Below are 235,997 nucleotides of genomic sequence, written 5' to 3' on the forward strand. Positions count from 1 at the left end.
TATTTCTCTTCTCTCGTCAAGACCATGTGTTGGTTGTTTTGATCCCCATAAGAAAGAAATTATATGAGACAAAACTTGTCAAAAGATTTTAGTCTCTATTTCTCATCAAATGTGGAGCCTTGTAGTACTGCCTGCACAATTCCTACACGCTGCCTGGAGGTGAGATTCCACAACCAGGTAGGCATTTCTGGGTTTGAGAGATGGTAAAATACCCTTGGCAATGAGTCTCTTGGATGATTTTCCTTGAGCTTGACAGTGAAGCTTCCACTGATGTGTCTACAGTCTTTTCAAGGCAGGGCAGAGGATGGAGAGAGAAGTAAGAAGAGGATCATGTTCCCATCGTTTCACTTCAGCAAGAAGTTACAATTTCAACTGCATATCTAGTTATAATTTCCCTTTACCTTACGTGGGCTACTGAAAGAAACACTTGAAGGCAAACAACCATGATTGCTAACTAAAAAGGTTTTTAGCAGATGAGTAGCCCTTCCATGTTTTCTTGTGATGATCACATAGCCCACCTCTGGGAAGGGCACAAAAGCGAGGGTCATCTCACTTACACACAGCAGGTTATGGTCACACTCTATAGTCTCCCATCTGCTTCCCATGAGAAGGAAAAATTATTTCACAGTCATTAGGTCTCATGGAGGAAAGGTTCTGATGTTCTTCCAATCCATATAAAATCACTTTGTCTCTGCTCCTTCGGCTCTTAACTGTTGGATTCAGCTTCACTTCCATGGCAGTAAACTTATATATGACTGATAATGACAACTGATATGTTACACTTCAATGAACTCAGTTCTGAAACTACAGAATCCTTTTCCATGATAGGCAGCCCTGTTAATCTGGACGACTCCAGCACGTAGGAGGTCCAAATAGCAGGTGAAAAAGCTGGCAAAGAGGGCAGTGAAGGGGACAGTTTGAGAGGAAAAGGTTGCTACACAGAGCCAGGCTGGAATAGCCACACTGGAAAGGGCACAGGCCTAAAGGGGCTGACATTTCAGGGACATGGAAGATGCCAGGGCTTGGAGGCACAGTGAGATTAACTAGTCATCACAGGTTACTGCGCTGGGACAGAATTGCTTATTGTGTGTTGCCTTTGTTAACTGCAGTGCAGGCAGAAATCTCTACTGTACAGAGGACTGATCTGATCTGTGCTCTGAATTGAACATCGGTTTAAAAAAAAAAGAAAAAACTTTTATGCTTTAGCAAATTATAGCTGCTAGTGGACTGAGTTCCCAAGTGAGAGTGAGGCCCATATCACAAGGGAAGTGACCAGCATTCTGATGACCTTTTAAGGAAGCAGAGTAAGGGACATCAAGGCGATGCTCTGTCCTCACCCACAAACTCACAGGACTCCCGTTCTACTTTCATCTTTACACAATTTTTCAATCACTTTGCTTCTATTCTATATGCTATCTGGTGATTATAAACTGTAAGCCCAGGAGGCCAAGGACAGTGTCTGTCTTTTTCCACACTATCTCCCCAGCACAGTTCCTGATAGGTAGGTATACAATAAATATTTGAGCTAGTAAATGAATTACATTGTTGACCCAAGGGCCAAACACTCTATCTCCCACTTTTTCAAGATGTACCAAAAAACTCAAGAGAAAATGTCTAAAATATTCTCACGTCACTTTTTTAGGCCCTTTTTCTCGGGTATGAGCAAAAGTATTAGTTTACAGGTTAAGGACTTAAAGCAAACTTAAAGCAAACAATAGAAATTGCACATAGGATGCTAAGAATATTATAAAAATGAAGTATATCAACACATGATGCCTTCTAGGTTTCACTGCTTTGGGGACAAGCTCCATATATTCATTTCATCCCTACAGACACTTTGCCTCTGCCAGGTGAATGCATGCTCTACTCTGTTTAGACGGGGCGGTGGTGGGCACATGACTACCAGATAGCAGCATTTGTGTAATTTTACACAGAAATGTCTTGACATGTATAGAAGAGAGTTTTCTAAAATATCGAGTTCCACAGATATTTCAGCAATCAACTGTGGAACACTGAAAAAAAAAAAATGACATGAAAAACCTGAATGATAACATAAGAAATACAGTAAAATCCTAAAGTATATTTTGCATAGTAACAATCCTTACCAATATACGTCTTTTAGCAAATATTTGTGAATACTTAAAGAAACAGGGTACAGATTTGTAGCCCTTAAATATTTCAGAAAATAATTGCTTCTAAGTGCAAAACAAATTGACTAATACTCTCTTTGTAAGTTTTTTTTTTTTACTTTAGCAACTTTAAATCATTCATAAACTATACATTTACAATTGGGCTACTATTATAGGACATCTTGTGGAGTTATTCAAATCATTAAGTTTCTTCAGTTATTAAATCTAACTTAAAAAGGATTTTCCCCTTGAAGAAGGTAAGGTAAGAAGGTAAGGTACAGTCCTCTTCCCATCCTTAACTCTTTCAGTCTTTCTACTCCACTAAAATGGATTTTTCTCAGCAAAACCATGAAGATTATGGCAATATTATATCTTCTTTAAAATTTCTGCAGCTCTGAATCCTCTGCTAATCCCCTGCTTCTGGAAAACTTTCTCTCTTCCATTTGGGGAGAACAGAGAACCGGGTGTGAGACCTAACTCCGCCTGCAGGTAGGACTTAACCTCTCTGGGATGCATAAATAAAAGAGGAATACAAGAATATCCTACAGGGTTGTTGTGAGGAAAAATAAGACCCTGTATGTAGCAGCCCTTTGTAAACTGTAAAGTTTTAGAGACACAGTAGTGTATTGTGTTTGGCATGTAAAATTTCAGCTCACCCTGTCCAAGCTCTCTCCCCGCTCTATTCACCTTCAACACAAGTATCTCCAATCCAACATTCAACATACACTTATTGAGTTCCTACCATGCAATAAAGCACTATGCTAAGAGCTAAAGATCAAAAGAAGGAATAGTCAAGAGGAAGGAGGAAACCGTACAGGCTCAGCTGTCCCATTGTATTTGATAGAATAGAACAACCTTGAGACATATCATGTACAGAATAATCAAAAAGCTTGACATTTTTTTCAACCAAAGCTTTTTTTCTCATTTTCCTTTCTTTCTGCTTTTTCACTTGCTAACTTTTAAGAATGTCAAGAAAGGAAACATACATTTTATCTAATTAAAAACTTTCAGAGCTGAATATGCTTTACAACAATGTGCCCTTGGAGACAATGAACCATCTTTTCCATCAGTACATTTAACATCAAAATGTGATGTAATAACAAAAATATTATATTTCTTAGTCTTCACCAGTGGAAAGGCTGACAGAAGCTCTTGAGTCCTTGATTCCTCCATTTACTGCCTAACCTCAGCAGAGATCCACAAGAGCATGTTCCTGGTCCTAAGCCTGAGAACTCTCCTACCCAGGGGAGCTTGGACGGACCATGAGTAATGCAAAGCCCCTTCCAAGGCTATAATCGTACCCTCCCCTCATCCTCTGTACTCCACCCTAGTCCTTCTAGGCTTTCCAAGGGCGAGAGTGAAAGTGTAGTGGCCCTGGGCCACACTGGAGAGAGGGGCAGTGAAAGGGAAGGAAAAGGGAGAAGAGATCCAAACTAGATGCTTGCTCCCCAACAAATCTTGCAGAAAAAGCACTTTTAACCTCTTTATACTTCCCTCTGAAACTTCCCTCTTTATGTCAAGTTCTATCCCACAGTCTAGTTGTATGTGCCTGAGGACTTCTTTAAACATCTAAATTACTTTTCCCTGGAAGGGAGGGACAAGCAAGCATGGTTCCATGAACCCACAGAGAGTAAAGAGTAAGCCTCTACATTATCAATTTAACCAGTTTGATCATGTTTTCTTTTATGAAGCTCAGTACTGAATTTGTCAAAATGATAAAAAACCATTCACAAAGGAGGAAACATAAGTGGCTATTTTTTTTAAATTTATCTGTGGGTGTGTATGTGTGTGTGTGCTCAGTCGCTCAGTCCTGTCTCTTTTGCCACCCCATGGACTGTAACTGTCCTGGCTCCTCTGTCCATGGGATTTCCCAGGCAAGAATACTGGAGCAGGTTGCCATTTCCTACTCCAGGGGATCTTCCTGATCCAGGGATTAAACCCACTTCTCTAGTGTCTCCTGCATGGACAGGCAGATTCTTTACCACTGCGCCTCCTGGGAACACAAGATTTATTTGGATCTGCCCATATCTGCTATGTCTATTAAGCTTTTGGTTTTAGTTTCAATCTTGGTGAGCTAAGAGAACACAAATCTCTCCCTGTCAAATGGCCTGAGTACCTCTGAAACTCAACTTTAATTAGTTGAATTAGGTCAAAATACACGTAAAGATTAGTATTTAGAGAACAATTGCTACCAAGATGAAATCAATAGGAAGGAAACTTTACAATTGAAAAGAAGTAGATACAAGAAAATCTGTGTCCTCTCTCAATCTGCCTAAAAACAGGGTCCCTTCTCTTTATCTGGAAGGACAAAGGTTAGTCCTCAGAGACAACCTTAGACCCTATCAGCCTGGAGAAGAACACCAGAGGAATCTACATAACAAACTTTACCAACTAGCCTTTTATCTCCACCCCTGGAAGCCTGAAACTGCTTTTCTTTGTCCTGCTATTTCTCCACAAATGTATTATTGTTTGTTGAAGATGCTATATAAGCTGGAATTCTAAACCACCTAGAGGAGTTACTCTTTTCCCTCTGGGCATCTCATGTGTAAATTATATATACATATGTGTGTATATATATATATATTCATCATTCTATTGTTAAAAAAAAAATTTGTGGATTTGGGTCTTGTCTGATGGGAGTGAATGGGAATTTCAAACAAGATCCACTGGTTCTTGAGAATTTTACATCGGCAGACACAATACTAACATGGACTGAACAGGAGAGAGTATAAAATGAAAAAAGAAAAGGCTATCAAATCACCCAAATTCTACGGACAGGAAGCAGGCCAATAAAATAATTCAACTGTAAATACATGCTACCTTTCATACAAAAGGAGAACTCAAACTATTAGGTATAAAATAAGCTACAAGGATCTATTATACAACATGGGGGATATAGCCAATATTTTGTAATAACTATAAACATGACATGTGCATGCGAAGTTGCTTTGGTCATGTCCAGCTCTTTGCGACACTATGGACCGTAGCCCACCAGGCTTGTGTTAGGGTTAGGGATTCTCCAGGCAAGAATATTGGAGTGGCATTATCAGAGAAAAGCAAATCAAAACCACAGTGAGGTACCATCTCACGCCAGTCAGAATGGCTGCTATCAAAAAGTCTACAAACAATGCTGGAGAGGATGCGGAGAAAAGGGAACCCTCTTACACTGTTGGTGGGAATGCAAACTAGTACAGCCACTATGGAGAACAGTGTGGAGATTCCTTTAAAAACTAGAAATAGAACTGCCATATGACCCAGTAATCCCACTGCTGGGCATACACACCGAGGAAACCAGAATTGAAAGAGACACGTGTACCCCAATGTTCATCGCAGCACTGTTTACAATAGCCAGGACATGGAAGCAACCTAGATGTCCATCAGCAGATGAATGGATAAAGAAAGCTGTGGTACATATACACAATGGAATATTACCCAGCTATTAAAAAGAATGCATTTGAATCAGTTCTAATGAGATGGATGAAACTGGAGCTTATTATACACAGTGAAATAAGTCAGAAGGGGTTCCCTGGTGGCTCAGAGGTTAAAGTATCTGCCCTCAATGCAGGAGACCCAGGTTCGATCCCTGGGTTGGGAAGATCCCCTGGAGAAGGAAATGGCAACCCACTCCAGTACTCTTTCCTGGAGAATCCCATAGAGGGAAGAGCCTGGTAGGCTACAGTCCACGGGGTCGCAAAGAGTCGGACACAACTGAGCTACTTCACTTCACTTAAGTCAGAAAGAAAAACACCAATACAGTATATTAACGCATATATATGGAATTTAGAAAGATGGTAACGATGACTCTATATGCGAGACAGCAAAAGAGACACAGATGTAAAGAACAGACTTTTGGACTCTGTGGGAGAAGGCGAGGGTGGGATGATTTGAGAGAATAGCATTGAAACATGTATATTATATGTGAAACAGATCACCAGTCCAGTTTCGATGCATGAGACAGGGTGCTCAGGGCTGGTGCACTGGAATAACCCTGAGGGATGGGATAGGGAGGGAGCTGGGAGGGGGGTTCAGGATGGGGAACACATGTATACCCATGGCTGATTCATATCAATGTATGACAAAAATCACTACAATATTGTAATTAGCCTCCAATCAAATTAATTAATTAAAAAAAAAATACTGGAGTGGGTTGCCAAGCCCTCCTCCAGGGGATCTTCCCCACCCAGGGATTGAACCTACATCTCTTACATCTCTCTTACATCTCCTGTATTGGCAGGAGGGTTCTTTATTAGCGCCACCTGGGAAGCCCATAAATGTGGTATAGCATTTTATAAACTGTGAATCACCATGTTGTACACCAGTAAATTACTGTAGATCAACTATACTTCAATGTTTCAAAAAAAATAATGACTCAAAGATGGAAACAAAAGCAGAGAGCAGAATCAGAGCTCAGAGGATGGGGCCAAGAACCCAAAATGCAGAGCTGAAAACCACACATTACTGCCTGGCCTTGAAGCTCTAATCAAGGAAGTCTGCCTGGAGTTTACCTGGCTGGACTTTTAAACTGCTTTGGATAAGGAGACAAGTAAAAATGCTATTTGCTCCCCATTCTCCCCTATTTTTTAACTGGAAAAGCTGTAACTCTTATGCCAAGCCCATTCAACCACTATGGAAGTGTTGGAGGCAGGTCACATTTTCTTTAGTTCCACAGATCCACAGATGGAGAACTTTGCCCAGGAGCTGTACTTAATGGATTAGATGATGAGATATGGGACTTTTAAGCTGGTAGAATTTATGAGAGACTCTGGACTTGAACTGATGCTGTAATGGAATGATTCCATTTTGAACCTGAGGACAGGGTAAATGTATTTCACTTGTGGGACAGACATGGATTGTTGGGGGTCAGGGGTTGGGTTGTTAGGCAGAATCTTAAGAATGAACTCCCAGTGACCTTCTTGCTTGTATAACCCTCTCCCCTTTGAGTTTGGTGGGGACCTGTGACATGATGAATTATCACTCCCATGACTATGTTTCATTGTATGAAAAAAGGGAGATTAACTAGGTGGGTCAATCTAATCACAAAAGCACTTTAAAAACAGAATTTTCTCTAGGTGGCAACACAAGGCAAAGTCAGAGAATCAAAGGGTAAGAAGCACTCAATGCGCTACTGTGACCTTGAAGATGGAGGGAGTCATGTGCAAGGATCAGAGGACAGCCTCTAGAAGTTGAGTTGACTCCTAGCCAATGGCCCCCAAGGAAACAACTGAATTTTGCTATCAATCTGAATGAACTTGAAAATGGATTCTTCCAGGGAGTTCCCAGGTGGTCTAGTGGTTAGGACTTGCTTTCACAGCTGTGGCCTGGCCTCAAGGCTACAAATGACCACTCATTCACCTTAGCTGTTATCCAAAGCTACCTCATTGCTGTGTCACAGTTATCTGATGACCAGGCCAAAAATTAATCCGCAAAAGTGGTTGAAAGTTTTCCTCATGCTCTCCACTCCTAGAGATCAATTCATTTTTATACAGCCCCAAGTATTTGCACTGATACTGAAAAAGTCCAATAATTTTCACTCAAGTTCACAAGAAGCCTTAGAAAATCTAGGTTAACTCCTCGGAATATTTAGAAGAAATATTCCATAAAATTATCATGGTATTCTGGTATTCTGACTTGCTTTCAAGCTGGAGCAGATTGATCAATAGAGTCATGAATTTAAGATTCTCTATGGAGTTTGGGGTTGGTCTACACAATTGAACACTGAAGGCAGATAACCAAGGTGCATCAAATTATTTGCACCTGTACTTCTGTCCAGTCCAAGTACCTCTTGCAGAAGGGCTTCCTTAAAAATGTGAATTAAAAAATGGCTATTCTGACTGAGGAAATACAATTGCATGGTAAATGTGCTAACAGCCCATGTTAAAGGGTTTAGCAGCCCAGCTGACTCTTGAGTAGCACACAGGCTGTCAGTCCAGCTAATGTCACTAAAATCCCTAACAAAAAAATACTGTGTTCAAAATCCAAGACTGACTGGCATCATATATTGAAAAAGTTATTTTGGATGACTACCTATGAACCATTCTAAATTTGCTTCAGGCCACATGGTGGATCCTGATTAGTAGCTGATAATGCTTACTATTAAGACCTCAAGTTCATTAGCAAACATGGTACAACATGCAGTGTCCCAACTGAGGAAACAGAATAGAATTCACGTCTTGGTTATCACTTATTAACCATGTCAGCTCACCTCTATGAACCTGTTCCCTCATTAGAACTTCAACTTCATAAGACTGCTTTGAGGATAAAGTGACATAACTGAAGTAAAAGAACTCTGATAACCAGAAAACTATGCCAATAGTGTTGTGGTGCTTCCCAGCATGTGGGAACCCAATGGGACATGATATGAGTCAAATGAGGTGAATTAAGCAGCATCTTCTGGAGAAGGAAATGGCAACCCACTCCAGTGTTCTTGCCTGGAGAATCCCATGGACGGAGAAGCCTGGTAGGCTGCAGTCCATGGGGTCGCACAGAGTCGGACACGACTGAAGCGACTTGGCAGCAGCAGCAAGCAGCATCTTCAATGAAGGGAAAGCCCTTTAAGGTGATTATAATCCTCCTCTGAATCACAGTCAGTAAAAAATCCATTGTCTCTCTGAAGCCAAATACATAAAAATTGCTGAAGATAGGTCTCTAGAGTTCCAAGCCTGAAAAGGTAAGATTTGGGGGTCTAGGGTTTTCTGGTGAGAGTGAGTTTGAGTCCAGAATCTTAACTAGAACAAGACAAGGCAGATAGAATCTACAAGGTCAGAACAAAGGCAGCAACTAAAGTAAGGCTCAAAGTTAAGACTCTGAAACTCACATACTCAAAGAATGAACAAACTTCAAAAACAGCATTTTTATTTGGCAAAATCAGCAAACAAATTGGCAATCCTGACAGTCAGTCAGTCATTTCAATCTAACATTTTACTTAGTAGATAAACATTTATAGAAAATCTGTAAATAGTATAAACACTTTTCTCAAAATGCTAAAAGGCCAAACACAATAGATTACATAGTCTATGTTTTCATCTGTATGAAATTCTAAAAAATGCAAAACTAATGATACAAAACAAATCATTATTTGCCAATGGCAAAGGTGGGAGGATATGACTGACCGCAAATGGACACATGAATTTCAGGGGATGAAGGAAATGTTCTATATAATGTTTATGGTTGTAGACAGACATCTATATATACATCTTCAAAACTCACTGAATTCTACACTGAAAACTGGAGAATGTTACTCTGTGAAAAAATATACATCAAAAAAAATTGTAAAGGTTACACATAAGTCAGCATGCTTTTCAAAGAATCATTCCAGTAAAAATATTTTACTTGTAAAAAAATATTTGTAGAAAATCTGGAAATAAGATATAAAATTTTTTCACAATCATAAGCAGCGGTTACTTTGTTTTTTTACTTTTAATTTTCTAATTTAAATTTTATATTGGGGTATAGTTGATTTACAATGTTGTTAGTTTCAGGGGTACAGCAGTGATTCAGTTATACACATATACACATCCATTCTTTTTCAGATTCCCTTCCCATATAGGTTGTTTTAGAACACTGAATATAGTTCCCTGTACTATACAGTAGGTCCTTGTTGATTATTTTGTGTATCTGTTAATCCCAAACTCCTAATTTATTCCCCCCCCCCAGCCTTTCTCCTTTGCTAACCATATATTTGTTTTCAAAGACTATAAGTCTGTTTCTGTTTTGTAAATAAATGCATTTGTATCAACTTTTTAGACTTCATATAAGTGGTATTGTATGTAATTTGTCTTTCTCTGACTTATTTCACTTAGTAAAATAATCTCTAGGTCCATCCACATTGCCCCAGATGGTATTTTCTTTTTTATGGCTAACAGTCTACTGTACGTATATCACATCTTCTTTATCCATTCCTCTGTCGATGGACATTTAGGCTGCTTCCATGTTTAGACTGCTGTGAATAATGCCACAGTGAACACAGGGATGCACGTATCTTTTTGAACTATGGTTTTCTCTGGATATGAGCCCAGGAATGGGATTGCTGGATCACATGGTAGATTTTGGTTTTTAAGCAATGTCCATACTATTCTCCATAGTGGTTGTATCAATTTACATTCCCAACACTGCAAGAGGGTTCCCTTTTCTCTACACCCTCTTCTATTGTTTGTAGACTTTTGATGATGGTCATTCTGACCAGTGTGAGGTGATACCTCACTTCTTTAAAAATTAGCAATGCCGAGCATCTTTACATGTGTTTTTTGGCCATCTGTATGTATTTTTTGGAGAAATGCCTATTTACATCTGCCCTTTTTTTTTTTTGACTGGGTTATTTTTGGGTTTTTGATATTGAGCTGCAAGAGCTATTTGTATTATTTTGGAGATTAATCTTTGTTGGTCACTTCATTTACAAATATTAAAATATTCTTCCATTCTGTGAGTTGTCTTTTCACTTTGCTTATGGTTGCCTTTACTGTGCAAAAGCTTTTAAGCTTAATTGGGTCCCATTTCTGTATTTTTTATTTTATTTTCATTGTCTATGAGGTAGATCCAAAAAAATATTGCTGCAATTTATGTCAAAGACTATTATGCCTATGTTTTCCTATAAGAGTTTATAGTATCTGGTCTTACATTTAGGCCTTTAATCCATTTTGAGTTTACTTTTGTGTACAGTGTTAGAGAATATTCTAACTTCCTTCTTTAATATATAGCTGTGTTCCCAGTGTCACTTACTGAAGAGACTGTCTTTTCTCCATTGTATATTCTTGCCTCCTTTATTGTAGATTAACTAACCATAGGTGCATGGGTTTATATCTAGGCATTCCATCTTGTTCCATTGATCTATATTTCTGTTTCTGTTCCAGTACAATACTGCTTTGATTACTGTAGCTTTGTAGTATAGTTTAAAGTCAGGGAGCCTGATTTCTCCAACTCCATTTTTCTTTGTCAGAATTGCTTTGGATATCCTGAGTTTTTCACGTTTCCATACAAATTTTAAAATTTTTGTTCCAGCTCTGTGAAAAATTCTATTGATAATCTGTTAGGGATTGCACTGAATCTGTACATTGCCTTGGGTAGTATAGTAATTTTGACAATATTGAGTCTTCCAATCCAAGAAGTATGTCTTTCCATCTGTTTGTGTCATATTCCATCTCTTTCATCAGCATGTCACAGTTTTTGGAGTTTTTCCTAGCTTTTTCCTGTAGTTGATTTCTAATCTCATAGTATTGTGGTTGGAAAATATGTTTGATGTGATTTCAACTTTTTAAAATTTACTGAGGTTTGTTTTGAGATCCAGCATGTGATCCATCCATAGAGTGTTCCAAGTGCACTAGAGAAGAATGTGTATTCTGCTGCTTTCAGATGGAATAGTCTATAAATATCAATTAAGTTCAAGCAATGTTTACTTTATAACATTATAAGAATTTTTTTTTTCCTTCTAGAGGAACAAGCAAAAGTAAAAAGTACTTGAAAAGTGACCGTGAATGCAATTTAAAACCCTTCAAAAAAAGTCTCATGAACTCAGTACAATGATGTGGTACTTGACAGGTCTTTGAATGTTTTCCAGAATGTAACACTAAACAAGAAGTTCTAAATTCAGGTTGTACAGGAGTCAAGTAGAACATATAACTGATTGGCATGGGGCAAGGTTACTGAAGTAAGCTGGAGAGTACATGGCCCTTCCCAAATGAGTTGGCATCACTGGGTCCCACAGACTGTGTCAGGAAAAAGTACAGACTATTGTATAGCCAGAGTTGCTGATAATTAAAGACTTAGTATGTGAAATTTCCTGATTTCTTAATTCTCTGATGGTTCAAAATTTTTTTTACACCACCATGTGGGCTAAACAAAACGCATCCATATGCAGAATTATGACTTCAGGTCCATAACGCATGCTTTCTGAACTTTTTCAATAACAAAGTCTTACCTTCTTTCAAACGGCTTACTTCTTTCATTTGTAGAGAGTCCAGAATAATGTGGAATACTAGTGCACCTGAAGTAAAATTCATCTTGAAATTATATGATGGTCAGTCACTTCTAGTCACTTTGCTGAAAAGCAAAGTTCTGTTTACATCTCTAAGCATACTGGTTGGTAAAAAAAGGAAAATATAAATCAGAATGAAAGGAGAAGGAGTGAGGAAAAACTGAAGAAAAACACAATTTTAGGAGCCTAGTCAGCTTTTAGACTTCAGAGCAACAAAATAATCCATGTGTTGAAATTTGAGAACTTCATTGCCCCAACTAGTCCAACCCGGCTGTAAATTTCGAGCAAACAATTCCAAACATTCTCCCTCTGGCTTGATATAGTCTTTTAGAACCTCTGTCCAAAAACGAGAAAAGAAAAAAAAAAACACAAAAATTATTATTAAGGAAGGAATCAAAGTCCTTTAGTAGTTAAGAGGAGAAAAGCAGAGATGTTTCCTTAAAAAAGAAAAACAGCAAGTTAACTTCAAGGATTTCATCATAGACTTCACTATTTGTAGTTAGAAAGTCATTTGAAATAAACACCCCTGAGATCAAGAACAATACCATCAGAACTTTCAATAGTCCTAATTTATCACTTTTCATTTTTAGAGGAGAAAGGAAGATTTTAACACCCACACCGGTGACTTTTCAGTTTTCCAATAATGCTGACATAGCTCCCGAGTACTAACTTAATTTATTTTTTAATAAATGTAATCCATGCATGGACAAAAGTACATACGAATAATACAAAGACAATTCACTTTACAAACTAAGATAAATATCATTGTAAGTCTCCACAAAAACATACTTAAGTGTTAAGAGTTGGAAACACAGATAAATATTCAGAACATATACCTAACAAATAACTCTTACCTCCTCAGCTATAATTTGGCAGTACTGAGAACACTCCTTCACTTCCAAATTACAGATACTTCTTTACCTAAAATTTCACTGTATTATTTCTACAGTTAAATATTCCTTGTTCAATATATTCATAACTACTGAACATTGTATTTGTTGGGAAAACGGCATCTCATCTATACATTGGCTAAATAGCTATAATCTACACTAACAGAAGCTTTTTTTTAAGCACATGTTCATTTGAATGACAAATATTTAAATCAGTTTAACCTTGATCATGTTGCTGGTTAGCTTATTCTTCAACAGGAACTTAGTATGAAAATAACAATTCAAGTATGAAAAGTCATTAGAACAGGCAAAATATAGTTCCTAATGGCTTTACAGGATTGAGCTTTAAAGAAATCCATCAAATTCTCTTTAGGAATGATAAGGGTTTCTTAGAAATACTTCATAGAGGTTAGATTTAAAAGCTAATATATGAAAAATTTTATATTTCATAATGTTCTTTAGTTGCTCTCACAACAAAGTAATTGTTTGTCTGAAAGCACTGATCCTGTCTATCAAAAATCAAAGAATCAAAAGTATTCATTGCCTACAACTCAAACAAACTCAAGTCTGGACTTTGATAGCTTCTAGGAGATGCTGACATGACACTTCTAGTCCTTTCGTAACTATGTAACTAAATGCTACTAAACTTGAGTGAGAAACATTTCCCCAGAGTCTTGAAGGACAATAAACTTTTATATCACATTTCCATGTTTTGCCCCATGAATTCAATGCCTCACCAGGCTCAACTCACTTTTAAAGTGGTCTAACATTATACTGAAGCAAGGTTTTGTTTTCTTATTTCTGCTTGTTTGTTCAGTTCTTCAGTACAAAGATGTTAATGACTCTACTTTGGCATTTTAAACTGGAATCCAAACTGGAATCAGCCAATCAAAAATGTTTACTATTTCTGAGCACCCATTATAAGTGCTACAGGACTTAAAAGAAACAGATATCCATGTTTTCTAAGACTTCACAAACTAACAGAAAAAGATGGTCAGGTATTTGAAGTGAAAAAAATACATAAAACCTAAACCCATTTATCATCTCCCACTTTATCAATGGAACACATTTTGGCATCACTTTTTTCCTTTTTAGTTGCAAAACACAGAAAATCAAGGAGTGAAGTTTTTACAGTGCTAACTACATATGTTTAATTTCAAAACAAAGCAAAAGAAACAGAAGAAAATTAATGGAAATGTTTTATTCTTACTAATTTTAAATATCAATTTAAATGAAAATGCAAGATCTTAAAAGTTCTCATCACAGGAAAAAACATTGTAATTATGTGTAGACTTATTGTGATCAGTGAAAATGTACATATACCTTGAATCATTATATTACACACCTGAAACTAATATGGTGTTCTATGGCATTTATATCTCAATTTTTAAAAGTAAATTCACATGTATAAATTTAAATATGACATATATATAAATAATTACATAACATCTGGCATTAGTAAAACATACTTCTAACCAATGGAGAGGAAATAATTTATATATAGCTAGTTCATTCCCCTTCTGCTTGGGAGCAAGAGGCGGCTGGGGGGAAAGTACTCATATGTCAGTGCATAGAATCTCATACAAACTGTTAGTGAGTAAAGCAGTGAAAAGCAGCAGAAATTTCTTTAAGGAGCAATATAAAAAACAAAATTTTGATTCAAATACTTTTATTTCATTATATTCCTACCTTAAATCTTTAAACTTAAAAGATTATAAATTTACATTAGGCTGGAAAGCCATAGCTATTGTTGGCTTATGTTTCAATCTACAGGAAGAAATTTCAAAACTTAAAAAGAGTAAATGCATCATTTTGATATGGAATATGCTGCCAATTTGGTGTTTTTTTATATTTTGCAGTAGAAAAAACAAACTAAAACTTGTTTGAAAAAAAAAAAAAACACCTTGGTGCTTTTAGAAGCTAAGGAGAGAGGAGATCATTTCATTCTGTGAATTTGCAAAAAGCACTTTAAGAATATTTACATGTAAAAGTTCTAAGCATTACATAGACAGCATGTATTATACCAAATCCTAGGGTTATAATTTCAGAGTAAAATATAGGCAGAAATCTGAAAGTTGCTTTCTGATGGCTTCATGTAGGTCTACATCCAAAACACAGACACTTGCTATACAGAAACATGAACTCAAAAATAAAGGATTATAAATACTGCTTGTCTACCAGTACTTCACCAAAACATAAGGATTACATATATTGAATCATGCAAAAAATTTCTCCCCAAAATCTAACTTTTCTTTTTAAATAGTCTCAATCCTAAAAATGTGTTTGTGCTGCTCTCTACTGGGAATACAGAAGAACTGCACTTCATAAATAGAAGCTATAAAATATAGGGCTAATTTTTATTAATAGTAATAAAACACTAATTTTAATCACTATTTTATAAAACCTTGTATCTTAAGACTCATCTTTAAACATAATCTGTGTAAAATGAATTGAGAAATAGTTTAACCATCATTTGGGAATGAAAGGTTTTTTGGGTCTGGCTTTTGGATTTTTTTTTTTTTTTTTTTTTGGATTTTTAAAAGTAAAAAAAATAAGCTCTAAAGACAAACCCTTTATTAAACTTTGATACTCACCAAATGATAAAGAAAATTCCAATGAGAAGAATACAACTTAGATTTCCTCCACTGAGTATAACTGGTAGCAAACATAATTTTTTTCTCAAAGAACAGTACAGATTTTCCATTTAAGTCAAATGTTTACTTGCATTAAAGACTCTATCATAGTCCAAAGTTTAAAGGCAATTATTCACTGAGAATGCCTCTAGGTCAAAAAATGGATCAACAGGTAGACATCTGAATATTTCTCAAATGAATTAACACTAAAGACTCTTCTGCATAGGAAATCTAAGATATAAGAAATCTGGAGTGTTACCAATAAACATCCTTTTGGGAATGTGAATTCACCTTCCTATGTATCCTAGCTCATGAACTTTGAATGTCAAATTTAGTATTTCTCAGGGACTTATATTCCTTCCTATTTTTTTATTCTTTCAGTTGAAAAACTTAGCATTTACTGATCTTCTACTATGTGTGACAGACTCTCAAATGCAACCAATCCTCACAGCTCTGAAAGACTAAATATCATTATTCGCTCTTCAAACGACGACTCTGAGGTGGAAAATTATGAGTACCTCGCTCAAGTAGCAGAGCCTGGATTCAAGGTCTTTTAGGTCAATCTGAAAAGCCAAAACTTTCCACTATTCCTTGCTGTTTAGTTTCATTAAATGATGAACATCATACTAAAGCATTAAGACTAGTAAGAACTGCAGGATACTACTACCTTTCCAACGGTTCAGAAAAGCAACACTACTCAACATAAAACTGAGACTGTCTACCATATATCAAGGGAATTGTAAGCATCTCTCTGACTGCTTTCTAAGCTCTAGGCTTTAGAACAAGCAAGGGGTGGAGCCCTGACAATACAATAAAGACCCCAGAACTACAGTCCTCAGAAGTACCACCAGTCTTTACTCAGTTGTGCCAGTGATGGGATAAGAGCCCCATTAGTCAGGGGACCCTAAAACACAGTGGGAGAAGAAAGACTGAGGTAAGGTAAGACGAGTCTACACAGTCACCTGGGTGTTCACACGGCTCCATTTCCGCTTCAACGGAGTTTGGACCTAACAGACCCTTTTTCCAGCCACCCTCTAGACTTCCTTCAGGTCACAACCTCCAAGACCATTCAGCACCATTTTTGCGGTGAGCCCCTTACTGCCAACCACAATGATGCGCTCCAAGACCCATAAGAATCATTCCACCCAGTGGAGGAGGTGGTCAGCCACTGCTGGGTGGGTCTCCAACACCCACCTCTCTGTGGGCTTTGATTCGAGGCCACGATGTGCCCCTGGAGGGCTCCCGACCCCGCTCCTCCCATGTGCTGGCCCAGCAGCCTCTGAAGATGCAGAGCCAGCGCAGTGGCAGCGGCAGCGTCCTCCTCTTCCCTGACACGCCTGAGCCGCCCCCAGACAAGTGGGACAAAGCACTGGATGCCGCCACAGGCCTGGAGAAGGCCGCTCTGGATCTGCATGCCCTGGGTTCTGCCCACATAGATCCCCCATCTCTCTGCCTTCCTGAAGCGCCACCTCCTGGATGTGGTGACCACCTGACCAACCTCTGCAGGCCAGCCAGGTTGGTACTTCCTGGAAAGGCTGACACTCCCACAGCACAAGAGGCCAGCAAGCCCAGCTCCGCTCGAAGGCCAGGCTCCCCCACCTGATGTCAGGGCCTCTGGCTGAGCCCCTCCCTGGTTAACCACCTGGAGCCCTCTCCCCAAAGCCAGGGACCAAATGCAAACAATAAAAGGTTTCTGGAGCAAAAAAAGAAAAAAAAAAAAAAAAACAACAACAATCAATTCTCTATCTCACCAATTCTTCTATATGATTTTAGAATATTAATTAAAATAACACATATCGTATTGAATTTCCAAATCTCTAGACCATTCAAATGTAACATTCAATCCTTTTGTCAATTTCATAAAAGTCATAACAATTCTATTTTATAGAAACATACCAGCAAGAGGTGGCTTATGTGAATGGAGCGTACAGGGCACACTGACAATTAACTTGTGGTCTGGAATGGGCAGCTCTTTTACATCTGCATTCCTACTGAAACAGAACAACAACGTAATTGTATTTTAAAGGACAATTTATTACATTTAAGCCACAGTTGTCTTTGATTTCTTTTCACCTTTCAAATAGCACCTCCATTTATAATAATTTAAGAAGAGAAATAATAATGGAAATCAACAATTTAAGTATTAAGAAATTTCAGATAGTTTTCTCTTCTACAATAATAACTATTGCACATTAGATAAAGCAAATGATAATATACAATTTCATGTGCCATTAGCATTCACACTTTTCTTGTTTGGGCCATTTCCAGATTTTCAAAAATGTAAAAATTAAGGAAAACCAATGATTACTGTGTTAAGTTTTGAAAGCCTGAAAATTAATACATTTATACAATTTTGAAAAATCACCCTTCCTACCTTAACAGTAAAGCAGCTTTTTCTCGAACTCTTCCCAATATAAGACCTTCATAAGGCTTTTTGTGTGGAGAATCTAATGGGAACACAAACTCTCCTGAACTGGTGATCTGACAAAAAGGAGACAGAAACAAAAACAACCCATACACCTGTAAATCCCATATACCAGGAAAGGATTGTTTTTTTTTCCTTCCAGTATACAGTTTCTACCAAAGAAAAAGAATTATTAAACCTCAAGGCTACTGCTATCCAATAAAAATATAATGTGGGCCACAGATGGAAGCCCATGTAATTTAAAATTTCTAGTACCAACATTTAAAAAAAGCAAGAAGAATGAGGCAAAATTCATTTTAACTATATTTTAATTTTAAATTATTTTTAATTTAATGTAACATATCTAAAATATTATCATTTTAGTATGTAGCCAATTCAAAAAATTACTGAGGTATGTTACAGTCTTTCATATTAAGTATTTTAAATCCAAAATGTGACATTTATTAGCTCATCTCAACGTGGACCAGTCACCTTTCAAGTGCTGAAGAGCTACACATAGCTAGTGACACACCACACCATACCATACCATAGTGGGCAGGGCAGCTTTACACGACTAAAAAATTATTTTAAATTCCTATCATCTTGCACATAAAACTCTTGGTTTTTCATTAAAATATGTTACTAGAAACCATGCCATCATTTATTCATTTGTTCATTCAAATAACATTTACCTGTATTACTAGCAATGTGACTAAGTACATGACAATAAAGTATTTTCCTTTATTTATAGGAAACAGTGTCATTAAATACTGTCAAGAGCTAAAATTAATAATGAAAGTAGCTTGGGAACTGATGAGACAGACAATGCAAGTTCTAACCTCTTGGCATTAAAAATCCAGAAATTCAATCTCATCATTTCATCCTGGAGTGATTGATCAGATTCCCAGAGACTCACTCCAACTAATCAAACTCAAAACACAATTTAAAATAATATTCAATTAGTTAATTAAGCATGGAGGCAGATATTTTCACTATCATAATACTCATATCTATCCTCTATGGAATCCTTTAGCGTATATCAAGGTACTAAAAACCAAACCAGTAAAGTCCTTTTATCTCCTCTAGGGCCTACAAATAGCAACAGCTATTCCACACAGTGCTGTATAAACACTGGCAAATTCTGATGCTTTGGATGTCCTTTATACTCAATGCAGACTACTCCATCTGATGTAACAATATGTGCAAACACCTAACAAGTATTTCATATTTTTACATATTTTACATATTTCATAAATAAGTAAAACATATTTTTGTTTTAAACTATCATACCACCTCTTAGAACTGATTCCTACCAGAAATGAACAGTCTTAGTTTTCATGTATTAACATTTTACTGGTTTTAATTTCAGAAGGTAACCTTTTCCTGACTTTGGTCCCAGTTTCTGACTATGAAAGGAAAGGACTGTCGTAACAGAGTAGAATGGAGTTTTATATGCCCGTAACGATCCTATTGCAAATCAACCAGAGCTAAGCCCAAAGTACAACTGTAAAAGCAAACAATTATCAGCACTTGTTTGCCAAGTGCCATAAAATAGGTGCAAATAAACAATGTACACAGCTTTCAGAAGATACCCCAGTTACTACAAAGCACACAAAGCACATTAAACATAGACCTCTCCTCTGTCTAAAATGAATAGACCAGTAATATAAATGTTAAACATTCAGTCCCTAAAACCTGGTTTGTTTTTTTTAAAGTTTAGGAGGCTTTTGCGGAATTCATTTAAGTAGACAGTGTATCTTTAAAAGGATAGCCAATGAACTTTGAACAACACACCACTTTTCTATATTTTTGGTATTCTTGAAACCAAGCAAAGATTAATATTAAAGACCTTTCAACTCATTAAGAAGTTAGAATCATTTCTTTCAAAAACAAGCACTGAGGAACACAGTTAAGATTCACAGTATAAAAGGCCTTGCTTCCAGCATTTTCCCACTCTTCCACACTAGGTTTCTTTGCTATTTTCCTTTCCATCCCCAGCAACATAAGGGGGAAAAAATGACAAAGAAAAGAAAAAAGAAAAAGTCACAAAGGGCAGCTGAAGTTTTGGATGAGTAAAGAGGAAGAAGATCAACAGTAAGACAATTTCTATGTTTAGTGATGGACAAATCCCCCAAGGTTTTTGCTTATTGTCTGTTAAACTACAGACCATCAGAGCTCTTTAAAATGTCATCCTGATATCTACCTGAGTGATTTCCTAAGACCAGGAGTTTGGGGTTCTACTCCAAAAAGATACAGAACAAACAGGTAAAAAGCCTTGAGAATAAGAAGACAAAGGTATTTAGCAGCAAAGTAAATGTTTTAATTAGACCATGCTGAAGAAGTAGAGTGATGCCATGTTAAACATTAAAAAGTAGGAGCTATCTTTATGTGACTTGTACATTGCACCTTATGAACAAATAAAGTTAACGGATACGTTAACTTTGGAACTTACTTTTACCCAGTGCCATTCAGCAACTACCTCCACAGACCAAGACGGGTAAAGCTCTTCCTTGACAAAACGCAGGTGCTTCTGTCTATTTGTCACCCACGTAACAACAAGACAGCTTGGAGCAGCCAGCTTAGGGACAGGGATCTGCTTTATCTGCAGTGGTGATAAATAACTATATCTAAAAATAAACAGAAAAAAATATTAGCAAAATCGAGGCCAAAGAGAAAAATAAGCAGGGAGAGGACCTGTATAACACTGATTCCACAAACACAAAGCTCCTACAATTCTTTATTTGTGTAACTAAATACAAAGCCACAGTGACACCCAGTGGACATGCTGTTTCACAGATAAGTTGGAAATACCACTTTTCATTTTTACTAACTCAAAATGATCAGGCCATATTTTTTTATCACTTCTGAATGTATTACATTTCAGTAATTTTACTAATATTTTCTATATGTTTTTATACCATTTAAAATTAAGCAAATATCATCTTGTGATGATCTGTACACTACACATGTGCTTGTGAATTCGCTAAGTTGTGTCCAAATCTTTTGGGACCCCATGGACTGTAGCCCACCAGGCTCCCCCGTCCATGGGATTCTCCAGGCAAGAATACTGGAGTGGGTTGCCATGCCCGCCTCCAGGGGATCTTCCCAACCCAACTCAGGGATTGAACCCGTGTCTCTTACATCTCCTGCATTGGCAGGGAGGTTCTTTACCACTAGCGCAATCTGGGAAGCCCAGAGACTCCATTAACACTCTGGAAACTGTCTCAATATCCCACCACATTTCCAACACTCAATCTATCATCCTGTTTCTTTCATCCTTCAGTCAATTCTACTGAGCTCTCTGAAACACTCATGCTTTCATTACAAAAAAATTCTACAGCCCTGAACCTCCTGGCCATCAGTAGTACAATGTCTAGTTTCTCTTGTTAGAACTCTACTTGTTCCATAACACCCCATCAAACCAGTGTGGTCATTTGTCCAATCCCAACATACACAGTCATGAGAGGAGAGGCCGGTATTCTGGCTCCCCTCCAGTTTCAGGCTGTCAGTCATTTACCGTTGTGTGAAACCTCCTTCTCTTTGAGAATTATGCTATCTAGCCTCCAGCCTTCTTATGGAACCCATTACATCCTCACTCTCCATACTCAATAAAAACTTAAGTTCTAAGATCTTTATGGCTAGCCAACATAAATCTTGCAAGTATCCTGGGTGATGTCAAAGGACAATCTAAATAATGTGCATGCTCAACTATTCTTCCCCTAATAAATACAATTATATGCACTAACTATGATCACCAGCCCCTTACTCCTTAACTCTACAACTCCTGCAAACCTCCAATCTTAAATTCAATTCAATACAATTCTATTCAACTTCATACAGAAAAAAATCAGATGGAGAAAAATGCTAAACTGAAAATTGGCAATCCATTCTCAGGCTCTCAAAACTACTCATCAATTATTTTACTTACCCTTGGTCAACTACTACAAACTCTCATCTCTTCTTAAGTCCTTTGCCCAAACACACTCTTGGCAGATGAAATATGCCAAATATCAGTCAAAATAAAGGTCTTTAGACTCTTTCAACCACCTAACCCTCTGCCAGGTGTATGATGAGGGTGTATAATAACCCTCATTGTACACCTTCACTTACCTATTTCTCTTATTTTTCTCTTAAAGGAAACAGCATGGTTTCATGTGTTTAAAGTATATCCCTCCAGCTGTGTTTATTCCCATCTTCTAGTCTATCAGTAATGCTAAGTACTCTCCTCCTTCTGTATTTTCAACCTCTCTAGTAGTTTCTTACTATCAGCCTATAAATATGCTTATACTATACACTTTTATTTTTTATTCACTTTTTTGTTGTTGTTTTTCTATATACTATACACTTTTAAAGGAAGAAAGAAGAGAAAAGACTGGGGGGAGGATGGGTGGAGAAGAAGGAAAAAGAAAAGAGGAGAAGAGAAAAATAACAGAAAAGAAAAAAGAAATTCCCTCAGTTAGGTCTCCTATCTACAAATATGCTAGTTTACTTCAGTCACTCAATCGTGTCTGACCCTTTGTGACCCCATGCACTGCAACATGCCAGGCCTCCCTGTCCATCCCCAACTCCTGGAGTTTACTCAAACTCATGTCCATTCAGTCGGTGATGCCATCCAACCATCTCATCCTCTGTCGTCCCCTTCTCCTTCTGCCTTCAATCTTTCCCAGCATCAGGGGCTTTTCAAATGAGTCAGCTCTTTGCATCAGGTGGCCAAAGTATTGGAGTTTCAGCTTCAGCATCAGTCCTTCCAATGAATATTCAGGACTGATTTCCTTTAGGATGGACTGGTTGGATCTCCGTGCAGTCCAAGGGATTCTCAAGAGTCTTCTCCAACAACACAGTTCAAAAGCGCCAATTCTTCGGTGCTCAGCTTTCTTTACAGTCCAACTCTCACATCCATACATGACTGCTGGAAAAATCATAGCCTTGACTAGACGGACTTTTGTTGGCAAAGTAATGTCTCTGCTTTTTAATATGCTGTCTAGATTGGTCATAACTTTCCTTCCAAGGAGTAAGCATCCTTTAATTTCATGGCTGCAGTCACCATCTGCAGTGATTTTGGAGCCCCCCAAAAATAAAGTCAGTCATTGTGTCCACTGTTTCCCCATCTATTTCCCCTGAAGTGATGGGACCAGATGCCATGATCTTAGTTTTCTGAATGTTGAGCTTTAAGCCAACTTTCTCACTCTCCTCTCTCACTTTCATCAAGAGGCTCTTTAGTTCTTCACTTTCTGCCATAAGGGTGGTGTCATCTCCATATCTGAGGTTATTGATATTTCTCCCAGCAATCTTGATTCCAGCCTGTGCTTCCTCCAGCCCAGTGTTTCTCATGATGTATTCTGCATATAAGTTAAATAAGCAGGGTAACAATATACAGCCTTGACGTACTCCTTTCTCTATTTGGAACCAGTCTGTTGTTTCATGTCCATCTCTAACTGTTGCTTCCTGACCGGCATACACGTTTCTCAAGAAGCAGGTCAGGTGGTCTGGTATGCCCATCTCTTTCAGAATTTTCCACAGTTTATTGTGATCCACACAAAGGCTTTGGCATAGTCAATAACCAGCAACAGATGTTTTTCTAGAACTCTCTTGCTTTTTCGATGATCCAGCAGATGTTGGCAATTTGATCTCTGGTTCCTCTGCCTTTTCTAAAACCAGCTTGAACATGTGGAATTTCATAGCTCATGTATTGCTGAAGCCTGGCTTGGAGAATTTTGAGCATTACTTTACTAGCGTGTGAGATGAGTGCAATTGTGCAGTAGTTTGAGCATTCTTTGGCATTGCCTTTCTTTGGGATTGGAATGAAAACTGACCTTTTCCAGTCCTGTGGCCACTGCTGAGTTTTCCAAATATGCTGGCATATTGAGTGTAGCACTTTCATCTTTTAGGATTTAAAATAGTTCAACTGGAATTCCATCACCTCCACTAGCTTTGTTCATAGTGATGCTTCCTAAGGCCCACTTGACTTCACATTCCAGGATGGCTGGCTCTAGGTGAGTGATCACACCATCGTGATTATCTGCATCATGAAGATCTTTTCTGTACAGTTCTTCTGTGTATTCTTGCCACCTCTTCTTAATATCTTCTGCTTCTGTTAGGTCCATACCATTTCTGTCCTTTATTGAGCCCGCCTTTGTATGAAGTGTTCCCTTGGTATCTCTAATTTTCTTGACAAGATCTCTAGTCTTTCCCATTCTATTATTTTCCTCTATTTCTTTGCACTGATCACTGAGAAGGCTTTCTTATCTCTCCTTGCTATTCTTTGGAACTCTGCATTTAAATGGGTATATCTTTTCTTTTCTCCTTTGCTTTTCACGTCTCTTCTTTTCACAGCTACTTGTAAGGCCTCCTCAGACAGCCATTTTGCTTTGTTGCATTTCTTTTTCTTGGGGATGGTCTTGATCCCTTTCTCCTGTACAATGTCATGAACCTCCATCCATATTTCATCAGGCACTCTATCTATCAGATCTAGTCCCTTAAATCTATTTCTCACTTCCACTGTATAATCATAAGGGATTTGATTTAGGTCATACCTGAATGCGCGGCGCTGGAGTGGCAAGCCGCTGAGAGGAGATATCCCTGCTATTTACCTGGGGCCAAACTATGGTGGAGGTAATAAAGATAACGATGACCTCCTTCAAAAGATCCCATGCATGTACTACACTCAGTGCCCCCAACCCTGCAGCAGGCCACCACCGACCCACGCCTCCGCCAGAGACTCCTGGACATTCACGGGCAAGTCTGGGTCAGTCTCTTGTGGGGTCACTCCTTTCTCCTGGGTCCTGGTGCACAGGTTCTGTTGCGCCCTCAAGAGTCTATTTCCCAGTCCTGTGTAAGTTCTGGCGGCTCTGTGGTGGGGATAATGGCGACCTCCTCCAAGAGGGCTTATGCCATATCCAGGTCTGCTGCACCCAGAGCCCCCGTCCCTGTGGCAGTCCACTGCTGACCCATGCCTCCACAGGAGATGCTCAAACACAGTTCTGTCTCAGTCTCTGTGGGGTCCCTGGGTCCTGGTGCACACAAGGTTTGTTTATGCCCTCTGAGCGTCTCTGGTGAGAATGGGGTTTGATTCTAAACACAAATTCACCCCTCCTACTGTCTTGCTGGGACTTCTCCTTTGCCCTTGGACGTGGGGTATCTCCTCACACCATTCCAGCACCTACCATCTTACTGGGGTTTCTCTGACCCTGGACATGGGATATCTCTTCATGGCCAGTCCAGCAAAGCACAGCCGCAGCTCATGACCTTGGACGTAGGGGAGCTCCTCATGGCCGCTATCTATGATATGCTATGGACTGGCCTATCTATGTAATGCATAGTAATCTCTTTTCCTTGGCAGCTTTAATTCCATTTGGAATTTTAATTTCTCTTTACCATGTATCCTAACATACTCATAAATTCCAGGGATTAAGATAAAGACATGGAAGGGAGTGTGGAACAGGGGTAGGGGGTGGGGATGGAAAGAAACTATTTTGTCTATCACAGATGGTAAAACTGGGAACAATGCATCAACAATTACAGTATCTCCCTGTGTGATTCTTATTAATAAAAGAAACTATAAAATTGAAAAGGAAAATTAATTACCTATTTTGATTACTGTACTACGATTATATAAGAAAATATCTTTGTTTTCAAGAAATGCAGAATAAATATTTCAGAGTAACTTACTCTTTCTCCTAAATAACTTATTCTCAAACTGTTCAGAAAAAAATTATATATATATATATACAGATATCTACACACACACACACACACACAAATACACACATATAGAGAATAGATAGATGAATTCTTTGTATGATCCTTGCAACTTTTAAGAGGAAAAAATCCAATTATTGGTACAGTTCATAAACAAAAAACATAAGGAAACTGAAGATAACTGTGGAGAAGAAGAAATTTCATATGAAGTTTAAGTCAAGGTAACAGAAATTGTTCAGTCTAGAAGACTGAAAAGTGAGACGAAATATAACCGAAGATATTCACCGGAACTAGAGGGGAAATTTTAGTTTTTTGAAAAGCTATTTAACTTCATCTTATTTACTAACTGAACTTATCATTCTAAAAGGTTACATAAACTGAACAGTGGCATAAATTAAAACAAATTCAGAATGAATTAGACAACTTCATTCATAGCATATTACTAATACTATATTTTGGCACATAGTTCAAAACTTTAGAATTTGATATCAAAGAAGGCAAAATGAAAGGTGGAGTTGCGCAGTCATGCAACTGACTCTTTGCAACCCCATGGACTGTAGCCTACCAGGCTCCTGTCCATGGAATTTTCCAGGCAAGAGTACTGGAGTGGGTTGCCACTTCCTTCTCCAGGGGATCTTCCCGACCTAGGGATTGAATCCGTTTCCCACATTGCAGGCAGAGGCTTTACCATATGAGCCACCAGGGAAGCCCCAAAGAAAGCAAAAATGTTGTCTTTTGGTGTTATAGAAACATTTCTGAACTAATTCAGTCAGCAACCTTCATCTTTAATATATTATTTTTAACATTCTTATACCTATATATAGTTCTAGTTTAAGAGACTTACCTACTTAACCTACCCACTTAATGGAATTAAACTTTTAAAACTAAAGTGTTTTAGTTTTTCAGACACTTTGTACCATAAAGTAACACTTTCAGTTTATGTAACTATAATGCACAAACAACAATAGCTTTCAGAAAGCATATGTAACAGATACACTTACCTGTTACTTCTTTTAACCGATTTGTTCTGCCATGGTGGATCTATCACAATCACATCATATGTTTTCTTACCTGAAAACAAAGAAAGGATGTCAGAAAATACCTTCTACTTGTATCACTTTAAAAACTAAACATGTTCTTCAACAATGAAGTGCATTCACTCTGGACATAAATATGCTGGCAAATATATTTAAATATGCTGGTAAAAAAAGGATTTGTGGCATTTATTCAAATAGAATAGTTCATCCAAAAAAATTGAGATTCCCCTTATAATTTAGTACCTCTGGGATTTTAATGTAATTGCACCTGTTGCACCCTTCCTAAAAATAACTACAGCTCCCTTAGCTAGACATTGCGCTGTCACTTCGGTAATGTCTGATTCTATGACCTTATGGACTGTAGTCTGCCAGGCTCCTCTGTCCATAGGATTCTCCAGGCAAGAATATTGAAATGGGCTGCCATGCCCTCCTCCAGGGGATCTTCCCAACCCAGGGATCGAACCCGCATCTCTCTGTCTCTTGCATTTGCAGGTGGGTTCTTTACCACTAGTGCCCCCTGGGAAGCCCCTAGCTAGACATCGATGATTTGTAAATGCCCTATGTAAGTCTTGGCAGCTATATTAAAATGGTCCTTTCAAACACAGGATGGATGTGGGGTTTTTTGCTTTTTTTTTTTTTCTTCACTTTTTACATGAAATAAAACTTCAATTTCTTAACTGACATACTGACCTTAATATTGATAAAATGTCCCCAGCTGTCTATTAGTATCCTTTTCCCTGGTCCAGGATCCCCAGCAAAATCACATTTAATCGCTATGTCTCATAAATTTCTTCCAATGTGGAAAAGTTCCTCAGTTTTTATCTTTTTTGACCTTGATACTTGAAGACTACTACTGGCTGGTCATCAGCAGGAAGCACAGGGTGTCAGAATGTCTCATGATTAGTGATACCACCTTGAGTCATTTGTTTGGTTAAAGTGCTGTCAGCCAGGTTTCTCCACTTCTACCTCAGTAATTATTAACTATCTGGTAGGGACATACTTTAGGAGAAGGCAATGGCACCCCACTCCAGTACTCTTGCCTGGAAAATCCCATGGACGGAGGAGCCTGGTGGGCTGCAGTCCATGGGGTTGCTAAGAGTCGAATGCAACTGAGCGACTTCACTTTCACTTTTCACTTTCATGCATTGGAGAAGGAAATGGCAACCCACTCCTAAAGAATCCCATGGACAGAGGAGCCTGGTAGGCTGCCGTCTATGGGGTCGCACAAAGTCAGACACAACGGAAGCAACTTAGCAGCAGCAGCCGCAGCAGGGACATACTTGAAGACTCTGCAAATATCCTGCATCTCATCTTTTCACCCACTATTTTGACACCCAAGTACTATGCTACGTGTCAAACGGGAATTTCCTAGTTACATCATTCCACCTACATTTATTAATTGGGATTTTACTATAAGGAAAAACTGTCCCTTTCCCTTTTATACACAAAGGTATCTTTTTGTAAATGGAGAATCTCATAAGTAAGCAAAAGAATGCAAATTAAAATAAGGATGTAATGGCTGTTAAACAATTAGAGTAACAAAGATGAAAAAGACTGGGGGGGGGGAAATGTTCAAATATTGCATGATTTTCTCATTATTTTGTCATCTTGTCATTTACCGTGAAGAATTTATGACACTGTGACATGAATAACCACTCATGTTTAAAATGACTCGAAAGTAATTAAAAGAAGCTTTTCATTAATAAGCTATGTTACTTTAATAACTTAAAATTTTGCTCCAAAATGTACAAGTAACAGTATATAGCAGATTAAATTCAATTTAATCAATATGCCTCTTATCTCATCCCTTAGAATATTATGATAGTTATAATTTATTGGAAACATATCATTGAGCTAAGCTTGTGATGCAAATTATCTCAACTAATCCTCAAAATTACCCTCAGAAGTAGGTATCATCATATCCATTTTACAGATTAGGAAACAGCTCAGTTTTGTGAGGTGTCTAAAGACTCAAGTCTCATAGTTTCAAGCTTAAGACTCATAGTTAAGCTTCAGAAATCTAAATTCAAATTTATATGTAGATAACTCTGAACATCAATATCTAAATTTTCAACTTTATACACGAAAATACTTTTGAGAAACTTTAGATAATAAACTTGAAAATAGCTTAAAGGCTAAGAATAGTTTGGGAATTAACATTCATATCTGAAGCATTTCTACTTTGCTATGAATAAAAGTTAAAATTACTTGGTCAAACACAATTATACCCTGAATTCCTAAGTATAGAGCAGTAACTATATTTATCCTCTTGGGGACTAGTTAAGTTTTTGATACTTTGTTTATAATAAGATTTATTTTTTTAATTTTTAAAGCATAAGTCAGCACTTTAAAACTGAATTTAAAGTTTTAAATTAAAAAAGAAAATACAGAGAAAATTATTTACCCTATTCACAAAATGCTGATGCTCATTCAACATTCAGACTTGCTCTTGACTTTTGAGGCCACAGAAAAATTATCTAACAATAAACATAATAACTACTTACAGTTCAGAAGTGGGTGCATACAAGAAATGTCAGACAAAAGAAAACTGCTTTTTGGTGGCAGCAGGTATTTCTGTCCCATTAAAGTAATAATTTTTGTAAAGCTAGAGGTATTCTCAACTATCCGTGAAAATAAATCCTGCTCTGTAACAGAGGTATCATCTTCCATCAACTGTAACGTCTGAAGTTCCATCTCATTCAGAAAAGGCAAATGCTTTGCCATTTCACATAATTCTGACAAATTACAGGTATCAAGCGGTAAAGTAATGGGCTCACTGCACTTGTTCAGTTTTTCAGAACATGAATGAAGAAAGCCACTTGTGAGACCTTCTTGGATTAACTGTGAAGATCCATCCAAAATCAGCCCCCTGATCTGTAAGAGAATTTTTTAAGTATATTATTAAAACATCACTGACATTAAAACAATTTTCTAAATAATAAAGTTTCCTACTACGCTTTGAATATTTCAACTTATGGATTAAAACCAACATTCTTAATGCTTACAATAAAATAATTTTATACTACAAGAAAAAGAAAGTGTGACTATACCTTTGAATGGCTATTTCCTAACTGTGGAATAATACAAATCTCGTAAACTCACTAGAAACTAAATAACCAAGCAATATATATCTTTAAAAATCCTTAAAAATTTATAAGATGAATTTGATAATGCTTCTAGAAGTGAAAATTCAAATCTATAAAAAGACTTAAGTTTTAATCACATTTAATCTTAATTTTTCTAGTAATTTAATTTTAAAATAAACATATCTTTGATTTCATAAAAATATAGCTTGAACTGTTAAAGAAGAAAAAGGCAACTCTATAAAATGAATATATTAAATAAGTTTTGCAATAACAGAACCAAAATAATTATAAAAGTAAAAGCCAGTACTGCTTCTGGATAAGATGGAGTACTTTTCATCTGAAATTACTTTTAAAAAATTATTTTCAGAAAAAAGGCTTTCAGACCTTGGGTGGATGTCAAGCACTGCAGAGTATTATTATTAATACAATTACACATGTACTCAGTCATGTCCAACTCTTTGCGGCCCTATGGACTGTAGTCCACCAGGCTCCTCCTCTCCCCATGGGATTCTCCAGGCAAAAATTCTCCATGGCTGACATTCTCCCACCATGTCCTCCTCCAGGGGATCTTCCCAACCCAGGGACTGAACCTGCATCTTTTGCATCTCCTGCATTGGCAGGCGGATTCTTTACCATTGCGCCACCTGGGAAGCCCCAGAATTGTACTCCCTAAATAAAAATAGAATCCAATTGCTCCAGCTTACTGCCTTGAGAAAGTTTTCATGTAGCAGGACAGGAAGGAGACCCGTTCAGAGACCAGCAGTCTCTCGGAGCCAAGGAACCAGAGCTGGGAGTCTGGAAAGGCCAAGGCGGCAAGAGTTTGCAGGGAGAACACCAGAGCAGAGAGCTGCACAGACAGAGAGCTCTTAAGAGTTGCAGAAGGTCAAGTTTCCAGCTGAGCAGTGATCAGTACATACATGTGACTTCTTAATTTAATAAACTCATTACTTTAATACTTTGACCTAAATCTGTTTTAATAAAATCTTAGACCTAAACTTGCTAACTTGTTAGCTTCCAAATAAAGTAAAATCTCAGACAGTTCATCATTGTTCTTGACAGGGGTATTGGGTGCATAACAGATTTTGTGTCAGTAAAAGGAAATAATCATCAGCCTTAGACTAAAATCCTCATTCTAAACTCACCCAAGCAAAATCTACCCAACAAGTGATAGACCAATAAACCAAAAGTCTCTAAAGACAGAAGTTCTGAACAACACTATCAATCCACTTAACCTAACTGACATTCATAGATCACTGTATCCAACAACTAAAGAATACATATTCAAAAATACATAAAAAATAGCACACAATACAGTCACAAAGATAATTCACATGCTGGACTATAAAATAAAACTCAATAAATTTAAAAGCACTGACATCAGAGTATATTCTTATACTCCAATGGATTTAAGCTAGAAATCAATAACAAAAAGATATTAAGATAAACATCAAATATCTGAAAATGAAATTGCAGACTTCTAAATAATTCATATAGGTCAAAGATCAAATCACAAGGGAAATTAGAAAATATTTTGAAGTGAATGAAAGTGAAAATACAACATATCCAAATACATGGAATGCAACTAAAGCAGCAATTCAAGGGAAACTTACAGCTTTACATGCTTATATTAGAAAAGAAAAATGATCTAAACTCACTGACAAAAGGCTCTACTTTAAGAAGTTATTAACAGAAAAAAAGCAAAGTAAGCCAAAAGGAAGAAAATAATAGAGGACAAATATCAGCAGAATAGAAAACAGACAATAAGGAAAATTAACTCAGTTAAAAGCTGGTTCTTTGAATATACTTGACATCACTTTATGTGTCTGATAAAGGATTAATATTTGGAATATAAAAGAACTCCAAAAACAACAACAAAAACCCAATTTAAAAATGAGCAAAGGACATAAACAGACATTTCTCCAAAGAAGACAAACGGCCAACAGCACTTACAAATATGTTCAACATCAAAGATCACCAGAAAAATGTAAATCAAAACCACAATGAGACACAACTCTTACCCATTAGGATGGCAACCGAAAAAAATAAAAACAAAAATAAGTGCTGACATGGATATGGAGAAACTGGAAATGCTTATGCACTGCTGGTGGGAAGGCAGAATGGTACCACCACTGCGGAACACACTAAGGCAGTTCCTCAAAAAATTAGAAACAGAATTATCATATGATCCAGTAAGGCCACTTCTGGGTATATTCCAAAAAAACCCTGAAAGTAGAGACACTCATGTTTCTGTGTGAGTGCATAAACATGTATGTGTTTACACATGTTTATATATACATGTTTTATGTGCACACTCATGTCTATAGTAGCATTATTCACTACAGCCAAAAGGTAGAAACATCCCAAATGTGGATGAACAGAACAGATAAATAAAATGTGGCACATAGCGGGAAGAGGAAATGAGGAGTTACTGTTTAATGGGTAGAATTTCAGTTGGGATGGCAAAATCATCCTGGATATAAATAATGGTGATGATTAGACAATGTGAATGTACTCAGTGCCACTAACTTGTATACCTAAAAACGGTTAAAGTGGTAAATTTCATGTTATATATATGTATAGCCACAAAAAAGAAAAAAAACTACCAAAAAAATTTTTTTAAAGACTGGTTCTTTGAAAAATACAACCATAAAACAAGCCCCAAGCTAGAAAAGAAAGAATACAAATCACCAACATAGCAATGAAAAGGGTGATCACTTATCATCACAAATCCTATAAACATTAAAAGCATGGAAAAAGAATACTATGAACAACGTCATGCCAATAAATTTGACAACTTGGATGAAATGGACAAGTTTCTTGGAAAATACAACTTGCCAAAACTGTCATAAGCAAATCAGAAAATCTGAAAATCCCTGTGCTCTATTAAAGAACCTGATATTGTTACTAAAAAACCTTCCCCAAAAGGAAACTCCAGGCCTAGATAATCTCACTGGTCAATTACATCAAATATTCAAGGATGAATCAACATTAATCCTAAACAACTTTAACAAAGAATGTAGGAGGTACAGCAATGAAAAGACTCAACATTATTAGTCACTAGGGAAATGCAAGCTAAAAACCTCAATAAGATATCACCACACTTATACAGCATAAGTTTATTTATGTGAAATATATGCTTAAGCAATGTAGCATAAGTTTATCCCATCTTTTACCTACTGACAGTAGACTTTTATAACTTAAAAAATTTCTAGACTTTACCAATATAGCATATGTTTATTTATGTTAAATGTATGTTAAGTACATGGAGTTCTAATAAAAATAGATTTAAATTGTTAATTATTATAGAAGTAACAATAAACCACTCCACTGTTAAATTCTAACCTTGATCAAAATGATTGCCTGATTTTTAAGACCACTCTATTCACATTGTCCATTTACTTATACTAGTTCACATTAACCTTCCAATGTCATCAATGAACATTTTACACCATACCTTTCTGTGGTATTCCATAGCATCCAGTTCACCTTGATTGAAAGCAACACATCTCTTACGCTTCTAAAGAGTAAATTACAGGGAAAAAATTTTGTGGCCATCCATCACAATATTCATACTTTGAAATACATTAATATTTCTTTTTTATTTACCACATTTTCCATATTGTCTATCTCATTCTATAAGAGGTAATAATTAACTGCTGCTGCTGCTGCTGCTGCTGCTAAGTCACTTCAGGCATGTCCAACTCTGTGCGACCCAATAGACGGCAGCCCACCAGGCTCCCCTGTCCCTGGGATTCTCCAGGCAAGAACACTGGAGTGGGCTGCCATTTCCTTCTCCAATGCATGAAAGTGAAAAGTGAAAGGAAAGTCTCTCAGTCATGTCCGACCCTCAGCGACCCCATGGACTCCAGCCTTCTCGGCTCCTCCATCCATGGGATTTTCCAGGCAAGAGTACTGGAGTGGGGTGCCATTGCCTTCTCCAAATAATTAACTACTGCGGTTGAAATAAGTGCAAAGAGTATGGACTAGGGAGGTAAGCTTTCTCAAATAATAATAATTATTATTACTATTACTACAAACTTAATGGGTGATAAAAGGCCACCTAGCTATTAGAAAGAACTAAAACGATATAATATAAAATATAGCACTGACATCCATGGACACAAGGAAACTAATACTGTAGTAAAGAGTCAACAGTGAAATCTATCAGTTGCTATGTGGGGTAATTATTCTGAACTTTCTTAATTTCTACACCAAAAAAAAATCTGCAATGTACTTTTAATAGATCTTTACACATAATCTGAAGATTGAGTACAGATAAGATATATCTGTTCTACATGTAACAACTCCAAAGAACATGTGAGTACAATACACAGCAAGGACTTTCTACTTGTTGTTGCTGAAATCTCAGTGCCTACATGGTTGCAAACTCCTAGCAGGCTAACAAAAGTTTTTTGGCTGAATGAATAAATGGAATCTCTATTACTTTCCTTATTATACATCTCAACATGCTTTCTTATATTGGTATCTTTCTTCCTCACCCAACTATAAGGTCCAAAAAGCAGATTATATTTATCTTGTTTCCTCACTCTGTTTGCAACAGCACATAGAAACATTTATTGGTTGAATAATGAATGTAACTCCTATCTCTAACAACAACAACAAAAAAGTTAATATAATCTATCTGAAATGGACTTGGTATAATCATCTCTGAATTCTTCAAGTACATAAAAAGTATTTAAAGCATAATTAATTTGACCCTAATGGCATTCTCAAAACTTCTGATAACACCAATATGTATACAAATATATATACTTTCAGAATATATACATTTCCCATAGTAACTTTCTAGTTTTATTACTAGAAATCTTTCAAAAACATTACCCTTCTTCCAAACATTTATTATACAAGTTTATCCCCAAAGGAAAAATCTCTAAAATTCCCCCCAAATCTATATACTGCTTTAGAATTTTATAGAGAACAAAACATGTTTTTAAGCAAAAATATTTGTAAAAAACATGCAATTCATACAGAAACCTAAGCAGACAGGGTTTTTTTATTGTGTAGCTTTGTTTGTTAATTTACAGAGCATTCACTTTTGAATCAACTTTGCTTACTTTTGAGATACGCAAATTTGGTTTTCTAAAAATGGTAGAATGTTAGCAAAAAATTAAAATTACTCTGGATATGCTAAAGTATCACTATGATTTATTGACTATTCTTTAGAATTAGTAAATCACAAGATATTTAAGACATTGGAATGATACATTTGTGTTCTGTATAGAAAAATAAAAATTTCTTAAGAGTTATTACCTTGCCATTAATAGAAATGAAGATTTCTTTCTTAACATCATTTACTAGATCTTCCTTTTCTTTACTTTCTTGGCACTCTTTGTGATTAGCGGAAGTTATATAAGGTTTGCTGATATCAAACAGTTCAGATCGAAATACATATTTCTGTATGAACATTTCACAATTTCCTCTATCATCATTCTCTGGCTTACTGGTAGAAGGAACAAATGTAGCAGAGGCTCCAAAAGAGGACACAGAATCCATGTGAAGAGAATCAAGGTGAACAGAAGAAGTAGGCCGGCTTTTACTACAACAAGGCTCATGATGCTGGTGAAGTTCATAGCTTATCTTGTTAATGAAAGCGAGGTGATCCAGCAGCCATCCTGGTGATAGCTCATGCACCACAGACATTCTCTTCCTTTAAAACATACAAACACCTCTTGGAATTAGAGACTAGAAGTAAAACCCTAGTTTGACTAGAAGTAAAACTTCCCTGAGAAATTCTTAAATGTCCTGTTTTTCAATAAAAATATACTTCATACACATGTAGATTTTATGTGCAAGTATATAAACTTGAATGTACACAGAAGCGAATTTAAAATTTTTAAGTTGTTAATATGTATAGTAGGACTAAGAAAAACTAAAATAAAACATTGCAATGAAACATTAAAATGGTATAAACTTTTTTAATATTGATTTTTTAATTGAAGGATAATTAGTTTACAGAATTTTGCTGTTTTCTGTCAAACCTCAACATGAATCAGCCATAGATATACATATATCCCCTCCTTTTTGAACGTCACTCCCAATTCCCTCCCCATCCCACCCGTCTAGGTTGATACAGAGCCCTTGTTGGAGTTTCCTGAGACATACAGCAAATTACCATTGGTTATCTATTTTACATATGGTAATCTAAGTTTGCATGTTACTCTCTCCAGACATCTCACCCTCTCCTCCCTGCTCCCCATGTCCATAAGTCTATTCTCTATATCTAAAACAATGTAAACTTTTAATTTCAGGGTTGATAATTCAAAAATTTCATCCAACTTGACCAAAGAGGGTGAAAACCTGACCTTTTTTCTGGAATCCCAAAGAGATCCTCCTGTTTCTCGAGCCTCCATACAACCTCCCGCTTGGCACTTGGCTCTAGCCAGTAGGTCTACAGCCTACAAGTCACGAAGACACTGAATCCTAAAATGGTGAGTGTCCTGTCAAATCAAAGAATATTGCATTACCTATAATTCAGCCTTTTAAATGACATAAGCCTAGAGAAGGCCACAGAATTTCCATAGGAGCTGTTAGGGTGTCAGCTCATTTTTAAACCACACTTACTACAGTAAGCCCCTCCAGCACAACTGCTTTACTAATCACTGCTACCAACGGAGTGCAGAAAGAGTCAAAACAGCAAAATGCAATTGTAACAGGATATCAGAAGCACTAACCCCTAGCAAAACTGCAAGGTAAAGAGTCCAGATCTGCGAATGGTTCTGAGCAGTCCTCTTCTGGCAACTAGGTTTTTTCAGAACTTATCTTTTCCTGAAAGACAGTTTTTAGGGAATTCCTTGGTACGCCAGTGATTAGGACTCTGGGCTTTCACAGAGTCTGGATTCCAGGTTCTTGGTTCCAGTGCCAGTCAGGGAACTAAGATCCCATAGGCCGAATGGCACAGCCAAAAAAAAAAAAAAAGACCAAAAAAGGCATTCAGTTCTGGATTTTGCTTACTAAAAGTTGTGTAGTGGAGAACTTAAAAGGTGATATAGAATAAGAAATAAAATAAGAAATACATTAAGCAGTTAATAGCACAGTTAATAACAGTAGCAATGTATATAGATTCAAATTTCTAACATCATTTGCATTAGCATTATGACCATGGACCAGTTATTTGATTTCACTGAGCTTCGATTTAATCATTTTAGGACATCTTAGGGGGCAATTCAGAGAATTAAATAAGGTAACTAACTTTTAAGTGTTGTGCTCGTGTTTCACACAAAGCAATCAAATAAACGCTGCTGGTGACAGTAATTCTGTTACTGGTCCTCCCTTCAGAATCAGCAAGACTTCCCAGGTGGCTCAGTGGTAAAGAATCCGTCTGCCAAAGGAGACACGGGAGACGGGGATTTCATCCCTGGATCAGAAAGATCCCCTGGAGGAAGAAATGGCAACTCACTCCAGTATTCTTGCCTGGAAAATCCCATGAGCAGTGGAGCCTGGCGGGCTACAGCCCACGGGTTATCAAGAGTCATCACTTGTGGCGAAGTGGTCCTAAAACGGAGAGTGCAAGCTAGAAGTGTAGATGGGAAGGCTGAAACTCACACAGGAAAGGTGACTTGCCCTAAAGTATGTGTAGGTGATCCCAGGACGAAAGAGCAGATAAAACCAAGGAGGGTCTTGGAATGCAAGAATAGAAAAACCAGACCCTTATGGTCCTTCCCTCCCCATACTGTAACTATTAATTGAACAGTATAACCTGTCTCCCCTCCTACTCCTTAGAGAGAAGGTATTTGCCCTACTCTTCCCCCACCCAGGATACACGCCTCATCCAATCTGCAAATGACCCGCAAGACCCCTATTCCACTCCTTGTACCCTAGGTATAAAAGTGGACTAAGGACCCCTGTTCAACGTCGGTTTTCCTTAGAGTTGGCCCGCTGTTCTAACAGCGTCTCCCATTCTAATAAACTTTATTTCCCTCTCATTCTGTCTCATGTCTGGAAATCCTTTTCCAACCCGCACCCGGACCACGACAGTATGTACAACTCGTTGATGGCACAACTGCTACAAGATCCAGGTATCCAGTCCTGGAGCTCTGAGCTCCCCTGTCACCCCCATCACTTTCCAGGTTTGGGGCTGTGTTTGACTCTGAGTTCAAACTCAGGAGAGCGGGTGATGTCCTGTTTTACCAAAGTAGCTTACTGGGCTTCCCTGCTAGCTCAGTCCGTAAAGAACCCGCCTGCATCAGCAGCGCGACCCTGAGGCCGACTGCGGCCACATTTCGCTGTCACTAACGCCTACCTCGCCGGCTTCCCAGTACTTCCAGTACTTCCCAGACTTGCTTCATGAAACAGCACGCGTCTAACCCAGAGATCCTGAAAAACACGCCTTTCAGGACAAAGCGGGGGGGGCGGGGGGGGTAAAAAAAATTCTCCTTTTCTAAGAGTCGACGGGAGCGACCATGTTGCTGTACGGAAAAAAAACGCGTTTCCAGGCCTGGAGCGCTCTGCTCGCTACTCAGTGACGTACAGCGCTCCGGCATTCACCGCTAAATTCAAACGTCGGACCTGACTTTGCAGAGGACGCTTACAGTGGCCAGGAAAAACCAGTGCAGCCAGTGAGGTGGCGGCGCGCCAGCAACACGCAAAACGTCCGGCGACGAAGAGCGGCGCGCGACAGTTGCGTACGAGAGTTGCGCAAGAAAATTGCGCACGTGCGCGCACGTCCTGCGCGATGACGTACACGCCGGCGGAGATTTTAAAATTCGAAAGGCGGCGGCGGGTGGAAGGAGTTTGTGTTTTGGCGGCTGCTATCCTGTCCAGCGGGCAGTTGCAGGGTTTACAGCAATTCGGTCTTTGGATCGTCTCGGGAAGCTGGAAGAAAGGTAACTAATGATTTTTGGTTAATTTTGCTCCGGGCAGCTGGAGGGAGAACGCCAGGTCGCCAGGTTAGATTCACAAGCCCTAGGAGGCGACGTTTTGGTGTTTGTTGTTGTAACCGACCTCTCGAGTCAGTCAGTACGAGGCGCTAGTTTCCCGCAGTCCAGTACATTTCTTATGGCAGTGATTTTCCGAGGGAGAAGGGGTGGGCCAAGCGGACACTGATGGGAAGAAGAGGGCCTGGAGAGAGGAAAAAGGGAAAATTTGATGAGAGCACATAGAGGAAGACAAGATGAGGAACTGTTTGTTGTTTTTGCGTTTGAGCTATTAGTGTAACATCCCGATGCCGTGTACGGAGTACATGCAGAAGTATTAATCTCAGATTCTGAGAGTACATTTTAAGTGGAGATTGGGAGGAAACATATAGGTGAGAGTGGAAAAGTTTAATAGATACAGAAGTGTATACTGAAGAAGAAATGGGTGTGCACACAAAGAAGGAAAGAGTATATCAGTTTCAAAGACAAAGGAGAGCTTAGAGAAAAGGATAACCACAGATGTCCATTGTCCTGGAAACCAGGGCAGGACCTGGAAAGGTGAGGAGTACAGTGTCTAATGCCTCGAAGACAAGATCCTGTTGCAGAAAAAAGCCAATTTTGACTCTAGTTAGAACTGTTTCTTTGACTTGTTTTCTGTTGCTTTTGTTATTATAATCATATATAATGGCCAACCTCAGAGAATCCTGCCCCTCTGCCTGTTAAAGTGCCTTTGTTCAGAACCCTGTCCACCTGTAGATAACAGGAAGGAAGAAATTAACACATCCCCTGCCTAAGACTTGCCATTCTAAGAGATATTTTCAAGATTAATGGCCATTTTACTTTATTTCCTCACCTCCCTGGCATCTCAGATTAATTGGCCTGTCCTGCAGCGATCAGAGTGAGGTTGGACTAAGCAACAACAGAATCCGAAGATTTGTCAGTGAAAGATACCCCAGGAGGTGGGAAGGGCGTGAGATGTGAATGTAGTCTGAGGAACTGGACACGGCCTGTAGACCAGATAATTTATCCTTGATAAAAGGGAGGTTGAAGCAAGAGGGCCAGTAATTGAAGACTATAAATGAGAAAGAGAAGGTGAAGGACAGAGCTAAAGAGGATGGCCATTAGGAAAAGAAAACAGGATGGTTTCCTTTGAGACCAAAGGAAACATCAGAGGTAGTTGTTGTCAGGTGGCCTCTGACTTCCCATCAAAATAGGCACAGCCAACAGTAGTAATGTGATCAGAGTTAGGATTCAGGGTTTTAACTACCATAAATTCCCTTGTGAAGAGGAATCATACCTTATTTACCTTTCTATTGTTTGTACTGCTTTGCACACTCCCTTGTACATGGTAGGCAGTTAGTAAGTATTTTCACTTGTTGAAAATTTTTAAAGGAAATCAAATAGATAAATATTCCCTGTAAATGAGGACTTAAGCTTACATGACAAGATAACCCAGGAAAGAACGATGAAACTTGTCTGCCTTTCTGTTTGAGGATGAAGATAATAGTTGAGGTTTAATGTACCATCTACATCTGGAAAGACTTGTTTAATACCAAATTTATGAATGCAGGTCATAAGCATGAAACGCAGTTCAGTTTCCACTGGTGGTGCTGGCCGCCTGTCTATGCAGGAATTAAGATCCCAGGACTTAAATAAACCAGGTCTCCATACCCCTCAAACGTGAGTACCTCATGCCTTATTGTCTTTGGCCGAGAAATCTGTAAACGTAGTTAATGCAAATATGTAGTGTGAGTAATATTGTGATGAATCTTGTCTGTTGTCAGCGGTACCTGATTTGGAGTCAGTGAAGGCTAGAGTGGGCCGTTACTCCACGTTGTGTCTTATCTCATTTGATAGTTAAATCTCAAAAGCCACAAACTTTGTAAGGCAATCCCTACTGCTACTGCTAAGTCACTTCAGTCGTGTCCGACTCTGTGCGACCCCATAGACGGCAGCCACCAGGCTCCCCCACCCCTGGGATTCTCCAGGCAAGAACACTGGAATGGGTTGCCATTTCCTTCTCTAATGCATAAAAGTGAAAAGTGAAAGTGAAGTCGCTCAGTCGTGTCCGACTCTCAGTGACCCCATGGACTGCAGCCTACCAGGCTCCTCCATCCATGGAATTTTCCAGGCAAGAGTACTGGAGTGGGGTGCCATCACCTTCTCCGAAGGCAATCCCTAAGGGACTGCTAATTCCCCTTCAGTGCTCTTTTCATTCTTATTTTCCTGCTTTCCTCAGAGCTGCTTGTTTGAGCAGGTTCTGTGCTATAATTTTCAGTTTACTGCAGTTTAGTCAACTAGCACAGTTCTCAATCAAAACCATTACTTGCTCTGACAGTTAACTGCAGTTTAGGAGCCACCTATAGAACACTGCTTCTCTAAACTGTTTCCTGGAGATTCATTGGTGTCCAAGAAAGGTGTCCAGAAGAACTTGCTATTATTGTATTCAATATCCTGTAATAATGTATAATAGTTGTAATGGGAAAAAATTTGAAAAAGTATATGTGTGTGTGTATATATATGTATATACATGCCAGCTATTACAGGAATCCCAACGAACTTTTTGGCCAACCTGTATAATAAACACTTAGTTTGGTGTATACCTGTAACATCATAAATCAACTATACTTCAATCTTTTTTTTTAGGTTTTCAATAAAAAATCAACTGGGGGTGGGGAGAACTTTCAATCATAAACTAATTTTTCCCTGTGAATGATTTTCTTAAAATTAAGAGAAGGCTATTTGTAATCTATATGAGTTGTATCAATCCTGTATTACCAAGGTACAAGTTACTTGCTAACTGCTCTTAAATTACTTAGGTTTACATTGTATGAGTCTCTGCTACTTTTAGAAATTTGAAATACTTATACGTTTTTTTCTTCTGAAATCAGAGAAATTTTTTGTACTTTTGCATGTTACTACTGCAAAAGATTTGTGCCTTAAATTGTCAGAAGCTAAAAGACTGCGTTTGTCAATATTTTTGGTCAGTAATTGACATAATGTATGTTCTTAAGTATAGCCACATTCTAATAAAGAGTAAGCCTCAAAGGAACAAAATTTGAGTGTGACTATCAGTCTATGATTGAAAATACCTATTTTTAAATTATTCATTTTCCTTTGAAATTGTTATCCATAAGTGTACATATTTTAAGATAATTAAAATAACAATGTAGATATGTTTTTTTTCCTACTTTCTTCTTAACACTTTAGTTAAGCAAATGTATATTATATTATAAGCCTATCCCATTTATAACAACTGTAATTGCTGCTGAAAATTTTCATGCTTTTGAATTATTTTTGTTGGGAATGGGTAACAAATTTCCAAAAGTCTCTTGAACTAATATTTTTCCATTCATTTGAAGAGTTTGTTTTTCTCCTTTTCTTAAAGCAAAGAGAAATCAACCTTTGGAAAATTGAACATAAACAGACCCACATCTGAAAGAAAAACCTCTGTATTTGGTAAAAGGTAATGATATTTTTTATTAATTCTAATGGAAAAGATTCTTTTAGCCATACATTTAGTTAAATATTCAAAGTACAAAAAATTAGATATCATGGTCCCTTTCTACAGAAAGTTATAATCTTGTTTTCCTCTGTTTTAAATGGTTAAATTGATTATATTTGCCTTAGATGATGCTGAAAGATACATCAAAACATTCAGACCACTGTTTCATTGTTACAAGTGAATTCTTGATGGAAAATTCACATAGACACTCTGGAATCAGCATTTTAACGTTAGGAATCATCATCTAGTCCAACATTTTAGTCACAGACTTTTTAATACTCTTAAATATTATCAAACCAGTCAATCCTAAAGGAAATCAATGCTGAATATTCATTGGAAGGACTGCTGCTGAAGCTCCAATACTTTGGCCACTTGATGCAAAGAGCTGACTCATCGGGAAAGACCCTGATGCTGGGAAAGATTGAGATCAGAAAGAGAAGGGGACGACAGAGGATGGTTGGAAGCCATCTCCGACTCAATGGACACGAATTTGAACATACTCTGAAAGGACGAGGAATCCTGGCGTGCTACAGTCCATGGGGTCACAAAGAGCCAGATGTGACTTAGCGACTGCACAACAACAAAAACAAATATTATGGACTCTTATGGGCTGTATCTGTAGATATTAACTATATTAGAAATTGAAACTGAGGGGGAAATTTTTAATATTTATTCAAGTTAAAATAACAATAACCTATTACATGTTAACATAAATAACATGCTTTATTTTTAAAAACAAAAGTATTTCACTAAGAATGGTGACATTGTTTTACGTTTTTGCAGTCTCTTAATGTCTGGCTTCATAAAAGGTAGCTAGATTCTCATCTGTTTCTGAATTCAGTCTGCTGCAGTATCTGGCATCATGTAGCCAGCCTTTGGAAAACTCCACTGTACACTCAGGAGAGAGAGAATGAGGATGAAACGGGTGAAAAAGAACCTTAATTTTATTGTGAAAAGAGTTTTGACTTCTCAGATCCCCTAGATCACACTTTGAGAACCGCTGTCTAGAGTAGATCAGAGGTTGTCTGGAGTGAAGTAAGGATTGACTGTTTAGAGGGATGAGACTTTGGGATGATGGAAACGTTTGATCTTGATCATGGTAGAGCTTTCACAGGTGTGGACCTTGTCAAACCTCATCAAACTGTGCTTTAAGCAGGTGCATTTTACTCTAAGCAAATTATATCTCAATAAAGTTAATTTTTTTAAAGAAATTCCCAACTCCAAAACAAACTTTTTTTTTTAATCTCACCAAAACTTAAAATGTAACTTCAAGACAGGTGTTTATTTAACTACTTTGAAAATATTTAGAGATGACATATTTGTTACCTTATGAAAAATCTTTGTCATAAACCCAGGTTAAACTGTCTCTGGTGTTCATTCTAGCTGAAAAATCCTAAGGAATTTTTATAATGTAACTTTGATCTCAGAGCTAAACTTCAGAGATAATGGGGATAATGATGATAAAATCTAATGTTTGCTGAGCATTTTTGCAAGCCAGAAAAGTGCTATTTTATGTCTCTTCTACTCAATCCTCAGAACTCTCTATGTGTAGATAGTTATTGTCTTCATTTTATCAATAAGGAAATTGAAGCACTGAGACGTTAAGTAAGTTACCCAAAGTCATACAACTGGTAACAGAGATAGCATTTTTAACCACAGACTCTGGTTCTAGACCCTACACTCTTAAACTGTAAGTTGAATATTACAGTATTTTGATTGGTTAGGAAATACTTTAATAATTTCAAAAGCTATTAGTACTTTTGAAAAGTTATTAGCATTTTGTGTAAAATAAGAGCTGAGTCTATACATGTATTCCTTGGTGAAAAAATATATGTACATATTAAAGAGTAACTACTAGCAGTAGGTAGGAGAGTGGTTCTCAAGTTAGCAAATCCTCAGGGGGGAAATTAGCTAATTAGTCAGAGCAGCAGTGAAAGAGGGCCCAAGTTACAGAACTTTGAGAGCCTGGGCAGAAGAGAATTTGAAAGCGGCAAGCAAACTTGCAGGGAGAAACTCCGTTTTGATGAACAGAGTTGAGATATTAGAGCAATGTTTGCTGTAACTCAGCTTTGTGGAGTCTGTCCAATAAAGAAAAATACTGTTCCAAGTATAATAAACTACAATAGTTAGGTAAGTTGGGCCACAAAGATTAGCAAAAGGAATTATTATAAAGGTTTAAACAAATGAAGTTTTGTTTGGGGGGATGGCGCTTAGAATGGGGCATATATGCTATAGGTATTAATGACTAAAAAGTAGTAACATATATTTATGGTAAATCACAGTCAGATACATAATATCACATGACAATAACATTCATGAAAAAAGCACACACAATCTATTTCAACATCTCAAAGGTAATTTTCTCACAATAAATAATGGCAAATAAAGAGATTGGAAGTAAGGGAGCCGTCATGAAGGGGTGAGTAGGGTGTTGAAAGGATCTGTGTTGTTGAAGAGACCTGGAAGACTATTGGTGCAGAGAACCTGCTGGACTCAGAACACATATTTTTAGAGGATAACGTGTATGTTAGTGATGCAGAGTTAGAGAGTATTTTTTCCCGCCTCATTTTATACTTTAATCTTCATTATGTGCTCTTTTTTTCTCTGCTTTGAATAAGAGAAATCTGTTTAAATAAAAACTGAAGAATTTTAATCTTTGATGCTGATGTTAAAATATAAAATCATGGGACTTCCCTGGTGATCCAGGGACTAAGACTTCAATGCAGGTGGCCCAATGCAGGTTCCATCCCTGATCAGGGAATTAGATCCTACGTGCCGCGACTAAGACCCAGCACGGCCAAATGAATAAATACGTACGATCGCCTTGAAATAATTCAGGCTTCACCACAGAAGGAAATAATTTTGACTGGTTTTGTTTGCAGAACTAGTGGACCTGGATCCCGGAATAGTCAGTTTGGTATATTTTCCACTTCTGAAAAAATCAAGGACCCAAGACCACTTAATGACAAAGCATTTATTCAGCAATGTATTCGACAGCTCTGTGAGGTATTTTATATTCTTTAATATTGTAAACTGTGAGTGTTCTCTTTAAGTACTTTTCCATAATTTTCCTATTGTGAAACATTTGACATTTCTTAAAAATTATTGTAGTTTCTTTCAGAAAACGGTTATGCATATAGTGTATCCATGAAATCTCTACAAGCTCCTTCTGTTAAAGACTTCCTGAAGATCTTCACTTTTCTTTATGGCTTCCTCTGCCCTTCGTATGAACTTCCTGACACAAAGTTTGAAGAAGAGGTTCCAAGAATCTTTAGAGATCTTGGGTTTGTATGTTATATTTCTCTTTAGCCTAGAGAGATTATTGGAACACAGAGGAGAATGAAACTCAATAAGTGTGTAAAGATTTTGAGAAGTAGTATATTTTAAGATGGACCCTGTGGGTCACATATGCAAGGTCAATTGAAAAGACAAAAAACAACTATTTGGGAATTATTACTGAAGTACAGATGATAGATCATAAAACCCTCAACGACTCATGTGACAAGGAATAGATAGGATGGACTAGATACTGCAGATTTTATAGATCAGAAAAGACAGGTGTCAAAGCCTGGTGAGAATGGAGTGAGATAAGAGTCCAGAAAAGCCTGCGTAGGATAAACACAGGGAGAGATAGACTTGAGGAGAAGTACATACATGTGTTTTATTTAGGATACGTTGCATTTGAGGGAACAAATAATCTTTCAGAAGAGAAGTCCTGCCTATTTGATTGTAAGTCAAGTTTTGCAATTTAGGGGATACATGTACAAAGTAATTGTCAAAAAAATACACAAAATCATTTGTGAGTAAGATGACAAAGAGAATCTCAACAAGTATTTTACTTCTAAACAAGTCAAGACTGTTGGTATATACTTGGAATTTTTTAAATGTAACTTCTTGCTTAATTTAGCCATTATTTTTATAAAAATTAACATGCTAGCTTATTTTTTCTAATTTTTCATAGGTATCCTTTTGCATTATCGAAAAGCTCCATGTATACAGTGGGGGCCCCTCATACGTGGCCTCACATTGTGGCAGCCTTGGTTTGGCTAATAGACTGCATCAAGGTATTTGATTTCTCATTTTAAATATATACATAGGAAAGATTTTTTTCCCCTCCTCCTCAGAATATTTTTCTCTCCCAATATTGCTTTTACCAATTAGCTCCAAGTCTGAGTCAGTTTTCAGAGCACGTTTGGTTTTATGTTCTTCAAAATGTTACTACATGAGTCCACAGGAGAGGAAGGGAAATATCCCAAAGGCAAGGAGATCGTTTGTTTTCATGAGGTTTTACAGCTAGAAACAAACAAAACCCCCAAAAATTCAAACAACAACAACAAAAAAAAAACACAGCAAAATAATGTCAGTAGGAACTTCCCCCGAACATTTATCTCAGATTCCTCTGAGTCCTTTTCTCCTCTCATATTTTATAATATTGAGGAGTGGTGGTTTGTTAGTAAATGTAAGGGAAGTTTACTCAAGTCCATATTTCTAGTTTATATGATTTCAGATTAAAATTTTTTCAACCAAATCTTCTCAGTTCAGAATTTTCAGTTCTTGTAGTAAGGTCTTTTCTCCAGTTCTGGGGATCTGTTTGTGCCTCCATAAGGCTCACCTTGAACTTTGCAGAGTAGCAAGAGTTCTCACAAGGACCTTTGACACGGCAACAGAAACTGTCTTTATCTACCCTGATGACAGGTAGGAGATTCTGCTTTTCATCTTGGGCTATGCCCTGCATGTCTTTCAGTCTTAATTAAAGCTGATTGTCACATGAGGCCTTGTCAAGTGAAGAAGAGGTAAAGGATGAGTCGACGGAGCTTGCCTGCATCCACTCTAGATACACAAAAGGGATTATGAGTGCCTTTGGAACAGGAAAGGAGCGGATAGGACAAGCAACTCTTGACTCAGGACAGTATCCCCACTCAGCAATCCTGTAAATGAGTGCTAGGCTAAGAAAATTTATTGTTCTTTTATACACCTAATGCATAGTCCACTTTTTTTTTTTTTTTTTTTAGCTCAGTGTTGATTATACTAGATATACATTGTATCTTTAGGTTTTATAGCAAATTCTTTTTAATTTTATTTTTAAAACAAGTTATAAAACAGATGTTCTGAAGTGGAATTTCTGTGCCTTAAAAACATTTAGGCATTTTCCTTCTGGCTTGTTAATTACAAACATCTGAATGTTTTGCTATAATTTATTATTTGCTATCACTTTCAGCTTAAATATTTGTTTAAATGAAGTCTTTATATTGTCTTCAATATAAAATTCAACCTGAAGTACATTCTTAAACATTTTGAAGGAGTCAGTGTATAACATTTGAGCACCAAAATTAAGTTCATTTAAGAGAAATAATTATTACTGGCTTAGCTTTTTTGGCAGTTCTGTTTTCAATTCTCAGAATTATGTTAAAATGTGTAGCAATACATATGTTCTCAATGGGCTACTAACAGTGTAAAAGAGCAGCATATTTTTCTCTATTATTGTTTAGTCAGTTGTATCCAACTCTTTTGCGACCCCGTGGACTCCTCTTTTCATGGGATTTCCCGGGTAAGAATAGTAGAGTAGATTGCCATTCCATCCTCCAGGAAATCTTCCCGACCCAGGGATTGCACCTAGGTCTCCTGCATTGGCAGCCAGGTTCTTTACAACTGAACCACCAGGAAAGCATATTTTTCTGTGTAGAATAGAACTAAATATGGATCCCATCCTTTTTTAATCCTAAGGGACTTAGTTATTAAACTGTCAAAAGGATTATATTGTAAGGTTTAAAAGAATAACCTCTCAAGAGACTTTGTCATGCAATAATGTAAATGCTTCTAAAAATGACACTGAAAACAAGTTTGGCAAAACTTGAAAAATGTGTTTTTCCTCATAAAGTTAATCAGTTTAATATGTTTGTATACTGACCAGTTACATAATGCCATGAAAGAAAGCTCACCTTTATTTGATGATGGACAGCCTTGGGGAGAAGAAACTGAAGATGGAATTATGCATAATAAGGTACCTTACTTTACCATAAACATCAGTCATCTGATATTATTTACTAAGTGTGTCATTATTGAAATTAACATAGTCTTTTGTAGAACTTGTCTCTTTTGCTTCCTGAAAATCTAAAATTTATTTTTGGAAATACTAGTCAATGGATTTACTCTTGGATTCACACTATAGTTTCCTAAAAATAAATAAGCATAGAAATTTGGAAATGTTAAGTAAAAAAGACAAGGCAATTAGAATTAAAACATAACATGTTATTGTTTATGTGTAGATATAATATTTCTTTTTCTCCCCTGTCTTTTAGAATGAAGATAATCAGTACTGGCATCATTATTCTAATATATTTTGTCGACACAAAGCATAAAAGACTGGGTCTTAAAATAGATGGCATATGGGGTTTTTGTTTGTTTTGTTTTGACCATTTTAGCTAGGGTAGTTGCCACTTCTAAAAGTGACTGAGATAAAATAGTCTAAATTGGTTCCCAGACCGTCCTTTAATGGAGCCTAAACTGTAACTAACTCCACCCTATTTCCTGAAACACACAAATTTATGTCTCCAAATGGAGCAAACACCCACCCCAAGGAATAAATTTATAGTATTGAGATTGAACATCAGTTTCCCCTAGCTTATATAAAAGACCCAATCACTATGCGGTTCCCTAAGATGAAAAATAAACATCCTGTGTTCTAATTGTGTTCCTCACTTTCTGGAACATTTGTCATAAAAAGAAAGTAGAAATAGCCTCAACCTCATCTTTTATTACTACCTAGGCAATGGTTCAAATTCAAAGGTAAATGTACTGACTGCCATGGTGTTGCCTAATTGTTTGTTTGTTTGTTTTAGACTTAATACTTCATTGGTGATCCCTGCTAGAAAAGCAGCTAGAAAGCCTCTGATCCTCTTGAGAGAATTCTCCTCCCATGTTGCAATATGTGTGCTAGACTAAATTTATTATACCTCAGTTTTTACCCAAATAAAATTATAACACCTACTAAATTAATTAAATACTAATTTCTTGATAGTCATCCTAAAGGTTAAACCAGTCAAAGTTATTCCTGCTATCTTAGCTGTTATTTCAGATGACAATATATATAAAGAAGCTCTTTGGAAATTATAAAGTACTATTTTTAAGTTATTTTAATTTTAAATTAAAAATTAATTTTTAATTTAATTTTAAAGAATTACCAAGATACCAAACTTCACCAGGTTCTGAGTCTCTGCTTTGTGGATATAGAGACTCAGTTGTTTTTTTTTAACCTTCAAAATCAAAATCAACCAAACTTAAGAAAACTGATTCACTCTTAGCAAATTCACATCCAAAGAGAAATGAAAATCTATTTATTTCCCCCCAGTGATCCGTCTTTCCAGTTACAGGAATACTCATGCCACCTATTCAGGTTACCCCTTCCGTATCAACCAAGTAATGAGAAGGTTGCTTAGTAAGCAGAGCATCAGGGCAGAGGGAATTGGTTTGTCTTAAGGGATACTGACTTCATCTAACTGTGGAAAATTCTTATCAGCTCTCCTTGCCTCCTAACAAAGGATACATCCTCAGTGACCAGAACACCTCAGAACTGCAAAATGGAGTGTTACTTTCCCTTGGCTAAATATTGAGTGCTAATATTCTACTGTTCAGATCTCCACTAACCATGCCATTTTTTTAACCTGAAGTTACAGTGTAAATTATAGCCTTTATTAATTATGTTCTGGCTTTCATAACCAAATCTTGTCAGATTAATTGGATTTAAATGATTAGCAGTTCATTTAAATTTTTCATAGGTTAGATTATCCCCAAAGATGCTTACGTTTGCATTAATAAGCATCATCTCACCTTCTCAAAACCCTTCTCTGAAGATATGGGCTTTTCTGGGTTTTTTGTTTTTTTTTTTACCATTTACTAAATAACACCTTTATTCAAATTTAAGTGTTCTTTTAATCCTCATTATTCACTTTAGAAGTAGCAGACTGAATAAATCTGTGCAGCATAATTAATGATATTCCCTAGGTTTGTGTCTCATTTACAGGAGTTCATGTAACCACTTGGTATTCCTGACTTTCATTATTTTCATTCATATTTAAATTTTCACTTAGAAAAGTGAAACAAACTAAATAGAGATTCACAACTGAGTTTTTAAATCTGCTTCACCCAATCAGCTGTTTTTGGACTACACCATAAAATGCTATGAAAGTTTCATGACTGGTGCCGACAGCTTTGACGAGATGAATGCAGAGCTGCAGTCCAAGCTGAGTAAGTGCTTTTGCTCCTAGTGTGCTGGTGTGTAGCTTATCTTATTATGCCGAATGTTTATATGAGCTCCTCACTTGAATGTATTTAGATACCTCCTTATTTTTATTATAACTGCTTCTTAGGTGGAGAGAAATAAAGGATGTCCTTGCTTTATTATTTTAATAAGTAAAGTACCAGTTAGTGAAAAGATCTATGGTCTCCCATAATTCATGTCAGAAAGTTAAGGGGCCATTGTATTTCCAAAGAAAGAAATTATTTTTCCACTCAGCTATGATCTAGTGACATTCAGAACTTACTGGCTAACTTTTAAAAAATTTTCCATAGGTATTTTACATCATTTTCCTTTTTTTATAATAGTCATATATAAAATGCCAGAGTGGTAGGTAAAATAGATAAGTTTAAGATGTATAAAGCTATCCTCTAAAGACTATAGAATCATTCAGAATAGGAGGATACCTGCCACTCTCAACCCAAAAAATGAAAGCATTCTCTTGTGTGTCCGTGGGATAGACCTTCCTGAAGAATAGTGAGGACAGTTTCAGTGTGTCCACGTGAGAAAGGGAGCAAGCAGAGTATATGATGTTGGGTTTCTTTTTAAAGAGGAAAATTCATAGTGATCTGAAACCATAAGCACTAGTGACTTCTTTGCTATTTTGGTTATAATTAAGCATATAAATTATATTCATGTATTCAAACTATTATATACACACTGTGTGCCGCCCACGGTGTCGGCACCAGGGATACAATAATGAGTGAGAGAAATCTCTGCCCTCATGCGCTTGCATTCTATTAGAGACAATAATCAAATGAACAGTAAGTCAGATGGTGGTAAGTGCTAAGAGGAAAATGAAGCAGGGCTGGGAGGCAGAGAGTGCAGTGGACCACGGGAGGGATTGCGGTTTTACAGATGGTAGGAGGTCCCTCACTGAGAGGGTTTCAAGTAGAGACTAGAGGAAGTGAGGGAGAGAGCAATGGTAAAAACGTGGGGAAGAATTTTCTAGGCAGATAAGACCTTATGAAATTTTGGGTTTTTTTTCTCCAGGGGATTTATTTAACGTAGATGCTTCCAAGCTGGAATCATTAGCAGCAAAAAACAGAGCATTGAATGAACAAATTGCAAGATTGGAGCAAGAAAGAGAAAAAGAACCGGTTAGTAAACATGGTTATCTTCAATAGGCTTACACATTTACTGACATTCTTGTATCTCCATGGAGAAAACTAGCTATTTCTTTATATATAGAGAAAAAAAAAATTTTTAATGCATTAGCAAAATGCATTAAAATGCATAAATTTGCATTAGGAAATGCATTAGCAAAATAAGCTTCTTAAAAGTTAGGTTTTTTTTATATAGGCCACAACTCCTAATGAAAACATGTTTGGTCTCCCTAGAGCTTTGTTTTCCCTTATGATCTATCTGTCTTGGACTAACGGTGTTCAGAATATGATGAAAGAATCTTATCTACTTACATCAGACCAAAAGGATCTTTAGAACAAGGTCCCCATGTTACATACCTCATGGGAGCACCAACAAGAGGCCCTGAGCTTTGTAATCAGTGGAAAGAGAATGATAATCAACGAGTTTGTATAATATATTGTATCCTGAGGGCTTTCTAAAAGCTAAATGATGATGTCCAGATATCTAATGTTATTTTGTGTATTATGATACTGAAATGTTCTATAAAATAACAGATTTTTAAATGTTTGTGCTTTTTCAACCTGGCCGTTGACTTTATCTATCCCAAATTGGCTTCTGAAAAGTACTCCTCTCGACTGGGTAATAACAGTAAACTCCCCTTCTAGTTCTTTTTGACTCCCTCTAAAACTGAAAAGAAAACTCTAATTTATTTACCTTTCTTTAAGATGAATTTGAATATTGCTTTACTTTCAAGTAAAGTATGGAATTATTGACAAGAATAACTAACTTCATATTCTTTTTCTTTTAAAGAATCGTCTAGAGTCATTGAGAAAATTGAAAACTTCTTTACAAGCAGATGTTCAGAAGTATCAGGCATACATGAGCAATTTGGAGTCTCATTCAGCCATTCTTGACCAGAAATTGAATGGTCTCGATGAAGAAATTTCTAGAGTAGGTAAGCACAACTAGTGCTGAAAGTTCATTTCGGATGGGGCGGGAGCATACACGGGGCTCAGCACATACGGAGCAACCTTGTCATTGATATCTTTCTGCCTCTTAATGGTAAATGTTGGTAGCAGGCCGCCAAGTTTTTAGTGACTTCTATATCCGTTTCCTGAGGTTGCTATAACAAATTACCACAAACTTGGTGACTTAAAACAGTGGAAATTTATCCACTCACAAAAGGCTAGAGGCTGGAAATTGGCAGGGCCACACCTTCTCTGAAGACCCTGTGGGAGAACCCATTCCTTGCCTCTTCCAGCTTCTGGAGTCCGATGGCATTCCTGAGACTGTGGCCACGCCACTCCAGTCTCTGCCTCCATCCACACACTGCCTTCTCTGTGTGCATGTCTCTCTTCTGTCTGTGTTAATTTCTCTCTGTCTTTTCAGAATATTTATGACCTTTAGGGCCCACTTCAATAATCCAGGATAGTCTCCTTACTGCAAAATACTTAATCACATCTATGAAGACTCCTTGTCCAAATAAAGTATTGTTAACAAATTCCAGGGTCTGGCACTTCACATCTTTGGGTGACCATGATTCAACCTACTATACCTTCTAACATGTTTTCAGATACCTGGCTTTTTGAAGCCAAGACCTAACCTAAGAACATATGCTGTCTGAACATAAACATATCTTCAATTCCACCTTGTAATTAATAAGCCAGGTTTTTAAATCTTTGCTAGCCTCAGTCTGCTGTATTTGCCTTATCCTCTATCGCTATCACTACCGCCTAGGCTACTCCACAGCTTAACCTGATTGAAAATAACATGAAAAGGTGCTATAAAAGCCCAACTAAAGTTTGTTTATATCTTGTGTGTTCCTAACCTTCGTTTCATAAACACATATGGATCTTAATCATAAAACTGAAAATACTGTGGCCCATGAATTGCTTCTGTGGGATGCTTCTGTGGTGCCAAAGGTAGCACAAAGAAAGATATCTACACATCACAGAGCCATTGGCTGGCAGTTTACAAAATAAATAGCTATGTGGACCTACTATACTATTTTCCCAGGTCTCTGCCTAGTTTGATTTTACTCTTTTAAGGGTTTTACGCCTGAGCCTGTCTCATGTAGGAATTACATAGATACTCCTTAGGATATTTGATTTAACTCTTATTCTTTGGAATATTGATCATCTGTCATATCAAGGACAGTAATTATCTGGAGTATTTGCTAAATTGATTTATTTTTTTCCAAGTAAGTCTGATTATATGTTAGCTTTGCTCTACATCAACTCTTTAAATAGTTCACACTTGGCCACTAATATTTGTTCTCCATAATGACAAGGAAATTTAGACATCTTAATCAACTAGAATTGAAGGAACTTAATTTATTTCTTTTGCAATGCAGAACTAGAATGTGAAACAATGAAACAGGAGAATTCTCGACTACAGAATATTGTTGACAACCAGAAGTACTCGGTTGCAGACGTTGAGAGAATAAATCATGAAAGAAATGAATTGCAGCAGACCATTAATAAATTAACCAAGGACCTAGAGGCTGAACAGCAGCAGTTGTGGAATGAGGAGCTGAAATATGCCCGAGGCAAAGAGGCGGTATGTCTTACCATTCCCAGAGCAGCACCTCATCAGAACTTACCTTTGTAAAGGTCCATCCCAATTTAGAAGAACTGAGTGGGTAGAATAAATTGGCTAAAGAGGTAAAATTTTTCAGCATTGACATTTTACTAAAAACAGACTCATCCCTTCATGTCAATTCAGTAATAGCCCAATTTCTCGGTCATACTTAAGATAGCCTGTATTTTCCAATAGTGAACCAAGAAATGAAGGAAAAACGTCTCTAAAGCCGTGGAAATAGTTTTCATAAGTCCCAGGCCTTTTATTCTAGAAGTGGACATGAGTCACTTCTTCATTTACGTCCTCACTGCTCAGACGTGTTTAACATCTGCTGTGTACCGCTCACCATGTCGGGTGCAAAGGGAGGATAAAAAGACATGGGAACGTAAGAAACTGCCGTTCTAGATGACGTTTCTCTTCCATGAGGTCAGACCTCCACCACATACTGAGGAAGCCTGTAGTACACATGAGCAGGATTTTGGTGTGCGTAGTGTAGGGTGATGGATGGCGGTGGTTTTCAGAAGGCTTCCTTGCAGATGTAAGACCTGAGCTGAATTGGGAATGTGAGGAGGGAGGATTAGCCTGGCCAGGCTGGGGAGCCAGCAAGTGACGTGTGTGGGGAAGTTAGGGAGGAAGCAGCACCAGGCACTCTACTGTCCTGAGCTTTCCATGTGGCTAGAGCCTAACAGCAAGGGATGTGGCATGTGCAGAAGATGAGACTCAAGGATAAGAAAGACCAGGTGGTGAACATCCTTGTCACGTTTAGAAGCTCAGACTTTATCCTGAAAGCTCCAGGAAGCAGACCATTAATACGTTAAACACATAAGATCACATTTCAGAAAGATCTCATTTTTGATAATGTGATAAAATGGATAGAAGGAAGCAAAGCAGTCAGATAAGGATCTGTGGGAAGTAATTGGTAGAAATTACAGACTGAAGTTTAGATAAAGCTAGTGGAGATTCAAAGAAATGGGTGGATTCTGTCTGCTTAGGAGGTAGAATGAATAAGGAGATGAAAAAAAGGGGGCCGACACCAGGGTCTGGTTTGAGTGATGGGGCAGGTAATGAGTAGTATCATCCACTTAGGAACAGAAGAGATGGAGAAGCTGGCAGTCAGGAGAGGAGATGGTAGGCTAGACCTGTTGTGCCCATGCAGCATTTAAATGAAAATATCTTACAGACTATTTTACATGGGCCTGTACTGCAGCATTAAATACCTGGGTTTGCAGTATAGATTTGGTAAAAATCTGTATATATTGTCATTGGAGCCACAGGGTAGACGAATTCACCAAGGAACAATACAGAGGAGGAAGATAGAACTCTGGAAATATCAGCATCTTGGAAGTGGACAAAGGCCCCTTAAGAAAGGCCTGAAAGGAAGTAGGTTCTCGATTCCCCTACCAGGGATCAAATCTGCATCCCCTATATTGGAAGGGCAGGGCCACCAGGGAAGTCCCAGAAGGCATGTCTTTTTAAAAAGGCTCCTTTAAGCATCTACGTTTGCCTATGGGGGCAGTTCGGGTTTTTCACCCTGATCATATTGTGAAGTTCATTATAAGCATAATGAAACAGTTTCTTGGTCAGGTTTTAACTGTTTTACATTATTAAAAATCTGTATTTTACACAGCTGCGTATGTAATTCTTAATATGGAATGCACAATTCAGCCTGAGCAATAAGCACTGCCTCATTTTTTGAGCCATTTCAGCAGATTTTTGCTTTGCCTTAATTATCTGTGCTCCCTCGTACTCCTGACCTGCTCATCTCTGTACCTGTGTATAAAAGAGAAAAATACGTATTTCTAGCCAGTGATGGTGATCGCAAAGGTCTTTGAACCTAGAATTTGGTAAACCTTTGTGGTAGCCCTGGGTTTGCCAGCACGTTTATGTGACCTCAGCACAGCATCTAACTTCTCAGAGCCTCAGTTCCTTTCTTTACAAACTGAAGTGTGATTAGACCAGGTCGGTGAACCTGAAATGTCACTTCAACAGTTATTAGCACATTTTGTCTCTCAAGCACTGTGTGGGAGAGGGGAAGTCATGAATCTCTAGACTAGGTGAACTCTGTTTACTAGCTCAAACTAGCTGTATGAGTGCTGTTTTTGGTTTGGAGGATCAGGCTGAAAGAAGAAAATTACCCAGGAAGTGGGTAAGCAGTGGCCTAATGAGGGGCCAGTTGGGCCATAGTCAGTGGGAAGAAAACCTTAGGGTACTGAGTAGGAGAGATTAAAGAATGGAGGCAAAATACTAAAGTCCAGCATAAAGAGTCCACCCCTTAGTTTTCTTTCCAGACTGATTTTTATCCCACCCACCACCTCTGACTGGGAGTCTGCTTCTAGAGCTCTTTGCTGAGATGGGCATTGAGGCTACCTCCAGACTCTTCAGGAGGAATGTGGTGCATGTTCTCTGTCTGAACTGGCTGGGGGAAGGAGAAATGTATCTCCTTCTGCTGTCCCCACAATCTGGCAGGATGGAGCACATGGCCTTGTGAAAACTGCTTTATTACACCAACAAAATCCTAGTGAAAAACAACAATTTCTAGGATTATTTAGTATAACGCCAGAGAGAACTCCATACCTTAGTCATCCCTGGAGAGCTACTATATTACAAATTATAGTAATTGAAATGATTTCCTGATTTATTAATGTGAAATCTTAAATTTTGCATATAAGTGTTGCTTTTAAGTTTTTAGAAATTGAAGATTATTTAAGCAGGTTCTGATAGGTACTTTTGCCCTTGCCTTCTTTCAAAGTATTCATTTTATAGATGGTAACTATATGAAAACAAATTGCCTAGACTCTGCAGGTTTGTTTATTTCATCAGATACTGAGTACTCTATGCCAAGTACTGTTCTAGTTGCAAGGGATGCAGCTGCTCTCGTGGAGCGTGCTTTCAGGTGATGGCGATGAACACATGAGTAATCTCTCTCAGGTGGTTACAAGTGCTCTGAAGGGTAAAGTAAGAGAGTAGAGAAATTGGGGGTGTTATGTTAGAGGGAAAGACTTCTGATGATGTAACTTGAACAGAACCCTGAACGGAGGGAAGAAGACCAGGAAATGTGGAATATGTTAGTAAAATATTTTTATCAAAACAGTTGAAATAACATTCAGAGACTTGAGTGACTACAGTTCACTCGTTTTAAATAAATGAAATGTTTTATTTTGTACATTGACAAAGCTAAGGTTTGTTTCTGTTTGATAATTTCTCTGTCTGGTACTTTAAAAAGTGAATTTTAGTTAATACCTCAACATGGACTTTTATTCCAAACTCGTTGTCAGATAAATGGAAGAACAATACTATTTTGTTGTTGTTATTCAGTCACTAAGTCATGTCCGACTCTTTGTGACCCCATGGGCTGCAGCACGCCAGGCTTCCTTGTCATTCACTATCTCCCAGAGTTTGCTCAAACTCATGTCCATTGAGTTAGTGATGCTGTCTAACCATATTGCTTACTAATTAATTATGGTGTTAAAACTATCTTAAAATTTAGTGTGAATAAAATCTTTCATTCTTTATATTTTAAAACTGCTACTGTTACTACTAAAAATGCCAACTTTAAAACTAATGAAAAACACATAATCTTTGAGTAAAGCTGCAAAAAAAAAATGCCAATTGAAAACCATATGGAATAGAATTGTTTGTTTTAGTTCAGTGTTTCTTTTTGTGTTCTCTTCTTACAGATTGAAACACAATTAACAGAGTATCATAAATTGGCTAGAAAATTAAAACTTATCCCTAAGGGTGCTGAAAATTCCAAAGGTTATGACTTTGAAATTAAGTTTAATCCTGACGCTGGTGCCAACTGCCTTGTCAAATACAGAGCTCAAGTTTATGTACGTAATCGTGAGTACTTCGAAGGTTTTTAAGTGATATGGTTGATGTCTGCTCATAATATTTATAACTAACAGTTTAAACTTCAGCAGGTCCATAACTCAGGACTAAATGTAGAAATACAACACTGAAACTTGCCTTCTTTCTTCCTGGTAGTAGACCCCTGCTCTCTGTTGTACCGTACTCTTCGAATTATAAAGCCTCATCTTCCCTCTCTTCCTCTAAAAGATTTTATTATATATAAAATAGATGCAAAGATTAAGACAAAAATGAGACCTGATGCTTGCTCTCAAGTTGCTACTACTCATCTCAAGGGAGAAAGACAAAATAAATACTTTATACATGCTTTATTAGAAGTCTTTACACGATATACTAACAAGATCAGTTCTTCTCAACTGAGAGAAGTCTCTACAGCAAAGGTGAACCTGGAATGAAATCTTCAAAGATGAGATATTTATGGGGTGATCTGTGGAAAGGTTTTCAGGCACAAGGACACACAGGAAGGCATGAAGTATAACAGAGCATTAAGTACCACCAGCGGCCAATAATGAGAGTACTGTACATAATTTTCAGATATGGCCAAGGATGTAATTTGAGGAAGAAAAATTTTAAGTGCCCCCCAAAAAATGTTAATTTTCAAAATAGTTTTTAATATAAGAATGTCAATTAAAGTCTAAAACCATGTGTTTTTTTCTCTTAAGAATCATTCATTCGTTCCGTGAATTATTTATTGAGTATCAACTACATTCCATACCAGCTAGATGCTGAGATAAAATACCCAGAAAGAGGAATTCCCTGGTGGTCCAGTGGTTAGGATTCAGCCAGGTCCAGGTTAAATCTCAGGTTGGGGAACTAAAATCTCTCGAGCTGCACAGCACACCAAAAAAAAAAAAAAAAACACACACACACACATGTAAAGATACAGTCCCTACGTTCCATGTTGCAGTTTATTGGCAGACAGATTTTGATTAAATCTAAGCTTATTTTCAATAGAAAAAAAATGCATCCAATAAACAGTTAATCTTTTACTCTTGTTTCTCAAGCAGCTGCTTGGTAGGTAGGCAGATAGAGTTTACTCATCTGTGTTTTGAGTAGTTTGATGTATCAGTGCAAGAAAACAATTTCTGGATCAAATTACTGTAGAAAAGATTACCCAATGCAAAAAGAATGCATATTCTCAGAAAAGAAGAATCTTTTCTTTGCCCCCTGGAAATAGTTTTACATAATAATAGGACAATAAAAATAGCATCAAGAAGATGCAGCCCCCACTGTCTACCAATAAGTAGTATTTGGAGAAAGGTTCTTAAAGAGATTAAAGAGGCAACTGCATCCTTCAAAAAAGAACTGCCAAAATTTAAAACTCAGCAAAGATTTCAGAAGACCTACTGAAAACATAGTAGGGTTTTGAAAACATGTAGAGTTTTCTTTTGGAGCGATGAAATTGTTACAGAATGAGAATACCTTGTGAATGTACTAAATGCCATGGAGTTGTATACTTTTTTTAAAAGAGTTGTGGGTGAGAGAACACCTCCCTCCTGCCTCCCAGTTTTGGCAAGCCAACTTGAGCAATCACCAGCTGGAAAACCGTGGCCACTGAGAAGTCCTGGGACATCTGACAAAGGCAGGCATAAGCTAAGCTTTCTTACCTTGTCAGCCTCCTAGACCTCAGACTGAAAAAGCTGGTGGAAGGGGAAGTGGTGAGAGCCCCTTTTCTCTCGCTCTTATGTTAAGTCCTGCCACAGGAACTCAGGAAAAGTAGAGGGGGAAATTGCCCTCTCCCTGACAGGGTCCAGATCTTCCTTGTTCCTTCTGCAGCCTCAGTCCTACTTTGCGCGGCTTCTACATCCCAGTCCTTGTTGGATAGACAATCGTCATGTTTCAAGTCTTCTGCTATTAACAACAGAGTTAGAATGAGGAGCAAAAAAAATGAAAAGGACATATAAGGCTAAAGAATTGGAAAGGATTAAGGGGAAAACGATGCATGGAGAGAACAGAGCATAAAAATAAAACCTACATATAATTTGTTTTCAAGAAAGATAACATTAAATTACATGTACTTAAAGAATGTTTAAGTAATAGCAGTGAATTTCCAGAATAGAGAAGCCAGTCTAGAATTTTGCAAGTATTCAAAACCAAAAGCAAGTTACATTCTATAGTTATGGAAATTCCAGTAAAATTAGTTTTATTTTCTTATTGATGGTGTATTAACTTAGATTTAAAACACCGTGGCTTCACTTTTCTCCAAAAGATTCCTCATGAGAGAACTTGTGGAATTATATCATATGTAACTGACATTCCTATGTGTTTTATAGGCACCACTCAAGGAACTGTTGAACCAAACTGAAGAAGAAATTAATAAAGCTCTAAATAAAAAGATGGGTTTAGAGGATACTTTAGAACAAGTAAGTAATGAAACAGTTGTTATACATATAATGTTTTGTGGTTTCCAATTGCTAAGGAATGGATTTTTAATAAAATACGAAAAATGAGTTATACCCTTGACCTAGAAACACTTGAAGTAACTTTTTAAGTAACTTAAACATTCTAAGCTTCACATATCATTAATGATGAAGTGATATGAAACTGAGTAAATCTCCCTTTTTTTCTAATGGCAAATCACCTCTTATAACTTGAGGTGATTTAGTAATATTCGTTTTTTTAGTAAAAGGAAATTGAAATAACTACCTTAGAAGTGAGTATATATCATTTGCAGTTAGAAGCTAACTAGCTATGATTGATAAGAGACTTCCGTTTCCCAGATTCTTCATTCAGGACCATGGAATTCAGGGAGATTCAATTTTAAATGCCTATAAAATTCTTTTTCTGAAAGTAGGTTCAGAAAATTCCTGCTTCTGAGATACTTGAAACATACAATCACCAATATAGCTGAGAAAGAAGACTATTGTATTCGATAACCTTTAGGGTAGGGTAATCATTGTTATAATTGATTAAGAAAAGTTAAAAACTCCTCAAATACAAACAAAAGGTATTATTTACATGGCGTGGACTGTAGCCCACCAGGCTTCTCTGCCCAAGGGGATTCTCCAGGCAAAAATACTAGAGTGAGTTGCCATGCCCTCCAGCAGGGGATCTTCCCAACCCAGGGATCTAATCTAGGTCTCCCACACTTGCAGGCGGATTCTTTACCATCTGAGTCACCAGGGAAGCCTATTTGTTTATTTAACACCAAACAAAGCAACCGCCTAGCTAATTCAACTCTTTGAAAACTATGTTCTGGCTAACAGATTTTAAGATAGAAATCCTATCTTTTTTGAGAATAGAAGCTTGTTAACTTTTCCTCATCTGAAAATAAAATCTATGCATTTCACAAATAACTTTAAAAGTAACGCACACTTTTTTTATATTAACAAATTTTCATCAATACTTACTTTGTATTAGAATTTTTCACACCTCCCACACATAGAAAAAGTTGTTAGATAAGTGAAGAGTTTCATGATACTATTGTTATTGTAATTTAGGGCTTCTACAAATGTGTGGGTTTTGTGACTATCATGGGGAAAAGATAAGAATTAGGACTGCTTTAACGGGTGTGCCCCAGTGGTGATGGTTATTTGAGGTGAAGTGTTTAGCCCACTTCAGTACAGTTTCTCTCTGGTTGGAGTGGGCAGTAAGCCTGAAGGCTCAAAAAAGTATGAATTTCAAGCAGTAGGAGCCTCTTGACTGAAATCTGTTTCAGACTACTTGAAACTTTTTAAAGGCTATAGGCAGGAAAAATTGGGCAGGGTAGGGACGCAATTATGAAATGCCTACTATAGTTTAGGCACCATGTTAATGTCCCAAAGATCAATATAACCAAAGCTTATATGAAATACAAAGTCCCATTCAGAGAAGACTAACATATGCTATTATGCTAATCAGATTTGCTTTTTGTTTTTGTTTTTTTCTGCAAGACTCCTTTGGTCATAGAATAAAGTGACTGAGAGGGAAGGCAACTGAAATTAAGAGGTTAAGCTGTAGTACTCAAGTAGGAAATTATGGACATAAAGGGAGGAAACGAAGAAAGGGGACAGGTTGAAGAAATGTTGAGGCAGGACCCAAGCATTTTGTGGCTGAATGAATGCTAGGAGAGAAAGGAGGAGCAACAGTGACTTCTGTTTTTCTAGGGTGGGCAGCGTAAATTAGGAAGAAAACGAGGCTGGGAGTGGCCAGGGCAGTGCAGGAGATGTTGAGCTCGCTTTCCATGAGAGACAACGAAAAGGAAGCTGAAGCAATAGATTGAAAATATAAAAAGGATACTGGGTCTGAAGCCAGGGATGTGGGTGACATTTCTTAGAATGTGTAGAAGAAAGTGGCAAAAGATTGGCAAAGGAAGGAAGTAGACGGAATAGTTGGAGAATAATCAGAAGGAGGAGGATACACTGTAGAAGTCAAGTAAAGAAGAAAGAGTGACCCTAACTAAACTCACTGTGGTAAAGAATTCACAGCGTATAGAAGGAAGTGAGAAGGGGCTTCCGTGGTGGCTCAGACAGCAAAGAATCTGCCTGCAATGCAGAAGACCCAGGTTCAAGCCCTGGGTCAGGAAGATCCCCTGGAGAAGGGAACCCACTCCAGTATCCTTGCCTGGAGAATTCCATGGACCAAAGAGTTCACAATATATACATAATCATCTTGCTGTACATCTTAAACCCATGCAATGTTTTTTTTTTTAATTGAAGGATAATTCCTTTATAGTATTGCCTTGGTTTCTACCAAACATTAACGTGAAACAGCCATAGGTCTACCCATGTAAACCCATGCAACATTATAGGTCAATTATATCTCGATAAAACTAGAAAAAAAGGGAGTGATCAGTGATGTCGTATGCTTGAGAGACTAAAACCTGAAACTGTTTTTAACTTTTATAGCCGATTAACAATGCGATAGTTTCAGGTGAACAGCAAAAGGACTGAGCCATACATAAACATGTATCCATTCTTCCCCCAAAACTCCCCTCCCATCCAGTCTGCCACATAACATTGAGCAGAGTTTCCTGTGCTGTACAGTAGGTCCTTGTCGGTTTCTATTTTAAGTATAACAGTGTGTACATGCCCATCCCAAACTCCCTAACTATCCCTTCCCTCCATCAACCTTAAGGTTCCCTCAGCAACCTTAAGTTCATTTCTAAGTTTGTGAGTCTGTTTCTATTTTGTAAGTTCATTTGTATCATTTCTTTTCAGATTCCACATTTAAGAGATGTCGTACAATATTTCTCCTCCTGTCTGACTTCGCTCAGTATGACAGTCTCTAGGTCCATCCTTACTGCTGCAGATGGCATTATTTCATTTTCTTTAATGGCTGAGTGATATCCATGGTGTGTGTGTGTGTGTAGATATACATATGTATATCTTAATGTACATTTTCTTAATCTATTCCTGTGTCTATGGACATTTAGTTTGCTTCCACGTCTTGGCTATTGTAAATAGTGCTGCAATGAACATTAGGGTGCTAAAACTATTTTTTGATTTGACAAGTAGTTTAACCAAGTTAAGATGGCCTAAGATAAAATAGCAGTTTGAAATAGTAAAGGTTAAACAGTAGCAAAACTAATCAATCTGATAAGTACTTTAAAATAATCCCCAAAACCGTTCAAGAAAAAATGAGAAATGGATAAACTATAAATATGTAGGGAATTTACTTAATTTATGAAGTAATACAAAAATCTATCTTTAAGAAATTTTGCTTATAAGACTAGTTTAACCCTCATACCACAAAGATACCACAAAAGAAGAAAAACCAATCACACTTATGGGTATAAGTATAAAGTTTAAATAATAGCAATTAAAATTTGTTTAGCAAGTATTTTTCTTAAGAGTCTGCTATATATACCTGTACTATAATCAGTGTTGGTGATATAATATCTTTCTTTGTGAATTCTTATTTGTTTGGAAAGGTGAGTGTGAAAACAATTATAACAAATTCATAAGATTTTTGGAGTATAAATACAGCATGTTGTGGATTCTCCATACACCTACCTAAGATAAGCATAGGTTCTTTCTGAAGGAGGTGGTAGATGAGCTGAGTTGTGAATAGCAAGTAGGAGTTGGCCAGTGGATACACAAAAGGATACAAACACAGACACACATGCCTGCCTCTGAAGGCCCGGACACCAAAGACCATGATGTATTAAAGAATTACCTTGAGTCTAAGTAGGATAGGGAAGAAGCCTGGGAAAACAAAAACCTAATTCTGAAGAGACTTACTTGTTCTTACTTACTGGTAGAATTTTTATTCTGTAGGCAGCAGGTACCACTGAAGGTTTTTTAAGTAAGGGAATAAAACCTGTGTATCTTAGTAAGCTTACAGTGTTGACATTCTGAAGAATACTTTAGGAGGTACGTGTGACTGGAGACATACAATTAAGAGACCTAACAGTATCCTGAGCTGTAAATGGTAAGGAGGCAAACCAACGCTATTGCAGTGAGGATGGAGAACAGAGATTTAAAGGTTAAAACAGGGAATTCCCTGGTGATCCAGTGGTTAGGACTCTAAGCTGTCACTGCTGAGGGCCCAGGTTCGATCTCTGGTCGGGAAGCTAAAAATCCTGCAAGCTATGCAGCACTGCCAAAAAAAAAAAAGATTCGAGCAACATTAGTCATCCACTTAGAAGTGAAGGTTAAGGAAGAGAGTGAGATTAAGAATGTCCAGGAGTCCAGCTTTGGTATACAATATTAAAGAAAAGTTACTTAGGACACTTGTTAGCAGTGGTAAGTTAGACTCTGTTCAAGAGGGGCTATTACAGTGGAGTTTGGTAGTAGGTGAGAGAGATGGGGCTTATCCCAAAGGCAACAAAGAAAAGTGGGAATTTATAGCTAAGGAGCAGGGTGGGGATCAGCAGCTGGAAATATCAGAGTTGGGGTATTCTGTCTAAGCACCATCCTAATCGGTTTCTTTCTGAAGGCCGGCCAAGGTGAAAAGTCATCACCTGGAGTGTGGCACAGGATGAGGAACCTGATCAGATATTCAGGATGGGAGATTCTGGTTTAAGTGACTTGGCAGGATTCTTGCTTAAAATTGGATAACACAGAGACAAACATGAAAGCCCAAGTCAATCTAATTGAGAAGAGTTCAGAAGATCCTAAGTAGTTTGGTCAAAAAGAGATTCTTTGTCAGTGACAATGTTCTATAACCTTGATGAAAAATACAAAGAAGGTTGTAGAACAGAATTTCAGCCTGGGATATGCCGTTGCAGGTCTCTGGGACATCAAAGTAGAGAATGTCCAGTAGGCAGTTGAAGTTTGGAAATAATAAAGATACAGGTAGGTATTTTTAGCTTGCATGTAATTAACAGCCAGGAGATCCCCCAGGTATGAGAATGAGCGAGAGCTCTCCCAAGTGAGCAAATGAGAATACAGCCAGAGAGATTACTAGGAGAACGTCCAAAGTACAAGCAGAGAAAGAGAAATCTATTGAATTAGAAGGACCCCCACCCCCACCCCCAAGACTTAAAGAGGAAACAAGGAGTTTCCACGATCTTAGAGACCAAGGAAGAAAGTTTCAATAAGGAGTGGTCAGTAACCACAGGTCTTACTCAGATTAAGTCTGAAAAGCGCACATTGGCTTTAATCATAAAGATGTTCCTCCTGACATTTGCAAAAGCAACATGAACCAGAGGAGCCAGAAAGCATGTTTCTGTGGAGTGTAAATGGTGAAAAGGAAGATACTATAATCCAAATAGGTTATTCTTCATGGGCTGCTACAAATCTATTGCAGATGTTTGAATCCACGGAAAGGTGGTGAAACTGTGGCTGAAAAGTGGTGTGTGGGAAAGATTTTTGGTTTGGTGTGTGGTTTTCTTGTTTTTATAGGAGAGGGTTGTTTGGTTTTGAAGATGAGGGGGAGTTCAACAGGAAAAGGGTGAAGTTTAAAAAAGCAGGAACAAAAGACCTTGATGGATTTGAATGTGGTCCATGAAGAAATACAAAGGCATGAGATCCAGAAAAGAGCTGAAGAGGTTATTTCTCTTCATGAAGAAAATGTGTGCCCTGCATCCTTAAACTAACTGGAAGGAAGAAGGAAAGGTCTCATGTTGGTTGGTTGGTTGGTTGGTTAGAGGCAAGAAGTGATGGAATTCCAGTCTGGTGGCTTCTATCAATTATAGAAGGAAAATATTATCTGATTAATTGATGATTTCTTTGTGACTTGAGAGCTAAGAAAGAAGGGAGGGAGGAAGGAAGTCAAATATTAATAGTTAGGAGTTGCTTTGGCGACTTATTTTTAATTCCTCTCCTGTTTATTGCAATGGAATGTGTACTCATAATCAAGAGGAGGGAGAGGAAATGTCTAATTAATTGGTAAAACTGACATGGCAAGAAGCGCTGCTCAGTTAAAAGTAAACACATTTGACCAACCATGAGGGCCTAGTAGAAGTTCTGGTTATTGGAGTGTCGATTTTGGCCTTATTGCAAGTGAATTTAATGAAACAGTTTGTTTGCTTCAGAAGTAGCATCTTTAGATTGGAAGCAAAGTTTATAGCTTCAGTAACTGGTCTTTAAAATGTGAAAGGCGAGTGATGTAGAAAAAGTCCTTGGAGTTCATTTTGAGTTCTGGGCATATGCTAGTTGAATGATCCTGAGTAAACTGCATTCTTTCCAGCCCACTTTTCTCTCTCTTGAATAGGAAAGGAATGTCCCTTTCAAGATCTTTGGATGACTGAATGACAAGTACTGTGTGCAAGGAAAAAAAAAAAGACAGTATCATACTGCAAGTTTCTTAAATAAGTTTAGTCATTTTACCATCCTACCTTTCACCAAATAACAATAGCTTCACTAAATTTTTCCCAAATCGTATGTTTTGTTTTAAATTTATGTATGTGTAGAATAATCCTTTTAAAGAAAGACATCAACTACTTTGTTTCCTGTTGCAAATACTATCCTCTTGATCTAGCTGAAAAACATTCTGTATTAATTACCAATATCAACTGGTATCAGCACTTGTCAACAGGAAATGAAAGAAACACTTTTTTTTTTAAGGAACACTTTTTTTCTTCCCCATTTTGGTTTCAGCAGATCTTAAAGCTCAAACTTGAACAAGATTAAACGTTAACTTGATTACTCTTTGGAAGAATGCATTGACTGTAACCAATTAGCAAATATTATCAAATAAAATCAGTTTGAGTAGTTCTCTTTAACATCCCAGAAAGTGAACACAAATGAAAGCCACATAACTAAAGTAGATAAAAATCTAAAGTTAAGACTTGAAAACGGCAGGGGAAGGAGTGGGTGGGACGAATTTAAGAGTATCATTGACATAAATACACTACCATGTGTAAAATAGATAGTAGGAAGCGGCTGTAGGGAACTCAGCTCGGGGCTCTGTGATGACCTAGAGGGGTGGGATGGCGCGGGAGGGAAGTGATGTATGTATATGTACAGCTGATTCATGGTGTAGAGCAGACACTAACAACATTGTAAAGCAAATGATGTTCCAATTTTAAAAATAAATAAAACCTATCCATTAAATGGAAGAGAAAAAAAAACCTAGAGAGCAAAACAATTTATATTTAAGGACTCTCACAGCTACAGAAAAATAGAAAAACAGATATTGGTATCTCTATTTTACTGAGAATTAAGCCAAATTTTTTTATTCCTAACTAATGCCCTACTATACCATTCTACATTTAAATATTATATATTTTTTAAAAATGCCACCTTGAAATTAACTTTTCTTGGAAAAAAATTAAATTTGTATGACATGAAAGGTAAAAGTCCACAAGAACTAGAAGAAACAAAATGGTTCAGTTAGTTGGTTGATAATACAAAAGTTTTATAACTTATGAAAAATTTTTTGGTGTATAGTTATGATTTCTCAACCAAAGTTTTATTCCTCAAGTTAAGTACAATGATCACAGAAAGCAGGAGAAGTGTACGAACTCTGAAAGAAGAAGTTCAAAAGCTGGATGATCTTTACCAACAGAAAGTGAAGGTGAGAGTTTTGCCCATTTGTTTAGGTTCTCCAAAGCCATGTTGATGGACTAGGCACCTGTTCCGACATCAAGCTTAAATCTTTGAGCTATATCCTATATCTTGTCTACAGTAATCTTCTTGTCCAAAGTTTATTGTAAGGAGTTATTTCTTTTCTAAAGAACTTTTTTCTGGAATTGCGCTATTTTACCATAGACCATGTTTAATACTCCACTACTACTTTATATTTACATTTGTGATTCAGTATATTTCCTATATACAGGCTTGAAGTCACTGCTAAATGAATGCAGTATAGGCCTGTTCGAAAGGTCACATTTACGTTTATAGTATAAAATTTCCAAAAGACCATTTAAAGTCTTACCACGTGTAAAGCAGTAAACAGTCCTGTGAATACAAATGATGATGCAACCTGATTTTTTTGAATGCTTGACATAAATGGTTTTTTTTCATCCCCTTGGAGTATATAGAATGTGAATATTGAAAAAACATAACTGTGACTTTATCCTGATAGGAAGCTGAGGAAGAGGACAAAAAATGTGCCGATGAGCTGGAGTCCTTGGAGAAACACAAGCACCTGCTGGAGAGCGCAGTTAACGAGGGCCTCAGTGAGGCTGTGAATGAGTTAGACGCTATTCAGCGGGAGTAAGTTCATCTCGCCAAGATCTGTGATGTGTATTTTCTGTTTAATTATTTAACGTTTTTATAAAACTAGACCTGGTTTATTCGCTTGGCTTTACATTATAGAGCTGGCCTGGGGAGGAGGAGGGTGAGTAGAACTGAATGAAGTAGAGCAGCCTAAGATACTTCCCCTGGATGGTACATTCTTCTCCCATGACAGCTGTTGTCCCGTTACCTTTCCAGTCAGAAGAGAACTGAATAGTTATAATCCATAGGCTCTATGTTAATTTATATTCAAATACACTCAAAAAACTTAAAAAAAAACTTTCAGTCTGGCATTATAATCCTTAAAATCACATCTTTCTTGTTTCCTTACTTGTAGCCTAGGGATAGGAAAGTCAGGTGAAGGTGTTTGGGGCATATAGTTTTTGTTTATAATCTGAATCCAAATGCCTAAAAGTAGGACTCCCAATTCCTTCCTTCATCTGTATTTAGTGTCTTGTCCCTGAAAGCATTTACATTTATAATCCTTTTGGAGACTCAGGTAAACAGTATGCTCCCAAGTTTTATCTGTTAAAGCATGAAGGTTTGGTGCTGTTCGGTGCTGTTATTTGCATGGGATCTTTGGAAATGTTTTTATTTCTGTTTGATTGCAAACTGGACCTCTGTGAATTAGACACAGAGTAAGCAGAACATAGACAACCACACCCTGGTTTCATTGAAATACGAAAAGAAGTGAGCTAGCAAAAGCTGACATATTAGGTTTTCTCCTAGACAGTTCAAACAAGAGTCTCTGTCCTACAGATACCAACTAGTCGTGCAGACCACAACTGAAGAGAGACGGAAAGTGGGAAATAACTTGCAGCGTCTTTTAGAGATGGTTGCTATACATGTCGGGTCTGTGGAGGTAAGTGTGTGAAGTCTTTCCTACAATCTAAGAAAGCTTTTTCAAACTCTGATTTATTTCTGTTTTGCTTCTATAGAAATTAAATGATCATTTTTATTTCTCTGGAGAATATGATCTAGTAAAAATTTATCAGAAGAGTCTTACATAGCGGTGTGTGTCTTGTAGTCATCTGTTTTACATAGATTTTTAACTAATGAATAATATACCCATATACTGGTATACGATTCATCGATAAAAGAAGCACTGATGCATGCTACAACGTGAATGAATGTCAAAAACATAATACTCAGTGAAAGATGCAAAAGTGCGCATATTTATGACTCACTAATATAAAATGTCCAGAAAAGGCCAATCCGCAGAGGCCGAAAGTAGATTTATGTTGCCAGGGGCTAGGGTGGGAATAAGGGCAGATGGGCACAAAGATTGTGGTGAAGGTTGTGCAACTTTGTCACTTGATTAAGTTATTCTTCTTCTTCCTTAAGGCATGTTTGTTTTCATTGAGTTATAATATAAATACAAAAAATAGCATAGCCCTTAATAAATAAGTAATCTGTCTTATTTGCATAAGCAATATACAATGATATTTTATTACATCCAACAGTGTATAATGATGTGGCAGGCCATATTCTACACACCAAAAACATTAGTACATACAAGATGTAATAAAGATGAAAGAGCATGTTTTAATGACAAATATTTTTCCTGTTACAAAGCAAGAGTCAACTGAGTCAATCTGAAAATCAAATTGGCTTTATTCAGTGATTCGTGTTTTGGGCAGCATCCCATGTGGCAGATAAAAAGGAGCTCCAGAAAAGACAAGGTTTAAAAAGTCAGAGGGTGTGGGACAGAGAAGTCATAAATTTAAACAGGATAATTCAGGCAAAGTGGCAAGGTCACCTTCCTTTGTGGGACAGAAGTTCTATTTGGCAGATGACCTCACTGGTGCCAACCAGGAAATTCCAGAAGGACCAGTTATGATGACATTGCTGGGGAAGGTTGAAACTGCAGTTAGATTGAGCATTAAGTCCCACCTTAGTGATGTAGGCTTAGCTAAAGTGATTCCATTTTGAGCCTGATGTTTCTTTTTAACATTCCTTCCTGTTAATTTCATGTGTATAAACACAGAATAAAGTATTTTGGAAACATGAAATTTACCTTATCTCCACCTTTCAAGTAGCTTGAAGGTTTAACAATAAAACTATCCCTGCAACCTGCTGAGCAGAGCCTACAAACTAAAATTGCTAAATCTAAAGGTCCTTAGAAATTCACTAGGAGATAAATTTAGGGGGGAGCTCATAATATCACATTAAAAGGTTTTCATTTGTTAGACAACAGAGCATGTGATCTTCTCTCCCCTCTTCTCTTCTGAGTGACATTGAACTTCCGCTCACTTGCTGGCCAGTGCTCTTCTCTGCTTAGTGGTAAAAGCTAAGAAAAGCACCCTGCGATACTGCGTCAGAAAACCTGGGTTCTACCCACGTCTTCCTAGTTCCACCACTCAGTGTCTCCGTAACCTTTCGTGGCTCCTTGTTCAAGAGTTATTGTTCATCTGGACCACAGACCAGAAAATGATTTGAGTGGTTACATTTCTGGAGGTCAGAAATCTAAAATGATCCCTTGGGGCTGCACTCCTTCTAGAAATCACAAGTAGTCCTTGGGTTGTGGTCTCTTCCTCCATCTTCAAAGCCAGTAACCCAGTATCATCTGTCCTCTCTAACCTCTCTTTGTCCTTATGCCTTCCTTCTCTGACTCCCACACAGCTGATTCCTTCTCACAAAGACCCTTCAAATTACGCTGCCCCACCAGGATCGTGCAGAATAATCTTTTCTCAAAATTCTTAACTTGTTCACATCTTCAAAGTTCCTTTGACCGTGTTACATAGCATTCATAGGTTCTGGTGATCTATGGACAGCTTTTAGGAGTCACTTCAGCCTACTACACCTGGGAACAAACAAAAATTCATTAACAGTAAAATGGAAAAGTAAATGTTGGTACATTCATTCAATAGAATGTTATATAGAAGTACATGAATAAGCTATAGCTATACAAAAGGAACACAGGAGGGACTGACCAGGTAGATGTAAGAGTATTCAGTTTATTCTTATTCTTACAAACGTTGCAGTCTTATTTATAGACTTCACAATTAAATGCTTTAAAAGAAATCGATGTTTTTACATTAACAATTGCTAAATTTTTCCATTAGAAACACCTTGAGGAGCAGATTGCTAAAAACGATAGAGAGTGTAAAGAATACGCATCTGAAGATCTCTTGGAAAACATCAGAGAGATTGGAGACAAGTACAAGAAGAAAGCTGCTCTAATTCAGGCTCTTGATGAATGAAGATAAAGTATTGATTAAGCAAGAACTTTATTAGCAGTGTAAATTTTGAAACGTCCTTTGTAGGTCTGAAAAATCTTTAGCATATCCTATATCCCTCCTTACAATGAAGTCTCATGACCACATCCTCCCAAGCCCGTGAAGTATTTTTATAGCTTTTCTAAATCTAGTTCATTAACTTAAGATATGTAGAACCTGAAATTATGGTAACTTGTTGGATTGTTATATTTAGATATGAAAGACCAGTTATATTATGTACCTGGAGTTAATAAATTGCCTCAGTGCAGTGTGTTTTTTCCCCTGATTTCTCTGCCTAACTTGACATGGTTAGAAAAATAAGTATTTCGAGTATAAGAATTTTAAAGTATAATTAAACAGGAATCAGCAAACTACTTAGGCCAAATCTAATCACACCCATTCATTGATGAGTCATCTGTGACTGCTTTCCCCCTACGAAAGTTTAGGGATTCTCCTGGTAGTCCAGTAGTTGGGACTCTGTGCTTCCAATGCAGGGGGCACAGGTTCAATCCCTGGTTGGGGAACTAGGCTCCTATATGCCACACAGTGTAGCCAAAAAGAAAAAAGAGCAGAATTTATTGTGTGTGACAGATCAGATGGCCTGAAAAGCCAAAAATGTGTACTATCCACCCCTTTACAGAAAGTTTGCCAGCCCCTGGGGTAAACTACACATGTTGACTCTGACTGACTGACTGAAAACCTTTCCTAATCATTCTGGACACATGGTCAGACCCACTCTTTATCCAGAGCTGAGAAACTAAATTTCTGGATCCATGCTGTCTTTACTCTGAATTTTTCAAAGCCAAAGGATGTGGAATGTGAGAATCAGAAGAAACAATCTCGTTTTTTAGAGATGAAAATTTATTCCTAGAGAAGTTCTGACTTACCTCAGGCCATGCCTCTTATTGGCAGAAGCCCCCCTCAACTGGAACCTGTGCTCAATCCTGACCACAGAAGCCCTGAAACATGAATGTTCTGGATGGGGAGGGAGTCACGTTGGAAAGTGAGGTTTTAGGGACTTCCCTAATGGTCCAGTGGTTAAGAATCCGATTTACAGTGCAGGGCATGTGGGTTCGATCCCTGGTTGGGAATCTAAGGTGCCACATACTGTGGGGCAACTAACCCAGTGGCACAACTACTGAAGCCCAAGAGCTCTGGAGCCCGTGCTCCACAAGAGAAGACTCCACACCGCATCTAGAGAAAGCACTCACACTACAACTAAGAACCCACCCACTGCAGTGAAGTGAAGACCCAGAATAATTTTTTTAAGAAGAAGCTTCTTCGACAGGTCTAAATTGTTGGGAATCTCCTTGAAGTGGCATCCACCTCCAGTTGAACTTCCTATTCTTTGTATTCCAACTCTAATGCAAATCAGAGTGAAAACCATGATAAAATGAAGCATAAGCAGTATACAGAATGAGGCTCAGCAGGTAAAGAATCCGCCTGCAACGCAGGAGACACAAGTTCAATTCCGGGTCAGGAAGATCCCCCAGAGGAGGAAATGGCAACCCACTCCAGTATCATTGCCTGGGAAATCCCATGGACAGAGGGAGCCTGGTGCGCCATAGTCCATGGGGTTGTAAAGAGTTGAACACCATTTAGCAATTAAACACACACATGTACAGAATGGAATGTCTTTTAGGAGGGGCAGGGAGGGGGCATTCAGCCTGGAGTGTCCATTCAAAGACAAGTCATCACTGGGAGATAATTAATAGGTATGGCAAGATTAATGGTTACCAATGTATTCAAGAATCTTGACTCTGACATCTAATAGAACCTTATTCAAAGGTGGAAATGTTCTGTCTACACTAACCAGTGTGGTACCAGCCATATGAATCTACTGTGTACTCGGATGATATCTATATATATGACAAAATGCATACTCAGGGCTGTGCCACTCAGAACATAGTATGGAAACAGCATCAGCATCACTGGGGAGCTCATTAAAAATGCAGACTGTTGGCCCCACCCCAAACCTACTAAATCAGAATCTGCACTTTTTGCTGTGTATTGACACAGACTTAAACTTTTCTTAAGTTCTGGCATATATATATGTATATGTATCCTTCCATAAAGTCATCCTCACAAGCTAATGAATATATCCATCACTGCTTAAGTTCCCTTGTGGCCCTTTGCAGTCCTTCGTCTTGCCCCTGCCTGACACCCCTCCCCAGGCAAACACTGATCTGCTTTCTGTTACTTTAGTTTGCATTTTCTATAAACAATCATTTTTGTTTCATAAAGCTGTGAGGTCCATGTTGCAATAGTTCATACCTTTTCATTGATGAGTAGTGTTCCATTGTATTTATTGAGTTTGTTTATTCATTTACCTGTTGATGGACATTTGGATTGTTTATAGTTTGGGCTATTTTATAAATAAAGTCATTATGAGCTTTCATGTACAGATGTTTATGTGCATATCCTTTCATTTCGCTTGGGTAAACACATAAGAGTAGAATGGCTAGTTCATATGTGGCAGAAAATGTTTCCTAACGTGGTTCCTACCTGCAGTGTATGAGCTGCTTACGTCCTTACTCACAGTTGTATGGTTTTAATTCAGCCATCCTAAGGGTATGTGGTTCTATCTACTATGATATTAATTTGCAGTTTCCTAATGAGCAAAGGTGTTAAATATCTTTTCATATGTGTTTTTTATCAACCATATATGTTATGTATATGTATTCTCCCAGCCTGTGATTTGCCTTCTCATTTTCTTAATGTGCTTAGTCACTCAGTTGTGTCCATCTCTTTTCGACCCCGTTTGTAGTATGCCAGGCTCCTCTGTCCATGGGTATTCTCCGGGCAAGATTACTGCCCTCCTTCAGGGGATCTTCCCAACCCAGGGATTGAACCCAGGTTTCCCCACATTGCAGGCGGATTCTTTACTATCTGAGTCACCAGGGAAGCCCTATTTTCTTAATGTGCCTTTTTTTTAAGTTCCCAATCTAGTCTCATATTTATACTTTTGGGGGGGAGCTATGCTTCATTGCTCAATGGCAACCCACTCCAGTACTCTTGCTTGGAAAATCCCATGGGCGGAGGTTGCAGTCCATGGGATCGCTAACAGTCGGACACGACTGAGTGACTTCACTTTCACTTTCACTTCACTTTCACTCCCATACATTGGAGAAGGAAATGGCAACCCACTCCAGTGTTCTTGCCTGGAGAATCCCAGGGATGGGGGAGCCTGGTGGGCTGCCGTCTCAGGTCGCACAGAGTTGGACACGACTGAATCGACTTAGCAGCAGCAGCAGCAGCATGCTTCATTGCTGCTTGGGCTTTTCTCTACTTACGGCAAATGGGGTCTAGTTTCTAGTTGCAGCTGTGGTAGGCTTCTCATTACGGTGGCTTCTCTTGTTGCAAACCCGGGTTCTGGGGCAGACAGACTTCAGTAGTTGCTGTGTAGGGCTCAGTAGTTGTGGCTCCCAGGTTCTAGAGCACAGGCTCAATAGCTGTGGCACACAGGCTTAGTTGCTCTGCAGTATGTGGGATATTCCCAGACCAGAAATTGAACCCGTGTCTCCTACATTGGCAGGCAGATTCTTCACTACTGAGCCACCAGGGAAACCCTTACTAGTGTCTTTTGAAGAATAAAAGTTTTAAATTTTGATGAGGTCAAATTTATTGCTTTATATAAACTACTTTCTGCATATCATGTAGTAAGATTTAACGAATCTTTGCCAAGCCCAAGAAATCTTTGCCAATACCACTGTGATTTACACCTACGTTTTTTCTAGAAGTTTTATACTTTTGACTACTAAGCCAAAATCTGAATTCAAGTGCATTTTTAAAAGGCCACTAAGTTGTTCATATGTACATTAAAATTTTAGGAGCACTGCTTTTTTTAAAAGAGAAACTCACCACTAGTTAAATATTATCCATAATGTCATACTATTTAATAGCAACTCTAGGAATGACAATTAAGTTGCACTAAGTATAATCAAAATGATAACCTCAGCACAACTTGGAACATGCTCAGGAGGCAGAAATGATCCCTGTACTTTCAGTTTACACACTTTTACCTCACTCTACACACTTTCTTCTGAATTCCTAAGGACACACTTATCTCCAGAACTAACATCATTACAGTAAAACAGATATTGTTCCAGTTACAAGTTCCAAGAATCCTGGAGTCAGAAAAGGCTTTAGATATGCAGTTCAACCTTCCAGTCAGTGAGGAACACCCCCATAGCATTTCTGTAGATGGTTACCTGGCCATCGTCTGATTAGTGTGGTGATAGGACTGCTTCCAAGTGGTTCACTCCTTTGAAGCATTTAATGACAGCATCACTGCTTGTCATAACGTTCTATCTCATATTGGGCTGAAATCTGCCTTTGTGTAACTTCCTCCAGTTTCGACTTTTTGTCACAGAACAGTTGGGTGGTCATAGTTTCCAGTTCCACTCAGTGACATTGGTTGGTTATTTATTATTATATATCTTATATTTGATCTTGTGTTTGATAAAGTCAGTCTTTCCCCATTGTTTTGATCTTTGTAATTTTACCTTGCTTTTGATGTTACTATCTTTAAGCCTTTCCTCTATAGGAGTATTTTTTCTTTTCTTTCTTCTTTTTTTTTTTTGGACAGGAAACTGGGATTTATTGGTGGGCTTGAGGAAGGCGGGGACAGCACCGAGGGTCTCATGAGTGCAGGCCCGCCATTTGTCCAGGGGCCACGATTAGTGATTATTTGACCCCACAGCCATCCAGGATGAGCCGCTTTTCTGACATATTTTCAAATTCATCCACATGAACCTTAGTAAATCCCCACTTCTTGGAGATGTGGATCTTCTGGTGGCCAGGGAACTGGACCTTGGCCCTGCGGAGGGCCTCAGTCACATGCTCCTTGTTCTGCAGGCTGGTGTGGATGGACATTATGACTTGGCTGGTGTGGACCCTAGCCACTTCACCCTGGGTCTTTCCAAAGGCAGCACACATACCTGTCTAGAGCCTAGACTGGGACCAGCATGCCAGTTGTGACTGTCCACTGGAAAGGACTGTCCACTGGAAAGGGCTGTCCCCAAGTTCCCTGTACAGATAACAGGTGGCATACACTACCGGGAAGGCTGCTCTCTGCAGCCATTGCACATCAGCCCCCCATGGGGAACAGAACACAGTCAGTTTAATTGGCAGAAAATTATTTTCTTTTTAATTTTGAAATAATTTGACTTTTTAAAAGCTGTAAGATGAATACATACAAATAATCCCATTCACATAAATACCATAGCTAATATTTTACTACATTTATTTATCATTCTCTCCCCCTGCCCTCCCTATTTACTTATTTATTTAGCTAGCTGTCTATCTTGACTCTCTTAGAAGCTGCAGACATGATACTCCTTTACCTCTAATACTTCAGTGCATATTTCCTAAAACCAAGGACAAGCTCTTATATAACCACAAGGCAATTTCAAAATCAGGGAAATTAATATTGATATTACCTGATCTATAGAACTTACTCAAATTTTGCCAGTTGTCCCAATAATGTCCTTTATTTAGGACTTTTTTCTCCTGGTCTAAAATGCAATTCAGAATCATATATTTCATTTATTAATAGTTGCCCAATATATTTAATCTCTTCTATACTGAAAGAGGAGATTAAATATATCGGGCAACTATTGGAGAAGACTCTTGAGAGTCCCTTGGACTGCAAGAAGATCTAACCAGTCCATTCTGAAGGAGATCAGCCCTGGGATTTCTTTGGAAGGAATGATGCTAAAGCTGAAACTCCAGTACTTTGGCCACCTCATGTGAAGAGTTGACTCATTGGAAAAGACTCTGATGCTGGGAGGGATTGGGGGCAGGAGAAGAAGGGAATGACAGAGGATGAGATGGCTGGATGGCATCACTGACTCGATGGACGTGAGTCTCAGTGAACTCCGGGAGTTGGTGTTGGACAGGGAGGCCTGGTGTGCTGCGATTCATGGGGTCGCAAAGAGTCGGACACGACTGAGCGACTGATCTGATCTGATACTGAAAGAGTTCCTCATTCTGTCTTTGACTTTCATGACCTTGACATTTTTGAAGACTCCAGTAATTAGACTGTTGTTCAATTTTTTCTTAAGATGTTCCTGTGATTATATAGGGTATATGACCTTGAAGGATATGACAGAACTGATGTCACATTCTTCTCAATACACTGCTTCAAAAGGTACATGATGTTTATGGTTCCATTAGTGTTAACTGATTAATGCCTGATGAACTATGGACAAAGGTTCATGACATTGTACAGGAGGCAGTGATCAAGACCATCCCCAAGAAAAGGAAATGCAAAAAGGCAAAAGGTTGTCTGAGGAGGCCTTACAAATAGCTGAAGAAAGAAGAGAAGCAAAAGGCAATGGAGAAAAGGAAAGATATACCCATTTGAATGCAGAGTTCCAAAGAATAACAAGGAGAGATAAGGAAGCCTTCAGTGATCAATGCAAAGAAATAGAGGAAACCAATAGAATGAGAAAGACTAGAAATCTCTTCAAGAAAATTCAAGATACCAAGGGATTCATGCAAAGATGGGCTCGATAAAGCAAAGAAATTGCAATGGCAACCCACTCCAGTACTCTTGCCTGGAAAATCCCATGGACGGAGGAGCCTGCTAGGCTGAAGTCCATGGGGTTGTTGAGAGTCGGACACGACTGAGCGGCTTCACTTTCACTTTCTACTTTCATGCATTAGAGAAGGAAATGGCAACCCACTCCAGTATTCTTACCTGGAGAATCCCAGGGATGGGGGAGCCTGGTGGGCTGCCATCTATGGGGTCACACAGGGTCGGACATGACTGAAGCGATGCAGCAGCAGCAACAGAAGCAGAGGAGAAGGCAATGGCAACCCACTCCAGTACTCTTGCCTGGAAAATCCCATGGACGGAGGAGCCTGGTAGGCTGCAGTCCATGGGGTCACTAAGAGTCAGGCACAACTGAGCAACTTCACTTTCACTTTTCACTTTCATGCATTGGAGAAGGAAATGGCAACCCACTCCAGTATTCTTGCCTGGAGAATCCCAGGGACAGAGGAGCCTAGTGGGCTGCCGTCTATGGGGTCACACAGAGTTGGACACGACTGAAGCAACTTAGCAGCAGCAGCAGCAGGAGGAGGTGTTAAGAAGAGGTGGCAAGAATACACAGATGAACTATCCAAAAAGATCTTCATGACCCAGATAACCATAGATGTGTGATCACTCACCTAGAGCCAGACATCCTGGAATGTGAAGTCAAGTGGGCCTTAGGAAGCATCACTATGAACAAAGCTAGTGGAGGTGACGGAATTCCAGTTGAGCCATTTCAAATCCTAAAAGATGATGCTGTGAAAGTGCTGCACTCAATATGCCAGCACATTTGGAAAACTCAGCAGTGGCCACAGGACTGGAAAAGGTCAGTTTTCACTCCAATCCCAAAGAAGGGCAATGGCAAAGGATGTTCAGACTACTGCACAATTGCACTCATCTCACACACTAGCAAAGTAATGCTCAAAATTCTCCAAGCCAGACTTCAACAGTACGTGAACTGTGAACTCCCAGATGGTCAAGCTGGGTTTAGAAAAGGCAGAGGAACCAGAGATCAGATTGCCAACATGCATTGGGTCATCAAAAAAGCAAGAGAATTCCAGAAAAACATCTACTTCTGTTTTATTGATTATGCAAAATCCTTTGACTGTGTAGATCACAACAAATTGTGGACAATTCTTCAAGAGATGGGAATACTAGACCACTTGACCTGCCTCTTGAGAAATCTGTATGCAGGTCAAGAAACAACAGTTAGAACTGGACATGGAACAACAGACTGGTTCCAAATAGGAAAAGGAGTTCATCAAGGCTGTATATTGTCACCCTATTTATTTAACTTATATGCAGAGTATATCATCTGAAATGTCGGGCTGGATGAAGCAGAAGCTGGAATCAAGATAGCCAGGAAAAATATCAGTAACCTCAGATATGCAGATGACACTACCCTTATGGCAGAAAGTGAAGAGAAACTGAAGAACCTCTTGATGAAAGTGAAAGAGGAGAGTGAAGAAGTTGGCTTAAAACTCAACATTCAGAAAATGAAGATCATGGCATCTGGTCCCATCACTTCATGGCAAATAGATGGGGAAACAGTGGAAACAGTGGCTGACTTTATTTTTGGAGGCTCCAAAAATCACTGCAGATGGTGACTGCAGCCATAAAATTAAAAGATGCTTGCTCCTTTGAAGAAAAGCTATGACCAACATAGACAGCATATTAAAAAGCAGAGACATCACTTTGCCAACAAAGGTCCGTCTAGTCAAAGCTATGATTTTTCCAGTAGTCACATATGGATGTGAAAGCTGGACCATTAAGAAAGCTGAATGCCGAAAAATTGATGCTTTTGAACTGTAGTGTTGGAGAAAACTCTTGAGAGTCCCTTGAACTGCAGGGAGATCCAACCAATCCATCCTAAAGGAAGTCAGTCCTGAATATTCATTGGAAGGACTGATGCTGAAGCTGAAACTCCAATACTTTGGCCACCTGATTCGAAGAACTGACTCATTGAAAAAGACCCTGATGCTGGGAAAGATTGAAGGCAGGAGGAGAAAGGGATGACAGAGGATGAGATGGCCTGAGTTGGATGACATCACCAACTTGATAGACGTGAGTTTGAGCAAGTTCTGGGAGTTGGTGATAGACAGGGGAGCCTGGCATGGAGTCACAGAGTCGGACACGACTGAGCAACTGAACTGAATGTTAACTTTAATCACTTGGTTTAGATGGTATCTGCAAGATTACTCTTTCCTTGTAATTAAGAACTGGGGAGGAGGAACTTCCCTGGTAGTCTAGTTGTTAAGACTCAGCACTTTGAATGCAAGGGATGTTAGTTCAATCCCTAGTCTGGAAACTGAGATCCCACATGCTGTGTAGTGCAGCAAAAAGACAAAAAGAGGGGAAGGGTACTTTTTGTTGTCGTTCAGTCATGTCCGACTCTTCACAACCCCATGGACTGCAGCACACCAGACTTCCCTGTCCTTCACTATCTCCTGAAATTGATATAATGTTTGTCATCAAGCTTTCACTTACTAGTTTCAACATCAGTATGTCCTGAATGAATGAATCATTACTGTGTTGCCAAAGATTGATTTTAATTGAGATATAGTTGGCACATAGTTTAAAGTGTGCAACATAATGATTTGACATTTGTATGTATTGCAGAATGACCATCACAATGAGTTTAGTTAACATCTTTCACCACAAGTAGTTACAATTTTTTGTGTGTGATGAGAACTTTTAATACCTACTCTTTTAGAAGCTTTTAAATGTACGATATAGTTTTATAAACTATAGATACCCTGTTCTAATGAAGCAATTTTAAAAATTTCTAGTTCTAGAAATTTAAAAATGCCAAAAAGTAATGTTTAAATTTCTAATTCTATTGCTTACTTGTACGTTAATTAGTTGACATCCTACTGTAAGAAAGAACTTTCTCTTCTCTATTTATTCATTTATATCAGTATGAACCCATGGATTCTTATTTTAATCAGTGAGTTGTAATCTGTAACTATCATCATTTATTTTGATGTTTAAAATAAACAAGATGGACATTCAGAGGGAGCGGTAGCCAGATCATTCTTGGTAGGTGGGAGTCTTTGCTTCTGGGTCTACACAGAACTCTCAGATTTGACCAGTGGGAGCCCCTGCAGGCTGGCTCCTTGTCTTTTTTGAAATTTCTCCAACACACTTTGAGCATTTCCTTGCTTTCTGGCACAAGAAAATGTTCCAGGTCCGTTCTATACTTTCCTGTCTACCCTGCAATCAGCCATTCTCTGAGGATGCCAAGTGTGTTTTAGTGGACAATAATATTTGGAAACCAAAACTAACACTGTGTGTGTTGATTGTACCTAAGGTGCCAATACATCTGGGTCATCTCCAAGTACAGAAATAGAAAATGTAAGTATTTATATACATAAAGACGTCTATATTTATATTTATATCTGTATCAATATATTAAAAACCATGAGTTCACACCGATAGCTCCAGTTCCAATCCAACACCACACACGTGCTTGATTATGGGAGCCAGAACATAGGCCAGATATTCAAGAATTCATTGGCCTAAGGCCACTTTTTAAGAATGTGGGATTTAACCCCCTGGAAAGGACCCCAGGGGGTGGAATGAACTCACCACTCTTAGGAGGCTGGATAAGATGATGGCTTTTTCTCAGCGAAGTGGGAGTGCCTAGGTTGCTCTGACAGAGAGTACAGGAAGAAATAGAAAAGTCTTCCCTTGTGTCCCAGTGGTGAAGAACCAACCTGCCAATGCAGGAGACATGGATTCAATCCCTGGATTGGGAAGATCCCCTGGAGAAGAAAATGTGACCCACTCCAGTATTTTTGCCTGGAGAATTCCACAGACAGAGGATCCTGGCATGCTGCAGTCCATGAGGTCATAAAGAGCCAGACATGACTGACCAACTGAACAACAACAGAAAAGTCGAAGAAAGTGAGCTCACTGGAATACATAATTTGAAGCCAGATGGGCCCCCAGTGTTCCACAGGAGGACCCCAAGGACACCCCATCCATGGAGTCCATAGGGACCACCCTGGTGACAGGGGTAGCTGCACCACTGGGGAGTTCAGTGCTGGCTCCTCTGCAGGCCGGCATGACAGTGAGAAGGGTAGACAATGAGCTAATGAACATCCATGGGGATAATGGAGCGCCACAGTAACAAAGGCAGGAGGCTGCCCTCAGTGCAGAGAAAGTCAGAAAAGCAGTTCAGGGGGCTTAATTTGAACATGCCATGGAGCTGGTTAATAGCGATGGTGATCCTGGGGCAAAAGAGAAGGGCAGAAGTTCCATATAGGTCCAGAAGCAAAGATTCCCACTTACCAAGACTAATCTGGCTACCGCTCCTGAATGTCCATCTTGTCAGCCACAGAGACCAACACTGTGCCCCTGGTACAGCAAGCACTATACGCTTGCTGTTCAGTCGCTCAGTCACGTCCGACTCCTCGTGACCCCATGGACTGTAGCTCACTAGGTCTTTTCTAGCACTATCGCTAGAGGAGAACAGCTGGCCACTAGGTGGCAAATTGACCACACGAGGCCCTGTCTGTCCTGGAAGGGCAGCAATTCATCTTGGCCAGAATGGAAACCTATTCTGAGGGACAGTTTGCCTTTCCTGCCCACATAGCCTCAACTGGCAGCCCTGTCTGGGGCTTTGGGAATGCTTGACTCACCCGTGTGGAGTTCCACACACATAACATCTGATCAATGAAAGAAATAGAGGATTGAGCTCGTGACCACAGAATATACTGGTCTATTTTGGATTATCCAGGGGACTATTCTTTTTCTTTCTTTCTTTCTTTTTTGGCTGCACAGGCCTTCAGTTGCAGCATGTGAACTCTTTACTTGTGACACGTGGGACCTAGTTCCCTGACCAGGGATCAAACCTGGGCCCCCTGCATTGGGAGTAGGGGAGTCTTAGCCAGTGGACCACGAGGGAAGTCCCTCCAAGGGACTATTCTTCTAAACATGCAACTGAAATGCCAGCTTAGAGGAAGCAGTCTGAAGGGATAAGTCCCCAACCTTTAAAATACCACATATTTATGGGAATTCTCCAGCGGTCTAATGGTTAGGACTCTGAGATTTCACGGTAGTGACTGGGATTTGATCCCTAATTGGGGAACTAAGATCCTGCAGGCCATTTGACCTGGCCAAAAAAAAAGAAAAGATGCAACATGTTTATTAAGTCAGAGAGTTCTGTGTGGAGCCAGTAGGAAGGCTTCACAGCAGTGGGAATCAAGGGGTAGAAGCCAGTGTTTCTCCAGCTACCGTCCCTCTCAGTTACCAACTGGGGACTGTGCTCATCTCAAGCCCTGAACTGCAAGGCTTAAGCTCCCATTTCTAAGGGACACATTCTCCTTGTAGGAGGTATGGTAGTACCAGATCTTCCCCACGTCATCAGGGTGGGTGATGATGCCCTGCTCCATGGGGTACTCTGGGGTCTGGACACTGAGCCTTCCTTGGATCTTGCCCCCCATGTAGCTGTCCTTCTGCCCCACACCCACCATGCAGTCTTGGTGTTGGGGCACCAGACGATGGGTGGGAACACAGCTAAGGGTATTATCTTCAGTAAAGCCAGTTTTGCATGTGTCAAAGCCACAGTCGACAACAAGCACATCCATGTCTCCCTGCCTGTGACCCTTGGAGGCTGAGTGCAGGAGCCCACAAGCCGGGATGGCTGCAGCAAGCCCTCCCCAGGTTCTCATGATGCTGTGTTTTCATCATCTACAGTTTCAGTTGGTGGTTTCTCTTTGTTCAAAGAATTGTTTAACATAGTTTGACATTTCCACATAAAAGGAGTTTTGTCCCCCTCATTTTTTTAATTTCTAGTTATTTTGCACCGTAAGCAGAGAATACTATCTCTACTATTCAGTGTTTGCACTTTACTGAGGTTTTTCTTTCTGGCCTTGTGGTTTTTGTGAATGTTCACAAGCAATTGAAAGGAAAGTGCATTTTCTTTTTTAGGATGTACTATGTGCTATTAATATATCATCAATCAGATCTACCTTATCAATTATGTTATATATAATTCTATATTATACAATTGACAATTGTATTACTAAGGTTTCCATAATTTACTCATCTTTTATGTACTTGATCTCTCACAGACTGAGAAAAAGGAAAGTGAAGTGATTTTGCCAAGTTCTCAATAGTTAATGGTAAAATTCATCAGTAAACGGTGAAAGAGAATTGAGGCAGTTTGATTGCCGAACCTCAGCTCTGAACTATTATACCACCTGCCTTCCATGGATATTCATTAGATCTGTCTCTGTGTGGTGTCACTTGGGGTTTAAACCATTTAGTAGGAGACAGAGAAGTGTCCCGAGGGAACAATATGAAAGCAATAGAAAGGGCACAGGAGTTTGTGAAGCAATTTAGTATAGCAGTCGGGAAGTCAGTTTATTCTCTGAGAAGCTGAATGATTGTACGAAATGTAACAAGACTCTCAAAAAAGGAACTGAAACTTAAGGGGATTATATAGGCCAGTGAAATTGCCAAGGGCATGTGTACTTAGCAAGGGTGCGGTGTGGCGGGGCAGGGTGCATGTGGTCAAGTTGGGAATGGTAAGTGGCTAATGTCAAGCAACTGAACAAGTGGGAGACACTCTCCCCCAATCATCTGCAAGAGGGTGATCATAGCCCTGGAGGTCCAGTGGCTAAGACTCCTCACTTCCAATGCAGGGGGCCCAGGTTCGATTCCTAGTCAAGGAACTAGATCCCACATGCCTCAGCTTAGAGTTCTCATGCTGCAATTAACACCTGGCACAACCAAAATAAATAAGTAAAAAAATATATTTTTTAAAAAAGAATTCCACATTTTTTTAAAAAGTAGGTGATAATAGAGGGTTATTTTATCCCTTGCAGACCTTCCAACCTCCAACTGGGAGGACCATTATCAGCTCTGAAGAGATCCCACCCACCAGACAAGTGTGGGTTGAGATACAAAGAGGGAAGGTCCCCAGTGGTTTGCCCACAAAAGGGAGGTGACGGTGCCACTGTTGTGGAGGGTGGGGTGATGAACTGCTCTCCGCTGGCAGGCTTTTCAACTGCTAAGAAAGGAGAAAGATATGTGTGCTCAAGAAGCTAGTCTTCTGCTGGCAGAAATGGGTCTGTCTTAGGAAAGTCTTTCAGTATTAGGTCTACAAGAAGACAGAGCAATGTCATTAGAGGGAAGAATTACTCCCTGCTTATCTTTCAATATCAGAAAGAGCATCAGTTCTTTACAAATCAGAGAATAAGGTAGCTATCCAGGCTCTTAAGGGAAGGTCCTTTGCTCATCAGAGTAGAGAAGGCAAAACTCCACCAGCATGAAGGGAGAGAATGGATGTAAAACTCTCAGTGTGTAGGGGGGAACTTCCCTGATGGTCTAGTGACTAAGACTCCACACTCCCAGTGCAGGGAACCCGGGTTCGATCCCCAGGTATGAAACAATTTTGGAGTAGGGAAGATGAGGTTAGGTCTCTTTGAGAGAACTGATTTTCCAGGCACCTTGGGGGAGGCAGAGTCAATGTTCAAGTTATTTGGATCCTGAAAGGGAATTCCAGATGAGCTGATCTACCTACACCTTCACGACTCACTTCTTGAAAGAGTGATTTGGAAAGGTGAAATAGCTCATCGTTTGAAACTATCCATTCTGAGACGAGCAAGGAAAGCTTTGGAATTGAATCAGGCCAGAAATGAAGCTGGCCGTGGAGAAAGGAATGAGGCTGAAGTGGCTTTAACACATCGAGCAGGAAACCTCAGATGGAAGGTAGTGAGCAAGGAGCAAATATTGAAGGCAGCAAACCCCAAATCCCGCTTTGTGGATGCTCTCAATCTGTAGGGGAGGAACTTCCCTGGTGGTCCAGTGGCTAAGACTCAGCACTCCCAATGCAGGAGGCCTGGGTTCAATCCCTGGTCAGGAAACTAGATTCCACATGCTGCAACTAAAGATCTTTAGTGCAGAGAAAGGGAACTTGAGAAGTTCCATCAAGTGAATGGGTTTCCCAGGTGGCATTAGTGGTAAAGAACCTGTCTGCTAATACAGGAGACATAAGAGACAAGGGTTCGATCCCTGGGTTGGGAAGATACCCTGTAGGAAATGGCAACCCACTCCAGTATTCTTGCCTGGAGAAACCCATGGACAGAGGAGCCTAGTGGGCTAGAGTTCATAGGGTCTGAAAGAGTCAGACATGACTGAGAAATTTAGCAAGCACATGTATTGAGTGAATAGGAAAATGTGGCTTCTAGGAGGAGAGAGTCAGGTGACCCCAGTTCTATGGTACGGCACTCAGTTGAAAAAGTCACTTGCTGCTGCTGCCGCTAAGTCGCTTCAGTCGTGTCCAATTCTGTGCGACCCCATAGATGGCAGCCCACCAGGCTCCCCCATCCCTGGGATTCTCCAGGCAAGAACACTGGAGTGGGTTGCCATTTCCTCCTCCAATACATGAAAGTGAAAAGTGAAAATGAAGTCGCTCAGTCGTGTCCGACTTGTAGCGACCCCACAGACAGCAGCCTACCAGGCTCCTCTGTCCATGGGATTTTCCAGGCAAGAGTACTGGAGTGGGGTGCCATTGCCTTCTCCGAAGAAGTCACCAGAGCCAGCCAAAGCCAGGTAAAGCCCACCAACCAAAGAAAAGATCAACAAGCCACACCTATAGGAAAAGGTTGACTTTATTGAACTTGCTGGTGTGCGGAAGAACTACTCATGGGATGTCTCAGTAAGACAGAGCGGGGTGCACGCTTGTGCCAGTCGATTCTGAGAAAGGATGGCTTGTTTGTCATTTTTCCAACCGCAGTATAGCCTTAAGTGTATTTGGTCAGAGACACTGTCAAACAATGTCAGCAAGACATTGTCATGTTTGCTTGACTGTGTCCTGTTCAAAACATTGTCTAACACAGTCTGACTAATAGCAGAGTGGCTTTGCACTTTCTCAAGTCCTAAGTGGGTTAGAGGTCGAAGATTGGGGAAGGTAATTTGGCCAACTGGAAGACCATGGAAAGGCCTCAGCAGGGTTGTGGTTCCAGAAGAGCATTTGAGGAAAAATTCAATTGAGCAGAGAAAAGGGGGGAATTTAGCTTACGTGAAGGAAGGAGGCCACTCAGCAGTTATTGGAATACCTGAGATGAACCTTACGTAGAACACCCAGAAGCTCTTTCCTACACCTCCATGGGGACCCTACTCCGTGAGAAGACAGGCTCACAGGGCAAGAACAGCATTATTATGATAAGCATGTACTGTATTTCCCCCTTCCTGTTGTAGTTGGCTTTGTGCTAGAATACCTTGAGGAATTTGGCTTTTAGTTGCGAATAGTTTCTCTCTAAGGCTAGCAAAGTGGAAGACAATACATTATTAGGTTTAAACTTCCCTTTGTTCTGCAAAGGCAACAGGGGTTGGAAAGGCTTAGCTTTGAAATGAATGGTAAACACATTCTGGAAAATGGAAAGGGTTGAGAGGCTATGAATCTGAAAGTCATAAACGTTCAGGGGACTCTGTGTGTATGTGTGCATGTGAATGTGCGTGCATGCACACATGTGTGTGTACACTTGTGATTCTGCTCGACTTCTTTCTTCTTTTTTGAGAAGCCTTTTTTTTTTAAGCTTTAGAACACAGGAACAGGAGGGACACACCCAACAGCGGAGGAAGCAGGAAACATCTACTCTAAAACTGAAGAACAGAAACATGAAAACTGAGAGAATCTTTTGTATATTTTTGTGTAGTTTGTTCCCACTAAACTTTCCTGAAAACATTCACACTTTGTCTGTGTGTGATTGGGAATGGAGGTGCTTGGATCTCTTTGTGCAATGAATCCAGTGTGATTTAAGCAGTTTCATTGCTGCAAACTTACTGATTGCTTTGGAGAATATTTCTTCTCTGGATCACATTTCAGAAGCATTAGGAGCTGAGTCCCACGGGGCAGCAGTGGGTCAGTTACAGGAGTAATGAAACCTCAAGCTGGAGGAAGGTCTGTAAAGAAAGAACAACTGGCTGGGCTGGACAAAGGTCAATTTGAATTAAGCTATCAATGATAGTGTTTACAACTTAAAAAAAAAAAAGTAGACTTGAGGCATGTGAAAAGTACAAGCCGTCCTTGTTTTTCATAATTTATATGGTTCAGTTCAGTTGTCACTCAGTCATGTCCGACTATTTGCGACCCCATGAACCACAGCACGCCAGGCCTCCCTGTCCATCACCAACTCCCGGAGTCCACCCAAACCCATGTCCATTGAGTCAGTGATGCCATCCAACCATCTCATCCTCTGTCATCCCCTTCTCCTCCTGCCTTCAATCTTTCCCAGCATCAGGGTCTTTTCCAATGAGTCAGCTCTTCACATCAGGTGGCCAAAGTAATGGAGTTTGAACTTCAACATCAGTCCTTCCAATGAACACCCAGGACTGATCTCCTTTAGGATGGACTGATTGATCTCCTTGCAGTCCAAGGGACTCTCAAAAGTCTTCTCTAACACTACAGTTCAAAAGCATCAATTCTCTGGTGGTCAGCTTTCTTTATAGTCCAACTCTCACATCCATACATGACTACTGGAAAAACCATAGCCTTGACTAGACAGACCTTTGACAAAGTAATATCTCTGCTTTTTAATATGCTGTCTAGGTTGTTCATAACTTTCCTTCCAAGGAGTAAGTGTCTTTTAATTTCATGGCTGCAATCACTATCTGCAGTGATTTTGGAGCCCAGAAAAATAAAGTCAGCCACTGTGTCCACTGTTTCCCCATCTATTTGCCATGAAGTGATGGGACTGGATATATTATGAGATGGCTGGATGGCATTACCTACTCGATGGACATGACTTTGAGTGAACTCCGGGAGTTGGTGATGGACAGGGAGGCCTGGCGTGCTGTGATTCATGGGATCGGACACGACTGAGCAACTGAACTGAACTGAAAAGTAAATGAGCTACTTGCTATAATATTTACGTATCTCTAGTGGGGATGTGCATGCATGCTAAGTCACTTCAGTTGTATCCACTCTTTGCAACTCCATGGACTATATAGCCCATCAGGCTCCTCTGTCCACAGGATTCTCTAGGCAAGAATACTGGAGTGGGTTGCCATGCCCTCCTTCAGGGGATCTTCCCAACCTGCAGATCAAACCTGCATCTGTCTGTGTCTCCTGCATTGCAGGCGGGTTACCTGGGAAGCCCCTAGTGGGAATGCTATGTTCTAACTCTCTAACAAGCCAAGTGCTCTGCGGTAGGGAGGGTGAGTAGCATTCAGCTTTCAGGAAAAAGCTTAGATCTCTTTCAGGAAAGTGAAACCTAGATAGAAAATAGAAACTGTCCATGGGGAAACTTGTGTTTTTCTCCCTGGGCTTTGTTTGGGGAATACATTCAAAATAATGCAGATGTGTTCAGGGAACTACTCATTGTTAGGGAAAGATTTTTCTGCCCATTTTGGGTTCTTTTCTCAGAAAATCGTTGAGCCCTGTGACTGTGTTTGCAAACACTGATATGTACTCGGACACATCCAATTTAATGATAAATTGCATTAGACTTTCCAAGATTTAGAATATCTGGAAGAGCAGATTAATTACATCTAGTTTTCCTCATTTTATTGCTTTATGGTATATGTATTTTTATCCACAGAGCAGGAAACAACCATATTTTCAGAGCTTGAAGTGTCTAAAGATCATTTGGATCTAGGAGGTGTAGGGGAGAGAGCTACAGCACCCCCAACCCCAGGCCAGAAAGTCTTACTTGGGAGGTAAGATGTAAACTGAGTCCACTGAGTTAAACTAAGGATGTGGAGGGTGGTTGGTAGTGAAAGAAAGAGCTGGGAAGGACCATGGAAGTCTACTGAAGGGAGGAATGCAATGTCAGTGTCCTTCGCCACGAGGGCACTTATTTCCTGGGCCACTGACTCCTTGGGAGGATGGAGATGGGGACGGTCAGGGGGTGCTTTTTTTCATTCATTTTTGAAGCCCCAGTACCTGACACACAATAAGTATGTGATGGGCAACAAATGCTGCATGGATTAGTGAATAAATGAATGATCACTTCTAATAAGGCATCATGGTTATCTGTGTTTATGTGTCTGTTTTACTCATCTGTCTCAATAATTCTGTGCTGAGTATTGGTGGAATCATCTTGAGTTACATAGCTTAGCAAGGAGGTAGGTTGGGCACTTAAGAGCCAGTGTTCTCACTCCTAGCTCAGTTTTCACATCCCTAACAACACATTGCTTCTTTAATGCTACCCCATTAAAACAAAATGCTCATAATAACTTGCTCCTCCTCTGAGTGCTTCTCAGAAGCTCACAAACCATGTTTTTTTTCTGACAATCCAGTTTCATTTCTTTTTAGTCATTCCTTTTATTAGTAAGCAACATTTTTTTTTTAAGCAGTGAGTTTCAATATTCAAAACTACCACCTTGTATTTTAGGTAACTATGCATTAAAATAGCACCAAAAAAAGTGGGTCCTTTTGAATTTGTCTTCATTCTTAATGTCGAACCTGTTACTATAATGTCTCAGTGATAGTAGGTGCCGTCTGAAGAAGAGTTCAGGGTACTTACCAGTATATAACTTTACCTCTAGATTCTTAATGATCAAAGCACAATGTATTAAAATTAAAACTTTCAGAAAAATTTGCCCAGAATTCAAACAAAACTAACAAGCATTAGTATCTATTTTGAATTAGATTTATGGTTTTGGGCAGACTATAATAAGTTTTCAAAAGAATGACACATTTTACTATTTCAGCACTATGTTCTATAGTTTTAGATGATTTCAAGGAAATTTAATACTTGCGAATATGCATAGAGGTTATACAGAGAACTCAACTAATGGAAAAATGATAGTTTACAATATTACATGAGCCCCAAATGAACTTATCTGTAATGTATAAGAGTTCAAACTTGGGAGACAGATAAATTTGACTTTTAGTCCTCACTGTGTGAATTCCTAGCCATATGATCCTCGGCAAGTGGTTTATCCTTTATGTTTTTGTTTCTGCAATTCTAACATAGGAGTATTCCTGGTTGCTCAAATGGTAAAGAGTCTACCTACAATGCAGGAGACCCGGGTCCAACCCTTGTGTCGGGAAGATCTCCTGGAGAAGAAAATGGCAAGCTACTCCGGTGTTCTTGACTGGAGAATTCCGTGGACAAAGGAACCTGGCGGGCTACAGTCCGTGGAGTCACAAAGAGTCTTATCTAGCAGAATTAATGAACATAACTTCCTCAATCACTCAATGAATGGCAGCTATTAATATAACATTCATAGTAAGAATATCAATCCCTAATGTATCAGTCGAGGTTTCTTAAAATATATATATTATTTATTTAAAATTCTGACCACACCATGGGACATGCAGAATCTTAGTTTCCCACCCAGGGATTGAACCCAGGTCCCCTGCATTGGGAGTGTAGAGTCTTAACCATTGGACCACCAGGAAAAGTCTCCCAACTGAGGTTTTTATTTACAAGGAAAAGAAACTATTTCTGGCTATTTTAAAATTAGAAACAAAAAATGAAATAAAATTAGAAACAGGCCAGTGGTTAAAACTCTGTGCTTCCAATACAGGGGGTGCAAGTTCAATTTCTGGTGGGGAAATTAAGACACCACATGCTGCCCAGTGTGGCTGAAAAATAAAAACATAGAATAAATAAAAGCAGAAACAGTATTTTTGACTAGGAAGCTGAATTTGCTGTGGGGCTGGCAAACCTTACTTGAAAACTACTTGGTCAGAACACAATTAAAGCCATGAATTGGTTTTATGAGAAAAGCACAGCCCTTGCACGGTGCACACCACTCCACACTGTGGCTGCCGCATGCTGTTCAGTTCAGTTCAGTCGCTCAGTCGTGTCCGACTCTTTGCGACCCCATGAATCGCAGCACGCCAGGCCTCTCTGTCCATCACCAGCTCCCGGAGTTCACTCAAACTCACGTCCATCGAATCAGTGATGCCACCCAGCCATCTCATCCTCTGTCATCCCCTTCTCCTCCTGCCCCCAATCCCTCCCATCAGCAGAGTCTTTTCCAATGAGTCAACTCTTCACATGAGGTGGCCAAAGTACTGGAGTTCCAGCTTTAGCGTCATTCCTTCCAAAGAAATCCCAGGGCTGATCTCCTTCAGAATGGACTGGTTGGATCTCCTTGCAGTCCAAGGGACTCTCAAGAGTCTTCTCCAACACCACAGTTCAAAAGCATCAATTCTTCGGCACTCAGCCTTCTTCACAGTCCAACTCTCACATCCATACATGACCACTGGAAAAATCATAGCCTTGACTAGACGGACCTTTGTTGGCAAAGTAATGTCTCTGTTTTTAAATATGCTATCTAGGTTGGTCATAACTTTCCTTCCAAGGAGTAAGCGTCTTTTAATTTCATGGCTGCAGTCACCATCTGCAGTGATTTTGGAGCCCCCCAAAATAAAGTCTGACACTGTTTTCACTGTTTCCCCATCTATTTCCCCTGAAGTGATGGGACCAGATGCCATGATCTTCGTTTTCTGAATGTTGAGCTTTAAGCCAACTTTTTCACTTTCCACTTTCACTTTCATCAAGAGGCTTTTGAGTTCCTCTTCACTTTCTGCCATAAGGGTGGTGTCATCTGCATATCTGAGGTTATTGTTATTTCTCCCGACAATCTTGATTCTAGCTTGTGTTTCTTCCAGTCCAGCGTTTCTCATGATGTACTCTGCATAGAAGTTAATTAAGCAGGGTGACAATATACAGCCTTGACGTACTCCTTTTCCTGTTTGGAACAGTCTGTTGTTCCATGTCCAGTTCTAACTGTTGCTTCCTGACCTGCATACAGATTTCTCAAGAGGCAGGTCAAGAGGTCTGGTATTCCCATCTCTTTCAGAATTTTCCACAGTTTATTGTGACCCACACAGTCAAAGGCTTTGGCATAGTCAAACCAGCAGAAATAGATGTTTTTCTGGAACTCTTTTGCTTTTTCCATGATCCAGCGGATATTGGCAATTTGATCTCTGGTTCCTCTGCCTTTTCTACAACCAGCTTGAACATCTGGAAGTTCACAGTTCATGTATTGCTGAAGCCTGGCTTGGAGAATTTTGAGCATTACTTTACTAGCATGTGAGATGAGTGCAATTGTGCGGTAGTTTGAGCATTCTTTGGCATTGCCTTTCTTTGGGATTGGAATGAAAACTGACCTTTTCCAGTCCTGTGGCCACTGCTGAGTTTTCCAAATTTGCTGGCATATAGAGTGCAGCACTTTCACAGCATCGTATTTCAGGATTTGAAATAGCTCAACTGGAATTCCATCACCTCCACTAGCTTTGTTTATAGTGATGCTTTCTAGGGCCCACTTGACTTCACATTCTAGGATGTCTGGCTCTTGGGGAGTGATCACACCATCGTGATTATCTGGGTCATGAAGATCTTTTTTGTACAGTTCTTCTGTGTATTCTTGCCACCTCTTCTTAATATCTTCTGCTTCTGTTAGGTCCATACCATTTCTGTCCTTTATCGAGCCCATCTTTGCATGAAATGTTCCCTTGGTATCTCTAATTTTCTTGAAGAGATCTCTAGTCTTTCCCATTCTGTTGTTTTCCTCTATTTCTTTGCACTGATCACTGAAGAAGGCCTTCTTATCTCTTCTTGCTATTCTTTGGAACTCTACATTCAGATGCTTATATCTTTCCTTTTCTCCTTTGCTTTTCGTTTCTCTTCTTTTCACAGCTATTTGTAAGGCCTCCCCAGATAGCCATTTTGCTTTTTGCATTTCTTTTCCATGGAGATGGTCTTGATTCCTTCCCCCTGTACAATGTCACAAACCTCAGTCCATAGTTCATCAGGCACTCTATCAGATCTAGGCCCTTAAATCTATTTCTCACTTCCACTGTATAATCATAAGGGATTTGATTTAGGTCAGACCTGAATGGTCTAGTGGTTTTCCCTACTTTCTTCAATTTAATGACTGACTGGTCACATGGGTGCCTCTCAGGGGCCTAGGAGACTGGAACAAGTTGTTTGCCACTGGCAGTCACACCTTCCATTGGAGATGTGCTGTCTGTCACTTAGGTTTATATGATGGGAAATTCTCCAAACATAGGAAGGGAGAGAGAGGGTGGATGGCCAAAAATATGCAAGTACATCTCGCACATCCCGGGAAGCAACACGTTTGGGAAACCAGTTTGACACTTCTCTTTTTCACGTGCCACATGCCCAAATCATTAGCAAATCTTTCAGCCTCATCTTCAGAATCTATGTAAAATCTGACCACCCCTCTTCAGCTCCACCATTACCAGCATAGATCAAGCCCTTATCTCCTGCCTGGATTACTGATTCAGCCTCCTGGCTGGTCTGTTGGTTTCTACATTTGGCCCCTTACAGTTTATTTCCAACCTAGAAGTCAAAGAAGTTCTCTTTAAAAATATTGTTGTTTAATCGGTAAGTCGTGTCCAACTCTTTTGCAACCCCCGGACTGTGGCCCACCAGGCTCCTCTCTCCGTGGGATTTCCCAGGGAAGAATACTGGAGTGGGTTGCCATTTTCTTCTCTAGAGGATCTTCCTGACCCAGCGATTGAAACCAAGTCTCCTGAATGGGAAAGCGGATTCTTTACCGCTGAGTCACCATGATCAGACCTCAAATCCTGTTTGAGTCCACTTATCCGAGGTACCTAGAATAGTCAAATTTATACAGGTAGATGCCAGCGGCTGGAGGTGAGGTGTGAGGAGGGGGAAGGGTGACTTGGGGTTTGATGGGGACACACTTTCAGTTTAGGAAAGTGAACGATTCAGATGGATGATGGTGAGAGGTGCCCAACAATGTGAATGTACTTGGTGCCTCGGAACTATACAGTGAAATATGGTTGAAATAGTATGCTTTGTATTGTGTGACTTTTACCACAATAAAAAGCATTAAAAATATGTCAGACAGCCCCATCCAAATAAATAAAAATACATCAGACCTTATCACCCCTGTGCTCAAAGTCCTCCGATATGTCTTACTACCTTCAGTGCAAAAGCCAGAGTTATGACAGTGACCTACGATACCCTTTACAGTATTCCTTCTCTCCCCTGTTTGTGTCTGTTCACATCCTCAGTTACTGTCACAATGCCATCCATGCTTAGAACTCAGGATCTTTGTCCTTATTTTTCCCCCTGCCAGGATCATTTGTCTCACAGATCATTACAACTTGCTCCTTCACTTCCTTCAGTTTTCTGCTCAAATATCACCTTATCAGAAAATGTCCTCTGACCACTCTATAAAATTATGGCCCTCTAGCCCCTGGGACTCCACATTCTTTGAAACTCTTCTCCATAGCACATTTATCTCCAACCAGACATTCTGTATGCATGTTAGTCGCTCAGTCGCGTCTGGTTCTTTGCAGCCCATGGATCGTAACCTGCCAGCCTCCTTTGTCCATGGAATTCTCCAGCCAAGAATGGAGTGGGGTGCCATTTCCGATCCAGGGGATCTTCCCAACCCAGGAACTGAACCCGTGTCCCCTTCATCTCCTTCATTAGAGGTGGATTCTTTACCTATGAGTCACCTGGAAAGTCCCATTCATGTTTATATACGAGCAAAATCAGCAGAATCCTGTTTTCCCATTTTGTTCAGTTGAGTGAAAATCATGAAAACCCAGGAAGGAGAAGTTTTTATCTAAGCAGTCAGTGATTAGAAAATTTGATCCTTCTGTGCTGTTCAGGAACCTGGTATTTGTGCTGTAATTGAATCAGAATGCACAGGGTAATTAAGAACAAAATGAAAAAGGGTTTGTGCTATTTCACAATGAGCTTGATGTGGAGGCAAACAGCAACATTCCAAGCACAACTAAGTGCTTAGTATAAGCAATACCAGTCCATTTAAAAATCCTGTAATATACTCAGTTCTTTATTGAGTCATGGGCTTTGTTACCATGGAAATGCAGTTGACCACAACCTGAAGTATCTCTTAAGTGAGAAAACACTGAGCAGGAAGAGGAGGAAATTATCATTCTTGTGGTGACACTTAAGAACCAACTACATGACACTCCTGAAAAAGAATAAAGTGAGGTGGTTTGCTCAACAGGATCTCAAAACATACTAGGACTAGAAAATGAAGACAGTACAATAATAGCAGGGGTGGGGGCAGAAATTAACCAACAGAACAGACTAGAAAATCCAAGAACAGGAAATTCTGTGGTGGTGCAGAGGTTAGGACTCTGCACTTTCAATGCAGAGGGCCGGGGTTCAATCCTTGGTCAGCGAACTAAGATCCTGCGTGCTGTGTGGTGCGGAAAACAGGGCAAAAGAAAATCCAAGAATAGAAGCATGCATTTACAGAAATTTGATATGTGATAAAAGTTACACAGTTATAGCATGGAAAAGCTGGACTACTGTTCAATAAATGATGCTCAGATACTTAATTATTCATTAAAAAAATTGGATCCCTTTTCAGTATCATGGGTAGAAATCAACTCCACACAAATTAAAGACTCAAATTTTTTAATGGAAAAATTTTAAACTTGAAGAATAAAATTTGAGGAAACTTTGGTAGTAGAGAAAGTCTTCTTTCTTTTTTCCTATTTGGCATGTAGGATCTTAGTTACCCAACCAGGGGAATAGAAGAACCTGTCCCCTGCAGTGAAAGCACAGACTCCTAACCACTGGACAGCTAGTGAATTCCCAGAAATTTTTAAGAGACAACTGTAATGGAGATGATTAACAAATTTAATCACATTAAGATCAAGTACTACTGTTCATTAAAAGATCACAGAAAGAGTAAATATAAACCATGAACTAAGGAAAGATATTATAACACATATAACCAACCAAAAGTTAATAGCCATGATATAAAGAACTTCTAAGAATCAATAGGATAAAAATAAATAAAATAAACCTATAGAAAAGGAAGCCCCAAGCATGAACAGGCATTTCACAGAAGAGGAAACACAGTTAGTAAGTAAACATATGGAAAGATGCTCAATATCACTTATAAGGAGGCAATTGCAAATTATAACCACAGTGAAACACTATTTCACATCCACCAGAATGACAATTTTTTTAAAGTAAAAAACACTCCTAAGTGTTGATAAAGAAGTAGAACAATAATAAGTCTTCTACCTGCTAGGAAACAATCTGGTGTCATTAGGTAAATTTGTAAACATACACACTCTCTTTGACACTTGACATGTATCCTGTGCAGTATATCCATTGCATAAGAACATCAGAATACACACACAAATGTTTACAGAAGCCTGATTCTACGAAGGCAAAAACCGAAAATAAATAAATAAAAAGACAAAAACAGCAAACAAGAAACCCAAATCCTGGAAATAATTAAAATGTCCATGGATAGGAGAATGGAAAAATTGTTGTGTATTCATTTCAAGAAATGCTATATAGCAGTTAAAAAAACAAATGAAATACAGCTATATGCATTAACATTATTGAATCTCATAAATATGTTGAGCCAAAAAAAGTTGCAGAAGAATGTATAAATGTATATGCAATTTGTGATTTTTCCCAGTATCAAAGGCCTTGATGCTGGGAAAGATTGAAGGCAGGAGAAGAAGTGGATGACAGAGGATGAGATGGTTAGATTGCATCACCAACTCAATGGACATGAGTTTGAGCGAACTCGGGGAGATGGTGAAGGACAGGTAAGAGAAGCCTGGAGTGCTACAGTCCATGGGGTTGCAAAGAGTCAGACATGACTGAGCGACTGAACAAAATTTATGTTTAATCTTTGTCTACTGTTCCTGGCACATAGTCCCCCAAACCCTGGAATTTCTTAAGTGATAAGAATAATAAAGGTGTTTTTGGTTATTTATAATTAGCCTCTTTCAACTACAAGTGTGTTTATGTTAACGAGGGGATTTTTGGAAAGCCTCTAAGGATGGGGCTGGTTGACAACGAAACCAACCTGGATTAGAGAGTTGGAACTTTCAGTCTTCCACTGTACCTCCCAAGATGGCAGAGGAGTTGAAAGCTGACCAGTCACCAATGGCCAAAGATTTATTTAATCAATCTTGCCTACATATGAAACCTCCATAAAAATGCAAAAGTCTTGGAGAGCTTCTGTGTTGATGAACACAGAAGAGTTTCGAGAGAGCAGAAGCCCAAAGAGCAGAGTAGCTCTGTGCTCTTTCCCCACACCTCATACTTTGCGTCTCTTCATCTAATTCTACCTGATTTGTAACTTTATTTAATTCTTTCAAAAAACATTTATTCATTTATTTGACTATGCTGAGTCTTAGCTGCCCCACATGGGATCTAGTTCCCTGTTGTTTTTCAGTCACTCAATCACTTCTGACTCTTTGTAACCCCGTGGACTGCAGCACGTTAGGCTTCCCTATCCTTCACCATCTCCCGGAGCTTGCTCAAACTCATGTCCTTTGAGTCGGTGATGCCCTAGTTCCCTGACCAGGGGTCAAACCCGGATCCCCGGAATTGGGAGCGCAGAGTCTTAGCCACTGGACCACCAGGGAAGACCCTATTTAATTCCTTTTTAAAAGAAAGAATCTTTATTTACTTATTTACTTATTTATTTATTTTTGGCTGTGTTGGGTCTTAGCTACAGCATGCAGGCTGAGTATCTGCATCATTCAGGATCTCAGTTCCTTGACCAGAGAAGGCATTGGTGTCCCTTGCATTGGAAGGCAGATTACTAACCGCTGGACCACCAGGGACATTCCCTGATTTGTACCTTTTATAATAAAGGTGTAAAGTAGTCAGTAAACTGTGTTCCTGAGTTCTCTGAGCTGCTCTAACAGATTAACTGAAACTGCAGTGGGGGTCACAGGACCCTCAGATTTAGAGCCCTTGGGTTAGAAGCACAGATAACAACCTACACCTCTGATTGGGCATCTGAAGTCAGGAAGGGGGACAGTCTCATAGGACCGAACCCTTAACCTGTGGTATCTGACATTTTCTCTAGGCAGATAGTGTCAGAATTGAACTAAACTGTAGGATGCCCACAAGGTGTCACAGATTGTTTCATGCATGCAAAACCTATATATCTGGTGTCACAAGTGAAGTAGAGTTGTGGTAGACTATTGAGAGCAGAGGACACGCACAGCAGGAGTGTATGGTTTTTCTTTTACGGTAAATAAATTCAAAACAGAAAACCTAAGGGATTTCCCTTGTGGCTCAGTGGTTAAGACTACATTGCTTCCAATGCAGGGGCTGTGAGTTTAATCCCTGCCTGCGAAACTAGCTGTGTGGTACGGCCAAAAAAAATTTTTTTTAATTTAAAAGCCAAATAACCTATTATAAACAGAAAGAAAAAGTACACATTTCAGATCAGAGAGATTACCTCATAGTAGTCAGTCAGTTCAGTCACTCAGTCGTGTCTGACTCTTTGCGACCCCATGCACTGCAGCACGCCAGGTTTCCCATCACCAACTCCCCGAGCTTGCTCAAACTCATGTCCATAGAGTTGGTAATGCCATCCAATCATCTCATCCTCATAGTAGAGAGATGACATTTTGGGAGGGCTACACCAGGCCTCCAGAAGGTCAGGAAAGCACTTTTTCTTAAGTTGGGTGGTGGCTACACATGCTGTTTGTCTTTTAACAGACAATTAGATTATACATACTCTTTTGAATGTATGAAATAAATATAAAGATGTAAGAACAGATTGAACAAGAAAATGTAAAGTCCTTGTAGAAATACTGGCAATTCAAGATCTTAATAAATGGTCAGTATCATTTTTCATATATAAAGAAAAAATTCAACTGCATGATTTTTATTTATTTACTTATTTATTTTCGAGCCAAGTCACCCACTTGTGGGATCTTAGTACCCTGACCAGAGATTGAACGCAGGCCCCCAGCATTGGGAGTTTGGAGTCACAACCATTGGACTGCTACGGAAATCCCTCAACTGCATGGATTTTTGAAGAAAAAAGAATCTGTCTTACAACCAAAATGTGAAAACACCAGCAGTTAATTTAAATTTTTTAAGATGCTTTATTCAAAGTTAGTTCCTTTAAATAACATGGAAATTAGAGGTAATACATCAGGAGAAAGTTGGCAAAGGCCCATGTGACTGGAAGTATATTATGAGATATTAACATATTTTAATATGCTAAATTAAAGTCTTTGTGTGGATCACAACAAACTGTGGACAATTCTTAGAGATCAGAATACTAGACCACCTGACCTGCTTCCTGAGAAATCTGTATGCAGGTCAAGAAGCAACAATTAGAACTGGAAATGTAACAACAGACTGGTTCCAAATTGGGAAAGGTGTACGTCAAGGCTGTATATTGTCACCCTGCTTATTTAACTTATATGCAAAGTACATGATGCGAAATGCCGGGCTGGATGAAGCATAAGCCGGAATCAAGATTTCTGGGGGAAATATCAATAATCTCAGATATGCAGATGACACCGTTACGGCAGAAAGAGAAGAACTAAAGATCCTCTTGATGAAAGTAAAAGGGAGAGTGAAAAGGTTGGCTTAAAACTCAACATTCAGAAAACTAACATCATGGCATCTGGTCCCATCACTTCAGGGGAAATAGATGGGAAAGCAATGGAAACAGTGAGAGATTATTTTCTTGGGCTCCAAAATCACTGCAGCTGGTGACTGCAGCCATGAAATTAAAAGATGCTTGCTCCTTGGAAGAAAAGCTATGATCAACCTAGACAGCATATTAAAAAGCAGAGATATTACTTTGCCAACAAAGGTCCATCTAGTCAAAGCTATGGTTTTTCCAGTAGTCATATATGGTTGTGAAACCTGGACCATAAAGAAAGCTGAATGCTGAAGAATTGATGCTTTTGAACTGTGGTGTTGGAGAAGACTCTTAAGAATCCCTTGGACTGCAAGGAGATCCCACCAGTCCATCCTAAAGGAAATCAGTCCTGAATATTCATTGGAAGGACTGACGTTGAAGCTGAAATTCCAATACTTTGGCCACCTGATGTGAAGAGCTGACTCATCTGAAAAGACCCTGATGCTGGGAAAGATTGAAGGCGGGAGGAGAAGGGGATAACAGAGGATGAAATGGTTGGATGGCATCACCGACTTGATGGACCTGAGTTTGAGTAAGCTCTGGGAGCTGGTGATGGACAGGGAAGCCTGGTGTGCTGCAGTCCATGGGGTCACAGAGTCAGATATGATTGAGCGACTGAACTGACAGAACATATTTTAACTTTTTTTTTTTTCTTTGATTTTCCCTCAGCCAAACACAACCAACCCCCTATACCAATTCAAGAAAATGGCAGACTCTATGCTTTCTTGCCCCAGGAGAACTTTGTCCCAGGCTACCACTTTGGTAGCCTCCAAAGAACCATGCTTCCCGTATTCCTGTTTCTCCCTTTTCATCAATCCAGGACGGTCCTGTGACCTGACTTAACCCACAGAGTGTGGCAGAAGGAATGTTGTTTCAAGTCCCAACTTAAGGTCTACAGGCTTCCACTTTTATTCTCCAGGGGAAGTCAGCCCTCAGGTAAGAAGTATTCCCACCTCTTTGTGAGAATCCCAACCTTAACTGAGAGGCGAGGTACAGAAAAGAGATCTTAGAGGTGCTGGCCAGCAAACAGCACCAAGTTGATAGCCCATGTGAGGAAGGCATTTGAAAGTGACTCCCCTAAGAACTGCCCAGACTGATACACCACGTGAACCTCGTTCCGCCAAGCCCTGCCCAAGTGGCATGAGCCAAATGAAGAAAATGATTGTTGTTTTAAACCACTGGGTTTGGAGCTAATTTGTGGTACAGCAATTGATAACTGAAACAGGGTGTAGAGTAGAAAAGATGCTTTCCCTCTGGGACTTTCCCCCCTAAAAACTGACGTTCTTAGGAGAATGCAGAGAGTTTTGGAGAGGGGATACAGAAAAGCACTTTGGAGGTGAGAAAAGGACTTTGAGGCATTCATACAGTACCTTGAAGAATGATGAAGAGGGAAGTTTCTCCAGATGCACAAGATTCCGTTTAGGCTGGTTAAGAAGAAATGGTCTTCCCTACCCTCCTAAATACATAAGCGGTCCATCTAGGGAGTTAGGATTAAAAGAGGCCTTGCAAGTGGTTCCCACATCCCAAGTGGTATAAAAGCAACAGTAAATCACTGGATCTAAAGAGGGTATATAGACAAGGGAGAGCCTCTAAGCTCACCACTCAGAGCCTGGAACTTGTTAAAACTGGAACCAGAGCTCCTAAATATTTGCTACCAGTTCCATAGATGGGGTCTCAGAGTCATATGTTACAGAAAGTGCAGAAATACAGCTGGCAAAGTCTAAACTCAAGTCACTAACACTGTCTTTACCTTTCCAGAAAGAAACACACTTACAAACTAAATTTGAGAAGATAGGAGTAGTTAAGAACTCACTTTCCTTGCCCTTTATTTTTTAGGTGTTTTCATTTTGGAGGAATTTAGTCTCATCAGCAAATCCTAACAAGATTACTCCCTTCTTCTTTCTGCCAATTTGTAATATTTTATCAAATTGTATTTGTAATATTTTATCAAATTGGCTTCATCACAGTACACACATATCAGTGCTAGCTTCCAGATTAACAGTGAATTCTGTAAACTTCCCTCTGTTATGGGAGGGGACTACTCAGGAGCTTGAACATGTGACTAGCTTTGGCCAATGACACCAGAAAACATGACGCGTGCTGAACTTTGACAGGCACTTGCATATTGGAGCTTTTTCTTTTGAGGTTCTGTGACAGCTTAAGTGGGAAACCAATCGATGCTATTAGAGATGTCTATGGAGGAATGTGAGATCCACTTCTTAACAGGCTCGGGCTAACTGCCAGCCATGTGAGTGAGACCATCATGGACCATCCAGCCCCAGTCAAGCTGCCAGTGACTGCTGCTTGTCATATACAGTGAATTCAACAGAATTGCCCAGTTAAGATTAGCCCAAGTTACAGAATCATGAGCAAGTAAATGGTTCCTATTTGAAGATCATGGCATCCAATCCCATCATTTCATGGCAAATAGAAAAAGTGGAGGCAGTGATAGATTTTATTTTCTTGGGCTCCAAAATCACTGTGAATGGTAACTGCAGCCATGAAATTAAAACACGCTTGTTTCTTGGAAGGAAAGCTTTGACAAACCTAGACAGCATATTAAAAAGCAAAGACATCATTTTGCTGACAAAGATCTGTATAGTTCAAAGCTATTTTCTGGTAGTCATGTATGGATGTGGGAGTTGGACCATAAAGAAGGCTGAGTGCCAAAGAATTGATGCCTTTGAGTTGTGGTGCTGGAGAAGACTCTTGAGAGTCCCTTGAACAGCAAGAAGATCCAACCAGTCACTCCTAAAGGAAATCAGTCCTGAATATTTATTAGAAGGACTGATGCTGAAGCTCCAATACTTTGGCCACGTGATGTGAAGGGCTGACTCATTGGAAAAGACCCTGATGCTGGGAAAGACTGAAGGCAAAAGAAGAGGGCGGCAGTGGATGAGATGATTAGATAACATCACCGACTCAGTGGATGTGAATCTGAGCAACCTCTGGGAGATAGTGAAGGACAGGGAAGCCTAGCTTGTTGCAGTCCATGGGGGTCACAGAGTTGGACATGACTTAGCCACTAAACAACAACAACATCTGAACGTATTTACTGACCACTGTTCACCAATATCTACAATATAGTTAGCAATATATAGTTGGACAACATTCTGATTACTACAAAGTTACTGTTTTTCCTGATTTCTGCTGTAACACATATACTGAAAAGAACGAGCCTACATGTAAGGAATGGTTGGGTAAAGAAAAAACATACAGATCACTAGTCAAGATTGCAAACATTTGTCATTCATTTATACTACTGTATCCTAAACATCAACATCTCTAATCATCTGGTTAGTTTCACCAGCTAAGAGACAGTCCACGCATGACTCACGATCTTTTATTTATTATGACATAAGGATTTCAAATTTTCATGAAGGAATGGTTCTCTAGAAGGAACTTTAAATGCCCATTAAAGCCTTGTGTGGCTAATTAAACACACCAGCATTTGTCTTGTTGGGCTTCCCAGATGGTGCAGTGGTAAAGCATCTGCTTGCCAATGCAGGAGACAAGACAAGTGAGTTCCATCCCTGGGACAGGAAGATTGGCTGGACAAGGAAATGGCAATCCACTCCATTATTCCTGCTTGGAGAATCCCATGGACAAAGGAGCCTGGCAGGCTACAGTCCATGGGGTCACAGAGAGTCAGACAACTGAGCACACACACATTTGTTTTCTTTCTCAGCAGTGGGGAGGTTGTTGGTAGTGATGCAATTTTTCCTTTCAGGGCTTGCTGCAAGTAAACTGTTGCATTTATATGGCCATAGATATAGATAGGAATTCTGATAAATTGTGTACATTAAATTACCCAATTTAAATTATTTGTATTTAAATCAACCAATTCATTACAGGATCATCGCTTTGATTTGAAAGGTTATGGCTTCAGGAAAAATTTCAGTTTAGCTTGAGGTGATCTGTTTCCTAGGTTTCTCAGGATGGTGGCATCCTGAAACAACACAGACTTACTCATGGTTGTGAAAAAAAATTACCTTTTTTGTTTCGGTGAATGTGAAAAAAAAAAAATACCCCAAACTCAAACAACAAACATTTGTCTACAGGCAGAAACAAATCCAGAATGGTCATTGGGCATTATAGGTTAAGCATAATAAACATACACTCTGATTGAGTAACAACTATGGGAATTTTCTGTAACATTTAAAAAAAAGCTGTTCTCTAATGCAGAGGAAATAATATACCATGGTATCAAATGTTCTTTTCTCATAAACGAAGTTTTTATTTGTTCAGTGTAACCAGTACTATTGATGGGGGAAAAAAACAAAAAATAATAATTCTTCTAATACCACTCAAAATGAACATATCAACTTGATTTTCATTAGAATATTTTTCATACTAATAAGTCACAAACCAAGACCCAGATTTTTGTACGTATGGGTGAAGGTGCTAAGTTGCTTCTGACATTCGATTCACTCCAGTATTCTTGCCTAGAGAACTCCATGGACAGAGGAGCCTGGTGGGCCACAGTCTATGGGGATGCAAACTATGGGACACGACTGAGCACACACACACACACATTAAGATGAAAAACTTTGTTTTTTTGGTCATTTAAATCAAACACCATTATGTAATGGCCTCTAATGAAAAGTTCAGTTGACTTTGAAAGCTAAAACAGAAGAGGTCAAAGAAAGCCCACAGGAGTTGAGGTTACTTTGTTCTTAGCCTTCTCCAGTATCTCTTCAGGAACATGAATGGCATCTGACCACAACACTCCTCTTCCCAATTTATCTTCCACCGTCTACTGCTCCATTCTCCCCACATGAACCCTATTATTTATGCCCCTCACAAACACATGCCCTGACACTTTTGTTCCAACCGCGTGTTCCATCTTTACTACCTTATACGTCTAGCCAAACATACAACACACACACACACACACCCCTACACCCACACCCCTACGATTTTGGAGGGTCTTTATTTGGACAAGCATATCTATGCTTCTGACGTACACTAAAGATGGGTCGATCCACGTAATTAACCACGAGGGTTTGGCAAATCCAGTAAAACAGAAAATATACTTTATTACCCGAACTTTCGAAGAATCAAAAAAATCCCCCAATCTTAGTGGATTTGTTATTGTAAAATACAAATTATTGCCTAAACATTTTTAAGACCTTATGACTAAACCTAGTCCTCCAACAATGACTTTTATTTGTCGTTGAGTTAGGGTACTACAGACCAGGATTAAGATATTTAATGAAGTTCAATAAAGGCTTTCATAGGAAGCGTAGTCTATGTGAAGCCCTTTGCGAACACTATTTAACTTATTTCTGACAACTCTATAGCACAGGCGTTTCCGTGCTCGGTTCTCAGCCGCGTTTCGGCGACGGGTCGGGGAGGCGTGTGCAGCCTGAAGCGTCGGGCGCCCGGACCCTTGGAGGCGGCGGTGACGTCACACAACTGTGCGGAGGTTCTCAGGGGCCCTCTTTGTCTCGGGGGTCCACGCCCAGACTCACACAGAACCACTAGGCTCTTCGGCGTCGGTTCTTTTCGCGTGGGGCCCCACGTGCTCGCGGCAGAGGCAGGTCCAACCACGAGGACCACGGCCCTGACGCTCCCCTGAGGCGCAGCCGGGGTCGCGGCGCCAGGAGCTCGAAGCCGGACGGGTTCGGTCCGGGGTCATGGCGAGGCGGGAAGATGCCAGGACCCTCTGGGCCGGGAGAAGATAAGTCCCTCGGGAGATTCCCTCCACTGCTCCCGTGACTGGCTCTGCCGCCTCAGTGACTGGCTAGCCCTCCCAGAGCGCCCGCGCCTGTGAGGGATCGAGCTTCCCTGTAACTTCGTGAGGGTGAAAGAGGCCAGGCCCCGGGAAGCGGCGGCGGCAGCGGGCGCCGAAGCCCCGCCCCGGCCCGCGCGGCCTGCCGGATTCGCCCCGCCCCCTGCGCGCGGCCAGCCGCCCCTCTTCCTCCTGCGCCACAGTTCCTGGCGGCTGGCCTGGTCGCGGGTCGCGCTGCAAGCTCGCGTGGGCGGCGGCGGGCGCGGGTCCCGGCCCGGTGAAGAGCGCGCCGCGCGCCTCCTTCCCCCCCGGGAGCGGCGGGACGCGGAAGTGACGTGCTGCTCGGGCAGGAGCTCGTTTGAATCGGTTCCCGGGTGATCCTCGAGCCTGCCTCTGCTCGGCCGCCGCCGCCGCCGAGTGAGGAACTGAGCGCGCCAGGGTAGAGGCCTCGCGCCGCCCCGGGCGCTGGAGCTGAAGGCGCCAAGCGGGGCCCGCACTTCGGTTTTCAGCGCGGCGGCCACAGGCGCCGGCACGGCTGTTTGCTCTCCCCGTCCCCCAATATGGCAGCGGCGGGCGGCGGCGGGCCCTCGGTGGAGACCGGAGAGGGTGGCGGAGGCGACGGCCCCAGGACGGTGTACTTGTTTGACCGACGCGAGAAGGAGTCGGAGCTCGGGGACCGGGCGCTGCAGGTCGAGGAGCGCTCGGACTTCGCGGCGTTCCGCGCCTCCGTGTGTCAGGTACGCGACGGGGCGACAGAGGGATGCGCGGGTGAAGTTTGGATTGGGAGGGTGACGAGAAGCCCACGTTGCTCACCGCGGGGCAATAAACCTGTCACCCGGCCCGGGTCCTGCGGCCTTGGCGTCTCCCTCCAGGGTGCCCGCCATGCCCGAGGCGGCGGAGAAGCCTGGGGGCCGGGCCCGCCGCCGGGCCCGGGAGTGCGGGGCTGGCGGGTCGGTGGGCCTCCCTCTAACCCCGGCCTTGTGGCCGGGATCGCGGCGTCCGGGCGGTGGTACCGTGGGTTTCGAGAGCTCGACCTTTGCACTGAGGCCGTGCAACTCATCTTTTGAGTCGGGAAAGCTGTGTCTCTTTTGGGTGAAACTTTTTTTTTTTTTTCAAGACAGCGGAGTTTCCCCCCGCTGGCTCTGTCAGGAATATCGTGATAGCTAGAAGTTGTGAGATTCCAGGAGTCGATTTTTCCTAGGTTCCTTCAGTGATGCAGTAATTTCACGGGTCGTGCTGTCAAGGTTTGCGGGCGCGCCCTGGCTGGTCCTTCCGTAGTGGAAACACTTGACCTAGAGTTCCTCGCAGGTGGAGCTCTCTGTGGTTTCCTGCACCCCCCAGCCCCTTGCGGGGGGAGGTCCTGAACCACTCGAAGGGTGTCCGAGGGTATCTGCGGGAACACCTGAGGACCGATATACTTCCTGTATTAGTTTGCGTGAGAAGTTAATAACTGTGTAGGCAAAGCCCTACTTTAAACTGGAAAGTGTTTTCTAGATCTGAGGTGTTGCTGGTGCCTGAGCTTTAAAGAATGGATGTTATTTATCATGAGCTGCTTCAGCCACTTGGGGCTCTTTTTAAGCGACAGAGAACACCTGGCTAACCAAGAAAAAGGACTTAGTGTGAAGCAGTGTTTTAAACTTGATGTTTTAGGGCTTCCCAGGTGGCTCAGCAGTAAAGAATCCGCCTGCCAATGCAGGAAATGCGGGTTCGATCCTTGGGTGGGGAAGATCCCCTGGAAAAGGAAATGGCAACCGAGTCCAGTATTCTTGCTTGGGAAATCTCACGGACAGAGGAGCCTGGCGGGCTAGAGTCCATGGGGGTCGGGAAGATTCGGACACGACTGAGCACGCACGTAGGCTGATGTTTAGTACTCTTTAATTCCGTATAGTAGTTGATGAAATAATTGAAATCAAGACCCGTAGGCAGGAAAAAAAAAAAAAAAACGATGTGAGAGCAAGCACTTTGATTTGTTCTGTTTTTCCAGGGTCTAGAATCATGCTTGGTATGTGGTAAATAGTCAAATTAGAATGACAAAATTTTACGAACTCAGAAGTTCATTCTCTGTCTGGATACAGCGCATTCCCATGTCCTTGAAAAGTGAATAAATGAATGCTCATTATTTTTGATGAATGTTTTGTATTTATCAGGGAAAGGGAAACTCTTATTTTTGTACTTGATTATTTAAAGTATTCATATTGGTTATATAAAATCATGACACACAAAAATGACTTTAAAATGTCAGCGCATTAAAAAATTAAGGAACCAGAGAGGAAAAAATAAACCTTTTATTCACTATGAAATTTATAACCACTGTTAGTAATTGGAGTTATTTCTTTGTGTTCTTACCATCAGCCTGCATTTTTAAATAATACATGTCTGTATTCCATTTTTTTCACTTAATATTGTCAGTATCTTTCTATTTTAATGCAAATCTTCATAGTCAAAGTGGTCTGTTTTGAACCAGTCAGTGTTTACATATACATATCTCTTTGTTTGCACTTGCATTAGATTTTAAGCAGTATCGTGATAAACATGTTTGAATGCAGTCTTTTTTTTTTTTTTGAGATTTATTTTTGAGTTTAAGCCTTTTTTCCCCTCCATTTAAAAAAAATTAAACTCTAGTTGATTTACAATGTGTGTTAGTTTCAGGTGTACAGCACAGTGATTGAGTTACATATGTAAATGTTTCAAATTCTTTTCCCTTGTATACATAGGCTTATGGCTTTGTTTTCTTTGGTTTAGAATCTTAGAAGTCAAATTCTTGAATCAACGGTCAGGAATATCAAAGCTCTTGATATGTATTTTTAAATTGTTTTTCAGAAAGGTTGTACTAATTTACCCTTCCTCTAGAAATAATTCTCCTATGTCAAAAGTGTCAGTAACTGTGTTACATGTATAGGGGAAGTGTATTAACCTCTTATTGCGGAAGTGGTAACTCACTTTTGGAGATCATGACTCACCTAAGTCAAACAGATAGTACAGAAGTTAAAATTCAGATCCAGAACCCAAGTTCTTTTTGTTACATACCATTCAAATGATATTCTTATTTATAGGGAACAGATATATTTGTTCCATTCCTTCAATATTTTAATAAGGAAAATATTCCCTTTGACTAATTCTTGTCCTCCTCCCTCCTACTTTTTCCTGCTAGAACAGAGAAGGCTTAACTTTAATTAGAGGGAAGAACTAGTAAAAAAATAAAAAGGAAGGCTAACTTTTTTTTTTTGAGAATTTAAAGCTAGATTATGCCACCTAATCCATAACTTTGTCTCCGTTACATACATGAAGAACTAAAATAAGTTCATAAGCGGTGAAACTGGGATCAGAATCTAGGTCTATTTGATTCTAAAGCTTGTTTTTGTTTTTAAACAATCTCCACAGGGCCCACACTATTTTCCATGTTAGAGGAGTAGGCAGATAGTGCACTAAATTAAAGTTTTTCATTAAAACTTAAACTAACAAGTGTTTGTAGTGCTAGGAAGTATTATGGGTCCTAAACTGTTATATGTGTAAAAGTTCACTTTGTAGAAAAAAGGAGCAGTCAAGAGGCAGGAATAGAATGTGGATTTGACAGAAGGCTTTAGACCTGTGATAAGCAGTTACTGATTCACCTGAGCCCTTGTGACCTCGCAAAATCAAAGATTAGGAAATAACTTATTTGGCTAGTTCTTAATATTCACAGTCATTAAGTCCCATTTGTGCAAACCCTCCTCTGCACACCTAATTTACAGTAAATGCCTACTTTTTCCCAGTGGTTCCACTATTCCTTGTCACCCCATTATAGCACTTGTTATAATATTGTACTTAAAAAAAATTGTCTCCATTCCTGGAGGTTAGGAGCCTTATCTAATAGTTGGTTTATAGCTGTTTAGTTAAATGAATCAATCTCTTCCTTCAAAAAAAATTTTTGTATATAGGGTATGTTGTGTTAAAAATTCCAAAAGATGAAAAGAAAAAAAGTAAAAGATAGATGTAGGAAAGAGTAGAATAGTAACCTGAGAGCTAATTAATGAAAGTTCATTTTATTAAAGCTTATACCAGTGCTGATCCATGAAATCAGCTTTGAGTTTCTTAGAAGTGAAAACAAAGGAGAGATAATGAATACAAAACCCACAAAGTCTATAAAATAAAAGCATTCCAGCTGCTAAGAATGCAAACCTTTGAGAAAAATTTCTCCCTAAATTCCTCACAAATCCTGATAAAATAGACAACATTCTTATAGATAGGAGAGGCTCTTCTTAGTTTGTCTTTTAATGCAAGGTACAGTCAGACATGATTTAGCAACTAAACAACAGCCCTTGTGTTATTTAGGGTATTGCAACCTGCTTTAACCAGTTACCACCCACATTTTTTTTTTAATTTATTTATTTTAATTGGAGGCTAATTACAATATAGTGGTTTTTTCCATACATTGACATGAATCAGCCATGAGTGTACATGTGTTCCCCATCCTGAACCCCCCTCCCACCTCCCTCCCTGTCCCATCCCTCAGGGTCATCCCAGTGCACCAGCCCTGAGCATCCTGTCTCATGCATCGAACCTGGATTGGCGATCTATTTCACATACGATAATATACATGTTTCAATGCTATTCTCTCAAATCATCCCACCCTTGCCTTCTACAGAGTCCAAAAGTCTCTTCTTTACATCTGTGTCTCTTTTGCTGTCTTGCATATAGGGTCATTGTTACCATCTTTCTAAATTCCATTTATTCGTTAATATACTGTATTAGTGTTTTTCTTTCTGACTGACTTCACTCTGTATAATAGGCTCCAGTTTCATCCACCTCATTAGAACTGATTCAGATGCATTCTTTTTAATAGCTGGGTAATATTCCATTGTGTATATGTACCACAGCTTTCTTATGCATTTGTCTGCCGATGAACATCTAGGTTGCTTCCATGTCCTGACTATTATAGTTCAGTGCTGTGATGAACATTGGGGTACACGTGTCTCTCTGAGTTCTGGTTTCCTTGGTGTGTATGCCCAGCAGTGGGATTGCTGGGTCTCATGGCAGTTCTGTTTCCAGTTTTTTAAGGAATCTCCACACTGTTTTCCATAGTGGCTGTACTAGTTTGCATTCCCATCAACAGTGTAAGAGGGTTCCTTTTTCTCTGCATCCTCTCCAGCATTAATTGTTTGTAGACTTTTGGATAGCAGCCATTCTGACCGGCGTGAGATGGTACCTTGTTGTGGTTTTGATTTGCATTTCTCTGATAATGACTGATGTTGAGCATCTTTTCATGTGTTTGTTAGCCATCTGTATGTCTTCTTTGGAGAAATGTCTGTTTAGTTCTTTGGCCCATTTTTTGATTGACTGCCCACATTTTTGTAGAGATTTCTCACTGAAGTGTACTCTGTGTGTTCCTGGTTTTGGGGTGATTCAGGGACAGAGTGATCGGATATAATACCAAAGCACACATCAGTAAAGGCTAGTTGTTTGTTCAAAGATATGCATTGAAGTATATAGCTTCTGATTGATCTAATCCATTAAACAAGTTTAAAGTATTTGAGGATTTTATGGTTTGCAGTTCATTAGCCCATCATAAATATTTCTTCAGACTGGCTTTTGAGAGAAATTGGGCAGCAATAGTTTGAAGCTAACCTGAAGACATGGAGGGCCGGTTCTTTATGTTACTCATTAAATAAAAATCCATGTACTTTAACTTGAACCCAGAAAAAGGTGGAGTTGAAGTGATCTTATAAAAATGAAAAAGCCCAGTCAAGACTCTTGCCCAATATAGAATGTCATCCTGCTTTCATTTAGAGAAGGGCAGACAATGTTTCTGTATTCAAGGCTATTTTGGTACTCATACAGGAAAGACTTTGTCAGGTAAGACAAATTTTTAGATCAAAAATATGGAGAGAGAAGGATATGACATCTTGAGTAAAAGTATAATGAATAATGTAAAAATAATTTGTTTGTGAAATACCAGAGCTGGAAAATATTTAGAAAAGTTATGAATTTGAGAAATAATTTTGTAAAGAATTATATATAAAGCAAAGAAAAAAGATAGCTTATGTATCTTGACTGAACAATAGAACCATGGAGAGAGTGTATGAAATACTTGTATATGCTTTTCAGATGTATATCAGTCTAATTCAATTTGACACAGTTTTTTAGTAATTATAAAAATACATGTTTTGTTCTACAGGATATATAACCACATGATCTAACAGTTGGGATGTTGCAGAAATAAAGTAGTAAAGAACTGAAAAATAAAGACAGTCTTAATTATATAAAAACCTAATAAAGATGTGTGAAGACAATTTTTTTTTCTGTAAGCAAATAGAATCTTTTCTCCATCAGTGTATTGTCTATAGCTTCATTTCTCTTGGGTGTAATTGGGTAGAATATGAATATTTTTAATTTTACTAAAGTATACCAGATTGCTCTTCAGTATGGTTCTAGCCCTGTCCACAATGTGTAAGTCCATTTTCCCTCTATGGAAAGCTATACTTAATTTGTTTTTCCTTCAAAATATAGCTGTCTTTTTAATAGAGCTTTTATTTAAATTGAAGTAAATAGTTGATTTATAGTGTTAGTTTCAAGTGTATAGCAAACTGCTTCAGATGTACACAAACACACAGATGTATATGTGTGTATATGTGTATATACACCCACACAGACTCAAACTTTTTTGGATTATTTTCCATTGTAGGTTATTATAAGATAATTGAGTATAATTTCCTGTGTTGTACAGTATGTTCTTGTTCTTTATTTTATATATGGTAGTGTATATCTGGTTTTTGTTGTTCTTTGGCTGTGCAGTTTGCGGGATCTTAGTTCTCCAACCAGAGATTGAACCCAGACCACCATAGTGAAAGCACTGAGTCCTAACCCCTGGACTGCCAGGAAATTCCCTAGTAGTGTGCATCTGTTAATCCCAGGCTCCTAGTTTATCTCTCTCCCCTGCTTTTCCCTTTGGTAACTGTAAGTCGTTTCCCATGTCTGTGAGTCTGTTTCTATTTTATAAATAATTTCATTTGTATTTTTTTTTTAAGATTCCACATATAATTGGTATCATGTGATATTTGTCTTTCACTTACTTCACTTCATCTGATAATCTTTGGGTCTATCCATGTTGCTGCAGATGGCATTATTTCATTCTTCTTTATGGCCGAGTAATACTCCATTCTTTGTGTGTGTGTCTACGTGTGTGTGTGTGTACACACACTACATCTTTATCGTCTCATCTGCTGATGGATATTCAGGTTGCTTACACGTCTTGGTTATTGTAAATAGTGCTGCTATAAACATTGGGGTGCTTATATCTTTTCGAAATAGAAATTTTGTCTTTTTCAAGTATATTCCCAGGAGTGGGATTGCTGGATCTTACAGTAACTCTGTTTTTAATTTTTAAGGGAACCTACATAATGGTTCTTCATAGTGGCTGTAGCAGTTTACATTCCCACCAACAGTATAGAAGGGTTCTCTTTTCTCCATGTAGACTTTCTGATGATGGCGCTTCTGACCAGTGTGAGATGATACTTCATTTTAGTTTTGATTTGTATTTGTCTGATGATTAGTGACATTGGGCATCTTTTCATGTTCCTGATGACTGTCTTTGGAGAAATGTCTTTTTAGGTCTTCTGCCAATTTAAAAATTTTTTTTTTTTATTTAAATACTGAGCTGTATGAGCTGTTTGTGTATTTTGGAGATTAATCCATTGTCGGGTTCTTCATTTGCAAATATATTCTCCTATTCTGTGGATTGCCTTTTCACTTTGTTTATGGTTTCCTTTGCTGTGCAAAAACTTATAAGTTTAATTAGGCCCCATTTGTATATTTTTGCTTTTGTTTCCATTACTTTAGGAGACAGATCCAAAAAAAATAATGCTGCAATTTATATCTAAGAGTGTTCTGCCTATGTTTTCCTCTAAGAGTTTTATGGTATTCAGTTTTATATTTACATCTTTACTCCATTTTCAGTTTATTTTTATATTTGGTGTTAGAGAATGTTCAAATTTCACTTTTTTAAACAGGTGGCTGTTCAGTTTTCCCGATACCACTTTTGGAGAGATTGTCTTTTTCCATTGTATATTCTTGCCTCCTTTGTGGTAGATTATTTGACCCTTAGTACATGGATTTATTTCTGGGCTCTATTCTGTTCCATCGACCTATGCATCTGTTTTTGTGCCAATACTATACTGTTTTGATGATTCTACTAGTTTTGTAGTATAGTCTGAAGTCAGGGAGTGTGAGTCCCCCAGCTCTGTTACCCTTTCTCAAGATTGTTTTGGCTTTTGTGTTTCCATACAACTTTTAAAAGTTTTTTTTTTTCTAGTTCTGTGAAAAATCCCATTAGTAATTTGATTGGATTGCCTTGAACCTGTAGATTGCTTTGGGTAGTATGGTCATTTTAACCAAATTGATTTTTCCATTCTAAAAACCCAGTATATCTTTCCTGTTCGTGTCATCTTCAGTTTCTTTCATCCATGTCTTAAGAGTTTTTGGAGTACAGGTATTTTGCCTCCTAAGGAGGTTTATTCTTCAGAAGTTTATAAGACATTTTATTCTTTTTGATGCAATGGTAATGGGATTGTTTCCTTAATTTATCTTTCTGATCACTTGTTAGTATATAGAAATGCAAGATTTCTATACATTAATTTGTATCCTGCAATTTTACTGAATTAATTGATGATCTCCAGTAGTTTTCTGGTGGTGTCTTTAGGATTGTCTATGTATAGTACCATGTTAGTAGATTTCTGTGGTGTCTTTAGGATTGTCTATGTATAGTACCATGTTAGCAGTTTTCTGGTGGTGTCTTTAGGGTTGTCTATGTATAGTACCATGTTAGTAGTTTTCTGTGGTGTCTTTAGGATTGTCTATGTATAGTACCATGTTAGCTGCAAGCAGTGACAACTTTACTTCTTTCTTTCCAGTTTGAATTCCTTTTATTTCTTTTTCTTCACTGGTTACTGTGGCTAGGACTTTCAAAACTATGTTGAATAAAAGTGGTGAGTGTGAGCATCCTTGTCTTGATCTTAGAGGGAATGATTTCAGCTCTTCACTGTTGAGTATGTTGTTAACTGAGTTTGTCATATGTGGGTTTTATTGTGTCGAAGTATGTTCCCTCTGTAGGGAGGTTTTTTTTTTTTATCATAAATGGATGTTGAATTTTATCAAAAGCTTTTTTCTGCATCTACTGAGATGAACATTCAGAAAACTAAGATCAGGGCATCTGGTCCCATCACTTCATGGCAGATAGATGGGGAAACAGTGGAAACAGTGAGAGACTTTATTTTGGGGGGCTCCAAAATCACTGCAGATGGTGACTGCAGCCATGAAATTAAAAGACACTTGCTCTTTGAAAGAAAAGTTATGACCAACCTAGACAGCATATTAAAGAGCAGTGACATTACTTTGCCAACAAAGGTCTGTCTAGTCAAAGCTATGGTTTTCCCAGTAGTCACGTATTGATGTGAAAGTTGGACTATAAAGAAAGCTGAGTGCCAAAGAATTGATGCATTTGAACTGTGGTGTTGGAAAAGACTCTTGAGAGTCCCTTAGACAGCAAGGAGATCCAGTCAGTCTATCCTAATGGAGATCAATCCTGAATATTCATTGGAAGGACTGATGCTGAAGCTGAAACTCCAATACTTTGGCCACCTGATGCGAAAAACTGACTCATTGGAAAAGACCCTGATGCTGGGAAAGATTGAAGGCAGGAGGAGAAAGGGATGACAGAGGATGAGATGGTTGGATGGCATCACTGACTCAAAGGACGTGAGTTTGAGTAAACTCCAGGAGTTGGCACTGGGCAGGGAAGTCTGGTGTGCTACAGTCCATGGGGTTGCAGAGAGTCAGACACGACTGAGCGACTGAACTAACTGACTGAGATGATAATGTGGTTTTTATTCTTCGGTTTGTTCATGTGATATATCACATTGATTGATTTGAGGATGCTGAAAAATTCTTGCATCCCTGGATTAAATTCCATTTGAACATGTTTTATTCATTTAATGAGGGCAACCAGTCTGTTCTGAAGGAGATCAGCCCTGGGATTTCTTTGGAAGGAATGATGCTAAAGCTGAAACTCCAGTACTTTGGCCACCTCATGCGAAGAGTTGAGTGAGTCTGAGTGAACTCTGGGAGTTGGTGATGGACAGGGAGGCATGGCGTGCTGCTATTCATGGGGTCGCAAAGAGTCGGACATGACTGAGCGACTGAACTGAACTAAACTAAACTATGCTTTATGTTATCAAGACTTATACTTTTTGCCAGCCTCATGGGAGTGATATCTGCTGTGTGCTAAGTCACTTCAGTTGTATCCGACTTCTTCCACCCTATGCACTGTAGCCCGCCAGGCTCTTCTACCCATGGGATTCCCCAGGCAAGAATACTAGAGTTGGCTGCTATGTCCTCCTCCAGGTTTAATTTCTCTGATAACTAGTAAAGATGAGCATCTTTTCATGTTTTCTGGTTTTTCTCCTTTATGACTTGGATTTCTTGTGTATTTTCAGGAATGCTTTTCTCTCTCAATATTATTTTTGTATTTTTCCTCCACAATTTTGGATTAAAATGTAGCTGCTTTAGTTCTCTTGGGGTTTATTTTCATGTATGTTGAGATGGGGATTTCTAAAATCTGTTTCTGTACCATTAACTGTCTCAGTATTCTTTCTCATCAGTTTGTAATGTCATTCCACTAAAATGAACCTACATATACTCATCCACATTGAACAGTTCTTATTTGCCATGCTTGCTTCATTTTTGCCTTTTGAAGCATAGTTCAGGCCTTAGTTTACTTCACTCCTGTATGCTTCAACATGCATTTTATTATCACACCATCAAAATTAACATTTTTAATGGTATTATCTAACAGTTAATTCCATGCTTAGATTTGTTTGTCTCAAAAATGTCTTTTTATTGTTGGTTTGTTTAATCAGGGTCCTTGTACTGAACTTGGTTTTTTATGTTTCTTAACTTCCTTTAAAATTTAGAGCATTTTAGCAAAATACCTTGCCCCAGTCTTTTTGTTTTTCCTAACATTGACTTGTTGAAGAAATCAAGTTGGTTTGTCTCTCATATTCCATATTCTGGATTTGTCTATTCCTTTATGGTGCAATTTAGCTTGTTCTAACTCCATATATCCCACAAACTAGAGTTATTTTTAAAGACTTATAATTAAGATTTAGGCTCAGCTTCTCTGGGGTGGGGGAGAAAATAATTCATGGGTGGTGCTGGGACTTCATATGACATCACATCTGAAGGCACTTAATATATGGCTGTTTCACCCACTCTGTTTCTTACCACTGCCAAGTGGTGTGATCGAGCAAGTGGGATTCAAATGGGTTCAGCTGGCTTCTTTAGTAATAAAGCTTTAATTTAATGGTTCATTCATTGATAGTGCTGTTCTGATTGCCATTCCTCCATTTTTATTAACAGAAATTCTCTGCCTCCAATTGATGAGGCAAAAGAACAACTTTGCTTCATCAGTTAGAGATACATGGCTACCTAGAGATACATGGTTACCCTGAAATCTGATTGGTACAAGAAAGCAGCATAAATGGTCTACTTGCCCTTTAATTTGCTGGTGTTCAGAGTGGGGAGTTGGTTTTCAGTTAGTTTCAATAGTGACCAATAGGATTTTTAGATCAATATTGAAGACTTGAATATCATTAGTCTAGATTTTTTTTTTTTAGTAATCTTCTATGTAAGGTTGGTTTAAATTAACTAGTTCATCATTACCTGAAATAGAAGTCAAGTCTTTTAACTGTGTGTTGCCCTATTGTTTGATTTTGGAACGAGGATGTGTTTTTTAATTTTAATGACATGTAATATTTTAATGAAAAGATTAACTCATTTTTCTAATTCTTATATTTGTTTTTTTGTGAAATTTCAGGTTTTCATGTGTTTTTTGGTCATTTACTTTTTCCCGTCCTTTTATTGTTCATGTTTTTTCCCTCTTTGTTGACTTTGATCTTGATTTATGAAGGCTTTTTCTCCTCAGGATGTTAGCACTTTGTTTCGTGTTGCAGTTTACTCCCCTCGTTTATAATTTGCCTTAGTTTTTTTAAAGTTATACTTTTGGAAGAGGTTATAATAGATACAATGGAGAAGGCAATGGCACCCCACTCCAGTACTCTTGCCTGGAAAATCCCGTGGATGGCGAAGCCTGGTAGGCTGCAGTCCATGGGGTTGCTAAGAGTCGGACACGACTGAGTGACTTCACTTTCCCTTTTCCCTTTCACGCATTGGAGAAGGAAATGGCGGCCCACTCCAGTGTTCTTGCCTGGAAAATCCCAGGGACGGGGGAGCCTGGTGGGCTTCCGTCTATGGGGTCACACAGAGTCGGACACGACTGAAGTGACTTAGCAGCAGCAGCATAATAGATACAAAGGTTCTTTATACAGACATCCTGCATAGCCTGGCAGTCTTTATCTCAGTGTTGTAAAGTATTAACCTCTATTTTTATTTAGTACTTCTGTTTTTACATATTTAAGTATTTAATATATATGAACATAAGTGTTAATGCTTTCCTCCAAATAAGTTTACTTTATATATCGACACAAAATAATATGTCTTTTGTCTAAGAGAGCTCTGCTGATGTTAAACACTTTCAAAATGTTCACTGTTCTTAGGTGACATAAAATAGCAGAAAAATCTACCTTGTTAATAAGCAAATAGGTAATTTATAGATAGATTTGTGGTTAATTATGCAAAGGCAAAATTTTAAAATGTTAAAACATATTTCTCAGAAAAATGTAGTACTGTTATAATATTATAATATCCTTATCGGTATTTTCATATTTTTGTAAACTTGACTAGGGCATTTATTTCCTTTCTATAATAATTGATTTTATTCTGTTATTTTTGGTAGACACTTGGCATTTCACCTGGAGAGAAATTTGTCATTACAACAACCAGTAGGAAAGAAATTACCTGTGATAACTTTGGTAAGCAACGTTGCGTTTATGCTTTTATATTTAATATGTTGGACGGGGGAGCCTGGTGGGCTGCTGTCTATGGGGTCGCACAGAGTCGGACACGACTGACGCGACTTAGCAGCAGCAGCAGCAGTACATTACAGGGTAATGACTATTTTATTACCTAGATAAGCATCAAAAACCATTAATATTTTTGTTTACTTTGTTGGAATGGGGGAGGAAACTGGCTCTACACATCTACTTTGTGCAGAGCTCATACTTGTCGAGCATGGTTATAAGAAAAGAGTTGATATCACTCAATGGCTATAAAAGATGAGACCTTGCTCAACATCCAACCACAGGTCTTCTGCATGGACCCTTAAGAGCTACTTCTCCTGACCCACTTGGATTCTCCCATTATCTTTTTCTACCCGGTTATGTTCTAAGATGTGCCAATTTTTCATGCCTGATTCCTTTTTTGATTTAATCATTCTTCGCATTCATATTGATAACCACTTTAATTAGTTCCTCATCTGATTTTCTGTGACAGTTTGACTTAAGAATTGAGTGTTTCAGATGAGTGGAAGTATTTGGACCTATTCCACTGATATTCTTAACACAGCATAACTGATTATAGATCAGTCCATTGTTTGGGGATTTGCCTGTATGATTTTTAAAGTCATTTCATAGATACAATTTATATATTTAAAATTATAATTTCATTGTGTTTTGGATGCTGACTTAGCACTTAAGATGTTACCTCTTGATTTCAGATGAAACTGTTAAAGATGGAGTCACTCTATACCTGCTACAGTCAGTCAATCAGTTACTACTAACAGCTACAAAAGAACGAATTGACTTCCTACCTCACTATGACACATTAGTTAAAAGTGGCATGTATGAATATTATGCAAGTGAAGGACAAAATCCTTTACGTAAGTATTCCCTTTGTACTAATTGTGATAAACTGTCACTTACCTTTATTCCCTTGATCAGACTTTTAAAAAGTTCTTTCATTCTACTTTACTCAAAGACTATGATCAGTTCTTGTGAGCCTCCTTACTTCATCTCTTCATCACAGTGTATTTGTTTTTATACCTAAGTCATCTTACATCAAAGTAAAGATGCCTCTCCTTTTAAAACTAACGTAGAATGAGAATTCATTCCTTTTCAACTCATAAGAGATGGTTCCTTACACATCTACCTCCTGTACATTCTCCTTTCCTGTTATTCTTCCTAGCTTCCTAAACTCTTCTCCCAATTATATTTGTTTTACCTTGCATATTTTTTGTAGCTGAACTGCACAGCTAAGTGGTTTGTGTTCCTTATTGTTTCTTTATAATTCCCTCCCACCTTTACTATTAGACAGTTTTTATCCTACCTTAGATTATTTTGATTTAGAGAATCTCTTCCATCTGGATTCTGCGAAAGTGTTCAGGTATTCATTATAAGCTTGCTTTCTTTCTTTTTTGAACATATGGTTTGTGGGATCTCACTTCTCTGACCAGGGATTGAACCCGGGCCTTGACAGTGAAAGCCTGGAATCCTAGCCACTAGGTTACCAGGGAGCTCCCTATAAATTTTCTTTCTTTTAAAAAAAATTTATTTGTTTTTGGCTGCGCTGGATCTTCATTATGGCACATGGGCTTAGTTGCCTTGAAGCACATGCTATCTTCCCAGACTAGGGATCAAATCTGTGTCCCCTGTGTTAGCAGATGGATTCTCAACCACTGAACCACCAGGGAGGTCCCCTGTAAACTTTCTTACTAAATATTTTTTTCATTGTATATGCATTAGAGTTGGTAGAAAATTAGAAAACATAGATAAACAAAAACAACACAGAGAATATTCCCATCTCTGCCACCCAGATGTAACCACCACCAACACTTTGGTGTTTATCACTTTTTTTTTTTTTTTGGTATTGTATGGTACATACTTTTTTTTTTCCTTTTGTTGTGCCACGTAGCTTACAGGATCTTAGTTCCCCGACCAGGGATTGAACTCAGGCCCTTGACAGTGAAAGCCCAGAGTCCAAACTACTGGACTGCCAGGGAATTCCTGATGCATTCTTTTTTAACCAACCTTTTAATTTAAGATGTACTGAACATCTTTAATATGTATGTCAATATATATTTATTTTAGGGCTTACACAGTATTTAGATAACATAATTTATTTGAACACTATATACTATTGTTGTTGGGACTTCCCTGATGGCTCAGAAGGTAAAGAATCTGCCTGCAATGCAGGAGACCCACGTGGCGCTAGTGGTAAAGAACCTGCTTGCTGGTGCAGGAGATGTAAGAGACATGGGTTCAGTCACTGGGTCTGGAGGATCCTCTGGTACGGCAACCCACTCCAGTATTCTTGCCTGGAGAGTCCTAGGGACAGAGGAACCTGGCGGTTTATAGTCCATGGGATCTCAAAGAGTCTTGCATGACTGAAGCAACTTAGCGCACAGACACCCACACACACACTGCTGTTACTAGACATTCAGGTTATTTCAGGTTTTTTTTTTTTTTAATTGTTACAAATGACTGAATATTCTCGGGACTAATTCTTCTTGTACATCCTTACCTTGACTGCTGTTGTTACTGCTCTCAGCTGCAGAGCCAGGCACTGTGTCAAGCACTTTGTGAGCATTTTCTCATTTGATCCTTAATCCTGTGTGTTAGCTAACATGAAGGTAATGACCTTATTTTGCAGAAGTAACTAAGATAGCCACAGTTTTACTCTCTATAAAGTGTGGTCTGTTCAAGCTCCCTGTACATCACCTCTACTCATTATTGAGCTTGATACAGTGGTCGGGCATCACACCTAAAACTGAATTTTTCTGTCCTTCGTCTGAATTTTCCCTTTACGGAAAAAGAGGACCGTTTTTCCAGTCTTCTAGAACAAGCACTCAAAGCCACCTTGGATTTCTTTTTCTTTCTCCTTTTATATCTAATCAGATACTAAATTCTACTCATGTTTTCCTTTGAAATTTCCCTTAACTCTTTTTCTTCCCATTTCCTACAGTGTCCCTACTTTTCCATTTTCTAGTTAATACCCTTCACTAGATCTTTATACATATCTGATTTGTGATGACTACTTTCCAGCTAGTTTATAAACGGAGCCATCCCCTACATGTTTAGCGTTTGGAAGTGCTTGCTGGAATGCTACTTTGTGGGTTAATTACAGCCTAAGTTATGCTTAAGTGAAAGAGACATTAATTTAGTATGCTCACCCTTTTAATTAAGGAGATAAAAGTGGGAAGTAGTTTGGATACTGACCCTGCCGAAAGGAGAATGTTAGAAATAGTGCTGAGCCACTGATAAACTGAAGGTCAGGCTGGTTGTATAGTAGGAAATTAAGAGCAGTTTTGTGTCAGTTAAGCAGATACATTCTGCCATTTCACAAGTTGGTGTTGCAAGATACCTATATTTAAATCAGCCCTTAATAGACACTTTTATATTTGTCCCATATCCCTAAATGTGCTTAGTTTGACTTGTGCATGATGTAAGTATGTACCACAGACTACTATTTGATTTTATGGTTATGGTCTTCTGTTTGTCTCTCATGTGTGTATGTCTGTCTTTAGATTATAAACTCCTTGAAGCCAGGAATCATGGCTGGCTCACTCATGCTGTGTAGTGCCATACAAGTACTGGTTGGTAACTGCTTTTTTATGCTGGTGGTGATTGATGATGCCTTACTATGTTTGTGTCATTAGGATCAGGATAATACTTTAATTTTAGCTCTTTGGAAAATAAAAGTGATGGCTTAAGGTACTTCAGAATTCCTTCTACTTTGAACTTTTATATGAAGTATTTAGGAGGGAGAACTTAAGCAGTAATGTTTTCTCACTCTCTTCCAGCATTTGCTCTTGCAGAATTAATTGACAATTCATTGTCTGCTACTTCTCGTAACAATGGTGTTAGAAGAATACAGATCAAATTGGTAAGAGAATAATACTCTAAATCAAATTAACTTGTGTTTTTATGGAAGTACTGCAGGTTTATTGGAAAAAAATTAAAATATAAACTAAAAGTAGAAATAATTGTCTGATGTCTCTTCATTAAAATTTTTTCACTTGCCCTTTTCCTATGGATATATGTATACATGTATGTGTGATTATAGTGTACATTTTGTTTGTGATCTTCTATTTTCCCTTAGAAGTAGATTGTAAACATTGCCATATTATGGCTATTCTGCAATGTAATACACCACTGATGCAATTTGATTTATTGACTAATATAAATTATGTAATCAGTCTGTGGCTGTTGAACATTTAGATTTGTTTCCCTTTGTTTTTGCCATTGTAAGCAGTGCTGGTAGCAGGAGCACCCTTATAGATCTTTGTACACATCTCTGATTAGTCCTCAAGCTACATTCTGAAAAATGGAATTTCTAGGTTAAAGGACATGAAGAATTCTAAGGCCTTTGATTCATACAGCTGGAGTGCCTTTTAGAAAATTGTATTAATATACACTTCTCCAGCAATGTATGAGTGAGCCCAATGAATCACATTTTTTATATTGAACTTTTCATGTTTTTAATATTGATACAACTTTTCCTGTCTTTTTGAACTTATTTCATAGCATTTTGATGAAACACAAGGAAAACCTGCCGTTGCAGTGATAGATAATGGAAGAGGAATGACCTCTAAACAGCTTAACAACTGGGCCGTGTACAGGTTGTCAAAATTTACAAGGCAAGGTGACTTTGAAAGGTTAGAGAACCTTACTCACTTTTTTTATGGGCAGCTGGGTATTTTAATAAGGAGAACTCTTCTATTTCTTTAGTTATATACATTGTCAGCATATTTATTTAGAGTTTTATAGTAAAATAGTTTTTAAGGTCAATACTTAAAAAGTCAAAACTGCATAAATCATATTGTACCCTCCATTGAATGATTCTTTCTGCATTTCCTGAAGTGTGTAGGAGTTATGTTGATATGTTGCCTACTGTGGAGTTTTCCCCCTTTTCTTAATAACTTAAGTTTGAAGAAAGCTGTATAGTGTCTAGAGCAGTAGAATGTTTTTTAAGTGGGCTTTAGAAATCACCTGATACCTCGTGCAAAATGTCCAAGGGAACCACATGTAGTTCTCTGGAGCTTACTGTGGCTCTTTCAGGGCTCTGCTTTACAAAACGTTCACAGCTGTTAGGGAGTAGAGTCTAGTCAAGAGTTTTGTATGGGAATATGTTTGTAGAAAATATCCTGAATGAGAATGTCATAAAGGAAACAATGTATACTCAAAGCTGTCAGGGATATAAAGATTTAGCTCCTTGAGATAGTTGAATTCTACTTAGAGGCATGACTCACTGTGGGATTGATGTATAAGCTATGTTTTATAATTTAGGAAACACACTTGGGGAGAATCTGTTAACATTCGTATTAAGAAGTTAGTATTTATTCATGTCCTATTTCCTTTGCTCTTAGTTGTGTCAAGGAAAGTCACCCAAGTTTAAGGATCTGTCTCAATAATGTGTAAAATTAATATAGTTAATGCATTTGCCTTCTCATTTCTGAGATTTCAGCACTCAGAATTTTCATCAACTTTGTAAAGCCTTCCAGTGCCATGATGAGAGGCAGTAAGTAAAAAGCAAGGGCTCTGGGATCATTTGGCCTCGTCTGAATTCTAGCTTTATTAGTTGTATGACACTGGTCAAGGTACTTTACTTCTATCTCAGTTTATGTATCTGTAAAATGGGGATAATACCGCCTAAGGTTTTGTGAAAACCAAATGAGTTAGTGCATGTAAAATCCTCAGAGCCTGGCTAATAATGATAAGCAGTCAGTAAATACAAGCTATCATGGTAGCTATTCGGAGAAGGCAATGGCAACCCACTCTAGTACTCTTGCCTGGAAAATCCCATGGACAGAGGAGCCTTGTAGGCTGCAGTCCATGGGGTCGCTAGGAGTCGGACACTACTGAGCAACTTCACTTTCACTTTTTACTTTCGTGCATTGGAGAAGGAAATGGCAACCCACTCCAGTATTCTTGCCTGGAGAATCCCAGGGACGGGGGAGCCTGGTGGGCTGCCATCTATGGGGTCGCACAGAGTCAGACACAACTGAAGTAACTTAGCAGCAGCATGGTAGCTATTCCTTCTCATTCTTGGCCTCAGATTTTTCTCCAACTGTTGTTCTTCACCATTTTCATGAGTACATGCCACTTCAAGGATTTATAAAATAGCCATAAAGAAGACAGTGATCTTTTGTAGTCTAAAGATAGAATTTAGCATAAGATAGAAATATTCGGTAGAAATGAAAGGAGGACAGATGGCAGATTGGGGCAAAGGGTCAGAAAAATGTTAGTTAAATCAAGTGGAAGAGTTGAAAGAAGTGGAGCCTACAGTTTGTTAAAATTTCTTTAGATTTTAGCACAGCACAAACTTTTAAACCTAATTCAAATATTAGGGAAATTTTAATTTTTGGAAGAAATCTACCTGTTGCTGGGTCTGATCCTAGCTTTATGGATATTGCATCCAGAAACAAAATTGTTGTTACAGCTGTCATGTACTCATACTGTATTTGAATCCAGTACCATCAGTCCCTTAACTCAGTCCAGTTTCTGTTAGTGTGAGTTGTAACCCTCCTCCCCTGCTCTTCTCTAACTTCTACTCCTATAGAAAAAAATGATCAGTTGTTTTACTGCTTCCAGTTAAGTTGTTTTTTTTTTTTTTTTTTTTTACTGGATATAAGGATGTTCGTATATAGGGAATAGGCTATGGAAGAAAAGGAAGGATAGCCTAAAAATACAAAGCAGCTGACTGTCTTGACTATAGTTTATGTTGTAGTAGAGGAAAAGCCTAAAGTAAACCAAAAAATATATAAGCACTTCAGTTATCGATAAGAAAATATCAAGTAACATGTTAGAGCCTGATGGCTGTCTTCTTTAGGTGAAGTGATAAGGAGAAGTGACCTCTTTGAGGTTACATTTCACTTGAGGCTGGAATGATTAGAAAAGAAACACCCAAAGTGAAAATCTAGGGGAAGAGCATTCCAAGTAGAAAGACATCAGCAAAGACAAAGACCCTGAAACGGTGATCACCTTGTTTCATTTGAGAGACAAAAAGAAGACCAATGTACTTAGAGCATTTTGAAGTCTCATTCACTTTGGTACAACCCTTTCCTCTCTTTTATTTTGAAAAATTTCAGATTAATAAATATGTTGTAAAAACATATCAAATAAAAACATGTCAAATAAAAAGCCAGCAATAAGTCAGAAAATCAGTTGTACTACTCCTGTATCCTTCACCTAGATTTATGTTAACATTTTGCCACATTTGTAATCTTCTGTTTATGTATGTATGGGTGTACACATGCATGTACACAGAACACACAGTCTCTCTTTCTAAATCATTTGTAAGTTGTAAACTCGATATTTTACTGCTTAGTACTGTACCATGTATTTCCTTCACAGTTATGTTCTCATAAATAGCCATAATTTCATTATTACACTCAACACATTTTTCAGTGATTCAAAATAGCTAATTATAATGTCCATATTCAGATTTCCCTTTGCCATGTCTTTCATGTCTCCTTTATTCTATAATTCCCCGTATTTGTCTTTCATGAAGTCTTTTTTTTTTTTTTTAAATAGAGTTCAGGCTAGTTGTAGAACAGTCTACCCTCTGGATCTGAGTGTTTCCTGAACACTATTCGTTCCCTCAACATTTTATAAATATTTTCAAACATACAGAAAAGTTGAAATTCTGTAGTCAATACACAACATATTCATACTAAGCTTTACCACATCTCTTTTTATTCCACTAACCTTTCAGTTTAGTTCAGTCTCTCAGTTGTGTCTGACTCTGTGAGCCCATGGAGTGCAGCACGCCAGGCCGCACTGTCCCCATGATCAACTCCTGGAGCTTGCTCAAACTCATGTCCATTGAGTCAGTGATACCATCCAACCATCTCATCCTCTGTTATCCCCTTCTCCTCCCGTCTTCAGTCTTTCCCAGCATCAGGGTCTTTTCCAGTGAGTCAGTTCTTTGCATCAGGTGGCCAAAGTATTGAAGTTTCAGCTTCAGCATCAGTACTTGCAATGAATATTCAGGACTGCTTTCCTTTAGGATGGACTGGTTGGATCTCCTTGCTCTCCAAGGGACTCTCAAGAGTCTTTTCCAACACCACAGTTCAAATGCATCAATTCTTTGGCACTCAGCTTTTTTTATAGTCCAACTTTCACATCCACACGCAACTATTGGAAGATCCATAGCTTTGATTAGACTGGCCTTTGTTGGCAAAGTAATGTCTCTGCTTTTTAATATGCTGTCTAGGTTGGTCATAGCTTTTCTTCCAAGGAGCAAGTGTCTTCTAATTTCATGGCTGCAGTCACCATCTGCAGTAATTTTGGAGCCCCCAAAAATAAAGTGTCTCACTGTTTCCATTGCTTCCCCATCTATCTGCCATGAAGTGATGAGACCAGATGCCATGATCTTAGTTTTCTGAATGTTGCGCTTTAAGCCATCTCTTTCACTCTTCTCTTGCACTTTCATCAAGAGGCTCTTTAGTTCCTCTTCGCTTTCTGCCATAAGGGTGGTGTCATCTGCATATCTGAGGTTGTTGATCTTTCTCCCGGCAATCTTGATTCCAGCTTGTGCTTCTTCCAGCCCAGCATTTATCATGCTATACTCCACATAGAAGTTAAATAAGCAGGGTGACAATGTACAGCCTTGACGTACTCCTTTTCCTATTTGGGACGAGTCTGCTGTTCCATGTCCAATTCTAACTGTTGCTTCTTGACCTGCATACAGATTTCTCAGGAGGCAGGTCAGGTGGTCTCGTATTCCCATCTCTTTCAGAATTTTCCACAGTTTATTGTGATCCACACAAAGGCTTTGGCATAGTCAGTAAAGCAGAAACAGATGTTTTTCTGGAACTCTTTCTTTTTCGATGATCCAGCGGATGTTGGCAATTTGATCTCTGGTTGTTCTGCCTTTTCTAAAACCAGCTTGAATATCTGGAAGTTCACAGTTCACGTATTGCTGAAGCCTGGCTTGGAGAATTTTGAGGATTACTTTGCTAGCGTGTGAGATGAGTGCAGTTGTGTGGTAGTTTGAGCATTCTTTGGCATTACCTTTCTTTGGGATTGGAATGAAAACTGACTCTTCCCAGTCCTGTGGCCACCGCTGAGTTTGTCAGATTTGCTGGCTAACCTTTAGGTCATTAAAAAAAAACCTGATAGACTTTAAAACTTTAAAAAAATTACTAAATTATTTTTGACTGTGCTGGCTCTTTGTTGCTAATGTGTGGGCTTTCTCTAGGTGTGAGAGCAGTGGCTTCTCTTGTTGCAGAGCACTGGCTCTAGGTACACAGACTTCAGTAGTTGCAGTGAGGGGGCCTCAGTAGTTGTAGCAGATGGCCCCATAGTTGTGGCTTATGGGCTTATTTGCCCCACAGCATGTGGAACCGTCCCAGAGCAACGATCATACTTGTGTCCCCTTCTTTGGCAGATGGATTCTCATCCACTAACAACCAGGGAAGTCCAGGTCAACTTATTTTTTGGTTCAGTTCAAAGTAAATTACAGATACCAGTAAACTTTTCTCCTGCTGAGTCAAGTATTGATATCATTATGTAGAATTTAATTTTTTCTTCTGAAGTAAAATTTACCTTGAAATTTTACCCATCTGTCTTAAGTATATCTTCATTAAATGGTCATATTTTTATGGTCATATAATTAATACCAAAGTTGTGCAGCCATCACAACTAATTCTGAACGTTTTCATTACTCCAAAAGAAACCCTGTACCCATTTATAGTCAATTCTGCCTCTCATTACAATCACTGATATACTTTGGATAGTTGTTAATCTATATTTCACTTGTGTTTCTTAGTGATTTCAGTTAACATTTTAAACAGTCCACTTTGGATAAATGCCATTTTAATATCAATAATGCACAAAAACTTTGTTTCTATATAACTTCATTCCCCTCTCCTTTGTATTATTATTTTCATATAAATGACATCATTATACATTATAACCCTGTCAATACAGTTTTATAGTCAGTGCTTTAAACAGCTGTTTTTTAAATCAGGTTGGTGGAGAGTTGTAAAAAATACACTGTCCTTTTCTATTTATATAGTTACCTCTACTTTATTCTTTATTTTTTCTTGTATTCAGATTACTTTCTGAAGTCTTTTCAGTTCGTTCAGCAGACTCTTCTTTAGTAGCTGTTTCATAGCAGATGTGCTAATGACATATTCCCTCAGATTTTATATGTCAATATCTTAATTTCTCCTTCAGTTTTGAAGGCTACTTGTCCTGAATAAAGAATTCTTGGTTGACAGTCTTTTCCTGGCAATACTTCGAATATGTTAACCTACTGTCTTCTGATTCCATAGTTTCTGATGAGCAATCAGCTTTTAATCTTGAGTATCCCTTGTATGTGATTATTCACCTCTCTCTTTCACTTTCAAAGTTCTCTTTTTTTCTCTGGCTTTTGATACTTTGATTGTGGTATGTCTGGTTTTTAAGTTCATTATATTTGGTGTTTGTTGAACTTCTTGGAGGTCTAGATGAAGATTTTCATCAAATTGGGGGAGTTTTTGGCCATTACTCAAATATTCTTCCTCTCCTGTCCTTATGTGGTTCATCTTTGTTTCATTTCTTAGACTAAATAATTTCAGTCAACCTGTCTTTAAGTTCACTGATTCTTTCTTCTGCCTATTCATATGTGTTCATGAGTCACCTATTGAAATTTCTTTTGAGTTTTTCTTTTTTTTTAATTCCAGAATTCATTTGGTTCTTTGTAGTTTCTGTTTCTACTAATAGTCTGTATTTGGTGAAATACTGTTTTCTTACTTTTTTTACTTCATTAGAAATAATTTATTAGTTCACTGAATGTATTTAAAATAGCTGATTTATTTTTTAAATTTTTAAAAATTGAAATATAGTTGATTTACAATGCTGTGTTAATTTCTACTGTACAGCAAAGTGATTCATTTATACATACATATATATATATATATTCTTTTTTAAAAACAATTATTTTCCATTATGGTTTATCACAGAATACTGAATATAGTTCCCTGTGCTATACAGTAGGACCTTGTTTATCCATCTTACATATACTGGTTTGCATCTGCTAACTGCAAACTCCCGCTCCATCCCTCTCCCACTCTCCACCCTTGGCAATTACAAGTCGGTGCTCTATGTCTTTGAGCCTGTTCTGTTTCATAAATGTTCATTTGTGTCATATTTTAGATTCCGCATATCAGTGATATCATATAGTATTTGTCTTTCTCTTTTCTGACTTCAATTAGTGTGGTAATCTCTAGGTTTCATTCATCTTGTTGCAAATGGCATTGTTTCATTCTTTTTATGTCTGAGTAGTATTCCGTTGCATATACGTACCATACCTTTGTCATCCATTCCTTTGTCAGTGGGTATTTAGGTTGTTTCTATGTCTTGACTATTCTGAGTAGTGCTGCTGTGAACATAGGGGTGCATGTATATTTTTGTCCAGATATATGCTCAGGAGTAGGATTGCCAGATCATATGTCAGCTCTGTTTTTAGTTTTTTGAGGAAGTGCCATCATGTTTTCCATAGTGACTGCACTAAGTGACATTCCCACCACCAGTGTAGAAGGGTTGCCTTTTCTCTACATCCTCTCCAGCATTTGTTATAAAATAGCTGACTTAAATCTTAGTCTGGTAAGTCTAGTTAAGACTTGGGCTTTCTCTGGGACAGTTTCTACTGAGAGCTGTTTTTCCTGTGTTTAGGTCCGATTTTAATATTTCTTGGTGTGGCACATAGCTTTCTGTTTAGAACAGGACATTTTAAATAATGTAGTGTGGCAGATCTGGAAATCAAATTAATCTCCCTTCCCAGGGTTTATTAGAACTTCTCTGTAGCTCAAACAATAAAGAATCTGCGTGCAATGCGGGAGACTTGGGTTCAATTCCTGGATCAGGAAGATCCCCTGGAGAAGGGAATGGCAATCTTCTCCAGTATTCTTGCCTGGAGAATCTCATGGACAGAGAAGCCTGGCGGGCTACAGTCTGTGGGGTTGCAAAAAGTCAGACAGGACTGAGCGACTAACTCGCACGCATACCCACAACTTATTGTTCCTTTTGTCTTTTTGTTGTTTATGTAGTGACTTCCCTAGACTAATTCGGTAAAACCTGTATTCTTTATATTGTGTTGCCTCTGAAGTCTGTGCTCAGTTAATCTAATGGTCAGTTGATGATCAGACATTTTTCTTAAGTGTCTGGAACCACTGAGTCTTCCAGCTCTTGCCAAGGGGTTCTGTGTGCACATGGGCTATGTTTTTAATGTTCCTACAGGAAGTTGAATGCTCTGCCTTAGCTTGTAACTCTTGCTTGCACTGAATATCAAAGTCAGCCAGAAATGAGAGATTAGGGCCTTTTCAGTACTTTCTTGAGTATGAATACAGTCCTGAACAGGAGTGTGATCTTCTTGATTCTCGTGAATGTGTTGGAGCTTTTCAGAACCACTATTGACCTCCCATTCTCCAGCTTTTCATTCTAAGTTTTGGGACAGATCTGTGTTTTTTTCCAACTGTTTTCATTGCCTCAGTCAGCTATGATGATAAACATCTGCCACTGATTGTTTCTGACAAATGACCCAGGGAAAATGCATTTCACACTGAGCAAATTCTGAGTTAGGTCAAATAAAGACAGACCCTGCAAGTAGAGGTTTCTAGGGAACTGTCAGATCCAGTAATGGCAGTTCTGTGGGGAAGGAACTTCTGGGAAACTCCAAACTTATTCCAGCAACTCCTAGGCTGTTGGTTTTCACCATGACTGCAGGGCTGTTGGTTTTCAAGGCTTCTCTAGAGCTGGTGAGAGGGGAATGGGATAGGGTATGTGAACACGTACCAGAGCTAGCAGTTTTCACCAAAGACTCATCGATGTGTCTTAAATAACCACTCCTTGGATTATTGGTAAGACGTAAATATTTGGAGTTTTGAAAAAGTTGATTTTGACAATTTTTTCAGGTATTGTTTTTGCTTTTAACAAAGTGGATTTTCATAGGTTCTTAATGTGCCATTCTGGAAGTGATCATTCAGTTAACTGGGTTTTGATGAGTGTGTAGTACACTTGTGTAATCTAAACCCCTAAGATATAGAACAGTACCTGGATATAGGAAATTTGCTCATGAATGAGGCACTGTTACAGTCATTGCCTTCCTTATAAGTTAAGTTAGATACCTAAGGACATTGTTGTATTATTGTTTTTTCATTTAATCTATTTTGTGGAAGAAAGAAAGGTGACATTAGTTAGGTCACTGGGTGGCCATAATTCAGGTATGTGTTGGATCAGTGCTACTTTCTGCACCATCAACTTGCTCAGTAATTGAAACTCTCTCAACTCAGTCAGCCATTTTTGGGAAAAAATAGCATGCCACGTGGCTCACTTCCCCTGCCATTATTAGGTTGTAGAAATGGACTTCTGACAGGATTTTCCCTGATTTTTCCTAAAGAAAAAGCTCCTTTGTCTTCAGTATTTTTCTGCAATGAAGATGATCTTTCAAGTAGATATTTGTATTTACTTGAATTTAGAGACTGAGAATGTAACATGTAGCCACCGTACTTTGATTTGGTTATTTCCATTGTGTCTCACAGGCTCAGGGATATGTGGCCATTTGTCACTTTTGTTGAAGATGAATATGTCTTCATTGAATCTGATTTTTTTTTTTTCCTTCTGGTAGATTTGAGATAGATATAAATGTACATACATATAGTCACTTTACCATATTTCCTGCCAATCACTTGGATTGTTTTGTTTCTTTTTACTAATTTGATCTCTTCTATTCCTTTTTCTTTCTTTCTACAATTTTTATGATGTGGTTTCATAAAGATTTTGCTTCTCTTTTCTAACAAATAACTTCTGTTTCACAAAGATAATGTGTCCTCTTACATTGAATCAAGAATAAGAGTCACACACACACACACACATATCTAGTGATTTCTAAAGATTTGTTTACTTTGTGTTTTGTTTTACTGTGCTAAGAACTTGTCCTCCCTCCTGGAATCAAAGTAGGACATGTGTATCCTGCCCCTGAATTTCCGCGTTGGCTCTGATTGTGAAGCGGTGCGTTCGCCCTCCACCCCGGCTCGGAGCACCCGTGAGGGCACCGGCTGTGTTCAGGCGAGGCCGCTCCGGCTTCTCTGTTTGTCGCAACAAGCTAGAGATTTTCAAAGCTACACTTTTGAGTAAAAAGCCTTATTAAAAGGAAAACGTGATTTAAAAAAAAAAAAAAGAATAAGAGTGAGATATTTTCTGAGATTCTTTTAGACTGTGATATAAGTTTATTTTGAAGGAGGCAACTTTACTACTTCTGTGATGCAAAATTGTTTCTTAAGGTCTTGAATTGTATTTATGCTTGTATTTCTCTTCATGAAGGGAGATTTATATTTCCCTTGAGTGTGGGCATAGGAATTTTCTGGACTTGTGTTTACACAAGTCTAAAACTTACTGGAAATTACTATTTTGGGCCTTATTTGTTATCATAGGGTTTTTGCTTAGATTGGGCTTTCATGAATGGAAAAGGAAGCTTACTGCCTGGTCATTATGAATGTCCATTCCTAATCAGTGAACAGAATTCCTTAGTTTTGAATCAGATTAAGTATGTATTGTTTTATCTCTGAGTTGCCACAGCCCAAACTTTTGATATACTTTCCCTTATGTGTTTTAAGGAGAATGTTTAGGGGAGGGTATTTACAGCTTATTTGCTAGAAGTATTGTTACAGTAATTAAAGTCTTTGAACCTATTTAACTGTTTTTTTAATAGACATTATGTTCATAGAATTTAATTAGCTATAATTCTTGATTTATGATAATTTATCAGTTCAAGACATGCACTTTTAAAGTTTATTTATTGAAAAATTTAATAAGCTGAATAACCAGAATTTGCCCCCAATCTGATAAGTAGAATATTTCCTGTGACTTCTGTGTCCTCCTCACTTATTCTACCTATTCCCCCACCAAAGTTAACAAATATTTTGCATTGTTTTTGTTTCCTTTTTTATTAATAAAATGTGTATATCTAATTTTGCTTGTTTTTGATAATACAAAACATAATCATACTGTATGCTGACCTACAAGGGACTTGAATTTTCATTGAGTATTAGATTACTAAGATTTCTTATTTGTGTGGGTCTGTAGTTCATTCATTTTCATAACCATGTAGTCTTTTGTGTACACCAAAAAGAAATCTCATTCTATTTATCCAGTCTCCAGTCCGTAGGCATTTGACTTTCTCCCCCAGTTCTTAGCAGTTGCTGGCAGTATTATCTTAACGCGTGCACTGTGTGTGGAGTGTTCTGTTATGTATGTTTCCTGGTCCAGATCTACATAAGCTTTTAGGTGAATACCTAGGAGGGAATTTGTAGGTTATAAAAATGAATGTTCCAACTTACAAAATAGTGGTGAATTATTTTCCAAAGTGATAAATTATAATTTATACCTTAAACCACTTAATAAAAGTTTGATAAAACTCACTTGGGAAACCATTTGGGTCTGGTATGTTTTTTGTGGGAGGAATTTTTAACTATTGCTTTGACTTCTTTATAGGGTTGTAAGTATATTTTGGCTTTCCACTATTGATTTAGTGTTGGTGCATTCTGTTTTTATTAGAAATTACTCTGTTTCATTAAATTTTCAATTTTATTGGCATATAGTTATTGGTAATGTTGTAAGAGCCAGTGTTTGGTTTGTTTTCTGTTTTCAAATTCTCTGATTTTTGCTCTTTATCATCATATATGCCCTTCTTACTTTGGGTTTACATGCTTTTTTTGGTAGTATCTTGATGTAGAATCTTAAGAGTTTTATTCTTTTTTTTTTTTTTTTTACTTTTCTAAGTTGAGTATTTTGTGTTATAAATGTTTGTCTCAGGACTACTTTTACTGTATCCCACAAATTTTAACATGCTTTAATTTCACTTTCATTGATTTTAGTGTAACTTTTGTTTTCCTTGCAGCTTCCTTTTTTTATCCATGAATCTTTTTTGGAATGTGTTGTTCAATTTCCAAATGTTCCCAATAGATTTTCTTGCCTTTCTAGTTTGACTTATAGTCAGAAAACATGCTCTATATTGTTTCAATTCTTTTAAATTTGTTGAGATTTGTTTTATAATGTAGGATATGATCTATATTTTGGTGAATTTTCTGTGTCCCTGAAAAGAATGTGTATTTTGCTGTTGTTGGGAGTAGTGTTGTGTCATTTTCAATCAGAGTCCATCAGTGAATGATACTGTTCAGTTCTTTCTTTTCCTTGTTGATTTTCTGTGTAGCAGTGACTTAGGGGTATTGAAGAACTCCACTTATTTGCAGGTTTGTTGATCTTCTCTTTTCAGTTTTCTGAGTTTTTGCTCTGTGTACCTTTAACTTGTGTTATTTTGTGTATGCACAATTAGGATTGTTAGAACTTTTCTGTGAAATGACCCTGTAATCATTTTATAATGCTGCTGTATGCTGTGTTTAGTCACTCAGTTGTGTCCTACTCCTTGCGACTCCATGGTCTGTAGCCCACCAGGCACCTCTGTCCGTGAGGATTCTCCAGGCAGGAATACTAGAGTGGGTTGCCATACCCCTCCTCCATAATGCTGCTCTGTCCCTGTAATTTCTAGCTCTGAAGTGTATGTGCTACTTTAGCCATTCCAGCTTTCTTTTGGTTCATGTTTGGTATATCTTTTCATATCTATTTTCTTTTAAAATACTTATATCATTATGTTTGTTTGTAATGAGTTTTTTATAGACAGAATATGGTTGGGTCATTTTTAAATTCAGTCTGCCAATTTACTGTAATTATTGATACATTAGGACTTAGATATGTCCTGTTTTAACTTTTCTGTTTGTTCCCTTTGTTTTGCATTTGTCTTTTCTGGGCCTTTTTGTGGTTTACTTGAACATATTTTACTATACCATTTTCTTTATAGTGTTTTTGAATATATCCTTTATTTTTTAATGATTGCTCCAGGGAATACTGGACATTTGCCACTTAAAGTGAATTACAGAAATTTCACCAAATTATTTAGGTATTTTAACTGTCTCCCATTGATTATTTAGTTTTAAGTGTTACCGCTGCACACATTGAGAACTACATCATACAGTGTTACTTTTATTTCAGTAGTCTAACGTAATTTTAAAATCTCAAGCAGAGAAAAGTAGTCTGTTTTATTTAACTGCATATTTGTTTCATTGTTCGTTCTTCATTTCCTGGTGCTACTCTTATTGTGTGTGTGTGAAAGTTGCTCAGTTGTGTCCGACTCTTTACGACTCCATGGACTGTACAGTCCTTGGAATTCTCCAGGCCAGAATACTGGAGTGGGTAGCTATTTCCTTCTCCAGCTGTTTTATTAACTTTGTCTAATATTCATATATCTCCTACAGGTTCATTCTCCTTAGTACTAAACTGATAACTCTTTCTCCAACCTTTTAGTCTGCCGTCTCTTTATATTTAAAGAATTGCTTTGAGGCAGCATTTAGTTGTATATTGAAATTTAATGATCTCTGCCCTTTAATGGAGCTGCTTAGACCAACTGGGTGTCCCTTGTGGCCCGGTAAAGAATCCGCCTGCAATGCAGGAGACCTGGGTTCGATCCCTGGGTTGGGAAGATCCCCTAGAGAAGGGAAAGGCCACCCATTCCAGTATTCTGGCCTGGAGAATTCCTTGGACTCTATAGTCCACAGGGTGCAAACAGGTGGACACGACTGAGCAACTTTCACTTTCACTTTCTTTAGACCAATTACATTTAATATGATTATCAGTATGCTTGGTTACTATCTTTGTTATTTATCTTCCCCACCCCCCATTTCCCTTTTTTCTGCCTTATTTCAAATTGGGTTTATGTGTATGTGTGTCTCCATTATTTCCTTAATTAGCTGTTATTCTGTTGTTTACCTGGTAATTAGGATTCATAGTATACATCTTTAATTTATCACAGTTCTGCTCTCTTAGCAGATTTCAGTTACACAATACAGTGTTATTGGCTGTACTTACGGTGTTGTATACATTAGCTCCTCAGGCCTTATTCATCTTATTGCTGAAAGTTTGTACTCTATTTCCCACACTCCCCAGTCTCTGTCAACCACTTTCTGCTCTGTTTCTATGTAACAGTCATTTTCTTAAAAATGTGGTAAAAATACAGCATTACATTGAAGTGTGTTATTCATTGACATTAATTATATTCAGTGTTTTGCAACCATAACCATTATGTATTTTCAAAATTTTTGTGTTCCCCAAACTGAAACTCTGTACCCATTAAGTAGTAACTCTGTATTCTCTACCCCTCCAGCTGCTGATAACCACAGTTCTACTTTCTGTCTCAGTGAATTTGCCTGTTCCTGGTACCTCATTTAAGAGGAAGCATACAATATTTATCATTTTGTTTATTTCATTTTTTATTTGGTTTATTTCACTTAGCATAATTTTTTCAAGGTTCACCTGTGTTGTAGCTTATATCAGAACTTCATCTCTTTTTACGGCTGAATTATGCAGCTATACTACGTCTTTTCCATTCATAGGTTAAAGGACAGTTGTCTTGTTTTCACCTTTTTTTGCATATTGTAAATAGTATTGCTGTAAACATTCATACACAAGCATCAGTTTGAGTCCCTGAGTCAGTTTATGTTTACCCACATATTTACCATTTCTGGTAGTCTTCATTCCTTTGTTTAAATTCACAGTATAATTTTCATTTCTGCAGGTCTTTCAACAGTTTTTGTAATTCAAGATTGCTGTCAGTACATTTTTCAGCTTTTGAATATCTGATAAAGTCTGGATCTCTCCTTACTCTTTCCCCCTTTTAAAGAAATATTCGTTGAGTATAGAATTTTAGGTTGACTCTGGTAAAGAATCTGCCTGCAATGTGGGAGACCTGGGTTCGATCCCTGGGTTGGGAAGATCCCCTAAAGAGGGGAAAGGCGACTCACTCCACTATTTTGGCCTGGAGAATTCCATGAACTGTGTAGTTCATAGGGTTGCAAAGAGTGGGACATGACTGAGCAAGTTTCACTTTTGCTTTCTAAAAAATTTCAGTACATTAGAAATGCTGTTCCCGTTCTCTACTGACTTGCGTACTTTACAATGAAAAGTCTGTTGTCATTCTTATCTCTGTTTCTCAGAATATATGGTGTCTGTTTTCTCTCTTTAAGATGTTCTATTTATTGTTGGTGTTATATACATTGTGTGTGTGTGCTGGAGCACTGTAAATGTGCATACATGTTGTGTGGTTTATTTGTATATTGTGTGGAGTGTTTGTATATATGCATGTTTTTTTGTCGGGGGGGGGCAGGTTTATGTTTTGTTATGTGGAGATTGAGTTTGTGTATGGCAGTTGCTTTGTATTTTGTGAACGGAGGTATTGTTTGTGTGCTTTGTTTTGTAGGTCTAGTATTATATTGTTTGACCTGGTCATTGTTGTCTTTATTTTGAAAATTGATACATAGGTGAAAACTTTATACCAATTAAAATATTTTTATTCCATTATTTCTGTTTTTTTAAGTAGTTGCAACTTTTTGTTGTTGCTTTTGAAAACACTGTTCTACATTTTTTCTCTTTTAATATTTTAGAATTTATATGTTTACTTTCCTGCTTGTCTTTGAAATTTAAAAATGCATATTTATCTTCAGGTATCTCACTTCTCCCATATTAAAGAATTTAGAGTACTTTATCTCTAATCACTTCCTTCCCAAAGTTTTCAGTTCAGTTCAGTTGCTCGGTCATGTCTGACTCTTTGCGACCCCATGGACTGCAGCATGCCAGGCCTCCCTGTCCATCACCAAGTCGCGGAGCTTGCTCAAACTCAGGTCCCTTGAGTCGGTGATGCCGTCCAACCATCTCATCCTCTGTCATCCCCTTCTCCTTCCACCTTCAATCTTTCCCAGCATGAGGGTCTTTTCAAATGAGTCAGTTCTTCACATCATGTGGCCAAAGGATTGGACTTTCAGCTTCAGCATCAGTCCTTCCAATGAATATTCAGGACTGATTTCCTTTAGGATGGATTGGTAGTATCTCCTTGCAGTCCAAGGGACTCTCAAGAGTCTTCTCCAACACCACAGTTCAAAAGCATCAGTTCTTTGGTGCTCGGCTTTCTTTACTTATAGTCCGACTGTCACATCCATACATGACTACTGGAACAACCATAGCTTTGACTAGGCGGGCCTTTGTTGGCAAAGTAATGTCTCTGATTTTTAATATGCTGTCTAGGTTGGTCGTAACTTTTCTTCCAAGAAGCAAGTGCCTTTTAATTTCATGGCTGCAGTCATCATCTGCAGTGATTTTGGAACTCCCCCAAAAATAAAGTGTCTCACTGTTTCCATTGCTTCCCATCTATTTGCCATGAAGTGATGAGACCAGATGCCATGATCTTAGTTTTCTGAATGTTGAGTTTTAACCCAACTTTTTCACTCTTCTCTTTCACTTTCGTCAAGATACTCTTTAGTTCTTCTTCACTTTCTGCCATAAGGGTGGTGTCCTCTGCATATCTGAGGTTACTGATGTTTCTCCTGGTAATCTTCATTCCAGCTTGTGCTTCATCCAGCCCAGGATTTATCATGATATACTCTGCATATAAGTTAAATAAGCAGGGTGACAATATACCCTGATGTACTCCTTTCCTGACTTGGAACCAGTCTGTTGTTCCATGTCCAGTTCTAACTGTTGCTTCTTGACCTGCATACAGATTTCTCAGGAGGCAGGTCAGGTGGTTTGGTATTCCCATCTCTTTAAGAATTGTCCACAGTTTGTTGTGATCCACACAGTCAAAGGCTTCGGTAGAATCAGTAAAGCAGAAGTAGATGTTTTTCTGGGTATTTATTTTTGTGACTATGCTTGTCTTTGTTGCTGCACATGGGCTTTCTGTAGTTTCAGCAAGTGGGGGCCACTCTCTCCTTGTGATGCGTGGGCTTCTGCTCGCATTGGTTTCTTTGGTTGGAGAGCACAGGTTCTAGGGCCTGTGGGCTTCAGTAGTTGTGGCACACAGTCCTAGTTGCCCTCTGGCGTGTGGAGTCCTCCTGGACTACAGATCAGATCTGTGTCCCCCATACTGGCAGGTAGACTCTCAACCACTGGACCACGAGGGAGGTTCCCAGAGTTACACTTCTGTTGTACAGTATTTCAAATCTGACTTGGAATTCCCCAATTATATACATTTTTTCTAACAAAGAATTAAAAAATTTTAACATATATTTTAAAAATTAGCCTGTGTACTGATAATATTATGATTCCCTTGTGTGTCAGATTGTGCTTGTAGGAACATTGCTTTAGAGCAAATCTCTTAATGGTAAATTCCCTTGGTTTTTGTCTGTAAATTCTTTATTTAGCCCTAGTTCACAGTTCTATACTGACATTTTCTCTTGGCCCTTTGGAGATAATATTCCACCGTCTTACACTGTTGCTGTCAAAGCCTGCAAAGCCATTTATCTTCTCAGTGTGTTTTCTAGTTATTCTGTTTTGTTTTTAGTATTCACTGTGAAGTGGATTTCTTTTTATGTTTCCTGTTTGGGCTCGTTTGGTCTGAATCTGTGGATCTATGCCTTTTAGTGATTTGAGAATATTTGCAGCTATTTTTCATTCTCTCCTCTCTTTCTTGAACTGCATTTAAACTTGTGTAAGATATTATCTTTTAGTTATTTGTTTTTAGTCCCACTTGATACTTTTCATTCTTTTTTTTTTTTTTATTCTGTTGTGTATCTGTTCTTTCCAGCTGTGCCAGCTCTGTTCTCTGACCTTTCCACTTGGTGTTGCGGTTCCAGCCTCACCCTAGTTTTGTGGGTGTCTTATATTGGGAAACTGTCCGTGGAGATCTTCCCTGTATTCAAGAGACCAGGGATGCCTGCTCTCCACAGTGGTGTTATGCTGCAATCAGAGGCTGAGTCTCAGCTCTTCATTTGTCATGATCCATTGGAAATGAGAGGGCTTCTCTGGTGCCTTAGACAGTAAAGAATCTGCCTGCAGTGCGGGAGACCTGGGTTTGATCCCTGGGTTGGGAAGATCCCCTGGAGGAGGGCATGGCAACCCACTCCAGTATTCTTGCCTGGAGAATTCCATGGACAGAGGAGCATGGTGGGCTGCAGTCCATGGGGTCACAAAGAATCAGACATGACAGAGCAGAAGCACATGGAAATGAGAATCTCTTTGTTGTAATTCCCACTAGTCATGAGACAGTATTTTAATGAGTTTTGAATGAGTAAAGGATTTTGAAGGGAAGACTGTAGAGTTACAGATATTTGAAATTTTCTGATTTGAGGGGGTGAGCCCAAGAATTTGCATTTCTTAGAGTTTCCAGGTTTGCTGATGCAGCTGGCCTGGGTAACAAACTTTGAGAGCCTTTGGACTAGATGCTGTTTTGGCTTTGGGCTCTGATTCTTTTACATTTGAATAGGGGTATTATCTGGCTTGGGGATCATTTTATTAACTCTTAATAAAACTGCTAAAACAGTTTTCATTAGCACCTGAGTCGTTTGTTTAATAACACTGCATTAATGTAATGTTTTATTTTAGTGATCATTCAGGATATGTTCGACCACTGCCAGTACCTCGCAGTTTAAATAGTGATATTTCCTATTTTGGTGTTGGGGGCAAGCAGGCTGTTTTCTTTGTTGGACAGTCAGCCAGAGTAAGTAAAAAAGATTTCTTAAAAGTGAAAGTTGGTCAAAATATTTTGAAGTTGACTGTCTAATTGTATTATTCATTTTAAATTTTGTCAATTTAAAAGGTAATCTTTTTAATATTTAACAGATGATAAGTAAGCCTGCAGACTCCCAGGATGTTCATGAACTTTTACTTTCTAAAGAAGATTTTGAGAAGAGGGAGAAAAATAAAGAGGCAATATATAGCGGATTTATTAGAAACAGAAAGGTACAGTACATTTTAACTCATTGTAAATTTATACCTTGGATGGATGATGGGACAAGAACATTTTTTTTCAATTTCTAAGATACTTATGTTATTTTAAAAACTTGAAAATATGGAATTTTCAAATTAAATTTTAATTTTAATTTTGTGAATAGCAAAAGTGATCATTTGTGTGCTTTCTTAGGCTGAAGTCTTCAGAAAATAACTTTTCTCATAAAGCCAAGTCAGCTTCCTGGAAATTGTTCATAAGATTATAAACTGTTTCCTTGCTCTGAGTTTGAGTTTTTAAGTATTTGTTGTATAATAATCACAGAAGTAGAATACAAAACAGTGATTAAATTTGCATTCAAACTCTCATGTTAATAAGTGGAATGTTAATAAATTTGAATCGTGGTGAGCACATGGTATTTGTTGTATTACTCATTCAACTTTGAAACGTTTTAAAATTTTCAAATTTTAAAACCTTTTTTAAAAGTAAAACTTAAAAAAATTTTTGAGTCTAAAGTAACTTTTGTAAAGAACATAAAAATAGTCTCAAATGCCAGATAAAAGTCCTTATGATATATTTAGTTGAATTTTCTCCTAGTCTAACTTTAAAAGGAATTGGAACTTATAAATACTTATGGTGTTTATTTCAAAGTCACTTTTCCTAATAGTTCAGTGTGTATCTTTATCCTTGTAAGTTTTTATGTGTATAGCAACTTACATAGTACATATATGCATACATATGCATGCAATTTTTAATATACAGACTCATAGTAAAATAAAAGCAGAGATGTTTTAAATTCTTATCCTTAAGCACATCCCTTCCTCCCCCCACAAACTATAGATATTCTCTGAAAGTGGACTGGGGCCCAGGATGGTTTTACTCCCTTTTAAACACAGTGCCTTTGGGCTAAGTCAGCTGGGTTCAGGCTGTGTCCTAGTTTTAATGAATGTGGACCGGCTGGGCATTGGTTCTGACCAAGTTAAGTGGTAGGTACCCCAAGCAAGGACTCATTCCGCTTTAGGGTAAGTGTTCTCAATTTGGGAGGTATTTTTAAATTCAGTATTTATTTTTCTTTTCCCTTTTCTTTTTGATTCTACAGTTGGTTTAGCATTATGGTATAGGATTCTCCTTTTTGTATGCCGGTTTAGCAATCTCTGTAAAAGGCTCTCTGTCCTCACAGCTTTGTCACACACTCAGCTGATTTGTATTTGGTGATTTTCCTCCAAAAGATTTTTGAAGCCTGTATTTGAAATTATCCAAGTGAATGTTAATGGTTGATGTAAACTTTGTTTGTTAACTACATTTGAGCTGCATGTAATCTGCTGTACTTATGTTCACTCTTGTAGCCGTCTGATTCTAGTCACATTACAAATGATGATGAAAGATTTCTACAGCATCTTATCGCAGAGGAGAAGGAAAAAGATAGCTTTACTGCTGTGGTTATCACAGGGGTACAACCAGAACACATACAGTACTTGAAAAATTATTTCCATCTTTGGACCAGACAGTTAACGTAAGTATTTACATTGGATCCAGGACATGCTTTTTCTTATCTTTTTTTTAAGATAGAAAATATTACAAATACGTTGAAACCTCTTGGCTGTCTGCTTTTATCCGATCCCATTTCTTCCCTCAGCATAGGAACCATTACTCTGATGTTAGCTGTTAAAATGGTTCTCTATTCTGTAAATATTTACTGGTCACTTGGCTTCCCCAGGGGCTCAGTGGTTAAGAATCTGCCTGACTGCAATGCAGGAGCCACAGGAGATGCAGGTGCAATCCCTGGGTCAAGAAGATCCCCTGGAGAAGGGAATGGCAACCCACTCCAGTATCTTGCCTGGAGAAGCACATGGACAGAGGAGCCTGGTGGGCTACAGTCCATAGGGTCACAAAGAGTCAGACATGACTGAAGCAACTTAGCACACATGTAATATATTGGTCATTACAAATAAGAGGCCCATGCTTCTTGACAACTGTGATAACATTTAAAATAAAGTTAAGAGTTTATCCAATTCAGCTAATCAATCCCACTTCCCCCTTTTGTGCTTTTGCTATGCAGCATGGACTATAATCCATGTATTTTACTTATTATTTTTTCTTTTCATCTGCCTCCCACCTTGGGATGTTTATTATTTTTTGTGCACTGTTATATCCCCAGTGTTACATTTCCTGTTACATTATTCAGTTCAGTTCAGTCGCTCAGTCGTGTCCTACTCTTTGCTACCCCATGAATCGCAGCACACCAGGCCTCCCTGTCCATCACCAACTCCTGGAGTTCACTCAAACTCATGTCCATCGAGTCGGTAATGCCATCCAGCCATCTTATCCTCTGTCGTCCCCTTCTCCTCTTGCCCCCAATCCCTCCCAGCATCAGAGTCTTTTCCGATGAGTCATTGTAGTTGCTCAGTAAAAGTTTATTGAATGAATATATTGAGTCTGTTAAAATAAAAATATGCATATGTGCTGTATGAAATGAGTAATCTAAAAATAAATCTTTGTGTATCTACTTGAGGAAAACTTTTAGGGAGTACATATTCTGTTAGATCAAATCAGAAGTATATATATTTAAGGTTGTTAAGTTTCTTCCTCTGTAATTATATGATACAGATTGGATTTTTTCCATAATTAGCCTGAATTAGTCTCCAAAAGTGGGTATGCTGTACAAAGTTCATGTTTAAAAATAAGGTATCTTTTCATATTTTTTCTACTTATTCAAGGGCTGTTAAGATTCTGTTTTGCACATAAATATATATTAACAGTTAAAAATTTTTATGAAGAAATAAATTTGATTTTAGGAATGCCTTTTTTTCTTGAATATTGATGTTTATTGGCCCTGTAACACAAGAGTTTTAAATAGGACTTTGACTGTTTATTAGCTATTTTATTATTTCTCTTAACTGAAAGAACTCAGTGTACATAATAACATAACATAATTATAACTCTTGTTCTTAAAAAGAATGACATAGAAACATACACTTGGTAAGCTATTTGTAGCACACTTTCTTAATATATGCTTGTAAACTTATGATGTTAACACTTTTGAGATGTTTGAAGGAAGATCTCAAGATTTTCAGTGATTTCTTTTTATTTTAGTAGTGTTTTAAACTAGGACAATTAGTGTAATTTTGAAAAGATATTTGGACATGGAACAACAGACTGATTCCAAATAGGAAAAGGAGTACGTCAAGGCTGTATATTGTTACTCTGCTTATTTAACTTATATGCCAAGTACATCATGAGAAACTTGGGCTGGAAGAAGCACAAGCTGGAATCAAGATTGCCAGGAGAAATATCAATAACCTCAGATATGCAGATGACACCACCCTTATGGCAGAATGTGAAGAGGAACTAAAAAAGCCTCTTGATGAAAGTGAAAGTGAGAGAGTGAAAAAGTTGGTTTAAAGCTCAACATTCAGAAAACGAAGATCATGGCATCTGGTCCCATCACTTCATGGGAAATAGATGGGGAAACAGTGGAAACAGTGTCAGACTTTATTTTTTGGGCTCCAAAATCACTGCAGATGATGATTGCAGCCATGAAATTAAAAGACGCTTACTCCTTGGAAGGAAAGTTACGACCAACCTAGATAGCATTTTCAAAAGCAGAGACATTACTTTGCCAACAAAGGTCCGTTTAGTCAAGGCTGTGGTTTTTCCAGTAGTCATGTATGGATGTGAGAGTTGGACTGTGAAGAAAGCTGAGCGCCGAAGAATTGATGCTTTTGAACTGTGGTGTTGGAGAAGACTCTTGAGAGTCCCTTGGACTGCGAGGAGATCCAACCAGTCCATTCTAAAGGAGATCAGCCCTGGGTGTTCTTTGGAAGGACTGATGCTAAAGCTGAAACTCCAGTACTTTGGCCACCTCATGCGAAGAGTTGACTCATTGGAAAAGACTTTGATGCTGGGAGGGATTGGGGGCAGGAGGAGAAGGGGACGACAGAGGATGAGATAGTTGGATGGTATCACCGACTCGATGTACGTGAGTTTGAGTGAACTCCGGGAGTTGGTGATGGACAGGGAGGCCTGGCGTGCTGCAGTTCATGGGGTCGCAAAGAGTCAGACACGACTGAGCGACTGAACTGAACTGAGCTGAAAAGATAAAGTTTGTATTAAGGAATATTTAATACTACTGCTTGAGAAATGATTGCAGATGGGCTATGTGATTTGGAGATATGTGAATAATTTCCCCAGAGTATAATCTTTTTAAACATTTTCCAAAATAGCAAAAATTTCTGAAGTGGTGGTTTTTGATGGGATGATGTTGAATTTATTAATTTTAAGAGTATTGGCATAAGATTGTTTCATTTCTGCAGGAGAAAAAAGATGAGACAGAATGATACTCTCATGTTGGGGACATAAGTTAAAAATACCCAATTGTGTATACTCCCTGATACTTGAGTCTTTTCTAGAAAATCCCTGACAAGTAGAATTATAGCCTGTTACCTTGCAGTTCGGGAGACCTCGGTTCGATCCCTGGGTTGCTATCTTACCCCTGGAGAAGGAAATGGCAACCCACTCCAGTACTCTTGCCTGGAAAATCCCATGGACGGAGGAGCCTGGTGGGCTACAGTCCATGGGTTCGCAAAGAGTAGGACACAACTGAATGACTTCACTTTCACTTTGTAGTTGTAGGTTTTTTTTGTAAAATACACTTTAAGTATGTGGGATTTGAAGTTGAAAAGACTTGGCTTGAATCTGCTCACACTGTAATTCTGTGACCTTAAGTAAATTAAATAATTTCTTGCATTCCCAACTTCTGTATTTATAAAATGAGGGGAAATAATACCTGAATCTCATGATTGTTTTTACCATTATGTGGTTTACTATGTTTAAAAATGCTTAATATTGTGCGTGGCACCTAGTAGGTACTGCCAAATAGTAGTAATAAAGTTTTTTTTGGTAGAATATTGGATGAACTGTAGTTTTATGTGAATTAAAAGTATAAAGTTATTCTTTTATATTTTAGGCATATTTATCATTATTATATCCATGGTCCAAAAGGGAATGAACAGCGTACATCAAAGGAAGCTGGACCTTTCAACAACATTGATATTGAAGTAAGATAAAATTCTTTCTTAAGTATTGTGAAATATTAGTTCTGTGTTCTAGTTCCAAGTTAATCTGGATAAGAAAAGTCAATCAGTAAATAGGCAACTTCTCTGTCCTTGTCTTTTACCAAACCACTTCTCTAGTTTGATGTCTAAGTAAAGAGATTATTCCTAAGGTGTACTTTTCTGGATATCTTATTTACCCTAGTATCTGGTTTCTATTTTCTTTGTCTTCTATAGAGATATGAGCCATTACTGAATGTCATGTCTCAAAAGCAGGGAAGAAAAGATATAAATCGTTTCCCTTTTGTTCATAGAAATCTCTTAATAAGAAAAAAATAAGTAAAGTAAAATGTAGAAGAACAGAACATTTCAATGTTGAGTTCTCAGTATCCTTGCCCACATGTCAGGCGGAATTTCATGTATGTCTTCATCCTACTTCCTACCTCTAGGGCTTCCCAGGTGATGCCAGTGGTAAAGAATCCACCTGCCAGTGCAGGAGACACAAGAGACGCAAGTTCTGTCCCTGGGTCGGGAAGATCCCCTGGAGTAGGAAATGGCAACCCACTCCAGTACTCTTGCCTGGGAAATTCCATGGACAGAGGAGTCTGGTGGGCTATAGTCCATGGGGTCACAAAGAGTCAGACATGACTTAGTGCACAGACAGACACACCTCCAGCAGGAAAGCTTAAATGAAATAAACTCGTGACTTATATATCCTTCAGCGCTTTCTTTGCTTACTTTCAGTTTTTTGGTAATATATTTCTTAATTAAGATGCTCCTTAGACCTATTTAACTGAGATAGAAATATATATGTATTTTGTTAATCTAGATGATTATTTATACAAATAAAAATAGTTTTTGCTTTTCTGTTGTTGGATCATAGATGAGAACAAAAGTGCAGTCGCTGTCAAATTTAATTGTTTTTATTTTATTTTTATTTTAGATTTCTATGTTTGAAAAGGGGAAGACACCTAAGATTATCAACCTGAGGGAAATACAAGATGACATGCAGACATTGTATATAAATACAGCAGCTGATAGTTTTGAGTTCAAGGCTCATGTTGAAGGAGATGGTGTAGTGGAAGGGATTATCCGATATCACCCTTTCTTATATGATAGAGAAACCTACCCTGATGATCCATGCTTTCCATCAAGTATGTTAATCTGTTACCTTAGCTACAAAATACAAAGTTGTGATTAATTTTCATAATTATTAGTTAGGCTTAAGGTTAGATAAATTTTAAACATTTTTTCCTCATGCAGGTCTTAAGTTGTTAAGGTAGTTGTAGTTTTTATAATTGCTAGTTTTTGTGTATATTCACACCCAGATAAATAAAGCTGTGGTGCTAAGAAACGTTACATGTTCTTATATCGTACTTCTCTTACTGAACTGAACTTTTAGCTATGTACCACATAGTATTCCTTTATATACTCCCCATGTTGTCTTCCTGTTATCTTTGTAGATATTTATAAAGTAGTTTTAAACTTTATGTAGTCGCATTGGTTTTTTTCTTTATGCTTTCTGATAGGCCTTGCTGCAGAAAGGCTTCGTACATCTCATTTTTTTATAATTTTTTTTTATAGATTCTGTAGCTTTTATCATTTTATGTTTATATCTTTAATATACCTGTAATCTTTTTTGTTTTAGGATTAACTTAATATTTTCCATGTGGGTTTTCAGTTTCCTAGTACCAATTTTTGAATGTTATATATAAATATCACTTTCATAATAATATAAAGTTCCCATAAGTACATAGAACCCAGATTGTTTGCTATAAGGCATTGATATGTTTTGTGTTTTTATACATGAATAACATGTCCTTTATAGTGAATCTCTTGTCCTTTATAGTGTATATTGATATCAGTAGGACAAGACACTATTGTTCTTTTTTGAGAAAATTCATAATTCTTAATCTTTTGCTCTTCTAGATAAACCTTGGAATCACTTTGTACTGAATAAAAATGTCCTAATGGGATTATTGGGATCACATTCAATTTTCATAGATTAACAGTGTTATATTTTCTCATTCAGAATGATTTCTTAGTATATCCTTAGTATTGTGTTTTGGAACCAGATTTCCTGGTTTGAATCCTGTCTTTGCCACTTTCTATTGTGCAAAATTTGACAAACTACTGCTTCAGTATCTTTGAAATGGGAAATAATAATTCTTATAATAATCCTTGCCTCATAGACTTGTTGTAGGGGTTTAGGACCCGACTCTGTTTAGTAAGTGTTCATACATATTATTACTTAGTGACTCTGCCTCCCATTCAGTCTCTGGCCTGTTTTTCATTTGTCATTTGTGATTTTGGTATGCTTACAGATAAAAAGGTAAAGTTCTTAAAAATGATGTCTTAAAATAATAGCCAATTAATTGAATGATGATCAGAGGGGTTCTCTAAGAGCAAGTGAAATGTTTTGATTGGAAGGAACTTTTACTTATGAACTTCTTATGAAGATTTTTTTGGAGAAAAAGACTTTATTGGGGGTCAGGGGGAATGACTTAATGCCAGAATAACTGAGATACTGCTATATCAGGATCATAATGCTTGAATCCAATTTATTTGAGTATATGAAAAGGTATTACTAAACATAGAAATGTGTAGACAGTTGTGCTTTATAACATTGGATATAACTCTAACTGTATCATAATGTAAACTTGAATTAGTATTATTTGTCCAAGCTAAGCAAACTTGCTGTTTCTAGACATCGTAGATTTTCCAGATGATTTTTATGTGAGTGTACTGGTTCCAACAGAGTTGTGAGACATGATTTAGGTAGAAGATTCAAGCTCCCGTATTTATAAATAGGTTTTTCACATGGCAGGCTCAGTAGCTAGTATGGTAATCCTAACGCAGATTCATGAGTATGTAATTATTACTTTTTAATGAGAATCACTGTTGGTAATGTGGAGCCACTTTGAAAATCTGCCTTTTTGAAGGCAAACATAATAAAGGTACTTTTAGGTTTTACAGAACACAGTGTTAAAGATCATAAGAATTTTTGTTACCGTTTCTCCGAAGAAGCTTTAACGTTTCATTTATCGAAATTGATTTCTCAGTGGTAAAAATTATTTGTTCCACTTGTTCCTTTGTCCTAGAATTAAAAGATGAAGATGATGATGACGATTGTTTCATACTTGAGAAAGCAGCAAGAGGGAAAAGGCCTATTTTTGAATGTTTTTGGAATGGACGGCTAATACCATATACATCTGTTGAAGAGTAAGTTCTGATTTTTGCTGAGATTACATTGTTTTATGATCTTATCTTTTTACTAACCAGTATTTTGTTTTATTCAAGCTTTGACTGGTGTACTCCTCCTAAGAAGAGAGGACTTGCGCCTTTTGAGTGCTACAATAGGATATCTGGTGCATTATTCACTAATGACAAATTCCAGGTCAGCACAAATAAACTGACCTTTATGGATCTTGAGCTAAAACTGAAAGACAAGAACACCCTTTTTACAAGGATTTTAAACGGACAGGTATGACTTTAAATATCAAGTTTTGAATATTTGCAGAAGTGTTCTATTTTAAGTTCAACAAAAGTCACTTGTAGTGTAGATTTGTACTGACAATTTGCATAGTTTTCATTTTATTTACTCAGAAGAATATAAATTTTAGTTCATGAGCATTTATGTGTTCACTCAAAAATTTCAAACTGATTAGCTCTTACTGGGATAAAACTTATCAGATCTTCATCAATACTTTGACATGGTGAATAGAATCTTCAGAAGCATGTCTGTTTGCAAAGAGCATGTAAGAATTTTATCTAATAGAGAGGCTTTGTTTGTATATTAGTAACCTAAATATACAATTTTAATCTAACTTTGGGGGTAAAATTTAGGTAGAACTGTGAAATACTTTGGGCTAAAGGGTAATTTGAGATTGATCACTATTAAAATCTGCTTTAATCAATAGAAAAAGAATGATAAATTTTTTTAAAAAGTTGAATGGAGCTAGTGTACTTTCCTTTTGCCTAAACACCTCAGAAACTTACTTGATGCTACTCTTTCAGTAATGTAATGTTAAGTTGCCAAGAGATGGGTGCATTTATTCTAAACTTAAAGTTGCTGGACAGTAAACACAATATATGACACAGTATTTGTATATCCCTATAACATGTTGACATTCATTTTGCTCTTAATAAAAAGGATTCTGAATGTGATGTAATTTTATCTAATACAGATGAGGGCTGAGCCTGAAATACAGCATAAAAATTTGGTAGGCAGACAGTCTCATTCCTAGTTAATAATTTTAATACTGTTGTCAAGTTGTCAAAGTGACAACACTAATTTACTGATTCAGGAAGGAGTTGGTACCTGGGAACAGATTAGGGGGAAAGTTTCTTTGAAAAATATATGCCATTTTTTGGTGTTTACCATGTACATGTATTTCTTATTTTAATAAGAAATCTAATCTTTTTTAAATCTAATTTTTTTTAATGATTAATATACTGGTCATCTGACTTCAAGTTGCAAAAACTTAAGCTGAAATCAGTTTTAATTTTGCCCCATTTTCATTTGGAAATGGTGGGTTGTGGAGTAAGGTGTACAGAGAAAACGAACTTCTGTGACTTTACGCTTTGTCTTCTGTGAAAACATGTAATGCGATGATCTTCCCCTACTCCTCCTGAAGACAAGCATTAAACCAGTATATAGTAGCTTACACTGGAGTGTAAATCTCTAGGGTCTCTCAGCAGAGTGAAGAATGATAAGCCATAACACATTTTCTTCCTATGTATTACAAGAAATCAAATTTTATTTTATGATCTATTTTTGAATAAATGTATAAAGCATAATTTTTTTTAAATATGTTTTGCCATAGCTTTATTTGTCAACCTTTTTTTCACTGTCACCTTATAAAAGAGCCTTTTTAAACTTTTCTCTCCCAAATAACCCCCTAAGACATTTTAATACCATAGATATACCATATCTATATTTAAGTATGTGTTTAAATCTGTGCTTAATTTATATAATGCTTTTTATTTCCCTGTTGGAATTTGCGTGTTTCACATTAAGAAGGCTTCCACTTACCCTTTTCCCCTAATCAGTTAGTTCTCCTTTTCCAAGGCACGCAGTGTTTATCTTTTGTTGGGGGTGGGGGGAGTGTATCCTAGGGTTTAAAATAGGGAAGGAAATCTATGTTGATATTGACCATTGAAGTCTTAGGTCCAAGTGTGTGCTCAGTCACTTGAGTCGTGTCCAACTCTCTGCGACCCTGTGGACCAAGGATGATAGCAGAGATTTTTTTTCTTTAGTAATGTGTTGATAGAAATCTAAATTTGTATAGGAGAAAGAGCCATTAAAATATTTTAGTTTTTTATTCGTTTTTCTGGGGTGGGTGGGTATTTGGAAGGAAACATGAATTGAACAAGAAGTGTCTGTGGTTGTATTTGTTTATGAGTAGCTAAGTTTTGTGGAACATTTTAAAATTTTACAGGAGCAGCGAATGAAAATTGACAGAGAGTTTGCTTTATGGCTGAAGGACTGCCATGAAAAGTACGACAAACAAATAAAATTCACCCTTTTTAAAGGAGTAATTACACGTCCTGATCTTCCTTCTAAAAAGCAGGGCCCCTGGGCCACTTATTCAGCGATAGAATGGGATGGAAAAATATACAAAGCAGGACAGCTGGTAAGTTTAACTTATTTTTAGGTTTAATTTTTAGTAGAATTTGAATCTAAATTAGAGTTATTAGAATTTGTCAACAACCAAAAATAATGTATGTAGTCTTGCCTCCTTAGGAGCCAGAAAAGAAAGGCAAGGCCAAATTGATTATAACTATGTAATTTAATAGGACATTAAGGAAAAAAAACAAAATGATTTTTGCCAAAGGCTCAGTTAACAAAATTTTTATTGTTTCTTATACTTCACTTTACTCAAATAGAGAATTTAGTGTGTTTTTTTAATGTGATATGAAGAAATGGTTTTTCATCAAATTTTTTAGTGTCTGCAGCTTGTAAGTTACTGTGCTGTTGACAGCATTATGGAGATTATAGAGATCTAGGGGTATCCTGTTGCCTTCAGGCTCTTACGGCATGAAAATACAGATGACCTAAAAATAAAGAGAGAGAATGAGTAGTTCTCTCTCTAGTAGAACTAGAATTCTCATAGTTTAGAAGGAGAGAATTTTCTGACTGCAGATGGGCCTGGAATAAGAGAATAAATCACGCAATTCTTTGTGCATGAAGTGACTTCTGTGTGGAACTTAAAAGAGGTAGTGGCTCAGGTTTACAGAGGTAATTATGAAGATAACTAACTTAACTTTACATTGCTCAGTTGTGTCTGACTCTTTGTGAACCCATGGACTGGAGCCCACCAGGCTCCTCTGTACATGGAATTCTCCAGGCAAGGATGTTGGAATTGGTTGCCATGCCTTTCTCCAGGGGATCTTCCTGACCCACGGATTAAGCCCAGGTCTCTCCTGCATTGCAGGCAGATTCTTTACCCTTTGAGCTACCTGGGAAGCCCAGAGTGGATTTATTATGAAGTGGGTTTATTATGAAGGTAGTAATAAACCCACAAATGTGACACTATCATCATTATATAGTGAAAGCTTTGGAATCAGATGCGGTCACCATGAAGTAGTGAGTGTGGCTTAAGCCTGCTTTTCCAACAGTTAGAAGCTAGAAACTGAAAAGGAGGAGCTGACAGGAGAAAGAAGGGGATAAGATGGTGAGAGAGAAGAAAACCAGGAAAATAAGGTATCCGTGAAGTCAAGTGGAAAGTTACAAGGAGGGAGTGATCAGGAAAAGCAGCAGAACTGGGTTACTGTAAACTGTTATATGTGAAGAGAAATAGTTCAGAAGTGAAATGAGGCTGGAGAGATAGATTGGATGTAAACTCTTGCTGTCCTTATAGTTGAGAAGTTTTGAATTGGACTAGTGGAAATTACTCCTGGTGTTTTCAGGCCAGGTAAGGAAAAAAAAAAATATATATATATATAGAGAGAGAGAGAGAGAGAGAAATTTTGAGCTAATTTATTGGAAAGAAACAATAACTTTGTAAGTCACTGTTCACAGCCTGCAAGCAACATTTTATGGGGATTTGCGACAGCTTGCATTCATTTGAAGGTATTATGGACCTTTTAGACACATGCATAACTATGACATTTTTATATGAAGAAGCCACTGTCTTTTCAAAGATGTTACAAATAAGTGGAGAGCTTCACAAATATAACTTTATAGAGTGCTTTTTTCATTAAATTTTTCTAATAATAGATTTCTGGGTTTTTCCCCTTGTATAAAATAGTTCTGTTAAATAATTGTTAAACCTGTTTTTCTAAGTAAATATTAATACTAAATCCTTGTTTTAAAACTGAATGTTAGGTCAAGACAATCAAGACACTTCCTCTCTTTTATGGAAGCATTGTGAAATTTTTTCTCTATGGTGATCATGATGGAGAAGTATATGCTACAGGAGGAGAGGTTCAAATTGCAATGGTAAGATCCCCAGGTAACCCAAAATAGTCTTCAAAGTCTCTTGGTATTACTACTTTGCTTAATTCTTAAAGATACAATATTCTTAAAAAAAAAAAAAAAAGATAACGGTATTCTATTTTGACTTGTATTTGGCTTTTACATTGGTTACAGGAGTGGGAGCATGATGTTTTATGTTTCATATTTGATGTTTTTAGTAGTTTGTAGAACTTAACATCTATGTGCCCAGTGTTTAACAAATGTTACAATATTATTGCCAATTTTACAGTAATTTTAAAGTGCACATTTCATTCAAGGCTCATAAACATAAACATTGGAGCCAGACTTCTATCTCAAGAATGAAAAACAAAACTAGAGTGGGCTTTATCCTTATAAAGAAGTGTTAGTTGCTCAGTTGTGTCTGACTCTGTGACCCCATGGGCTTGTAGCCCACCAAGCTCCTCTGTTCGTGGAATTCTCCAGGCAAGAATATTGGAATGGGCAGCCATTCCCTTCAGGGGATCTTCCCAGTGCAAGGATCGAACACTGGTCTCCTGCATTGCAGGCAAATTCTTTACTGTCTGAGCCACCAGGGAGGCCCTTTATCCTTCCTGATACTATGCTCTTGTTAAGATTTGAAGGTATTTAATTAGACCTAGGGTGTTTATCTGAAAAATGGAAACAAACACTGTGGTGTAATATAATAACAGTTATTATGATTTATCTACTTAATTAGGGTAAAAATATTTTTTGAAAGAAAGCAATATTCTTGTGACTAAATTTAAATAGCTTTTTGAAATGTTGGTATAAATTTTGCTTATTCAGGAACCTCAGGCACTATATGATGAAATAAAAACTGTGCCAATTGCAAAGCTGGATAGGACAGTTGCTGAGAAAGCTGTGAAAAAATATGTAGAAGATGAAATGGCAAGGTAATTTATGTTTCAAGATGCATGGTAAAAAATGACAAGAAAATTGAAGAGGAATTGTCCTTTTAGTTATTATTGAGTGTGACATTATGCTTTTGTATTTAGGCACTTGTAGTCTTCGATGTGTGTATTGTGACGAACTTCTTGCTGTTAAAAAAAAAAAAGCGCTCTAGTTATCAAAACAGAATCCTGTATTTGTTTTATAGAAAAATAAGGAAGGTTAGCACTGTTAACAGCACTATGATTAAGTTTGTTAAAAAACAATGACTTTGGCCTGTAACTAGAAGAAAATGGTGAGGTAAAAAATAAGAGCAAAAGAAGTAAAACATCGAAAAACAAAACTGTGGCTTTTGTGCGGCTAACGATGCAGTTATTTTGATTCTTACTGAACTCACTGGTAATTCTTCTGTTTCTAGACTTATCCTTTCTCCCAAAGGTAGCTCGTACTACAAATTAGTAGAAAAATCTCAAAAAATGGGGACAATTCCTGTCTCTTAACATCTAGAGATTTTGTTTTACTTTGTAGCCACAGCAGTGATTAAAGCTTTGGTGTATTAATCATACAGAATTTCAGATTTAACTATTGGGGAAAAAATTTAGAACTATTAAAGTTTCTAGTAACTTTTATTTTTAAAAATAAGACCATAATTAATACATTTCATGAAACATTAATATGCTGTTTTAATAATAGACTCCCTGATAGACTGTCAGTGACTTGGCCTGAAGGAGATGAATTATTGCCAAATGAGATCAGACCTGCTGGAACCCCCATTGGTATGTTTTTGGTTTTTCTTATGTGTGTGTGTATTTTAAACACTGAAAAAATGCTTTTCTTCTTAACATTTCATGGTAAAAAAATGATAAAAAATTAAAACGCTATGTGAAGACCTGGCAGATTCATCAGATTCATTGGGTGTAACTAAGATGTTCTTATTTTTAATTTTGGACTGATAGGTGCATTAAGAATTGAAATATTAAATAAAAAAGGGGAAACGATGCAGAAGCTTCCAGGAACAAGTCATGGAGGGTCAAAGAAACTCCTGGTTGAGCTCAAAGTTATATTACACTGTAAGTATAAACACTGATTTGTATGTTTGGATCTTTATTGTTGTTCGTAAATGTATATACATATTTTAACATCTTTGTGGAATTATTGATGGCCTAGCAATCTGATAGATAGTGCTTTGAAGTTAAGAGTTTCTAAAGTGTTAGAATAATTCATTTTTTAAAAACTCAGTTGTTTTCTTAGGGTTTTTTGTTTGTTTTGTTTTTAACACTGTATTCTGAATATTCCTATGGAGGTAGCTATGGGCTAAAATAAAGATATGTGTATGCATATCAGTTTGTACTGAATAGGGATTTAGATTGGATAATCCTTAAGGTACCTTCTAAATCAAAAATACTGTCTCTGAACCTATGGGTGAGAAGTACTTGTTTTGAGTTGAGAAATGGGAGCCACTCTTTGTTAAAGGAAGAAGAACTACATGTTATCACTCATCTTGTATTTTCCTAACTTTAATCACCTTGTAATTCTCGTCTCTTGTTTTTGTCTTGACCACCTGAAAGTATTTTCAATACTTGTTTTCCATAATCTGTTCTACCACTATATACTTGCATGTCTGGTCTATGGATTTTACAGATACAGTGTATTTTATTCACTGTATGTTTATTTCCAACATTTATAAACTATAGTCAGTGGTAGTGTATACTTTCGTCTTATAAATGTCTTTTTAGCCTCAGCAGCATTGAACAGTTTGACTAATTCATTTTGCTGCAGTACTCTCTTTTTGGCCTCTGTGACACACTGTTCTGTATTTCTCCAGGGTTTTTTTTTTTTTTTTTGGTGGCTTAAAACAGTATGTTTATTATCTTACAGTTCTCTTGGTCATCTGACTGCTGAAATCAAAGTGTCAGCAGGATAGCAACCTTCTGGAGGTTGTAGGGAAGGCTTGCCTTTCCACTTCTAGAAGTCACCCATATTCCTTGGCCTTGTGGTCCCTTTCTCCATCTTCAGAGCCAACAGTGTGGGATCTTCCAACCTGTTTGTAACTCTGACCATCCTGTCCCCCTCTTATTTAAAAAAACAAAAAAACCCCCCACAAAACTACATATAGGCATCAGTTCAGTTGCTCAGTTGTGTCCAACTATTTGTGACCCCATGGACTGCAGCACATGAGGCATACCTCATTTATTGAACTTTGTTTTATTGCCATTTGCAGATACTGCATTTTTTATGGATTCAAGGTTTATGGCAACTCTGTGTTAAGCAAGTCTGTTAATGCCATTTTCCCAACAGTATTTGCTCACTTAATGTCCCTGTGTAACATTTTGGTCATTCTGGCAACTTTTCAGACTTTCTAAAAATTATGTTTGTTATGATGATCTGTGATTAGTGGTCTTTGATATTATTGCTACAACTTGCTGAAGGCTCAGGTGAACATTAGCATTTTTAGCAATAAAGTACTTTTTATTTTTGACTGTGTGGATCACAATAAACTGTGGAAAATTACGAAAGAGATGGGCATACCAGACCACTTGATCTGCCTCTTGAGAAATCTGTATGCAGGTCAGGAAGCAACAGTTAGAACTGGATATGGAACAGCAGACTGGTTCCAAATAGGAAAAGGAGTACGTCAAGGCTGTATATTGTTACCCTGCTTATTTAACTTATACGCAGAGTACATCATGAGAAACACTGGGCTGGAGGAAGCACAAGCTGGAATCAAGATTGCTGGGAGAAACATCAATAACCTCAGATATGCAGATGACACCACCCTTATGGCAGCAAGTGAAGAACTAAAGAGCCTTATGATGAAAGTGAGAGGAGAGTGAAAAAAAGTTGGCTTAAAGCTCAACATTCAGAAAACAAAGATCATGGCATCCAGTCCCATTACTTCATGGCAAATAGATGGAGAAACAGTGGAAACAGTGGCAGACTTTATTTTTGGGGGCTTCAAAATCACTGCAGTTGGTGGTTGCAGGCATGAAATTAAAAGATGCTTACTCCTTGGAAGGAAAGTTATGACCAACCTAGATAGCATATTCAAAAGCAGAGATATTACTTTGCCAACAAAGGTCTGCCTAGTTAAGGCTATGGTTTTTCCAGTGGTCATGTATGGGTGTGAGAGTTGGACTGTGAAGAAAGCTGAGTGCTGAAGAACTGATGCTTTTGAACTGTGGTATTGAAGAAGACTCTTGAGAGTGTCTTGAGCTGCAAGGAGATCCAGCCAATCCATCCTAAAGGAAATCAGTCCTGAATATTCATTGGAAGGACTGATGCTGAAGCTGAAACTCCAATATTTTCGCCACCTGATGTGAAGAGCTGACTCATTTGAAAAGACTCTGATGCTGGGAAAGATTGAAGGCAGGAGGAGAAAGGGACAACAGAGGATGAGATAGTTGGATGGTATCACCGACTCGATGGATATGAGTTTGAGTAAACTCCAGAGTTGGTGATGGACAGGGAGGCCTGGCATGCTGCAGTCCGTGGGGTCGCAAAGAATCAGACACAACTCAGTGACTGAACTGACTGACTGTCATTATTCTTTAAAAGAAATAATGCTATTGCACACTCAATAGACTATAGTATAGTATAAACATAGCTTATATGCACTGGGAAGGGAAAACATTTATGTAGCTTCCTTTATTGTGATCCTTGTTTTGTTGTGATCTGAAGCCAAGCCTACCATATCTCTAAGGTCTGCCTGGTATATGTTTCTATATAAAATAATTAAAAGGTTTATTTTTTCTGGTAAAATGTATAACAAATTTACTGTCTCAGTCATTTTTAAATCTATACTTTATTGTACTGTATAGTGTTGCACATACTTGTCTGTTTCTTTGTAATGTCATTTAACTTATTCTGCTGTTTGTTCTATTCCCTGAAGACTAGAAATTACCCCAAAACCTTGAATTGATTTAGGTTCACTATTTTCCCCCTCCTAAAGCAAGAATCAATACTTTGTAGTGAATTTGTGTTTTTAGGTATTATATAAGAGGCATTTGATAGCTATAGTTAATTGTCCCACTTTTAGTGCTACTGGGATGGATTATTGAATTCACTTGGCTGGTATGACTATAAAGTTCTCCTTTCATCCATGTTGTAAGAGTTTCATCCATTAGTGATTTTTGCTTTGTTATTTGGTATGCATGATACAGTGGGTTTTCCCACTGATTCTTTCATTTCTTCCTAATTTATTGTCCTATTATCTCAATTTATTATCCTTTTTGGTTTATTAATTAGTAAGAAATTTCCTGTATCAGTTATGGTCATTGATTTATTTTGAAACAACTTTTATAGGAAAGGCAGTATAAAGGCTTAATTAAAATTACTGATAATAAGACTATTAGATTAATTTTTACTTCTTTGCAGTGTTATTTGTCTTTAAAGTTTTTATATATTCTAAAGTTGAATCACTTGAAATAATTTTTTTAATGTGGTCATATCACCTACCTACAATTTGCTTTTGCTTATGAATTGTTTTAATTCCATTTTGTTAATTATTAAAGTCATTTACATGATTCTAAAGACAAAAATAAATAGCAAAGAATATTTCAGAAAAGTGCTATCATCCGTTTCCTTTCTCCTTCATCAGACCTCTTAATAGGCACTAGGTCTTAGAGATTATGTAAACAAACAATTCTGTTTTATTCTTGGAGAAAACTGTCAAAGAAATGATTTTTAATATAAAAAAATTATCTCTATATTCTTTATACCAGTTAAGCTTATTTACAGATACATTTTTAAGAATTAAAGGAATTTTATTGTCTGAATGAGTAGTTTCATTATGCTATTGACTTGCATAGGATAATTTTAGGTCTTTTGAAGTTTAAAAGCTATTTTTAAAAATGTACAACAGATATTTGATGCCACTGTGACATTTCATATTCATGTTCTAAATTTTGTTTCTCAAAGTATAAATTTTTTTCTTTTATTAAGCTTCAAGTGGAAATAAGGAAATAATTTCACATATTAGTCAACATGGAGGAAAATGGCCTTACTGGTTTAAAAAAATGGGTGAGTTGTTATTCTGAATATTAAAAATTATATCAGTATTGTGTTTACTTGAATTTTAATTTCTTCTTAATTTGTCCAGAAAATATTCACAAGTTGGGGAATTATACATTGAAATTGCAAGTTGTCCTGAATGAAAGTAATGCAGACACTTATGCAGGAAGGCCACTACCATCTAAAGCAATTAAATTTTCTGTTAAAGGTAAGCAAAACACCAATATGTAACTCTGTATGCTAAAGGTGGCATTTTAAATCAAGAGGAAAATAGAAAATTTGATAAAAGATGTTTGACCAATTGTATAACCATTTTGGTTTTAGAAATGACTTTATAACTCTGCTTGATAATCATGCTCCTTATACATCATTGTTTTCTAGCTTCCTTTGTTACTGGTAGACTTTAAAGTTATTTTGATTCCTGACTTTTGTATGTTAAAAACCCACTCCCAATCCAACTATCCCCATTCTGTCTCTCCCACAATCCTCAGATGTTTGAATAATCTAGAGTTTGGGTCCCCATCTCTGACATTTTAAGTTCTAGGGGTTCTTCTGAGTCTCTTTGATTTTGGGTCTTTTTTTCCTTCTATAGCATCTAGTGTTCAGACGTTGGACCTGTCAATTGGTATACTGTGTTTTCTACTTTCCATCGCTTAATTCTATTTTTCTACTTTATAAGAGACTTCCTTAGCATGATGTTTGATGTTTTCTATTGATTTTTTTCTTTCTGCTATTATTTTTCACTTTCTAGAGTATTTTATTCTCCAATATTTATTTATTTATTAGAATAAAATATTTTATTCTAAAAAGGTTATTTCCTTTTCAAAGCATTTTCTTCTGACTTTGTGGATTAATATTTTTATTAATTCTCTGAGGCTATTAATAATGGTATTTTTTTTCTTTGATGTTTTTAAACTTGATTCATAGCCTGTTTCTTCAGTGTTGTTTTTTTTTTCCATCCGCACTGGGTCTTTCCTATTAGATGATCTCTTACATTATTAGTGCACATGTTTAAGAATAGGACATTTGAGAGTGTTTATTTCATTTGGGGAGATTATAATAAGCGAATTTTAGGTTTTTTTCCTCTGGCTGTTTGGATTCTCCAGAGTGGAGTGTAAACACCTAGGGGCCAGAATTTGGGGAGCCAAGCTGGAAAAGATTGTTATATATTTCACATTCAGTATTAATCTTTCACTTGATTTACATGTTTTCAGTAAATTGGCGCTTTCAGTAGTGCTATGTCCAGTGTTCAGTAGTAGGTCACTCCTTGGACCTACTCTAAGCTTTCCCAGAGGAGAAACCTTCCAAATGTTGAAAATTAAGGAGGTAGTTGACTGGCTCTGTGTATCGAGGGGTGGGGATCTGAGGAACTGATTCTGACAGACTTGAGCTAGTCTTTCTCTTTTATTCCAGTTTCACTCCTACTTGATAGAGCCATGCTTGAGATTTTTGAATGTTATATACTGCAAATTAAATTGGCTCTCTGCTAGTTTTGTTGATGATTGAGGATTTGATTTTTTGAGTCTTACTGTTAGGTCCATAGTGCTTCCCCAGTAGCTTAGATGGTAAAGCATCTGCCTGCAATGCAAGAGATCCAGGTTCAATCCTTTGGTTGGGAAAACCCCCTGGAGAAGGATATAGCAACCCACTCCAGTATTCTTGCCTGGAGAATTATACTTGTTCATATGCTCACTAGCTTTCAAATTCTGTTACTGTTGTCTTTTTTCTTGTTCTTTCTTTTTGAAGGTTTCAGTTCAGTTCAGTCGCTCATTAGTGTCTCTTTGTGACCCCGTGAATCGCAGCACGCCAGGCCTCCCTGTCCATCACCAACTCCCAGAATTCACCCAAACCCATGTCCATCCAGTCAGTGATGCCATCCAGCCATCTCATCCTCTGTCGTCCCCTTCTCCTCCTGCCCCCAATCCCTCCCAGCATCAGAGTCTTTTTCCAATGAGTCAACTCTTTGCATGAGATGGCCAAAGTATTGGAGTTTCAGCTTTAGCATCAGTCCTTCCAATGAACACCCAGGACTGATCTCCTTTAGAATGGACTGGTTGGATCTCCTTGCAGTCCAAGGGACTCTCAAGAGTCTTCTCCAACACCACAGTTCAAAAGCATCGATTCTTCGGTGCTCAGCTTTCTTCACAGTCCAGCTCTCACATCCATACATGACCACAGGAAAAACCATAGCCTTGACTAGACGGACCTTTGTTGGCAAAGTAATGTCTCTGCTTTTGAATATGCTGTCTAGGTGGTCATAACTTTCTTTCCAAGGAGTAAGCATCTTTTAATTTCATGGCTGCAATCACCATCTGCAGTGATTTTGGAGCCCCCGAAATAAAGTCTGACACTGTTTCCCCATCTGTTTCCCATGAAGTGATGTGACCATATGCCATGATCTTCGTTTTCTGAATGTTGAGCTTTAAGCCAGCTTTTTCACTCTCCTCTTTCATTTTCATCAAGAGGCTTTTTTTCCTCTTCACTTTCTGCCATAAGGGTAGTGTCATCTCCATATCTGAGGTTATTGATATTTTTCCTGGCAATCTTGATTCCAGCTTGTGCTTCTTCCAGCCCAGTGTCTCTCTTGATGTACTCTGCATAGAAGTTAAATAAGCAGGGTGACAACATACAGCCTTGACGTACTCCTTTTCCTATTTGGAACCAGTCTGTTCCATGTCCAGTTCTAACTGTTGCTTCCTGACCTGCATATAGGTTTCTCAAGAGGCAGGTCAGATGGTCTGGTATTACCATCTCTTCTCAGAATTTTTCACAGTTTCTTGTGATCCACAGTCAAAGGCTTTGGCATAGTCAGTAAAGCAGAAATAGATGTTTTTCTGGAACTCTCTTGCTTTTTTGATGATCCAGTGGATGTTGGCAATTTGATCTCTGGTTCCTCTGCCTTTTCTAAAACCAGCTTGAACATCTGGAAATTCACAGTTCACGTATTGCTGAAGCCTGGCTTGGAGAATTTTGAGTGTTACTTTACTACTAGCATGTGAGATGAGTGCAATTGTGCAGTAGTTTGAGCGTTCTTTGGCATTGCCTTTTTGGGATTGGAATGAAAACTGACCTTTTCCAGTCCTGTGGCCACTACTGAGTTTTCCAAATTTGCCGGCATACTGAGTGCAGCACTTTCACAGCATCATCTTTCAGGATTTGGAATAGCTCCACTGGAATTCCATCACCTCCACTAGCTTTGTTCGTAGTGATGCTTTCTAAGGCCCACTTGACTTCACATTCCAGGATGTCTGGCTCTAGGTGAGTGATCACACCATCATGATTATCTTGGTCATGAAGATCTTTTTGTACAGTTCTTCTGTGTATTCTTGCCACCTCTTCTTAATATCTTCTGCTTCTGTTAGGTCCATACCATTTCTGTCCTTTATCAAGCCCATCTTTGCATGAAATGTTCCCTTGGTAGCTCTGATTTTCTTGAAGAGATCCCTAGTCTTTCCCATTCTGTTGTTTTCTTCTCTTTCTTTGCATTGATCGCTGAGGAAGGCTTTCTTATCTCTCCTTGCTATTCTTTGAAACTCTGCATTCAGATGCTTAGATCTTTCCTTTTCTCCTTTGCTTTTCGCTTCTCTTCTTTTCACAGCTATTTGTAAGGCCTCCCCAGACAGCCATTTTGCTTTTTTGCATTTCTTTTCCATGGGCATGGTCTTGATCCCTGTCCCCTGTACAGTGTCACAAACCTCCATCCATAGTTCATCAGGCACTCTATCTATCAGATCTAGTCCCTTAAATGTATTTCTCACTTCTACTGTATAATCGTAAGGAATTTGATTTAGGTCATACCTGAATGGTCTAGTGGTTTTCCCTACTTTCAAGTCTGAATTTGGCAATAAAGAAGAGTTCATGATCTGAGCCACAGTCAGCTCCCGGTCTTGTTTTGAAGATTTAGGCCTCTTTAAAAAAAAGCCTTGTGGTGTCATATTATTATGGGGTTTTGGAGAGCTGATTTTTAAGTGCCTGGGAGTATTTTGCCTTCTCTAATCATAAAGCCACTTTGGGGAGTGTTCCTTTTTTGTTCATACAGATCTACTATGTTCTTTAAATAACAACTGTGGAACTTTCCACAGTAGGGACTTGCTGTAGTTTTAGCAGTTTTCTTTGGTGAACATTTCATGTATTTCCAATTTTGCGACTGTTACACATCACGTTTCTATATGAGGGGGTGGGGAAATTATGTTTTGTGTACACGTGCTAGAATTTCTCTAGAGTGGATCCCAAGAAGTAGAATTGCCAAACTGAAATTATCAATATGTGCTTTAACATTTTATATATATTTTTTGTCAGTTTACCCTTCTAAAAGATTATGTACCCTCACCAACAGACTGAGGGTTCCTATTTCCCTATGCTCACTGCTGGCCAAGCTATATTACAGTATTTATTTAGCTTAGTCGGTAGTTAAGTTATTTAATTATTAGGTTGTGTATCTCTTTAGCCTTTATTGGACATTGTCATTCTGTGAAAGTCTATGCCCATTTTAATAGTGTAAAACTAGTTCTTAAGTGTGAGTTTTATCTGAATCACCTGCAGGTTTTATTAAACTGTAGACCAGTGGGCCTCATTCCTAGGGTATCTGACACAGGATAAGGTGAATCTTGGAATTTGCATTTCTAATAATTTCACAGGGGATGACTTGAAACTATTAGACTATAGACTGCATTTTAACAATAGCTGTTTATAGGAAGTTTTAATGTATTTAGGATTTAAATCCTTTATGGCATACATTGCAAATACTTTCTCATATGGAGCTTCTCTATTGACTTTGTATCTATTAAAATATTTTAATCTTTGTCACATATATCCTTGAATAGCTATTGAATATTGTGTTTTGCCTTACTTTTTCCTTTGATAAAATTGTAAACATTTCTTTATTATATTTGAATAATTTCATAGTTTAAAAACACATTTATCTCTGTTTCTAGGCTTATTTATATATATAAGATAACAATCTGTAATTTTCGCAGATATATTGTAGATAGAATTTATGTAAATTTTGCTTATTTAAAATGCCATCTTTATCGTAGTTTAATCTTCCATATGTAAATAGATGTTTTTACCTTCAATGAATCTCTGACTGATGAATTTTCTTTTCGTGTTTTTTTTTTCAAGAGGGTAAACCAGAGAAATTTTCGTTCGGTCTTTTGGATCCTCCTTTTCGTGTTGGAGTCCCATTCAATATCCCTGTGGAGTTTCAGGATGAATTTGGTCATACTAGTCAACTGTCTACTGATATTCAGCCAATTTTTGAAGCAAGGTAATCTGAATGTTCATATTTGCTGAGTATTCACTGCATTTAGCTTAAATTATTTGTGTTAACTTCAGATTTATTTAAAATGTTTGATATTTTATGATATCTGGGGGATTTAGTTAGTCCCAAGCTATACTCTGCAGCTGTAGTGTCATATATGAATTATCTCAGTAAAGTTTGTTTGGACTGAATTTTTGCTGTTACAGTTACTTGGTTGAGACTAATAGGTCTGTCTTACTCCTTTTTTTTTTTTTTTTTTGCAAGTACGATATGACGTCTCTTGGCAGTTCTATGCACTATACAATGTTTTTATTTTGTTGTTTGCTTAGAAATTATGGGCATTTAAACTTAGCGGTTACCTACTGGTAGGCTTTTAACCTGCTAGTAGAATTATTTTTAGTTTGTTTTTAAAACTATAACAATAAAAATTATGCTTTCCATGGAAATTTGGTTCTTCCTTGGAATTTGCCTTTACTTAGTAACCCTGTAGAATGAAATGATTGGCTAATATTAAGAAATAGCAATGAAAAGTCCAGTTATATAATTGAGGATGTTCATCGTTTTCCATTACCTGTTTCTAAGGTGCCTAGGGAGAAATTCTTTTTCTCACATTTTTGCCAAATTTGTCTTTGGGGCCCACTTTTTAATGTATGCTTTCTTTTGCTATTGATGTGTACTTTTTCCCCCTTTTGGTGTAATTGTTTGCTCTTTTAATCGTTTGAGTATGTATTGTATTCCAGGCATTTGCTAGCTGGAGACATAAAAATGAATAAGAATATAGGATTTGCCTCTAGAAGCTCACAGACTAGTGAGATATAGTGTCCAGATTTGTACCATGGTTTAAGTTCCTGAAAAACAAATCAGTTATAAAAAATATTGCAAATGAATTTTTCTAAATATTCTCTTAAGTTGCTAAATATGGTTCTTGTGCAAAAAGTGATTCTTTTGCCAAAAGTGATCTTTACATATTGCATTCATTTGAATATTAAACCATAATGGAAGAGTTGAATACTTAAACATCTATGTTTAAAAATAGCCTGCCAGTCTCCTCCATTCATGGGATTTTCCAGGCAAGAGTACTGGAGTGGGTTGCCATTTCCTTCTCCAAGGGATCTTCCCCACCCAGGGATTGAACCCTGGTCTCCCACATTGCAGGCAGACTCTTTACCATCTGAGCCACAAGGGAAGCCTGTTTAAAAATAAAGAACACTAAAAATGTAATCCATCTAGTCACAAATGGGAAATATTTGTGTGTTAGTTGACCCCTGTTTTTAATTATATCTTCCATCTTATCCTTGATAAGATATTCTTACAGAGTCTCTATCACACATACATATTGGTAATTAAGATTTGGGACTTAAAAAGTCTTGGTGGCCTGGCTGTGTGTATTTATCTTCATTATAGTAAGATCTTTGTCTAGTAGGTTTTTTTTTTTCCCAGTGTTAACTAAATTAAAATAAAAATAATTCACACATACAGCCTAAAGAATCAAATAGGGTTGATAAGGCTTATTAAAAAAAAAAAAAAAGAGTAGTTCTTCTGCCCTCTCCACCTCACCAACAATCCACTTCTCAAAACCACTTTCAGCTTTCTACTTGAATTTTTTGGTACCTGCTGCCATATATGTTAGTAACTTTTATGTTACTACTTCCTGATTCTTCAGTTTTAAGCTTTATCTCTTGACTTAAGGCTAAGGAAGATGAGGACACACTCTCTTGTTGCCATTTATATTACAAATAAGCCTCCTTCCTGTTCCTACATTTTTTAGTAAAGTTATACTCTGGCTTGATCAGTATTTAGTGCTTGCTCTATTAAAATTATGTAAGTGCTAATTACTTTATTGCACAGCTGTTATACTTTTTTTTATTTTGCCAAGTAGCTTTCTGCCAGTTATCTGGTCTCTTTTCAAGATGCATTGTACATAGATAACTTGTCAGTTTCATATTCTTTAGACATCTTCCTTGGAACTTTGTGATGGTGGTCTGTATAGATCAGCTCTTAAGCTTGTTACGTTTGTCCTTCTGTGGTCTTCTTTCCTATTCATCCTGGGAATTTCCTCTGTCCTTTGTGTTGGGAAAATATATAAGAATAAAACCTACTGTGAGCCTAGAAAACTTCTTCACAAAGGTAGAAGAGAAAGGGAACAATTTTATGATTGAATAAACAGTAAACCAGACTGTGATCCTCATCACAATCTGATAAAGAGTTTGTAAAAACTGAAAGAAATCTTAACTCTGTTACATGGTAAAGTGAATATAACCTATCACATTCATGTTTTCAAGAAAAATTGCCAAGTGTCTTGATGACTGGGTGTAGAGTTTGCAGTTTGGGATCAGTTAATTGGAGTTAGGGCTGTGTGCTTTCACTGTTGAGGACCGATGTTCAGTCCCTGGTCAGGGAACTAAGATCCTGCAAGTCGTGTGGTGCAGGCCCACCTCCACCCCACCCCCCCACCCCCCAAAAAAGAAAAAAGAACATTTGCAGCTTATTTTTAGATAATGGAGGAAATGTTAAAAAATAATTTATTTTTTCCAGTGGTTTAACTTTACATTATGACGAAATAACCAAAGGACCAAATTGTGTCATTCGAGGTGTTACAGCTAAGGGCCCTGTAAACTCTTGTCAAGGCAAGGTAAGCATTGTACGTACATGTTATAATGCATGTTTATTTCTTACATGGTAAAAATAAAATTGGACATTTAAAATTGAATAACCTAGTTTGGTGGCAAGATGACAGTAGTGTCAGGTTCTTAGGAATTAATCAGCATCATGTCACCTGACATACCATTACCACTTTCATCTCTGAGGAAGACCAGCACATTTGCTACTGTTCTTTTTTAAATGGTTATGAGCTAAATATGGCAACCCACTCCAGTGTTCTTGCCTGGAGAATCCCAGGGACGGGGGAGCCTGGTGGGCTGCCGTCTATGGGGTTGCACAGAGTCGGACACGATTGAAGTGACTTAGCAGCAGCAGAGCTAAATATTTTCAGCTGTCTTTATTTTCATTCCAGTCTCTTCATAGTCAAAGCCATTTTCAACAGCTGTCTAGTACTATGTTGCTTCTTCTCTTGCTCTTTTTCTATTTTTCAATATTTTTCTTAGAATAGGAACAAAAATATAAGAAACTTTACCTTTGTAAACATATTGAGTTTGGTATTTGGATAAAGGAAGAGGGAGGAATAAAGTTAGGGATGGTAAAGGCAAACTGCAATAAGATAATTTTTCAGTTAAGAGTATAAAGTAGCTAACAGATTGCTATGACTAATGTGAACACTGTAACTAATAACTTAAGTGATATGTTACTTTTTCCCCATTATATCATTACTTTCGATACATATTTTAAAAATTTCCCCTGCCAAAATAATGTTTAAAATAGCGCATGTGAGTTTACTGCATTAAAGCAAAGAGCAAGTTCTGTCCATCCTCCTGAATTAAGCTGTTTCTGGAACAAGAACTTGAAATTCATGGAAATTTTGACTTTAGTAAATGTACTTAAAAAGATTTCTAGGTTTTAAAAACCTTTTTATTTTGAAATAATTATTTTTACAGAAGAGTTGCAGAGATGGTATAGAGAGTTCACATGTATTTCACCCAGCTTCCTCTGTTAAACATCTTATATAAACATTGTATATTTATCCAGTATTATCATTGATATAATACTTTAACAAAACTGTGGACTTTAACATTTCACCAGTTTCTCCACTATATTTTTCTATTCTGGAATCTAGAACATGACATTATATTTAGATATGTGTAGATTTGGGGTTTTTTCCATTTTACTACTTTCCAGATTTTTTAAATGCCCATACTAATTGTAGTAATTATTCAGAGGGTATGCCTTTTGAATTTGAAGATAGTATTGTCTGTAAAGAAGCAATATGAGCCAATTTTTTTCACCTGCGTTTCTTTCATACATACATATGATAATTTTAGTCAATATAAATTTGCTGAGTGACTTTCTATAATGGTATGAAAATGAAAAGCAAAAAATAGATCAGAATTGAGGTGGTAAATTGCTTGAGTATTTAGGATTTGAATTTAATTAAAATAATTTTTTTAACAGAATTTTAATCTGAAGGTTATTCTGCCGGGTTTAAAAGAAGACTCACAGATTTTAAAAATTAGATTACTTCCAGGTAATATTACTTTAAGAAATATTCCTAATACTTACCTTTTAAATGATATTCTTATGTTAAAGTATAATGACACTTATAAAGGTGAAGTGTTTTTTGGTTTGGTTATGGTATAAGTCTTGAAAATACGTTTGAATGTCATGCATAACACTAACAAATAATCAATTAAAAAACAGGGTAACATTTAGGAAGACTTGAGTTAAGTTCTAAAAATAATCTGAAAGAATAATGTGAATATTGAAAACACATTGTGAAACTATTCTTAAGGGTGTACAACTAGGATTATATTAGAACTGGATCTGTCCTTTTTCTGATATAGCTAAATATTTCATATTTTAAGAAGAAAAGTTTTTTATGCTTTTATGTTGTTGAGTAATGATTTATCAACCTAAAAAGTGATTTTAATGAAATTTTTAATGAAAAAGAAACATATTAACTATTTCCTTTCACAGATTGTTGTAGTTTGAGCTTGCTCTCAAGCATGAATTGATAAAGAAGTAAAGATTGGCCCATTGGTAGAAGTACAAAAAAAAATTGTTTCATATTAATACTTATGATGCTTTTATTTTGAAAGGTTAGCTAAAATGTATGGATTATTCAGGTCTCAGGGGAAGTTCTTATTAACCAGATAGTGCTGACAAATTTTTTTAGAAGTTGAGAGTGATGGTTGTGAGGTGGAACGTGGGACTGTGTAGTCAGAGTAGTCACTGACTCAAGTCTGCCCCTTGTAGCCATGTGACCTGGACAGGATACTTACTCTGTCTGCATCCCAACTTCCTCAGGCAGAAAATGGGAATGATATTAATAGTACCTTCTTGGTCAAGGTCATTGTAAGGATTCTGAGAAAAGAGTTGGCATGTGGTTAAAACACAAATATTAACTGATATAACTTGTTCTTTGTAAGCTTGTGTTCCCAGTATTTAGTATAAATTGTATTTTAAAATATCAGTGTTTATAGGGCACACTAGGTCATGCTGCTATTGAAGTGTAAAACCTCTTTTATTAGTTTAGAGGAAAATTATGGTGCAGCTTGCTTAGGATATCAAAGGGTTGTGGGTGGTCTAACGAGTAAATTATCTGGTTATGTCATTACATGAACTGATCCTTTGAGCAAAATTACGTAATAGAGGTATGTAGTGTGCCTGAGAAATCAGTCATTGTGTAAAAGATAGAAAATTTAAAAAGTAGTTTAATAAACTTTTACTTTTTTCTTGAATACTGTTTTCCAGGATCTTTTTTAGTATTTTACACATTTGAGTGATTTCTAGCATGAGTTACCACATGTCTTAGCTTGTCCATAAAACCGAGGCTAGATCTCAAACATTTTAATACAATTGGAAATCTGTGCATTTGGGAGTTGTGTGTAGAATCTATTCATTTGGGGGTAGAAATGTTTAAACATGGATATTTCTTCTTTCTCAGCATTATTTAAAAGATACTAAAACTTAAAATGTTAAAAGCTGTTTCTTTTGCTGTTTTAACATTTCAGTTTTGGAAACCTGAATCTCATTTTCATTATATAAATTTTCTGGTAGGTCCTCCTCGTCGATTGAAAGTGAAACCTGATTCTGAAATTTTAGTTATAGAAAATGGAACAGCTTTCCCATTTCAGGTAGAAGTTTTGGATGAATCAGACAATATAACAGCACAGCCAAAGTTGATTGTTCATTGTAAGGTAAGCTGTTGTAAGATAAGAATGTGTAGATTTTGAGTGCCATTGTAATAACTGGAAATCACTGTCTTTTGGCTCTTTTATAGTAAGCCTGATAAAGTATCTAGACTGTGTAATGATTATTCCATGCAGAAATTTGTGGGCTGTCTCATTGCCAATAATTTTCAACATCTCTAATCTGATAATGACACCAACTATGCCAAGTATTGAACTACAGATTACTCCCCGCTCCTTCCTTTATCCATCCTCCTCATTTCAGATGAAGTACTCAGTTATGAGTAGAATGATACAATTATCCTTGAGGATTAAGGATGGATGGGTAAATGAATATGAGTAAAAGAGCTCAAGAAGGAAAGGAAAACCCAAATAGGTAGAGTAAAAGAAAGAATGATGGTTAAGGAAGTTGATTTTTCTTCCAAAATCAGCATATTTTACCTAGAATTATAGAAACTTACTCTTTTTTTTTTAAATTTATTTTTTAACTGTACAATATTGTATTGGTTTTGCCATATATCAACATGAATCCGCCACAGGTATACACATGTTCCCCATCCTGAACCCTCCCTCCTGCCTCCCCGTACCATCCCTCTGGGTCATCCCAGTGCACCAGCCCCAAGCATCCAGTATTGTGCATTGAACCTGGACTGGCAACTTGTTTCATATATGATATTATACGTGTTTCAGTGCCATTCTCCCAAATCATCCCACCCTCTCCCTCTCCCACAGAGTCCAAAAGACTGTTCTATACATCAGTGTCTCTTTTGCTGTCTCATATACAGGGTTATCGTTACCATCTTTCTAAATTCCATATATATGCATTAGTATACTGTATTGATGTTTTTCTTTCTGGCTTACTTCACTGTGTATAATAGGCTCCAGTTTCATCCACCTCATTAGAACTGATTCAAATGTATTCTTTTTAATGGCTGAGTAATAACTCCATTGTGTATATGTACCACAGCTTTTTTATCCATTCATCTGCTGATGGACATCTAGGTTGCTTCCATGTCCTGGCTATTATAAACAGTGCTGCGATGAACATTGGGGTACACGTGTCTCTTTCCCTTCTGGTTTCCTCAGTGTGTATGCCCAGCAGTGGGATTGCTGGGTCATAAAGCAGTTCTATTTCCAGTTTTTTAAGGAATCTCCACACTGTTCTCAATAGTGGCTGTACTAGTTTGCATTCCCACCAACAGTGTAAGAGGGTTCCCTTTTCTCCACACCCTCTCCAGCATTTATTGCTTGTAGACTTTTGGATCGCAGCCATTCTGACTGGCGTGAAATGGTACCTCATAGTGGTTTTGATTTGCATTTCTCTGATAATGAGTGATGTTGAGCATCTTTTCATGTGTTTGTTAGCCATCTGTATGTCTTCTTTGGAGAAATGTCTATTTAGTTCTTTGGCCCATTTTTGATTGGGTCGTTTATTTTTCTGGAATTGAGCTGTAGGAGTTGCTTGTATATTTTTGAGATTAGTTGTTTGTCAGTTGCTTCATTTAGAAACTTAATTCTTTTCATTCAGAAATTATCTAGTATATTAGTGAATTATACTTAGTTTTCTAATTTATAGTCAGAAGTAGTAGCTATACTATATTATTTGAAAATTTAAGTTATTGAGTAACAGTTGCATTTGATTGGGATCTTAAATTATTTTGTATGCTTCCAATAGTTTTCAGGTGCTCCAAACCTTCCAATCTATGTTGTGGATTGCAGTAGTTCTGGAACTAGCATTTTATCAGGACCAGCAATTCAAGTTCAGAATATTAAAAAAGACCAGACACTTAAAGCAAAAATTGAAATACCTGTAAGTTGTTTTTCATTGTTTTTTTTGTTTTTTTTCATTTATTGTTTTTCATTGGTATTATATTGAATTTTTATTCCAATACTCTTTAATAACTTTATAATATTTCATGTAAAGTTGTTTGACTTTTTAAGATGAGATATTTGTGATTCTTTTAGCCAGAGGGAAGAAAAGGCAAAAATGAAATGGTATAGTAAATAATACTTTGTATCAGATATTAGAAATTTCTTACTCAAACCTTTTATAATATCTATAGCTATTATTGATTATATGTTCCTAAAATTATTTTTTTCCTATTATTAGAGTGTAACAACTATCTGTTTTGTTTTATTCGTTTGTTTCTTATAGTTACACCTATTTCTTAGAAAGTTTAATAAATGTCCCTGTTGAACCACTACTGAAGGATATATGAACATTTAATATGTATGTATAATTTAAAATAAATACATGGTTTTTCTTAGTGTTATCCTATAAAGAGAGTGCTGTGTTGATGTGCCAGGAGGACCCTTGTTCCTGGACGTTCATCATGGCTGAAGGTGAGGCCAGCCTAGAGGAGGGCAGGCAGGTGATAGAAGCATCTGCTTTCCGAAGATTGCTAAATGAGACAGTAGATACTTAAGCAAGTGAAATACCTGTACGTGATTTCTTCATGATTGATGTGGTGGTAGATAGCGAATTACCCAATCAGTTGATGAACCAATGTTTTTCCAACTAAGTATACATCAGCTAACATATACTGAGCCTCAAAAGGGTAAAAACTTTTATTTTTTAAAATTAGAATGAGATGATTTGACTTTATTCTAATTCTTTTCTTTTGAAACTAGTTATGTTTGATAATCTTAAAACATTTGTTATGCATTTCCTTTTTTTCAGTAATGTGAGCAATGTGTTTTTGAGTATATTGTCTTGCAAAAGAGCAAGACAATTCTGGAAGAAAAGATTTGTTGTTAAGGAGAAAGCTGGGCTTGAAAGCAAGGGAACATTTACATACAATTATATAAATACTGCAGAGCAGCAGCATGCTGAAAATCAAGAGTACAAGACAGTTAAAACAAAGACCACAGTATACCTGTAATATGCAGTTTAAAAATGTTATCACAAAGCAGTGACTCTTAATTTTGAGTCAGGCAAATAAGATGTGCTTATGATAGCAGCAGGTGGGTTATTTGCCTGATACTCTGTGAAGTAGTAATTTTGACTGTGTCATTATTTGTGTGAACGGGCTTTGATAGAATGACCTCAAGTAGATGAGGAAGGAGACATTAGCAAAGCAGGATTGTAAAGGTATTTTAGGTTTAGACTTGAATTTTTTGTATTCTATGGAATGCACTATACCTAGATTCTGAAATGATTGTGTAGTGTTTTAATTTTGTGTGCCTAAAATCAGTTTATGTAACATAGCAGCTCATCTCTGCTGATTCTTAAAACACTGCTGTTCTTATGACAAATTACAAACTGCTCAGCCTTGGGGCACCTAGAGTCCTTATCTAGCTACAAGCAACTCTGTCCACTTACCCCAATAAAAAATGAATTGAAAAAGCTTTAGAAGCTCCTTAAGTAATATATTTTATGGCAGTTATTTGTCTCTGATTTTGTAGAACATTCTTAATTTATTACACCTTTGTTCTTATTAATAAATGCTGACACCAAATCTGTGTCACATGTTAAACTTTCAGAAGTTTGCAACACTTTTAAGCAGATATACCAAGAGGAATGTTCTTTTAAGTCCAAATGTGCTAGTTTTAGGAGAAGGAAATGGCAACCCACTCCAGTGTTCTTGCTTGGAGAATCCCAGGGACGGGGGAGCTTGGTGGGCTGCCGTCTGTGGGGTCGTACAGAGTCGGACACAACTGAAGCGACTTAGCAGCAGTAGCAGCAGCATGCTAGTTTTAGGTTTTAACAGTGTGACCACTTTCATTATTTATAACTTGATGGTATAAAATATGGGCTTGCTAATAGTACAGTGTCCTCTTAATGAGAGAACCTATAATTTTTAACAATATATAAGATGATCTCCCATAATATTGGAAATAAATTCCTAAGCAATACAAAAGAGTCACCATAAAAGCCAAAAATGATGTTTTCAGTACAGATGTTTTCATTCAGTATGTTATTTGTGTTTTTCTCTCTTCCCAGAGTTGTAAAGATGTAGCACCAGTGGAGAAGACTATTAAGTTGCTCCCCAGTAGTCATGTTGCCAGATTACAGATATTCAGTGTGGAAGGACAGAAGGCCATCCAGATCAAACATCAGGATGAGGTTAACTGGATAGCAGGAGATGTTATGCATAATCTTATTTTTCAAATGTATGATGAAGGAGAAAGAGAAATCCATATAACATCAGCTTTGACGGAGAAAATTAAAGTAGGTATCTCAAATAGATTATTTGCAAGAATTTTGTACATTTTTTGCTTGGAAGACTGAACAAGTTATATAGGCTGTCCTCTAAGAAGACGCTCATCCTAGCAAAACAACGTTGTTATTTAGAACCCCAGGCTAAATAAAATTTTGTGTTTTTTTTTTAACATGCACTAGATTGGAATGTTGAATGTGTCAAATCTGTGCTTAGAGAAATGATTTTGACACCCAAACAAAAATCCAGTCCTGATGAACTGTATTTATGTTCACAATTAAGATCTCCACTTGACCAGAGCAGTATTTTTGTAGCTCTTCTGAAGGCAGTAAAGAAAAGGTCTGTTAAAGGCAAACGGTAGAACAGTATTGTAAACCCCAAACCAGACCCCTGATTTGGCCATTTGAAATTGGTATAAGCAGTCTCTAAAATTGTTACCCGTACACAATGGTTTTGTCAGTTCTCACTAGCTTCAGATGGTCCTCAGCCATCTAAATGTAGCGTGTGTACCTTGAAAGGGTGAATCTATATGCTGAAACTGGAACAGCTCACCTCACAGAACCCAATTAAAATGGTGGTGTTTTTTTTTCCGTCATGCTGCATAGCTTGTGGGATCTTAGTTCCTCAACCAGGGATCGAACCCAGGCTCTTGACAGTGAGGAGTCATGACCACTGTACCACCAGAGAATTCTCCTCTTTTTGCAGTATTGAATTCTGTAGCCATTCTGAGTCTCCAAGATATAGGATCTGATATCTTGTAAGAATTGTTTACCAGGGTTCAGCTGACATGATTTTTAAAATCATATTTGGAATAGCCCTTGCGCCAGCCGGTTTATTTTTTCCCTCCATAATAAGAGAAGGGAGGATTGTGAGAGAAATAGTCCTTATCCTGCTTGGAAGGGAGGCAAGCCATTTTTATCTCTCAGCAGATCTGAAGGCAAGTGGTTTAAAAGTGGTACTAGCAGCCTGGCTTCTGAACTGATACCTTGCTTTCTCATAATAAGTTTCCACAGTTTAGTTTCTTATTGGGATTAAGAATAAACATTGACTTGAGAGCCTCTTTCTGCATATAACCTTCTTTTTGCCATTCTCTAAGCTCATGGCCTGCTTTTGACACATTTTCCTCAATTTTAGTCATGATACATTTCTTGGGTTCCAGATATTTTAAAACATGTAGCTTTATTGACTATAAAGGATATTTATAATGTACACACTTAAAGTGATTGTGTAGTCTTTAGAGAATTATCTATTACTGAGGAAAGTCAACCCAAACTGATACAGAAATCCTCTGAGCAGACATAGGAATCCTCTGAGCAGACATAGGAATTCTCTGAGCAGAGAGCACAGCTAGGGTGAAGGAAGACAGCCATTTTGTGCAACTCCTGCTTGCTGCTTCCACTATTTAAAAAAAGAAAAAAAGATATAAAGAATAAACAATGGTTTACAAAGATAACAAGGTAACTAAGAAAGTTAGAATGGTGTAAACTAGGATCACAATATTAGAATATCAGTGATTTAAGAATCACAGTTATAAAGGCTAAAAGCATAAAGTTGAGCTAAAAGTCTTAAATAGAAAGGATTGGAAGTTTAAAAGTAAAATAGAGTGGGGTAGTCAACTTAAAAAATGGATCAAATAACAAAATATGGAGTTTAAAATTAGAGCTAAAAACATTTGAGAGTGGATTAAGATCAAGATGTGGCCAGGATGGTAATTATATAGTGAATTTAACTTTTCTCACCTTGCTGAATAGGGTCCACTTATATCTCATTTAAAACCTGTAATAATAAGATTCTTTTTGAAAAAACAAAAACAATTGACTATAACTTCTCAGAATTGATCACATAATTTGATTCCCATGGTTTTTTTAAACTATAATGACCAGAGTAATAATCTTATGGCAAAGTGCTAAAGGAATGACTTAGGAATATTTATTTCATTGCATTGAAAGATGTGGCAGTATTAACAGGGAAGACAATGAAGATAACTTTTTTCTCTTGGTAATATATGAACCACCATCATTTATAGTCATAAAGGGCCTGCCTTTTTCCCTAGAGTTGGGGAGCATGGGTTGGTAAGATAACTGGCAGTAGGAAGACATTGAAGTAAGCTTTATATGATTCTTAAGTATATAATTTCCCTTCTAGGTTAATTGGACTCCTGAGATTAACAAAGAGCACTTGCTGCAGGGTCTGCTTCCTGATGTGCAGGTGCCGACATCTGTGAAAGACATGCGCTATTGCCAGGTTTCATTCCAAGATGACCATGTGTCTTTGGAAAGTGCATTTACAGTAAGGTGTGTGGGCATATTACATTTTGAGATGTTCAGCATATGGTGACAAAAATGCTTTTCACCAAAGCATACATATCAAAGTCATTTTTTAATGTAGAAATTTCCACAACTTCTTGGAAACAGGTTGTCTTTGGAATAAAGCTTCACTGATGATAGTGATTCATTCTTAATATCACTCTCAGCCTCCACTTAACTTGCCCCTTTAGTATCTGCCACACTAGAACTTTTGTTAAAGGAATATCCTCCTAGGACAGACAACAGTGAAAACTCCTAGAAAATGACAAAAACGTGAGAAATATAAAAGATGCAGTGTGATCAGTCAATGTGTTGCTCAGAAGGAGTTCTTTCATTAGTTAGTGGCGATTTTCGAAGCTGAGTCTACCTGATAGAAAAGGGGAAATTTTAAGTAAATATATAGAAGACCTGTCCTTCACCCTGGCCTGTCAGTTCCTTGGCTGCCTCTTTTTTATTAACCTTTTCTACTTCAATTCTGTACACATTTCCATACTATTCCAACACTTAGAATAGCTCCATGTCTGAGACAAAATGATCAGATGTACCACTCTTCAGTCAGAGACAGATCTCTTGATGAGTCATTCTTACCAACCCATCTGCTTTTTTTTTTTCAGTGCTCTCATGTCATAATTTCCTTCTAATCCAGGATAGATAACTGTGATCTAACATGCATTTATTTTTTTGGTCAGTATTCTCTACTGTCTTTGCAAGCTGTCTTTTCTGTATTTCCCTTTGGGTTAATAGTGATACTGTTTTTTAAGTTTAAGAAAATGAGCATTACATATGTTACTCCTTAGCATGTTGAAACTGTTTTCTACAATAATGGTGTAATTAAAGCCTTTAATTTGTTAATCAATTTCAGACCACTTCCAGATGAACCTAAACATCTAAAATGTGAATTAAAAGGAGGAAAAACGGTACAGATGGGTCAAGAGCTTCAAGGAGAAATAGGTTAGTATGACCTACTTTCTTTCTTTAAAACACTTCTATAATACGTCCTTATGTTCATGTTTTGGCATATATAATCTGAAAGGAAAACTTTGGATTTATATATGGTTAATGGTTTAAAATCCACTGTTGGAAAGATTGAAGCATTTTCCCTATCTTTGCCTATGCTGACCTAATTCTGAAAACAGTTAGTTGAAAAGAATGTTGACTTTTGTTAGAATGTTGACTTTTGTTAGCATAAAATAAATATGTGAGTGTGATTCATATCCTATATTTTTCTTATATCCAGATTATTACATGACACTAAATTGTTTCCTTCAAATATTCATGGTAAAACATGTGACATCAACATCATGTTAAATTAAGATACTGTAAAATTAAACTTCCTCCCCCTTTTTAGTTATAACTGTTACAGATCAGTATGGGAATCAGATTCAAGCATTTTCACCAAGTTCTCTGTCTGCATTGGGAATTGCTGGGATTGGACTTGATAGCTCACATTTGAAAACTACTTTTCAGGTATGACTGTTTCCCGTTAACAGTTGACTATTCCATTCAAATTATATATAACAGAAAGTTTGGGAAAAACAGAAATGAGAGAGATTTGATTGTTGCAGTATTTACAATGAAAAATTGTAAAAGTAATTTTTATTATGTAAAGAAAATTGAAGTAATTTTTATTATGAAAATTTAAACATACACAAAAATTTTGAACATACACAAAAATAGCATAAGTAGTATAAATAATTCCCATGGTCCTACCAGTCAGCTTCAGCATTCATCACTTCCCCCTTACCTGTCACTTTGAAGCAAATTCTATACATCATACCATTTCATCCCTAAGTATTTTGACATGTGTACAAAGGTCATTTTTCATGTAGCTATTTAAGTAAAATTTCTTGGTGCTCAGTCCCTGCATTAAATAGAATACCTGGGAGAATACTAGTTGTAAAAGTATGCAAGTGTGCAGTTAATTGAGATTAGCTTGAAAAATAAGAATCCTGGTGAAATGATTTCTGCAAGCAAGGAAACACAAGTATTCTTGGAGAGATTAAAGATGGTTTTCTAGAAAAGATGTTGGAGTTGAGCCTTCAAGGAACCTACCAGCCTAGAGTAGGTCAGAAAGAAGGAATTCTAAGGCTCGAGTAAAGTTGAATCCATTTAGGGCATTTAGTGGTTTTTAAACCTCTTCTTCCTTTTGGAGCCTCCATTATCCCTCTTACCCAACAGAAGAATCATGAGAGTCTCATCATTGCCCTTCCTAACTGGAGTTTTTGTTTCCACTAACCTACTAGGCTGTTATTTTCTAGTTTTCAGAATGCCTTTTCTACAATATCTTAGCACTGCTGAGGAACTTCTAGTCGTGTTTTGTTTACTGTAAAAGATCAGGTTTGATCTATGACTTTCAGATGCTCTCTTGTCTAGCTTCACCCTCTGTGTAGATGAAGTCAGATAATAACCACTGTTGTACACGAACAGTCTCTTCTTCCTGTCACGTTATGCATAGACACCCATCCTCTTTCAACTAATTGTTCCTAAATTATAACCTGTTTTCCTACATCTTGTTTTCCCTGTCTGTTAGAGTCCCATCAGCATATAAACATGCCGTACTGTCTATCCTTGGCCCTGAAACATGTCCATCTAGTACTGCCCTCTTTTTCTCCTTTTTATATATAGAACAACTCCTTGGAAGAGTTATGTATTCTCTCTGTTTTCACATTTTCAGTCTCATTCCCAGGCAGGCCTCTTGGGTTTTTCTGCCCTGTGCCACCTGACCAAATCTAGTGTCATTTTTCAGTTCCCATCTTATGCCACCTGTCAGCATTTTATACTGTGAGGTTAGACTCTGTCTGTTTAGGGTGCCTAAGTACGCCATAGTATTCTGCTACAGCACACCTGTCTCCTCCCATGGCTCATTCTCCAGTCAAGTTGACTTTCTTTCTACTGTCATTTTACAATTGATAGGTACTATCTTGACTCACTTTCATAGAAACAATGGAAGTCTACCCCTAGTCTCTGCATAAAAAAAAGAACCTTCCAGTTTTTTTTTTTTAAACCAAAGTTGTTTTTAAATAACACTGTTTTTAAAGTCTTTTTAAAATAAAATATTGATTTTAATGTGCCATTGTTTCTTAAGATTATTTCCACATCTTCATAAAATGTACTGCTCTTTTGAAGCACATTCCCTTGGTAATATCAACATGTAGGGAAAAAATGTGGCAAACAGGGAAGGAGCTTGTTTGGCAGGCACATATGTGGCTATTTGGGGAGCAGAAAGGAGACAGTGCAAGTGTAAAGAAGAGGGAAATTAGGAAAAGATAAGGAAAAAGGACATAGGTTGAACCTTTTCGATCTCTCCCTCACAAAAGAGAATTTCAGTTTCTTGTCTCAAGGAAATGAAATTCAGGGCACGCCAATATTGGCATATGTGTGTTACTTGCTGCTGTTTTACCAGAAACACATCTGTATGCACATAGGTAGTGACAGCATTTTCTTTCTTTTTTCTGAAAACTAAACATGATCTTCCTGGTGTTTTTTTCAATGTGCTTTTCCTCACTAGGAAAATACACAAAGTATAAATGTGAAAGGCATCAGATTTATTCCAGGTCCCCCTGGAAATAAGGATCTTTGCTTTACTTGGCGTGAATTTTCTGACTTTATTCGAGTGCAGCTAGTTTCTGGGCCACCAGCTAAACTTCTCCTTGTAGACTGGCCGGAGTTAAAGGAGGTAAGTACCTTCCTGCCTTGATTGAAAGAATTTAATATCAATATTTTGACCTACTAACTGCTTCAGAGTGTTAGTAGATCAAAAGTTATATTTTGTTGTTGGAGTACTAACAATAGTAACAATAACAAAAGGACAAAGGAATATGAATTTTAATACTTTATTATTCATCACTGTGCCCTCATTTGTTAAAAAAAATAGTGATACTTCAAATTCTAAGAGTTTTATTATAGAAATTAAAAATATGCATTAAAATAAAAATAGATAATGAACCACCAGTTTCAACAGTTACTGATTTTCACCAATTGTATTTCTTTGTTCTCTCTCACTGGCTTATTAAAAAAATGTTTTTGCCGGAATTTTTAAATGCATGCCAGATATCAAGTCATTCATTACACTCTTAAAAACATCAGTTTGCTTCCCTGTGCTTATAGTTATGCATATCTTAAATACTAATTTGCAAATCTCTGTCAAATCTGTTACCTTTCAATTTTCATTAAATTTTTAGAATTCTGATTTTAAAATGTTCACATTCTGGTGTTCAGTTATGGTGTGGCAGAGCCTTATCTGTTGGTACGAAAGGTTATTTTTTCTAATGGAAAATCATCTCACATGACCATGGTAGTAGATGAAATTATCCCACAAAGGAACTGATGATCTGAGAAAAGCTTACATATCTCTGCTCTAGTCCTTTTTTGATGTTGTCCTTTTTTGATTTGTAAATTTAAAAAATATGACAGTGCTTTAAAAACAATTTTTTCCTTAACACTTGTTGACTGAAGAGTTGTACTGCAAATCCAGTGCACTTGTTTTTATATAAGCGTATTTACTGCATAAATCAATGCCTTCTTAGAAACCTAATGATGTCAATAAAGAATTTGTTGACTGACAGTATCATGGAATAATTGGGTACCTTTGAGGTGGAAAAAATCTTTACATGTTCATATTTTTAAATGATTTTGTGGAGGGGAATAGAAAAATTAATGACAGCTTGTTAACTCAAAAATTTATTATAGGATTTATTTGCAGATACCACTGAAATCCAAAAGCTTTAAAAATAAAACGTAAAACCAATTCTCTGTTAAGAGATATGTTGTATATGAGTAAGGCTGAAAATGTTATCATTGAATATGTGGTTTTCCTAGAATTTTCCAATTTAATTTTTGACCTACCTCCCTCGTCCACACACAGGATCTTAAATAGAAAGGGGAACTAATTTAACACCTAAGCATGATAAATAGAAAAATTATATAAATATACATATATTTTCTCAGTTGATCTTCAACATTATGATGTATTGTCCTTCCTTATAAATGAGGAAACAGATTCCTTCCTTACAAATGAAGAAACAAATTCTGAAACGTTATATTGCATGACAGTATTAATAAGTGGCAAATCATGAACGTTTGGTTTTGGTTATTTCCTTTCTCCACTACTACCCAGAAGAATTTTCAGCTAACAGCTTGGGCTGTAAGTTGTTTACTGAAAGATATTCTTTACCAGGTAGTTGCTGTTTGATAGATGGACAATTATGTAACTAGAAATAAAGACCCTGATGTGTTTACATTTGGAAACATTAGCACTTTTTGTGTATTCAGGCTTTTTATAAACTTTAGCACATAGAATATAGTCTATCCATGAAAATTTTTTTGGTAGTCAAGCATAAACCAGCTTCAAGGGTATCTTTTTAAAAAAAAGTTCCTAACACATTATTGATGTTTCTCCCACTTGTTAGCAACCTCCTAACATAATTGGAGGGATGGAGGAAGCAGAGGGAACATTACTAGTAGGAGAGAGGTGATAAATCACTTTCCTTTTTTGCTAGTTATGTCTTTCCTATCTTCTTTTTTTCTTTAACTTTTAACATCTGATACAGAGGATTGGACTTTTAACAGGTTTCTTGCTTGACAGTGGGTTTTCTTTGATATACCTAGGTCAGCATACAAATTCCCAGAGTTACACAGGCCTTATTTGGATTAAGGGAAAGGCAAGAATCATTTTAAGTCTACACTGTTTTGTTTAAGTTTATCCATGACTAGCCCTATTTGACTAGGAGCTGGAAAGCTGTGCATACTGCTTCATGTAGACTTGACAGAGTGCCAACAATTGGTGGAGGAGTTAGACTGTAGATTGACCAGTGCTAAATATGAGAGCCTGAGATAAACTTCTGTTTCCATTGCAGTCCTTGCAACATGTAATTTTCAGAATTCTTGACTAGCTCTGGAAGCCAGTAATGTCAAATATATTTTCCCTTTTATCAAATTTTTAATCATTTCTATAAGAAGAGTATTATTAGTGACAGTGTAATTGAATTTCAGAAGTTTATTTTAATGGATAAAAGGAGCTATTTGTGAGTAAAACAGATAAATTCAGTGATTGTTTCACTTAAACAGTAATCATATTGTTCGGCATGTGTTAGTGCTTCTTAAAAGATTTGTATATGTTTTAGTCCATTCCAGTGATTAATGGAAGAGAATTGCAGAATCCTCTCATTGTTCAACTTTGTGATCAGTGGGATAATCCAGCACCTGTGCCACAGGTTAAAATAAGTCTTGTAAAAGCTAACAATTTAAAGGTACGTTTTAAACATCCTTAAATAATTCTCACTTAAAATTTTGGCTTTCATTCTCAGGATCATCGTATCTTTAGCTGTTACCTTTCTTTTTTTAAAAAAATAATATCTTATATAATCTTCACTATTGCTTAGTTTTGTTTTTGTTATTCAGTCACTAAGTTGTGTCCGACTCTTTGTGGTCCCATGGACTGTAGCATGCCAGGTCTCCCTTACCCTCACTCTCTCCTGGAGTTTGCCCAAGTTAATTGCTTATTTTGTCAGTCTAACATTTTAATAGTTATTTTGAGGAAGTACAGTTTATATCTTGCAAACAGTGTAACAAGAGACAGCAGTCTCTAATTATGACTGTTATTACACAGTATTAATAATATCTGAATTTCAGATTACGAATAGGTAATGGTGACAAGGTGGAAGAAGTTAGATACAATGACCTGCAGTCTGGGTTATGAAACAGGCATTATTGGGGAAACTTAAAAGCTCTAAGGGTGAAGCAAGAGAGTCATATGAGTAGCTGTGCTCTGCCTGCCTTTTGGAGAGCTACCTGGGTAGAGCTGTTGAACCTCTACTGAGACCTAGTCTAGGGAAATCAGCAAGCATGAACATGGCCTTTGTAATGTTTGGGTGCAAACATAGTGCTTGGATACCAGGAAGTCCAGGATTAGGTTCAGTTCAGTTCACTCGCTCACTCATGTCTGACTCTTTGTGACCCCATGAACCGCAGCACGCCAGGCCTTCCTCTCCATCACCAACTCCCGGAGTCCACCCAAACCCATGTCCATTGAATTGGTGATTCCATCCAACCATCTCATCCTCTGTCGTCCCCTTCTGCCCTCAATCTTTCCCAGCATCCGTCTTTTCCAATGAGTCAGCTCTTTGCATCAGGTGGCCAAAGTATTGGAGTTTCAGCTTCAACATCAGTCCTTCAATGAACACCCAGGACTGATCTCCTTTAGGATGGACTGGCTGGATCTCCTTGCAGTCCAAGAGACTCTCAAGAGTTTTCTCCAACACCACAGTTCAAAAGCATCAATTCTTCGGTGCTCAGCTTTCTTTACAATCCAAGTCTCACAAACATACATGACCACAGGAAAAACCATAGCCTTCACTAGGTGGACCTTTGTTGACAAAGTAATGTCTCTGCTTTTCAATATGCTGTCTAGGTTGGTCATAACTTTCCTTCCAAGGAGTAAACATCTTTTAATTTCATGACTACAATCACCATCTGCAGAGATTTTGGAGCCCAGAAAAATAAAGTCAGCCACTGTTTCCACTGTTACCCCATCTGTTTGCCATGAGGTGATGGGACCGGATGCCATGATCTTCGTTTTCTGAATGTTGAGCTTTAAGCCAACTTTTTCACTCTCCACTTTCACTTTCATCAAGAGGCTTTTTAGTTCCTTTTCACTTTGTGCCATAATGATGGTGTCATCTGCATATCTGAGGCTATTGGTATTTCTCCCGGCAATCTTGATTCCAGCTTGTGCTTCCTCCAACCCAGCTTTTCTCATGTTGTACTCTGCATATAAGTTAAATAAGCAGGGTGACAGCATACAGTCTTGATGTACTCCTTTTCTTGTTTGGAACCAGTCTGTTGTTCCATGTCCAGTTCTAACTGTTGCTTCCTGACCTGCATACAGGTTTCTCAAGAGGCAGGTCAGGTAGTCTGGTATTTCCATCTCTTTCAGAATTTTCCACAGCTTATTGTGATCCACACAGTCAAAGGCTTTGACATAGTCAATAAAGCAGAAATAGATGTTTTTCTGGAACTCTCTTGCTTCGATGATCCAGCAGATGTTGGCAATTTGATCTCTGGTTCCTCTGCCTTTTCTAAAACCAGCTTGAACATTTGGAAGTTCACAGTTCTCGTATTGCTGAAGCCTGGCTTGGAGAATTTTGAGCGTTACTTTACTAGCATGTGAGATGAGTGCAATTGTGCAGTAGTTTGAGCATTCTTTGACATTGCCTTTCTTTGGGATTGGAATGAAAACTGACTTTTTCCAGTCCTGTGGCCACTGCTGAGTTTTCCAAATTTGCTGGCTTATTGAGTGTAGCACTTTCACAGCAGCATCTTTCAGGATTTGAAATAGCTCCACTGGAATTCCATCACCTCCACTAGCTTTGTTTGTAGTGATGCTTCCTAAGGCCCACTTGACTTCACATTCCAGGATGTCTGGCTCTGGGTGAGTGATCACACCAGGATTATCTTGGTCATGAAGATCTTTTTTGTACAGTTCTGTGTATTCTTGCCACCTCTTCTTAATATCTTCTGCTTCTGTTAGGTCCCTACCATTTCTGTCCTTTATTGAGCCCATCTTTGCATGAAATGTTCCCTTGGTATCTTTAATTTTCTAAAAGAGATCTCTAGTCTTTCCCATTCTGTTGTTTTCCTCTATTTCTTTGCATTGATCTCTGAGGAAGGCTTTCTTATCTCTCTTTGCTGTTCTTTGGAACTCTGCATTCAAATGGGTGTATCTTTCCTTTTCTCCTTTGCTTTTCGCTTCTCTTTTGACAGCTATTTGTAAGGCCTCCCCAGACAGCCATTTTGCTTTTTTGCATTTCTTTTCCCTAAGATGGTCTTGATCCCTGTCTCCTGTACAATGTCACGAACCTCTGTCCATAATTCATCAGGCACTCTTATCAGATCTAGTCCCTTAAATCTATTTCTCACTTCCACTGTATACTCATAAGGGATTTGATTTAGGTCATACCTGAATGGTCTAGTGGTTTTCCTTACTTTCTTCAATTTAAGTCTGAATTTGGCAATAAGGAGTTCATGGTCTGAGCCACAGTCAGCTCCTGGTCTTGTTTTTGCTGACTGTATAGAGCTTCTCCATCTTTGGCTGCAAAGAATATAATCAATCTGATTTCAGTGTTGACCATCTGGTGATGTCCATGTGTAGAGTCTTCTCTTGTGTTGTTGGAAGAGGGTGTTTGCTATGACCAGTGCATTCTCTTGGGAGAACTCTATTAGCCTTTGCCCCGGTTTATTCTGTACTCTGAGGACAAATTTGCCTGTTCATGCAGGTGTTTCTTGACTTCCTAGTTTTGTATTCTGGTCCCCTATAATGAAAAGGGCGTCTTTTTTGGGTGTTAGTTCTAGAAGGTCTTGTAGGTCTTCATAGAACCGTTCAACTTCAGCTTCTTCAGTGTTGCTGGTTGGGGCATAGACTTGGATTACTGTGATATTGAATGATTTGCCTTGGAAACGAACAGAGATCATTCTGTCGTTTTTGAGATTGCATCCAAGTACTGCATTTTGGACTCTTGTTGACTATGATGGGTACTCCATTTCTAGATGGAGATATAATGGTCTAGTAGATATAATGGTCATCTGAATTAAATTCACCCATTCTATTCCATCTTACTTCGCTGATTTCTAGAATGTTGATGTTCACTCTTGCCATCTCCTGTTTGACCACTTCCAATTTGCCTTGATTCATGGACCTAACATTCCAGGTTTCTATGCAATATTGCTCTTTACAGCATCGAACCTTGCTTCTATCACCAGACCCATCCACAACTGGGTGTTGTTTTTGCTTTGGCTCCATCCCTTCATTCTTTCTGGAATTATTTCTCCACTGATCTCCAGTAGCATATTGGGCACCTACCAACCTGGGGAGTTCATCTTTCAGTGTCCTATCTTTTTGCCTTTTCATACTGTTCATGGGGTTCTCAATGCAAGCATACTGAAGTGATTTGCCATTCCCTTCTCCAGTGGACCACATTCTGTCTGGTACCAGGATTAGGTACCAGTTGTTAACATGAGTATTGGAATAGTTAGGTTAGGATCTAGAGGAGAATTTGGATGTCTTGCACAAAGTTGGATGCCCTCCTGCGAGGGGAAGGGGAAGGTGCTGTCAGGCCCTTGCAAGGTTGTAGTTTGACAAGTTTTTCCTGTTGGTTGAAGGGAACTCATTTGTCCTAGCCAGGTTGTTGCCAGGCAACACAGAAAAGAGATCTTGGAATTGTATTTAGCCAGGCTTGAGTATCCCTCCAGAGATTTTATAATTTTAGTGGATACAAACAGTTTATATTATGTAAATACACAGTTCTCTTGAAATTAATCCATTAGTTAAGAATTTCAGTAAGGATTTCACAGGACCCAACTTGTTTATCTTAAAAGCTGTACAGAAGAGTATTTCCTGGTGGTCCAGTGGTTGGGATTCCATGCTTCCAGTGCGGGGGTCGTGGGTGCACCTTGGTCAGGGAACTAAGATCCTATAAGCCATGTGTGCAGTTTAAAAAAAAAGTAAATAAAAACTATACAGGGGGTTAAAGTGCCAGGAATGACTGGTCATCCACATGGACTAGTTTTCAAGGTAGAGTAAAAAGGGTCAAAAGTCTTATGCCTGTCAAAAAGGACTACAGTATTGGTGTTACATAACCTGAAATAGAAGACTGACTTCTGGCTTAGCAGCAAAGATTTAGGACCCAGATGGAAGAAAGACTGAAAAAGATAGGTTGAGAGAGGATAGATTGGAAGGTAAATGAGACAGATACAAATGCAGGGTTTTATTTTAGCAGTTAAATTACTCTTTCTCACTTGTGTCTCACCAACTATTGCTTTTTTTTTTTTTTTGCATGTACCATAATGACCTAATCTTTAGGTTCCGTTAAACAGAAGTTAAGTATTAGGATTAGGAGAGAGTCTGATTTTCTGCTACTGCAGTCTTCAAATTTACTTTTGTTCTTAGTGTTTGCTTCCAAGAGTGTTAAATAGTGATTAAATTGTACCCCAAATAAGAGTATGATCCTCGTTTTTAGAGAAGCATCTGCAAAAGACTGAAAGATTCTTCTAACAAGTGATTAGGGAATGTGGCCATTGATTCTTAATCATTTAAAAGTAAAAGCTTGATTATCACTACAAAGGTAGTATTGCAGCAAAGATTTAAGAAGCACATCTGTGTAAACATTAAGAGAAGGATGAAGTAACTAATGATAGACATGGTGTTATGCCTTGACTTAAAATTTTGTATGAGTATTTATGTTTATTTCTCCTGCACTGTCTCCCACAACCCCCCGATTTTGGCACATACCTTCTGTATTTATGTGACCAAACTTCACTTGATATATCAGCATTATTGAAAGAGTAAACACTGAATTCTGCAACTTAATAATTGAAATACACAAAATTCTAGTTTAACTGATCAATGTGAATGATCATTATCCTTTGTATTATGTGATTACATATTATATTATTTCAGCTAGTTTAAATTAGACAATTTTAGATTTTAGAGTGTGTGCAAATGTAGCTTTTTAAATAGTAATAGAGGAAAAGAATTTGATTTGTAGAATTTTCTAATTAACCGTTTTGTTTTGTTTTTAGCTCACTCCTTCAAACCAACAGCATAAAACTGATGAAAGGGGCAGGGCTAATTTTGGAGTGTTCAGTGTTTTGGCCCCTAGGTAAGAACTGAAAGTATTGATAGTTATTGGTATTATAGAGATTGATTTTTATTATTACTTGAAGTTAAGAGTAATACATAGCTGCTATTTAGTGTTAGTTAGGAGTTGGAATGAAACAGGAGTAGAGAGGTTTCCTAAATGAGTTAAACTTTGTATAAATTGTCTCAGAATTTTTAATTATAACTAATACAATTTGAACCCTGCTCCCCACTCTCCCTTTTTCTTTCTTTTTAGAGGAGAACATAATATGCAGGTTAAAGCCATTTATAACAAGAATACCATAGAAGGACCCATAATTAAGTTGATGATTCTTCCAGACCCTGAAAAACCCATTCGTCTCAATGTTAAATATGACAAGGATGCTTCCTTTTTAGCAGGGGGTATTTTCACTGGTGAGTAATTCAGTTTTAAAATAAATTTGTGGTGATAATTTGCCTCTTGGATTAATACGGTAAATTATTTATCCCAGGTGTTCAACATGATAAAAAAGCAATCATGTTGTGGACTTTTAAATGGCAAAGAAAGTATATTTGACTTAGCTTTATTTTCCCTCTCCTCTATATCCTACATTGCTTTAATGGTCAAGAATGAACTTAAAGTTCATGTATAAGCTGATAGCTTAAAGTAGTTCAGTTTGTGTTTATTAATTCACTGAATTGTGAGATTCTGCCAAAGAAGTATGAACTGCTGAATGGCAGGAGCTGTGAGGGTGTGTTCCACTAAATATGTTGCACTGTTAAACCAAATTGAGGACTGTTCAATTTAATTTGGATAGAAATGCATCACATAATTTACGATTAAAGACAAGGCAGTGGCACCTCACTCCAGTACTCTTGCCTGGCAAATCCCATGGATGGAGGAGCCTGGTGGGCTGCAGTCCATGGGGTTGCTAAGAGTCGGACACAGCTGAGCGACTTCACTTTCATGCCTTGGAGAAGGAAATGGCAACCGACTCCAGTGTTCTTGCCTGGAGAATCACAGGGATGGTGGAGCCTGGTGGGCTGCTGTCTGTGGGGTCACACAGAGTCGGACACGACTGAAGTGACTTAGCAGCAGCAGCAGCAGCAGCAAAGACACTTCGTAACAGCAAAGATTTACTGAATATCTGCTATGCCCACCCACTATGCTAGATTCTTAGTTCCAGTAATGAACATGGCAGTTTTCATTGAGTTCAGTCTAATGTAGGAGACAATCAACTAAGCAGATGATTCCTGTGTAATATGGCAGCTGTCAAGTCAATAGGAAATTATATTTGCTTTGCATAGGTCCTTTTCTTGAAGACTTTGATTTTCTTGAATGGATGAATTCCTGTGCGGTGAAAGAAGCAGACCAGAAAGTTTAAAGTGAAATTTAACACTATTTTAAAATAATTATGTATATACATAACCTTTTAAATCTGTTTGAGGAGATAAGTCCTATTTCCTGTGTAAAAACTGTAATAGGTGACCAATGAATATTATAGATGATACATATAAGGGAATATTACTAGTTTAACTATGGTATGCTATTGAAAAATCATAAAAGAAGGTAAACACTGTATTCGCAGACTACATAAAGCATATAGATTTGTAACCATTTGACCTAGATTGCTGAGTCTCAGTCTAACTTTTCTTTTTATTTTTTACTGAAGTATAATTGACTTACAGTGTTGTCTTAATCACTGCAGTATGGCAGAGTGATTCAGTTATACATACATATACACATTCTTTTTCATATTCTTTTCTATTATGGTTTATCACAGGATATTAAATATAGTTCCCTGTGCTGCAGATAACACAGCCTACCCTTTTTGGTCTTGCTTGGCAGACTGTGAAAATAAGACAAAGGACTATTAATGGCAAAAATGTGTTTTTCTTTTTCTCGCTTTATATAGCATCATTTATGGCATGAAGTAGGAACATAATATGTTTATACAAACACATGAGAGTTGTACATCATCGTCTTTACAGTACTGAAGGATCAAAGATGTATTTATTAGATTTCTGTGGGAGGTTTAGCACTATTGATCTATATCCAATACCTGTAATGATTGTATAGTTCTGTAGACAAATAGTTGGGAAAGACTAATTATAGTTTTATTTCTTCATCAGAATTTTATTATTAACATTTAAAGAAGATGTATGCTTTAAGACATAGAATTATTTAACCAAATCCACTAATTGAACTAGAAAGAAAATAACTTTTTAATGTTCCCCATTACAGATTTTATGATTACTGTTATTTCTGAAGATGACAGTATCATTAAAAATATTAATCCAGCACGTATTTCCATGAAAATGTGGAAACTGGCAAACAGTGGGAACCGACCTCCAGCAAATGTAAGTCATAGAAAGCATTTTAGAAGTTAAAAGTAGCTCTTAGATTTAACATAAAATTAAATGTAGTTTAATATAAAAATGCAGTGTGTATATCCTGTAGAACTAGAAAGTAACCCATTTCATCACTTAGATTTTTAAAAAATATACCAGGGTAAGTTTCAGAAGTAAGTCTAAAGAGCAGTAGCACAAGACAGAAAACCACTAAATATTATTAAGAGATAATATAGAAAGTGAGAGAAAGAAAAATGATGGATAAGAGTACAGAGTAAGTAGAGTGGACAGACGGTTTGAGAGTCTAAAGCTGCCCAATCTGATAGAAATACAATACTAGCCACATGTGATACTTAAATTCTGCTAGTAGCCACATTAACAATAAATAAATAAAATTAATTTTAATATATTAATATATATTAGTTTTAAACTAATATATTAAAAAATTACCATTTCACCATGTACTCAGTATTTTAAAATTTAATAATGATGTTTTGCATGCTCACATCTTCCCAGGTCTTTGAAATTTGCTGTGTGTTTTACGCTTACACTCCTCAGTCTGAGCCAGTCACATTTCGGGTGCTCAGTGTTCACTATGGGCTGCCATACCAGACAGTGCCAAACTGAAACAGACCGCACAGTGGACAATAAACCAAACTATATCAGGGGTCCTCATTTGATAATGCCTTTTAGGATTTATGTTTCAGTTTAGTCATCTGTTTAGGAAACTAGCTTCCTTAATTTATACCATCAGTCCCACCAATCTGCTGTTACCTTAAAATTATGTCACCACCATTAAGATCTGTTATATGTCCTTTAATAATTAATGGTATATCTTTGCACTGTGACTAATCTCACTTTTGTGTCACACACGCATGATAAAGATACATATATGTAGACATGTGTTTGTGTGTATTTATCAGTCTACATGTGATCTGGATTCACCCTTGGTAAAGGTAAAGTAAGTTTCTGTCCTAAATATACTATGCTAAATGTTTGTGATTTCTCTCTCTTCCTTTGCCACTTTTCCTTCTAGGCAGAAATATTTAGTTGTAATAAAATAAAGGATAATGACAAAGAAGATGGCTGCTTCTACTTCAGGTATTTCTCAAATCATTTTATATTTTAATGCATATTTTGTTACAGAGTTAATCAGTGTTGGCAACATGTGCCTGTTTAGCTAAAGAGAAATAATTTATGATCAAATAGAAAATATTTTGTCTACAAAGTTTGCAAAATGATTTGGGGAAAGATTGTTGTGATAGATATATTTGCTTTCAGAACTATCAAAAACATCAGAAGAATTCTGTTGTCAGAGCATTTATAATATTTTATTATATAGGAGATTTCTATAATTCTAAACTTAAGATCTTAAAAATAAAAAAACAACTAGTTTTTTTATTTAACTATGTGACTTTAAGTGTTGCTTCTTTCTTCTGTACTTTGAAATCTGTAAATGGTTTTGGATACATGGTGTCTAAGGTTTCATTTATTAGAAATGTCTTTTTGCCTTTTGAACTAATAATTGCTTTATTTCATTAAATGTATTAGTTTATTAAGCCAAATAGAAAACAAAAGGTACAAATTGTTCACAATAATACCAGCATTCACAATTACCTGTGTGTTTAATTTTGTTGAGATCCCTATTTTTCCACATAGCTTCAAGTTACTATCTATTATTATTTCATTTTACCTTGACCATTTCTTCTTGGCCAGGTGTAGTGGTAATGAACTCTCTTAGCTTTTGTTTATATGAGAATTTTGCCATGCTGCATGGCATGCAGGATCTTAGTTCCACAACCTGGGATCAAACCCTGCCCCCCGAACCCCACCCTGGTGCCCCACCTCCCTGCAGTGGAATCACTTGAGTCCTAACCACTGGCCAACCAGGGAATTCCTTTCTGAGAATGTTTTAATTTCTCCCTCATTTTTGAGGGACAGTTTTGCTGGAAGTAACATTCTTGGTTGACAGTTTGTTTTAACACTTTGAGAACATTGGCCTACTGCCTTCTGACTTCCAAACTTAGTGATAAGAAATTACCTTGTTGAGGATGCTGTGTATGTAATGATTTGCTTTCCTCTTGGTGCTGCTAATATTCTTTTTCTTTGTCCTGTGAAAGTTTGTGTTAGTGTGTCTTGCTGTTGGTCTCTTTGAGTTTTATCTTACTTGGAATTCCTTGAGCATCTGGGATATTTATATTAATGTCTTTCATCAAACTAGGGAAATTTCCAGCCATTTTTCAAAAATTGTCCCTGCCATCCTTTTCCCTTTTTTCTCTTTGAATTCCCACAGTGTGTGTGTTGGTCCACTTGATGTATCTCAGGTCCCTTACACTCTGTTCACTTTCCTTCTATCTTTTTTCTTTCTGTTCCTCAGACTGTATAATTTCCACTGTCTTATCTTCAAGTTCATTGATTTCTACATACTTGAATCTGCCTTTGAATACTTGTAGTGAGATTTTCACTTCAGTTATTGTACATTTCAGCTGCAGAACTTGCTTTTGGTTTAAGTTTTCTCTTTAATTGATATTTTTGTCTTTTTCTATACATTACTTTCTTGACTTTTTTCACATCTTTTAATTCTTTGAGAATCTTTATAACAGTTGTTTTAAAGTCCTTGTCTAGTATATCAGCCTCCTGATGTTTTTCAGGGACAGTTTTGATTGACTTATTTTCCCCATACTTTACTATTAATTTGCCTTCTGGGGTTTTTGTTATTGAAAATTACACATTTGAATCTAATAATGTAATCACACTGAAATGGAGTCCTTTCAGTGTGCACTTATCAAGGCAGTGTCAGATTACTATATATATATCTAACTGTTTTGAGTTTTGTTATCTTATTACAGACCAGTGACAAAAATGAAGTTTTAGGTATTTATACACTCATCTCTGTGAATAATGATAGGTTTATTGCTTTCTAATCCTTAGTTGTTTTATTTCTTTTCCTTGCTGTACCTCACTGGCTAGGACTTAGAGTAGAATGTTGAATGGATACGATGAGAGTGATTATTCTAAAATCATTCCCAGTCCAAAAGGGGCATTTCAGCATTTCACTCATAATTATGATGTTTGCTTTAGGGTCTTTATTTTGGGTAAGTATCGTTATCAGGCTGTTCATTTGTAATCATGGTTTCATCATTTGTTGAGGCAGTAGGTGTTATTTTTCCTTTTCTTAATATATATATATATATATGGATAGATAGATACAGGTATATAGTTGTTTTACTCCTAAATTTTATTTATTTGGCTGCTCCATCATTTATGTGTTCATTGTGTTTGTGGCCAAAATAGTTTGGCAAGTCTACCTCTTACTAAGTTTCTTATTGGTAATTTAGTTACAATAAATATCTTTTATATATATAGATGTATAATTACATAGTTATTTATTTAGAACATATAAATGGAAAACAAAGCAGTATAAGATCAGTTGGATAGTTTATAAACTTGAAATATAAAACTGAGATGGAAATTTGTGTGGAAATGAAGCTAAATTCATTTGATACGTAATTCAGCGTTTATTGTGTTTACTACTTTATCAACTTTATATTCAATTTTTACCACATCCAGAGTTTTTGTTCTAGATGTTTTGTGATAGAATGTCTAGGTAAGAGGGCCTGATATTAAGCTTCATATTGCAGGAAGTATTTGATGAATGAAGTTGAATGTAGTAAAGTAACTCTCTTACTCATTTAGTTTTCATGGAAGGAAAAGAAATGTTAATGCTTTGAATTTCTTTCCCTTTTATTTAAAAGTTACCAGTGATTTTATCTCATTCTTCTTAGGGATAAAGCAGTTCCTAACAAGGTGGGGACATACTGTATCCAGTTTGGTTTTACGATGGATAAAACAAATATTCTTAACAGTGAGCAGGTTTGTTTACTCTTTTTATGCATGGCAGTTAGCTTTAGTTACCTTCACATTTTCTTACTTGGTTGAGGAATGAAGTGTTTGAAGTGTTTTGTTTAAAAGTGGTTTGATTATTGGATGGAAGGTATAAATGCCATCTTCAGGAATTTTAGAATAATATATACTTAAATTATGTTGATTAAACTTGACCTGATACTGAAGTTACTTTTTTATCCCTGTTTATATTGAGGACTTGATTAGTAATTAATCTATATCATGGTCAGGGTTGCTTCTATCAGTTGTATGTGAAAATGTTTCAATTAATAACATTTCAGGATTCTAGATAATGAAGTTTTAAGGTAGTTTTAACATACATCATCTCCATTCATTATTGTTAGTGCACTGATTTTTTTTTAACAATTACATGTATTGTTAAGTGTTTCTAAATTTGTTTTTAAATGGTTAACATTCAAAAATTAATGTTACACCTTTTATTTTCAGTTTTTAAAAGTTGATTGGTTTTAAGAATTTAATGGAAATATGTTTTGGAAGGTAGTATTTCATTTCATTTAGGATATGCTCTGTTTCTTCATCGTTAAATACTAAACCATTAATGTGTTGTTAATTAGAATGCTCCTTTTCTTAGATTATAGTGGATGTTCTACCTAATCAACCTGTGAAGTTAGTTCCTGAAATTCAGCCAGCTACACCAGCTGTTTCAAATGTTCGCTCAGTTGCCAGTAGGACCCTGGTCAAAGATTTGTATCTTCATATCACGGTAATGTTTATTTACTTCCAAATTACCAAGGGTAACAAACATTATTCCTAGTTTCAAGGTGCGAGATAGTTACTATAGAATCCTATCTGAATTATTCTGTTTAAGTTTATAGGAAAAATTTATGCAAGTTAATGAAAGGCTTATCAGTATCTTTATACTTACATACAAATAGAGAATGAATTCAGTTATACATAAAATAAATCCAGATATACTAAGTAGAAGTGATTAGAAAACGCAGAAATCTGCCCGCCTTTACTAATGTATATCTTTAATCCACTATTTCATGTAAGCATTATGAATGTGTTAAGTAAGTCAGTTCTTCAGTGTCCATTTCAGTGAGGGGCAGGAAGTAATTAAGTATGTAATTTGAAGAGATTTGCCATCATGACTGATCATAATGAGCTCTTTAAAACTTTCTGGTTACCCAGAGGGTAAGCAAAAATAGGGCTGCTAAGAATATTAACAACAACATGTAAAATAACACTAGTGGGACTTCATTTTTTTAAAAACTTGGCAAATAGGGTTGTTAACGCCTTCAGTGTGTTTTCTTGTTTTTAGACCATGAAACTTAACTGGTTCTTAAACTGGTTTTCCCTTGATCTTAAATAGATGCTAAAGGTACATAACACTTTTTAAAATGTGAGTCCTTTTAATAAAGTTGGGAGTCATTGTATTAGGTGAAAACTTTTGGTTCTTTTATGGTTTCTGGGATTATTTCCTGCCTGTAGAGCTCTTACTCTGAGATCTGAATTCTATATTTGGAGTAAGAAGGATCAGGGTGATTTAATATTTGGAGCTTTATAAATAGATCATATTTCTGATTTTCCCATGTCCTTCTCTGTGTTTGATCTTTTTTCTGCTTCTTTTAATTAGTTTTCTGAAACTTTTCATTGTTTAAGGATGACTACAACAATCATACTGGAGTTGATTTGGTTGGCACTGTAATGGCTACCATCAAAGGTTCTAATGAGGAAGATGACATACCTCTGTTTAATGGGAAAATTAGAACACTTGAATTTCCCTTTGTGAAAGGTTCAGCTGAAATCACGGTAATATTTTTGTCTTCTAGTAGATAAGGTTTTGGTATTTAATAGTTTAAACCACAATATTATTATACTTGTTATTTTGTGTGTATAGCTATGATGATATTCTAATTATAGCATTAAATTGGAAAGTCAGATATTTTGATTTTTGTTCTGAGGTATTATACATTGAACCCACTATCATTGTTACTGTTAAAAAGACCCTATTTTTCTTTTTCCCTGTGGATGACTGTTTTCTGTGACTGGATTGTTTTAACTTCACTGACAGTATAATCATGTTTCATTGAAAAGCCAGCATCCTGTGGATAGAAATAGAATCAAACATAGCCCAGGTAAAATGTACGCATATCTAGAAAAGTTTAGTAAAACTAGCTTATCTTTGTCATTCTTTTTTTTTTCCAAAATGGAAATAGCTTGCTTATATAAAGCATACCCAGTGAGAGAACATAAAAAAGTAATCACTGCACTGTCACCATTCAGAGATACTGACGATTAGCAATTCAGTGTATAATCTTCCACACTTTTCTATATATACACTAACACTGCATGGATGTCCTATGAATGTGATTTATATAGACATGGAGGAGGGTGTAAAGTTTCATTAATATAATAGAACTCTACTTTAATGAAATCTTTTCTCATTTCGCACATCCTTGCTATATATCTGTCAGTTCAGTTCAGTCGCTCACTTGTGTCTGACTGCGACCCCATGGACTGCAGTGTGCCAAGCTTCCCTGTCCATCACCAACTCCCGGAGCTTTTTCAGACTCATGTTCATCCAGTTGGTGATGCCATCCAATCCTGTCATCCCCTTCTCCTCCTGCCTTCAATCTTTCCCAGCATCAGGGTCTTTTACAGTGAGTCAGTTTTTCACATCAGGTGACCAAAGTCTTGGAGCTTCATCATCAGTCCTTCCAGTGACTATTCAGGACTGATTTCCTTTACACTTGACTGGTTTAATCTCCTTGCAGTCTAAGGAGACTCTCAAGAGTCTTCTCCAACACTACAGTTTAAAAGCATCAATTCTTTGGCCTCAGCTTTCTTTATGGTCCAACTGTGACATTCATACATATATCTTTATCTTGAGAATAAATCTACATTGTTGTGTTGATGGTTATAATTTATTTGATCAATCCTAAAGTGAAAATCTACTTTTCTTTGCAGAGTTTTATCAGCAGTGTTTGCATCAGCTTTCTTCACATTGTTTTAACGATATTAGGCTAACAGTTGGGGAATCTGCCATCTTGCACCTGGTCTACAGTTCGACTTCTTGGTTGGTCTGGCAAAGACTGACCATCACAGCATTTCCATTTTAATTAGTTTTCAACACTTTAAAAATTCATGAATTTTCAGAAAGAGATCTTTTTCTATAATGCCGTAATGGTCTTTGCCAGACCAACGAACAAGCTGAACATCTCTAGGTTCCTGGTTTATTTGGAGAATTCGAAAGACTTGGCAGTACTGGGCCAAGGTTCTCTTCAGGTAGTAGGATTTTCCAGTCAGCTGCATCCATGCTGCTGCTTTTCATTCCTTGACATTGAGGGCAAGTGTCAGTTGCTACTTATATTTACCCTTGTTCTTTTATTTTTATCATGGTTGAGGATAAAGTGAAATTTTCTTACACTCTAACAAAGATTGGGTGATGAAACCACAAGTTTAAAAACAGAAGGGCGGGGAAGACATTTTGAACATGCAGAGTCGATTTGCATTGGAAGAACACAGGTGCCCACTCCCTGTATCCAGGTTACCGCTGTCCTGTTTCCTTGGCCACAGTTACAGGCATTTGGTTACCCTGCTGTACGCATTTCTGAGGTTGGGACGGTGACATAAACTATTCTCCCACAGCTACATGTTCTGTCAGCTTCGTGTCATGCATGTGAATTTCCACTAGAGGTTCCTAGTATCATGTTGAAGAAGCAGAAATCTCTCAGGTCCTACTTGGCTCCTGACCATGTATTAATTTGGTAGGTCTGGGGCAGGGCTGTGGAATCGGATCTGATCTGTGCAGGTGGTTCTTGTCATTAGGGACATTTAAGAGACACTGGGTCTAGAACATAGTCATTTGTAAATGTTCCCGTTTGTTAGAAAAGAATGTATACTGCTTTCTTTAAAGCTTTAATCTAAATTTATAATTATTCATGTTTGTTAATTGTGTTATTCAAATTCTTTATCATTTGCCTTCTTGATCTACATTTTACTCTGCTGTGTATTTGTCCATTGCTTGCATTTCAAGTTGCCATTTGTATATGAATCCAGTTTTGGACTCTTCAGTTCTCTTCAATTCTGTTATTCCATGGATTTTGGTAAACTGAACACATTACAAACTGTAAAACTTTGAGATAGAAAAGGCCTCCTTAAATAAGACATCAAGGATAAGATTTTATATTTAATTACATAAATAGAAGATTAATAATATTTTTGTATAATAATGTATTAGTACAGTATATTGAACATATTTTTAAAATATTCTGAAGAACTTCCTGCAAATCAATAAGAAAAAAGACAATTTAGTAGAAAAATAAATGATAACGAATATAAACAGGCAGTTAGTGGAAGAGAAGCTATAGATAACTAATGAACAAGAAGCATGACTTCAGTAGTAATCTGGGAAATACTAGTTAAAACAGTAATGACTGGTTGTTTTTAATACATTTTTTTTTTATTAAAAAAAAATTGATGATAAATGTTAGCCAAGCATCAGGGGAACTGGATATTACACACTAATGATGAGAGGATAATTTGATGTAGTCATTTTCAAGAGAAATTTGATACTACCTATTAAACTTTTAACAAGTCATTATATTTCTTTGGCTAATCTAGAGAACACACCAAGAGGTATATAAAGGTTCTTTCTTTGCTGTATTATAAGTACTAGCTAAAATTTTTTACTAAAATGTTCATCACCCAGTGAAAGAATATTATATCTATACTTTGCATAAATGTAAAATATTGGTAATTAAACATTTACTTGAATTGTTTGTAATCAAATTAAAATCAAAATTAGTGCTGAAAGCAAATTGCTACAGTAAAGTTTGTCATATTTTAAGTGTAAGAAGTTTTATTTTTGTGTTTATATTCATATACGTACATTGAAAACAGCTTTCAGAAACCAAGTGGGATTGGGCATTGGTTTAATGATAGACTTATTTTATTATTTCGTGGATTGTTCTGTGGTGTTCTGTTGATTTAGATTTTTAAAAATTTTATTTCTCTGAACTTGATTACTATGGTCTAAAAAAACAAAACAGCTAGTACCCATTGTTTCCATGTAAGACTGAAAAGATTATTTAGGATATAGATATTTGTATTGCATTATTTACTAGCCATATGCTATAAAATATATCAGGAGTTTTTGTGTGTTTGCATTAATGCAGAAAAATACATTAAAAAGCCCAAATCTTTAGAGCTTTTCAGGACCTCTTGTTTGGTCACCTGGGACTGATGGGTCTGTGTCCATGGTAACAGCGTAACTTAAACTCAGCACTGGGCTTTGTGTATTTCTTTGTGATTATTTTTATAACTTTCACACCATCAGTTGTTTCACACTGCTTCAACTTAAAGATAGAAATCAAGCCATTTCTGGTCAAGATATAAGAAGCCATTGTTATTTCTGGTCTGGAAGATACTTTTTCTCGTAGTTTTCTATGGTATATAATTTTTGCATAAGCTATTTATTGATAAGATAATTTGGCTTTCAAACCAATACCAAAGAGTTTTATGTCTTGGATGGTGCTGCTGATGTTTGAGTGAATGCTTAATGAACCTCACAGGTCAGTCAGTTTTGCCTTTTAAATTTACCAGTTACTTGAAAACAGAGTATAATGAGATATATAACATTTGTGTATTTACAAATACGTTTTCAAAACTGGTTTTTCCTTACTGCTCTTCTCTTTATACAGAGTCTAGTGCTAGCAGAAAATAGTCCTGGAAGGGATAGTACTGAGTATTTTATTGTGTTTGAGCCTCGGCTGCCAGCTTTATCCAGAACGTTAGAATCATATATCCTACCATTTATGTTTTACAATGGTAAGTTTCTAGGAAACTAGAGGATAAACTCTTGAGTTTGTGGTACTTTGAATAACTGTTTTGCTTTCCATTAAATGGTGCTTACTAGTTATCTAATCTTGTGATGACATTTTGGAAAAGTCACATTTTAAAAATTGAAATAAATTATCTGAATGTTTTTCTTAGATGTTAAGAAGCAGCAACAAATGGCAGCGCTTACAAAAGAAAAGGACCAATTATCCAAGTCTATTACAGTGTACAGAACTTTATTTGATACCAGCAAACAGCTTCTTGATGAGATGAAGTGTAAGTCATTTTGTGTTCAGAAGTGCTAGAAAATGACGCTTTGGGTAACAGTGAGATAGAAGGTTGAGTCCATGGGACTCAAACATTGTCTGCTTCCCTTGGACTTAGGAGTGAACTGCAGGACGCAGCAGAAGGGTAGCAGCAGTGGTTCATATGACTCATCATTCAGTCTTAAGGTGAAGTGTTCTTGTCTGTAAATAAACATATAGCTTGCTTACCTACAACATTTTGCAATTTTTATTAGGAATCTGAATCTATATAAATGTAAGGGTTTTGACATAATAATAAGGTTTATATTTAGCTTTAGCATTTGGCAAAAGATACTAGATGACAGTTTAACTGAAAAAGTGATGTGTAATTTAAGTTTTAGTTTGACTGTGTGTAGTTTAATTTACAAACATCTGCAGCAGAGAAATAGCTAATTTATTTTTTAATAAATACATGGCATATTTGCTACAAGTTTTTAATAATGTCTGTACTGTTAGGGTGTTTGCTGAGTTGTGCACTATCATTGCTTTCCATTTGTCAAATTTTTTCACATGTCAGGGATATTTAGAGGATAATGTGAACTAAGTAATGAAATAATACATAATTTGTAGTACTAAAAATTGTTCTTTAAAAAGTCTTATTTTCTTAGAATATCCTTATGTAATTATGTATATAATTATGCATATATTCATGTGGATTAGAATTAAATAACTTATCCAAGATTACTTGTAGTTTGCAGTTTATAATACCTCCAGTTGCATTCATTTTGTGTTTTCTTTTTGTATATTAGATGTGAACATTAATTTTAGATTTTTAATTTATTTAAGATTTCTATAATAGTTATCATTTTTCATTTTAGCATCAATCATTAAAAGGAAAAAAACAAGAGATTGAAAACATTTTCCAAAAACTATTATAAGAGCTATCACAAATTGATAGTTTTTATTTTTAATTTTAGGCCAAGTTGAAGAAGCAAAATTAAAAGAGGCCCAGTTGCGAAATGAACTGAAAAAACACAATATTGACATTTCTACAACACAGCAGGTACAATTTCCAGGTGTATGTGAAAGGTTTTTTTTTTTTTAATTCTAGCCTATAATTTGTTTTTAATCATTCATATTTTATTAGGAATGTTGACACTATTGTTTTGGGGTCCTAAGCCATATGGGAATTATAATCCAGTCACTTACTGGACATTGAAATAGACTAACAATAATGGAGTGCTCTTTTCAGAGAAATTGCAGTTTGTGTTGCTGATCTAGTAATACTAGTAAGTTATATTAATAATACACCAAGTTGAGAACTTGCACTGAAGTGTCCTAAGTAATAATCAGTGGCAAAGAAAATGAGAGTAAGTGACAAAAGACAATAGTTTTTTTTAGAGCTTATATTCTTTATGTGTATAACTCATAAGTCTTATTATAGGTCATATAATTCTTAACTAAGAAAAAAAGAATTAGTGAGGTTGATACTTTACATTTCTATGATCATATTCTCAAAAGAAAAGAAATGTAGTAACTTTGTACTTGAGTTGTCCAAATTGTTGAATTTTCTCTGCTGTTTTCTCTACCTTGTACAAGAGTCATTGTAATTGGCCTTGCATTTAATTATTCTATAAATTACAGGTGCCACACATTGAAGCACTTTTGAAAAGAAAGCTATCAGAACAGGAAGAACTAAAGAAAAAACCCAGAAGATCATGTACTCTTCCAAATTATACTAAAGGCAGTGGAGATGTTTTGGGAAAGGTTTGTGCTTCAACCGTTTACGAGGCAGTACATTTTATTGTCTTGTTTTCTGTAGGCTTTGGGTGATCCTGGGTCTTGGAGCCATGATGGTATCAGTGGTTGGGGATCCCAGGCAGGATGGAGTGGAATTTCATCACACTGCTGAGACGGTGTGCAGTTAAAACCTATCAACTGTTTACTTCTGAAATTTTCATTTATTGTTTTCAGACTGCTATTGATTGGGTAACTGAAAATGGAGAAGGAGAAACTGCAGATAGGGGGGAGTTGCTCTACAGGGTGGACACTGTGATGTTTTTAACAGTGACACAACATTCTCATTGTTAGGGCAGGTGTTTGCTACCAGATCAGGTAAGAATAAAGGGTAAATGTGACCATACCAGTGTAATAAATGACTTTTGAAATCAGCCACAAAAATTAAGCCTTTGAGTAAGGCTTTGAGCAATGTTGGACTTTGAGCAAGAAAACTTTGAACAAGCTTGTGACTAAAATCCAGTGGGTCCTCTGCATCCACAGGTTCTAATTCCTCGAATTCAGTCAGCTGCAGAGGAGAAATATTTGAGGGGGGAAATTCTAGAAAGTTCCAGAAAGCAAAACTTGAATTTGTCACATGCACATGCTGGCAACTATTTACATAGCATTTGCATTGTATCAGGTATTATAAGTAATCTAGAAATGGTTTAAAATATACTTAATTTTATATGCAAATACTGTGACATTTTATATAAATGATTTAAGAATCCACAGATTTTAGTATCTAAGGGGATTCCTGGAACCAGTTCCCTGTGGATACAGATGGATGGTTGTACACTTGACCCTTCAGTAGCAAAGGTTTGAACTGTGAGGGTCCACTTAGACACAGACTTTTTTTTTTTTTTAAACTAAATACTGACTACAGTACTACCTAATGGTTAAATCCTTGGATGTAAAGCTAGCTAGGTATGGATGACCCACTGTGAAGTTACATACAGATTTCCAGTTGATCAAAGGGTCGGGGGCCCTAACCTCCGTACCCTCCATATATAACCTCCATACCCTTCACACATAACCTCCATACAGTTGTTTGGTGGTCATCTGTTTTTGTAAATAGGGGAGTGACTATTAATTCTGAGCCCTACAGAATTTATAAAAACGGAAGAAATTATTCTTATTTATGATAGATTTATTTTCTAAAAAATCATTGGCATAAATGATCAACTTAGAAGGGTATAACTATATTTAGGTTTAAGTGTATTTTATGCTTTAACAATTGACATACCCACTAGTAGAGAAATGAATGTGAAAAAAAAGGTACATCACCTAACTGATAATATGCCAAATATTTTTATTTGGTTATTGGCAAAATTTACTGTAGTTTAATCTGTAAAATGGTTTTTTGAAATTAAATAGCATAAGAGACTATTTAAAATATTTAAGCCAGTAAGCCTCTACAGTTCGAGAATTTTTTGTTAATTCATATGAATGTTTCCCAAAATAAAGTGTTTTTGCTGTTTAGATGTTGACTTTTAAAATATTTAATATATTTAGAAGTTTTTTACTTGATTTTTTTAAATGGCTTCTAGATTGCACACCTGGCACAGATTGAAGATGATAGAGCCGCAATGGTTATCTCTTGGCATCTGGCAAGTGACATGGACTGTGTGGTCACCCTGACCACTGATGCTGCACGTCGAATTTATGATGAAACCCAAGGTCGTCAGCAGGTGTTGCCCCTCGATTCTATTTATAAAAAGACTCTTCCAGATTGGAAAAGGTTAGAAAAAAATGCAAGTAGTGATTAAAAAAAAAATACCTGTTCTATTTTTTATCAAATCATAGATTTTTAAAATTTCTCTCAAAGGTACTTAAAACAGAGAAGTGACTCACATTATCTACATTATTTTTTGTCTTCCTCACAAATATGATCTTCATTAAGATCAGTGTTACAGTATATTTCATCACATATGCTGGCCAGGTTTAATTTGCCAGTTAAATGTTATTTGTTTATATAACAGATACACATACAAACATACAACAAACAGGAAGGATGGTGAGATGTCATTATCATTAACAGACTGTTTAACTCCTTTATTTGGAGTAAGTATAGATCAATGTCTTTTGTCCTCTTGTAAGTCCTATAAAAATAAACAGCCATCATTTAGGTAGAGAAGGTCTCTATTGGAACTGCCATTAGCAAAATTGAAATGTAAGAGACCATCTAGTTAGGATGTTACATCTGTGTTTTAATATAAATCTGTTTTCTCGAATTGTTTTCCTGTATACTTTTCAAAATAAGTTTTTCGGAATAACCATGCAAACCAGTTAGCCATTTAAGTATTTTATGTGTACTCTAGTTTTGACTATTTTAAAAAATCTGCCTTAAAAGACTCAAGCAAAATGGTGATAGCAAAGCAAAAAAAAAAATTAAAATATATAACAGAATATTGACCAAAAATTTTCTCAGATTCCTAAACAGAGTTTTGCAAGGCCTATAGCTGAGTAGGAATGGGATTTGAAGGAGAATAGAAACTATAAATTAAGAGCTTACTGTGTCATTAAACTAACATTTTATTTCACTTTGTAATCTAAACATAAATCAAGCAAACAGCTGGAATTTGAACTCAAATCTTTCTGCTTCTAAAATCTCCCACTCTGCTCCCAGTCAGTACCCATTTTAAATAACATGGGATGTCCTATCAAATCATTGTAACTGTGTTGAAAAGAGTAATAATTTTTCTGAAAGTAATTTTCCCTTCAGGAGGTCTTCTGTCTTTTTTTTTTTCATTATCCCTGAGGATCAAATGAAGAATCCTTTATTTAGGGAAAATATGAATTTGGTATTTAAGGCTAATGCTTGCTCTAAAAACTAGTTATCCTTACTTCCTGGTCTTGTGCCTCCTACTGGGATTGAGTTGACTAGCTCTTAAAGCCACTCCCCCCTCTACTCCTACCTGCACAATTTGGGTAAAGCTACCCTATGTGGGCAGAGAAAGCCCTGACACCCCAGTCAGCCCCCATCTCTTGAATCTCATTGTTATCCCTGGATTTCAATTGCTCATTCTGTACACTGTGTCAGAGGACAGGTGGCCAGAGTACTGGGCAGCTGCTTTTCCACGTTCTCAGCCTTGGCCTTGCCCGTGCCCTCAGCCATTCTAGGGCCACTGTCTGCATGAGACAGTCATATCATTGGCATTCTAGGTTAGGGCCAGCTTGAGAGGCTGCATCTCTTCTTTCCTTGTCAGAACTAAACAAAGCTTAGTTTATATCAGTTTTACAAACTAATTGAGGACAGATAAAACTAAGCAGATATTTTTTTAATGGTAAATATTGTTTTCATTTCCAAAGGCGTAACAGTTAAGCATTTAGGAGTATTACCTGTGCATAGGGAGTTGTGATCACAGAGATAATCAGTATATTCATATGTTTTTCATCATATATGTATTTTTTGATAATAAATTACATATTTTGTTTAAAATCTTTTTTAAATTTAGACCTCTACCTCATTACCGAAATGGAAAATTGTATTTTAAACCCATTGGAGACCCCGTCTTTGCCCGAGACTTGTTGACTTTTCCTGATAACGTAGAACACTGTGAAACAGGTAAGAAAGTTGTGACATTTTTTATACATATGTTATGCTTGTGATTCAGATACTTAAATTACTGATTATGGAAAATTATGTTCTTATTTAGTTTATAAACGATAGTTGTATTAATATTTACTTCTCTTATTTTTCCTGTTAGAAGAAAGTATTGAATAAAATTCCTATGTTAGCATTATTTCTAAGAAAACTTTTTAATACTGTATGTTAAATTTTTTTTTTAATATGTTATATTTTTTTTTTCCAAATGTTTCATGTGCAGTCATTGTATTTCAGCTTCTGGGTACACAACAGCATGCTTACCAGCAGAAGACTGTGTTAATATTTTAATATGACCAAAAAAGATACCATAATTTTAACATTTTGTTTGTTGAAATTTTTAGTATTTGGTATGCTGTTAGGAGACACTATTATTTTGGATAATTTGGATGCTGCCAATCATTACAGAAAAGAGGTATGTACTTGAATTCTTTTTTAATTTGTAGCTCAAATTTTACTGTGTGTTTTAAAATTTAATGTTAGAGATCTATAAAGAATTTTATTTTGAGATACATGTGCAAATGACAGCAACACCAATTTAAATCCTATAAATTGATAAGCAGCATGAATCTGAGCAAAATATATGAATGAATTTGCCAAGATGCAAATTAAAATGAAATGTTTGCGGGCTGTGAAATTGTCTAAGTTTCCACATCAATGTCTATTAATGGTGGTATTGAAAAAGAGTTATCTCAGATAATGTCGTTGGAAACACAATTTGAGGCAGCCCTTGTTTATTGGTTGTTAGGGCTGTAACAAAGTACCACAGACTGGGTGGCTTAAACAGTAGAAATGTGCTGTCTCACAGTTCTGCTGGCTTGAAATCCAAATGCAAGGTGTGAGAAGGGCCAGTTCTTTCCAGGGGTTATAAGGGAAGGAGTCTGTTCCATGCCTTTCTCCTTGGTTGGCAGATGATCATTCTCCCTGCATCTGTTTGCATCTATGCTTATGTACCCAAATTTCCCCTTTATTTAAGGACACTACTCATTGGATTAGAGCCCACTGTTATGACCTCATTTTAATTTGATTGTTAAGACCCAGTCTTCAATTCACGTCACATTTTTGAAGAACTGGGGGGGTTAGGACATTAACACAGGGATTCTAAGGGATACAATGCATCTGATGATAACTTTGCAGAGCATTTAGCAATATAAATGTTTATCGATTGCTACATAACAAACACTTCAAAAGTTAGTGGCTTTAAGCAGTAGCAGCATGTTAGTTCTCATTCCTTGCTGGGTTTCTCTAAGTGGTGTTGGCTACTTGCACTGGGATGGTGAAAGCTCCAAGCGCCTCCCTCACACAGCTGGCAGCTGATGATGCTTGCCACTGTGATTTAGCTGTAGCTGGCCAGAGCCACCTCTGGGGCTGTCACCTGCACCATTGTTCTCAGCCCCCCTCATGGGTGTGTGAGGTAACGCCATTAAGGTTTTTAGAAACCTTTTTCTCGCTAAAAGCATCTGGAAAACAGTGCCTTAAATCTTTCTGAGGTCTTAACGTAGGGGCATCCTTCAGTTCAGTTCAGCTCAGTCGCTCAGTTGTGTCCAACTCTTTGCGACCGCATGAATTGTAGCACGCCAGGCCTCCCTGTCCATCACCAACTCCCGGAGTTCACTCAAACTCACGTCCATCGAGTTAGTGATGCCATCCAGCCATCTCATCCTCTGTTGTCCCCTTCTCCTCCTGCCCCCAGGCATCCTTCATTGACTTGGATTCCAAGGCTACATTATACTGACTGTGCACTGGGTTTGATCTTAGCCTGGAGGCTCTCCGTTTCTTTTTCAACAACATTTTTTTGGCCAAACAGTCTGGGAAGGAAAAACTGTCCAACTCAGCAAATTCTTATTAGAAATATTTGAAATTACTTCTGAAAATGAATTAATTCCTACTTAGTTTATCTCCCATTCATACTGGCTCATTCATAACTGACTACTGGCTGGGCAAACGGCAAGGGTTATAGGCTGGCAGACTTAGATCTCTCCACACAAGCCACTCCTTGTGGCTGCTGGGGATTTTATCAGTGGCATCTGGGTCCTAAGAAGGAAAATTACAGTGGTGAAGACAGAAGTTACAGTCTCTTAAGTCCCAGTGTCGGGAAGTACATTTGGTTGGTCAGAATCTGGCCAGCCTAGATCCAAATGGGGGAATAAGGAGTTTGGAATAGACTCTTTCCTTTCCATGGGAGAGGCAAAGTAGATGCCACCTTCTTTATATCATCATATATTAAGATAATTTATCTTACAGGCATACTCTCACAAAAATATTCACTGGAATGTTTAAGAATTTTTATCAGGAAATTTTGAAAGCAGGTAAAGGCCATCAGTTAGGATTGCACCACTCCATTATGGTAATTTATACAGTAGAATAGTATATATCTATTAAAAAGATTTAAAGCAGATTGATGTGTCCTAATGAGGAAGACTTGCAAAATATATTGTTTTGTTGAAAAGCTGCAAAATGGTAATGTACAAAATTAAGCCCTTTAGAAAATAAGTTTATGTAGTTTAAACAAGATGGGAGAATATATTGTATACTGTTGTATTTGTATACTGTTGTATTTATTAAGAAAGATTAACCTTTCTATATTACTTTTAAGTTTTTCTTCATGAGGAAAGAAAGGCAATCTATTGTGAAGAAGGGCCTTTCAGAGGGCTGTTGTCAAGACTGAATAAAATAAGAAAATAAGAAATGAATAAAATTTCAGTAAAGGAATGATCTATTTGGATCTGAAATCCAAAGGTCTTGAATTTGTTGATATAGAAGAAGTACTAAATTTAATAAATATGGTGTTAGGGACTTGGAAATAGCAGGTGATAAACATGTATATAAACATTATAGGCTTGCAAAATATTATAGCTGAAAATGAGTGAGAGTAGTTACTGAAGAGAAAACAGAAGTCAGTTTAAAATATGATCTAGTACTCTTAAATAGTGTATTATAAAATCATGGATATCTTAAAATCATATAGTCTAATAATCTAGATGAGAAACCTTAAGTACAAAACAAATAGTGGTTCTGTATCAAGTCATAGTACTAATTCATGGCAAAACTAGAACTACTCAGAACAGATTTTCTATGCGCCCAGTTAGAAGAAATAGTAAGTGTGTCTTCAGTTTAGGAGAGCTAAATTAGTGAGATTACTGAAAATTAAAGAGCTAATTGGGGAAAACTATTTGGCGTCTTCATGAATGGTTCCTTATGAACTTAAAAATGGCTCTAATATACTGTATCAGAAAATGGCTGTGGATGAGGAAGTTGCTATATTCCGATGGTGATTACCATGTTTATATGTCCTGAATTATAAGTCAGAAATCATACCCATTAGAAGTTATGACAATATATGATCTATTAGGAGAAGGTGAGTAGCTTACTAGTGAGGATGAATTAGCAAGTTGAGTAATAATTGGTAGATTCTGTCAATAGTTCAGTCTGTTATTTGGACATGTACAATGTATGAGACACAGTGAGGTGCTGTTAATTACTGAATAACCAGCTCTGTTGAGTAGAGTGGTGGGACCCTAATTTGTAGCTTTTGCCAGCCCCCGCAGTGTGAATACTCATATCCTGGCTGACTTCCAGCAGCCTCTGTGTGGTCACTGACTGAGGCGTTCAGGAGGACCTGGTTCTCCTGACCCAGTAAATGCTGGTTCTAGCATATCACTAGCACAGTGCTAGGCTTTGAGGGTTATACAGAAATGGACTAGACAACTCAGATAGCCAAAGAAAGTGCTAGCAGAGGTGAACTAATAGGCCATTTCAAAAGGCTGATTCTAGCTATATATCATTAAGATATCTTACTGTAAGAACTGGCAAGAATGTAAGAATTCTAAGTGAAGGTGAGAACCCAGAGAGATGAACGTAACACTGAAACCTAATTTTTCTTTGAGAATATTTGTCAAACTAATGGAACTTGAGCATCAGTTGTCTCTCCCTTGGAAGGCTCAGAGGATAAGACATACCAGAATGTGGAATCTGCTCGAAGAACCTCTTTCCCGGTAAATTAGAATCCCCAAGAGGGCTAACCCTTGGCATAAGACTGAACAAAAGAAATGAGCTTCCTCCTCCATCTCAACTCCAGGCATTTCTGGACTGAAACAAAACTGCCTTTCTTGAACTTTAGCACTAAGTAGAAAATAAACAACTATTTTCCTAGAGAATGCATTAACAAATTGGTTGTCATGTGTGTTTGCAACCTGCATTCATAATACTTGAATGGTCTTCAAGGTAATACTTAAAGGTAAACATTTGATTTCATCTAATGCTGGACTTGTAGTGTCCTTAGATATGTCATCAGAGCAAACAAAATTCTCTCTGAAAGAATTCACCTTTATCTTAAAACTGAAGTAATTTTTATATTGAACACAAGAGCAAATATTTTAAAACATTTAAAATATATAAATGTTATAAACATGTTTAGTAATATTTAACAAATATTAATAAAAATATTAAGCATTTTAAATACATTTCATAATATATTTTACGAAAAAGTGTTGAATATAAGAGCAGGTAGATTTGAAAAAAATCAAAAAGAGCATCTAAAAATAAAAAGTATAATAAAAGTTAAATACTGGGCAGACTTAACAGCTTAATAGAAAATTTAGTCAATTGAAAGATAGGTCAGAAAAATTATCCAGACTGCAGCCCAGAGAGAAGGAATGTAATAGAGAATCACTAAGGATAAAGTTAAAAAATCTTTTTTTTAAATGTTTAATCAGAGTGCCAAAGAGAGGAGGATAAAAGGATCATAGGTAATACCTGAAGAACTAATGGCTGAAAACTTTGAAGAACTGATGAAAAACATCAATGCATAGCTTCAAAAAAGTAATAGACTATATGTGACAAAAGCAGGGACAGCATTTGTTCCTTACAGTTCCAGCATAGTTCCTCATAGTGATGTCTTTGCTTCCAAAGTTAATGAAATCACTCCACTTACCAAATATTGTTTTCAAACTCTTCTAAGAAATGGCTTTTATGACATCTCTTGGTCAGATCATTAGGTTTCAGTAGTCTTTTTATTGTTTTCTCTTCGTAAATTCTTCATGCCATTTATACTGATTCAACCTTTGTTGATTCCATTCCTTGCTAAATCCTTCCAGCAGTTGCAAGTACTGCCCAGAACTGTAGCTCTGTTTACTCACTGAATTTGCAAATGCTGTCTTGATCTTTTCCAGGTCAGTGGCAGTGGCCTTGCAGCAGAGGCCTAGTGAGAGCTTAAGTTGTTTTTTTTTAATGGTAAATTACAGTAAAATACATGTAACAAAATTTAGCGTCTAAATCATTTTTAAGTGTACAGTTTCACTAGTGTTAATTACGTTCACATTGTTGTTCAGCCAATTTCCACAACTCTTCTTTTTGTAAAACTGAAATTGTACCCGTTAAATAGCAGCTTGTCATTTCCCCTTTGTTCTGTGCCATTTGAGAATTGGAAGACTGTCCCTTTAACCACAGGCCTATAACTCATACTGTCAGTGCATTAACAAGAGGAGACAAGAAATTTGAGTGTGTTTATTATTTAAGATGGTACTAAATCTGTAAAATCATTGCCTGAATCTGATTTAAAATAACAGTTATTTGATTTACTATATATATGATTATTGGATAATAATAATATGGTAATAATATGTGAATTCAGTCTGTATTTTTTTTAGTCTGTATTTTTAATGTTCACTTGTAGAAAGCATACAAATCCAAGCCAAAACTAAGAAAGTAAGATGTGATACTTTATTTTACTAAAAGATTCATTTCACCAAAGAATTCACCACAGATTTTCTTCAAGTAGACACTCCATTTTATTTAAATTTTATAGGAAGTATCTAATTTGGGAAAGCATCTGTCAGTTACCTTGGAATTATGTCAAAAGAATAAATATTAGTCATAATTTTCTGTTACATGTCCTATTGCTTTTCATTTTGAAAATTGAATTGTATTTAATCTTTTATAATTCAGAAACTGCTTGATCTACTGTGTTAGATTGAATTAGGTGCTTCTACATGTTGCTAAATTGTCTTCTTTTCAGTCATTTTTTGATGTATGCATCCTGTTTCATTGCGTGGATGTGCCATACTTTATGTAACTTATTGAATGTGCAAGATTCATACTTTTCATTATTAAAAGGATGTTTCAGTCTACGTTGTTCACATCTGTGATGATTTTTTCTGGCATATTCTTAGAAGTGGAATTTTTAGGTCATGCAGATTGTTAATCTTTTTAGCACTTGTCATGTTTCCTCTGAGATGGGCTGTCCCAAAGCAGATTAATGTTAATACAAGAAGACCCTTTCTCCAACATTCTGCCTGGGTGTGTGTGTTGTGTGTGTATTTTAACATTTTAAGTAGTGAAAATTTTCATTTGAGCTCCAAGTTATTTCAGTTTCACTTCTGATTACCAGTGAATTTGAACATTTTTTGTATATATCTCCTAGACTTTTTTTTTTGAAAGCATATTCCTGAAGATCATGAAATACTAAATCTAAGTGTTTCTCTTTTATTCCCTAGCTTCTCTGAAAAATTTAATTCTTGACTAACACTTTCTACTTCCCTTTCCATGTCTTAGGTTTTACTACATAATTCTAGTTTCCCCAGCTCTCAGATAACTGGCTCTTTTTCTTTGTACAGCTGAAATCCTCTGAAGATTCATCCCTTTGCTCTTCGGTTTGTATTTTCTTCAGTCTAATACAGTACTCTTTTTGCTACCCTTTGGGCATCTGGAAAACTTAGGTCTAACAGAAGGAAACTAAACTAAGTGATACAGCCTGGATACTGCTTTGGGTTTCTAGAAGCACACAAGTCTCTGGCTTGTCCATCTCTCTTCCTTCCTCTTATCAATCAAGCCATCAATCTCAATTTCACTTTTTCTGTCTTTTCTCTGTTCTAGTTTAGGTAACGCTTATGAGGCAGTCTAATTCATCTCTCTGTCTCTCGTTTTCCCCCCAGTCATCTTACACATCACTAGCTAATTAATTTTGCAAAAATAGTACCATAATCATTGTCATTTCTTATCTCAGAATCCTTAAATGATTTCTCCTTTCTTAGAGCAATTGACTTAAATTTTATAGACTCACTAATTATATCCTGTTACTTACAATAGGTTGTTAAAATTACACACTGTCCTACACTGCTGACCAGAGATGGAGATCGCATTCGAAGTAATGGGAAGTTTGGGGGCCTTCAGAATAAAGCTCCTCCAATGGATAAACTCCGGGGAATGGTGTTTGGAGCTCCAGTACCGAAACAGTGCCTGATCTTAGGGGAGCAAATAGGTAGGTTAAATAAGTACTTAATAATTTCTCATTTGATTTTAACCCTTTATTTGGACCTTATTTATTGAGACTCTAGCATTGAAACTTAACCATTAACAGATACAAATAAGATGTTTTTATCCAGTACTTCCAGCATTCTAACACCAAATAGTTTTGAAATACAAATATAGGAAGTAGGTTTTCCCTCCTGTTCTCATTCTTATCTTGAAATAAAGGAAAGATTGCCTTGTTGAATAAACCAGTATCTCATCAGACCTTAATACTTCTTTTTATATCAAAGTTGTTAACTATCTAGATTCATCTTTCTGGTGTGCGTGACATGTGACCTCCCTTCTGCAGGCTGTGTCGCCTGGTTCTGGTCAGTTGATACAATTGTCTGTACGTCCGTGCTCTGAAGTGCTTATACTTTACAGGGTCCCAAATGGGCCATCACCTAAGAGTTGTTTGCTTTTAACTTTGTATAGTTCTGATAGGCTTGATATCTACTTTCCCAGCAAAAAGTAGTCTGTTGCTAACTCAAGATAGTAAATTGTAGTTAAACTGTAACAAAGTTTATCATCTTAATTATTTTTAAATGGGTAGCTCACTAGTGGTAAGTACATTCACACTCTTGTGCAACTAGTCTTCAGAAACCTTTTCGTTTTGTAAAACTGAAGCTCCATACCCATTAAGCAGCAATTCCCTGCCTCCCCTCTTGTCACCTGCCCGCCACACAGGTTTCTGTCTCTGAATTTGACTCTTCCAGGCACCTCTGTATGTGTCAAATCAGAGTGTCCCTTTGCGACCGGCTAACATCACTCAGTGTCATGTCCTCCAGGCAGGTCAGTGTTGTAGTGTAACTCTGTGTGTGTCACAGTGTGTGTCAGAATTTCTTTTTAAGACTGAATAATATTCTGTTGTATGAATATACACATTTTGTGGGTTTTTAGAGTATAGTATACATAGAGAAAGGTGCACATTTCAAAGCATACACGTTTTTCACAAAATGAACGTTGCTTCTGTATTAAGAAACAGAACGTTATCAGCCCCACAGAAGGCCTCCAGGCCTCTTCCAGTCATAGCCCTATCCCTCTCAAAAGGATAACAACTTTTTTGACTTAAAAGAGCATAGATTCGTTTTTTCCATTTTTGTACTTTATCTACATGGAATTATACAAGCCATGGATTTTGTGTCTGGCTTTGTTCAGCCCTGTGTTGTGTGTGTGTATAGTTGTAGTTCATTTTAATTGCAGGATAGTATCCCATTGTGTAAATACACCACAGTTTATTTCTTTATTATTATACTGCTGAGGAATTTGGGTAGTATCTAGCTTGGGGTTACTACTTCAGCCCCCAACTACGTTTAAAATAGTAACTGAGAAAGATGGTAGGAAGAAGGCTGTTTTGTATTCTTTATGAGAGAGTCAGGTGCAGCTGCAAGAGGATACATGGGAGAGGCTCAGACAGACAAAGTTGGTGTAGTCACAGGTCCTAGGACAGGAGTCACCGCCTGCCACTCAGGGCCACATGGAAGACACTGGGGTGGTCAGGACGCAGAAGACAGGAGCACGGAGAGTGCTTCTGCCACAGCCTTTATATGGGGGATTTACTGGAAGCACAAGCTGGAATCAAGATTGCCGGGAAAAATATCAATAACCTCAGATATGCAGATGACACCACCCTTATGGCAGAAAGTGAAGAGGAACTAAAAAGCCTCTTGATGAAAGTGAAAGAGGAGAGTGAAAAAGTTGGCTTAAAGCTCAACATTCAGAAAACGAAGATCATGGCATCTGGTCCCATCACTTCCTGGGAAATAGATGGGGAAACAGTGTCAGACTTCATTTTTGGGGGCTCCAAAATCACTGCAGATGGTGACTGCAGCCATGAAATTAAAAGACGCTTGGTCCTTGGCAGAAAAGTTATGACCAATCTAGATGCATATTGAAAAGCAGAGACATCACTTTGCCAACAAAGGTCCGTCTAGTCAAGGCTATGGTTTTTCCTGTGGTCATGTATGGATGTGAGAGTGGGACTGTGAAGAAAACTGAGCGCCAAAGAATTGATGCTTTTGAACTGTGGTGTTGGAGAAGACTCTTGAGAGTCCCTTGGACTGCAAGGAGATCCAACCAGTCCATTCTAAAGGAGATCAGCCTTGGGATTTCTTTGGAAGGACTGATGCTAAAGCTGAAACTCCAATACTTTGGCCACCTCATGCGAAGAGTTGACTCATTGGAAAAGACTCTGATGCTGGGAGGGATTGGGGGCAGGAGGAAAAGGGGATGACAGAGGATGAGATGGCTGGATGGCATCACCCACTCGATGGATGTGAGTCTGAGTGAACTCTGAGAGTTGGTGATGGACAGGGAGGCCTGGCATGCTGTGATTCATGGGGTCGCAAAGAGTCAGACACAACTAAGCAACTGAACTGAATGTAAAACTTGACTAGAGGAAATCACAAGTAGCAGTATTAGTGTCAAGGCAATGGCACTAAAAGCATAAAGATGAATTCATTTTGATAACAGATATATTTGATACTAGAGGTCCAAAAGTTAATGAACTTGATACAGTAAATTACAAAATCAGAATTCTTAAAACTGCTGATTGTACAAAGACAGAAACCTTATTATGAGAAACCATTAATCCATGACAGGTCCTTAGTCAAAAAACAAGACATTTTCTACCTAATAAGTTGTAAGACCAGTACTTTAGGTATTTATAGGATACGTCACAAAAAATGGTCATAAATTCAGTTGATCAAATTGCTACTCAGCTACAATGAGACTACAAATTATAAAAAGCAAAATTTACTTATATTTTTAATATAATGTAACAGAACTAAAAATAACATTTCTTCCCAAAGTAAGCTCAAATAGGTAGATATTTAGAAACAACTATTTTTTCAAAAAAGTTTTAACTATTAAAGAGAACAAGAACATTACACATTATATGTAGGAGGCATGAAAACACCCAAGATCAAATGTAAATCCACAGGCTTAATGCTTTTATTATTAAATGAGAAAGACAAATTTAACCATTCAACTCAAATGACAGGAGGAAAAAATACATCTCAAGAAACAAGTACAGCCAAATGAATTGGGAAAAAAGAAAACCTTTGTATCAAATAATATATAATTCCTGAAGGTGGTCTTTGGGCAAAATAAATACAAAAAGTAATGGCTCTGAGAATACATTCAGACAGAGATTTCTTAGGTTTCTATAATATTATAAATACATTTAGTATGTCCAAATAAAATGAACTACATTCTGGAAAATTGCAAATCAAATGAACAAAATTGATTTAAATAAGGCAGAAAACTTATATAGGCCATTGCCTGAGATATGTTCAGAAAGCTAACTCCATCCTATAGGTTTTTCATGAGTGAATTTCAAATATAATTTGTTTCAGAATATAGATAAATACAGAGATCACTCAGGCCATCTTATGAAACTGATAGCAAACCTGTTTCCAAAAATGGCACAGGCAAAGAAAACTTCTGTGACCTCTGAAGCTGTGTTCAGGAAGTTCTTAACACGGTAGGACAGAAATCAGAAAGCTTAATCTTGACAGTAACACTTTATTTTATTGTTCCTTTTATCTGCAGTGGTTTTGCCCCAGATAATGTGCATGGCTTGTTTCTTTTCTTTCCTATTGTGTAATGTCACACCTTCGTGGACTTCTCTGACCAGCCAGTCTAAAATAGAAGCACCCACCTTGGAGAAATGGGCTTCTTGACATACAAGTACTGGCAGATGTGAGAAAAGAAAACATTTTATAGTTATTTTTTTTTAAGTTTGCATAATTTTAATGCACCCTGAAGAAAATAGAAGGGCAAATGACAAACTGGGGGAAATTGCATATATGGTAGACAAAGGTGTAGTGTCTTATTAACAGCAGCCTTTAAAAGGCAAGAAAAAGGACAAAGACTGATAGAAAAATGGGTGACATGAATAAGCAATTTTCAAGGGAATAATAGTAGTTACTGTTGGAGGGCTTGTTACGTCCCACATACAATATTAAGCTTATCACTTCAATTTCATTTACTGCTGTTCTCCTCATTTTACAGATGAGGAATTTGAGTCTTTAAAAGGTGAGATAACTTTCCCAAGTTCAAGATAGTGTATGCGTTCATTTGTCCAGTGACACAAGAGAGTAGAAATAAAACATTTTTTCCCTGAATACATAATTGAGATAATTTACTTCTCCATTACCCTTTTCTGTATATTTCCAGACCTGCCTCAGTGTGTGTCACTTTTATAATCAGAAAATGTTACCAATTGGTGTTTTTGTTTTTCTAACTAATTGTTTTTAATACTCATTTTCTTTGAACCAATAATTGATCTTACAGGAAAGAAGCCTAAGTAAACAGTTCTAAATACAAGCAGGACTTTCTTTTTTTCTTTCTCAGATAGATAGTATAGCCTTGTTTTTCAAGGAAAACATAAGAAATGTTAAATGCTTTAACTGAATTTATATTCTGAGAGATGTCTATTAAAATTTCATTTGGAAAGTACATAGAAAATAAAATTACAAAAATCACACACGTTAAAAATCAAACCTGCAGACATGTGGAATGAAAACAAAAAAGTGAGGTGGTAAACCTATCAGTTTTTTCCCAATCTCTCTCTTTTCTGTATTAGCCCGAGTTTTCTGTAGAGATCATATAAGTAGAAATAACTTTTTTTAAATATTAAAAATAAAATAACTCCAAACATTGTAGAAGCCAGGATATGACCGTAAGAAAGGAGAGTGGTTCATAGCAACTAAAGAAAGAAAAGGAATTTTAAGATTTCCAATAAGTAATCAATGTGTAGTTTATAACTGTGACATCATCAGTCTCAACACTTTCATATACTCCAAATACATAGTATACTCCAAATACATAGTGCCAGCCTAGACATTATTTATGTTTTATTATGTCATGCTTAATTTGTTAATACTAATATTTAACCTCTCTGTACATTTATTGGGTTTTTTGTTGTTTTAAGTAAAACTATTCTTAATTTTTTATTTTTAATATTTTTAAGAGGTAGCAACCAAGATTATTGAAGGTTTGTGGTTTTCAGGACAAAGATATTTTGTTCTGTTTTGTTTTATACTTACTGGAAATTGAGCAGATTGAATACCTGTGGACCTGTCTACTGGCCACCCCTATTTCATTTACACCCACCCCTCTCTCAGCTTGCCTTCTTCCTGTTCACCCCTGCTGAAGGCTTTTGGAACAGATCAGTTCTAGTAAATTTTTTCACCAATTTTTTTTACCCAGTTTACAAGTATTTATCAGTTTTTTGCCAATGCAGAACACAAAGTTTTAAGAGACCTAAATGCTACTGAATAAATCTACTTACCTGTCTAACTGCTTGCATCCTCCAGTGGTGAGAAGATGGCTTCTGCCTTCTTCAGTTCAATTCAGTTCAGTTGCTCAGTCATGTCCGACTCATTGCGACCCCATGAACTGCAGCACTCAAGGCCTCCCTGTCCATCACCAACTCCCGGAGTTCACCCAAACCCATGTCCACTGAGTCAGTGATGCCATCCAACCATCTCATCCTCTCTCGTCCCCTTCTCCTCCTGCCCTCAATCTTTCCCAGCATCAGGATCTTTTCAAGTGAGTCAGCTCTTCACATCAGGTATCCAAAGTATTGGAGCTTGAGCTTCAAAATCAGTCCTACAAATGAACACCCAGGACTGATCTCCTTTAGGATGGACTGGTTGGATCTCCTTGCAGTCCAAGGGACTCTAAAGAGTCTTCTCCAACACCACAGCAAAAGCATCAGTTCTTCGGCGGTCAGCATTCTTTATAGTCCAACTCTCACATCCATACATGACCACTGGAAAAACCATAGCCTTGACTAGACGAACCTTTGTTGACAAAGTAATGTCTCTGCTTTTTAATATGCTGTCTAGGTTGGTCATAACTTTCCTTCCAAGGAGTAAGCGTCTTTTAATTTCATGGCTGCAGTCACCATCTGCAGTGATTTTGGAGCCCAGAAAAATAAAGTCAGCCACTGTTTCCCCATCCATTTGCCATGAAGTGATGGGACCGGATGCCATGATCTTAGTTTTCTGAATCTGCTTCCTTAGCAACCCCAAATACTTGTCTAGTAATAGCTCTTCAGATATAGGTATTTTCAACTATTTGTATTATTTTTAGTAGTGTTGTTTCTTTCCCTGGATACATTGAAATAATCTATATATCTTTCTTAATAAATAGCATACAGAAATGAACGCATTGTAATTTGAGCTTTTGTCCTTTCATATGAACTAATTTTTTATTTTAAAGTATTTTTTCACTATTTTATAGTAAAGCATCATTAGTTTTTTCCTATATAATTAAAATTTTCAAACAACATATAATGTATGAGCTCTGAAATCATTTATAAACAATTAAATATGAATTTTTGGTTTTTCTCTTTTGAAAAATTTTATTAAATGAATTAGAAAAGACTTTTTATAAACACCATGGTAAATAGGAATTACATTTCATATCAAAAAATTGGGAGTTGCTAAGGCATATTAGCTCAAAATCCTCCAAGCTAAGCTTCAGTAGAAGCTGAACCTGAATCAAGAACTTCCAGATGTACAAGCTGGATTTAGAAAAGGCAGAGGAACCAGAGATCAAATTGCCAACATCTGCTAGATCATAGAAAAAGCAAGGGAATTACAGAAAAACATCTATTTCTGTTTCATTGACTCCACTAAAGCCTTTGTCTGTGTGGATCACAATAAACAGTGGAAAATTCTTAGAGATAGGAATACCAGACCACCTTACCTGCCTCCTGCAAAACCTGTATGCAGGTCAAGAAGCAGCAGTTAGAGCCAGACATGGAACAACAGACTTTAAAATTGGGAAAGAATTACATCAAGGCAATATATTGTCGCCCTGCTTATTTAACTTATGTGCAGAGTACGTCATACAAAACGCCAGGCTGGATGAAGCACAAGCTGGAATCAAGATTCCTGGAAGAAATATCAGTAACCTCAGATATGCAGATGACACCACCCTAATGGCAGAAAGCGAAGAGAAACTGAAGAACCTCTTGAAGAAAGTGAAAGAGGAGATTGAAAAAGCTGGGTTAGTAACTCAGCATTACAAAAAATGAAGATCATGGCATCCAGTCCCATCACTTCATGGCAAATAGATGGGGAAACAACGGAAATAGTGAGAGACTTTATTTTCTTGGGCTTTAAAATCACGGCAGATGGTGACTGCAGCCATGAAATTAAAAGATGCTTGCTCCTTGGAAGAAAAGCTATGAAAAACCTAGGCAGCATATTAAAAAGCAGATTCATCACTTTGCCAACAAAGGTCTGTCTCGTCAAAGCTATGGTTTTTCCGGTAGTCATGTATGGATGTTGAGAGTTGGACCATAAAGAAGGCTGGGTGCTGAAGAATTGATGCTTTTGAAATGTGGTGTTGGAGAAAACTCTTGAGAGTCTCTTGGATTGCAAGGAGATCCAACCAGTCAATCCTAAAAGAAATCAGTCCTAATATTGGAAGGACTGATGCTGAAGCTGAAGCTCCAGTACTTTGGCCACCTGATGTGAAGAGCAAATTGATTGGAAAGACCCTGATGCTGGGAAAGATTGAAGGAGAGGAGGAGAAGGGGACAACAGAGGATGAGTTGGTTGGATGGCATCACCTACTCACTGGACATGAGTTTGAGCAAGCTCCGGGAGATGGTAAAGGACAGGGAAGCCTGATGTGCTGCAGTCCATGGGTCGCAAAGAGTCAGACACAACTGAGCAACTGAACAAAAACAACAAAGGCATATTGAGTTAAGTTGCTTCTGCCCATCTTAGGCATAAAATATTTGCTGTTAGTGTTCCATTTAATAGAAAGTATTTAATACTCCATCTTTCAGTTTTATAAATAATAAGTTGATTAATATAAAGCCTTTGACTATATTGTTTCTTGAGTATTTAAAAGGACTCACAAAGTAGGATTCAACCCTTAATCACTTAAAATTTTTTTACATTGTCTTCTGAGTTAGGTAGCATCCCTGACATATGGGTCTGAACATCATTTTGTACCTTCTTCACATAGAAAATAAGCACTATTTTATGCACATAGAAAAATGAAATTAGAAGTACTTTCAAACCAGAAAACCAGACTTTTTTTAGTGGCTACCTTTGAGTTCTCAATAAGTCATAAGGAATTAAGACACATAAGGACTTTGTCATTACTGAATTACATATATGGAATTCGTATTTAAATATACATGAATATGCTCATAATGTTCACAGGTGTGTGTGTGTGTGTGTGTGTGTGCTTACTCATTCCCAGAAAGCTGGATATTTTTTTAAAATACTGTTATTGATCCTTAAAGTATAGAAAATCTCATATATCATATACTCTTGACTAAATTGATTTCTTCCACAGGTTCATATGTAAATCCACTGTATATATTTATTAAACATATGGGTGTTTATATGCCCATTCCCATGAATACTGAACATTTTTGTGTGACTAGAGTCTCAAAGGGTCAAATAGTAAACATTTTAGGCCTGTGAGCCAGGAGACAAAATTGAGGGTGTTATGAACATATTTATATAACCATTTAGAATGGAATCATTTAAAACTGTATAAACCATTCTTAGCCCATGGACTAAAGTATAGTCAGTGTATTTAACCTATAGTGTCTAGTAATTCATACAAAAAGGCAATAAACAGTCTCAAACTTGACTAATATAATATATTTTTAAACAAAGAAAGTTACGTTTTTTGAAAGCTGAGTGTCAAGAGTGTTTGAAAGCTGTGTTTAAGGAAATGGCCATGTCTGTTGGAAGCAATGATGTTCTAATAATGCCATGTTTAATGCATTCTTCCCCCAACCCCAAATTTGTGTGGAATTAGATTGAATACTGAATATCAAACAGGATGTAAACACTGACTGAGAAGGTGAATTTTTTTTTTTTTAATTGTGGTAAAAGTCACACTCAGTTGAGTTCAGTCACTCAGTCATGTCTGACTCTTTGTGACCCCGTAAACTGCAGCACGCAAGGCTTCCATGTGTATCACCAACTCCCAGAGCTTGATCCAACTCTTGTCTATTAAGTTGGTGATGCCATCCAACCATCTTATCCTCTGTTACATAAAATATACTATTTCAGCCATACTTAAACTATACAGCTCAGTGGCACTGAGTACACTCATATTGTTGTGCAACTCTCACCATCATCCATGTCCTGAATTTTTCACTTTCCTAAACTGGAACTCTGTCCCCATTGAACACCAAGTCCCCATTCTCGCTCCAAACCTCTCTTCCATCCACTAGCCCCTGGCATCTACCAGTATACTTTCTGACTGAATTTGACTATTCCAGTTACCTCATATAAGTGGAGTCAAACAGTATTTGTCTGCACCAATACAAATACTGTTTGAGTCCACTTATATGAGGTAACTGGAATAGTCAAATTCAGTCAGAAAGTACACTGGTAGATGCCAGGGGTTAGTGGAATGCATTTTAAGGTTAACATATGTCCTACAAACAGTTTGTATCTTCTTTTCCCTGTACAGTAAATTTATTAAAGTCAAGCAGCTGAAGAAAATTAAGATTTAATAAGCACCAGTCTTGTGCCAGGATCTAAACTGTGTTTTTTTCTTTCATTTGTTTACTGTGAACGTTAAAAGTAGCTCCATGTGTTACTGTAACACAACACTCAGTGTTGCTGGCTCTTCTTTCCTAAAATACTGTTTTGATATGATATCAGTAGTTTTAATCGAATATCTCTGGTTTCTTTGTAGATCTTCTTCAGCAGTACCGCACTGCTGTGTGCAGGTTGGGCAGTGTGAACGAGGATCTTAATGGGCAGCTGAAGTACCTTCACACTCCCGATATGAAGAGGAAGAAACAAGAACTTGATGAACACGAAAAGAATCTCAAACTGATAGAGCAAAAACTAGGTACTGTACTTTTTGCGAGATCCTTCTCTGCAGGAAGATAGTGTGCATGATTGGAGAGAATTGAGCTCCAGGAAGAAAGAGTGTGAATGACCCAGAACTTAAATCATAGACACTCTCGACCTCCGGGTGAACTGACAAATGTTTGTAACTATTCTCTCAGCAGGCATAATAAGAAGCATTCCCAGTATTATTTATTAATTATTCTTCTATAAATTAAGAGGTATTTGCTTTCATTGCTTATAATAATTCTGGTCCTTTGAAAGTTAATTTTCTCTGTTTTCTTTCTGTCTTTGCAGGAATGACTCCCACACGTAAGTGTAATGATTCACTGCCTCACCCAATGACAGACTGTCCAGTTCCTCCCAAGAGAATAAGAAGAGAAGCTGCAAGACAAAACAGGTGAGGCTACTGTGCCCTCAAAGCTCTTGGCTCATCATACTTTAACAATAGCATGAGGGTGTTTACTTGCCTGCCCTGAACCGGAATTAATTTTGTTTTCTTTTTAACCAAATTGAGTGATGGCTAATGAAAATAAGATGGAATTATTTTATATTTCCTCCTAGGATACTCTAAAAAAATCATTTTCTAAAATGATTTTTTGCACATTATTTGAAAACTTTCAAATACATTACATTCTGCTTTATAGGCTCAGCAACTTGACAAATACAGACTATGCAGAATCACTCGTACATTACTCATTTAAAAGTTGCTTATAGTATATTGTTTGGAAAATCACATGCCATTTGCACAACTAACCAAGAAGCCAACAAAGCCATCTGCAGCCTAACTCAATGAAGAAAATTGTCCATTTCAGATTAGATACTAGTAAGCCCATCCCACAGAAAGGCGCATAGTACTGGGGTTTCTTGTATTTCACGAATGTTCATTTGGAGTCTGCCTGAGTAAGTTTCTCCTATTGACCTTTGAGGAGTTCCACTGAGACCATGATATTTAGAATTGGTATTCCATGCCCTGTCCATCTACATAGTCTGTATTTATTGTAACTATTTAATTATTTTGTGCTCTGTGTTCCTGGGTAAATAAATGTGACATGGTTCTTGCCCCCGTAGGAGGTCTGTAATCTTGTACCGAAGGGGGACAGTTCAAAAAAGTAAACCTTTTTCTGTATGTAAAAATATAGAATGATGTTAAGTTTTTACAACAGAACAGAGCACAAAGTGATACAGAACAGTGGGAGAACGTGATTGGCTGTTAGGGAAGATGCATTTAGCAGAGAACTGAAGGATGGGAAGTCAGCTCTGTAGGGATGGCTTATAGTCAGAGGGAGAAGAGGCGTGAAAGCACTAAGAAGACAACACGCCTGGCATGCCTGAGGAACTGTAAAGATGCTTGTGAGGCTAAAGGATAGTGGGTAAAAGCGAGGAGCCCCTAAGATGTGGTTGGAGAGCTAGACGGAAGCCACAGTATGCCTCTCCCCAAAATAGTATCTTGAAAAAATGACACCAGGTCCTTACAGTGAACATTGATATATTCATATAGAAAAGACATGTTCATTCTTTCCTTACATGAACATTCTGGCTAATCAAATAACTGAAGAAAGTTCTTTATAGAAGTTCTTCTTTATAAAGTTCTTTATATGAGAAGGAAGTGTATAAGAAGTCGGATAAAATGAAAACATCACTTTAAGCTTCCACTCAGTCTTTCTCAACTGGAGTTCTTTGCAGGAATTAAGCACTGCAGAAAACCATGACACTCCTGGGACAGTTCATACAGCTAACATTCTGGATGAATAAAAGGAGGTTAATTCATTGCATAGAATAGATACCTTAAGGTGTTAGAGTGTAAATCTCTCATGAATTGGAGATTTAACTGCAAAAGTATACAGAAAAGAAGGGAAATTTAGGAACAAGTTAAATGATGCCACCAGGCAGCAATTAGCCAAATCTAGAATGTCAAGAATGGGACACTATAAATGATGATTTTGTTAATAAATCAGTGACATTAAAAGAAACATAGGGAGGGACTTCCCTGGTGGCACAGTGGGTAAGAATATGCCTGCCAATGCAGGGGACAGGGATTCGATCCCTGGTCCAGGAATATTTTACGTGCCACAGAGCAACTAAACCCACGCGGCACAACTCCTGAAGCCCGTTGTGTCCTAGAACCCTTGCTCCACAACAAGAGAAGCCGCTGATGAGAAGCCCGCATGCTGTGACAAAGATGCCTAGGGAGAAGGATGAACCATTGGTTATAGAATAAAAATAACCGAGAGGTGTAACCGTCAAGTGCACATTGTACAGCTTCTTTGGACCTGGATTTGAATCTTCAGGATGACAATTTTGAAAAAATTGGGGTAAATTTTCAATCACCTGGATATTAGATATATTGAGGAATTGTGATTTTTGTGTATAGCAGTATCATAGAGTTTACAGTAAAATAAATATATAGTTAGAAATATGTACAGAGGTATTTAACAGTTGAATAATATGTCTGGGATATATTCTAAAACACTAGAAGACAAAAAAGTGACAGTAAATCAAAACAAGAAAGGGCAAAAGGTTATTATTTCTCCTGCTTTTCTGTAGGCTTGCCATAAATGGTAAAGAAGTATTTTATGGTAGATGGGGAACATTTTTCCAGTTTTTTAAGAGACCAAGTGAGGAGGTTCCTGCCAAGCAGTTCTAGACTAAAGTCCATGTTCATAGGCTCTCCTGCATGGACTTAACTACAGTTAAGACTTACAGTCACTGCAGAACCACAACTGATGCCATTGATCTGGACCTTGTTAATTAAGATTTTGTAGCAATTCAGAGGTGGTATGGGCTAAAGTTTCTTTTTTTAGTTTGTTAGTAATGGTATTTAGTAATAGTAATGGTATTTTCATTAAAGTAATGCATGTATATAAATCAAATGGTGTATATATTTAGTATACTGTATAATGTGAACTGCTGCTGCTGCTAAGTCACTTCAGTCGTGTCTGACTCTGTGTGACCCCATAGACGTCAGCCCACCAGGCTCCCCTGTCCCTGGGATTCTCCAGGCAAGAACACTGGAGTCGGTTGCCATTTCCTTCTCCAATGCATGAAAGTGAAAAAGTGAAAGTGAAGTCGCTCAGTCGTCTCCGACTCTTAGCGACCCCATGGACTGCAGCCTACCAGGCTCCTCTGTCCATGGGATTTTCCAGGCAAGAGTACTGGAATGGGGTGCCATTGCCTTCTCCTAACGTGAACTACACATATAATTTAACATTTTCTAGGCACCATTTTAAAAGAAGCAGCGAGATTAAATTTTAATAGTATATTTTATTGAACACAGTATACAAAGTATTATCATTGCAACATACTGCCAGTAGTATAGAAATTATTAATGAGACATTTTAAATTCTCTTTCATACAAAGTCTTCAAAATTCAGAGGACAGCAAATCTGTTAGGACTAGCCACATTGCAAGTGCTCTGGAGCCACACGTGGCTCATGGCTACCAGACTGGACAGCACAGGTATCAAAAGAACTCACGGTGATGAGATCTTGTTCCTCTGTACCCTTACCCCATCCTGGTTCCCAGAGGCAGCCTTGGTTTTAACTGCTTTAGTTTTTCTGTTTTTGGTACACATTTATGTATGTCAGTCTTGTTTTATCAGTTTTCAGACAGTGCAGTCCACCCAGCACCTTGGTGCGGAGGTCTGTCTTGTGTTGCCCATCTAATGACTTTTGAACTAAATTGTTCTTGTGGTTATTTGGTTACGTTCTCTCTTGCAACCAACAACGAAGACCTCTGTGCTTTTTTCAAAGTTATTGAGTGATAAGCAACATATATTATTATGGCTCTGACTATGATACAGGCAGAGTTGTGCGCTAGGATTACATTTCCCTCTGTAAGATTCTAATGCCATGACCCCACTTAGGCCACCAGTGTTCCAAACATCAGAGTCAAGTAAATCTTCTAAACAATCAGTTCTTAAAATCATGTTGAATTTTAATCCAGTTCTTAGACTGTTTCTTGAATGTTGTGAATGTCTCTGGAGTTTCTAATAGTCTTTCTTTTTTCCTTCACTGTGTAACTTGATCATGTATTCTTCCACCTGCTTTAGTAACTGTTACTAGTAATCCTGTAGGTCTTCTGGGTCCTTGCTGGCTGCTCTCTCGGCAATCCATTGTTTCTCGGCTTCCTTGTCATTCTCTTATAACTTCTTAGGAAAGTGTATAAATAGAAACTGCATGTCTGAATCTGTCTTCCTCTGCCTTCACATTTGATTAAGGTTTTCTGGGGATTACAGGATAGAAACAAGGCTGGAATATCAAGGAGGAGGTTCTGGGAATAATCAAGAGACAGTGGGAACCTTGGACTCAGTCAGAGAAGTCCAGCCCAAAACAGGAGGGAGCGAAATGGAAGAGGAGAGAAAACAGAGCCTAGACCATGCCAAGTTTTCAACCCCAGGCTTTAAGAGCTCTGTTCTCTTTTTTCTAGGTATTAACACTTTCACCAGGAAGTTAGATAACAATGCTAATTAGTTAATTAAAAGTTGGTATCATGGCTTCCGATGTAGTTGGTGGCGCCCTAGAGGCTTGTCTGTTGCCAACATCTACACACTAGCAACCTGCTAGTTGGCTCTCCAGCCATACCCTTAAAGCAAAGCCTTCTTGTCCACTCCCCTGCTCCCTCATCCCTTAAAATTCCTACTCAGAGAGCAGCCTTAATGGGAAAACAGTTCTATTTTTATTAATAGTAGACTAAATCCAGACCAGCAGCACAGTCCTTTTTCTTAAGTGTAATTGTACAGCTGAGAGTCATTATGCATATGAGGGGAGTCAACAACATGTGAGGGGAAATCCAAGATAAATAACAAAACCAACCCTGGAAGATGATTCAGCTGAACTCTCTTAAAAACTGTGTGTAATTTCTGATTAGATTGTGGAAGGAGTTACATTTGTGAAACCAAGAGGATATTAGGAGAAAGATACAGCCAGGACAGGATTACAGATCCCATTGCTGAAATTAAACCCTTTAAAGGACAGCAGCAGAAGCCAGGCAAGGAGGGGGAAAAAATTTAAAGGACTAACGTAAAGGAAACTTCCCAGAAAAATAGTGGGAAATATGTGAAGAGAAAGGGGGAGATGTAGAGAACCAATTCAGACTATCAGGAATCCTAGAAAGAAGAAAATGGAGAAGAAACAACTTGTGGAAGAGAATTCCCAGGGGTGAAAGGGTCTGTTGAAGGCCCAGTACAATGACTGACAGAAGATAACACCAAGAAAATTCATAGCAAATTTGTGGAATAACAAGGGTGAAGAGTGTAAATGTTTTCAGAGATAGACCCATATTGTCAGTACAGCTTTTTTGCATACACAAAAAAACAAACATAAAAAAGCTGTTGTCATCAAGCTTTGTGGTGGCAGGTGAGAAGATGTAGATCGCATATTTGCTGTATTCTAACCTGTGGCTTCCTGTTTACATCCTGCTTATCTTTGGGAAATCTAATATCACTTTAAATTTCTATTTAAAATTTAAACCACTGTTTAATTAGTAATTTCCTCATCCCCAGTCTCTACCTGTTCTCCATAATTCACACTATATCAAAAATGTTACTGCATTTGAGATGAAAGTATCTTTAATATTGAAATAGTGATTTCATCCATACAATGGAAAACAAATTCAGCAGTAGGAAATAGCAACATATGATATGTGTTTATATGTTATTATTAGTGTGTGTGTATTACCTATTTATATATTGTTGGCTTTTATAGGGATTATATATTATATTTCATCAACTGTAAGATGTCAGTAACTATTAAAAACATCATTATTCCATGAGGCACTGAAAGAAAACACTGCAGATTAACTCATGACATTATAAAGTGGTGTCAGAGATGTTAAATGTAGGAAAATGTGGATTTTAGAATCAACAGAATATACTTAGCAGTATATATTATGCAGTAGACTCATTTCCTTCAGTAGAGACTTCGGTTTTCTAATCGATTTTCTACTCATAAAGATAACAAATTAGCTCTTTACCAAAATTGTGTGTCTTTTGTTTGGAGATGGCAGTTCAGGGAACTGTTGTTTAAAAAGAAAGTATAGGGCTTCCTTGGTGGTTCAGGGGTAAAGAATCCGTCTGCCCAGTGCAGGAGACACAGGTTCAATCCCTGGTCTGGAAATATCCCACTAAGGCTGTGTGCCACAGTTATTGAGCCTGTGCCCCAACTGAGCCCATGACCCCAACTACTGAGCCCATGTGCCACAACTGCTGAAGCCTATGCACCTTAGAACCTGTGCTCAGCAGCGAGAGAAGCCGCTTTAATTAGAAGCCCTTGTATCACAACTAGAAAGTAGCCCCTGCTTGCCACAACTAGAGAAAAAACGATGAAGACCCCAGCACAGCGCCCCCCCCAAGAAGAAAAAGAAAATATATCTGAGTAAGAAAATATCTGCATAAATATATACTAAGATGTTCACCCTCTGTATGTAAATAGAGTTATAAGTATTTTTGAATGTTTTTGCTTTATCTTTGTGACCTTTCTCTAATAAGCATTATAATTCTTGTTAAAATTTTTAAATGGTAATTTCATTTTAGGAAAGGGGAAAATAAGCAATAATCTGCAAAATTTGGATCTAGGATATACCACTCCAAAGAACTATGCTACACAGAATTTATCTCTTCCTCTGTATATGTTAACTTCTGCTTTGCTGTCAAGCTTTTGTTTGTTGCATACATGTGAAAGAAATGCTTACATACAAGGATTTAATTAAGTCTGTTTATACCAAGAATTACTATAATTACTAGAACACGGTTCCACTGCGTATTTAACCACCCAGGTCTGATGAAGGAGTTACAGGGGAGGTCTGATGAGGGAGTTACAGGGGAGGAGAACTTTGGTATATAAAACTTAACTGTGTTTTTTTTCCACTTTGATCAGGATTATAACCAAAACTGATGTGTGAGAGATGACAGAAAGGAGGCCATTAGTCTCCCTAAGAATGCCCTGCCTTCTGCAGCTCTGTTTCAGAAGACCAAGAGGGTGACTTATGATGAATATTTCTGGGGATGATACAAGAACCTAGGCTTGCATTTCCATGTTTAGCCAAACAGGACTGGAAGCAACCATTCAGTTTTGTCAATCTCACTGGACAGTGTGGGCTTACTGGAATTATTCCAGTTGTCAGGCCTTTTGGTTGTCGTTATCTTGCAAATGTGTCAGAGGAAAATACGCAATTACAGCAGTGACTGCACAGCTGACACATAGCATTTATTAATCCTGAAGACAAGTGTATGTACTGTTTTTCAGTATGTTTATCATGAATATGCTAGAACTGTTTCTTGAGAGCAGACCTTTTTATTACTTTTGTGTGAATTTATTTAACAAAACTTTTTGTTGTGTCTAAGGAAAGTTCTAGAGGTTAGGTATTTAATTGGAAATTGAGAGGAAACTTGTAATTCAGAATAAAATCAGAAAAGCACAGGTATCTCGGAATTCACATCTTAAGATACATGGAAAAATATTAAATTGATGGGTTAACTTTTGACAGCATTTTAAATTTCTACAGATTTATCTTGTGTATATATGTATATATATATAATATGCAGCAGCATCAGTTTTATAAACATCGTTTGACTTTATTAATACTAGATTATATAGTCTCAGCCTTAATTCTACATTTATGTTATTTTGTAATTTTTTATTACTATTTTTAAAGAGTTAAAGAAGTTGTACACTCCCTCATTAAGGGAATAAAGGTCTGCTAGAAGTTTGCTGCAAAAACATTTGAATTGTGTATTAATTCATGCTAATGTATGTCGATATATGTCTTTGTTGTCAGTCCAGGACTATTGGTTTATGTAGTTATTTTGTAAGGAAATACTTTTGGTACAGTTTTGTGGCCCAGCAAATGTGTGTGTTTTTTAATCCTTTCTGAATATACAGTGAGGTTAATAAAGAAGATTGTTCCTTCCTGTTGAATAGGTGTGTTTTCCTTTTTCAAAATCTAAAGTTCCATGAAAATTACCTTAGTGTAAATTATTATGATGTTTAACCTCGCTTTATAATTGGAAGGCATTTAACTGTTTTGTGAAAGAAAGAAGCAAAATGGCAGTAATGAGAATTAGTTAAAAGAAAGAGTGGATTTCAAAGAGTGGATTCCTTTTAAGTAAAACTAACTACTTATTAGTTATTAAATATTAGTGTCAAAAAGATAAGTTTCATCTTCTAAGTGTTTTTAACTTTTTGAGGTTATGACTTGGTTACTTACAGTTATTATGAAATGGATAGGATTAATATTTTTAGTCTGTAACTTTCAGATACTTTTAGTAAAAAAGTTTTAATTTGTCTCATTTTACTACATCTAATGTCTGCTAAACATTTTCATGGAATCATTTCATAGTTATATAGTTATAAATTTACTGTTATAGATGTTAATTTAAGATAATATTATTTTGCATGTCTTTTGAACACTTCAGAAAGAGATTGTTACATTTTAGCAGGCATATGTTTAGATTTAGAGATAAGTACCACAGAGTCAGACACGACTGAAGCGACACAGCAGCAGCAGCATTAAAATTTGTGGGAGGACTCTTGGCCTAAAAATTACTTATCTTAAATATAAGGCGAAGTTTCTCCACATCTGACTGGGGCAGGCAGTTATTTCACTTATGAATTCATCAATAACTTGAGTTTCTGAAAATACTTTACTAGTTAGAATTAATTCCCTTTTAGAGAGAAATCAAATTCATGTTAAAGAATCACTATTCCAAGGGACAAGCAATAGAGAGACATTGGTTATATTGTTTTACATTAGGAAGCCTAATTTCAAAGTAAAGTAATGTCTGATAATAGAAATTCCTAGTGTTCTGATTCCTTACAGTCCAGTAACAAATAGCATGAGGTAGAAAATATTTAAATTTTTGTATAGTATCATATTTAAATCTTATTAGTAGAATTTGTTTATATCTTTTTCACTTGTGTCTCGTCAGTTATTCTTAACTTCTGAAATTCTTGGTCGAAATGGAACATAATGTCTCATTTGTCTGATTTCATCTTAGTGGGAATAAAGAATTATGTTGCTTGACCTATTTATTTGATATCCACTATGAATATTTGAATTTTTTTATTAGGAATAATTAAACAATAGGAGTTCACTTTTATACTATACAAGACCATTTGTTATGTTGGGCTAGAAATGACAGGATAATAAAAGATGAATCTTATACTTTGCATTTCTTATGATTTCACTAGTTCTACGATATACTGATAAATGAATGCCAAATTCAGTGAAAAAATACACTTCCATGTTTTTGTAGACTAGAAATATGCCTTGATTTGTTAATCATATTGCACATTTCTCTTCTTCAATAATTTTGCAGAGTGAATTTCTTCTATGAAGAGTTGCTGGGGGTTCCTTTATGGCCTAGTAGTTAGGATTCCGGGCTTTCACTGAAATCCATCCATGGTCGGGAACCAAGATTCTGCAAGCTGCACTGTGCAGCCAAGAAGAAAAGGGAGAACTGCTGACAGTTCAACTATGGTCCTTGGATCAAATACTAACAAAAAGTCAAAAGAATCATTTTTTTTAATGTGCTTAATAATAATATTGAGCTCTGGCTACATTTGTGTTAAATGTTCATGTGTCGATTGCCTGATGTTTTTATAGTAGAATATAGATGTGAAGGACAAAGTAGCCTGGCATGCTACAATCCATGGAGTCACAAAGAATCGGACATGACTTAACAACTGAACAGCAACAATTGGTTAGAATGAAATACCAATTTCATGAGACATTTATAAATAGGATTACTGGGATGTTTCAAAATGTAAAATTAAAAAGTACTTGGCCTTAGTTTGAAATACAGAATGGTTTTTATCAGAACATTCATAAATTCATTAATGTAGCAGATACATATATCTGCTATATGCAAACCAGTGTGTCCAACCTATGGAAGGAGATAATAGCTACCACATGCTGAGTAAAACATTTACATATATTTTCATACATGTTTGATCCCCAAGTTAAATAAACATTGTATAAACTCTGCCTATGCTAATCTAGGCTTTAAAACTCAGCAGCTTCAAGACTAGGACAAATTATTTAACCTGTCTGTATCTCAGCTTTTCTCATCTTTAAAATGAGGATAGAAAAATCTGGCTTAAAACTCAACATTCAAAAAACTAAGATCATGGCATCTGGTCTCATCACTTCATGACAAATAGGTAAAAAATGGAAGCAGTGACAGATTTTCTCTTGGGCTCCAAATTACTGTGGATGGTGACTGCAGCCATGAAATTAAAAGTGAGCTTCTTGGAAGGCCATGACAAACCTAGACAGACGTCACTTTGCTGACAAAGGTCTGTCTAGTCAAAGTTCTGGTCTTTCCAGTACTCATGTATGGATGTCAAGAGTTGGACCATAAAATAGGCTGAGCACTGAAGAACTGATGCTTTTGAACTGTGGTGCTGGAGAAGACTTGAGAGTCCCTTGGACAGCACAGGAGATCAAGCCAGTCCTGAATATTCATTGGAAGGACTGATGCTGAATCTGAAGCTCAAATATTTTGGCCACCTGATGCAAATGGCTGACTCATTGGAAAAGACCCTGATTGCCAGGAAAGTTTAAAGGCAAAAGGAGAAGAGGGTGGCAGAGGATGAGATGGTTGGATGGCATCACTGATTCAATGGACATGAACTTGGGTGAACTCCAAGAGGTGGGAGGAACAAGGAAGTCTGGTGTACTGCACTCCATGGCGTTACAAAGAGTCTGACACGACTTAGCAAATGAAAAACAATATACCTATTTTGTAGGGTTTCATAATCAAATGAAACAACTGAATGGTGAATGTTGTTTGGCATGTAGATTTCCAGTGGATGTCATTTTCTTCCCTTTGTTAGGCAGTTATACAGACAGTCACTACATCTGATGAGAGGTATGTGTGAATTGTAGGGAGATGATGGAGCATGTGACACTGAAACTGGACCTTGATGGGTTTGTAGGATTTATGTGTGCTGCGATTTGGGGAAGGACAAGTAGAATGCTACGAGTGAAGACAATGCAACATAAAAGGCAGCGTTTCTTTGGAAGGAGCTCAAACTGACTCGAGTCCAAGGGAAAGTAAAATCAGATATAATCTGGAAGCGGATCTCTAAGACCTTGGGCTTTTAAGGAAATATTGAATCAGTACAAGTAAGTTTTTCAGCAGTCCTAATTAAACCTGTGCTTTAAGAATTAAATGTGGGGGAATCCCCTGGCAATCCATTGGTTAGGACCCTGTGCTTCCACTGTAGGGGCAGGGTCGGGGGCACATAGGCTCAACCCCTAATCTGAGAACTAAGATGCTTCATGGTGCTACCAAAAAAGAAAAGTGAATTCTATGACAATATTAAAGAGTTAAATGTGCAGGGTACAACTTTTGCTAAGACAGCCTGAGGAGCTCTGCTGACCCTGCTCCCCAGTAACTGGTAAGAAGTATTAAAAGTAACCATTTAAAATCTCTAGGGACTTGCCTGGTGGTCTAAGGGTTAAGAATCCACCTGCCAGGGACGCAAG

General features: G+C 37.4%; 3 protein-coding genes and 1 pseudogene across 10 annotated transcripts; 2 read left to right on the forward strand and 2 right to left on the reverse strand.

Moving 5' to 3' along the window:
* Positions 1-8,964: 8,964 nt before the first annotated feature.
* On the reverse strand, positions 8,965-38,402 carry METTL4 (methyltransferase 4, N6-adenosine). 2 transcript variants are annotated; one of them, XM_061399825.1, is made up of 10 exons: positions 38,105-38,402; positions 36,168-36,302; positions 35,116-35,512; positions 33,299-33,361; positions 29,263-29,632; positions 26,723-26,792; positions 20,476-20,650; positions 17,994-18,100; positions 17,516-17,607; positions 8,965-12,432 (listed from the first exon to the last, which is right to left on the reverse strand). In XM_061399825.1, the coding sequence occupies exons 3-10, from the start codon at positions 35,503-35,505 to the stop codon at positions 12,287-12,289; spliced, it is 1,413 nt and encodes a 470-aa protein (XP_061255809.1). In that variant the 5' UTR covers positions 35,506-35,512; positions 36,168-36,302; positions 38,105-38,402; the 3' UTR covers positions 8,965-12,286. The 2 variants fall into 2 exon arrangements, with proteins under 2 accessions (XP_061255809.1, XP_061255808.1); XM_061399824.1 differs by having other exon boundaries at positions 17,516-17,610; positions 38,105-38,207.
* Positions 38,403-38,562: 160 nt separating this feature from the next.
* Positions 38,563-74,212, forward strand: NDC80 (NDC80 kinetochore complex component). Of its 3 annotated transcripts, XM_061399821.1 has the most exons (17): positions 38,566-38,687; positions 40,288-40,397; positions 42,106-42,183; positions 45,105-45,228; positions 45,334-45,506; positions 46,184-46,286; positions 48,134-48,223; positions 50,373-50,466; positions 51,509-51,615; positions 52,412-52,556; positions 53,955-54,160; positions 57,859-58,011; positions 60,322-60,411; positions 67,838-67,930; positions 68,441-68,571; positions 69,352-69,454; positions 71,658-74,212. In XM_061399821.1, exons 2-17 carry the CDS (start codon positions 40,297-40,299, stop codon positions 71,793-71,795), a joined length of 1,929 nt encoding a protein of 642 aa, XP_061255805.1. In that variant the 5' UTR covers positions 38,566-38,687; positions 40,288-40,296; the 3' UTR covers positions 71,796-74,212. The 3 variants fall into 3 exon arrangements, with proteins under 3 accessions (XP_061255807.1, XP_061255806.1, XP_061255805.1); XM_061399822.1 differs by lacking the exon at positions 46,184-46,286 and having other exon boundaries at positions 38,565-38,687; positions 48,109-48,223; XM_061399823.1 differs by lacking the exons at positions 68,441-68,571; positions 69,352-69,454; positions 71,658-74,212 and adding an exon at positions 63,187-63,320 and having other exon boundaries at positions 38,563-38,687; positions 67,838-67,911.
* Positions 74,213-76,822: 2,610 nt separating this feature from the next.
* Positions 76,823-76,946, reverse strand: LOC133237872 (small nucleolar RNA SNORA70; annotated as a pseudogene).
* A 29,042-nt stretch (positions 76,947-105,988) lies between these two features.
* On the forward strand, positions 105,989-235,685 carry SMCHD1 (structural maintenance of chromosomes flexible hinge domain containing 1). 5 transcript variants are annotated; one of them, XM_061399827.1, is made up of 48 exons: positions 105,992-107,199; positions 119,286-119,361; positions 120,105-120,266; positions 123,186-123,268; positions 123,910-124,040; positions 141,793-141,907; positions 142,030-142,149; positions 143,482-143,648; positions 147,102-147,192; positions 148,130-148,340; positions 150,288-150,408; positions 150,487-150,670; positions 152,628-152,822; positions 154,517-154,630; positions 155,432-155,538; positions 156,227-156,309; positions 156,490-156,603; positions 160,475-160,552; positions 160,632-160,751; positions 165,665-165,809; positions 168,339-168,435; positions 169,869-169,941; positions 171,474-171,613; positions 173,280-173,414; positions 175,548-175,775; positions 177,910-178,058; positions 178,933-179,021; positions 179,419-179,537; positions 181,579-181,746; positions 184,193-184,318; positions 189,645-189,724; positions 189,959-190,116; positions 191,927-192,042; positions 193,070-193,134; positions 195,819-195,906; positions 196,529-196,660; positions 197,560-197,709; positions 201,603-201,729; positions 201,895-202,014; positions 202,961-203,046; positions 203,628-203,750; positions 205,310-205,500; positions 207,218-207,327; positions 207,711-207,781; positions 214,453-214,624; positions 224,350-224,508; positions 224,805-224,907; positions 233,824-235,685. In XM_061399827.1, exons 1-48 carry the CDS (start codon positions 107,023-107,025, stop codon positions 233,876-233,878), a joined length of 6,024 nt encoding a protein of 2,007 aa, XP_061255811.1. In that variant the 5' UTR covers positions 105,992-107,022; the 3' UTR covers positions 233,879-235,685. The 5 variants fall into 5 exon arrangements, 4 of the variants coding, with proteins under 4 accessions (XP_061255811.1, XP_061255812.1, XP_061255813.1 ...); XM_061399828.1 differs by lacking the exon at positions 233,824-235,685 and adding an exon at positions 231,383-233,543; XM_061399829.1 differs by lacking the exon at positions 184,193-184,318.
* Positions 235,686-235,997: the final 312 nt, after the last annotated feature.

This window comes from Bos javanicus, chromosome 24 (assembly GCF_032452875.1).
Source record: "Bos javanicus breed banteng chromosome 24, ARS-OSU_banteng_1.0, whole genome shotgun sequence".
Taxonomy (NCBI): Eukaryota; Metazoa; Chordata; class Mammalia; order Artiodactyla; family Bovidae; genus Bos; species Bos javanicus.

Coding starts and splice junctions, on each gene's coding strand:
- METTL4 (XM_061399824.1), bottom strand. CDS start 35,505: ATGTCTGTGGTGCATGAGCTATCACCAGGATGGCTGCTGGATCACCTC. Junction 17,611..17,993: donor AAAGCTGCTTTACTGTTAAG/GTAGGAAGGGTG, acceptor GTTCTGTTTCAG/TAGGAATGCAGATGTAAAAG. Junction 12,433..17,515: donor ACATAAGCCACCTCTTGCTG/GTATGTTTCTAT, acceptor GTTTTTGGACAG/AGGTTCTAAAAGACTATATC.
- NDC80 (XM_061399821.1), top strand. CDS start 40,297: ATGAAACGCAGTTCAGTTTCCACTGGTGGTGCTGGCCGCCTGTCTATG. Junction 40,398..42,105: donor GGTCTCCATACCCCTCAAAC/GTGAGTACCTCA, acceptor CTTTTCTTAAAG/CAAAGAGAAATCAACCTTTG. Junction 60,412..67,837: donor TAGAGGATACTTTAGAACAA/GTAAGTAATGAA, acceptor TTATTCCTCAAG/TTAAGTACAATGATCACAGA.
- SMCHD1 (XM_061399827.1), top strand. CDS start 107,023: ATGGCAGCGGCGGGCGGCGGCGGGCCCTCGGTGGAGACCGGAGAGGGT. Junction 150,671..152,627: donor CAAGGATTTTAAACGGACAG/GTATGACTTTAA, acceptor AAAATTTTACAG/GAGCAGCGAATGAAAATTGA. Junction 193,135..195,818: donor GATGGCTGCTTCTACTTCAG/GTATTTCTCAAA, acceptor CATTCTTCTTAG/GGATAAAGCAGTTCCTAACA.